General features: G+C 36.0%; 53 protein-coding genes, 5 long non-coding RNA genes, 1 other non-coding gene and 1 pseudogene across 75 annotated transcripts; 30 read left to right on the top strand and 30 right to left on the bottom strand.

The window, feature by feature from the left end:
* Window positions 1-2,152: 2,152 nt before the first annotated feature.
* Window positions 2,153-3,401, bottom strand: LOC148772012 (uncharacterized). 2 transcript variants are annotated; one of them, XR_016030561.1, is made up of 4 exons: window positions 3,273-3,401; window positions 2,755-2,931; window positions 2,609-2,660; window positions 2,169-2,403 (listed from the first exon to the last, which is right to left on the bottom strand). It is a non-coding gene; the product is annotated as an uncharacterized LOC148772012 (long non-coding RNA). The 2 variants fall into 2 exon arrangements; XR_016030560.1 differs by lacking the exon at window positions 3,273-3,401 and having other exon boundaries at window positions 2,153-2,403; window positions 2,755-3,039.
* Window positions 3,402-8,219: 4,818 nt separating this feature from the next.
* Window positions 8,220-12,596, top strand: LOC105974344 (alpha/beta-Hydrolases superfamily protein). Of its 3 annotated transcripts, none has more exons than XM_012999427.2 (13): window positions 8,220-8,633; window positions 9,150-9,260; window positions 9,362-9,388; window positions 9,836-9,926; window positions 10,159-10,202; window positions 10,479-10,577; window positions 10,893-10,950; window positions 11,063-11,115; window positions 11,315-11,416; window positions 11,536-11,601; window positions 11,696-11,817; window positions 11,931-12,102; window positions 12,206-12,596. In XM_012999427.2, the coding sequence occupies exons 1-13, from the start codon at window positions 8,499-8,501 to the stop codon at window positions 12,266-12,268; spliced, it is 1,143 nt and encodes a 380-aa protein (XP_012854881.1). In that variant the 5' UTR covers window positions 8,220-8,498; the 3' UTR covers window positions 12,269-12,596. The 3 variants fall into 3 exon arrangements, with proteins under 3 accessions (XP_012854881.1, XP_012854880.1, XP_088672087.1); XM_012999426.2 differs by having other exon boundaries at window positions 8,318-8,656; window positions 9,125-9,260; XM_088815961.1 differs by having other exon boundaries at window positions 8,441-8,656.
* Window positions 12,597-12,816: 220 nt separating this feature from the next.
* Window positions 12,817-14,888, top strand: LOC105974345 (Rieske (2Fe-2S) domain-containing protein). Its single transcript, XM_012999428.2, has 3 exons — window positions 12,817-13,437; window positions 14,127-14,387; window positions 14,487-14,888. Exons 1-3 carry the CDS (start codon window positions 13,027-13,029, stop codon window positions 14,673-14,675), a joined length of 861 nt encoding a protein of 286 aa, XP_012854882.2. The 5' UTR covers window positions 12,817-13,026; the 3' UTR covers window positions 14,676-14,888.
* Window positions 14,889-16,100: 1,212 nt separating this feature from the next.
* Window positions 16,101-16,828, top strand: LOC105974378 (Integrase-type DNA-binding superfamily protein). The gene has a single exon (XM_012999468.2). The coding sequence runs from the start codon at window positions 16,262-16,264 to the stop codon at window positions 16,676-16,678; it is 417 nt and encodes a 138-aa protein (XP_012854922.2). The 5' UTR covers window positions 16,101-16,261; the 3' UTR covers window positions 16,679-16,828.
* A 219-nt stretch (window positions 16,829-17,047) lies between these two features.
* On the top strand, window positions 17,048-18,433 carry LOC105974377 (uncharacterized). Of its 3 annotated transcripts, none has more exons than XM_012999465.2 (4): window positions 17,048-17,274; window positions 17,685-17,799; window positions 17,880-17,995; window positions 18,122-18,433. In XM_012999465.2, the coding sequence occupies exons 2-4, from the start codon at window positions 17,686-17,688 to the stop codon at window positions 18,336-18,338; spliced, it is 447 nt and encodes a 148-aa protein (XP_012854919.1). In that variant the 5' UTR covers window positions 17,048-17,274; window position 17,685; the 3' UTR covers window positions 18,339-18,433. The 3 variants fall into 3 exon arrangements, with proteins under 3 accessions (XP_012854919.1, XP_012854918.1, XP_012854921.1); XM_012999464.2 differs by having other exon boundaries at window positions 17,203-17,279; XM_012999467.2 differs by lacking the exon at window positions 17,048-17,274 and adding an exon at window positions 17,500-17,597.
* A 369-nt stretch (window positions 18,434-18,802) lies between these two features.
* On the bottom strand, window positions 18,803-20,829 carry HSD5 (hydroxysteroid dehydrogenase 5). Its single transcript, XM_012999462.2, has 6 exons — window positions 20,518-20,829; window positions 20,213-20,405; window positions 20,025-20,110; window positions 19,703-19,834; window positions 19,347-19,511; window positions 18,803-19,253 (listed from the first exon to the last, which is right to left on the bottom strand). Exons 1-6 carry the CDS (start codon window positions 20,701-20,703, stop codon window positions 18,918-18,920), a joined length of 1,098 nt encoding a protein of 365 aa, XP_012854916.2. The 5' UTR covers window positions 20,704-20,829; the 3' UTR covers window positions 18,803-18,917.
* A 710-nt stretch (window positions 20,830-21,539) lies between these two features.
* LOC105974379 (Protein kinase superfamily protein) lies at window positions 21,540-25,145 on the top strand. The gene is made up of 9 exons (XM_088815960.1): window positions 21,540-21,846; window positions 21,933-22,627; window positions 22,735-23,019; window positions 23,103-23,420; window positions 23,504-23,731; window positions 23,825-23,925; window positions 24,010-24,094; window positions 24,183-24,488; window positions 24,567-25,145. Exons 2-9 carry the CDS (start codon window positions 22,166-22,168, stop codon window positions 24,732-24,734), a joined length of 1,953 nt encoding a protein of 650 aa, XP_088672086.1. The 5' UTR covers window positions 21,540-21,846; window positions 21,933-22,165; the 3' UTR covers window positions 24,735-25,145.
* A 123-nt stretch (window positions 25,146-25,268) lies between these two features.
* LOC105974376 (electron transporter, putative (DUF179)) lies at window positions 25,269-27,488 on the bottom strand. The gene is made up of 3 exons (XM_012999463.2): window positions 27,089-27,488; window positions 26,350-26,483; window positions 25,269-26,227 (listed from the first exon to the last, which is right to left on the bottom strand). The coding sequence occupies exons 1-3, from the start codon at window positions 27,327-27,329 to the stop codon at window positions 25,553-25,555; spliced, it is 1,050 nt and encodes a 349-aa protein (XP_012854917.2). The 5' UTR covers window positions 27,330-27,488; the 3' UTR covers window positions 25,269-25,552.
* Window positions 27,489-32,022: 4,534 nt separating this feature from the next.
* On the top strand, window positions 32,023-33,687 carry LOC105974255 (dimethylnonatriene synthase pseudogene; annotated as a pseudogene).
* Window positions 33,688-34,310: 623 nt separating this feature from the next.
* LOC105974218 (trimethyltridecatetraene synthase) lies at window positions 34,311-36,134 on the top strand. Its single transcript, XM_012999283.2, has 2 exons — window positions 34,311-35,292; window positions 35,418-36,134. Exons 1-2 carry the CDS (start codon window positions 34,396-34,398, stop codon window positions 36,024-36,026), a joined length of 1,506 nt encoding a protein of 501 aa, XP_012854737.2. The 5' UTR covers window positions 34,311-34,395; the 3' UTR covers window positions 36,027-36,134.
* Window positions 36,135-42,695: 6,561 nt separating this feature from the next.
* On the top strand, window positions 42,696-43,115 carry LOC105974250 (trimethyltridecatetraene synthase). Its single transcript, XM_012999318.2, has one exon. The coding sequence runs from the start codon at window positions 42,696-42,698 to the stop codon at window positions 43,113-43,115; it is 420 nt and encodes a 139-aa protein (XP_012854772.1).
* A 457-nt stretch (window positions 43,116-43,572) lies between these two features.
* On the top strand, window positions 43,573-49,932 carry LOC105974490 (trimethyltridecatetraene synthase). Its single transcript, XM_012999601.2, has 3 exons — window positions 43,573-44,485; window positions 48,719-48,944; window positions 49,259-49,932. The coding sequence occupies exons 1-3, from the start codon at window positions 43,824-43,826 to the stop codon at window positions 49,886-49,888; spliced, it is 1,518 nt and encodes a 505-aa protein (XP_012855055.1). The 5' UTR covers window positions 43,573-43,823; the 3' UTR covers window positions 49,889-49,932.
* An 860-nt stretch (window positions 49,933-50,792) lies between these two features.
* LOC105974285 (dynamin-2A) lies at window positions 50,793-59,736 on the top strand. Its single transcript, XM_012999350.2, has 22 exons — window positions 50,793-51,553; window positions 52,506-52,556; window positions 52,663-52,783; window positions 52,941-53,030; window positions 53,452-53,513; window positions 53,837-53,951; window positions 54,110-54,452; window positions 54,743-54,890; window positions 55,143-55,244; window positions 55,331-55,450; window positions 55,536-55,619; window positions 55,713-55,840; window positions 55,921-56,005; window positions 56,206-56,353; window positions 56,949-57,025; window positions 57,273-57,329; window positions 57,434-57,581; window positions 57,669-57,817; window positions 58,067-58,180; window positions 58,258-58,325; window positions 58,500-58,672; window positions 59,169-59,736. Exons 1-22 carry the CDS (start codon window positions 51,401-51,403, stop codon window positions 59,387-59,389), a joined length of 2,757 nt encoding a protein of 918 aa, XP_012854804.1. The 5' UTR covers window positions 50,793-51,400; the 3' UTR covers window positions 59,390-59,736.
* Window positions 59,737-60,322: 586 nt separating this feature from the next.
* Window positions 60,323-61,233, top strand: LOC105974286 (glucuronoxylan 4-O-methyltransferase 3). The gene has a single exon (XM_012999351.2). It carries the CDS (start codon window positions 60,387-60,389, stop codon window positions 61,203-61,205), a length of 819 nt encoding a protein of 272 aa, XP_012854805.1. The 5' UTR covers window positions 60,323-60,386; the 3' UTR covers window positions 61,206-61,233.
* A 222-nt stretch (window positions 61,234-61,455) lies between these two features.
* Window positions 61,456-63,494, top strand: LOC105974288 (lumazine-binding family protein). Of its 2 annotated transcripts, none has more exons than XM_012999353.2 (3): window positions 61,456-61,565; window positions 61,787-62,713; window positions 63,189-63,494. In XM_012999353.2, exon 2 carries the CDS (start codon window positions 61,841-61,843, stop codon window positions 62,702-62,704), a length of 864 nt encoding a protein of 287 aa, XP_012854807.1. In that variant the 5' UTR covers window positions 61,456-61,565; window positions 61,787-61,840; the 3' UTR covers window positions 62,705-62,713; window positions 63,189-63,494. The 2 variants fall into 2 exon arrangements, with proteins under 2 accessions (XP_012854807.1, XP_088672081.1); XM_088815955.1 differs by having other exon boundaries at window positions 61,473-61,565; window positions 61,787-62,708.
* Window positions 63,495-63,586: 92 nt separating this feature from the next.
* On the top strand, window positions 63,587-65,028 carry LOC105974287 (glucuronoxylan 4-O-methyltransferase 1). The gene has a single exon (XR_016030452.1). It is a non-coding gene; the product is annotated as a glucuronoxylan 4-O-methyltransferase 1 (transcript).
* Window positions 65,029-65,411: 383 nt separating this feature from the next.
* LOC105974331 (zinc finger/BTB domain protein) lies at window positions 65,412-66,885 on the top strand. Its single transcript, XM_012999411.2, has 3 exons — window positions 65,412-65,748; window positions 66,366-66,480; window positions 66,684-66,885. The coding sequence occupies exons 1-3, from the start codon at window positions 65,518-65,520 to the stop codon at window positions 66,755-66,757; spliced, it is 420 nt and encodes a 139-aa protein (XP_012854865.1). The 5' UTR covers window positions 65,412-65,517; the 3' UTR covers window positions 66,758-66,885.
* A 74-nt stretch (window positions 66,886-66,959) lies between these two features.
* LOC105974330 (uncharacterized) lies at window positions 66,960-68,960 on the bottom strand. Of its 3 annotated transcripts, none has more exons than XM_012999410.2 (6): window positions 68,758-68,960; window positions 68,554-68,636; window positions 68,278-68,425; window positions 67,797-67,910; window positions 67,505-67,711; window positions 66,960-67,334 (listed from the first exon to the last, which is right to left on the bottom strand). In XM_012999410.2, the coding sequence occupies exons 1-6, from the start codon at window positions 68,836-68,838 to the stop codon at window positions 67,194-67,196; spliced, it is 774 nt and encodes a 257-aa protein (XP_012854864.1). In that variant the 5' UTR covers window positions 68,839-68,960; the 3' UTR covers window positions 66,960-67,193. The 3 variants fall into 3 exon arrangements, with proteins under 3 accessions (XP_012854864.1, XP_088672083.1, XP_088672084.1); XM_088815957.1 differs by having other exon boundaries at window positions 68,278-68,419; window positions 68,758-68,919; XM_088815958.1 differs by having other exon boundaries at window positions 67,044-67,362; window positions 68,758-68,919.
* A 164-nt stretch (window positions 68,961-69,124) lies between these two features.
* On the bottom strand, window positions 69,125-69,772 carry LOC148772011 (uncharacterized). The gene is made up of 2 exons (XR_016030453.1): window positions 69,630-69,772; window positions 69,125-69,535 (listed from the first exon to the last, which is right to left on the bottom strand). It is a non-coding gene; the product is annotated as an uncharacterized LOC148772011 (long non-coding RNA).
* Window positions 69,773-70,736: 964 nt separating this feature from the next.
* Window positions 70,737-72,186, bottom strand: LOC105974332 (uncharacterized). The gene is made up of 3 exons (XM_088815959.1): window positions 71,918-72,186; window positions 71,714-71,799; window positions 70,737-71,183 (listed from the first exon to the last, which is right to left on the bottom strand). Exons 1-3 carry the CDS (start codon window positions 71,999-72,001, stop codon window positions 71,042-71,044), a joined length of 312 nt encoding a protein of 103 aa, XP_088672085.1. The 5' UTR covers window positions 72,002-72,186; the 3' UTR covers window positions 70,737-71,041.
* A 158-nt stretch (window positions 72,187-72,344) lies between these two features.
* LOC148772010 (uncharacterized) lies at window positions 72,345-72,936 on the bottom strand. The gene is made up of 2 exons (XR_016030451.1): window positions 72,795-72,936; window positions 72,345-72,703 (listed from the first exon to the last, which is right to left on the bottom strand). It is a non-coding gene; the product is annotated as an uncharacterized LOC148772010 (long non-coding RNA).
* A 1,423-nt stretch (window positions 72,937-74,359) lies between these two features.
* Window positions 74,360-74,975, bottom strand: LOC148772009 (uncharacterized). Its single transcript, XR_016030450.1, has 2 exons — window positions 74,828-74,975; window positions 74,360-74,731 (listed from the first exon to the last, which is right to left on the bottom strand). It is a non-coding gene; the product is annotated as an uncharacterized LOC148772009 (long non-coding RNA).
* A 1,388-nt stretch (window positions 74,976-76,363) lies between these two features.
* LOC105974177 (GDSL-like Lipase/Acylhydrolase superfamily protein) lies at window positions 76,364-78,378 on the bottom strand. Its single transcript, XM_088815954.1, has 5 exons — window positions 77,829-78,378; window positions 77,630-77,751; window positions 77,140-77,379; window positions 76,815-77,064; window positions 76,364-76,731 (listed from the first exon to the last, which is right to left on the bottom strand). The coding sequence occupies exons 1-5, from the start codon at window positions 78,106-78,108 to the stop codon at window positions 76,511-76,513; spliced, it is 1,113 nt and encodes a 370-aa protein (XP_088672080.1). The 5' UTR covers window positions 78,109-78,378; the 3' UTR covers window positions 76,364-76,510.
* Window positions 78,379-79,427: 1,049 nt separating this feature from the next.
* Window positions 79,428-85,095, bottom strand: SMU1 (transducin family protein / WD-40 repeat family protein). Its single transcript, XM_012999534.2, has 16 exons — window positions 84,788-85,095; window positions 84,083-84,293; window positions 83,612-83,764; window positions 83,260-83,308; window positions 82,710-82,793; window positions 82,132-82,235; window positions 81,714-81,800; window positions 81,583-81,636; window positions 81,393-81,488; window positions 80,991-81,118; window positions 80,744-80,870; window positions 80,551-80,610; window positions 80,299-80,406; window positions 79,996-80,096; window positions 79,746-79,797; window positions 79,428-79,633 (listed from the first exon to the last, which is right to left on the bottom strand). The coding sequence occupies exons 1-16, from the start codon at window positions 84,817-84,819 to the stop codon at window positions 79,535-79,537; spliced, it is 1,545 nt and encodes a 514-aa protein (XP_012854988.1). The 5' UTR covers window positions 84,820-85,095; the 3' UTR covers window positions 79,428-79,534.
* A 943-nt stretch (window positions 85,096-86,038) lies between these two features.
* On the bottom strand, window positions 86,039-88,372 carry AGL12 (AGAMOUS-like 12). The gene is made up of 7 exons (XM_088815952.1): window positions 87,949-88,372; window positions 87,465-87,555; window positions 87,023-87,084; window positions 86,806-86,908; window positions 86,672-86,713; window positions 86,536-86,577; window positions 86,039-86,444 (listed from the first exon to the last, which is right to left on the bottom strand). Exons 1-7 carry the CDS (start codon window positions 88,128-88,130, stop codon window positions 86,313-86,315), a joined length of 654 nt encoding a protein of 217 aa, XP_088672078.1. The 5' UTR covers window positions 88,131-88,372; the 3' UTR covers window positions 86,039-86,312.
* A 5,466-nt stretch (window positions 88,373-93,838) lies between these two features.
* LOC105974399 (uncharacterized) lies at window positions 93,839-97,214 on the top strand. Its single transcript, XM_012999498.2, has 4 exons — window positions 93,839-94,394; window positions 94,860-95,476; window positions 96,172-96,687; window positions 96,948-97,214. Exons 1-4 carry the CDS (start codon window positions 93,953-93,955, stop codon window positions 97,107-97,109), a joined length of 1,737 nt encoding a protein of 578 aa, XP_012854952.2. The 5' UTR covers window positions 93,839-93,952; the 3' UTR covers window positions 97,110-97,214.
* On the bottom strand, window positions 97,183-99,383 carry LOC105974400 (putative 12-oxophytodienoate reductase 11). The gene is made up of 5 exons (XM_012999499.2): window positions 99,210-99,383; window positions 98,486-98,626; window positions 98,272-98,402; window positions 97,960-98,136; window positions 97,183-97,853 (listed from the first exon to the last, which is right to left on the bottom strand). Exons 1-5 carry the CDS (start codon window positions 99,296-99,298, stop codon window positions 97,240-97,242), a joined length of 1,152 nt encoding a protein of 383 aa, XP_012854953.2. The 5' UTR covers window positions 99,299-99,383; the 3' UTR covers window positions 97,183-97,239.
* A 449-nt stretch (window positions 99,384-99,832) lies between these two features.
* On the bottom strand, window positions 99,833-102,560 carry LOC105974382 (elongation factor 1-gamma 2). The gene is made up of 8 exons (XM_012999473.2): window positions 102,417-102,560; window positions 102,213-102,263; window positions 101,670-101,816; window positions 101,523-101,583; window positions 101,386-101,438; window positions 101,194-101,295; window positions 100,578-101,085; window positions 99,833-100,479 (listed from the first exon to the last, which is right to left on the bottom strand). The coding sequence occupies exons 2-8, from the start codon at window positions 102,219-102,221 to the stop codon at window positions 100,100-100,102; spliced, it is 1,260 nt and encodes a 419-aa protein (XP_012854927.2). The 5' UTR covers window positions 102,222-102,263; window positions 102,417-102,560; the 3' UTR covers window positions 99,833-100,099.
* Window positions 102,561-103,479: 919 nt separating this feature from the next.
* On the top strand, window positions 103,480-104,735 carry LOC105974238 (uncharacterized). The gene is made up of 2 exons (XM_012999306.2): window positions 103,480-103,724; window positions 104,262-104,735. The coding sequence occupies exons 1-2, from the start codon at window positions 103,646-103,648 to the stop codon at window positions 104,501-104,503; spliced, it is 321 nt and encodes a 106-aa protein (XP_012854760.2). The 5' UTR covers window positions 103,480-103,645; the 3' UTR covers window positions 104,504-104,735.
* Window positions 104,736-107,310: 2,575 nt separating this feature from the next.
* Window positions 107,311-111,422, top strand: STK (K-box region and MADS-box transcription factor family protein). Of its 3 annotated transcripts, none has more exons than XM_012999588.2 (8): window positions 107,311-107,556; window positions 108,322-108,512; window positions 110,168-110,249; window positions 110,361-110,422; window positions 110,517-110,616; window positions 110,704-110,787; window positions 110,921-111,078; window positions 111,186-111,422. In XM_012999588.2, the coding sequence occupies exons 2-8, from the start codon at window positions 108,331-108,333 to the stop codon at window positions 111,187-111,189; spliced, it is 672 nt and encodes a 223-aa protein (XP_012855042.1). In that variant the 5' UTR covers window positions 107,311-107,556; window positions 108,322-108,330; the 3' UTR covers window positions 111,190-111,422. The 3 variants fall into 3 exon arrangements, with proteins under 3 accessions (XP_012855042.1, XP_012855040.1, XP_088672079.1); XM_012999586.2 differs by having other exon boundaries at window positions 107,329-107,556; window positions 110,505-110,616; XM_088815953.1 differs by lacking the exon at window positions 107,311-107,556 and adding an exon at window positions 107,918-108,031 and having other exon boundaries at window positions 110,505-110,616.
* Window positions 111,423-111,723: 301 nt separating this feature from the next.
* LOC148772008 (immune-associated nucleotide-binding protein 9-like) lies at window positions 111,724-112,243 on the bottom strand. Its single transcript, XM_088815308.1, has 2 exons — window positions 112,031-112,243; window positions 111,724-111,999 (listed from the first exon to the last, which is right to left on the bottom strand). The coding sequence occupies exons 1-2, from the start codon at window positions 112,241-112,243 to the stop codon at window positions 111,724-111,726; spliced, it is 489 nt and encodes a 162-aa protein (XP_088671434.1).
* Window positions 112,244-112,697: 454 nt separating this feature from the next.
* On the bottom strand, window positions 112,698-113,010 carry LOC148772007 (uncharacterized). Its single transcript, XR_016030559.1, has 2 exons — window positions 112,920-113,010; window positions 112,698-112,781 (listed from the first exon to the last, which is right to left on the bottom strand). It is a non-coding gene; the product is annotated as an uncharacterized LOC148772007 (long non-coding RNA).
* Window positions 113,011-114,894: 1,884 nt separating this feature from the next.
* On the bottom strand, window positions 114,895-116,586 carry LOC105974268 (immune-associated nucleotide-binding protein 9-like). Its single transcript, XM_088815951.1, has 5 exons — window positions 116,200-116,586; window positions 115,798-116,072; window positions 115,534-115,698; window positions 115,358-115,444; window positions 114,895-115,261 (listed from the first exon to the last, which is right to left on the bottom strand). The coding sequence occupies exons 1-5, from the start codon at window positions 116,447-116,449 to the stop codon at window positions 115,028-115,030; spliced, it is 1,011 nt and encodes a 336-aa protein (XP_088672077.1). The 5' UTR covers window positions 116,450-116,586; the 3' UTR covers window positions 114,895-115,027.
* Window positions 116,587-116,843: 257 nt separating this feature from the next.
* Window positions 116,844-119,091, bottom strand: LOC105974451 (immune-associated nucleotide-binding protein 9). Its single transcript, XM_012999557.2, has 6 exons — window positions 118,929-119,091; window positions 118,133-118,384; window positions 117,774-118,051; window positions 117,525-117,689; window positions 117,294-117,428; window positions 116,844-117,199 (listed from the first exon to the last, which is right to left on the bottom strand). The coding sequence occupies exons 2-6, from the start codon at window positions 118,362-118,364 to the stop codon at window positions 116,987-116,989; spliced, it is 1,023 nt and encodes a 340-aa protein (XP_012855011.1). The 5' UTR covers window positions 118,365-118,384; window positions 118,929-119,091; the 3' UTR covers window positions 116,844-116,986.
* An 804-nt stretch (window positions 119,092-119,895) lies between these two features.
* Window positions 119,896-121,781, top strand: LOC105974322 (uncharacterized). Its single transcript, XM_012999398.2, has 6 exons — window positions 119,896-120,233; window positions 120,379-120,477; window positions 120,810-120,851; window positions 120,939-121,068; window positions 121,372-121,473; window positions 121,561-121,781. The coding sequence occupies exons 1-6, from the start codon at window positions 119,997-119,999 to the stop codon at window positions 121,668-121,670; spliced, it is 720 nt and encodes a 239-aa protein (XP_012854852.1). The 5' UTR covers window positions 119,896-119,996; the 3' UTR covers window positions 121,671-121,781.
* Window positions 121,782-121,933: 152 nt separating this feature from the next.
* On the bottom strand, window positions 121,934-125,030 carry LOC105974321 (putative methylesterase 12, chloroplastic). Its single transcript, XM_088815949.1, has 5 exons — window positions 124,096-125,030; window positions 123,398-123,637; window positions 123,177-123,320; window positions 122,449-122,583; window positions 121,934-122,364 (listed from the first exon to the last, which is right to left on the bottom strand). The coding sequence occupies exons 1-5, from the start codon at window positions 124,384-124,386 to the stop codon at window positions 122,092-122,094; spliced, it is 1,083 nt and encodes a 360-aa protein (XP_088672075.1). The 5' UTR covers window positions 124,387-125,030; the 3' UTR covers window positions 121,934-122,091.
* Window positions 125,031-125,393: 363 nt separating this feature from the next.
* On the bottom strand, window positions 125,394-131,502 carry MLH1 (MUTL-homolog 1). Of its 2 annotated transcripts, XM_012999395.2 has the most exons (16): window positions 131,164-131,502; window positions 130,875-131,047; window positions 130,667-130,739; window positions 130,365-130,499; window positions 130,072-130,282; window positions 129,523-129,671; window positions 129,336-129,434; window positions 129,046-129,112; window positions 128,771-128,906; window positions 128,316-128,410; window positions 128,128-128,236; window positions 127,323-127,488; window positions 126,758-126,919; window positions 126,208-126,376; window positions 125,887-126,044; window positions 125,394-125,661 (listed from the first exon to the last, which is right to left on the bottom strand). In XM_012999395.2, exons 1-16 carry the CDS (start codon window positions 131,428-131,430, stop codon window positions 125,617-125,619), a joined length of 2,214 nt encoding a protein of 737 aa, XP_012854849.2. In that variant the 5' UTR covers window positions 131,431-131,502; the 3' UTR covers window positions 125,394-125,616. The 2 variants fall into 2 exon arrangements, with proteins under 2 accessions (XP_012854849.2, XP_088672074.1); XM_088815948.1 differs by lacking the exon at window positions 131,164-131,502 and having other exon boundaries at window positions 130,681-130,739; window positions 130,875-130,937.
* A 2,081-nt stretch (window positions 131,503-133,583) lies between these two features.
* On the top strand, window positions 133,584-134,550 carry LOC148772006 (serine/threonine-protein phosphatase 7 long form homolog). The gene is made up of 2 exons (XM_088815950.1): window positions 133,584-133,763; window positions 133,837-134,550. Exons 1-2 carry the CDS (start codon window positions 133,716-133,718, stop codon window positions 134,446-134,448), a joined length of 660 nt encoding a protein of 219 aa, XP_088672076.1. The 5' UTR covers window positions 133,584-133,715; the 3' UTR covers window positions 134,449-134,550.
* Window positions 134,551-135,202: 652 nt separating this feature from the next.
* LOC105974180 (protein FAR1-RELATED SEQUENCE 5-like) lies at window positions 135,203-137,419 on the bottom strand. The gene is made up of 3 exons (XM_088815306.1): window positions 137,393-137,419; window positions 136,285-137,009; window positions 135,203-136,201 (listed from the first exon to the last, which is right to left on the bottom strand). Exons 1-3 carry the CDS (start codon window positions 137,417-137,419, stop codon window positions 135,682-135,684), a joined length of 1,272 nt encoding a protein of 423 aa, XP_088671432.1. The 3' UTR covers window positions 135,203-135,681.
* A 255-nt stretch (window positions 137,420-137,674) lies between these two features.
* Window positions 137,675-141,107, bottom strand: CBP20 (CAP-binding protein 20). The gene is made up of 8 exons (XM_012999529.2): window positions 140,965-141,107; window positions 140,507-140,730; window positions 139,946-140,084; window positions 139,820-139,853; window positions 139,342-139,452; window positions 138,543-138,605; window positions 138,358-138,464; window positions 137,675-138,027 (listed from the first exon to the last, which is right to left on the bottom strand). Exons 1-8 carry the CDS (start codon window positions 140,980-140,982, stop codon window positions 137,953-137,955), a joined length of 771 nt encoding a protein of 256 aa, XP_012854983.1. The 5' UTR covers window positions 140,983-141,107; the 3' UTR covers window positions 137,675-137,952.
* A 646-nt stretch (window positions 141,108-141,753) lies between these two features.
* LOC105974467 (putative polygalacturonase At1g80170) lies at window positions 141,754-144,786 on the top strand. The gene is made up of 9 exons (XM_012999573.2): window positions 141,754-142,760; window positions 142,847-142,975; window positions 143,047-143,217; window positions 143,318-143,338; window positions 143,435-143,642; window positions 143,737-143,818; window positions 143,912-144,020; window positions 144,084-144,200; window positions 144,288-144,786. The coding sequence occupies exons 1-9, from the start codon at window positions 142,533-142,535 to the stop codon at window positions 144,564-144,566; spliced, it is 1,344 nt and encodes a 447-aa protein (XP_012855027.2). The 5' UTR covers window positions 141,754-142,532; the 3' UTR covers window positions 144,567-144,786.
* Window positions 144,787-144,788: 2 nt separating this feature from the next.
* On the bottom strand, window positions 144,789-147,287 carry LOC105974468 (uncharacterized). The gene is made up of 5 exons (XM_012999574.2): window positions 147,039-147,287; window positions 146,303-146,502; window positions 145,646-145,747; window positions 145,194-145,245; window positions 144,789-145,098 (listed from the first exon to the last, which is right to left on the bottom strand). Exons 1-5 carry the CDS (start codon window positions 147,127-147,129, stop codon window positions 144,986-144,988), a joined length of 558 nt encoding a protein of 185 aa, XP_012855028.2. The 5' UTR covers window positions 147,130-147,287; the 3' UTR covers window positions 144,789-144,985.
* Window positions 147,288-148,187: 900 nt separating this feature from the next.
* Window positions 148,188-155,131, top strand: LOC105974361 (ATP-dependent protease La (LON) domain protein). Of its 4 annotated transcripts, XM_088815941.1 has the most exons (8): window positions 148,189-148,494; window positions 149,454-149,522; window positions 150,334-150,453; window positions 150,527-150,601; window positions 153,647-153,781; window positions 154,279-154,420; window positions 154,798-154,997; window positions 155,063-155,131. In XM_088815941.1, exons 1-7 carry the CDS (start codon window positions 148,282-148,284, stop codon window positions 154,956-154,958), a joined length of 915 nt encoding a protein of 304 aa, XP_088672067.1. In that variant the 5' UTR covers window positions 148,189-148,281; the 3' UTR covers window positions 154,959-154,997; window positions 155,063-155,131. The 4 variants fall into 4 exon arrangements, with proteins under 4 accessions (XP_088672069.1, XP_088672068.1, XP_088672067.1 ...); XM_088815943.1 differs by lacking the exon at window positions 149,454-149,522 and having other exon boundaries at window positions 148,188-148,494; XM_012999446.2 differs by having other exon boundaries at window positions 148,190-148,494; window positions 154,798-155,131.
* Window positions 155,132-155,666: 535 nt separating this feature from the next.
* On the top strand, window positions 155,667-159,138 carry LOC105974445 (eukaryotic translation initiation factor 3 subunit I). Its single transcript, XM_012999550.2, has 8 exons — window positions 155,667-156,089; window positions 156,692-156,907; window positions 157,348-157,475; window positions 157,599-157,718; window positions 157,835-157,924; window positions 158,312-158,398; window positions 158,493-158,572; window positions 158,767-159,138. Exons 1-8 carry the CDS (start codon window positions 155,906-155,908, stop codon window positions 158,840-158,842), a joined length of 981 nt encoding a protein of 326 aa, XP_012855004.1. The 5' UTR covers window positions 155,667-155,905; the 3' UTR covers window positions 158,843-159,138.
* Window positions 159,139-159,560: 422 nt separating this feature from the next.
* LOC105974380 (U3 ribonucleoprotein (Utp) family protein) lies at window positions 159,561-164,442 on the top strand. 2 transcript variants are annotated; one of them, XM_012999471.2, is made up of 11 exons: window positions 159,561-160,071; window positions 160,160-160,295; window positions 161,054-161,523; window positions 161,630-161,851; window positions 161,938-162,264; window positions 162,371-162,724; window positions 163,009-163,086; window positions 163,176-163,277; window positions 163,369-163,752; window positions 163,869-164,000; window positions 164,091-164,442. In XM_012999471.2, the coding sequence occupies exons 1-11, from the start codon at window positions 159,742-159,744 to the stop codon at window positions 164,241-164,243; spliced, it is 2,688 nt and encodes an 895-aa protein (XP_012854925.2). In that variant the 5' UTR covers window positions 159,561-159,741; the 3' UTR covers window positions 164,244-164,442. The 2 variants fall into 2 exon arrangements, with proteins under 2 accessions (XP_012854925.2, XP_012854924.2); XM_012999470.2 differs by having other exon boundaries at window positions 163,366-163,752.
* Window positions 164,443-164,674: 232 nt separating this feature from the next.
* On the top strand, window positions 164,675-166,462 carry LOC105974473 (MICOS complex subunit MIC10). The gene is made up of 3 exons (XM_012999580.2): window positions 164,675-164,945; window positions 165,733-165,869; window positions 166,238-166,462. The coding sequence occupies exons 1-3, from the start codon at window positions 164,810-164,812 to the stop codon at window positions 166,250-166,252; spliced, it is 288 nt and encodes a 95-aa protein (XP_012855034.2). The 5' UTR covers window positions 164,675-164,809; the 3' UTR covers window positions 166,253-166,462.
* A 952-nt stretch (window positions 166,463-167,414) lies between these two features.
* LOC105974335 (large ribosomal subunit protein eL6) lies at window positions 167,415-169,286 on the top strand. Its single transcript, XM_012999416.2, has 4 exons — window positions 167,415-167,740; window positions 167,832-167,938; window positions 168,714-168,895; window positions 168,988-169,286. Exons 1-4 carry the CDS (start codon window positions 167,496-167,498, stop codon window positions 169,141-169,143), a joined length of 690 nt encoding a protein of 229 aa, XP_012854870.1. The 5' UTR covers window positions 167,415-167,495; the 3' UTR covers window positions 169,144-169,286.
* A 196-nt stretch (window positions 169,287-169,482) lies between these two features.
* On the bottom strand, window positions 169,483-171,666 carry LOC105974334 (alpha/beta-Hydrolases superfamily protein). The gene is made up of 6 exons (XM_012999415.2): window positions 171,113-171,666; window positions 170,652-170,763; window positions 170,436-170,529; window positions 170,161-170,338; window positions 169,991-170,060; window positions 169,483-169,913 (listed from the first exon to the last, which is right to left on the bottom strand). The coding sequence occupies exons 1-6, from the start codon at window positions 171,484-171,486 to the stop codon at window positions 169,602-169,604; spliced, it is 1,140 nt and encodes a 379-aa protein (XP_012854869.2). The 5' UTR covers window positions 171,487-171,666; the 3' UTR covers window positions 169,483-169,601.
* Window positions 171,667-172,523: 857 nt separating this feature from the next.
* Window positions 172,524-175,343, top strand: LOC105974304 (Sec14p-like phosphatidylinositol transfer family protein). The gene is made up of 4 exons (XM_012999371.2): window positions 172,524-173,879; window positions 174,421-174,545; window positions 174,647-174,797; window positions 174,888-175,343. The coding sequence occupies exons 1-4, from the start codon at window positions 172,755-172,757 to the stop codon at window positions 175,134-175,136; spliced, it is 1,650 nt and encodes a 549-aa protein (XP_012854825.2). The 5' UTR covers window positions 172,524-172,754; the 3' UTR covers window positions 175,137-175,343.
* Window positions 175,344-179,255: 3,912 nt separating this feature from the next.
* Window positions 179,256-182,156, bottom strand: LOC105974303 (patellin-3). The gene is made up of 4 exons (XM_012999370.2): window positions 180,727-182,156; window positions 180,062-180,186; window positions 179,822-179,966; window positions 179,256-179,739 (listed from the first exon to the last, which is right to left on the bottom strand). The coding sequence occupies exons 1-4, from the start codon at window positions 181,936-181,938 to the stop codon at window positions 179,488-179,490; spliced, it is 1,734 nt and encodes a 577-aa protein (XP_012854824.2). The 5' UTR covers window positions 181,939-182,156; the 3' UTR covers window positions 179,256-179,487.
* A 7,101-nt stretch (window positions 182,157-189,257) lies between these two features.
* Window positions 189,258-192,110, bottom strand: LOC148772005 (protein NRT1/ PTR FAMILY 5.10-like). Its single transcript, XM_088815940.1, has 4 exons — window positions 191,823-192,110; window positions 191,154-191,371; window positions 190,576-191,006; window positions 189,258-190,285 (listed from the first exon to the last, which is right to left on the bottom strand). Exons 1-4 carry the CDS (start codon window positions 191,980-191,982, stop codon window positions 189,463-189,465), a joined length of 1,632 nt encoding a protein of 543 aa, XP_088672066.1. The 5' UTR covers window positions 191,983-192,110; the 3' UTR covers window positions 189,258-189,462.
* A 564-nt stretch (window positions 192,111-192,674) lies between these two features.
* On the bottom strand, window positions 192,675-196,302 carry LOC105974323 (protein NRT1/ PTR FAMILY 5.10). The gene is made up of 4 exons (XM_088815939.1): window positions 196,064-196,302; window positions 195,727-195,944; window positions 194,694-195,170; window positions 192,675-193,548 (listed from the first exon to the last, which is right to left on the bottom strand). Exons 3-4 carry the CDS (start codon window positions 194,831-194,833, stop codon window positions 192,777-192,779), a joined length of 912 nt encoding a protein of 303 aa, XP_088672065.1. The 5' UTR covers window positions 194,834-195,170; window positions 195,727-195,944; window positions 196,064-196,302; the 3' UTR covers window positions 192,675-192,776.
* LOC148772004 (protein NRT1/ PTR FAMILY 5.15-like) lies at window positions 194,912-196,199 on the bottom strand. The gene is made up of 4 exons (XM_088815305.1): window positions 196,064-196,199; window positions 195,727-195,944; window positions 194,967-195,170; window positions 194,912-194,920 (listed from the first exon to the last, which is right to left on the bottom strand). The coding sequence occupies exons 1-4, from the start codon at window positions 196,197-196,199 to the stop codon at window positions 194,912-194,914; spliced, it is 567 nt and encodes a 188-aa protein (XP_088671431.1).
* A 6,152-nt stretch (window positions 196,303-202,454) lies between the features above and the next one.
* Window positions 202,455-205,036, bottom strand: LOC105974324 (protein NRT1/ PTR FAMILY 5.10). The gene is made up of 4 exons (XM_012999401.2): window positions 204,769-205,036; window positions 204,467-204,684; window positions 203,704-204,251; window positions 202,455-203,439 (listed from the first exon to the last, which is right to left on the bottom strand). The coding sequence occupies exons 1-4, from the start codon at window positions 204,905-204,907 to the stop codon at window positions 202,623-202,625; spliced, it is 1,722 nt and encodes a 573-aa protein (XP_012854855.2). The 5' UTR covers window positions 204,908-205,036; the 3' UTR covers window positions 202,455-202,622.
* Window positions 205,037-205,944: 908 nt separating this feature from the next.
* On the top strand, window positions 205,945-206,961 carry LOC105974253 (uncharacterized). Its single transcript, XM_012999322.2, has one exon. It carries the CDS (start codon window positions 206,370-206,372, stop codon window positions 206,862-206,864), a length of 495 nt encoding a protein of 164 aa, XP_012854776.2. The 5' UTR covers window positions 205,945-206,369; the 3' UTR covers window positions 206,865-206,961.
* Window positions 206,962-208,131: 1,170 nt separating this feature from the next.
* On the top strand, window positions 208,132-212,634 carry LOC105974357 (transmembrane 9 superfamily member 1). 2 transcript variants are annotated; one of them, XM_012999441.2, is made up of 12 exons: window positions 208,262-208,573; window positions 209,090-209,282; window positions 209,386-209,490; window positions 209,615-209,632; window positions 209,713-209,807; window positions 209,899-210,051; window positions 210,254-210,388; window positions 210,470-210,636; window positions 210,943-211,037; window positions 211,163-211,536; window positions 211,903-212,176; window positions 212,262-212,634. In XM_012999441.2, exons 1-12 carry the CDS (start codon window positions 208,499-208,501, stop codon window positions 212,327-212,329), a joined length of 1,752 nt encoding a protein of 583 aa, XP_012854895.1. In that variant the 5' UTR covers window positions 208,262-208,498; the 3' UTR covers window positions 212,330-212,634. The 2 variants fall into 2 exon arrangements, with proteins under 2 accessions (XP_088672063.1, XP_012854895.1); XM_088815937.1 differs by lacking the exon at window positions 209,615-209,632 and having other exon boundaries at window positions 208,132-208,573; window positions 209,386-209,505.
* A 224-nt stretch (window positions 212,635-212,858) lies between these two features.
* On the bottom strand, window positions 212,859-214,819 carry LOC105974181 (uncharacterized). The gene is made up of 2 exons (XM_088815938.1): window positions 213,525-214,819; window positions 212,859-213,289 (listed from the first exon to the last, which is right to left on the bottom strand). Exons 1-2 carry the CDS (start codon window positions 214,665-214,667, stop codon window positions 213,005-213,007), a joined length of 1,428 nt encoding a protein of 475 aa, XP_088672064.1. The 5' UTR covers window positions 214,668-214,819; the 3' UTR covers window positions 212,859-213,004.
* A 1,673-nt stretch (window positions 214,820-216,492) lies between these two features.
* Window positions 216,493-218,998, top strand: LOC148772003 (uncharacterized). Its single transcript, XM_088815944.1, has 2 exons — window positions 216,493-216,962; window positions 217,273-218,998. Exon 2 carries the CDS (start codon window positions 217,296-217,298, stop codon window positions 218,724-218,726), a length of 1,431 nt encoding a protein of 476 aa, XP_088672070.1. The 5' UTR covers window positions 216,493-216,962; window positions 217,273-217,295; the 3' UTR covers window positions 218,727-218,998.
* An 827-nt stretch (window positions 218,999-219,825) lies between these two features.
* LOC105974312 (C2 calcium/lipid-binding plant phosphoribosyltransferase family protein) lies at window positions 219,826-223,428 on the top strand. Its single transcript, XM_012999382.2, has one exon. It carries the CDS (start codon window positions 220,179-220,181, stop codon window positions 223,140-223,142), a length of 2,964 nt encoding a protein of 987 aa, XP_012854836.2. The 5' UTR covers window positions 219,826-220,178; the 3' UTR covers window positions 223,143-223,428.
* On the bottom strand, window positions 223,363-227,339 carry LOC105974313 (Methylthiotransferase). The gene is made up of 11 exons (XM_012999383.2): window positions 227,072-227,339; window positions 226,923-226,961; window positions 226,601-226,692; window positions 225,810-226,059; window positions 225,561-225,680; window positions 225,398-225,473; window positions 225,073-225,281; window positions 224,810-224,918; window positions 224,432-224,524; window positions 224,201-224,361; window positions 223,363-224,124 (listed from the first exon to the last, which is right to left on the bottom strand). The coding sequence occupies exons 1-11, from the start codon at window positions 227,225-227,227 to the stop codon at window positions 223,612-223,614; spliced, it is 1,818 nt and encodes a 605-aa protein (XP_012854837.2). The 5' UTR covers window positions 227,228-227,339; the 3' UTR covers window positions 223,363-223,611.
* Between the last annotated feature and the right edge of the window lie 1,272 nt (window positions 227,340-228,611).

Raw genomic sequence — 228,611 nt, 5'->3', positions numbered from 1 at the left:
TTGAAAATTATACATAAGAAAAATAAATAAATTATTTATCCTTTTTCTCTTCCCTTTCCTATAAGCTATATATATTATATGATGTAAAAAAAATGTTTACAATCCTTTTTCGCAAGTTAAAAGCTTCCAATTCGAATGAGGACCCTCGTCTGAATCGAACACAAAAGTCACCCATCCGACTGCTTTCGCAATTTCTTCGAGCTCGTTAATCACAGAAGTGATGTCACGTACGTAAACTCATCCACCTGGTCTTAGTATTCGATCCATTTCCACCACAATGCTCCATCCATTCAGCATCTCGTTGAGCAAGGTAGTCATTTACTGTAACAACTGCCAAAGAGAGTACACATAAAGAATTATGGTACCTATAAAACGCCCAACTTCAACTATCCACAAGTCACATCCCAAAAGCTATGAGTGATAACCGATAACAAGATATAGTATAAAAAAACAAGACATCTGTTCAACTAATGACATTTAGATGATCCAAAACTAACATTCACACACACTATTTTATGGAGGACAAGCCAGGCAATAATATCAACACAAACAACGTACCATGAACACCCTCCCCCCTTAGAGCATTGAGATAAGCTGCTAAAGTGTACACTAAGGTTTTCCCTTCCTCGGTTTTCATCTCTGCAATCGACCCATCATGAAGGACAGCTCCACCAATAATTTGTTATAAGAATGTGTGGAGCAAAGATATCCAAATTATTGTTTCTATGGATATTGAAAACCTGGAACGTCATATACAAAGCAATTATAGTGGGGTGTTTCAAAATGACGCATTCCAAGCTTCCTTTTCGCAGCTTCACGAACTACAGCAAAAGCCTCTACAAACAAATTCATTATCAAAATAGCATGATTTAGAGTCGTGAAAGTCAAAATAAATGAATGTATAAGGACCCGCAAACAAATCAACAAATAACGCTGAATCTTTTAATGGTTAACCCACAAAATTTTTCCGGGTCTTTAGAGATAACTAAATAGAGATGCTCAGGGAAGAAATTAACTATTTATTTTACATTAGACTCTTAATTAGGGTTTTAGCTCGTAAATTCAATTGCCTAGTTAATTTCTTCCCGTGAGAGGAAGCAACGACGAGAAAATACTGGAAGACCAATGAAGAAGAAAGAGGAGAAGGAGGAAAAGTTTCGACAAACTCATGTTGCAGTTCAGAGCCATTACTTTTGACAGTTCAATTACTCATTCTTAACAAATTGGATAGTTGTTGAAAATTACTTTTACCCCAAACTTAAACTCTAACATTACAGTAAAATGAATTTCGTTGTCGGAATTGTGTTTGTATATATATGCATGGTGACTGTTGGGAAACGCCATTGGAAGGCTAGATAAGAGTTGTTTGGTTATATGTATGGTTAAATGTAGGGTAAATTCCACTTTATCCCCTCGTACTCTGTCTGAGAATTATTTTACCCTCTTGTATTCTCAATTTCATCGATCTTGTACAATTTCCCATTATAGCCATTTCCTTCAACTTTTGTCAATTTTGACTCTGACACTGTTTAGTCAACTCTATAAATTACAAAATTGCCACTACCTATAATGCCTCTTTTCTCCTTCGTCAATATTGTCATTTGTACTTCTCCCACCACTTCCCCTTCCAAGATATCCCCAAATTGAACACCTAACTTAGTAAAAATCAAGACCAAAAAATTGATCGATTCCACCCAGTGCAAAGAAAAAAACATATGAATGTGTGAAACTTTCTCTTTTCTAATCTCGAGAGTCAAAATCGAAAAAATTCAATATTTACGTCAATATTTTGACTCTTGACCAAATGGCGTCATAGTCAAAATCGAAAAAAGTTAACAAAGAGGGTTGTATTGGGAAATTGTACAAGTACAAGGGGGTAAATCGACGAAATTAAGAGTACGAGAGGGTAAAATGGTTCTTGGGCAGAGTACAAGGGGGTAAAGTAGAATTTACCCTTAAATGTATAAATAAAATGTAGAAGAAAACGACAGAGAAAATACAAAATTGTTTAATGATGGACATTCATCTCTTCTTAAGAAACCATCACCTTCATCATATATATTTGAACCTTCGCCACACCAGATAATCTCTCTCTTATTACTCCAGTTAGAGAGAGAGAGGAGGGAGGGGGGGAGGGGGTGGGGTGGGAGGGAACGAGGGAGGGAGGGGGTGGGGGAGGGAGAGAGAGAGAAGTATAGCTTGGAGTAGTGCACCAAGTATAGCTTGGGAATAAGTTTGCTTAAAATCTAGTCAGCATCACCCAGACCACCACTTCCATCCCCTCTCTTGAAAATAGGAGCATAACCCGAATTATGCTTTTTCTTTTGTGAAGAAGCAACTTCTGCATTTTTACGTAAATACCGCCCGTGGTGACGGTTAAGGCCGCTGTTGAAAAAGAGGTCCCTGCAATTTCAAGTTTTCCAAACGTGTCTAATGAAGCTTAGTAAGGACGCACCAAGAAAACAATTAACAAAATCGCAAAATAAACGCATTTTACACATTTGCCCAATATATCATCATATCTTGACGAGAGAGTCAAAATCGATCCACAATAAATATGTAAAAGAAAGAGATCGCAAGGTGGTGCTGCCTAATGGCAATAACATACCGTGGCAATGGTATCTGCTGCTCTTGGTTGTACTCATTTAAGGCCTACAACCCTGTATAATTAACTTACAGATGTATATAGCACTTAATGTAGATCTCATAAATAATACATTATATGGCTAATATTTCTAACGAAACGATTCTTACCAAAGTGATTACTACTATGTTGCATTGCTTGATACGAGACAAGTAACATACCAACCACCACGAGGAGCATCTGAATAGGCACTTGGATCCATCGGATCCAATTCATCATCCTCGCTGTACGCACGCTTCTTATTGTCCTTGTTGTAGCCTCTCCCGGGAGGGGGTTTCGTATCAGACCTGTTGTACACCAAGGTCCACAAAAATTATGACAATTCCAAACAAGTAACAACAGACAACAAAATCACTATGATTGAAACCGTTGAGACAGGATTTACACTGTATGCTAAAGACATGCGACACAGATGTTCCCTATATGCCATCGTTATCATAATTAGTTCCACTTCATTGCCGTTTTAAAGTTAAGATTCCGCTATTTAATTTATTCTAACCCCAGAAAATAGAATCTTTTGATGCTTGAATTTATAAGAGGATAGCTCTAAACATGCCATTAATCAATTTCAATAGATGACATCACGTCTACGCATGAGTAGACGTAATGAAAAGGGTGGAAAGATCACCTGTGATTAGATGAACTCTATTCTGGGTCTCCTTGATTTCTAGCAGTAGCGATGGCCTACATCTGCATAGAGTAACATTAAGCATCGGATACCAAAATCAGTTTCCGTAAACACGAAGGCAAAAAATAAACAAAGAAAACAGTAAAAGATAAAGGAAGAGATAAACAAACCAGGTAGGGCTGGGACTTTGGGATCGGGATTCGGGATCCCGTCCTGTCCCGATTAGAATTTTACTATTTGGGATTAAAACTTCGGGAATTCGGGATTACGGGATTCGAGATTGGGATTAGGAACAAATACGGGATCGGGATTCGGGAATTGGTTCAATCCCGATCGGGATATTTTAATCCCGAATTAGGAAAAAAGAAAAAAAAAACTAATAAACACACACACACACACACACACACACACACACACACACATACACACACACACACACACACACACACACACACATATATATATATATATATATATATATATATATATATATATATATATATATATATATATATATATATATATATATATATATATATATATATATATATTTGTCAAGGAGATGAGAAATACAATATAATATATCGTTTCAACTTATTTTTAAATTTTTCAAATTTCATTTGTTCCAAGTTTTGTGGTAAAAATAAATAGTGCAATAATAATAGTATTTATATAATATATTCAAGTTGGTTTAATGTATAAAATAATATTAATGAAAAAAATATATATATATTTCTTAGTTTTTAGCCAAAATATGGGATTCCCGATCCCAATCCCGAATTCCCGAAATATTTAGGGATACCGATATTACCGGGATTTAATATTATGGGACGGGATTGGGATTTAAAATTTCTATCCCGAATCCCGAAATCCCGATCCCGAAAATCCCGAATTCCCGAAATCCCGTCCCGAACTCACCCCTAAAACCAGGTGGAGTGATTGCAATAGCCCCAAGGTTGTACGAAATCCAATCCCCACCCACCACACCCCATACATTTTGGTAAAGTCAATGGGGATCTCCAAAATTCGCATCCAATGCATCAGAGGAGACCATTTCGTGATGTTGTGGGGCAGCCTACTGTGCACCTGGATGCTCCCACTGTGACACATTTGTCTTCCTATTGTAATAATACTTTTAACGTGAGAATACAAATAACTGGAACACGTAATCCAGGGGACATGTAATTTCAGAAATTTTTTTCCTAGAAATGTGGATCTATACTATATATAAAAGTGTGAATGCTAGGTGGTTTCTTTCATTTTATGTATGGACAAAAATACCCCGTAAAATAATTAAAACTTCAACGTCAATTAAGTAAAATAGATAATAATTAAATAGTTCATTAGTGCATGTTAAATACAATAATTAATAATATCTGATTCATTGAAAAACTGTAATCACAACAACTTAAATCTGTCGGTAATCGTTGGTTGAACCAACACTCAATTTGTGAAATTGCATTTTAGAATCATAATCAAAGTCTTAACTTGAGTTGGTTAATGGCTGGTCTTGTATTTTTAAACTGTGAACCCCGGTCGATTCTGACTCGTGAACCGTTGGTTCACAACAATAACATGTCTTCATTAAATTTTTCGTTAATATTCATATTTCCATTGTACTAAAAAAGATTATAATCAAACTCTTAACCTTAATGATTGGTTAATGGTCTTGTACTTTTAAATTGTGAACCCCGGTCGATTCTGACTCGTGAATCGTGGGTTCACGACAATGATCATGTCTCCATCCAATTTTTCATTTATGTTTAATTTTTTATTAATATTTATTTGTCATTTGTTCTAAAAATAAAAAAATATATATAATAAACAATCAAGAGTAAATGAGACAACTCGAAATGAAAGTAATCACAAGATCGAAAAGGTTTTAATTAAAAAGAAAAAAAAAAATCTCTACACATATGATATTCAAGACGATGATAAATAATTACTAGAATAACCTATGAAGAAATATATATTGTAACATAAATATGATCAAGAATCTTTGAACGTTGAGCCCCCTGTTTCCGATACAGTCTTTGATAATTTGTGACAGGTTTTCATCTTCTGAGATACTCATCTTTGAAGCTGCTTCAAACAACAATAGAGGTGTACTATATATACATGGTAATAACTAATACGTATGCATGTAAGATACGTTCATATGTACATATGTGTATCATTAATACTTAGTAAACCACTTACGGAATTAATAAGTTCTCGAATAATAATTTACGTAAACATATTTAGGACTGATTTCTTGAAAATTAGGGATTTGGCCCAAAAATCTTTAGATACATACAACCTCATAAAAGTTCAAAATTCTATTTTTCTTACATCACCCTTTACAAATTACTCATTTTCTATTTGACTTGCAACTAGGAACAGAGCTCCTGATTTATCTAAGGTTGTTGGGACGACGCTCATTCGCTTCGCACCCCTTCGCTCTGGAAGCGAATCGTAGAGAGCACAACGTCTCACCGAGGGATGAACCCTCCGGTGAAACGCTCACGAGCATGAGTGTCTTGCTATCACCACCTAAGTAAGGCTGTACCAAAAAATACATTGTAAATACTAAAATACCCTTGTCATTAATAATGTTTGTTTTTTCGGGCACTTTATAATGTTTGAGATGGTTTTAAAAGGTCTTGTATTGTTTCGTTGTAAATTTCAAGCATGACACCTGTAAAGAAAAAAAAACATAACAGTTACTGATTTTGAAAAGAAAGAAAAAAAAAACGACATTCAGTCCACGCCTGCATTTTGTACTTACATTTTTGGCTTTCAAGAATTTGCTTCGACTCAAACATCATCTCCACAGTTCGAGGAATCAAGTCTTTATGATCTGGTGGTTCTGGTTTGCCCATCATTGTAAATGTCTTATCAGACCCTACTTGTCCATACGTGAAGACACGAACCTGATATTCAAGTGCAGTAGGATAAATAAGTATTTTTTTGTTTATTCTAGACTACTTATAAGAAAATTTCTTTCCAGACTACTTATAATAGATCAGACTTAAGAAACACTTAAGTGTATTATCAGACTACTTATAATAGACCAGACTTAAGAAACACTTAAGTGTATTAGCACTAATGTCCTGATCAAATTTCCAATAATGTCCTGATCAAATTTCCAACATTAATTTGCGAAATAACTATTCAAGGTCAATTAAGTAAAATAGATAATAATTAAATAGTGCATTAGTGCATGTTAAATACAATAATTAATAATATCTGATTCATTGAAAAATTGTAACCACAACAGCTTAAATCTGTCGGTAACCGTTGGTTGAACCAACACTCAATTTGTGAAATTGTATTTTAGAATCATAATCAAAGTCTTAACTTGAGTTGGTTAATGGCTGGTCTTGTATTTTTTAACTGTGAACCCCGGTCGATTCTGACTCGTGAACTGTTGGTTCACGACAATAATCATGTCTCCATTAAATTTTCATTTATGTTCAATTTTTCGTTAATATTGATTTTTCCATTGTACTAAAAAAAATTATAATCAAACTCTTAACCTTAGTGATTGGTTAATGGTCTTGTACTTTTGAATTGTGAACCCCGGTCGATTCCGACTCGTGAACCGTGGGTTCACGACAATGATCATGTCTCCATCCAATTTTTCATTTATGTTTAATTTTTTATTAATATTTATTTGTCATTTGTTCTAAAAATAAAAAAATATATATAATAAACAATCAAGAGTAAATGAGACAACTCGAAATGAAAGTAATCACAAGATCGAAAAGGTTCTAATTAAAAAAGAAAAAAAAATCTCTGCACATATGATATTCAAGACGATGATAAATAATTACTAGAATAACCTATGAAAAAATATGTACTTCATTGAGAAATTACCCATGTCTAAAGGGAAAGATACAATTTGGGTCATTGTGGATAGATTTACTAAGTACAGTCATTTTATCAGCCCTCAGTCACCTCATGAATGCATCATCACTGGCTCAAATCTTTATGGATTCGATTTACAAGTTGCATGGTTTACCAACATATGTGGTATCTGACAGGGATAAGATATTCACTAGTGTGTTTTGGAAAAAAATGTTTAGCTCCTAGGGAGTACAACAACAACTGAGCACTGCTTACCAGTTACCACCCAAAACAGATGGCCAAAGTGAGAGGGTGAATCAATGTCTTGAGAGCTACTTGAGATGTATGTGTGGGAAGTTTCCTAAACAATGGCAAATGTGGTTAACTCTGGCTGAATGGTGGTACAATACCAGCTATCATTCTGCCATTAAAATGTCACATTTTCAAGCTTTATATGGCTATCAGCCCCCTCAAGTTGGGTATAGACCATGGTTGGAGATCAAAACTGCAGGAGTAGAGCAGTGGTTGATAGATCACACCAAGATGATTCAACACTTGGAGAGTTTATTGCAAGAGGCTAGAGATAGGATGTAAATGTAGGCGGATATCAGTGGGAGATTGGGTGTTTCTGAAACTCAAACTGTATAAACAATTGAGTCTTAAAGAAGAGCCCTATTTGGAAGTTGATGCCAAAATTATGTGGACCCTTTGAGATACTCAAACGGATTATGGAAGTGGCATACGAGTTAAAGTTGCCTGAAACGTCCCAGTCTTTCATGTATCATTGTTGAAGAGGCAAGTGGGAAATCAAGATAGGGTGGTGAGTGAACTGCCATCCATGAAGGAATCCGGAGAGCTACTATTGACTCCGGTGAAATTGTTAGCTCGACGAATGATCAAGCGAAATAATGGTGCAGTTGGGCATATGCTGATTTAGTGGGCCCATCTTTTAGAGGAAGAAGCAACGTGGGCAGACGGCGAAGAGATTCTGCGCAGGTTTCCCTCGTTTCAGCCATGAGGTCATGTGTTTAAAGATGGAAGGTTTGTAACGATTATGACCGTTAGTCACAAACGGTGTCGTTTTGATATAAGGAAATAAGAGGAAGAAGAGCGTTATTCACTTACAAAGGCGCGTTTCTTTATACGAGGAGAGAGGAAGAGGAGCTCAATCATAAAGAGGAGCTCAATCATAAGCACCACAAAATTCAGTTTCCAATTTTCTTATTGTAATTCTCTGTTCTTAACATTCTCGCCACGCAAGCTTTGGTATCTCCGCCTCATTTCTGGATTTTGGGTTACCGTATTTACCCCTGATTCCGTCGCCTATTTCTTCCGAAATATTGAAATTTCTCCACCTTGTTGGCGAACGGTGGTTCGTCTTTCAACATTTCAAACATAATGTCGGCGGTTTCGAATTTTTCGTGCCGGCATTGTGCAGTTCGACCTGTATTCTGGTCAAATAATCGGTCCGATTTGGCGTCATGGATAAATCCAAGACCTCTGAAATTCAAGATCCCGAGGCAGCTTGCCGAGGTGATTTTTCCTTCTCTCTTCTTGTAAGTGCAACAAATTACTAGTTGGAATGATGCTTGTTTGGCTGAATTTTGCTTTCCTCGTGTTGTAAATTAAGAATATTTAGACTGTACTCGGATGATTTGTAGTTGCCCTTTGTTCAGTTTCGATGTTCATGCATTTTTCCTGTGTAATTACGCTACAATATTCAATGTCCCTTTTTTTTTTGCAATTTGATTGTAAGTAAAAGTTGGAACCTATCTTTACTAGCTAATGGTAACTGATATTAGGGCTCTTTCCCTGTTGGTTCTTTTATCTCAATAGCAAACAGTAAGAAATGTATTGTAATCTATGCTTCGAGAATGCCCGTTCATTTCTACCTGCTTGTTAATTTGACATCAATGTAGATTGTAGATTGTACTTTTCCGTGCACTTATTAACTGTAATTACTTGGATGAATCTTGAAGGATTCATACAAAGTTTCTTATTGTGTATATATAATAAGAAAACAGCCTCGTTGCATTTACATTTCTTCAGGTGACCTTGAATCACTCGAGAAGGGTGTCTGTGTCTCCAAGCATACGGATGACAATGATAGATGAGAGGATCGAGGATAGGAGTACTATTGTCAAACCTGCTGACATTTTGGTAAATCAAAATGTTTTTAAATTCAGTGCCTCAGGTGCTTCTTATTATATTTCTGTTTTAGAGGTATATTGCTGATTATATAAATATTTTTTTCTATACAGGCATATGATCTTGTTCAAGGAGCAGATGTGAGTCTCATCTTTTTATTCACTTATTGTTAAAGATGCTTGTATTGTTAGCATAGATGAGGTCATGACATTATATATGAAGACGTATTACTTTCTCCATTTGCGGGATACTTTCTGATGTTTCTCTCATGTTATGATTGGTACAAGTAAAGAAAAATAAATATTGAAAGGATTTTATGTAGAATAGACTGGAGGTTAGGTAAACATTCAAGTGAAACGGACATAGTTTTATTTGAAAAAAATGCTTTCTCGATTGGTGTTTTATAATCATGGAATACTAATAAGCGTCATACACAATTTCCATCTGAAGTTGCTTGCATAAAATCTATAAAACACAACACACGATATCAATTTGCAGTAGATGCTGTGATCGCGCGTATATGCCTTCTACGGTTTATTTTATTTTATTTGGTATTCTTAATCTAAACCGTGTCCTTTTCACCACAGGTGAGGTGGAGTTACATCTTGGACAAAACGATGCCTCAGCCTCCAACTGCTGTTCTTTTGCATGGTATCCTAGGCAGCAGGAAAAACTGGGGTGGGTACTGTTCTTTTATCACTAATGGAGCCTAATTGGAAGTAAATTTATGAAATAGTTTGTATCCGAAATAGTTTAGATATCACTGGCCACTGGGTTATACTTGTACTGTTAAATTGGTATGCTTTTTTAAGTCAAGTTGTATTTGAGCTTCGGCAGCAAAACTCGCAGACATTTGAAAATTCTTTGGCATTCAATTATAACTTCTGAAAATACATGGGAAAATTGACAGGAACTTTTGCTAAGAGATTGGCCCAAGAGTTTCCTAAGTGGCAGGTAAATCAATGATGCACTTGGTTTTACTTTTAAATTACTTTCACTATTCATATTAACTATATTTCTTTCTTCTTTAATTGAAAAATCACTTTCTCTTCTGGAAATTTCAACAAGTATTTGCTCCTTTACATGCAACATACCCTTTTTTTCTCCAATTTATGATAAAAGAACTTGTTCAAAATACCCTTCATAGTTCCACTTACTCAAGTCTATATAAAAATCTTCATGATAGTGTTAATCTGAAGCTCACACTTTTTCCTTCTTTCGTGTACTCAGTTTCTCCTCGTAGACTTGCGTTGTCATGGTGATTCAGCATCTCTAAAGAAAAGAGGGCCTCATACTGTCGCTTCAGCTGCTCTTGATGTTCTAAAGCTTGTAAGTAATTTTGGAAATGAGCATGATTTTACCTGACGTGCTTTATATATTTTTCTAGATTATGTAATGTTCGATGCAAACTGTTTGTTTTCTCACATGCTCTTTGTGGGACTTCTGTATTTGCTTTTGTCAGCTAGTTTTAAGTTTTTGCTAATGCTTAGAGGGGTTGCTTTTATGTAATGTTCGAAACTAACTGTTTATATCAGATGGAACTGTTTGAGTTCACTTTCTATCTTGTCAGCCTAGAGGTCATGGAATAAGATTGCTTGCTTTTTGGTCTTTTAGCTAACAATAGCTTATTCTTCTATTGCGTAGCTTGGTTCTCTGAAGCTAACTCCCAGAGTTGTAGTTGGTCACAGCTTTGGTGGTAAAGGTAATTGACAGAAAATTGTTGTACATACTTATTATGATGCACATCTGTAAGAGATCTTTCTACGCCTCTAATTCAGTGTACTAACTTCCCTCTTATTAATTTTTTTCTGCAGTTGCCTTGAGCATGGTGGATCAGGTTCCAAAACCTCTCGCTCGGCCTGTTAGAGTAAGAATGGAATTCCTATAACATTGAAGTTGTACGCTTTTCATTTTTTTTTTCGAAGAAATTGGAAGCAAAGACTGAGTTAGATTCTCCAGTCTACTAATCCACCTATAGTTCGATTTTGTACTTGACCTATTTTCTGTTTGTTGATTTTGTTGTTTTATAAATTTTCTTCTTCCTTTTTCTGGAAATGACATTTCAGGTTTGGGTTTTAGATGCTACACCTGGAAAAGTTCGAGCAGGTGCAGATGGAGACGACCATCCTGCCGAACTCATCTCTTTCCTGAGTAATTTGCCTAAAGTGGTAATTATGTCTTCATTTGCTGAAACTATTATGTATTCTCTTTTGTTTCTGCAAAATCATTTTGATTATATTTGGACTATGAACTTATTGCTTGTTTCTGAATCTATTCTTCAAGGAAGGTCTCTTCCAAACGGGATATCATGGATGGTCTTATTAAGGATGGCTTCTCAAAAGATGTTGCGCAGGTATAAACTCGTAGACGCTTTAATGCCGACGAAAATTAATGATCCCTTCTACCTTTGAGTTATATCATTTATTTTCTCTATAATTCTATTGCAGTGGGTGGTAACTAACCTTCGGCAGACCAAGGTTAATGGAGAATCACGGTCAAGCTTCTCTTGGGTGTTCGATCTCAAGGGTATTGCTGAGATGTATCAATCATACGAAGATACAAATCTTTGGTAATCTTTTGTTTTCTCGAACAAAAACAATATAAAATTTTGTGTTACTAGGATTTCATCACTTAAAAAAAAAAGGAAAAATGAATAATATTTCTCGTCACGTGTTCACACAGGAAGCTCGTAGAAGATGTCCCACGAGGTGTACACATAAACTTTCTGAAAGCAGAGAGAAGTTTGCATAGGTGGGCTTTGGAAGATCTTCGAAGGATCCATGTTGCTGAGGAACAAGCTGCTCAAGAGGGAGCTGGCGTCGAAATGCATGTCCTTGAAGATGCTGGTCACTGGGTACGTACTCATTTTCTACTGATTATTACCTTTTCGTTTTTTTTGACGAAAATCAGATGTCTAGTAATTAAATTATAAAATGTCGATATGATTACTGTTTCAGGTACATGCTGACAACCCTGATGGGCTTTTTAGAATTCTTTCATTCTCGTTCCAAGGATTTTAGGTATACGTATTTTTACATGGTGGTACTTTCGAAGCTGGTGCTTAACTCGTGCAACCATTTTGAAGAGATAGTGATGTTCCTGTGTGTGAAGAAATTGAGATTGCAGTGATCAAGAATGAAAGTGGAGATGGTTAGAGTAAGTTACATATATAAATATATAGTTGCATTGACAAATCTAAATGCTTCATGCGATTTGAACATGTAAGAACACATAAAATAGAAGGAAGAATTGCAGAGTAATGCCATTATAGACATCTGATTATTATTATTTTTTGTAATGAGTATCACATTGTGACAACTAGTATTTTTTTACAATCCATGTTACTTATGTTCTGCTTTTCCAATCATAAAAATGGCCTTAGTGTCTCGAATTATGTAAAACGCCGTCTTTCGAATTTACGTGTCTTTTGGTTGCTAAAAAGAGGAGGAACGACGCCGTTTTGGAAGGCATGCTGACCAACATGTACTCTGAGTTTAATATTATGTGAAATATTTATTTGGAGCAATTGCACATATTTATTGCAAAATAGAAGGGGAACTGGGAATTCATTATTATTTTTTTTTTTGTATCTAGAAAACAAAAAAAAAATAAAAAAAAAAAACAAAAAAAAATGTATACTTTGAGAACCATAGTTTGTTTACGTGGCATTATCCTCTTTATGTGGTCATGGAGTTCAGTCTCTCTCTCCTCTTTCTCTCGCACTTCCCCTTGGCTGCGTTTGGTCTCCTTTCACCTTCACTAATCATAACCACCCTTAATGGCCGTCGCCGCACTTAAAATCGCCTCCACCGGCCTTTTCTCCACCGCTCCATCTCCTTCCGGCTGCCAGAAACTACCGCCGTGCCACAACCACCTCCTTCCCCTCACTAAACCCACCTCAAAAATTGCCCTAACATCCTCTCGCAACAGAGTTGGGTTCACCACGTGCAAGGCCACTGAAGTCTCGCCACCACCACCATCATCATCCTCTTCGGCCGGCGACGATGGGAAGAACTGGGTTCCGGTAGTGCCGCTATCGGCGCTGCCGAAAGGAGAGCGGCGCGTGATCATACAAGACGGGGAGACAATATTGCTGCTGTGGTATAAAAACGACGTCTTTGCTATTGAGAACCGATCTCCAGCCGAGGGTGCCTATTCTGAAGGCCTCCGCAATGCTAAGCTCACTCAGGTCTGTCTGTTAATTCTCAATCTTTTGGGAACAATGTGCACTGATTTTGTGTCACTTAGCTAACAAATATATTATCTTATAAGACCTTGTTTGGGAACAAGGATAGGAATCGATAGACAATAATAATCGAAATGTATCAAATGTTTAGGGTTTATGTTTGTATGTGATTAAACATAGACACATAAATTAATCAAGCATACATATGAATGATACCGACTCCAATCCCATCCCTTATTATTACACAATTCGACAGTACAAGAATTTTCTTAAAGTATTGCGCACGCGCACACACACACACAGAACTAATATATATTCATATTAGTTTCTTGAGATTTAATATGGATGCAGAATTACCTAATGAGATTGGTGTGTAACATCCAAAGTTTGACCTCCCTTATTATTTTTATCGAATTATTCATAGTGTTTGATTATTTGTTGTTCTTTTTTCTCAATACCGAAGAATGTGTAAAATGTGTGAGGGGTTTAAAAATGATTTTAGAGTTGTGAATCTGGAATTTGCCTATGTATACAGTTAGAGAACCCTCTTTGTATAAATATGCAGTCCTGCTATTAGTTCTCATTGTTTCTCGTCTTATATTTGGTCTCTCTGTAGATGTAAGAAGAAGAGTGTTTTTATAAATGTGATATTCTAAACTTGCTCGTAAACGACACACTTAAACAATCTACAGGATGGATGCATTGTCTGCCCATCAACTGATAGCACATTTGATTTGCAAACCGGAGAAATCAAAGAGTGGTACCCTAAGAATCCCGTGCTTAGAGCACTCACCCCCCCTCTAAGAAAAATGTTCGTTTATCCAGTCAAAACTGACGGTGATAATATCTTCATTAGCATTAGAAGAACAATCCAATCAGATGCTTCTACTGAGATCGTTTTCAGTGGGAAGGCTCAACCTGGTTTAACAGCATCTAATGTCAATGTTGATGAGGTAAATAAACCGCATTTAAAAAAATATATATATTATTAATATACTCGTTGGCCGATTATTAAAAGAAAAAATAAGAAAAAACTTGTTTGTAATGAACAGGTGAAAATGATTATTGATGAAGATTCTGAGGGATTTGGTTTCACAAGGAAGAACGAATTGATAAACGGAAAGGCGGCTGTTATCGGATTCTTATTGCTGTTGGATTTCGAACTGCTGACTGGTAAAGGGCTACTCAGGGGAACTGGTTTCCTGGACTTCATTTATTCAGTTTCGAATGCACTGCAATGATTCTTACAGAGATGAGATCTAAGGGTTTAATGTTTTTTGCCTGTCTTTCTTTCATTCTTGTGCCTGCTTGCTTATATTTCCTGGAACATGGTTTATAGGAAGTAAAAATTCATATTGGTCCTTGTATATTTATTTATTTACTGTGATTAAATTCTATCACCTGACATTATAACCGAATGAAATGTATCCAAATTTGTTCTGTACCTCGTAAAATTACAGTGTTCTTTTTACTCAAAATCTTTAGATTTTCAACAATATAATGCTTGAAAATATAGACAAATGTTATTTGGATGTATTATATTATACAATATAAATTAGAAAATTGCAATATCAAGTATAACCAGAGGATTTCAGATCGAATTTGCTAATTAAATTACACCATTACCCTTCAAATTGGTGTTTTTCGTCCACATATAAACTATAATAGGATAACCATGTGTGACAAATGATCTGTGCTACACCGGGTGATTTTTTACGGTTAATCTACACACACCAATGTGGGTGTTTGTGTGTTTGTGTGTATATGAATGGTAAAGATCTTCCCAATGCATTTTACCCCGGTAGCATAGAATAGATTGTGACGAAAACAAGTCTCACCCAACTGTTGGTAAAAAAATCGAATTTCATCTCTTACAAACATTATCGATCAGGTACTAGATATATATATATATAATTGAGTGGTGTCAGAATCCAGATCATTCGATTACAAATTTGAAATTTCCAATTGAAGGTCAAAATTGAGATCCTAGATAGAGATAGACTTCACCCAAATTTAGTTGAGCATTTTGGACCTAAATAATAATAATAAGTGGTCTATCCATCGTAAAGCCGACCACGCTTATGACGTCATGGATGACGATAACCGTAAACTCCCTTCTACTCTTTTACCACCACATTTTGACCCGGGCTAAACATTTATTTTCCACGTGGATATTTCCTATTTATTACCCTCCCCTTTGTTGTTCAAAATTAAAAGTAAATTGGTTGACCACTAACTATTAGTTTATTACTTTTGTTTAAGTCTATGACACACGTGAATTAAACAAGCCAATCCACTTTCTTTACTTTTGTATGAGAACATGTTTTATCCAATAACCGACCATACTTTTACCTCAATGTGTATATATATTTTAGATTAAACTACTACTAATTACATAATTTAGTTACATTCTTGTTTATTTCAAGATTTGTAAAATTGAATTTGACTAATTCGTTGATGGAGAAATGACCGACGTGCCCATTTTCGCTGCATTTAATTCAAAATCAATAAATCCACCCATCTCAAGTTGGTTGGTTTGTGAATAAATATTCTTGCCCCCCTTTCACACAAAACCAATTTCTTGATCAAGTGGGATCACGTATTATTTAATATTAAAAGTGAACCATCTTTACTTTGACCATTGAAAATTTTGACTTCCCATATCATAAAAAAAATAAATTAATAAATTGTTCTAGTTGACTTTCTAATCTTCAACTTATATAAGCCTCTATTTTGCGTAAGTCACATAATTGAAGTATTATAATATTAGCAACCAAATCGATTTTCTACAAATCCAGTGAAGAAGAAGAAGAAGAAGAAGAAGAAGATGAGCAGCTCCTCCGACGAATGTGGTAATTACAGAAACAACGACGAAGCAGCAGCGTCGTCGTCGCAGAACAAGTACAAAGGAATCCGTCGCCGGAAATGGGGGAAGTGGGTGTCGGAGATCAGGGTACCGGGGACGCTGGAGCGGCTGTGGTTGGGATCATACGCCACCCCGGAGGCGGCGGCGGTGGCACACGACGTGGCTTTCTACTGCCTGAGAGGGAACTCGTCGCCGAAGAATCTGAACTTTCCGTTGGTGTTGCCAGCCGGAGCGAGGGTGGGAATGTCGCCGCGGTCGGTGCAGAAGGCGGCGTCGGACGCCGGATTGGCGATTGATGCGCGGCTGTCGGATGGAAAATCGTCGCAGAGAAGAAGTGGTGAAGAATACCTGGATATTTCTGTGGAAGATTATCTATAATTAATTAATTAATTAATTACGCAAAGCTCTGTTTTTTTCTTTCTTCTTTAATCTGTCTTTAAATGGTCAGACAGTTTATGTTGGAGTTGGTTTTTGGTGCGCACAACTAAGTTATTGCACGCCCTATAAATATATTTTTAGTTATTATTATATTATTTTTATTTATATATATACACCTCGAATGTATTATTATTATTATTATTAAACAACACCAAGACTAAATGAGAAAAAAAAGTGGAAAGCCCAAACCAACATTACAAAGGCCCGATTGTCAAAACGTCCAATCGTACACAATATTATTAATTCCAAAACTACCCTTACAACTAAACATAACTAAATCCTCACTTATGAATTAATTAAGAAAAACTTGAATCAAAGTTTAAGGTTCAGGTTTATATCAGTTCATTCTGGTCTGGTCTGGTCTGAGAGTCACTTCTTGTATTTTTTGTAAATAAACATTTTTTTCGAAAATTGAGTGAGGGAAAGGTGCCGGGCATTTCTTAATTAGGGTTTATTGATGAGTCAATTGGGGGAATTATTGACGATGATGTTGTCGGAGAGAGGAAGAAGTGGCCGGCCGGTGTTATCTCAACAAGGTAAGGTACCACCTTTAATTTGTTTTACTTAATTTTATTTAACACGATCGAAAATACTTCATTTTTAATTCCAGTTCATCATCATGCTTCTTCTCTCCGATCATTTCAATTTTTTATTGTTTACCTTAAAACATTTCACGGCTCAAATTAGGTGTATTCATGATTTCCTTACACGTTTGTTACACGTGGCAAAACCAGCTGAGGACCAGTAGTCATGCCTCTGTTTGGCATATTTAAGTAGCAAGAAAGACAAAGTTAATTAGCTGAGAATAGATAAAGAAGAAATAGCATATTATTGTTTTCAAGCACACTGTTTAATTCAGGTTATAATAATTATCAGTTGTTCTCTTCTGCTATGATGCTATGTTGGATTATTTATTTATTTTATTTTATTTTTTTGTCTCCAATAGAATGGATGAGCTGAAAGAGACGGCCGCCTCAGCGGCGAGAAGAACAAAGGAGTTGTTGACCGGTAATGCGGAGGAGCTTGATCGGAAAGCTCTACTAGGCGGCGACACTAATCAGGTAAAAGTAAAACCCTATCTTATATATATATATACAAGAGTAGTTGTGACTCAAAAACAAAATTCATCATGTTATAACAGGAAAAGTACAGAGAGACAGAATTCAAAGCTAGAGAGAAGATGGAAGAGCAGAAGCTCAACAAAGAAGATGAGGCAAAGCAGAGAGTTGCCGCCGATCGTGAAACGGCTGCCGACAGGTTAATAGCTACTTCCTTAATTTCCTCATTACAGAAACTCTGTATTTGTAATAATTAATGTCTTTTAATGTGTGTATATATATATATATATATATATATATATATATATATATATATGGACTGCAGAGGAGTTGCAGCAAGAAAGAACATATATGGTGCAATAGGGAGTGTAAAGGATGCAATAAAGGAGAAGCTAACATATCCAACAGATATAGTTCATGAAGCACGTGCCTCACGTGAGTATGGTGGACCGAAAAGAGCGGAGAAGGAGAAGCTGGTTGATGAGACTGAGGAAGGTCCTTATGGACCTGCAGCTTTTCCTAGTGTTCAAACTTCTGATTAGCTTCTATGCATGCCTCTTTATGTAATTATTATGTAACTTCAGCTCCGGTGTTTGGTTTCGGTTTCGGTTCAGTTTTTGGTTTTGCGTTCGGGTTTCGAGTTTTTGTTTTGGGTTCAATTTCATTTCAGGTTCTCGGTTTTCCGGTTTTTGGGGTTTCGGGTTTTCAGGTTTTCGTTTTGGGTTCGGTTCCGATTTTTGGGTCCGGGCTTGGGTTCTCGGTGTCGGTGTTTCGGATTTTCAGGTTTCGGTTTCGATTTGGTTTCAGGTTCCGATTTTCAAGTTTCAGGTTTTCTTTTTTTTCTTTTCCGGTTTCGGGTTTTTGGTTTCGGTACCGGTTTTCGGGTTTCGTTTCAGTTTCCGGTTATCGAGTTTTTGAGTTTCCCTGGTTCTGGGTTCGGTTTCGGATTTTCGGCTTCTGCGCATCCAAAAATAATCGAAAATGTAAACAAAGAAAACACACAATGTTTCTTGGAATTCGCCACCTTTATTCATCTCGATTACAGCTCTCAAAAACACTAGTTCAAACATTACAAAAGTAGCAAATGCGAATACACAAACAGAAAATCATTCATCACTCATTCACTCATACTTGTTCTGCTGTTTGGCTGGAGAAAACGTCGAACTACTTCCGCTAGTAAGTCTTCCGGGAGAACCCTCCGCCACTAGGGTAAGTCTTCTCGGAGGGGAAGAAGCTTCTAGAAGTTTCCTCCCAGTTCCGATAAACGAAGTAGTTCTTCCCTCACCAACATTCGTCGAAAGAAACCGAAATGTCCAGTACAAAACTTTCGGCGCAAAAACTCTATACAAGAAGAAAACATCGTACCAGCTCGGATATTTCACGTACGGATCTCCCCTGCACGCCCCTTCCACTATTAGCCTCGCAAACTCCTCCACGGGCCCACCAGACACGTGTACCTTAAAAGAAAGTGTTCGATTAATAATCACAAACGAAACTTTCATATTAATTAGTACAAATAATAATATTAAAAGGGGAGAAAAACAAATTACTTCTCTTTCTTCTTTCCACTGCATATCTGCGCCTTCCTCCACCATGAATTTCCCGCCAGTTATTTCGGTTCCGATCCAGCCGTGCGTGGCGACTGTTATTCCGATTTCGTCCTTCACTTCGAATCTCAGTGTCTCGTAGAAGTTCATTAGTGCTGATTTAGCAGCCTATAACACATTTGTTTCAATTTTGTCAAAATTGTTTTCACCTTCAACTACTATATATATATATATATATATATATATATATATATATATATATATATATATATATATATATATATATATATATATATATATATACATATATATACATATGTTAGAATTGGAAATGAGAGTTAAATTTATTGCAGGCTTACAGCATAGACGCTCATTCTTGGCAACGGCAACCAATTCTCAACGGAAGCATTCACAACAATACGACCGTTGCTTTCACGCAGATATGGCAGCGCTACGTATGTCGGATATACATTACCCCAGAAGTTTATATCCTTAATTTTGACAAATAATAATGTCAGAAACAATATTGATCGAAACATTGTCCGAATTATAACTTGAGCTTATTTCATTCGGTACCCTTATGTTATATCGAATTGCTGAAAAGGTCCTCTGTGCTATTAATAATATTAGCAATAAGATGCAATAAAACCCCAATTATATATATACATACTAGTTCATTACCATTAAAATGGGAAACACAGATGTATCTGTAGCTTCGTCGAAGTAGAAAGTATGGCCTAAACTCACTGTATTCACTAGATGATCCACTGCAAATGTAATCGAAATTGCGTATTCATTATATTAAAATTAAAGAATATTAAAGAAGAAATTAAAATGATCAGCAGAGAGTTTAATTAATTAATATGTACCTCGTCCGAAGTAATTGATAGTTTCATTGATAAATCTCCGACAGTCATCTTCCTTAACAACATCGGCAGCCATAATCAACACGTGCTGGGCCCCCATTCTTCTTGCGTTCTCGCTTATGCTGCGCAGCCTCTGCTCTCTTCGCGCCACCAGTACAAGATTCGCGCCTTTTTTCGCATACTGATATGCAATTTGCTGCAGCATCCCCAATATTTTGCAAGATCAATCAATTTGGACACAAAATCAAGAATCCGACAAGCAATAATCAAGAAGTTTGTGTGTAATCAATTAATTAATTAATTATTACCTCTCCGATCCCGGAAGAAGCACCGGTGATGACAACCACTTTATCTTCCATGGTCTCACGTTTGAAGTAAGTGCTGTAAAACCATTCACACGTGCTAATGAAAAACAGAGTCGGCCATGCAAAAGCCAGCATCACTAAACTCGCCGGCGGCACCACAAAGTTCAGAACTGCGTTCATTAGATCCATTCTCTCTCTGCGCTATTTCAATAATTCAGACTTTTTGAAAGAGAAGAGAGAGAGAGAGAGAGAGAGAGAGAGAGAGAGAGAGTATGTAATTAATTATGTGAAGAATTGAGTTATGGGGGTGGGGGTAAGGGGTAGGGGGTGGGGGGTGGTTATGGTTATTTGACATCTAGTGATAGAAGATGAACAGCATGGCTGCATGCAGAAGAGGGTTCTGTACACGTGTTACTGTGCAGGGGGAACGTTGTCAATTTCTAATGGATTGGATTTTTGGAGCTTTCTGCATGATAAATTTAAGGTTTTTGGAGCAAGTGTTTATTTTTAATTCTATTTTTAGTATTTTAGTTTCTTTCAAAGTCTACTTACAATGTACTAATTGTCAAGAAGAATCAATCAATTTATAGCTTAATATATTTGTATCCGACGTGGCATTCGAGTGGGTCCCACACGTGTCTTAGTGCCACGCACGTCTTCAAAGTTTGAAGCTTTGAAAAGAAAAAAAAAATTAGCAGAAAAAAGTGTTTCTGCTCTAACACTAACGAATTAATAATCTTTTAATTTGCCGCCGAAGAAAAAATAAGAAGAAGAAGATGAATGCAGAATTCATGCAAGAAAATGTTTGTGTTCTTCATAGAATTCAGGGAGCTGATTTCTCTGTCAATCAAGATTTCTATTTAGGGTAAGAAATGCATTATAATTATTATTAATTTATTAACACTGTCATTTTTCAAAATTTAATCTTAATCTTCGAAACTAATTAATGGCCATACGCATTTTGTGCCTGTAACTTCCGTAATTCTCTCCATCTCTCTTTCCCTAATCAAACAAAATTTAAATTTACCACACTTTTATTTAATTTTTAATAATTATTTATTAAAAAAAATTATGCAACAACAAATGACAAAAAAATGTAGAATTACGTGCCTTATTTTCTGACAGTAGTAATTACTGAATTTCAAGAAAAAACAAATATAGAAAAAAAAAAAAAAAAGATTCTGGAACCCAAAATCTTCTTCCATTAGGGACCTGCCTGGAAACCTTGCCCAGAACTCGTGCATTAATTGATGGGCATAGGTTGAACATACATTGTATTTGTGTATATATCTTCGTATGCTTACACTCCAAATTCTTTCATGCTAGATTCTGGTCTGTTCTTTTGACTTTTTAAATTTTAAATTTTCATTTTTTATTTTTTTTTTAAATATTTCATCCTTCTGTTATCTTTGTAATAGGGACATAATCCCTGTATTTGGGTATATTTTCAAGAGGTCTTGAATTTTCAAGAAGTGCATTAACCTTTGGTGGGATTATCTCCTAGATTTCAATGGTCATATGATCAAGATTCTTGCTTTTTGCCCTTTGTTTCTGATTATTGAGGCTATTACCATCATGGCTGATTGATTGCACAGAAACCAGAGACAAAAGAAAAAAAAAAGGTGATCTTTTTTTTGAGAGAAAAATAATAATGGGGTGCCTTTGTTCAAAAGGATCCATTGTGAATGATTACGTAGCCGAATACGAAAAGGAAAAAGAAAAGGAGCTACCAAAATCTTCGGTGCAGCTGATTCCTCCCTTGAATAGAGATGAAGTTATAGGAGTAGGAAATAATCCCAACAAGAATGATGCTTCCCTTCATTCAAGATCACGTTCAAGATCAAAGACAGCCTTAGAATCGAACGTTGCCTCGGTCCCGCCTGTAATCATCGAAGAGGATCCAAAGACGATGATCATCGAACGGCCCAAAAACGGCCACCGGAGACATTCGACAATGGATTTAGGAACTCCGCAAAAAATGTCGAGAATTACGAGTATGCCACGCGGCACAAATGGCGAGCAAGGATGGCCTTCGTGGCTAGCTTCGGTTGCAGGGGAGGCCATCAAAGGGTGGGCCCCAAGAAGTTCCGATTCGTACGAGAAGTTGAACAAAGTCCGTTTTTTTTTTTCTTCAGACACACTTTCTTGGTTTATTCTGCATACTCATTCGTGTACTAACTTTTCAAGAAAATGTGTGTTTGTCTTGATTGATTGTTGCAGATTGGTCAGGGTACATACAGTAGTGTCTACATGGCACGTGACCTAACGAATGACAAAATAGTGGCGATGAAGAAAGTGAGATTTGTGAATATGGACCCTGAAAGTGTTCGATTTATGGCGAGAGAGATTTGTATCCTCCGTAAGCTAGACCACCCTAATGTGATGAAGCTCGAAGCTCTGGTGACATCTAGGGTTTCCGGAAGTTTGTATCTCGTATTCGAATACATGGAGCATGATCTTGCTGGACTTTTAGCATCACCCAAGGTTAAATTTACCGAACCACAGGTATAGATACATAGACATATACTTTAAATATTCTCCGAAAATATTTGATTTCATCTTGTGTGATAAGGCTTTTTTTGTTGCAGATAAAATGTTATATGCAGCAAATATTAAGCGGGCTAGAGCACTGCCATAGTAGGGGTGTTCTTCATAGAGATATAAAGGGTTCGAATATTTTGGTTGATAATAAAGGAGTTGTCAAAATCGGAGATTTAGGTTTGGCTACCTTTTTCGAGCCAGGCCAAAAGCAGCCATTAACGAGCCGCGTAGTGACTCTGTGGTACAGAGCTCCTGAGTTATTATTGGGTGCAACTTCGTACGGACCTGAAATTGATTTGTGGAGCGTCGGTTGTATTCTTGCAGAGCTTTTTGCTGGCAAGCCTATCATGCCTGGAAGAACAGAGGTTTTTCTTTTTTTTTTCTTTTTTCCTAAAAAAAATTATTTTTTTTCGAGTCTTTAAACATGGATTATGAATATTTTCTGTAGGTGGAGCAAATGCACAAGATATTCAAACTGTGTGGTTCACCTACAGAGGAGTATTGGATGAAGACAAAATTACCACATGCCACGAGTTTTAAATCACAGAGGGTATACAAAAGACGAGTTTCCGATACATTTAAAGATATCCCTTCATCTGCATTGGCTCTCGTTGAGGTACTTCTCTCGATCGATCCGAAACAGAGGGGTACTGCTTCTTCTGCACTCAGAAGTGAGGTATATATTTTCCTACCTGATATTTAAATTTCAGTCATTTTTGTATTTGCTGAAATGATAACTTTTGCGTTTTTCGTTGCTTCGTGATTTCAGTTGTTTACTACGAAGCCTTTGCCCTGCGATCCATCGAGCCTACCAAAGTACCCTCCTAGTAAGGAACTTGATGCCAAGATTAGAGAGGAGGAAGCTAAAAGGTAAAAGAATATTCCAAATTCTACTTTGCAGTTAACTGCAAACTAAAATATGAAACAAATATAATTCGCGTTTTTGTTATTCAGGCGAAAAGAGGAGAGTGTCAAAGGGCGAGAAGCTGTATACGAAAAGAACAATTCAAATAAACAGAAGGCCATTCCAGAAGGACAGGTTTCTATCTTTTCCACTAATAGACCCCTTCAAATTTATCATCATAATTATGATCGATTTTTTTAAAATTTTCTTTTTTTCGAAAAAGGGACAATCAAATAAGAGCACGAGTTACAAGTACAACCCACAAGAGGACAGTGGAGCTGGATTCCCAATCGAACCCCCAAGAGCAAAACTGAAAAACGGATATACTCATTCTAACTCAGTGATTCACCCCAATGCAGTAGGGTATTCTTGGAGTAAAAATATGAAGGATGACTCAGTTCACTCAGTCCAATCTCAACATGGTGTACAACTCACAAGACAAGGTTCTCAAGGGCGTCGGCCAATAATAGCAGACTCGTCGGATTATCGAACCAAGGCAAATGTCAGAAGTTCTAATAATGACTCGATAGTATGTCTTTTTTTAACTTCAGTGTTCTGTTTTCAGGGCTATATCATTACATGCTCTTAACTTGTCTTATTTTGTCAGGGCTATGTACCTAAGAGAAACAGGATCCTTTTCTCCGGACCATTAATGCCTCCAGGGGGGAATATGGAAGACATGCTAAAAGAGCACGAAAGACAAATTCAAGAGGCGGTACGCAAGGCGCGTCTAGACAAGGACAGAACGAAAAAGAACTCGTATGATTATGATTAGTACTGCTAAAGACCAAAGTTGTCCTAAAAGAACTGCTGCAGTTACAAGTAGAACCTGAAAATGTATAGCACAAATAGACATGTAATGCGAATGCGAGTTCATAATGGATCGTCGGGTACCAAATGTGAAGCAGCTGAAAGCTACTGTCCGGTTGAGACTACAGATTCTAGTTTTCATGTGAAGGAACTTCTGGTTGGTAATAGAATCAAGGGGGCGAACTCTGTTTTCTAAGTGAACTTGTACTCAACCCGATGAGGAGGTTCATCTCTTGTATATTACAGCATCCATCGGTTTAACATTGTAGAGAAGAAAAATTATCTTACTCTTTAACAAATAGCTTTTGATTAGCAAATGCCAATTGAGTTGTAAGATAACATATATGGTTATGGAGAAAGGTTTTTCTTATGTGAACTATTCAACAAGCTTATCGTGATATATGTGTGTGTGTGTGTGTGTGTGTGTGTGTGTGTGTGTGTGTGTGTGTGTGTGTGTGTGTGTGAAACAACATAGACGTATAATCTGTAAAAGCAACAATGATAGGGAAAATGCTACTAATCGAACCAAATTTCGAGCAAATGCATGTTACAAATAGCTGCAACTTAATATCAAATTTCGAAAATAAAGGTCATAATTCAGTACATCAGAACAATAATTGCTTACATGCATAAATAGCAGCGTTATTTATTTCGAAACACGGGAAGAGAAGAAAATATATTCTACATATTTATGACTCCTAAGTCTCAATACTGTACATTTTTGGATCAAACTTCTCATCAATGGATTACCTTGATTTCACGCCGAAGTAGCTCGAGAAGGAACTAGATATCTTGCTTAGGCTTGCGGCTCAATTCCGAGTAGTGACCTCCCATTAGCTGCAGAATCTCTTCCCACAAGTCTTCAGAGGAAGAATTCTGTGAAAGCCCAGCGATTAAGTTTGCACTACATGCAGCAACATACCAGTAATCAGATTCAATTTCATCGATCAGTTGGTCCAGCTGCCATCCAGCGTATCCCATAAAGAATCTGAAGTCTTTAGGCCTAAGTATCCCATTCTTCACCAAAGCTGAAGCTTCGTCCAAACTGTTTCTTGACCCAAAATATACACCAGGAATGACTTCCTCAAAACCAGGAAGTCCTGTAGTTCCCTCAGCTCTTAGCAAAAACATACTAGCATCAAGGGGTCCACCAAAATACAGAGAACAGTCGGCAAATGTAGTTGCTAACTCGATATTGGTGGGGTTCATATGCTTCATCTTTTTGTGAAGGGGTCGATTCACGACGACCCCAAATGGCCCCTCCTGTGGGTTCTTTGTTCCGGATCGGAGGAGAAGAACCACGGTCCTTTCAAAAGTGCGAACTCCATCAAGTTTTTCTGTAGCAATGAGGAGACACCCATTCTCGGGTGCTGAAATAGGGTGGGCCCACTTGAGCGGAAGAGATTTTGATCCGGTTGATGCTCTATCTTGGTTGTGAGTAGATTCTGCATCTTCGGCCTGAAAGTTTATATTTTTAGACGGTAAAACAAGAAACATTACAGACCCATATAAAAAACAACAGAGAAAGATGACCCATATAAACCTCATAATGAACACCTTCAAGTAGGGAGAAGTGGTACCTGCTCCTGGATGTAGAGAGATGCTCTAAACTCTCTCCAATCTAATGGTTTACGCTGAGATTTCTGTGGGCTGGGATCGCCAGATTTGTTGCTTCCAGGGGGAGGATTGTTGCCTTTCAGACGATCATTGTTCCCTGCATACACAAAATTACACATACAAAACCATTCCTTTAGTTGAAAGTCTTATGAATATTGGAGGAACTTCTATGTTTTGTACCCTGGCTAAAGACTCAGCATAGAATTTCTTCCCACTCCACAAAAGGTATGTCATCGTGAAGTATAGATTTTGAGTGTCGGGCCAGAACTATATCTTAGATCAGATGAAAAGTCAAAGCAAATTAAGTTTGTTACCACGTAATTTTGGATACATTGAGGACATAGCATTGTGAAATCCACCACTTCTCCCCCTATGCAATGGAATACATTTCTCCATTTCAGTTGATCAATTATGATGTACCATCAACTGCTTTAAGTGGTGTCGATTTTTCTTATTCACAAAGGAACGCACTCAACTCAACTGCTTCCCTAGAGCACATTACAGAGACAAGAGATCTTTCTACATGATCACCATATACTCACAACTCTCCAGCTAAAACAAATTGTCAATTTAGCAAGAAAAATGGAAGCTGCTTACATGCCAGCAATAACTTGAGATAAGAAAGATAAAATAACAATTAAATTGATAGCTTTCTTCTTTCATAACAACACTAATTATATTTGAGAAAGAAAAAATATATACCAGAATTAGAAGAGGAGGAATTGGAATCAGAACCACTTGAATTTCCAGGAGTCTTTTTCGACACAGCTTCAATTAAAACCGATCGATGCCTACAGTGAGTCGGTAGCGATTCCGCCTTGGAAACCCTAAATTCCAAAGACATCGATTGATTTCTGGAACTCCAGTAAATAGGTTTCTCGGAAAACGAATTTCTGAGCATAAAGCGATTGCTTTTCGCATGAACACACCACAGATCCATCATTCGAAACAAGAAAAAAAAAATCAATCTTTTTCTCTGTTCTCTCTCTGAAGGGGGGAGAAATTAACTGCAGGAAGCAAATAGAAAGGGGGAGAAAAGGAGAGAGGGGGGAGATGGAAGGAATATGCTGAATATTTTAAGAGAATGATAAGAGAGAGCGGAGGCTATTGGTGCGCATACTGAAGATGGTGGGTGCAGGTTAGTGTAATTGGATTACTTTCTTTATTTTGCGCCCACTTGTGGGCCCACTATATATTTTTTATTTTTTATTACTGTGCTACATAAGTTATGTCGTTCCAACTAGGAACAAATAAGTTATCCACATTATCTCCCACAAATTATTTTAACCAATAATAAATTGTACAAAAAGTCAATTAACTTTTTTTTTTCGTCACTTTTAACAATTTACTTCAGTAATATCGTTTATATTGTACACAATTATTATATTTTATTACAATAAATGAATTCAAATTTGATTTTATATTATTAATTAATACTATAACGTAGATAGCCCAGCCCAATAAGTCCATAATCAAATAATGTTCCGTGCAGCAAAACCCAAATTGTATAAATTTATAATAAACTGACCCATTGAACTGAGTTACCAAAGCTGGCCCAAAATCAAGACAAACAACAAAGATTAATTTCTTTTTTTTCTTTTTTTTGCAATAATGACCCTCAACAACCTAACGTTTACATTGAATAAAATATATCATGATATTTTTTTTATGAAGAAAATAAGCATTAATTTACTAACTATTTTTTAATTAATAAGAATAATAATGAAATTCATATTTATTTAAATATATTATTTTTACAAATCTATACTTAGTGATCAAAATGAAAGTGAACAAAAAATCAAATCCAACCAAAATACGAAGAAAAATGATTCATATTGAAACTTGTTCTAAAGTACTTATGACATGGATAATCATAATTAGTATAAAAAACGGATCAATCAAAAGAAATAATAAAATATATTCAAAGCTCTATTAAATTAAATGTACCAAAAAATATTCTAGAGCATCCGAACATAAAATACTTTATCAACCCAAGAATAACAAATATCCATAACGAGTAAGAAAATATAGTTAATTACTATTTTTATTAATCGAAAACTATGAAATATTAATTAAAAAATAGTTACTGAAAAAATGCTTATTTCCATCATTAAATTAAAAATAATAATTAATGGTATATTTTTATTTCTCTACAAAATTGTCGAACTCATCAGCCACATTATTTAGTTTATTTTTAATCCTTTTATTTTATAAATTAAATGAAAATTTATTCAACCAAGCATTGAATTATCCGCTATAGCAGGTCAGAACCAAAATCTCCATCTTTTGTAACATACATGACTACAATTCTAATTTTGAAATGATGAACTAAAACTCCCAACTAATAAATTTTGAGGAATAAAAAACCTACATAAAAAACAAAATTTGGTGAAAATACACGAGCCTATTTAGTGCTCTAATACATTGACTTTTCCTTTAATTTATGTGCATCATTTATTTAGTGTAGCGGTGTATTAATTTACGTGCACAATTTACTTGCATCATCATTAAAGAATCTTAGGCTATGTTTGACAGAATTAAGCGCTGAATGCTGAATGCTTAATACACATCTGAACAGTTAAGAACAATATAGGAGTGCTGAATGCTGAACAAATAAGTTTATTTGATAACTGAATATCTTTAATATCTGAATGATGTAATTTTCCAATTTTATCCCCGTAGACAAATCTATTATATAGATAAATTATTAGTTCTATCTATTTTTTTTAATAAAACGAGGACCAATAGTAGATACAATATATCCTTCAATATAAAATAATTCAAGTAGAATCAATTTTTTTAAGTTAAAAACTATAAGCTGCTCTTGTAATATATTGCTCTTATATCATTCTTCACTATCACTATGTGAATTTGTGTATATACCACTGTGCGAAAGAACGAAAGGAAATGAGTCACACAATTACATATAGTTTATATCTTGTTCATAATTGTTTAGGTTTTATATATATTTTTTTAGGGGTGAGTTCGGGACGGGAATTCGGGATTTTCGGGATTGGGATTTCGAGATTTGGGATAGAAATTTTAAATCCCAATCCCGTCCCATATTATTAAATTCCGGTATATCGGTATCCCTAAATATTTCGGGATTGGGATCGGGAAATCCCATATTTTTACCTAAAAAGTATGAAATATTGCATTTTTTTTCCATTACTATTATTTTATACACTAAACCAACTTGATATATATATATATATATATATATATATATATATATATATATATATATATATATATATATATATATATATATATATATATATATATATATATATATATATATATATATAAAATAATGTGTGTGTGTCTGTGTTTGTATTTGTTTATTAGTTTTTTTGTCCTAATTCGGGATTAAAATATCCCGATCGGGACAGGACGGGATCCCGAATCCCGATCCCAAATGCCCAGCCCTATATTTTTTCTTACAATTGTTTAAGCTTTTATCACATTTTTCTCTATTTTGATTAATATTGTTTAATAGAGATAAATTTGATATAATAAAAGAATTTAATGTTTTCTAGATTCAGTTTTTAATAAGAGAAGTAAAAGACAAATGATGTTGGAGTTCTCAAAAACTTTAATTGGATAAAATTGTCCAAAATCCATTCAGAGCTATCTCTGGTTCATTAAGTGTGATATTCTACACTTAATCGGTCAGCATCAAATGGTACAATTCAGATATGTTAATCAAACACACTAAATAGTACTTTGCTGACCGAATAAGTGATTATGCTCATTCAGCGCTCATTAAGCACTAAACAAACATAGCCTTAATTGTAGGACTTTCGAAACAAATTGAGTGAAGATACACGTGCCTATAATTTACATTTTGTAGTATATCGAATTTTTTTTTTCCCTTTCTGTGGTTTATTTAGGCTCTGATTGGTTCAAGTAAAATGCTAAGTAAAAAGTTGAAAGGTCGAAGTATTCTATTTTTCCTGTTTGGTGAAAGTGTAAAATAGTGAGTAATGTAATTCAAAGAAAATTGTGAAAAGAAATATAACTAGAAATCAGGAAATCTCATTAATTTTCTCAAAAATATTGAAGAAAATGAGGAAAAGCAATCGGGCATCCTTTCCCACTGGCCCATCTCATTCAATTATTGACCGTCTTTCACCACCTCCACGCCGGCTGTAGCAGCCGCCGCCACGCCACCAGCCCCTCCTCTGCCGTCTCCTCCACGCCGACCTCCGCCGCTCCTCCACGTCGACCTCTGCCTCCTCAACACCTGTAACAGCCGCTACCCACAACATTTCCGTATGCTTGAAAGAATATCAGATAGATAACGCCACATCGGCGCCGCCGGCTACCTCTCCGCCGCCGCCGGCAACTTCTCCATCTTCCATCGCTTGAGTATTTTCAGCAGGCCACTGTCTCTCTTCTTTCTCCTCTTTCTCTTATTTTTGTCTTCTCTCTTCTCTTTCTCATCTACTCTCTCCTCTCTCCTCAACTCTTCTCTCTCCTTCTGCCTCTCCCTCTTCTCTCTCTTCTCTCTCTTCTCTCTCTTCTTCTCACACGCACTGCACTATTTTTTGTTTGTAATTTTTCTTTTCACTGTTTCTTCTTGAACCTTGCAGTTTATTCTTCTTAATTTTTTTCTGGTAATTGATAATAGGTAGTAAAAATTAAAATTTAATTTAGTTTTTAGTAATAATTCATTGTTACTTTTATTTTACTTTGATAGTTTTCTCACCATTTTTCCTAGGAAACAAACAAAACTAAGAAAAATGATTTTCCATAAAATCATTTTCATAACTATTTTTCCTAGGAACCAATCACAATTGGGATTTCAAAAGTCCTTGATTTCCTTTTCCTTTGCATTTTCATTTTCCTTATTTTGAAATCCATGAACCAATCAGAGCCTTAATATCCATAGCAATTTTGTGTTGATTTAATTATTTTTTAATCCGTGCAGTTAGCCAATTAATCTATTAAATATGAGTTTTAGTTAAATTGTACTGAACCTTCTGTTTGTGGTGTGCATGCATCTAATCAGAGTGTTACATTACATATTTATCAACAAGAAATACACGTTTAGTTATTCCACAAGAATTAATGCACTATCAATTTTCCACCATTAATGCAACTCCATTATTTTTTTAACATATTGTTCAATTACGAAAATTCATGCGGCCGAAGAAAAAAAAAAGGGTTGATAACTTGATATAAATAATGCAACAAAAGAAAAAGAAAGAAAAAAAAAACCTTTGTCGGTAAATTGTAATATCTGATTTTTTGGGGTGATTAATAGTAATATTGTAATTATCAAAGTAAATTTTATTGGACCTTCGATGGTTCAGTAATATTTAATTCTAATATATGTCACTGGAGTTTTTTTTTTTTTTTTTTTATTGAACCTTCCTTCCATACTCTAATAATATAATCGTGTTTTATTAGATTATTTAATCTTATTTTTACTAATTTTATATTGTCAACTAAACGAGAGCCTAAAGTCTAATCCTGGTGACATTCTAAGGTCTAACAAGTTAGTTCCTTCAATAACTACATCTTGTTCAATTTTATTTAAGTTGCATGAAAGGTACGTAACCAGCTGCAATTCAACTATAAATACACTTAGAAATTATGTGCATGCATGTCAATTCATTTCACCACCAATTATGGAGATGTACTCGATTAATTGGGAATCATCACTACTCTTAGCAACCTTATTACTCTTCTTAGCCCTAATTACAATTTCAAAAAAATTACCCCCCAAATTACAGCAGCCACAGAGATTAATTAACCCCCCACCAGGCCCGAAACCATGGCCCGTAATCGGCAATTTGAACCTCATAATCTCCAAACCACGTCAATCCCTTCAATCCTTATCCGAAAAATACGGCGAAATACTGCTGCTCAAACTAGGCAAATCTCCGGTAGTGATTGCGTCATCACCGGAGCTGGCCAAACAGTTCCTAAGAACACACGACGCTTCCTTCGCCTCCAGGCCCGCATTCGCCGCGGGCAAGTACACGTGCTACAACTACAGGAACATGGTGTGGGCCCCTTACGGGCCGTACTGGAAACAGGCCCGCAGAATCTACCACTCGGAGGTTTTCAGCGCCAAGAGGCTCGAATCCTTCGAGCACATTCGGGTACAGGAGAGGCGTAGGTTCCTCTCCCGTCTTCATTCTCTGTCGGAAAAGCCGATCATGCTCAGAGATGAGCTGTCGCGCCACACTCTCTCCAGTATAAGTAAAATGGTGTTGAGTGGCAATGTCGAAATATCGGATGAACTGGCGAGGATGCTCAACGAGTTGCTTCTGCTCAACGGATCGTTCAATATCGGGGATTGGATTCCCTGGCTCGGTTTTCTTGATTTGCAGGGGCTTGTTAAGAAAATGAAGATTTTACACAAGAAATTGGATTGTTTTAATAACTATGTAATTGACGATCACTTAGCTAGACGATCATCATCCGAAAAACCGAAACACGACTTTGCTACGAAAGATGTATTAGACGTGTTATTGGAGTTGGCTGAGGATTCGAATAACCTCGATGTTCAACTCACAAGAGATGACATCAAGGGACTTTTACAGGTATTATTCAATATTCATTAATCATTTCGATTAACATACTAATTAAATATTCCTAATTACTCCCTGAAACCCGAAATTCGATTTGAAACATGCAATTAGCAGGACCTACTAACAGGTGGCACGGATTCATCAGCAACAACAGTGGAATGGGCGATCCACGAACTTCTGAGACAACCTCGGATAATCGAGAAAGCAAAAGAAGAGCTCGACAGAGTAATCGGAAGAAACAGATGGGTTGAAGAGAACGACTACTCTCGATTACCTTACATAGAAGCCATCATAATGGAGTCAATGAGATTACACCCACTTTCCACTTTCCTAGCCCCACGTTACGCGGTCGAAGACTGCAAAGTTGCGGGATTCGACATATCGAAAGGAACGATCGTTCTCGTAAATGCATGGAGCATAGGGAGGGACCCTAAATCATGGGATTCGCCGGAAGAATTCTTGCCGGAGAGGTTTTTGGGGAAAGAGATGTTGGATGTTGTTATGGGGAGTGATTTTGAAATGTTGCCGTTTGGGTCGGGTCGGAGGAGGTGCCCCGGGTACAGCCTTGGACTTAGGGTTGTTCGAGCTACGTTGGCTAGTTTGCTCCATGGGTTTGATCTGAAATTGGCCGCTGACGGCCGAGGCGGCGTTAGGGCTGACAATATATGCATGGAGGATATGTCTAGATTCGACACACGACCAAAACACCCTATTTTGGTCGTCTTGGAACCTAGACTTGAACACCATCTTTACTGAATATATATGCTCTATGTTTTATATAAGCGAAACTAAAATAAAATAAATACACACACACACACACACACATTATACTTATAATTTATGTAACTATTTTCTTTTCTATTTTAAAATGAATAAAGAAAGAAATAGCAGGACAGAACAAATAGAACTAGAATACTTCTTCAGATGGAGACTTGTACTATTTTCCCACTTCTCTAGCATTTCTAGTCAATGTTATGTTAATTTGGACTTTGTGTAATTGCGTGCCAAACTTTTTCTGAATTGCCTCAAAAAAATAAAAATAAAAACTCTATCTTGATTGCACAGACAAGTTTTCAATAAATTTGAATGCATGTAGTAGTTTTATATAATAGTTTGCTCTTTATTTATTTTAGAATTGGAGGACAAAAAAGCTAACTGTTTCAAGGTAGGTTACTAGTTTTTTGTCATGATTAATTTCAAAAAAAAATGATTGTCATTAAAAAAAAAAATAAAACAAAAAATTAGTAGTCGAACCAAAACCGATAACCACCACTGTAATATACAGCCACATTTCTAATTTTCAAGGGAAGTTGTGTGGTGGTGATCATTTCAACATTTAATTTTGTCCTAGAATTCTTTGTTTGAATTTTCTTCACATTATATTGCAGCTATTATAAATTAGTCCCCAAATTAAACAAACTCTCATCACCAACCTGTTTCTCTGTATCATTTTACTACCAAATAATGGACTCACTACTCTTAGTCTTAATATGTACAGCTGCAATAATAGCCTTCATCTCTAAAACAATCTCGAAACTACGTCAACCACGACGAAATACACCACCAGGTCCAAAACCATGGCCTATTATCGGCAACTTGAACCTGGTTGGTCCAATCCCACATCAATCCTTTCATTTTCTATCCCAAAAATACGGCGAAATAATGCAGCTCAAATTCGGGAAGTATCCAGTAGTGGTTGCATCTTCTCCGGAGATGGCCAAACAGTTCTTGAGGGTACACGACACAGTCTTCGCCACCAGGCCTCCTCTTGCCGCCGGCAAATACACCGCCTACAATTACTCCGACATGACGTGGGCCCCGTACGGCCCGCAGTGGAGACTAGCCCGTAAAATTTACCTCTCCGAGGTTTTCAGTGCGAAAAAAATCGAATCTTTTGAGCATGTTCGTATAGAGGAGACTCGTAATTTGGTGTCTCGTTTGAGATCCGTGTCTGGGGATCCAGTTGTGCTGAGAGACCATTTAATGCACTACACTGTTTCTGCCACGTGTAGGATGATATTGGGCAAGAAATACTTCTGTGATTCGGAAGACGATAAGTTCGTTACTTTACAAGATATGTTGGATGAGTGGTTTCTGCTGAATGGGGCATTTGTAATTAGTGACTGGATACCATGGCTCAAATTTCTTGATTTGCAGGGATACGTAAAGAGAATGAAGACTTTGTACAATAGATTGGATAATTTTCACAACTACGTGATCGATGATCACCAAACTAGGCAAAAAGGGGCTGCGGCAGAGGAAGAAAAAGACTTCACTTTGGTCGACAAGTTATTGAAGATGGCCGATGATCCTAATCTTGAAGTTAAACTAACGAGGGACTGCGTCAAGGGATTATTACAGGTACAATTGTGTTGATTTGTATTGTCTTGTTCTTGATATCCTCTGTCAGACAATAACTCAAGCACATCGTGTGCATGCAAGAAACATACGACGAAATTTATCATGATCTGACAAAATTTAAACAGGATTTACTAGCTGGAGGCACAGATACCTCAGCAGCAACAGTAGAATGGGCTCTCTGCGAAATTCTGAGACAACCACGAATAATCAAAAAGGCGAAAGAAGAGCTCGACAGGGTAATCGGAAGAAAGAGATGGGTCGAAGAGAACGACTTCTCTCAACTGCCTTACGTAGAAGCCATTATAATGGAGTCGATGAGATTACATCCACTTGCTACACTATTAGCCCCACATTACGCCATCGATGATTGCAAAGTTGCAGGGTTCGACATATCAAAGGGAACAACGGTACTCATCAACACATGGAGCATAGGGAGGGACCCGAAATCATGGGATTCGCCGGAAGAATTCTTGCCGGAGAGGTTTTTGGGGAAAGAAACTGATATGTTGGGGAGTAATTTTGCGCTGCTGCCGTTTGGTTCGGGGCGGAGGAGATGCCCCGGGTACAACCTCGGACTGAAGATGGTACGAACAATGTTGGCTAATTTGCTGCATGGATTTGAGTTTCAATTGGCCGAAGATGTATGCTTGGAGGAGATGTACGGGCTTACTACACATCCTAAAAAACCTCTTGTTGTAGTTATGGAACCAACACTTCCATCCCAGCTTTACTGATTTTGTCTGTGTTCAGGAATTAAATAAATTTTGTGTAAATTGTAATCAAGATGATCTTGATACAAATTGCATTATAAAATAAAGAGCGTGTTTTCGGTTATTGTTTGATATTTTTTGTCATGTGTAACTAGGGACTAAAATTGGAACGGAATTTCCAAATTCGTTGATTTTTCGATTCAAATTTTGGGTGATATTTTCAGGGTGGGAACATAATAAATTAAAAGGAAATTATAAATAATTTTTAAAATATATTTTTTTTTCAGAAAAAGGAAAGAGTAAACAAAATTGAACTAGAATACTTCTTTAAATGTGGACCTCTTTTCCCAATATTTGTCTATTTTTTGTTATATTATTACTCTCCTTTTTTCTAACTTTTGTAGTCAATGTTATGTTAAGTTGAACTTTGCATGCAAAAACTCTCCTAGTGGTCCTCATCTCCATTATGCACAAATTTGAATTTCATCGGTTTTATTTGTTGACTAGCAATATACTTATTATACGATGGTCTTCTCTTCATTTATTTGATAATTGGAGGATTAAAGGCAAAAGTGCATGGAAGGTTGTCAATTTTATACATGATTGAATTAAAAAAAATTGATTATTTTTTAGGGTATCAAACTGCCAAGCTCCATATAAATCTGGATATATATATATATAAGTTCCTCTTAAGCAGTATTAATTACTGCTAAGGAGAATATATACTCAAGTAAAGCAGAAAGATAGAAATAAAAGGTAAATAAAATTGAAAGATAAATACAGTAAGAATATCAGCTCAGTCTTTCAATTTTTTACACCAGAGATTCACACTTTCCACAATACACCACCAGAGTACCACAAGAAGAACATATCTTCTTTCTCTCTCAACACAAACCCTAGTTTCACCCTGAATTCCACAAAGGAAAGAACAGATCAAGCACTCAAGCTTACCCACTCACCAAAACCCCAATTTCAGAACTCACAAATAGAAAAACAGAGAGATTTAGGTCGAGTCTAGGGTAGAATATGTGTCTTATCCTCTTCCAACCTCCATGCCAGTATTTATAGAGAGAGACATAAGTCAAATAGAGCCAAAGTCTGTGCTGGAGAGTCAAAGTCAGCCATGTACCGTGCTCTTTGACCTCCAGCCATGACAGAGTCAAGGCAGTACAAGGGAGGAAGAAGACAGAAGCAGGAGCGACGGAGAAAAAGGGGAAAGAGCTAGGGTTTCAGAATGAGGGTAAAGAAGAGAGAGAAGAGAGTATTTAAGTGAGGGAATCAACGGTCCAGATTCAGCCAGAAATCCAACGGATGAATTTGGCTCAGATATGAATTTGGGCTCACTTATTAACTCTAGGGCTTAACTCAATGGTTGTGTATATAAAATAGAGCAATTGGGCTTTTTGGCACAATACATATTTGGGCAAAAAACCAACAATTTTCAACCTGTAATTAAATTTTTTTTAAATTGAATTCACCTTTGAAAGACTAAAAAATAGGAATCTCCAATGGGACCTGATGACAGAAGAGAAAGTCTAAACATTAATAAACATCTAACTAATAACATGCAACTGACATATCTTTTAATAGTAAAACAAAGAAACAAAAAGAAAAGGAAAATTGTACACTTACGTCAAAATATGTTTAGCTTATGACAAGTACATTTCATGCAAGCTGTGATATATTGTGGTGATCATTGAATATCCACATGCCAATATTTGCACCAAATTTCTTCACAATATTGCACCAAACCCTTTCATTCTAAAATGAGCTTCAACTATATAAGTACACCCTACTCCCCAAACAAATTCTCAGAAACAACCAAATGGATTACTCAATACTCTTAGCCTTAGTATATGCAGCTGCATTAATAGCCTTCATCTCAAAACTAATCTTCGCTCGATGTTAAGTGTATATTTTTACACATAATCATACATTCTAATTGGGACTTTTGGGTGTGTTTTAACGATAATTGGTGCTTAAAATGGTTATTATTTGTATTTTAGGTACAAATTGAAGAATTGGCAACATATGGGGTAAAAAATGCAATTTCGGAGAAAAAGTGGGCCAAAAGTAAAAAAATCACAACTCTGAAGAATTAAAGACCGGACGGCCGTCCGGATTTCAGAACTAATTCTCGCACGGCCGTCCGGGTATCCGAGGTGGCGCTGTGAAGGAAGTTTAATTACACAAGGAAACAACCCTCTTATATTTTTGCACCATATTTAAAGGCCAAAAAGCACACAATTAGGAATCGATCTTTACACACGCAATCTAGGAGCAAGAGAACAGAGCAACGAAGACGAAGACTTGACGAATCTTCATCATAGTTCTTCATTTACTTTTATTTCTGGATTTTTATGAACTTTCGTATTTTTATTATGTTTTTCGTTAAGAACATGAGTAGCTAAGTTTTTATTCTAGGATTTTGTTGGAACCCTATGTGGTGATTCGAACCTATTTTTCTAATATTATGCAAGTTTAAATTCTTTGATTATTTCTCCTATTTGATCTTATTTAGCGCATGAAAGTAGCTAATTTATGTTGCTATATGTTATTGTTAGAATTGATTGACAGATCGTTTTAATAATTAGAACAAGGATAGAAGAGCCTTCGAGTAGTTTTCACCGGATGAGTGTGTTAATTGCATGTATTATCGTAGACATACATATAATACCTTAGGTAGCCGTTTACGAGACTTGTTATTTTAAGAGTAAAAAGCAGTTTGCCCCCTAAACTATGGGCCGATTTGCACTTTACCCCCCAAACAAAAAAAATTTGCACGTTTTTACCTGAACTCGTTAATTCGTTACACGGTGCCCCCTGAACTCAATTTTCCGGCAATTTTGACCGGAAAGTTAAAACATGTGTCTTGCACGTGACATTTACAGGGGTATCTTCGTACATTCACTTATCAACAGGAGATGCTTTTACATGCATATATTAAATATTAATAAATTAATCCTCAACCAAGCTCTTACCTTTTAAAAAAAAAAAATTGAAACCCTAAAACTCGGTTAAATCATCCAACTCAGTAATTTCTAGAAACAAAACTAACACCCACACAAATATCACAAGACGAAATACTCAGAGAAACCAATCATCTGCAGGAAATGGGCAAATCCACAACTAAAACCACAAAAAATGCAAATCTCGATTCCGATTATTCAACCCTGGAGCAGAAGCGAACAAGAATCTCTGGCAAATCAACCAATATTACTCATCGAGGTGGCTGATTAGCGATTACAACAACTCCACGAACAGCAAAGTACTCTAATTTTTTTTGGCGACGGATCATATGAAATTCAAAATCAAACACAAAAAGAAAATGAAAATAAAAAAACCAGAATTGAGGAAGAAATAGGAACGGATTGAGCTATATTAGGATATTATCAGAGCTAGTGTTTGGAGATGGGTAGATTTTTCAACCCCACAAGCGCCTTAAATTCCAAAACACCAGTCCGATCTTTTGATTTCTTGAGATAGTCCATTTCTCCGCCATTGATGTCCATTGTTGCCTTTGCGTTTTCAGGGAGTTCGTCGAGTTTCGGGAGTGGGATTTTGACGAAATTAATGGAGGAAGCGAAAAGCTCCTGTTTTTTACTATGTGCAGGCTGCGCTTCTGTTCTTTGACGGCCGCCATTGATGGGTTTCGAAGAAAAGCTTGAACAAGACGAATAGCTTCTTTTTCCTTTATTTATTTATTCTTTTTCTTTTTTTTTTTTTCCTTTTTTTTTAATATTTATTTGTATTTAATATTAAAGATGCAAGTGAATGGACGAATTTACCCCTCAAAATCTCACGTGCAAAGCACATGTTTTCACATTCCGGTTAAAATTGCCGGAAAATTGAGTTTAGGGGGCACCGTGCAACGAATTAACGAGTTCAGGTAAAAACGTGCAAATTTTTTTTGTTTGGGGGGTAAAGTGCAAATCGGCCCATAGTTGAGGGGGCAAACTGCTTTTTACTCTTATTTTAATGCTTTACTCATACTAGGTTTGCATAGACATATAGTGAATCGTTTATGAATAATAGACTTATAATACACGCGACAGCGGGTTATGAGTAATTTCGTGTCTTGGGTTAATAATCGGGAATCGTAACTTGCATGATAGAGGTTTAACTGGGTGATGAATTACCGCATAGGGGAAAGATAAAATCCTAGATCCGTTTTATATTGATATTTTCTCGTGATTATTTGCTTTCTTAATTAGTTTAATTGTTTAATTGATTTAAATTGACAAACTTGCGTAGGCTGAATAAAAATCATAATTGTTAGAATTTGGTAATTATGATTAGATAATTTGAGTATTCCCTGTGGGATCGACATCCGACTCACACGAGTCCACTTTTACTACTTGTTTGCGATACGTGCACTTGCGTGTTAGGTATTTAGCAGCCCAACAAGTTTTTGGCGCCGTTGCCGGGGAATACGGCTAAATTATTTATTTATCCTAATATTAAATTCGAGCAATTTTTCTTACTTCAGCCATTTTATTTATTTTATTTAATTATTTTATTTTTATTATTTTGTTTTAGGTACCTTTTATGCGAAGAGGACACGACACGAGCTTGCTACCTCTCGACCCCGAAATTGAGCGAACGTTTAGGCAAGCCAGGAGAAATCAACGGTTAGCTCAAAACGCTCCCGCAACAATGGAAGAAGAGATTAATCGTGGGGGAGATAACCAAAGGCGTCCACCGAATGCGGCTGGAGAAATCGTCAACGAGCAAGAGCAACGCCAGCTAATTAATCCACTACCTCGTCAACGGGCATTGCATGAGTACACCGTTCCAACACTCAATGGGTTTCAATCAAGCATCCAGCAGCCCCCCATTGAAGCCAACAATTTCGAAATTCGAGCAGGAGTCCTCACTATGCTCCAAAACAATGGGTTATTCAGCGGATTGGCTCACGAAGATCCACATCTCCACTTGGTCAACTTTCTCGAAACGTGTGATTCGCACAATATGAACGGAGTAACACCCGAAGCACTGCAACTCCGCTTGTTCAAGCACTCCTTACAAGGAGCAGCCCGAGAATGGTTACAAACTCGCGCACCGCACTCCATCTCGTCTTGGTCCCAGCTAGCACAACTTTTCATGAACACATACAACTCCCCAACAAAAACTGAGAGAATCCGGAGAGAAATTCAAAACTTCATTCAAGAAGCCGGTGAAACATTATTCGAGACGTGGGAGCGGTTCAAACAGTTAATAAGGAGGTGCGCGAACCACGGACTTCAAGAGTGGCGCCAACTGCAAATATTTTACGATGGATTGCAAGACAACTCGAGGACCGTGCTCGACTCTGCAGCTGGAGGAATGTTCATGAGTTTGACCTACGACGAAGCATACGAACTCTTGGAGCGAATCGCTGGAAATAAATACATGCGGGCATCGGATCGGTCAAACAGCGGAGCCGCTAAAACGGGAGGAATTTTGGAGTTAGACGGGGTCACTGCAATCACGGCCCAATTAGAGAAGCTATCAAAGCAAGTAGCGGCTTTGCAGACACAGCAAGTCCATGCAGTCCAAGCTCCCGACCAAAGCGTAGAAGAAACGGAGTCTCTAAATTATGTGCATGACACCAACCGACAACAGAGGAAATCGTACTCCAACACGTATAATCCGGGATGGAAAGATCACCCTAACTTTGGGTGGGGAGGAAATCAGCAAGGACAAAGGCAAGCACCACCTCAAGGTCAACCTCCCAGTTATTCCAAAATCCGCCTCAAGCTCAACCTCAAAGTGGAGTTCTCGCAAATATCTTGGCGCAATTTATGACAACCACTCAAGCCTCCATCCGAAATTTGGAAACACAGATGGGACAACTTGCAACCCAGCTAACCGCGAGGCCATCGGGAGCACTGCCGTCGAATACGGAAGATCCTCGAAAGAGCAACATCGAGCAATGCAATGCCGTAAGTCTAAGGAATGGGAGACAATTGGAGGAAGTCCCACGTCAAGAGAAGCAAAACACGGTAATCGAGAAGCAGAGCGTGATTGGGGAAAAAGAAGCAACTCACGAAGAACCACTATCATCCACAGTGAAATCACGAGCTCCTCAAGTCCCATATCCTCAAAAGCTGCTAAAGAAAAAGCTCGATGCCGAGTACCAAATTTTGGACAAGTTGAAGGAAGTCCATATAAATATCCCGTTTATCGAAGCCCTTCAAAAGATGCCAAAGTGGGTGAAATTTCTCAAGGATCTCGTGACGAAGAGGAAGACATTGCAAGGGAACGAGATGATCCAACTCACGGAGCAATGCAGCGCAATTCTTACACGGCCCCTTCCACAAAAACTCGGCGACCCAGGTAAGTTCACTATTCCTTGTACTATAGGAGGTAAAAATTTTAGATCACTCATTGATTTAGGTGCTAGCATTAATCTTATGCCTTATTCCACTTATCAAAATCTTGGGTTAGGTGAGATTGAACCGACGGCTATAACTCTCCAATTAGCCGATAGGTCTTTAGTTTACCCAAAAGGTATTTTAGAGAATGTGCTAGTACAAGTGAACAAATTTATCTTCCCGATTGATTTTGTTATACTTGATATAGATGAAGATAGGGAGATACCTCTTATTTTAGGGAGACCGTTTTTAGCCACATGTAACCGGAAGAAAACGATGGGTAGAAGAGAACGATTTCCCTCAATTACCTTACATAGAAGCAATAATCTTGGAGTCAATGAGGCTTCATCCACTTGTTACGTTATTAGCCCCACATTACGCCATTGATGACTGCAAAGTTGCAGGGTTCGACATATCAAAGGGAACAATGGTACTAATCAATACATGGTCCATAGGGAGGGACCCTAAATTATGGGATTCGCCGGAAGAATTCTTACCGGAGAGGTTTTTGGGCAAAGAAACTGATATGTTGGGGAGTAATTTTGCGCTGCTGCCGTTTGGTTTGGGGCGGAGGAGATGCCCTGGGTACAACCTCGGACTGAAGATGGTTCGAACAACGTTGGCTAATTTGCTGCATGGATTTGAGTATAAATTGGCCGAAGATGTATGCTTGGAGGAAATGTACGGACTCACCACACATCCTAAAAAGCCTCTTGTTGTGGTTATGGAACCGACACTTGCATCCCATCTTTACTGATTCAGTGATTCTCTGTATTGAGAAATTAAATAAATTTGTGCAATCAAGCTGTGATCTTGATACAAATAGCATTATAAAATAAAGAATGTCTTTTCGGTTATTGTTTCGTAATTTTTGTCATGTGTAACTAGTGACTAAAACTGGAACGGAATATGTAAATATTTGCTGATTTTGATCCGATTTTTTTTTCCGATTTTAGAAAACTATTTTAAATTCAGAATTTTGAAAAACCGAAAATGAACTTTATACGTTAATTATATTTTTCACTCATGTAGTCGAAAAATTCGAAACGTCTATAGCCCAACCCAATAACCTACAATGTATCAAATGGCCCATTCAAGTAAGGGACCAAACCTGGACTTTGCTGTGAGCAATCAATTCTCCGGCCAGTGGGTCCTTATCCCTGTAATGCAGCAAAGAGTTATTACAAATTGAATAACATGCAACGTACATATCTTCTATCAGCCGAACAAAAACAAAAAACCAGCACCATGTTTATCTCAACTACTGTCATTTTTCAGGCAAGGTGTTGGTGATCATTGAATATCCTATCACTTATCTGCAAACTTGGACAATTCCTTGCTAGAGTACAAATTTTTGTACTAAATTTGTTGTTGAATTTTCTTCAGCAGACCTTCTTATTCTATAAATACACTTATAGAATTCTCAGCAGCAACCTGTTTCTCTGTATCATTTTACCACCAAATAATGGACTCACTACTCTTAGCTTTAATATATGCAGCTGCATTAATAGCCTTCATTTCAAAACTAATCTCCAAATTACGTCAACCACGAAGAAATACACCACCAGGTCCAAAACCATGGCCTATAATCGGCAACCTGAACCTGATTGGTCCAATCCCACATCAATCCTTTCACTTTCTATCCCAAAAATACGGCGAAATAATGCAGCTCAAATTCGGGAAGTATCCAGCTGTGGTTGCATCTTCTCCAGAGATGGCCAAACAGTTCCTAAGGGTACACGACACAGTCTTCGCCTCTAGACCGTCTCTTGCCGCCGGCAAATACACTGCCTACAATTACTCCAACATGACGTGGGCCACATATGGCCCGTACTGGCGTCAAGCCCGTAAAATATATTTTTCCGAGGTGTTCAATGCGAAAAAAATCGAATCTTTTGAGCATATCCGTACTGAGGAGACTCGTAATTTGCTGTCCCGTTTGAGATCCGTGTCTGGGAATCCAGTTGTGCTGAGGGGCCATTTAACACATTATACTCTCTCCACCGTAAGTAGGATGATATTGGGGAATAAATACTTCTTTGATTCGGAAGATGATAAATTCATTAATATACAAGATATGTTGGATGAGTGGGTTCTGGTTAACGGGGCATTTATTTTAGGGGATTGGATACTGTTGGAACCACGGCTGCAATTTGACGATTGATCACGAAACTTGTGGATTGAGGCTTGGACTCCATTTGTTCTTCAATTTTATAGGTAACAAGTTGCTGCAATAAAAGCCACGATAATATGGAGATAGGCAAGGTGAGGCGCGGACTAGGTCGCTCTCTTAAGACGAATTTCACGACCCCTTCTCTAGTGAGGTGCAAAAAGGTTCCGATCGTGTCGCCTATGGGATACAACAGCCCAGCCTATCTCTCCGCCGTAACTTCACCGAAATTGCACGTTCGAGTGAAGTAGAAGCTTACACCCGACACACAACAAGAGCTCAAAGTAGTATAGATGAAAGTGTTTCTTTTTCTCTTCACTCTTTTTCCTTGTAAAACCACAAAGTCCCCCTTTTTATAGTATGAAATATGACCACCATAAAACCTCTATTTAATATAGAATTAAAGGAAAATATTGAGGTTTTATGAGACAAAATAATGTCTTTGGAAGTTTCAAAATATTGTTCTAAATGACCTCATAAATTGGTCAAATAAAATATTTAATAAAATACTATTTTTATTAAAAATCCCAACAATCCCCCACTATTTTTAATAAAAATAAGAATAATAATAATACTTGAGCTTGCGGAATATTATGCATAATGAAAGTGGACAATGCCTTCAAACCTTCACTTAGTACAATATGTTTCCCGTACTAGAATCAAAGTGGACTTAGCCTTCAAACAGTGACCCTTGGGGCACGTAGAATCATATTGCACACATAATACTCAAAGTGTCCCGATCGAAGCTTCTAAAGCCAGCACGTTAACGGCCATGTGCTTTACCCCATTTCTCGTGAGAGCTCTAGAGAATAGCCTATAATTCTCATAGGAAGCGGCCCCACTTCCACACTCACAAGGTGAATTCTATCAAGGATGTTTACGTAACTCCAACACCCCACCCATACGGGCTATAGAACTCATTAAGAGATCAAAGTCTCAACCTCACAATTCGTTACGAGCTTTATTAGTACACACGCATCATAGGGATGGATAATAAAAGTGTGCACTTTTATCACTATCAAGTTGCTTTCAGATTCGTTTTTCTTCGCCTAGTTCGTAGGATCTCTAGCCCCTAGGCGGTAGTATCCTCATCGACAACTTTACAAAATATATTAGGCTTTAACCCAATCCCCCTCAATGCATTTCAGATGATTTCTGAAATAATATGAAATATAATTTCACAAATTTATAGTAGCGCTTATCTGACATTTAGTCTCGTAGACTCAATGGTTTATTAACCATTCTCAAATAATTTTACATGTAACATCTCATAGATTTTCACGTGAATTTTCACATATATTCACAGTACTGTATTTTCTTTTAATGGTTCCGGATTCCATTAAAAGATTCTCGCAATATGCCAACTGCAAATTTTCAATCTCATTTATCAAAGCACAAAGCATTTGATTTTTCTCAATCATATTTATCAAAGCACAAAGCATTTGAATTATTCTCAATCATATTTATCAAAACACAAAGCATTGATCTATCCCACATTAGGATTTTATATACCACATTCGGTATCAACCGGCCTCTTCACAGGCTAATATCAAAATAATCAATCAAAATTGATATGAATTTTGACTTATAAATTATATAGCTCATTCACACAAGGAAAACATGTAATCAAGTAGGAATATAATTCCTCTTATTTAAATTTTCAATAACCAACAATATTGAAAACTTACAAAAACGTTTTACTTCACACATCACAAATCACAAATTTATTCTCGCAAATCAATATCCACTTTTAGCCATTCGTAAATAAAATCTATGTCACGTATATGCAAAATTAGGCCTTTGATAATTACTTGCATATTCAAGATTGCAAATAAAGCATGATCACACTATCACTATAAACAATTTGCTATTATAAAGTGAGCAATTTAAACAAAGACCACGTTAAAATCAATTATAACATGCTCATATATTTAGACACTAAAACCCCCACTATTTTCCAATGTTTAAACAATACATAAAATGTTTAATCATATGATAGTGCTCTATAAGACCCCCACTACGTCAAATATTCAAACACATGCATCATGAATTAAATTCAAAATATAATATATCATGCTCATTTTCGCAATTAAAATTTATTACTAATACCCCCACTATTTCTCAATATTAAAAGCATATTGAACAATGCGTAAAAACCATGCAAAATTACCTCTACCCAATAAATCATGAAATTAAATTAAGATACCCAATTATGATCATGCTTATTTTTCAAATAGAGGCTCTCAAATAATTATGTTAATAAGAAATAATTTGTCAAAGTCATTTCCTCAATTTAAAAACTGACTCTCATTACTGCACAATGAAGACACATTACGTGTCTTTAAAAATTATATTTGACAAACATGCTTATGCAAATTAATTTACACAAACTTAATTATTTATTTATTTTAATAAAAAATAGGAATGAATCGGGTGCAATAAGCATGTATATCTTCAAGTGCAAAATTAGTGATTCAAAATTCTGAAAAAAGACTAATATACATAAAAGAACTTTAACGTAGTACTGACCAACGGAATTATATTACCCATATCAACATTTTGATGCACTGACATCCACAATATGATACTCCCAACTCATAAACAAATGCATGCATGCAGAGTAGTGCTATTTAATCATAGCCAATTAGGTTACTAAATTAATAATTAGACTTCAATATACACAATCATTTAAATACATAGACTACTGGCATAATACTAGTGCATCAAAGATTAAATAATTTTAGCATAGGTAACCGATTCCTCGTGCAAATAAATACAATCAAAACGTTTCAATATTTATTTAATGAATTTGAATATATGCTATAAAACACGTAATTTATATTCAAATTCTAATGCATTATACATCAGCATTAGTCAAAACTTTAACAGGGTAAATGCATTTAAACACGTCATAACCAATTCATTACTCATGTATTAATTTGAAGAGAATATTTATCAGCTATTAAGCAAATAGTAGTAATATCATTCTCAAAAAATCACAACCGTAATATTAAGTCAATATCTCTCTTCTATCACATAAGTTATAACCACAATTTCAAATATAATACACAAAATGCACTCAATTGACTACAACAACAATTATATGACAGTATATGGATTTTCACATTCTAGAAATAATATTTTCATGCTATTATATCATTTAATTGCCAAGAAAAATTATATTTAATATGTGTAAACGAAGAACATACCAGAGTTTGATAATTTTCATTTATCAATTTTTCTTACTTCGATTTTTCATGGTTCGGGAAAAAACGCGCACAATTGGCAGCTCCGGCAGTGTTTAGTATTTTGAGCATATCTCCCTCGTTTGAGATCCGATTCAAGCGATTTAATATGTTTTGAACAGCCAACACAAAGTACTCTAACTTTCGTGTTTTATACTTTCCCAAATTCGGACATTATCAGGTCCCAAACTGGCCTCAAAGTATAAATTCGTGAATTGTACGAAAATTCACCTACACCAAAAATAAGATCGTTAATTTTTCGCTAAATTAAAATAATAATAAAATATAATTTATTATCTCCCTTTTTATCATCAAGAGACTATTTTGGATCATCGTCAAAGCTCATCTTCATGGGATCAAACTTCGTCTTAAATTGTTGGAACCACGGCTGCAATTTGACGATTGATCACGAAACTTGTGGATTGAGGCTTGGACTCCATTTGTTCTTCAATTTTATAGGTAACAAGTTGCTGCAATAAAAGCCACGATAATATGGAGATAGGCAAGGTGAGGCGCGGACTAGGTCGCTCTCTTAAGACGAATTTCACGACCCCTTCTCTAGTGAGGTGCAAAAAGGTTCCGATCGTGTCGCCTATGGGATACAACAGCCCAGCCTATCTCTCCGCCGTAACTTCACCGAAATTGCACGTTCGAGTGAAGTAGAAGCTTACACCCGACACACAACAAGAGCTCAAAGTAGTATAGATGAAAGTGTTTCTTTTTCTCTTCACTCTTTTTCCTTGTAAAACCACAAAGTCCCCCTTTTTATAGTATGAAATATGACCACCATAAAACCTCTATTTAATATAGAATTAAAGGAAAATATTGAGGTTTTATGAGACAAAATAATGTCTTTGGAAGTTTCAAAATATTGTTCTAAATGACCTCATAAATTGGTCAAATAAAATATTTAATAAAATACTATTTTTATTAAAAATCCCAACAGATACCATGGCTCGGCTTTCTCGATTTGGGCGGATATGTCAAGAGAATGAAAGCTTTGTACAAAAGATTGGATGATTTTCACAACTATGTGATTGATGACCACATAGCTAGAAGAAAAGGGGTTACAGACGAAGAAAAAGACTTTGTAGATGTGCTATTGCAGCTGGCTGAGGATCCTAATCTTGAAGTTAAACTGACGAGGGACTGCATCAAGGGGTTATTACAGGTACCAATCTTAAACTCATGGTACTGTCTTTCTTGTTCTTGATATTCTCTGTCAGACAATAAGTCGAGCACACGATGTGCAAGAATCATATAGCCTTACTAATGAAACCTTTCACCTTTGTCTGCCCTCTAGCCATATATTATCATGAACAATCTCTCTTATCGAACTGAAATAAATTAATATTGTGTATATCTTCATATCCTCTGTCAGACAATAACTCGAGCACATCATGTGCAAGATTCATATGGCCGTGTTAATAATACTTCTAACCTCAAATTTCTCACGATTTGCCTTTCTCCTGCCAAATTTTACAGGATTTACTAGGTGGCGGCACAGATACCTCGGCAGCAACAGTAGAATGGGCTCTCTGCGAAATTCTCAGACAACCTCGAATAATCAATAAAGCGAAAGAAGAGCTCAACACTGTAATAGGAAGAAACAGATGGGTAGAAGAGAACGATTCCCCTCAATTGCCTTACATAGAAGCAATAATCATGGAGTCAATGAGATTACATCCAATTGTCACGCCACTAACCCCGCATTACGCCATTGATGACTGCAAAGTTGCAGGCTTTGACATATCAAAGGGAACAATGGTACTCATCAACACATGGTCCATAGGGAGGGACCCTAAATCATGGGATTCGCCGGAAGAATTCTTACCGGAGAGGTTTTTGGGCAAAGAAACTGATATGTTAGGGAGTAATTTTGCGCTGCTGCCGTTTGGTTCAGGGCGGAGGAGATGCCCTGGGTACAACCTCGGACTGAAAATGGTTCGAACAACGTTGGCTAATTTGCTGCATGGATTTGAGTTTGAATTGGCCGAAGATGTATGCTTGGAGGAGATGTACGGACTCAACAAACACCCTGTAAAGCCTCTTGCTGTGGTTATGGAGCCAACACTTCCACCCCATCTTTACCGATGCTATGTTTCAGAGGAATGAACAAATAAATAAATTTGATCTTCATGCAAGTAGGATTGTAAATAAATAATGTATATTTTAGGGACTATTTTATTAAATTATTTATGTTTTCTATTGCGATTAAGACCCTTAATAAATTTGTCATGTAAATTGTAATTGTCATTAATTAAGGGTTATATGTACATTGGGGCTCGTATAGTAACGAGGCCCGATATAAATTTGAAATCCGAAAAAATACACGAGTCAGAGTCAAAGTCTGAATCTATACTAATGAGGCTCGATGGTATATAAACTTGAGTGCATAGTAACAAGATCCGATAATACGTGAATTTGGACGAAGACCAACAAGCCCTACTAATAGTTGAATTGAGGCTTATATCTTTGATGGTCTTGTCCAACTTTTATGGGCTTCTTTTCAGCCCCATATTTCAATATAGACACAACTTTGGAATCTGGATCTCGAGGGAGGTGAGACAATAATTTTCAATTAATTCTTATTTGTTACATTTATCGAATTTTAATAATTATATATATAATTAGCTGAGATTAATGTTATGTTTGACTAACATGCTCTATAGCTAGAGCATCTGCTATGTCTCAGCACAATAATGTTGTTTAATTAGTTTCATCACATGTATATTGATCATGCAACATCCATTTGTTTACATAACACAATCAAATTATAAAGCAACTCAATCATGATTCCAATAATATATGAATATGCTCTCAAACACTATTTGTGATTTCTCTCATTGTGAAAAAATTGAATTTTCAAGAAACTTCCTTTGAATTATGTATTAAGGAATGTGAAACTTCCCTATTAAGGAATTTATTGTCCACAATTCATTTTCTTTTGATTTAGTCAATCTTGACCATTCATCCAGCAAACATTTCTCTAAGATATCTTTTCAACTGCAGCTATGACACGTAAAAAATGTCATTGAACATTCACAATTTGTCGATTAAAATGCAGTTTTTCATTTCAATAACTATCAATTATTATCTTTCGCTTATCATTTTGTTTTTAAGAAATAATTGTACCTGACGCAACATAAGTTGTACCTTCCATACGAAGTTAATAGCAGCAGCAGTCAGGTGTGCCGTCCAGCTAGGAAAAGTTGAAAATTCCAAAATTACGGTCACAAACCAGTAATTTTTGATTTTATACAAATAAAACCAATTATATATTAATAATTTAGCAACTTCAATTTTGGCTTTTAAATTTTGAAACATCATCGTTTCACCATATCACCACCCACAAACACCTCTCTCTCTCTCTCTCTCTTCACCATTTTCATTTCTTTTCCCCAATTTTCAAAACTTTTTAAACTTTCAAATACCCTCAAACCCTAAAATCTATTCAATCCGTACATGCACATATAGACAAAATACACCAGCGCTCGTTATTTCGCTCGATCTCCTTCCATTTTATTGGATCTGCGGTTATTGATAATTCGATCCAGTTCTGTAGTGAAATACATCGTTTATTGTATCTCGGCGGTTGATTTGGGGGAGGAGATTGATTTGGAATTCATGGAGGCTATCGAGGAATTGTCGCAGCTCTCCGATTCGATGCGGCAGGCGTCGGCGCTGCTTGCGGACGAGGATGTGGATGAGACGACGTCGTCGGCTGCTTCCTCCAAGCGCCCATCCACTTTCCTCAACGTCGTTGCTCTCGGAAATACTGTAAGTATGGCTAATCAGAGCGTTGATTGAAGTTGCTTATTTAAATGGTTATTGTACGGAGTGGGTGTGTTTGATCTCTTTGGCTAGCCGATTTTTGGATCTGGAATTTCAATTGCGCGATCTATTGTTTCATTTGATATGACTTATGAGGTCGTCCAACGGGTGTTAAGTTTTGCATATGGTGAATGAGTTCTGACGCGGATCATGAAATTAAGTTTATCTTCTGGGTAGAAGCATGGTATTTGTTTTCGGATTTGAATGTTTTGTTGTATTAGAAAGTGGTTGCATGTAGATCATAGATTATATTTTTGCATTTTGTATTCTGCATTGTAGTTTGCTTTCTTAGAATGAAAATTGTGTTTGAAGTGAAGTATGCGCTCAATGGACCTAATAACAGTAGATTAATGGTGAAAAGCCTCTTGAACTCTTCATTGATATATGTTCCACCTTTCTTGTTTTCCCCATTTCTTTACAAAACTGTGTTAATGAAGAAATTACATGTTAGTGATGGATTGTTTTTGCCTTTCAGATTTTCCAAATAAGTTGTCTTTTGTTGTGTCTTTACGATGTTTACTAGTAGATCGGAACTTGGGCCTGAGCAGTTTTCATGATTAGTCTCGTGCTCAGGGCAGATGACACATTTAGTGTGACCAGTATCCCCTGATATATACAAGCTTTAAACAAACAAGATTTCTTTTCAATCAAGCATTCGATCCCATTCATTTTTCTCCTATGTTATTTGGAACAATCTATTACAAGATAATTGGGTTTATTGTGAATAGTACACCAGGATGTGCATTTTAAGTATTAGATTGAAATTGTTCAATTTGATCTACCATTCGTAAATTGTCTGTGAAAATTTGTCTACACTATACTGTCAATTATATCTATATCATCGTAATTTTATTTATTTGTTTATTTATTCATTTCTGATTGTGAACTGTTTATTCAGGGTGCAGGTAAGTCTGCGGTACTCAATAGTCTCATTGGGCATCCTGCATTGGTACGTATGCTTGTTATTTATATTCTTTATTGAATGACCATTCCCAACTTTGACCTTTTTTAAAGTGAAAACCAACTTTCTCATATGGTACCCTTTAATTTTGCAGCCGACTGGTGAAGGTGGTGCAACACGTGCTCCAATATGTGTTGATTTAACAAGGGATGCTTCCCTAAGCACCAAATCCATTATTTTGCAGATTGATAGTAAATCTCAACCAGTTTCTGCAAGTGAGGCCTCTAACTGAACTTAATTTTAAAGCAGAGTATAAGAACCAATTTAGCCACACTATTCCCTATCAACTATTTCTGAATGAGAAAAATGTTTGCCACTTGGTTATCTCATTATGCTGAATTTGTTTCTTTTTATATGTATTGTCTGTTTTAGGTGCTCTTCGCCATTCTTTACAAGATAGATTGAGCAAAATATCTGGCAAGAGTCGTGATGAGATAACTTTGAAGCTCCGTACAAGTACAGGTGTGTTCGCCATTGTTGCTCCAATTTACTTAACTGGCAAATAACTTCTGAGCTTTGTTTATGCTTTTGAAATTACCGATATATTCAAGATAGGGAAATTTCTTAGGATAAAAAAATTATAGTCATTAAGTGAAAAAAGGTGATTAAAATAAATTTTACATTCAGTATTTTATCAAGTCATCTTCATTCTTCATGGTGGCGAAAGTTCATAATGTATCAGTGTTGCAAAGACGACTTGCCTTTAGGTTTTATGGATGGTCGACATGGAAATTTCTATTTTTCTTGAATATATTAAGCTTATTAAACTATTTATGGCTTATTCACATTATATAAAACTATGTATGGTTTCGTTGTCACATAACAATGCAAGTTTTTGCCATTTGTAAGGTGTTGTCTAATATTTGATCTCCATGTTGTGCAGCTCCACCATTAAAATTGATTGATTTACCTGGTGTAGAAAAGGGCAATCTTGATGATTCATTGGTAAGGGGCTTCTGAACAGCATTTCATATAAAGTATTTACTGCAGGAAACCAACAGTTTTATTTTTCATAATGTAGTGTAGTGTTATCAATTCTAAACTAGGTTTTCATACTAGAAATTTCTGTTTCGTACCTGAAACTAGGTACTCAATTGTCTATCTCAACAGGTTTCGTTTGAAACTGAAGTTGAGATAGAAACGTACACAAGTTATAGATGAGATTGAGCATTGGACCATGACTTAACCAATAGTAATCATTGTGAATTAGGAACTGGGACCACAATATATTGTCTTCTGTAGTGTGATAGGCTATTTATTCTTTGCAGAGCCAGTATGCTGAACGCAGTGATGCGATATTGCTGGTTGTAATACCTGCTTCTCAAGCTCCAGAAGTGGCCTCAGCTAAGGCTATCAGAATCGCAAAGGAACTTGATGGAGAGTGTGAGTCTGCAATGCCATTTTATCTTGATTTGTGAATTTTAAAAAGATAGTGATTCTTTTCTGATTGTTTTTGTCGAATATACGTACATATGTATATAATATATATAAATATTTACGTGTATATACGTGAATAACTTGTATTAGCTACTGTTACTCAGGTACAAGAACTGTTGGTGTGATTAGCAAGATAGATCAAGTGGCTTCAGAACCAAAAGTCCTTGCTGCTGTTCAGGCACTATTGTTAAATCAAGGACCTAGAAGTACATCTGACATCCCATGGGTTGCTTTGATCGGTCAATCGGTCGCTATAGCATCTACTCAATCAGGAAGTGGTGGAGCTGATAATTCGTTGGAAACTGCTTGGCGAGCAGAGAGTGAAAGTTTAAAATCTATATTGACAGGAGCCCCTCAAAGCAAGCTTGGGAGGTTAGCATTGGTTGAGACCCTTGCTCAACAAATTCGCAGTCGCATGAAAGTTAGGCTGCCAAATCTTCTTTCAGGGTATGTTCTTTCTTACTGCACTTCTCTTAGTAACGTACCTATGTATCCCGTAGAGGATGCAACATTTGTTTTTTTTTGTTTTTTCATGTTGTGTTTTTTTAATAATAGATTATATTCATTCAATGAGTTCAGTCAGCTCCCTACTCTATAAGTTCAGTCAGCTGCATAATAAAGCTATCTTGCTAGTTTGTGAAGTTAGATGCATGTTATTTACGCTTTCTTTGTCACTACCTTTCAGTATTTAGCACCTTTATTGACTATTGATTTATTGATTTTTGCAATTCCTGTAGGCTTCAGGGTAAGTCCCAAGTTGTGCAGGATGAACTTTTCAGACTTGGTGCCCAGATGGTTAACAGTTCTGAGGGTACAAGAGCTTTAGCTTTGGAACTTTGCCGTGAATTTGAGGACAAGTTCCTCCAGCATATCACAACGGGAGAGGTGATGCTCTAAACTCAAGGATAGGTTATTATGTAAAATATCTTTTCCTGCTATTGATTGGTCTGATGAGGTCCTCACAAACTCTTCATTTATTTTAGCTTATATAATGATGGTATTTTCGTGTGTGAATGGATCTTCCTCTGTAGAATATTTTTCTTATTTATTGTTGGTTTTGTGGTAAAGTTTTCTACTGTTGTATAATCACTACTCTGTTGTAACTATGTTGATTGTTGAGTTTCCTCACTTTTCCAGGGTGGGGGATGGAAAGTGGTTGCTAGTTTTGAAGGCAATTTTCCAAACAGGATCAAGCAACTACCTTTAGATAGACATTTTGACATTAATAATGTTAAAAGGGTATGTGTCCTCTGCCATTTGTCATCTCTGCTTTCTGTAATATCTTGTTTCTATTTTCTGTATTGATTTTTTCAAATTGATATCAGATTGTGCTCGAAGCAGATGGTTATCAACCTTACCTTATCTCTCCTGAGAAAGGGCTGAGGTCATTAATTAAGGGTGTTTTGGAGCTAGCAAAAGAACCTTCACGCCTTTGTGTTGATGAGGTAAACCAGTATTGCTTTTGTTTACCTATATGTGGGTTGTTGTTGTTTTACTTTCTTGCCATTTATATATTTTGCTCCTTTATAGGTCCACCGGGTACTTGTTGAAATTGTCTCATCTGCTGCAAATGCCACACCAGGCCTTGGAAGATACCCTCCTTTTAAGCGGGAGGTAAACATGAACGTGGATCTGGTTCAATTATTCAATGCAACCGTTTCATTTATTTGGATCTTCATGGAATATTTATTTCTGCAATTCATATAGGTTGTGGCAATTGCTACAGCTGCTCTGGAAGGATTTAAGAATGAAGCTAGAAACATGGTAGTTGCACTTGTTGACATGGAACGTGCATTTGTTCCTCCTCAACATTTTATACGTTTGGTGCAGAGGCGGTATGCTAAAAAATGATATAGTTTTACACTTCCTGCCATTGTATATATGTCTTTTTACAGTTTTTGTATTTGACTGCCAGGATGGATCGACAGCGACGCGAAGAGGAGGTGAAAGGTCGATCTTCCAAAAAGGGTTCTGAGGCAGAGCAATCCATATTAAATAGGGTATAATGTCTTTCTGAGTTGTCTTTATTTTATTTGTCTTTGAGTGAAAACCCATCCGTCAGCCATTTTTCTTTCTGCATTACAGCATAATTGCAAACAGAAAGAATTTCATTTAATTTTTTGTTTCTAAATTATAGAATAAATGCATGTACTACAACTTTATCTAAAACTTTATGCTCTTCCTTTTTTCCTCCATCCAGGCAACTAGCCCACAAACTGGAGGCCAGCCAAGTGGTGGGAGCTCAAAATCGATGAAGGATAGCAAATCCAATCAGCAAGAAAAGGACAAAGATGCACAAGAAGGATCTTCACTGAAGACTGCAGGGCCAGATGGGGAAATAACAGCAGGTTCAAACTAAATATTTTTTCACAGTTGTCCATTGATATTGGAGATCTATTTAGGGAACACAGATCACTTTATATGGTGGTTATTTTGTTACTGCCTATCTGGGTTGTTTTAATCCACGAGAGCCATTTAAGTTTGTATTTTCTCCTTTCTTATTCTCACAAATATAGGGCCATCAGTTCTACTTAACGAGATTTTCATTTGATTGTGTTGACCTATTCTTTATGTTTTCCGTGAATTGGTTTTTAGTTATTTGGATCTAGACAATTTAAGTTCAGTTATTTGACTTATGGGTATATATTTTGTTGACGACCTTGCAAACAAGCTGGCTATTTTTTGTTTAATGTTTCATAAGAGTTGTCCTTGCCATACATCTCTGTTTAAAATGTTGTAGCAAAAGATCTATCCCTTTCTAATTTCTGTGGGGCATGTCGTTGTCAGAACATACGTAGCCGAAGTTTGGCACTGTAAATTTGATCGGAAAAAGTTTCTTATGCGGTGCTCGATAGAGTATATATGAGAATTTCTTATAATACCTTTCCTTCATGTGCATATTTGGGCATTGTTTTTAACATCAACCTTCTATCCTTTGTGCAGGTTTTTTGTTGAAGAGAAGCACCAAAACTAATGGTTGGAGTAAAAGATGGTTTGTTCTAAATGAAAAAACTGGAAAAGTGAGTAGCTGAAATAGGATGGTGGTTCACACTATTTTATTATCTCTAATTATTCTTGTTGATTATTTTGAAAAATTTCTCACTCCAGCTTCTCCTATTAGCTCGTTCTGTAATACACACCTGTTTATCATTAATGTGAATTTTGATGTACTTAATATTTCACGCCATTGAATCTTGCTAATAGCCCTTTTGTTTATTTCCTTGTTCATTGCTGCTGATAATTTGATTTTTGTTATGAAATCTGTAGCTTGGGTATACAAAGAAGCAAGAAGAGAAGCATTTTCGTGGTGTCATCACTTTGGAGGTACTTATTGGATGGATTCTGTATTTGATCAACTGCTTTAATATGGCTGCATAGCTGCTTTTTTAAAGTCTAACCATCTTGTAATATGTGGTTGCAACTATCAGGAATGTAATCTGGAAGAAATTACGGAAGATGAGGAAGCTCCTCCAAAGAGTTCTAAAGATAAAAAAGCAAATGGTCCAGATGCAGGAAAAGCACCTAGTCTTGTATTCAAGATAACCAGCAGGGTGCCATATAAGACTGTTCTGAAAGGTACTCCAAATATTTGTTCTCCTAGCTTGCTGAAGGGTATTTTTAATGTTACTAACAAAACTAACTAGAAGCTCCTGATTTCTGCAGCTCATAGTGCTGTTGTGTTGAAGGCTGAGAGTGTGGCAGACAAGACAGAATGGTTGAATAAACTAAGAACTGTTATCAGTTCTAAAGGAGGTCAAGTGAAGGGTGAATCTAGCCCAGCGATGCGGCAAAGTCTTTCGGATGGTTCTCTTGTAATTCCTTTAACTTACTAGGCTTCACAAGTTTATTGTGTATATATGCTATTTCACAATTTTGTTTACTCTTATTGCCTTTTGTTTAGCGTGTTTAAAGTTCCGTATTATTGTTTTTCAAATATTTGGATTGTTCTGTTTTCAAAGTTAATAAGGGTCAAGTTGATATATGTTGACCTTTGAGGAGTTTTTTCTGCTTGTTAAATAAAAACTTGCGTACATGTACTAACTTTTGCTAATCCCATCTAGGATACAATGAGCAGAAGACCTGTTGATCCAGAAGAAGAACTTCGATGGATGGCTCAGGAAGTACGTGGTTATGTTGAAGCTGTTCTTAACAGTCTTGCTGCCAACGTCCCAAAGGTAAGATATAATATAAATCTCCCTATAAACTTATTTAGTCTAAATTACCTTTTCATATGTCATGTATTTGATTGCAGGCAGTGGTTCTTTGCCAAGTGGAAAAGGCGAAAGAAGACATGCTTAATAAGCTATACAGTTCTGTCAGGTTAGTTTCAGTTTCATGCATCCAATGGGATGATGCTACTTACAATTTGGTTCCTACTTTGTCAATCAAGTTCAATATTTCTAAAGGAACATTTATCTCCTTGTTGACGGGACTTTTTGTCCTGTATTTTTGCTGCCTGTTCATAAGATGATTTCATTTAATTTGAAATTATAGTGGTCAAAGCATGGCAAAAATAGAAGAGCTGCTCCAGGAGGACCAAAATGTTAAAGGTAGAAGAGAGCGTTACCAGAAACAGTCCTCTCTTCTTTCGAAGCTCACTAAACAACTAAGTATTCATGACAATCGGGCAGCTGCTGCATCCAGCTACTCAAATGGTGTTGGAGCAGGTAATGATCATAAAATATATACAAAATATCTGTGTAGACATATCCATTTGCAACTCTTGGGTCATTTTGTTTTATCCTAGACTTGCTAGGCTAATTAATACATTTGATTATTGCAATCACTGACCACAATGAATCGGACAGGGGCTTTCATCTCTGTGACTAAGTCATCTTTTTTAAATCCTTAATTTTGTAGCATGAATAAACTAAATGAATTTTAAATTACTTTTGTTATATTTATTCGTATAATTAGTGAATGTAGGGTTATAATAGAAGACAACTAGAAAAATGTAAAAAGCATTCAGCTTCTCTGTAGTGCATGAATTGGAATAACCATTTCATGGGCATGAAGGCCAATCCCCGTACTTCTTTTTTCTGTAGATTTGAACATTCAGTTGACTTTTAGTAATGTACTTGATACAACGTGGTTGACTTTTGTCCCATACTTGGAACATGGCCTCTTACATGTGAACTAATTTTTTGTTATTACATTGAGCAGAGAGTAGTCCGACTGCTTCTGGTCCATCATCAAGTGGTGATGATTGGAGATCTGCATTTGATGCTGCTGCAAATAGCCCATCTGATTCGAGATCCAACGGTCACAGCCGCCGTAACAGTGATCCTTCACAAAACGGCGATGCTGCGAACTCTGGCAGCCGCCGCACACCTAACCGTTTGCCGCCTGCTCCTCCACCATCTGGCTCCGGTTATAGATTTTAGAGACATAGATGGATGATTTTGACAATTGATTCTTGCTATTCTTGTTTGCTGGTTTGATCAGTTTCTTTGAGCTCCTATCGAGCTCGAAATCTTGTTATAGTTGCTGCTCTGAGGGATCGGTAGAGACATCTTTTTGTATATAAATATAATGATTAAATGTTGTCCTTTTTTTCGTCGATTGTGTTGCAGTTGCTGAACTTTTTCTTTCTTCCTATTTTTGTATTGGCAGAATTCCCTTATTAAAAAAACATCCATCACAGCCTGTTGGGAATTTGTCTTATTTCTGCGTTTTGAATGAAACAGATGTATCGTTTTTGTACGAGTAATGATATATTTTTGTTTTTTCACTACTGTGCTGTACCGAAAATTTCTTCCCCAGAAATTTGTCGAATTCTTTACCTACATGCTATCACTTTACTGCAGTCTTTAAAACGAAGCCAATTGACGTCACTCCCATGTTTGGTCTTGCCATTCGAATTGCAGTTCTGATGCTAACTCTTTAATGTGACTTGAAATCTACTCTTTATCATGTGGAGATATATTCAAAATCCTAATTGATAGAAACCTTGATTATGTGTTAAATCAAATATTCATTCTTACATTGTCTTGTAGGCACTACTTTCGGTAAAATACATCAGGTTACTCGGCACCATGAATCTACGTGCAATTACATCAAACATGTTGACAGGGTGTAACATCAAACAAACTTTCCTTAACCAAACAGGTCCTAATCTTATTGAAACAAACAAATTAAACATGTTGATATCATGTTACAATTTTGAAACTAATGCATTTGCTGCCCATATATGTTACCATAACCAAAACTGCTGGTTATGGCAACAAGAAGATTTTTCGTCATCCGAGCGGAACTGGGAAACAAATCAACAGCTAACTGACTTTCTATAAGTAACAAGTTACAAATTTCAATCCATGGATAAACTAACTTCTAAAATCTCAGCATCTTACCGCAAAAACTAACTTGCGATCATCAACAAAAATGAAGGCGAAGAACATCAAACATTCTCAGCTCAGACGAAATCTCATCATATTATCCCTCTTCTTCCTCTTTGCCCTATACATTGCCGTAAAATCCAACTTCCAACCAATCAGAAGGCCCTACTCATCCTTCCTATCAATATGCAACAAAATCCCACCTTCTCTCTCCGAAACCCTAGTTCGCTACGCAACAACAAACGCAACACTCCTACAAACATTCGAAGAAATCTCCGTCACTTCAAGAATCCTAAAAGAAAAATCCCCATGCAACTTCTTGGTCTTCGGCGTGGGCCACGACAGCCCCTTGTGGGCCACCCTAAACCAAGGTGGCCGAACTCTTTTCCTCGAGGAATCAAAGTATTGGACGCTCGAACTCAACAAAGAAATCCCTTGGCTGGAAATACGCCACGTCATGTACAAGACTAAGGTGAGCGAGGCTAAAAAACTCTTCGATATCGGAAAATCGAAACAATGCCAAACTGTGGGTGATCCGAGATTATCGAAATGCCCGTTGGTGTTAAAGGAGCTACCGAGCGAAGTGTACGAAACGGAGTGGGACTTGATAATGGTGGATGCACCGACTGCGTTTACTAAAAATCTGCCTGGAAGAATGACTGCTATTTACACCGCCGGGCTACTGGCGAAGAATAGAAGAGATGGCGAAACTGATGTTTTCGTGCATGATATTGATAGGGATGTGGAGGATAAATTTTCGAGAAGTTTTTTGTGTGAGGGGTATACAACAGAACAAGTTGGGAGATTAAGGCATTATAGGATTCCTAGTCATATGTCCGGTGATCATACGCCTTTTTGTCCGTAAATTTCAATATTTTCGTTTATTTTCTTGTTACAAATAAATTTTTAATTTTTTTTCAATGTGAAATGAACTTCGCAGACACATATATGTGCAGCCATGATGATCATTTTTTAGCAGTACTCAAATAGAGATGTATATATATTTTATTATTTATAAAAAGACAAAAAATTCATATTTCCGTTGAAACTTGAGAGAGAATAACAAGGGCAAATAAGGTATTTCACAATCCCAAGTTATAAGAACTGCGTAAACTATTCCGTGGCTGTACTGTCACTGAATCACAGTTCTTCTTCGCCCACCTACCCCCGACGGAAAATCTCCACAACCACAATTTCAGGCATTCCAAATTTTGCGTTTATAACGGTAATTCCCTTCGCCGCCACCTCCCCTCTTTCTCTTCAACCCTAATTTTTTTCGCTCTTATTCTTCGTTGGAAGTTCCGATCGATCGATTGATCGATCGAGTTCTTCATTCTTCACTCTTCACTCTTCCAGTCGATCTCAACTATTTGCAAACCCTAATTTCACTTTTTTCTGCATTTTTGTTGTGATTGTGCTTGGTGTTGGTTCAAAACATCCGAACAGAATTTGATCCCGAATTTTCCGGAAGTCATTTTGCTGACAAATAGGAAAAAAAAAATGGCTCTTTCTTGCCCATCTACCCTTCCGTACAGTCACCACCGGAAAATCTCCACAACCACGGCGAAAACAGCTTCAATTTCAGCCATCTCTGTTAAACTTTCATCGCCGCAAAACCACTCAAAATTGGCTCACCATTCTTCTCTCAAACAACCCCCACTTTCATCCATCTTCATCAAACATCCCGAAAAACCCCGCCCACCTCGATCTATCACCAACAATACAATCAAATCCCTATTCACTGGTATAGTCGAAGAAATGGGCACAGTCAAACAACTGGGATTCGATAAAGACAACAGCTTCACCATGAAAATCAAGGCAACAACCGTTCTCGAAGACGTACACTTGGGCGATAGCATATCCGTCAACGGCACTTGCTTAACAGTGACGGAATTCGACACCGCTTCATCCGAATTCTCGGTTGGATTGTCGCCAGAAACTCTGAGAAAGACGTCTCTGATTGAATTAGAAACCGGGAGTTTGGTTAATTTAGAGAGGGCACTGAGCCCTAGCACTAGAATGGGGGGTCATTTCGTGCAGGGCCACGTGGATGGAACTGGTGTAATTGCTGACATGACGCCGGAGGGTGACTCGTTGTGGGTGAAAGTGAAGGTGAGTCGAGAGTTGTTGAAGTACATTGTGCCTAAGGGGTTTATTGCTGTAGATGGTGCTAGCTTGACCGTGGTGGATGTTTTTGATGAGGAATTGTCGTTTAATTTTATGCTGGTGGCGTACACTCAGCAGAATGTCGTTATTCCTTTGAAGAAAGTTGGGCAGAAGGTGAATTTGGAGGTTGATATTTTGGGGAAATACGTCGAGAGGTTGCTCAGTAGTGGCTTTGTCGATTCTATCAAATCATCGTGAAATTGTAAGGTAAAAATGTTTCCCTTTTTCTTATGTTGCTTCACTTGTATTCCGTGTTTAAATGTATTACATTGCTTGATATGTTTATCGTAATTCTGGATGGATATGCTTAGAGTAATTTGAGTGGAAATACTTGAAGAAATCATTGTCAATTGTTTGGTATTTAGGTTTTAGGTCACGATTAAAGTTAATGTATTGGGAAGTTCGTAGAAGTAGCTCTTGTGTTTTATATATTTCATTGATGACAATTACGTCATGCGTCAATAGTCGTTGAACTTATTAACCAGCTGCAATTGAGGTTTTGCTGCTAAATTTCTATTTCCCTTGGTATAGATTTATTACCAGCATCTTTATCTACAAGAACAGGGGAAGGTCTCGTGTTCTTATGTACATCTTTGTTGATGTGCTATTCTTTATTTGTTTATTTATTTATTATGTAGATAGCACATATTCAGGTAGTGATAGCTCTCTCGTGTTCTTGCAGTTTCTTCAACGAGATTTTTTAGCATTGATACCGGTTATGAAACCTCGATGACATGCAATGTTTATCTCAGTTCGACCTTCTTCACTTGGATTGGGCGAGAAAGAAAGAAGTTCGTAAATTCCGTTAATTTCGACCGTCAGATGGAATCTGCTGGTTAGAAAATAGCATTTTTATTTCCTCCACCGGGGAATTTTTTGTGTTTGGTTAATGACCCAATGGTAATGTAGATTCTGATTTCAGAAAACTCATGTCATTCTTGATAGACCCTTTGCCTTTTATTAGACCGGAACATTTTCAATTTGACTACATATCGTGAAGCAACGAATCGTTTATTTAAATACGAATTTGGATGAAATAAGCAGAATCTTCAACTTTAACATACAAGAAAATTACCAGAATTACTACTACTACCAGAATTGTTCTTACAAGAGTGGTCTGAACTCTATCTTCCAGAAAAAGACATGAACGTGTGTGCCAACAACCTGAAATTTAATGCTAAACAATTTTCATATAATACTTGATAACCACTTTCAATAATATCCATCACACTGAACAAATAAAAAATAATATCCATCTTATTTGATTTGATATTACAACCTCAACACCACCTAATATCCCACCTAATCTTACTTTAAAAAATGTAAGAAAAAAAAAATGATCACCAAACAAGCTGGAAACAAACACCTTTGCTTAGTTTCAAAGTGAAGTTGACCTCCTTCAATCTTCCTGCCAAATTTCATCAACTATAACTCTCTGTCTTCAAATCTCCCCACATCCATCATATCACACTTACATCTCCTTTGTCATTTTATTACACACACTACTCAAAAAACCTGAAATCAAGAAAACATGAGAGCTAACAAGCCACAAAGCCCCTTCAATCTAAAGATAATCTTAATCTGCTTCTTCTTTCTCTTCCTTCTCTTCTTGATTCTCAGATCAACTTTCTCCTACTCCCAACAACAGAATAACTCAACCCCCCACACAGAGACACCAACAAACCCTAACCCTAAAGACTGCTCTTTTATTCCAACATGCACAAAAATCGCACCTTCACTAGCACACGCGCTCGTCCACTACGCAACACTGAACATCACCCCACAGCAAACCTTCAAAGAAATCTCCGTCTCCCTTAAAATCCTCGAGAAGAAATCACCCTGCAATTTCCTCGTATTCGGATTAGGGCACGACAGCCTCATGTGGACATCGCTCAACCACGGCGGCCGTACGGTATTCCTCGAAGAAGACAAGTCGTGGATCCAGCAAATCAACGTCCAAATCCCTTCACTCGAATCCTACCACGTCAATTACGATACGAAGGTGACGCAAGCCGACGAGCTCCTCGAAATCAGCGAGAGGGAAGAGTGCAGAACTGTGAGCGATCCGAGATTCTCCAAGTGCCAGCTGGCGCTGAAGGGATTGCCGAGTGAGATTTACGATATTGATTGGGATTTGATTATGGTGGATGCGCCCACAGGGTACTTCGATGGTGCTCCGGGGAGAATGAGCGCGATTTACACCGCCGGATTGATGGCGAGGAATAGGGAGAACGGGGAAACTGATGTGTTTGTGCATGATGTGGATAGAGTTGTAGAGGATAAATTCTCCAAGGCGTTGCTGTGTGAAGGTTATTTGAGAGAACAAGAAGGGCGAATTAGACATTTCACTATCCCAAGCCATAGGACTCGTTCGGCTAGACCATTTTGCCCCTAGGGAGAGACATTAGTTTCAAAATGGCTTTGTGGTTTTCTTTTTTTGTTTCATGTTATCATTTCTGTATTTTTTATTTTTTTTACAATTTTTTGTACTACGTATGAAATAAATATGATTCGAGAAGAAATTGGGATTCACGTACGAATAAACATTTATAAATTTTATGTATGGATCGATCGTATAATCAGTGACGGACGGATCCAGTTCACCAGAATCCAAAATTTTATTAGTCTTTAACAAGATTTATATAGTTTAATTAGCCTTAAAACTTTGTTGTAGTTCGATTTAAAAAACATACTGAACTAATTTGAATACGTATTTTCGTTAAATAAACAATGAAATAAAGCACGAGCTCGAGTTCGATTAGAAAGAAAAAATTTGACAAAAAATTGATAAGAAACTTGAAGGAATGTCCTATTATTCTATTGAAATTATAGGGGAGGTACTTGAGATTATACAAAGGCTGAGGGGGCGATTTGCAAAAAGACAAAGACGACGTCGTTTGGTCGTAGCTCTATCCCAGTAATTGGCTTTATTTTATCTTCTTCGTCCTCCAATTCTCCCCCATAGGGCCATAAACGCAGATAGGAAAAAGCTCAAAAATCAAGCCGAAATAATGGGGAAAACGAAGAAAGAGCTGCTGGCATCAGCACCATGGAGGGCGGGGCCAGAAGAAAGCGATGAGAAATTCAAAGATGCGAGAATGAAGGTGACGTCACAGCCGGGGGCAACACCCACTATGCACGTTCCTGGTAAGAAGAATTACTCCAACAACGGAGACCTCGGAGAAGACTCTCTCACTGAAATCGATCCTGAATTACGCTACAGCTTCCAGCGCAATTTCCAGGTGAATTAGGACAAAGCCCCAAATTTCCAATTCTCTTGTTTTTTTTTTTGTGTGTGTGTGTGCAAAAGTGTTCTATGTGTTTGTGTGTGCGCGTCGTTTTGTTTTACGTTGCTAATTTTGGTTTTACTTGTAGTTGTCAATGTTAAAGTGAGGATTACAGTTGACATGTGATTTTAACAATCTTTGAGACATGTGAATAAATTGATTTGGTGCTGCTTCTTTCTTGTTCAATTTAACCTTGTGAGAGATCAATTACTTCCACAACTCTATTTATTATCGACATGCTCGTCGTGGCTCTAAAATGCTTGAATTATTGACATTGATAGAGATGAGGCTTGAGGTCTTAAGTCGAGAGCTACCCGAACTTTATAGCGATTACTTGATAGCAGCTAAGGAAATCTTAAGAATCTTTCTTAATTTATGGTCATTTGATTACACCGTAAATGTTTTTCGTGTTTTTAGATTTGAATGATCGACCAGCTATATATCTACAAGAACTAAAGGGGAAGCAAAGAAACAAATGTGCTTGTGGACGTGACGTTTTATATTTATGTATGTCTTTGTTGTGTGCTGTTGATTATGCACGGTACTGATGTAGCTCTGTCGTGTTCGTGCAGTTTCTCCAACAAGTTTTTAGCATCGACACAGTTGTGAAACCTCTCCCACCTGTAATGGCGTACAATGTTTCTCGCAATTTGACCTTCTTCACTAGGATTTTCACACAGTTCTTTGGTAAGTTTGAACCCGTAATTTTGATGGCAGAAGTATTGTTTCCTTATCTACTCTCTTGCAGTTCATCTGTCGTCGGTGGAGCCTTCTTTCATGATATTTATTGTCGGAAAAGTTCAGTTGATATATGTTCGTTTTAGCTTATCTTATCGTATAATTGTTGTCCGTTTTCTTCTCCTTCTCACGAGTGGTGTTTGCTTGGACAGATCCTGATGGTATAGCAGATGCACAGAAGTCACTTGGATTGGGGCAGGAAGAAAAAGTTCGTAATGTCCGTTAATTTCAACAAGATTAGCAGTTTTTTTTCGTTGAATCGGGACTTTCTGTATTTGGTTAATGACTCAATGATACTATGGATTCAGATTTCAGGAATCAATATAATTGTTGGTATACTTTTGCCTTCTATTACCTGAATATGGTCAATTTGATTACATTTTTTTAGAGAATGAATCGTACATTTAAATACGAATTTGGATGAAATAGTAGTATAAATTTTGAAACTCATTTCATTCAAAGAGAATCTCAATTACAACTCGTAAGAGAATGACGATAACTATTACTAGAACTGTGTCGTAATCACATGAAAATCAACTTCTTTCTTGCAAGAGAAAAACTATACATTTTATAACCTTGTGCTTGGTGGTACTAATTCTACATTTGACATCCCAAATAAATATTAGAAGAAAAATGAAAAAAAAAGGACTTTTAACGAGTGCCTATTTAGGTGAACCACCGCGCCAGTAGCCCCAATTGCTCATTCCACATTCTGACAAAAACTTTTGATAGTCATCTTCGAGTTTAGTATTAGCATGAGATGCATCTTCGAAATTCACTTGTTCCTGGTCTTCATACAATGGCTGTAATGAAATTTTCGACCAGCAAGAACTATTAGAATATAAATATTCATTCAATCTACTCAGCAAAATCAACAAATAAACATAGATACATATATCTAAAACATAGGATATTCATATGTAAGAAATACTACAACACGAGAGAATTTGAATGAATGCAGTTTGTTACTTACATGAGAATTATCTGGCTCAGATTCAGCATCCAGAACATTTTTCCATCTCGGGCTATTATGTGACTTATTATGGTGTTGCACTCCATATTTATTTGAAGCTTTATGTCTCGGATTTCTCAAAACTCTATTTCGAAAAGTGCCGATAATGCAGCTGATGCAAAACGCCATCAGAGGAACCAGAACTAGAAAAGAACCACCCGCTTTAGCCTGAATTGCAAATAAACTTTCAATACAGAATATTCATTAAAAAACAATACACTATTATTGGGAAAATTCAGAGGAGGGTGCTTACTACAAGTGGTAATTGATGGGATGATAACAAATAGAAGATCTGATTCGGTTGTTTGCTAACAGTTGTATTAGACAATTGATGATGTTCGTGCAATTTAGTTCCTTCCAAGTTGCACTGACAGGAAATATATAGACAAAAATCAGCACAAAATAATTTTTAAGTCGACGAAATTGAACCAAAGTAGATGTAAGCAAGAACATTTGATAATCACAAAAATCTCCGACATTTGATCCAATTCATCCGTTTCTGTTTAATGCTTAATATACAAACCAAGCAGCAAGAAATCAAGCCAGTTATATGAACTACAAACATAGAAAACATAAATCAGATTTTCTCAAGTATGGGCATTGAAAGTCAAGAAGCTTAAAGATATAACACGGAACAAAATTCTCGATAATCTAATCTAGCTAGAATCACCGTATATTGTTCATAGGTCTTCATCCTGAAAAGCAATCAAGAAATAGTTAATCAAGTGGCTCACCACTCGAGCGCTATTACGATTTTGCCCATCGGAAACCAAATCAACATCAGCCATCTCCTTATCATTAGCAGCAGCAGAAAGACAGCAATTTTCAATAATCGACACTCCATACAATTTCGAAATGGAAGTTAGGGTTTCACCTCTATCACTGTGTGAAACAACAAAACCCCCAATTAAGCAAAATCAACAAATCATTTCCAAACAACAACAACTCAATTAGGTTTGCTACAAAACATAATTTAGTATAAACAAATGAAAATTAAATCTATTAATTACTCTTTAACCACATGGTTTGCGCTTTCCTTGTTCATCATGCCTTGCCCCTTCCGAGATATCCTTTCAATTTCAAGCTTCCATTGCTGTGTATAAATAAACCCACAGTATAATTATCAGCTCAGATCCTCATTAATTTCTTAGGAAACAGCAAAATGTATGAATTTGAGAGGAAAAAACAACATCTTTACACTTAATTTAGAGTACCTGAAAATGCTGGAGAGAAGAAGGAGAAGAAGAAGTGAAAATGGCGGTTGGAAGAGAAGATTGGCTGAGCTTCAGTTCCATTGACCATTATTTAATTTTCCTTTTTTTTTTTTTTTTCTTTTCATCGGAATCATAAATTAGAGATCCCACACTCTCTGATGACGCTATTATTGTCCATATGAAAGTGACGCAATGTATCGGGCCTTCTTTTTCGGCCCATTAATTTTATAAGGCTATTTATAAGCCCATTAACTATAATGCGGGCCTAATTGGTTTCGCAAAACGAATCAGCAGTCCACGTGGCGGATGCTAGTCCAGGTGGAATTGGACGATAAGACTCATAAATTAACCGAATATCCAGCTGGAATTTTAAAATTGATAACCAAATTATCCTTGAACATAAATATTTATTTTTGCAATTAAAATTCATCACTGAACGGGATGGAGGTTTACAAAACACTACCTACCTATCCATACAGTTGGAAGTTGGGACGAAAATCCCATTATTGGAAACAAAAGCTGAATTAATTATTTCTTAAAACATTAATTAATTAGTTATTATTTTGTTAATTAATTAATTATGTTGTTCAATTGGAGCCACAAACAATCTCAAAAGAGCATTTGCTTCGATTCTTGCCAACATTAACACAGTGAATATTTCTTGGCATCAAACTTGCTGGATAGCGTCCCGCCACTGCAAAGAAACAATCTTCATCTCCTTTTGCACCACATGAACCTGCCCTCTTTATATCTGGAGCTGGGCAATATTTCAATTCTCCTAAATAAAAATAAAATAAAATACATTATTAAATCATTTAATCAAATACTAAATACAATTAAGAAAAATTAAAAAAAAAATCCAAAGTATTTACCTAGAGATGGAGCAATTAGACCAAGTAAAACAGCTACTAAACACATGATGGAGATCATAGAAATGTTCTTCATCTTCTTGATTTTTTTTTTGTTATTTAATTATATTTTATAATGGGTTTTGAAGATAATAGGAATTGTGTGTATCCAAGACTTGGGAAGAAGCCTTTATATAGTGTTTTTAAATATTTTTTAAATAAAAAAATTGTATTTTATTTTTTTAAGGTAAGGTATAAATGAAACTGATTTGCCTTCCAAGATCAGGATATTTTGGTAACAATTCTAATGATACGTATCATATGATAAGAGTATACTATTTTTGTAGTTGATGATATTGGAAATCATTTCTATTTATTACATTTAATTACTAGCATTGTAACATTGGGATTATTACGTTAACACTCACAAATTACTTTCCATGTTTTAATTGTTTATAAAGTCGAATTTCCATGGATTTATTTTCGATATTCATATATTATACTATAATAAGTTGGTGATGCATGTTGATTGTAGTTAAATTTGGATAGATTGCAATAAAATATAAATAAAAATTGATTGTAGTACCTTAAAAAAAATACGAATAATTAATGGAGTGGTAAATATAAAATCATCTCTATACTAAATTATATATAGCAACATAAGATTCAAAGGGATCTATAATATTTTAATATGTCCTAGTAATGTAAACCATAAATTTGAACTGGTGAAATTTTGTTTGCAGATCTTTATAGATGCATGTCACGTTTATTTATTTTGCTTTTAGTAGTTATAATCCATGTCTATACAAGAATTATAATTACAATATACTGTACTACTATAGTTTTTTTTCTGCAAAAGACTGAAAGAGGATTACTAATATAATTTAAAACTATATATGTGGGCCTTGTTGTTCCAAGACTGATTATCCAAATAACTAGGGGTAAATTACAACCACCTACTTGAAGTACGGTCAAATTACGAAAAAAATCTCTAATGTTTGATTAATTACAACTGCCCCCTTATAAATTATGAATCCTCCTACACGTCCATCCTTATGATGTTGAATTCAACATAATCTTTTTAATTCCGTGGAATATTCTCTAGTTTGTACTCGTTTTGTGCAAAAATGCAGCTTCAGATGCACCATAATATATATACAAGTCGAAAAACACATCCTGCTTCAAAATGTGGAGCTCGAATTGGATAAAACAGAGACAAAATTGAGAATATTCCATATAATCTAGAATATTATACTCAATCCTGCTTCAAAATCTAGATTTTATCAAGTACTGGCATAAAAGTGAAGAAGCTTTATAAAGATATAACACGGAACAAAATTCTCGATAATCTAATCTATGCTAGAATCACTGTATTTTGTTCATAGGTCTTCATCATGATAAGCAATCAAGAAATAGTTAATCAAGTGGCTCACCAGTCAACCGCTATTGCGATTTTGCCCATCTGAAACCAAATCAACATCAACCATCTCCTTATTATTAGCAGCAGAAAGATAGTAATTTTCAACAGTCGACACTTCATACAATTTCGAAATGAAAGTTAGGGTTTCACCTATGTCACTGTGTGAAACAACAAAAAAACCCCAATTAAGCAAAATCAACAAATCATTTCCAAACAACAACTCAATTAGGTTTGCTACAAAACATAATTTAGTATAAACAAATGAAAATTTAAATTTATTAATTACTCTTTAACCACATTGATATGCATAATTGGTCCAACCCAATGGACCTACAAATTATTTACTTACTGAGCCATGAGCCCAATATCGAAGACCACTATCACCGAGGCCCAATCACTTTCAAGTAAGGTTTGAGCCCGACAATCTCAACTAAGCTATAAATAAATGTTTGAACTCATTCTTTAAGGTACGTCCTATTAACTGAGCAATACTATAATATGTATTCTCTGGACTATTTCCACTATCCGCACGTCTGACTTGAGTGTCGGATGGGTTTCCGCCGGATCAACCCCGACCTAGTTTATGTGTTATGTGATCGCAGGTATCTCAAGGTCATCAAGTTCGTGAGCCAGTAATCCACTCTGCTCTTCCAGATCATCCTACTTCAACACTCTAAGGTGATCTAACTTTAGCATCATCACACATGGTTTGCGTTCCTTGCTAATCATGCCTTGCCCCTTCCGAGATATCCTATCAATTTCAAGCTTCCATTGCTGTTTATAAATAAACCCACCGTATAATTATCAGCTCAGATCCTCATTAACTTCTTAGGAAACAACAAAATGTATGAATTCGAGAGAAAAATCAACATCTTTACACTTAATTGAGTACCTGAAAATGCTGGAGAGAAGAAGCAGAAGAAGAAGAAGTGAAAATGGCGGTTGGAAGAGAAGATTGGCTAAGCTTCAGTTCCATTGACCATTATTTAATTTTCCTTTTTTTTTTCTTTTTCATCGGAATCATAAATTAAGAGATCTCATCCCACACTCTCTCATGAAGCTATTATTGTACAATGAAAGTGACGCAATGTATCGGGCCTTATTATTTAGGCCCGTTAATTTTGTAAGTCTATTTCTCAGCCCATTAACTATATATGCGGGCCTTATTGGTTTCCCTAACTGAATCAGCAGTCCACGTGGCGGATGCTAGTGGGGCATCACATAGCCAGGTGGAATTGGACGATTTAAAGACTCATAAAATTTACCGAATATCCAGCTGGAATTTTAAAATTGAAATGATCAATAGTATAAGTGCTAAATTAATAACCAAATTATCCTTTAACATAATTTATTTTTCAATGGGATGGACGTTAACAAAACACTACCTACCAACCCATACAAGTTGGGACGAAAATCCCATTATTGGAAACAAACGCTAAATTAATTAATTTCTTAAAACATTAATGAATAAATAATGTTTTGTTGAAATGGAGCTAAGCACAAAGAATCTCAAAAGAGCATTTGCTTCGATTTTTGCCAACATCAACACATCGAATATTTCTTGGCCTAAGGCTAGCTGGATAGTGTGCCAACACTGCAAAGAAACAAGCTTCATATCCATGTGCACCACACGAACGTGTCCTCTTTATATCTGGACCTGGGCAATATTTCAACTCTCCTACATAAAATAAAATTATTAAATCATTAAATCAAAAGTATTAAATGCAATTAAGAAAAAATAAAAATAAAAATCGAAAGTATTTATTTACCTAGAGATGGAATAATTAGACCAAGTAAAACAGCTACTAAACACATGATGGAGATCATAGAAAAGTTCTTCATCTTCTTGATTTTTTTATTTTTTTTTTTGTTATTTAATTATATTTTATAATGGGTTTTGAAGATAATAGGAATTGTGTGTATCCCAAGACTTGGGAACAAGCCTTTATATAGGGTTTTTTTTTAATATTTTTAAATATTTTCAAAATAAAAAAATTGTATTTTTTTAAGGGAAGGTATAAATGAAACCAATATACCTTCCAAGATCAGGATATTTTGGTAACAATTCTAATGATACGTATCATATGATAAGAGTATACTATTTTTGTAGTTGATGATATTGGAAATCATTTCTATTTATTACATTTAATTACTAGCATTGTAACATTGGGATTATTACGTTAACACTCACAAATTACTTTCCATGTTTTAATTGTTTATAAAGTCGAATTTCCATGGATTTATTTTCGATATTCATATATTATACTATAATAAGTTGGTGATGCATGTTGATTGTAGTTAAATTTGGATAGATTGCAATAAAATATAAATAAAAATTGATTGTAGTACCTTAAAAAAAATACGAATAATTAATGGAGTAGTAAATATAAAATCATCTCTATACTAAATTATATATAGCAACATAAGATTTAGAGGGATCTATAATATTTTAATATGCCCTAAACCGTAAATTTAATTTGAACTACTGAAATTTTGTTTGCAGATCTTTGTAGATGCATATCATATTTATTTATTTTGCTTTTAGAAGTTATAATCCATGTCTATACAAGAATTATAATTACAATATACCATTAATACTATAGTTTTTTCTCCAAAAGAGGATTAATAATATAATTTAAGTTGTTTATAAGCTAAAAATTAAGACAAGGTTCAAAATTGTAATACAATGACAAATCAACATATATAATTTGCTGGATAAATGCTCCTACAACTCATGACTTCTTCCCTCACAAACTACAAATGAAAATTTGAAGGCTGATATGATAATCACACAGAAATAATTAAGGCAATGTTTGGATGTGTGATCAAAGGCTAACAAGTTCTTGTACGTTGAAGGGATAAACCCCATTCTTGTTTCCATTAAAAGCCATCCGTCCAAACAAGACGTTAACAGCTTCGGTCGGGTGAAACGCATCCCAAAATATATACTGGTTCCCATCGGGACATGGTATTTTAAATGGTAGAATTTGATAAAACGGGGACAAAATTGAGAATATTCCATATAATCTAGAAGATTCTACTAAATTTGACACCTCAAGGTCAAAGATGGACGTGTAAGAAAATTTATAGTCGAGGTCAGGGTGGATGGACGTGTAAGAAAATTTATAGTCGAGGTCAGGGTGATTGTTATTATCCAAACATGATGGAGTTTTTCGTAATTTTGATCATACCTTGTAATTTATCCAATAATTAGAGAAACCAAAACGAATCAGCATTTCACGTGGCGGATGCTACGAGGTATCACATAGCCAGGTGGAATTGGACGATAAATTAACCGAATATCCAGCTGGAATTTTAAAATTAATCAACCAAATTTTCATTTAACATAATTTTTTTTATTCATCACTCAATGGGATGGAGGTTTACAACACACTGCCTACCTACCCATACAGTTGGGACGAAAATCCCATTATTGGAAACAAACACTGAACTAATTAATTAATTAATTTCTAAAAACATTAATTAATTAATTATTATTATTTTATTAATTAATTATGTTCTTAGTCACAAATAATCTCAAAAGAGCATTTGCTTTGATTCTTGCCAACATCAACACAGTGAATCTTTGTTGGCATCTTACTTGCTGGATAGCGTCCCAACACTGTTAAGAAACAATCTTGAGTTCCATCTGCACCACATGAACCTGCTCTCGGTATATCTGGTGCTGGGCAATATTTCAATTCTCCTAAATAAAAAAATAAAAAAATATTAAATCATTAAATCGAATATTAAACACAATTAAGAAAAATTAAAAAAAAAAAAATCGAAAGCATTTATTTACCTAGAGATGGAGTAATTAGACCAAGTAAAACAGCCACTAAACACATGATGGAGATCATAGAAAAGTTCTTCATCTTCTTGATTTTTTTTTTTTTTTGTTATTTAATTATAATTTATAATGGGTTTTGATGATAATAGGAATTGTGTGTATCCATGACTTGGGAACAAGCCTTTATATAGGGTTTTTAAATATTTTTTTTTTTTAAAAAATTGTATTTTTTTTAAGGTAAGGTATAAATAATAAATGTAAACCGATTTACCTTCCAATATCAGGAAATGTTGGTAACAATTTTAATGACACGTGTCATATAAAAGAGTATACTATTTTTGTAGTTACCAAATAAATTTATAACTGTTAATGATATTGGATATCATTTCTATTTATCTTATACATTTAATTACTAGCACTGTAAATTTGGGATTATTACATTAACACTTATTTTCCATGTTTTAATTGTTTATAAAGTCGAATTTCCATGGATTAAATATGGTTATTTATAATATTCATATATTATTATACTATAATAAGTTGGTGATGCATGTTGATTGTAGTTGAATTTGGATAGACTTGCAATAAAATATAAATAAAAATTGATTGTTACCTTAAAAAATACGAATAATTAATGGAGCAGTAAATATAAAAACATATATATACTAAATTATATATAGCAATTTGGGTTCATCAATCTGAAACTAGAAAAAAAACACCCTTTGACTGTCCATTTTTTTCTTAACAATATGTAAGATCACAAATTATTGATCAAATCTTATATAATCTATTAAAATTATTTCATAAGGTATAGATTTGCACTTTCATACCCTATATTTGGACTTTGCTAGGGTATTATGTGAAATTTATCAAAGTATTTCGACTTTGCTAGGGTATTCTGTGAAACAATTTTGTAACCTCGTTACTGTTGTGGCGACACAGACATTTTTATTGTACGGATCTCGGAAGAAGTCATCCGTCATTGAAAGGGAATATAGTCTCGAAGAAAGTACAAGAAAGTGCAAATAGAGGAATATGCGTGAAGAAACAAAACGTTCGAGCTGTGTACAAGAACGACATAAAATTTAAAGGAGTTTGTAATATTTTAATAAGTCCTAGTAATGTAAACTGTAACTTCGAACTAGTGAAATCTTGTTTTCAGATCGATCTCGTGGATGTAGGTCGCGTTTGTTCTTCTGAACCGCATTTTTTTCTTGTTTTATTAATTTTGTTATTAGTAGTTATAATTTATGTTTATCACCGCTGATTTTACCACAAACAAATTTTCAAGAAATTTGTCACGAATATCACACCATTAATACTACAAGGCCTCGTTTGGTTGTCGAAATATATATTATTTGACATTCGATGATCCAATAAAAAAGACATACCTAAAAACCTAGATAAGCAAGTTATTGAGGATAACAAATATTAAAAAGTCTTATTATTTAGTTAACCATTGCTAATCTCCCCAACCAGACGAGGCCTAATTCTTTTCTCCGAAAGAGGATTAATAAATATAATTTAAGTTGTTTATAAGCTAAAAAATAAGACAAGGTTCAAAATTATAATAGAATGACAAATTAAACTTGTTCTAAAACAGCAGAAAAATCAACATTTGCTGGATAAATTCTCCTACAACTCATCATGACTTCCCTTCACAAACTACAAATAAGGCCATGTTTGGATGTGAGATCAAAGACTAGCAAGTTCTTGTACATTGAAGGGATAAACCTCATCCTTGTTGCCACTAAAAGCCCTCCGTCCAAACAAGACGTTAACAGCTTCGGTCGGGTGAAACGCATCCCAGAATATATAACGGTTCCTATCGGGACACGGTACTTGAAATGGTAGACAAGTTATCTGCCCTCTGTTTCTCCCTATTCCACAGCATCCCCGGTTCACTACACTGAATCCTACATTAATATATATTTATTTTCAATATTCATTTTTCGAAGAAAAAAAAAAAGATTAAATGGAGGTATAGTAATTAAAATACCATATGATCTGGCATTAGCAAGAAGATCCTGGAACAAGTTACGAACGTCGATGTAAGAGAATTTAGCGCCGGGGAGATTAGTGCTGAGGTTGTTAATCATCATCTTAGTGTTTGCATTAAACGGTGTTATTAGTTGATTAACTTCCTGCGAGCAGACGCCGTTGTTGCTTTGAGCAAGAATGCTTGGTATACACCCCATTAAACCTAGCCCTGCTATCACAAATTTCCTTGCTCCAAGATTGTACAACCTCTGCAATAAACATAACATTAATTAATTATGACATCATAAATATATGAATTTAATTAATGATCGAAACTAACTTACGGTGAGTTGTTGGGAGTATTGTTGGACTAGAAGATCGGCATACTGTTGAGGATTGTATTGATTCTTGGTGTCGTAATTAGGCATGAGGTAATTGTTGAGATAATCGTTGCTTCCCATTCCGACGAAGAAGATGCATTTCGATAGTGCCTGTGCCACGTCAGGTGCGCCGAGGCTGTCTGTGATTTGATCTAGAGTGTTCTCGAAGTTCTTGATTTGCTGGTTGAATGGAATTCTACTAACCTGCACATAAATAAATCGAAATTTTCCGACGAAAAAGATGTAAACAAGTCAAATTTCTATTTCAATGTGAATAATGCACCAACTACTAATTATGAATATATCTATTTATCGGAACTCTGTTACATACATTAATTATTAAACAAATATAAAAACATAAAAAAAAAAAAAAAACTCTTATAATTAAAAATAGGATATAGACTTAAATGAGATTAGAGAAAAAATAGCTATATCTAAAAAAAAAGAAACTTACAAAGTTTCTGCCAGTGTTATCAAGAATACCAGCAGCAGCAGAAGCATAATTAACACCGTAACGCATTTGTTCACCGGAAGCTTCCGAAAAAGCAGGAAGAAGGGGTAGTCCAAGCAATTCAGCTGTAAGTGTTCAATTAATTATTAATCAAAATTAGTTTATTAATTAAAGAAAAAAAGAAAAAAATATGAGTACGTACCAATGGTGTCAACCATGGTGTAGCCATTGGAGAATCTACCGGTAGGGCCAGCTTTGAAGTCAATGCCATAAGGGAAATAGTTAGCCTTAGCAAAAGAAGGCAAATCATTGTTATTACCATTATCTATCAATGAATCTCCAAATACAAACATTGCAGGAACCAATGCTCTTCTTCCACCACTTACTCCCACCTCACCATCTTCTTGACCACTTGCACTCATAACCAACAAAAAACCCACAAAAATCCAACCATAAAACCCCATCTTCTTATTACCACCCATTTTCTTTATGCAGTGTGTGTAGTTAAAGTGTGTGAAAGTGTGTGTGAGTGTGTGAAAAGATGAGGAGGGGTTTTAAGGAGGGTGGCAGAAAGGTTTAATAGGAGGAGGGAGAAGTGGTGGTGGTGGTGGTTGGGGTGGAGTAAATATGGTCACCTGTATAGTGTTTCTTCTACTAATTAATACATGCATACATGTAGTAATAATTTCTGAGTTGTGGTGGTTGTTTTCTTTTTTAATTTCCCCCCACTCACTATTTTTTACTGTCTTTTTTTAATAATTTTTTTGGGTAATTTTTTTTTTCTCTTTGTTTGTGTACTGTACTCATTTGGCTAAAAAGAAATTAATCAAATTAGCCTAATTTTTTGAGCCATTCAACATGAAGATTTCCTGGAAGAGCAAATGGAATCATTTTCCTATGATTTTATCAACATTTTTTTCCAAATCAGTAAGACTAAACCTCATAATGTATATGCCATTTTCTTTCAATTATGGCTGAAAATTAAATTAAATTACTCGATTAAGGCTGGTTCACACGTGCCCCTATAGTTTGAGGAGACTTTTTACTAGTGATAAATATATTATTTATTATTAGATTAAGAGATTAGAGAGAAATTTACTCTACAGATGAGTGCTAAGCTGTTTTCACTACCCAGTTCATTGTGTAATAATTAATACCGGGTGTAATAACTCAGTAACAACTCAGCTCTATCGAGTCATGGCTAATTAATTACAATAACAAACACATATTTACACACACACACACACACACACACATATATATATATATATATATATATATATATATATATATATATATAATTGAGACCAAATCCATAAGTATGAGACTTGAGACCTGATTCGTTGAGGGGAACGAAATAAATGGTCAATAGTCAACTCGTGCCTTTTCTCTTACACCCATACTTGAGTTGACTTGTAATAATGTCAACGCGTCTTCATAATGAAGATAGAAGAGCACTGTAATTAAATTAGACAAAAGAGAAGAGAGAGAGCGATTGGCTGCAATGGGCGGTTAGTTTGAATCCCTCTCCGAGCAGCAATAAATTCAGTACAACAATGAACAAACATCACTCTTACCCAGAAAATAAAGAGCCACACAGTATGGCTTATCACAGTGGAATGAATTTGACCTAACCTAAAAATTAAAATCAAATACCACTTTATTAAATATTCGCATGGTGTATGTGGGACAGTTACCAAACATTTATCATGGACCAGCCCCTAAATTTAAATAATATTTTTCCAAAAAAAGAAATTAAAATAATAAACTGTTGAATATAAAGACTGAAAAGGGATGGTGTGGTTCAAGAAATAAATTTACTCAAAATGATTTTGTTAAATCTACAAGGACAATAACTTAATACAGAATAAATAATCCTAGTTATAACAAACCATCGTATGTTTAGTTTTAAGGCTTCCACAGTTTCATTGCGCTGTCTTCGCCGTAAGTTGCGACGAGATTTATATGAGGATGGTGAGTTATACCAATCACCTCTTTCTCATGTACCTGCCAGTAAAAAAAAAAAATTACTCGTGTTCGGAGAAAATAATTATTAAAAAAAAAAAAGCCACCTATTGGCTTATATAAGATGGGAACAAGCGGATAAAGCTTAACTTACCTTCATTAGATGTTCTAGCTTGCCAGATTGATGACTGAAGCAGTACAAATTTCTGTATATAATTGAATATGTTAGTGAATATAACCTACCAACGAAGTGGAGGAAATACGACAAATATCATGTGAAAAGAACACAAAACGAGAGCACTACGGTAGCAAATACGCAGCTATAAATAAGAGATTTTGGTGACAGAATTAAACAAATGCTATTGAGGTATACTGAATGTATAAGCACTTGATTTGCAGCATACCTGTCTTCACCAACACAATATATCCATTCCCCTTTGGGAGATACACAAGCTGCCATAAAATCTCCACCTTCTCTTTTACCAGACGAACAACTTTTCACAACCTTAACAAAAAAGCAATCACATCCAGATTAAAGTAAAGCAACATCGGCCTTCTCAAAAGAAAAAAAAAGAACATGTTTCTCGTCTTGTTCCATCCATTTTTTTTTTTTGTTCGCTTGAGGCAGTTGGATAATTAATGTGTGTGTTAAGTTGCGGGGGGGTAGGGGTGGGGGTGGAGTAGTGATAAGAAGCAGATAATCGTACCTGGCCTTGGAGTGTCATGATGTATATTGACGATGTCTTGTTGCACACAATTATGTGATCGGGATTTTTGGGGGAAAGATGAATAGAGTTCACAGATGCATCACCTCCCTGTAGAGCATATAAGACGAAGTCATCAATTCAAAGTTAAATATATAATAATAAAAACAAAAAAATGTTTTAGAAAAACTTGTTCAGCACATATCGGTTAAGCTCTAAATTCTAATAAATAAGCGATGATAGAAGAATAAGTACCCTTAGAGGAGGTGGTGGCTTAAATGTCTGCAGACAATCTGTGGTCTTCACATCCCAAACCTGAATGTCATTATTAATATGTATTACAAACAGAAAGTTCAAAAGACCGGCAATTTTGGCACTCAATCAATAACAATAAAACTGGGATAACTTACTTTCACTGTGCAAAAATAAAAATAAAAAATAAACTTACTTTCACCGTGCAATCACTGGACGCAGTTATGATACGAGAACCATCAGCAGTAAAGATGGCATCATTAACATAAGAAGAGTGGCCACGGAACTCCTTCAACATCTTCCCTGATTTCAAGCCATGGATCCTGTACAAATATAAGGCGAAGAGTGCATTAAAAACAGAGACAAAAGTCGAAGACATGAGAGCAAGAAGCAGCAAATGCAATAGCGAAATTCTCGAGTAAGTAGTCATAAGTTCAACAAACCTTGCAGTGCTGTCAAATGATGTACTTAACAACTGGGTCCCATCTCGAGAAAAGATGACACTAGTGACACCCTCAGAATGTGCACGCTCTAGCCGACGCAAGCACTGTCCAGTTCTTATACGCCAAACCTATAGATCCAGGAAATTATTACAACCATTTTCTTGGATAACTTCCAAGCCAACCATACATTGCATAGGCCATCGTAAAAGAATAGACAGCTATAACAGAGTCGCATTTGAAATAAACCAATCACTAGAACATTCCGCATAGTTTCTTCCTTCTATTTTCTTGTGTCAGACAAGTTGAGTTCTTCTTTTTGCCCATATAAAGTGTCCAGGAAATAAGTCAAGAAGAAGAAACAAGTAAAGAGTTCTCATTTGAGAAGCAGAAGTTTGGTGTTACCTTTATTTTCCCATCTTGTGATCCAGATGCAAGCATCTCAGAGTCTCTACTAAAATCGACACAGAGGACAGGGTCGTCATGCATCATAAATGTTTCCTGCCAAAGTTAGTGCACGGTTGTACAATTATCCACCTAAGCAAATTTGAAAACAATTAAGAAGATAGAAAAATTAGTGTGATCAGCAACTCACATCAGCCTGATATTGGAGATCCTTCTTCAGTTTTCCACTTATGTGATCCCAAACCTAAAATGCACTAAAATTAGGAAACCATAATTCAACTCCAAAAAGTATCACAATAAGAGAGATCCATAATAGATAACCTCAATGAATCCATCAACTGAGCAGGAAACAAGAAATTGCCCGTCCGGAGAGAACCGAGCACACTCTGGATGACTGTTCTTCCCAAACTGCAGCCAATTACCAGTGTGAAATAAGGACAGAATTGATGTCCATATAGAAAAATCACCGAAAAATAACAGGCAAGAGGGACAAAAAGCAGATGTTCAAACGTATATATGTTTTTCCCCTTGAACAAGACATGGTAACAAGTAAATGATGATTCAATGAAGCAGAAAATGACAATTTTTTTTCCCAAAGATGACATGATCGTTATTTTTTTCAAATGCAAAAGCAAACTAAACATATATATGAAACTAGCATTTTAATGGAACTTCACATCTGAGGATCAAATTAAAATATGAATAGAGTATCAAAATTCATGTTAGATGTACTACTTACCTTTATAGTGTGGCCAAGAGTTGTTGGGTACATATCTTCTACATCTTGCTTCATAGCAGCTGTTCCTCGGAACAGGTCGAATTGTGTTCCAGGTGGAAGCAAACCTGACCACCAAAATGAGGTTAGACAATGCACAAAGCCACCTCTAACAGGTAAGAAGAATTTGACCAGAATATAAATCAAACTTAGAAAATCATATGGATAGTCAGTTTGTAAGCATGTTATGATCAGATCTTTTAGCGATCCAAAGTGATTTGTTCTTATGGCCCATTGCCTGTATCCAAATTCAGGTCATGTCTTAAATGCGCTGAACCAAAAAGTCATCCCAAAACACCAGTATGCAGCAACTAACAAAGTTGTTAAACACCTCTAACTAATATATTCTCTTGTTATGTCTTCAAACAAAGTGCTGGATTCACAAGTTTAACAAAAGATACGTCAAATCAAAGTTTACTTTTCATCACTTTGTTCCGTAAGAAACACCTGCAGAGCAATTGTAGTTTTTAACATACGCACACAGCAGAGTTAAAATGAGAAAACCATAGCTCAAAATCATGTGGCCCTTCTATAAATAATACCTTGATGTTGCTGCCACTTCAGAGCCTGACCAATCAAAGCCATTAATCGTGAAGGTGGAACCACCGAAACTTCTGCTGCAACAGCTGTAATATAGTTGAACAATGTATGTGAGAGCAGATACCACACGAACAGAACCCTTACATACTGATCTAGCTGTCTAATGACAGTGAAATTATCCACTGCTACCAAATCTAAGTCCTTCATCACACCATGACGAATCTTTGTTGAGCCTCATGTGAAGTTATCATTGCAAGTTTCAAAATATTAGCTACAGGGGCTTTGGGAGAAACTAAAAAGACCACTTATTGTCTTTTACCTTCCAAGTACATTTAGAGGTACCTTATCTGCCTAGTAGAAAGTTTAAGGTATCCTAAATCTAGATATATATTAAAGGCGAAATACATTTTTTTTTTTTGACTCAACTACTCTATATATAACACCAGCAAGCAAATATGGCATAAAACCATCTTCCTAAAAATTTGGCGAAACATATACAAGCAACTATGATCTGATGGGTGATCTAACAAAATACAAATATTAAGATAAAACCTTGAGCAATTTGGCCACGCCTTTTCTCCTTTGATGAGTCTTGATACACCTGTGCATAAGATGTAAAGGTCAGTACATAATTAAAAAGTAATTTATGTAAGTCTGAATAAGTATACAGTTCAGAAATTGTTAGCAATGGTGAAGGACATAATCTAGTGTACCAGTAACACCTAATACCAAAAAAAAAAAAAAAATCCTTTTCTTTCTTGAGGTAGTCAAAGTAACAGGATATACAATTCTGAATCCCCTGAGAACTGTATCCTCTTACATGTAATTAGATTTGATAACATATATATAAAACAAGCTTAGGCAAAGTGGAGAGAGCCTCTCGAATGAAGAAGACCACCCATACCTCATTTGGGTCAAAGTAAGTCCGAACCAGTAGATGCTCAAGTCGTAAGTATCGCTCTGGTTCCTCCTGTTTCATGACACCCATCACCTGAGTTTGTCTCAATATAGCTCGTGCTGTATCTATCTCCCGAAGTTCAATCATTTCTAAAACAATCTGACATAAACAAAGAAAATGAGAATAATTACCCAACGAATGAAGAACAAAATTTAGTAAACGATCCAAAGAAAACAGAGATTCCTTGAAACGATATCAACTAAACTAGGTTCACCACATGGTTTAAATTTTCTGTTCTTCTCGTGTTTCCTTAATTTTTGCTTGCTAATATAGAGTTTATACATTGAATATGAAGATGATGAGGTGGAAATCACAGAGTTTATGTATTGGATGTGAAGATGGTAACTTTACACACGAGTTTATGGACATGGAAATAAATGACAAACGTTGGATGGTGTTTCACACATATAAGCTAACCTGTTCATATAGGTCTTCTAATTTCTTCCGAGGAAGTTTGAGTTGTGCAACTTGAGGTAAGATTGCATCCCACCTTCCACTATTAATATCAGCGATAAATGTTTCATGGCTGTCCACTGTATTAAGAGACACCTGGCACTCATTCTGCAGTGTTTGAAAAGTTTGATGCAGAGAGTTTTCTTTACAGAACTGAAGTACAATCTTGATTACACTGCAAAGAAATCCACGAAAACAAATTATAATCACGACTAAGTGGCATAACAAGATAGATCTCAAATGTTCTGCAATGGTAGTCAATATGAGGCGAACCAATATACATCAACAACCGGAAAGAGGACAAAAGAGAGACTATAAAGTCTAATGTTCAACAAAGTGGACATTGAGTTTAAGAACATAGCTCAAGTGTGAATTATATACCAATAAACACCATAAGATAAAGTAAATGAGCAATTACCATGCGGTAAATCAGTGAACATCATAACACGAAAAATATCCTAAAAAGTAGAAAAACAAGCCGACGCAGCAAATTTTCAGAGATTACTAAGACGCAAATCCAATTCCGAAATTTTAGTTTACCTCCAACTATAATCCTAGCTCAGAGAACAGACACAACAAGTAATAAACGCTAACTCGTTTCAAATTATGGGCTTTTCGATAGCTAAAATACGAATTCACAGGAATGTAGCATAAGGAGGCGAAGCTTACTCTCTAGCTTCAATTTCCAGTGTCGAAGACATGGTGTAGTTTTCGAGAATATATTAATCTGTTAAACCCTAATATTCAAAACCCTGCCAGATTTTACCCAAATCGTTCCTCTGTGTGACAGGGAGAAGGAGAGTGGGAGAGAAATTTTACAAATATGTGAGCCCTAATTTCCCCAATTTTCTGGTGTTATTTGGCTGATTTAACTTGCTCATGCTGCTAGTCGCACCCGGTGGTTAATCCGAGTAGTTTCTTGCAATTTATTAAATTGCTCCCAAAAATAATTAACAATAAAAATAGTACAAGGTTTGACATATTTAATTTTAATAAAATTGAACAGTAAAAATCACGTTCGATCTTCATAGAAGGATCTATTTTTATTTTTTAATTGACTCAGCACTGATTAAATTTTAATTGAAATCAATAAATAGATCAAAGAAAAGAAGAAATCAATCTAATTTTTTTTACATGAGATGTATAAAAAAATGATGTAAGTTAAGATTTGAATCTTTATTCTTTTGATCTGCTTTGGATCTAAAATGAATTAATCAAAAATTCGTTCAATACGTTCAGTCCAAACATGATAAAGCTCATTCGGTGACAAGAATTTTTTTATTCTTTAATTTTGACCATTGATTATCTTTCCTCTATTCTCGACCCTAAAATGTGATATATTTCTCTCTCTCTCTATTTCCTCTTATCGTACCATCACATTTAATTCTCCTAATCATTTTCAGACGACACACATGTTTGACTATGATGATGGTTATAATTCTACTCTCTATTTTGAAGACAATCTTACTTTTACATCTATATTGTAAACCATTCAGAAAGAAAAGAGAAATAGACACATACAAATGTGAATCTCTTTCGAGTTATAAATCTATTTTATGAGAGAGTGAGATCCAATTTTAAGTGTGCGAGGTAAGAGATTGAGTTCAAATCTATAGTTGAGGTTGGGGCGAGTGGGCTGGCCTAATCTGAGTGATTCTGATTTGAGAAAACGGTTTCGGTGAAAAGTGCTTTGTGTGCTGGGCTGTTGGTGCCACATCCGATTTTGCATTAATTAATTGTTTGTAATTTTTTTTTAATTGGACCATGTTACATTCATTTGGGCTCAGCCCATTTACAAAGTACAAGAGACATTTCCATGGGTAAATTGTTGGACCATCAAAACATAAATTCATTGATACTTTATTTGGGCCATCAATTTTTTATCCATCAAACTCATATATAATAATAATGAAAAGAGAATTCAACAAAATGATTGAATAACTCAAAACATAAAATAAGAAACAAATTACAAATGCGTTCAAAGCCCCAACATGGCAAACAAAACAACACAACCAGAAAATTACACAGACGAATAATTATACAAGGACAAGGCACACTAGGTACGTAGGTAGGTAGTTTGACACATGACTTAATTAGCTAATTAAATCGATCGAGCTTTAATTATTTAAATTTGTTACAAGAAAACAAAGCCCATGCATGCCAATACTAATAACATGAACAAGAAGAGCATATGCTAAAACTGAAATATTTCATTTGGTATTGTTAGTGGGTACTGATGATTTATGTTGTTAGTGGTTATAAGTGGGTACTGGTCAAAATTAGTCAACATTGGTCCCAATTCAACCATCCCATATTGCGCATCGATCTGCATGCATATCAAAATTCATGTTCTTTTTTAATACGTTTCAATATACCAAAATTAAATTAAAAAATTTATATTATTATACAAATCATACCTTCTCTTGAAGATGTTTGTTTGCTTCCTGGAGTATCTCTTCCTATATTAATAATAATATCATGATAAATTAAAATGCAGAAATTCAATTTAATTTTGCATGGCTTATTAACTGAACTAATTAACTCTAAGCTAACCTTATACTTGAGTAGCTGGATTTCTTGAGCCATGATATCCATCTACATATGTGTAATAATGGTTAGTTTTATAAATTCAGGGTATACATGCATGTGTGTGTATATTATATATGCATGCAATTGTACGTACGTACCTTTGCGGAACGAACATGATATATCCATATCTCGAGATATTTCTCAAGAACATTCAGTTCGACCGAAGTCATTGGATCAGCTGATCCCCCTCCAGCTATGTACCTTTAATATAATTATTACAAGTTTCGGTTTTCAATTCATCGTAAATTTATATAAGAATTAACTCATGTATATATATATATGTCGTGATGATTAATTATTAAATATAAAGTTTACCTCAATCCTTTCTGCAGTATCTCAATCTCATGCTTAAGCATGCTAATCTCTTCTTTTGCTTCCTAACAGCAGAAAATTACCATTCAAAACCAGTAAATAATATTACGACATAACTAATTATTTAATTCAAAGACTATAATGTGATGGATGAAATAAGTACGATCTATATATTTGATTGTATGTTATGTGTACGGTGTTCAAGGATCGAGCGACCGTGGAATATAATTAAGGGTTCGATCGACAGCTAATTTACAATTATTAATTGCACTTTCAATTAGAGAATCCGGATCAATGTGCGTGCACTAGGAAAAAGGCACCAGATTCTGTCGTCCCTTTTGTCTAATCAACAGTACTAATTAATTAAATTCAAACATACTTTGAAAGCGTGATTAGAGATAATTTAAATTAATTAGAGGTTGTCAAAATTAATTGGCATACATACCGTGTTAATTTGCTTGCCTTTGGGGTGTTGAGCTGCTGCAGGGATTTCACGGTTATACTTCATGTACTTCTCAATCAAACTTGGCATGCTTCTTCAATATATATATATATTAATTAAAAAACACAAATTAATTAATCAGTACATGCAGTAGTTAAAGAGACTAATTTCCTCAGTACGTACGTAATTAATTAGTACTGTTACGTAGAGCGAGGTTTGCATGCATGGTTACGTACACAATCATTAACTATCGATATCATACAAAGAAACTCGTGACGTTCATGCTTATCGATCTGCAGCATGCCGAGAAACGAGCTTATATGCCAATAGAGCATAACTAGCACGTGCGTGCATGAGAGAGAGAGAGAGAGAGAGAGAGAGAGAGAGAGAGAGAGAGAGAGAGAGAGAGAGAGAGAGAGAGAGAGATCTAAAGAGAGAGAGAGAGATCTAGAGAGAGAGAGAAGTAGCTAGGGTACTACGTACGTACCCTTTGGTGGCGAGTTCATAGAGCTTGCCGTGGGCGGAGAAAATGAAAAGACCGATTTCAGCATCGCAAAGCACAGAGAGCTCCTTAGCCTTCTTTAGAAGACCTGCGCGCCTCTTGCAGAACGTCACCTGCCTGTGCACCGGATTCTCTATCCTCCTCATCTGAATCTTTCCACGCGCCATTTATTACTTTATATATATTTCCAAATATCGACGATCGAACCACAAATTAATAATTAACTCAAAGAAACAAATTTTTTCTTTTTCTTTTCGAGAAATAAAATTTTTGAAGCTGTAATTAATTGTCTGCAAACAGACAATCAACCTCCCACTAGTTTGAACTAGCTTCGAGGCAGCTGTCTGATCACTACTCTTTCGAACTCCTCTCCTACACTTAACTCTCACTAAAACAACACACTTACTTCATCTTCTACACAACAATCTTATATATATATACACCTTCTGATTCTCATTATTCCACATGTTATTAAATATTATAATATATAGCTTGTAACACAATGACACTTGGCGATCGTAGGCGTTGGACATTTGTTGCCTAAAGACAACACAAAACTTTCGCAAAGTCGGAAAAAGACTATTATACCCTCCTAAAGTACTCGTGCCGCTGCATGATTGGTTGGTCTAGGAAAGTCTTACATGCAGCTGTCCACACTATACTACGTACACTTTTTATAATTATATTATTTGTGCTTAATTCAGAAACCTTAATTTTGAACAAAAATATTATATAATTAAAATGAAGTGGCCATCCACAATGCAGAAATAAAGTTGTATGTGTGAATGTCTAGTCAGCAGTGCAATACTGCTTTTCATGTGCAGCCAAACAAAGTGTAATTGTGTTGGTGAACCAATGAGCAATGAGCTGCCCATGTTATTGGGGGCTACATACTTTATTTTTTTTTTTTTTTTTTTTTTTAATTTCAATTTCCTTACCTACTTTAAATTAATTTAATTTCCCCCCAGCCTCTCCAACTTCCTATGACCAATTGTTCTGCTTTCTGTCTCTTGCATGTACATGTACAGTACTAGGATTAATTGCATGACGACACTTTTCTATTTTATATTGCATTTAATATTTTTCTAATTACCATTTGGTTAATTAATAATTAGGGGTCTTAAGATATAGGTCCCTAGTGACAAAATTAATTAGAATTAAACGACAAGTTCAACTAAACATTTGCTTCACATCATTTTATTAAATTCATTCCGAAAATGCCCTTTCACTCATTTATATTTTTTCAGTTTACACTCTGCATTTTTTATGTAATTATAAACATTTTTTTTTCTTATTTATAACATTTTTCTGAAAATTACGATTTTTTTTCTTGTTTTTGTTAAATAATTCAGCATATTTCAAAAATACGGTATACTATAGTGTACTATGTTATACTATGGTGTACTATCGTTTTTACACTATTATTAAAAAAATAAAAATTCTACAATATTATTAAAAATTACAAAACAAAACTTGTTTTTTCGTTTTTGTTAATATTTCGTTTTTTGTTTTAATATTTTATTCAGCAGATTTCGTTTTCATAAGGAGCAGATTTCGTTTTTCGTTTTAATATTTTATTTGTTGTAATACTATAGTAGATTATGGTATACTACGGTGCACTATGGTCTACTACGGTATACTGCCAAACCCTAGCCGCCAACAACACACAACCCTCGCCAACCCTAGCTGTCAATGTCAAACCCTAGCAGCCAACATCTGCAGCCGTCGCAACCGTAACCTGCCAACTTTGGGAAAACCTAGATTTATGATTTTGAACCCAAAGCAAGCAAAATCTCTTGAAGATCAAGATCAAATCTCCACCATAACCACATCCCCGCCGCCGCCCACAACACCTCGCCGCCATCTCAACCACCACAACTCGCCACCACCGCCTCCTCCACCACAGCCCCCGCCGCCGCCCACAACACCTCGCCCCCATCTCAACCACCACAGCCCGTCGCCACCGCCTCCTCCACCCCAGCCCCCACCGCCGCCCACAACACCTCGCCGCCATCTCAACCACCACTGTCCGCCGCCGCCGCCTCCTCCACCTCCACCACAACCCCCGCAGTCGCCTCCTCCTCCACCACAACCCTTGGCTTCAGCTATTATTGAATTAATTAGCAAGAGAGAGGTATGGAGATATAGAGATGAGAGAGAGATGGAGAAAAAAACGAGAGTGAAAAAAGAGAAGAGAACGTGTGATAGAGGGAGGGAGAGAGAGAACGTGAGAGAAATCAAATGATGAAATAAATCTGAATTGGAGAAACGTGAATATGTAGGTTAAATAATTTAGGGTATAAGAGCAAGATATGGATTAAAAAAATTAGGGATGTGGCTCATATATTATTTCAAATTAAGATTAATTAAAAAAATGAATTTGAACTTGTCATTTAGTTGAAATTATGTTTCGTTTGAGGGGCTCATAGCACATTACCCCTAATAATTAAGCCCTTTTCCTACAAGCCCATTTATAATAAAAGTATGTTATCATGATCATGATACAAAAACATTTACTATTATTCATTTTATTGCTGGTAACTCACTCTCTCTCTCTCTCTCTCTCTCTCTCTCTCTCTATATATATATATATATAATGCAGGAATTTATGCACATAACATTGTTGGTATTATACTCTAACTACATATGGTTGTCCACTCAGAGACAAGATCAAGTGCCTATACACATCAATTATATTTGCATGCACTATTTAATGACCTAATTAATCTTTAATCCTTAACTTATAATTAATTAAAAAAAAAAGTGAAAATTAAAGGGCCAACAAAGTTTCCTCTACTCCCATATATATTAATTAAGTTTAAAGCTAGCTAATTAGAATCTTGTCAAATCAAAGAAAACCCTAATTAATCAACTGCCTTTGATCTCTTACATCAATTGCATCTTGATCATTGGTCGCATGGAAGAGTCTTTGAGGAGTCGGCACGTCAATCCTCCTTCCACGTGGAGCCATGTCCTTGATTCTACCATTTGATATATATATATATATATATATATACACACACACACACATATATACATACACACCTGCTTTTGATTCTTGAAAATCTTTTCACAATTTTTTTTCAAATGGAATTCAAAAGGGGTATTAAATTAATCCAGGTTCTCAGGCATAAACAACTTTTGGATACAATTCTTTAATTTCTAGTGGCTGGTAGAGTGTGCTTTGAGAAATAAATAAAAATAAAAAGGGCAAAGCACAACAAAAGCAGAACAATTAATATCTTCATGAATAATTAAAACTTAATTAGCTGCAAACAAGTTGCATTAACAAAAAGGAAATTAATTGATGATATATATTCCTTTGATAATCAAAAGATTATTCCTTTTTAATTTCATATTCATAAATGTGTGACGGGATGTTGAGGCCTCATCCATATACCACTTTATGGATAGGTCAAGGCCGCACCACCTCTTTTAAAAATTTATATAAAGTAATTTCACTATCGACGAATTTAAATAGAAGTGTAACTGAGTTGAGCCGGCTCGTAAGACTGACGATCTTATAATATATTAAAATATATAATAAATACTAATAAAAAAAATCCCAATTTAATAAAATTATAGAAGTATGTAAACATATGCATGTTTGAAAAAAAGAATGACAAGAATGTACATTATATTATACTTTCGAAATGAAAATGAATGGTGCACTACTAGTGACTTTAAAAATAGGTCAAAAGAGTACGATTAGCTAATTGCCACAACAATTAGCAATAGCACTTAACCTTTTTTTCATTTAAATACTAATTAATTAATATGCTTTTATTTCTTCTTTAATCATACTTTTTGTTCATAGCCTTGGAAGCTTCCTTTCACTATTAGAACATCGTTGAATTAGTACATGTTAACATGGTAGTTAAACTCGCGAGATATCGCGATATTTATCGCGATACGATACGGTCTCAATCAAAACGATACGACTTGGGCTCTGTATGTAAATATCGCGAGATATTGTATCGTATCGCCATATCACGATACGATACGATACGATATTTACGATATTAGTCAAAATATTTAAACAAAAAAAAATATTCACAATTTCAGGGCTGAAAAACGGATTTCAAAATAACCCTTCAAATTCACAACACTAATCCACCTTTCTCACTTCATTTTCTTCACAAAATATCACAATATGGCTACCCTAACTCAATTTCTATATGTTCTTGTTATTTTTTTGCGATTCAAGTGCGAATTTATGAGTGATAGATTAGTCTTTTAGAAATTATGAGTGATATATATATATATATATATATATATATATATATATATATATATATATATATATATATATATATATTATTGTTTTAGAAATTATGAGTGATAGATTGGTCTTTTAGAAATTAGGGATTTGAATTTGAACTTTGTTGACGTTATTTTAAGAGCAACAGTGACTTTTTTTCTATTTTATAATGCAATTTGAAATTTGAAACTTGATTTGACTTTAAAATATTAAATTTTAAATGTTTATAGTATTTATGTATGTAAATATATATATTTTATTATTTTTAAAATACCATACGATACGATATACGGAGAAAAACGCTAGGCCGATATTTTCTGATTCGATAACCATGCATTTTACATTGACGAGGGAACACAGCCAATCGAAATGCACTAGGTAAATCGATATTAATTTGTTGCTCCGCGCGATGAACATTTTTTCTAGTGTATATAATAAAATAAAATAAAATAAAAGTCACAATTTGAATTATTTTATAATCAATTATACTTATAAAAAATAATCAATTATATTTATTGAAAAAATAATAATGGTTTATGACAAAATAGGGTTTAACCTGTGACTGTGCAAGTAGTTTAAATTTTCAATTGTACCGTAATTGTAATTTTAATTTTGAAAAAAAAAATATATATATATATATAGATTTTGAATCTAATGAGTTCGAAGCTACCAATAAATATAGATCCATAAAATATGGTTATTAAAACATAGCTTCGAGCCTTCGACTGCAAAATCCCCACGTTTAAAAAACTTTTTAATTTCTCTTTTCTTTCCCACTAAGGCTTCTGATTGGACTGCACTTTTACAGAAAATAATAATAAATAAATTTGATCCAAAATATATATAATAATTACCACTAAGGTACGGATTAACGATACCATTAATCATTAATATAACATAACAATTAAACTTAATTATCTCAAGTGGTATTTGGTATATATCTTCAAACTGTTTTTTTTTTTTTTTTTTACCACTGAATGTTGGAATTTTCATAACATAAAAATGAATTTATAAATATTATTATATTGTACTAAAGTTTAGTTAAATATGGTCCTATGATAAATGTACTCCACATAGTAAGTTGAAGCATTATTTAAAGGCTTGAGGTGGATTTTCACATGGGTTAGATTTTTTTAATTGGGCATTTTATGCGAATCTTCTTAGAATCTCTTTTTTCTAATTTTTTATTTTTTTAAATTGGTAATTCGTATATATTCTCCCACCAAATATAAATATATATATATAACGGTTTATTTAATTAATTGGATTTAACTTTTTAGCCTTTCCTTTGTTAGACTTAGATCCATGACCAATGAAGAGAGACCAAATCATCCTACACAGATTTATCAGATCTGTCCGGATGCTGATTAGCATTTTTGGTTCATTCGTTTAATCAATTTTTCTTTTATTATTTATTCCATTTTAGGAATCTTATTTATTAAATTAATTAATTTGTGTTAATGGGCCATAACCCACGTAGCCCCCAAATGGCCTGGACTCTAATTAACACTCCTGGCCCAAGTTTGTAAGCCCACCTAAATACCAATTAATAAATAAAATTAATTTTTTATTCAACTATAATATAAAATAAGTAATGAAATTGATATTTTAAATGTAATTTCAGAATATTGAATTTCGGAATCTGAAATTTGGAAATCAAAATCGGAATTGTGAATTGGTTTATAATTTCAACCCAGTGTGAGATTGCTGAAAGTAAGGCACCTGGCAATGCAGTGGCACCCACCCCTGAATTTGCCTTCAAGCACTTTTAGTGAAAACGACGTCGTAGCACTACAAACTGCATTCTTTGGAGTTGCAGAAAATTGTGGGGAAAATGATGGGTTTGATCAGAAGGATATAAACTTAGTAGTAAGACTCAGTTTTGTACTTGTTGAGCTTTTTCAGAGCAAAAAAATGATGGGTTTCTTCATATGGCTGATTGTTGATCTTCTTATTATTGATGTTGGGCAAGTTCATTCAGCTTCCATAACTCAATTATCAGAAGCTAACTCCTATGTTTCAGTGATGGGGGACCCTGGAATGAAGAACCCTAATTCAAGATTTGCATTTGAATCCTGGAATTTCTGCAATGAAGTTGGAATTCACGCCCCAAACATGGCCAGTCCAAGAATTGCTGATTGTACTGATCTTTTCTGCCCCAAATCAAAAGGTCTACTATAAAAAAAATAAAAAATCCCTTCTTTAGTGTGTGTGTGTGTGTGTGTGTGTACACGTGTGCAATTTAGTGAAGGAATAGAAGAAAACAATATGGTAATAGTGGAGTAATTAGTTTTATATGCAATATAATGATAATGCTGATCAATGATCATTAAGAAAGAACCCTGCTTTAGTTGGAGCTGAATTTAGGACTAAGCTATTATTAGAGTAAGTAAATTAATGCTAATCGAGTTGAGTTTGCTTTAGAGTAATTAGTCGTTCGAATTGGTAAATGTTTTGAAGCCATATCATCGCTCTATTGTGCACTATGTGCTTAATTCTATATTCGTCGAATATTCGAGTACCAAAGACTAGTATTCCTACGAATAGCAGTCGTGAATCTGGCTGTTATCGATCTACATATAAGTATCGGATTTAAGGACATTGTGTAAACAAGTGATTATTATTTGATTCTTAGATGATAAGAGAAGCAAGTGTGAAGTACACCAAAGAGTGAACGAATCGGACAACAGATTAAGAGCCGGTGACAAATTCCCGATCAGCGAGTTTAAATCGTACACAGATCCTGATATTTACGCTGTGGAGAAGGAAAAATATCTTGGTTCTCTTTGCCAGGTGTCCGATTCCGACGAGCCTTGGTATTTTTGGATGATAATGCTGAAAAATGGGAATTTCGACAAGAACACTACACTTTGTACTGAAAATGGGAGGAAAGTTGCTAAAATAGAGACGAGCAGAAGTTTCCCTTGTTTCGGTGAAGGGTGTATGAACCATCCAATCGTGTACCGTAATCAGTCCGAAATGGTTTCGTTCGGTGGCGGTAAAAATAATGTGTCTCTTGTTGGAGGGTTTTACGGTACGTATGATCTTGATGCTAATTTGAGTGGTGGTGTAGGAAATAACTCGTTTTTCACAGTTTCGTGGGAGAAGAATTTAAGCACGAATAGTTGGATTTTGTCGCAGAAATTGACGACTTCGTTAAAGTACCCGTGGCTTATGTTGTATTTAAGGTCGGATGCAGTAACCGGGTTTAATGGAGGATATCATTACAACGGGCGTGGCATTATGAAAAAGGTATGTGAAAAGTAGTTTCTGCTTTTATTTTAAGGTCTTGTTTGGTTCCTAAGATGAGATTAGCTAAAATCGGATGACAATCGGCACTTTCAATAGAATTCTAATTTCTTTGGAAGTGCAAAACTCATTCCAATTTTGTTCCAAGAAAAATGGGAAAATCGGAAATTGGAATGGTGAAGCTTGTTCCCAAACCGGAAATTTTTCGGATCCGAATCGATGAAATCGAATATTCCAATTTTTTTATGGCCTAAAATACAAAATACATAATAATATTGATATTATAAATGTAATTTTGTTTGGGGGGGGTGGGGGGGGGGGGGGGGGTGTTTTTAGAAATTAGAATCGAATCGAAAATCATAATCTAATTTATTTCAATTCCGTTAAAAAATTGAAAAAAAATCGGAAACTAGACTTTTCGGAATTCGAATAAAAAATGTTATTCCAAAATCGGAAATTTTCGGATCAATATCGGCGCAATTCGGAAATTCAGTTCAAATTTCCACCCCTAATTGCGTGAGATCCCCACTTCAGTTGCACCTCCGAAACATTATTGGACTAACCAAACATCCAATAAAGTCCAATTATTTAATCAATCATTGCTAATCTTACCAACCAAACAAACCCTTACAAATTTTCCCACGCTCTTTACTTTGCATGGATTTCTTGAAATCCAATTGTTAACAATATTTATACAGTTGCCAGAGTCTCCAAACTTCAAGGTCAGATTGAGTCTACATATTAAACAAGGTGGAGGTCCAAACAGCCAATTCTACCTCATCGACATCGGAAGCTGTTGGAAGAACAACGGACAGCCCTGTGACGGAGACACTGTGACAGACGTTACTCGTTACAGCGAGATGATTATAAATCCATCAACCACAAATTGGTGCAGCCCAAATAAACTCGAGTCTTGCCCACCTCACCACATAACTATCAATGGAGAGAAAATACATAGAAACGATACCTCTCGATTTCCATACTCCGCTTACCATCTCTACTGCGCACCTGGAAACGCGGACTACTTGGAAAAACCGTACGATATTTGCGACCCGTATAGCAACCCACAGGCACAGGAACTCGTGCAGATTCTCCCCCATCCTGAGTGGGCCCCGCATGGCTACCCCGAAAGAAAAGGTGATGGATGGATTGGCGATCCAAGAACTTGGGAACTCGACACTGGAGCCTTGTCTAATCGGTTATATTTCTATCAGGTAATTTTTCATCGGTTTCAGTTACGGAGCCAACTTACAGCTATGGGGGCCATCGCCCCCCCCCCCCCCCCCCCCCCCCTCCAAAAATCTTGTATTTCCATATACGTACTTATTATTTTTCGTGTTTTTCATTGGTTTTATGTTTTATATAAAATACTAGAAATTTGTGAAACGTAAGGGGGGGCTATGGCCCCCTTGGCTCTATGCTGGCTTCTCCACCGGTAATTAATAGTATTTTTTCCATCATCACTCTTATGCAGGATCCGGGAACAAAGCCAGCAAAACGGGTATGGACTTCGATCAATGTGGGTACCGAAATATACATTAGCCCGTCTGGTGTTACTGCCGAGTGGACCGTCAGCGACTTTGATGTCTTAGTTCCTAAAGTTACAGAAGATGATAATACCTATGCAGAAATATAATGTCCCAAAGTTCATTTGTTGACATGAAAATAGCCGATAATTAAATTACAATAGCGTAATCGAACAATTATAATTTGAATATAAATCTTCTCTTCATTCGAAAAATCATGACCAAAAGTAGAGGCCCTATCTATAGGTTGGGGACCTTCCTTTCATCAAGAAATGGATAGTCAGTATAGCCAATAACAGGATCTGCAACATAAAATGTTGCCCTATGATATTGATTAAGCGGAGCATTAATCTCGAATCTCTTCGGTAAATCGGGATTAGCCAAGAAATAACGACCGTAAGCGATGAGATCAGCCCTATTTTCCTCCACGGCTTTATTACCTTCTTCCCTGTCATAACCACCACCAACGATAAAAGTACCTTTAAAAGCCTTTCTCATCGGTACAAGACTGTGCAGACACTCCGTTTTTGTTGTTATCTTGGTGGCAGTTGTCATCCTAGGTTCAACCATGTGGCAATAAAGAAGCTCGTATTTGTTCAAAGCCTCCGCCATGTAAAGGCCGAGTGCTTTCGGATTTGAGTCTGCACATTCCGCAAAATTTGCAAATGGGGAGAGCCTTATTCCGACTCTGTAAGCTCCGATTTCGTTGGTCACAGCTTCGGTTATTTCTAGGGCAAAACGGCAACGGTTCTCGAGGGACCCACCGTATTGATCCGTTCGATCGTTGACTTGGTCTTTGAAGAACTGGTCTATGAGATAACCATGTGCACCGTGGATTTCAACCCCATCGAAACCTGTGATTTACGTTTATTTGTATTTCAGAAACACGAGTTTTTTTTACCAATTCAATATAAAATAGGGATGCTAAATGCAATAAACTTGGTATAAGAAATATCCTACCAGCTTCTATAGCATTTCTTGCAGCAAGTTTGAAATCATTGACAATAAGTGGAATTTCGTCGGTTTCAAGCCTTCGTGGAGGAGAAAATTGTGCAACATCTACACCGTTAGCGCGAACTTGTGGAGCGATTCCTTTATCTGTACATGATAACGGAGCCTGCCCATTTGGCTGGAACCCTGAAAAATGAAGCTTAATCAGTAATCAAGCACACGAACCTTGTTTAAAACGTGGGTCGAATAATCGACAGGATAATCATTACAGTAAAGATCATCGATTATCGAACGGTGAAAAAAACAGAGTAATGAAACTACCTGTGTTTGAAACCCTGCCGACGTGCCAAATCTGGCAAAAGAATATTCCACCCTTTGCATGAACTGCATCTACGATGGGTTTCCACGCCTCGACTTGTTCCTTTGTCCATATTCCTGGAGTATGTGGGTACCTTCGATACGAGAAAAAAAAAACGTTACTTTAATGAAACATGAAATACGATATTACATGTATACGTTGTTAAGTTCTTTTTACCCTTGTGCAGTGTCGGAAACTCCGGTGGCTTCGGACAAGAGAAAACCGCCTTTCGTTGCCCTCTGCGAGTAGTACAGTATAGCATGTGGCTGAGGAACGTTGTTATACGATCTTTGCCTAGTCAGCGGTGCCAATACAATTCTGTGAAATCATAAACGTAATTAACTCGGGAAATTACGATTTACAGATTCTAAGTACGAATAACTAACACGATATCTATTGCGCCTATTGTCGTTTTTAGAGCCCAAACCGAAACCGAAAACTGCTATCAATCAAAGGCCATTCGAACAAAAACTGTAGCGACTTTGAAACGAAGAAACGAGATAGTATACATGTATGTTTTCCGTCAAGAAAGTGATCGAAACTTGCAGAAGAAGCTAGATTAAACAGTTTCACACTGATGGGAATGTAAACTAAGAACAGATGCTAATTATCATGAGTATAATTAACTAAATATCTGTCTGAACTCTGAACTGAAAATCAAATTCACATCTTTTTTATCTGCTAATTATAAAAAAAATCAAACTAATTAAGCACCGACTAGAAACAATAATCACAGACAAAACTAAACATGATGACAAAATACATAAGATGTAACAAATTGCCTGCCTTTCAGACTAAGAATCCCAATTGAGGGTTTCCCGTAACAAAAACTTAATCTACATTTCGAAATCCTCGGTGAGTTAAAAGTTAAAAGATTAAAAAGGGTGGGATTGTATTGTACCTATGAGAAAGCTGGAAATTTCCCATTTTGTAGGGTGTGAGAAGAGGAATTTGCTGCTTCTCTTGCTCCTTCTCGCCATTGATTTCCATGTTTTATCTTTACTTAGAAGAGAAGGGCAAATATTATTGTGAATGATTTGATGCTCTCACACTTCACCCGCATTTATAGAGGGCAGCTATATGGAATTATTATTATGCACTTATTTTGTTGACCCAAAAAAGTAGGAAAGCCAAATAAAAATTTGATCTTGATTACATCATGCATGACGAAATATATATGTTGTAAAATGTAAAGTGAACCAAGAAAAGATGTACTTGCCAATTTCGACATAATATTTGAATAAAAGATTAAACTCTTCAATTATAAAAAATAAAAAAAAAAAAAAAAAATTCCAACAAATTTTGTGCATCGATGTGTTTAGTTTTCCAAATATTGTTATTCGAAATAATTTGGTATATGTTCACAATTTTCATATATGTGTTTCTTAATTTAAAATTAATTATAAAAAGTTATTTTAAAATCAACTATGGAATAAGATCTAAAATGGTTCATAAATTCCAAAACATTTAGATAAATTCATCCTACTCACGGCACCTTTAATGGAGTAGCATCACACATAAGCGAATTCCAATTCAACACTTAAAATCAAAAACGTTTAAAACTCAAATATACCATTACAGTGAGATAGCAAAGTCTAAGTAAAGCCAAAATAAAATTATAAAAATTAAAAAGAAAAGAAAAAAAAAACAAGCTACAAAACTGAGTCCAGAAAACATAGAACTTTTGTGCTGAATCAAAGCAAAAAAGATAATTTAGAGTTTAGGAAAGACAAAATGAAGATAGGGTGCTGACAAAAATACAACACAGATTGAAGAATACGCGCATCTTCTTCACTTGAAGCACTTAGCATCCAACAAACCCTCTCCCTCAAAAGGCTCGGCATCTTCAATCATCTGGCTGGCACGCTCCTTCTGAGCTTCGTCATTGATATCCACCTTCGTCCAATGGTAGAGCTCCATGTCGTAACACTCGTCCATTACAAACTGAGGAATTTCAGTCCCACGGAATAGCCACAAACCCTTCACCTTAAACGGAGCTTCGGTTCCAATAACCAACATCTTTCCGAATGCATACTTACGGGCCAAATCCATTCTCTGCAGGAATCCACCGACCTTGTTCAAAGTGACAAACGAGACAGTGTTCTCATCATTGTACTTGTACTCGCAGAACCACAGGGAATATCCTTCAGGATCATACATATCCCAAAACCCTACACACATCAACAACAAAAAAAGGGATAAATAATCAGGCAACTTGTTTTCATGTTCAAAGATCTTTAGTTAATTGTTTTTTGAATCTTGAAAGTACCTTTAACGGCAACTTCACGGAAGTTGGTCTTAGTGTTGGAGTACAGCCTCTTCCAGTCATCTAGAACCATCTTGCTTGGCGGCAGTAGATCCAAAGCATTCTTTGCCTTGGGTTTAGGTGCTTCTTCTTCCTCAGCCTCTACTTCCTTGGGCTTAGGTTCTTCTTTCTTAGCCACCTTCTTGGGTTCCTCCTTCGCCTTGGGTTTTGCAGCCTCTTTTGGTGCAGGTTTCTTGGATGCAACAGGTGGGACTGATTCCGCTTGTTTAACATCACCCCATACCTTCTTGAAGTTGGGCTGGTTAATCAGGGTCCAGAAATACCTCTCCACATGTGGGAACTCCGATGTGAAGGTCTTGGTCATGACTCCCTGAAATCCAATAGCCAGGTTACATGTCATAACAATGTCGGCAATTGTTACAGCATGTCCAACCAAGTAGGTGTTGGATGCAAGATGGGTGTTCAACGCCCCTAGAGCTCTCTTCAGTGATGCAATTGCAGCCTCCTCAGCCTGTACACAAGTGACAAGTGATTTTAAGTAATAATGAAGATTTTCAGAGAGTTAGTGAACTACGATAAAAAAGGATAAAGTTTAGAAATCACTATAACAATGGCATACCGGAGGAAGATACAATCGGTACCCAAGTCGGGGGTACAGCCAGCCTGCTATGCTTGCATCAATCTCAGTGGCGGAAAAATCCATCCACTGCTCGATTTGGCCCTATTTAAAGCAATATAACAAAACAAGATAAGTGGATAAGAGTATGAACTAGAAATTATGAAGACTTAATTCATGAATGAGAGTACTTACGTATTCAATCAAGGACGAGCCATATAGGGAGCTATCAGCGCTCGATCGGACCACTGCATAAAAATAAGAAAATGAGGAAAACGTCTAAGCAAATAAAACTACAACATCAACACAAAATTGACCAGAAGTTGTTTTACCGTAGCGAGCAATAGCATTGCTCTCAAAGATGGCTCCTTCGGGAGTTTCCAGAACAGGAATCTACAAAAAGAAAAATCTAAAATTAGGATAACAGCAAATATTTGCCAAATAAAAAAGAAGCAAAAATCAAAATCAAAATGATATACCTTCCCCAAGGGATTCATCTTGATAAATTCTGGGGTCTTGTTGCTTACACCCATCTGAAATTCCTTTACCATCTCAATCTTAACACCACAGTATTCTGCGGCAATAAGTGCCTTGAATGCATTTTTGTTTGGGGAGGAGTGCAAAACCTGAATAAATTACCAAAAAAGGCTCAACAACACAGATCAACCATAAAAGAAGGGAACAGAAGTTACTTTTGGATATGATCATGCAGAGTATTCCAAAATGTAACAGGGGCAACAAGAAAAGTGGAATGCAGAAAATCACAATTTCCGATAAATAACCAATACAGCGGAACTAACATCCGATTCGACATTAATCCTATATCCTCAATTACAAAAAACTAAATCTTTAAATACAGCAAAGATGCAAAGATCGGTGATTCTGTACAATAAACCCAAGAAAGAACGAATGTCCGATTGTAAAATTATACAATTAGCAAATTAAGTTCTATTTTAGATTCAAAAATGAAGAACAGATCTGCAGCAATCAATAGGAAGATACAAAACGAACGGTACACTCACCAGAGCCATGGCTTCAGAAGATCGAATTTTCCACTCTAAATTCACAGAAATCTGAAAAATCCAAAAATAACGGAAAAAATGTTCGCAAATGATCAGAAAATTAGCGAAATTGCATTTCGTGAATGCGGAAAATGCCCTAAAATTGAAAATAAATAGAAGAAAATAACAGATCGAAGGGTTTAGAGAGAAGAAAAGGGGTTTTACCTATAGAGTGAAAGAAGCCGTGAGCTGCAGAGAGGCCGAGTGAGAGAGAATAGTGATGCGTATATGAGAGAGAAGAAGTCTAGGGTTTGTTGTGGTGTGGATTTATAGTTTGTTTGTGTGATGGTTGCCCAAGGGTACCCGGTTTATATAGAGGAATATGCCGAGTTGAGTTTGTTCACGTGCTGAGGGTGAAGGGCAATTTGGGCCTATGGGCTCTGACTAGGCATTACTAATTTTAGGCTTAATTCTACTATGCACCCATAAATTTAGCTTTTCAGCATTTTCTACCCTCAAAAAAGGTTTAATGGCACTTTGCACACTCAAATGTTTCTTTTGCCATTTTGAACCCTCAAAATACAATAAATCATCCACAAAGCACCCTAATTATTTTTTTTTTAAATCTATGACTGTATCTTCATCTTTTTAGTAATATTTTTTCGGATGCTAATTGTAAGATCAAAATTTTAACATTTCTCAATAATTCAAACGAATTTCGAAACTACAAAGTTCAAAAATTATTCATCAATATTTGTAAAAATTATATATTCTCACAAAAAAATTGCATATCTTATTTTCATCAAATTTATTCGATAGATACATCTCTTACTTGAATATATATATATATGAAGGGAACACACTATTGAAAATATACAAATACTCGATGTATGAGATGCTACATTTGGTGGAATTTAAAGTATTGGGTGATTTGCACCATAGAACTATACAAATAACGACTCATTAATCACCCGGTGTATTCCACCGGATGTAGCATCTATAAAATCCAAATGCCCCCATTGAATTTTTTCCCATTACATTTTAAAATATCAATATGGTGTATTTAATTATGTACTTTCCCACTACATTTAAAAAAAAAAATCCATTTCTCCATTAGATTTTAAAAAACCAATTTATGGTGCTCTATGAATATTTTTTGTATTCCGAAGGTGCAAAATTAATATTAAATTTTTATGTGGGTGCAAAGTGCCAACATACTATACTTTAAGGGTGGAAAGTGAAAATTAACCAGTAGAAAAATAGAGAAGATAAATAAAAATAAAAAAAGGATCTTGAGAAATTAAAGTCGTTGAAAGATCATCTTCTATTCTTCAAACTCCTTGAAAACTGCAGCCCGACAACGAGTAAAAACCCACAGATCTTGCTACTGCAGTTCTGGTAATAAAAGCCCAGAAGAAGTAGAAGAGAGAAAAATAATATAAGCTGCGAAAAAGATGAGTAAAATCACAAGTCTCAGCTGTATCCGCTTCTTCACATGCCTTTTCTCTTCATTCTCCCTTCTCTTAATTACAGGTATGCCCTTTCAACTCCCTGTGTGTGTGTGTGTGTGTGTTCTTGAAAAATGAAAAGAAGAATTGATGGATAAAAAATGTTTCTTTACATTTGAACATGGATTTTAAGGTTGAATTGTTGAGCCCTTTTGTGGGTTGCATCTCTAAAAGTGAAATTTGTTCTGAGTAGCCAAAGTATTTGGAGAGTGAATTGATTTTATTTTATGATTTAAAAAAAAGGGGGAAACATTGGATCTTTCTTGGCGTGATTGCTGTTAAATTACTACAATCCATGTTGTTAGGCAACTCTTGATTCTTAATCTTGTGTTAAGATAACTAACTACTTGGGAGATTGAGCAATAGAGCAAAAGCTTTGAGCTTTAGTTGTGGGATGTAAATTAACCTAAGTAAAAATTGAATCTTTCATTGTCCTAACAAGATTTCGATGAGCTCATGAATTATAGGTGAAATCGAGCATTTTGTTGGCTGAAAAATCCTATCTTTTAATGTCCGTACACGTTTGAGGCAATTGTTGAATGTTAATTGTCGATCTGTGTAGGATTAGCGGACACCTCATCGACATCGAACAATGAAAAGGGTGGTACGAAATCAGCCGAAGGAAGTGGTTCCACTTGGCTGAAATTCATCATCATATTCTTCGGGCTTTTGGCAGTCGGGGCATTTTCGGTATTCTTGTTTAAGCTGTGGCAAAGAAAGAAGAGAGAGGAGCAGCACGCGCGGCTTTTGAAGCTGTTTGAACAAGACGATGAACTCGAGGTCGAACTTGGTATTAGGGATTAGAGATAAGTGTGGTTTGCCACTATTACATAACACTCCGTAATTGCTTGATTCGGGATTCGTGTCTTTGTTTGTATCGACGTTGTTTGCAAAGAATTACCTTGTTTTTATCGTCTTTCGTTTCGATGTGTATGCAGTAGCAATTTGTCAGCCATAGTCCTTCGGATTGAACTGTTAAAAAAATTGTGTTATTTTGAATTGCTAAAGATAAAGATTCTCATATGATCCATTTTTAGGGGTAGTTTGCTAAAAAAAGTTGAATTATAGATGGGTTTTGCTAATAAAAATAACATGAGGACTGTTTAATAATTAGAGTAGATATAGGGGTGCCGAATGCAATAAAGGCTAATTCACATATAGGGCCCAAGTTAGAGTCCGGGCCACCGCATATGAATCATCTGTACACACTATTTCCTTAATTTGGGCCGGATCCACAAATTTTATCATATTACTCCAAAATGGGTCGGATCTTTTATTGGGGTTATCAAGCCCAAATTTAAACTCTGGCCCACTTCAAAAACCCTTTTTCACCTCATTATTTTTCACCTCATTATTTTTACCTGCGGTAAAAATACTTGGGTATCTTGTAATTAATTACAGCTGTCATTTGTATAAAGATTAATTTAACACGGCATGGTTGTTGGCATAGGAAATAAAAAAATAATAAATTAATAAAAAATAAAAATAATGAAGAGTGGTTTCGTCAAATATTCGATTGAAAAATTCAGAGTCACATGTAATTAAAGTTGAAGGCGATGTGGAAAGCGATATATTGGAAAATTGAATAACATGAGTCCACGATTGGACCACATTCCACATTCTTTCCTTTTTAGGTAATTCATTTTCCAATTATTATAAAACAAGGGTCTTTTTGTAAATTAACTTTTTTTTTTTTTATTATTATTATTATGTTAATCCAAAGATTAGTGGCTTTTCTCACTGAATTGAATTTTTGGATCATATCTTTTTATTGTGGGTGCTTAAATTGATAAGACAACACTATGCTTAATCATTGTTATTTTTCTGTTTCTGATTTGTTAATTTTGTGAATTTAAGGGCATAGCTTGTCTTAAACATCACAACAAATTTATGTCCAGCTTTGGACTTTGATTTTTTTTTTTTAATCTCACTCTTAATTTATATACAAATTGATTTTTGTTAATGAGGAATCAGCATGGAATTAGTAGTACAAGTTGATATGTTTACGCAACTCAAATGAAAGAATAATGCAATTAGAAATCTTTTAATTAATTAGGTCCCATTGCAATTACTGTTGAGCTTCCTTTCTTTCCCATTTTTACATAAAACGTCTCTCTCATCTTCTAAACTTAATTTTACTTTATTACTCTAATTTGTCTATTAATCTTGTTCATGAATAAACCAATGAACCTAATAATACACACAAATCTATGTGTATTATATAAACAAGTTTATATACTCTTCCATATTAATTATCTGATGTGTCAGCTAATTTCTAAAGATTATGAACTTACTATTTTTTTTATTTTTTTTTTACGTTTAAAAGCTCACATATCGACTCGTCATGAGTTTTTTTTTTAAATTAAAATCATATAAATTATATATTATAATAATGTTAAAAAAAAAACAGTTTGTAAAAGTTTAATCAAACTCGAGCTTTTGAGGCGTCCAAACTAAATAAGTTGAGCCCGGTTCGAGTTCGATTAAGTTACACTCTTATGTAAGCTGATGTGGCAAGAACTCCTAAACCTCCAAGACGATGTACTTATGAACGAGTTCGGTTCGATTTTTTTTTTTTCGAGTCACGGTTTCATCGGCTTCAAGTTCACAAAACATTACCTTTAATTATGTGTTCCAAAAAAAATAAAATGAGATGCAATATTAATAAAAAGGGAACAATTTTAATTTGCAAAGTTGATATGCATTTTAATTGAAATAGATAAGTCCCAATTAGTTTCAACAATGATGAAAATTAACCAGTTATATATACATGCAAATACTAGTAGTATATATGGAGAAAAGGTAAAATTTTGCATTAAAATTAATTAATTATCAGGCAAAATTAACCGGTTTTAATTGGATTAGATCCACAACCATAAGAGATTAAATAAATATCTCACTTATTATAGTAGTAAACAAAATGATAATGTCTTGGCCATTTGCTTAATGTTTCATCTTAATTGGATCTTGCCATATAATTTATATATGATTATGGTTTTGATTTCAGATCCAAACTCAAACCAACTTTGTATTTATTTATTTATTTGGTCGAAAATGGTATTTTAGTTATATTTTTATTGACGTCATCATCCATTTGCATGTGTAAATTAAATTTTATTATTTTGCATATATAATTAAAAATATATATATAATATAATAATAACAAGCAAATTTATCTCAGAAATAGTTTTTAGAGATCGATCATAGGAGTATTTGTTAACAAGAAAATAATTTTTTTAATAAATCTGTAAGTAATTACATAGAAAGAAAAAAATTAATAATATTAATTAATTTAATTAATTTGGTGAAATGAATAAAAAAATGAGGAAGGGCATTAAAAAAAGGGGTAAGGTGATTGCAGTTTAGGGTAAATTTCCTACAGCAGAGCTGATAATAATGAGCAACCCACAACTTCACGCTTGCTTCATATCTGGAAAACATGTCATTTTCTTCGCCAGCTCTCCTTTTCCTCTCTCTCTCTCTCTCTCTCTCTCTCTCTCTCTCTCTCTCTCTCTCTCTCTCTCTCTCTCTCTCTCTCTCTCTCTCTCTCTCTCTCTCTCTCTCTCTCTCTCTCTCTCTCACACACACACACACACAAAATAGATACACACACGTATATGCAAACCTATGAGCACGCAGCTACAGGCATATATACATACAAACAAAGAAAGGAGCTATATATATATTTATATATTATATGATTAATTAAAGATTGAAGAGGGAGGCTGAGAGTTAAAGAAGGGCAAAGGTGGATTGTTTGGAATTCGTGCAGTAAGCTTAGCTTTGGGGGAAATTAAATAATAAATAAAGAATTCCTTCTCTCGCCGGAAAATAGCAATATTTTCCGAAGACGCCAGGTTTGTGTGTCATTTTACACAGATGACGATCATATATCTTACCGGAAATAAATTATACATACATACATATATATACATACATATTTATGCTATCTTCTCTTTACATGTTTATTTATTTCTCTCCATGCATTTGGGCACAGTTCCATATGTTTTCTTCAGCTAAATTAGTGTGTGTGTGTGTGTGTGTGTGTGTGTGTGTGTGTGTGTGTGTGTGTGAGTCTTGGAGTGGATGATATAGATCTGCTCCTACAAGTCATAAAATCATATTTTTCTTGCATTAATTATAAGTCCCTTGTTTAATTTCCCCTTTTTATTTCATGTTTTTCTCTCTCTCTTACAAGAGTCAAATCCTGGGGAAAAAAACCCTTGAAAGTTCTTACATGTTCAAGAAAATTCATAAACCTAGCAGCTTGATGGGGTTTCTTGCATCTTTTTGTGTTCTTGTTTACCACTTTTTCAGCTTCAAAGATCCAAAGTTAGAGTCTTTTCTCCAATTTTATTTTTCAAAATTAGTCTTCTTTCCAGTAATCAAATTAAAACACAGAAATCTAACAACTTTCTAAAGAGAATTTTACAAAAGTTTGAATCTTTTAGGTTAGTCTTGTACAAGTTTTTGTCTTTCCAGTGATTAAGGAAAAATGAAAAAGATTTAATCTTGCATATGCTAAAGAGTTACAATCTCTTTGATTAAAAGATCACAAGATCTAGTAAAATTCAGTTTTATAAATACTTCCAAAAAAGTTTGAATTTTTTCCCGATGATTAGGGTTCCGAAATGGGAAGGGGAAAGATCGAGATCAAGAGGATCGAAAACAACACGAACCGACAGGTTACATTCTGCAAGCGAAGAAATGGGCTGTTGAAGAAAGCTTACGAACTCTCGGTTCTTTGCGATGCAGAAGTTGCACTCATCGTTTTCTCCAGCCGTGGCCGTGTCTACGAGTATGCCAACAATAAGTAAGCCAATTTAATCCCACTTCTTGAATTTTAATATAATTCCTAATTTGCTAATTGATAGATCTCAAATTAGTTTATATATATATGAATCAAACATTCCATGCATCATCTTGTTTAATCTCCTATATTTAATTAGTGTTTTTGTTAAACTTAATGATGTTGTCAAGTGTAACTGTCATCATATTTTTCTGCAATAAAAAGATCATATTTTTATGCAATAAAAAGAACCATTCTTGGAGATTATAATATATTTATATAATAAAAAAATAAAAATAAAAATATAATGGGATTCATCATATATACAGCATAGAAAAGCATATGCTGCCAAATCACAGACATCATAATTCGACAGAAATTATTGAAAATATCAGCATATCTGAATCTTTCACAAATTTGTTGTTTCAAAGTTGCAGTTCACTTTGATGTTTAGGTTTCCAATAGTTTCCAATTCCAGCATTAATTAAAAAGCTCACCATTTTTTTTGTTCATTTGTTTTTCAAACTGAAAGTCTGTCCGAGCATTCATTCATATGTACTGTATTGTCTCAGGTTCTTTGTCTCTCCACTTTTTTGATGTGTTAGAATACAAACAAGGACAAAAAAATTATTTCTTTCACAAATCAAGGAGAGAGAACTAGAGTTCATGATAGTTATTTCTAGGGTTTTATGATCTTTTCATAGTGTAATATAGAATAATAGTACTAATTTGACATCATCTGTTGATTTTATATCTATGAATTTTGAATTTGTTTTGAGTGGGTTCATTTTACAATAAACAGTAAATTAATCTTAATTTTTTTCAGATAATATTGTTAAAGATTTCAAGTAATTGTTATATTTGAGTGAATTTATTTATAATTGTGTTTTTTGGTGTGAGAAAATAAATCCTATAAAAAATGTGGGTGGAAAGAAATGAATATATTATTCTTCAGGAAATTAAAGGCACACTAATGAAGGAGGTTGGATTTGCAGTAATATAGAAATGAAAATGTCAATTCATTTTTTATTTGCTTATCACCAAATAAGAATTCCACCACGGAACATTAATCCTTATTGTCATCATATACATGTGTACTGTACAGTATAACTCTCTCTCTCTCTCTCTCTCTCTCTCTCTCTCTCTCTCTCTCTCTCTCTCTATATATATATATATATATATATATATATATATATATATATATATATATATATATATATATATATATATATATATATCATGGTCAGAACTCAGAATAACTTACATCAGCTGCAACTATTCATCTCACTATTTAATTTCTATTTCTAGCTTTCAAGATTTCATACATATAAATAGACCAGAATACCCTTCCCTTAAAATAATTCAAATTTCATGAAAATGGTATTTTTTTAATATATTTTTTAAATTCATGTTGATGCATAATGAAACTTGATTGTACTATTAGGGACAAGATCAACATGTACCACTGTCTATATATGCTGCACAGTCTGTACTATCATTTCTGTTATATAGTATATATATAAATCATACATGTATAATTGTGTGGCAAATTTGATTATATATTCTTGATAAAAATTGAAAATTGAAATTTTAACATGAAAAAGTGTTAGGAGACAAGTATTATAATTAATGTATTTGTATGTTGAGTATAATTGAGATAATATGTGTTACATATGCAGCATTAGATCAACTATAGATAGGTACAAGAAATCATCTGCAGATAGTTCAACCGGTTTTACCACTCAAGAGATCAACGCTCAAGTAAGTCGATTTTTCGTATCGTAACAACATAATACATGCACAATACATACACATATGTAACACTTGATATAATATTCATTCTTTTTTTTCCCTTTTTGGGATTCGTTGCAGTTTTACCAAGCAGAGTCGAAGAAGCTGCGTCAGCAAATACAGATGCTCCAGAACTCCAATAGGTAAAAATCGATCATTTTTCCGTTCTTTTTTTTTTTTTTTATTCACAATTTTCAAAAAAAAAATTAATTCTTGATAATGAAGTTTGATTCACAGGCATCTCATGGGTGAAGGGTTAGGCTCCTTAAATGTAAAGGAGATGAAACAGCTCGAAAGTAGGCTCGAGAGGGGAATCGCTAGAATCAGGGTCAAGAAGGTAATTTAACCATCCCCTAAACAATTATCATGATCTATATATACTTGATTATTTTTTATTAATTTTTTTTTATATTTTTTTAAACAGCATGAGATGATACTAGCTGAAACTGAGAATTTGCAGAAGAGAGAAATTCAACTAGAGCAAGAAAATGCCCTCCTCAGAGCAAAGGTAAATGGCAGACAAAATCATAAAAAAAAATGTACAATAGTGCAAATGAGATAATTGACTCTAATTGAAGAACAATATTTATTTAATTTAATTATAAAAAGAAAAGTAGTGATTTTGTTGAATGTATATTCAGATACAAGAAAACGAGAAGCTGCAGCAACTTAGCATGATGCCAGCTGGACAAGACTATCAATTCCAGGCTTATTACGCTCGCAACGTTTTCCAGCTTAACATGATGGAGGGTGTTTCTGCTTATCCAATTTGCGACAAAAAGACGAATACTCATATCGGGTATTTCATCTCTCTCTTTCTATCTATATAGTAACTTTGTTCGTACTCTAATTGCGTGAAATCGAGTTTTGCTATAACCTATGTTTCTACTCTTGTTCTTGATGCAGGTAAGGTAGGCAGTTCATCAGAAGATTCCAGAATAACTTATGAATATTTAAGTCTTTGTTTCCTTCTAGTTATCTGATAGGGGAATTTGTGGTTCTTTAGAGACATTAATCGACTGTTTTTATTAACGTTTTCGTTGTTTGGTGCTTTATTCTCTCGACAATTTCGTTAATGCTTCGACTCAAAGTACGATTTTGTATTTCGTAAGACTAAGAAATTTAGGTACTTTTTCTGCAACACCTAATAAGGGTATATTCCTAGAATCTTCGACTTCGTAAAAAAGGGCAATTGTCAAAATCAAAGTTCAACCGAAACCAAAATCGTAAAATTAAATGACACGCGTATTTATATTTCCTATTACATAATAGCACATTCAACTTCATCTCTTTCTCGATGAAGCTCCTCGTCCAGCTGATATTATATTGTAAGTTGCAACACACAGAAAAGTATATATTAGTCTTTTGATGTTTCTTTCATGTCAAACATACAATTAAAAAAAAACGAAGAATAAGCACGAATGCCAAGAATGTACCGTCTCGGTTATTGTCCGAACTTCTCCTTCCTGCATGTACAAGAACAAACAAAGTGGCATTGTAATGTTTTCTGGGAACTTTTCCGGAAGACTGCAAAAAAAAAAAAAAAAAAAAAAAAAAAAAAACTCACATTTGAATCAACAAATAGCTCATTCAAATATGGTTTACCACCATTACTATCTACAACATCATTCACAACGGAAAGAAGTTCGTTCAGCTGCTCGTATTTCTTCGTTTCGTCTTTTGTCCTGTTATCAAATAGAACACATCTATTCCCACACATTTTTAGCATTTCCTGCACAATTACTACCTGGGGTGCCGATAACATTAAGAATCATGGCGTCTTCTAGAAGAGTACTCTGGAGCTCACAAGTTCGGGTAACACAGCTAAAGCTACATTTTGAATTGAATTTCTTTGTGCCAAGAATGCTATTTCCAGTCGCACTTCTGCCGTTACCTGATTTTCCGACCAAAACTACCGTACGAGACGCAAAATCCGACTCACTATCAAATGCGCTTCCTCCCATTTTCCTTAAACTTAATTGTCTACAAAAAAACAAAAAAAGACATTCATTCAACTTAAACTATAACAAATACTTATAAACCAATGTTTTATAAACAAATAATTATGTTTTCATTAAAACATAATTTCTTAAGTAATTTATCACAACCCAATTTTTTTATTTTTTTCAACCAGGCAGTGAAAAGACGTAGTTTTAGCCATGATGTAACCCTATGTTATGTACACAGTGGTAGCTTTTGACCACAAAAATTGGTGTCAAATATACAAAAATATATTGGATGGTGTATCCATATATTGATAAATCGAAAATAGAAAATATAGAAAAGAAAATTAGGTGATCAAACCTTGTGTGAAGATAATGGATGAAAAACACAAATTAAGGGCAAGGCGAAGAAGAAGTATTGAAGTGGTGTTAACGAAAAGACGACAATGTTTATCGATTCTTCCACCTGTTTAACGATAGTTACGGTAGTTGGGGCTGTACATACAGCTCTCTGCATACGTTACTAGGTTTTCCGGTTGAGGTAGACGAGTCGCCAAACCTGTAAAAAAACAATAAAAATACGCACAAAATAATTATTACAAGACAATTTTACCATGTTACTAGCGTTTAGGCTCTGATTGGATCGAATATTTTGAAATGATATTTTCCTCGTGAAAAAACGGGATGCATATTTCACCTAGTTCGTATGCTTTAGCTGCCACCCTGGCGGCAATCTGAGCTGAAATATACCTGATGTTCGAAAATGGTGGATATATTAATCCTTTATCATTTGACTCATAATTTCGTCTGTCAGCGCCCTTGATTCGAAATTTTTACAAATGCTAGGCAAGAACACCCCTACCTTAAGAACTTCACTTATTCTCCCATGAAACCAATTTGGGAGTCATACTAGGAATGCAAATTATATTATTCCCCTGTCATCTATATATATATATATATATATATATATATATATATATATATATATATATATATATATATATATATATCTATCATGGAACAACTTATAAAGCTGTTTTATAACTAAGGCGTATAGATGGTTTGTGACCGAAGTATTTTGGACATGTTTCCGTTGTGTTGGCAATAATATATATATATATATAATAGCATTCAGAGATCGAGCGCTATGTCACGGCCCGTCAGTTTTGGCCCAACCTTTTGCCAGTTTCCCTTAGGTTGGAAGGTTAAGGAAGTTCAAAACTTAACCCAAATAGAGTTAGGCCCAAATTGTCCCAAATATATAGAGAAGTAGAGATTCTTGGAGGATTTAGACAATATTCTAGAACCCTCTCATTATAGATATTTTGTACGAATTCTTTGGAGTGTTCTAGTGAACAACTCCTAATCCTTAGATCAAATAGATCTCCACCGTCCATTAAGTTCGGCCACTGCTGTGTTGGTCTAGAAAATTAAAGGATTCACAATCACAAAAACAATCCAGTAAGTACAAGATCGATCACAAAACTCTTGTGCAGATGTCACTAATTAATCCGTGTTATAAACTGTTGTGGAAAAAAACCAAAATGTGCTAGAACGAACAGACATAATTTACGATCAACAGCAAAAGTAAACCTACAATATGAATCAACTTCTTAAGCGCTTCTGAAATGGCTTTATAGAACTGCTTCTCACGAAGTTGAGCTATATATATCTTCTGCATTATAGTTGCAGCTTCCTTCTATTCAAGAACGAGGTGGCAATATCGTAATTCATCAAACATTAGTATATATCATTAAACATGCAATATCATAATTCATAAACATTAGTATATATCATTAAACATTCCCCCAAACGAATTAGTGACAGCGGAAACAGTACTCACCATCTGTTCAGGAAATAATTCGTTTGTGAATGGTTTCCCACCGTTATTTTCTACAACGGTTTCAACAATGGAAAGAAAATCTGTCACTTGTTTCTTTTTCTTGACCTCATGTTGTCGAACCTATTCCCACACAATTCAAGAACATTTTGTATCGAGATCATAATAATTAGAATATTATAACCTTTATAGAGGCAAAAAAATCGAAATAAAACTACTTATTCACACATAATTCAAGAACATATATCATGTATCGAGATCAGAATAATTTGAATATAACCTTTACGGAGGCAGGCAAAACGTTAATCAATGTTGTGGAGTTTACATGTATTTGTAACCCCGGCGGAAGAAGACCTAGACACGAAAGCTCTTCTACCGAGTATACTGTTTCCGGTGGCGCTTTTCCCGTTCCCGGAACGGCCGATGATCACCGCCGTACGGATTTTGCGACGCTCAAACTTCCAAATCGCCTTCATTTCCGATTCAAGGTCGATTTCTTCGAGCCATTTGATTTCGTTCTCGATATTTTCCATGATTTTGGGAAAAAATTTCAGAAAACTTTTTGGAGGGAAAAAGGAAATTGGGGCTGGAGATTGTGTAGCAGGCTTAAGAGCTATAACTAACACATAAAAATGGGCCCTTATTACTTAATTATTTATTTAAAGATGCAAATACATCATCAAATCATCATAATTATTATTTTATAGATAAAATTTTAAATTCACATAATCTTTCATGTAACATATTCTAATGTAATTGTTTATTTTTTAGTTGTTACTTTTTCACTATAAGCAACTGCTACACCTGAACAATGTAAAAAAACATTAGGAGGAACATCGAAAATAAGAAAATTAAATTAATAAAACCTCATAAATAAATAAATAAATAGTATGTCGAAATTCGAAAACAAGATCAAAGTTGTAAAGTTTTTAAATAGTAAGGTAGTCGAAAAAGAAACGGGGTGATTACAAAATAGCACATTTGCCATTTTCAGCTTGCTTACGAAACTCCTGAGTCTCTCTTTGAGCTCTCTCCAAGTTCTCCCTCAGCTTACGTATTTCATCACTCGATTTCTTATGAGCATCTTTTGCCGATTCTTCGGCCTTCAGTCGAGCTTTCTGCTCCTCAACTCGAGCTTTCTGCTCCTCGGCCAATTGCTGTTCAAGCCTATTAGTGGTCTCTTTCAGCTTTGACTCAACCTACAAATCATACATAAAACGAAAACAAATATGAAGAATAATTAAGCACGGATAAAATAATAATAATATGAATAGAGCGCAGAACAAAATTACTACCATCTCAGTTATTCTCTGAAGCTGCTCCTCGTACGTTTTTTGGAGCTGCTCCTCCTTCAATAGAGATTCCTCCTGTTTGGAATCTTTCTGCATGTCCAAAGGCATCGTAAAACTTTCGTATAATGAAACATTTTTTTCAGAAATAAGTGGTGTTATTAATTATAAAAAATTCTCACCTTGAATTCAACAAATAGCTCATCGGAATACGGCTTCCCATCATTATTATCTATAACATAATTCACAAGGGAGAGAAGTTCCCTCTGTTGTACATACTTCTTGCCTTCATCTTTTGTCCTGTTATCAAACAGAACACGTCTGTTCCCACACATTCTCAAAGTTTCCTGTATCGATTAGATTTAATAACATAAAAGTAAATTAAATTAAAATAATTAAACTAAATTAATAAACCAATGCTCAACGGTACTATAAATGGTCTCTACCTTCAAAGCCTGGGGGCAATCATCACGCCCCAAATAGTCATCGAGGGTCTCGTCATTTTCATCAAGGTCATCACCGCCAGTAAAAACAACAATCATATAGTTGCTAATTTTGGTAGAAAACAATTTCCGTAAAGTCTCGACAGCAGCTTCTTCTTCTTGTGAAAAACGAGACCTGACAGACAGGACCAGAATAACAGCATGGATACCATGTTTTGCCATGCTTATGCATTTCGCTATTTCTTTTCCGATAAATTCATGCTCGGCATCGAACAACCCTGAAAAATAAATTCAGACGTGAAGATATCTTTGTGCTCTTACTTAAATGAACAAATACGATTTAGCAGCAGACGTATATTATATATATATATATATATATATATATATATATATATATATATATACCTGGAGTGTCAATTACATTAAGAATCTCGCCATCTTCCATTATAGTCCTTTGTATCTCACAAGTTTGAGTAACGCCGCCTGAGCTACATTTTGATTTGAATTTGTTTGTGCCGAGAATGCTATTGCCGGTTGCACTTTTCCCATTACCTGTTTTTCCGACCAAAACTACTGTACGACTCGAATAATCAAAAGCACTTCCTCCCATAACTGCCTTCAACTTAATAATTATCTGCGGTAAGAAAACATTCATTCAACTTTAAAAAAAATGATAAATTTGAAAATATATAAAAAGCAAATTGTTGGATCTAACCTCCGCTCTTCAAAATGGAAGGATGTGTTTTTGAAGTTGTCAAGAAAATGGATGAGAATTAAACACAAGGCAACGTCAAGTATTTGAAGAGGTGGTGGTATGGTATATCAAACGTTTAAAAGAGAAGATGAAAAGGCGCTAAATGTTATTTTATATTATAATATATTATAAATTAAGTCCAATAATTTCAAAAATAATATCTCAGGTGAAGCAAAATAATTATAATTATAATTATTTAATTAAATATTAACAAAATTTAATAGCCTCTACTTGGGCTAGAGACATAATGTTGGACCATGGGCTTGAGTACTGGGCCTTATTAACAATTCATAGGTTCAACCAAAAGCAAAATGTCATAAACATAATGCATTTGTTAACAACAGTCAACAAAACCACAAGCAGTACTTCAACACGGTGAGTCCGAAAAAGGAAAGGTTTGTTCGAACGAAAACACTATACATAAGAAAGCGTAACTAATTACAAAATAGCACATTTGCCACTTTCAGCTTGCTTACGAAGCTTCTCAGTCTCTCTCTCAGCTCTCTCGAGATGCTCCCTCAGCTGGCGTATTTCATCGTTCGATTTCATTTGAGCATCTCTTGCAAATACCTCTGCCTTCAGTCTAGCTTTCTGCTCCTCTGCCAATTGTTGCTCAAGCCTATGAGTCGTCTCTCTCAGCTTCGTTTCAACCTACAAACGAAAGTATCCACAAAAAACAAATTCAATTTACAAATGCCACTAGTAATCGTGTGGTCGAACGCCAAGAAATAATTACGAAAAATACCATCTCAGTTATTCTCTTAAGCTGCTCTTCGTACGATTTATAAAAGTCCTCCTTAAATTTAGATATCTCCTCACTCGAATATCCCTCCAAGGAATTAATTTCGATAGTTTGATTACGTAGTTTCACTGCTCCCTCCTGTTCAAGAACAAAAACCGGCATCAATAAACTTTAAAATTCATTTCCGACATTTTCTAAAAAAGTAGTGATAGGAAAAGAAAAAAAAAAACTCGCCTTCAGTTCGATAAACACCTCGTCTATATATGGTTTCCCACCATTATTCTCTACAACGTCATTCACCAGAGAAAGTAGTTCCTTCAGTTGTTCACGTTTCTTAAGTTGATCCCGTGTCCTGTTATCAAACAAAACACATCTATTCCCACACATTTCGAGTGTTTCCTATATCAAGATTTAGAATTATTAGAAAATAATGTAAATAAACGAGTAATAAAATAAATTTACGTGGTGGTTGTTATACTCTACCTTCAAAGGCTCAGGGCAATCACGACCCAAATAATGATCGAGAGTCTCGTCATTTTCTTCCAAGTCATCACCGCCAGTAAAAACCAGAATCATATAGTCACTGATTTTACTACCAAAGAATTTACGCAAGCTCTCAATAGCAGCTTCCTCTTCTCGCGAAAAACGAGATCTAACTGATAGGACCACAATAACAGCATGGATGCCATCTTTTGCCATATTTATGCATTTCACAATCTCCTTTCCGATAAATTCAGGTTCGGCAGAAAAGTCAAACAAACCTGGAAAATTCAAATTGTGCATTTTACAAATTGCTAACTGAAAATAGGCAAAAAAAGAAATTCTGAATCTAGAAAATTTACCAGGAGTGTCGATCACATTAAGAATCTTGCCATCTTCTAGAACAGTCTTCTGCATCTCACAAGTACTTGTGACACCAGCCGAGCTAGACATCGAATTGAATGTTTTTTTGCCGAGTATGCTATTGCCAGTCGCACTCTTGCCATTACCAGTTCTTCCAACCAAAACTACAGTACGAACGTCGCTCGAAGGAGCCGCAAACTCCCAATCGTCATCAATTGCACTTCCTCCCATTTTGCAAAAAACTTAAATATCTGACAACAACCAAAAAAAGAAAATATTAATTTATTTCTAATATGGGATAAATAAATCTCTATCCATAAACAAAATCCTCAATACCAGAGAATTATTGTCACTTCTCAGTCGCACAGGCACCGATCAAACACGTAAACTGTAAACCTAACTTTATATGTACTTATGAACAAACCCTAACCCCCTTTTATCCAAATAAAAAGGAAAATCATAGTTTTCTACATAAGCTGCGCAAAAGTATGATCAGAATAACATAACTATGAACATACTGGAAATTAGTAGACAAATTAAAACCACAAACGATCGAATCGGAAAATCGAGAAAATAGAAAAGCAAGCACACACAAAAAAACGCACAAACTGGAAAATCGAGAAAATAGAGAAGCAGATACAGAGAAAAGGTAAATAAACAGAGAGAAGTGCACATACTGGAAAGAATCGAGAAGTAAATACACAGAAATTAAAGGTAAATACAGAATCAAAACAAGTTCGTTTCACAAACTGAAGAATCGATCGACAAAATAGAAAGGCAAATTGTGAGTCTAACCTTCTGTAGGGATTGAATGAAAGAGAGGAGCTACTTTTAGAGAGTGATGATGAAGCTGCCTGTGAAGGCAAAGTATTTTAATATTTGTTGATATTTTCTTTGGCAGCTGAAACATTTCACATGAGATAACCCCCAATGGGCTTGTTCATAGTGGATCAAAATGATTTAATTAGTAAATTACGGCCAACTCCCTGAGGTAAGGTCAAATTATGAAGAAACCCCTCATGTTTGAGTAATTACAATCACTCTCTCAACTATGAATCTTCTTACACGTCCCCTATAGCGGTGTCAAATTTAGTGGAATCTTCTAGATCATGTGGAATATTCTCCAGTTTGTACCCGTTTTATCCTATTCGAGCTCCACATTCGAAACAAGATGATCATAAGATGTTTCTCTTGGCTTGTAAATATCAGATTATGGTACGTCAAAAACTGCATTTTTGCACAAACTAGAGAAATCTAGAAGATTATGTTGAATTTGATACAGTAAGGGTGGATGTGTAAGAAAATTCATAATTAAGGTAGTGATTGTAATTATTAAAAAATAGAGAGTTTTTCGTAATTTAACATTATCTCACGTGGTGACTGTAATTTAACATAAAATAATTGTTCGAGTTCAATTTATTAACAAGAAAATTCAATTTTTTTATTGAAGCTCAAGTGATTAGTTATAATAATAATAAAATTAAATAATCAAATAAAATGTGTGTTACACATGCGTGTGTGCCGAGGTCACAACTCGTGTATATACACTTTGAAAGAATATTCCACGGCTACGCCACATGTGGCGTCTCCACAACCACCAGTCCATTTTAAACGACTCTCACACTTTTATTATTATTATTAATTTTTTTTTTTTTATTTTTTTAGTGCAGTCAACAAAGAAATTGCAATAGTCCCACATTCAATAATTACACATTTTTTTTTTAATATAATTATATATATATAAAATAGATGTATATATTGCCGAAAAGAATCTGTTCGTGCACACGCAAAACAATCTCCCCAGAACCAGCGGAGCTCAAAACAAGAGAGATTTGTTTTCCAGCAAAATTTGAATTCCATAAAATGGGGAGTGAAGGAAAAGAATTCAAAGCTGCTGAAAGGAAACTGAGATTGTTATGCCTCCATGGATTCCGGACCAGCGGCGAAATCATCAGGAAACAAGTCACCGGAAAATGGCCGGAATCTGTTCTCAACAAATTGGATCTTGTTTTCGTCGACGCCCCTTTTCCCTGTCAGGGAAAATCCGATGTGGAAGGAATCTTTGATCCTCCATATTATGAGTGGTTCCAGTTCAACAAGGTTTTGCTTTTTTTTTTTTTTTTGGCGTTTTCCTTAAATTTAATTAATAAATAAATAAATATATGCCGATTTATTGAGCTGTTTTTATTGTAATTGAAAATGGGTTTTTGTCTTCTTTTTTTTTTTAATTGTTATTTTTTTTCAGGAATTTACGAAATATGAAAATTTTGATGAGTGTCTTGCTTATATAGAAGATTGCATGATCGAAAAAGGGCCGTTTGATGGCCTTCTTGGTTTTTCACAGGTATTTTAATATTTCCTTACAATCAATTTATTAATTTAATTTCACTCTAATTGCAATTGTTCTATGTGATAATGTAAGAATGGGTGGTGTTCGAACTTCAAACACATCGAATTTTTAGTTTCCGATAGTTGGATGAATTTGTTATGCAAGAATGCGTTCTTGTTCTTTCATGAATTTTAGGTGCATGTAACAAACATCATGTTTAATTTCAATAATTTTCGATCATATATAGAAGTTAGGTGCACGTAACATCATTATCGAATTCAATCGTTGTTTCAGGTGCATATAACTAATTGTCAACTGATATTTGAGTTTGATATTTGAAAAATCAGGGAGCAATTTTATCAGCTGCATTGCCCGGATTACAAGCCAAGGTAAGCATTACTTAACACCTACTAACGGGGTTTGGTTTGGTTTGTTTAATCGTTAAGCCGACTTTTATTTGTTTTTCGGTGTTACAGGGTGTGGCTCTTACAAGAGTACCCAAGATTAAAGTGCTGGTAATTATCGGGGGTGCAAAATTCAGAGATCCATCGATTGTCGAGAACGCTTTTTCTTCGCAAATTCAATGCCCCTCAGTTCACTTCTTAGGTAATTCTACTTTTCGAATATTCGATTTTCGATTCTGAATTAGTTATATTAGAATAAAGTCAATAAACCCCTAGATTAGGATCTATTTTAGTTATATACAATAACTATATCAAGATGAATATTTATTGCCTAATTAACTACAACTTATGGAATGGTAGCTTTGCCTAACTATTACAGCTGCCATTTTTAGGTAAATTGATTGAAATTTGTTTGTACATTAATGTGTTTAATTAAATGTTTTGAATTACAGAAAGATTTTACTATTTGTTTTTTTTCTAAATTTTTGTGTCCTAAAAAAAACAGGGGATCAAGATTTCTTGAAGCAGCATGGAACTGAACTGCTGGATTCTTTTATAGACCCCCTCGTGATTCGTCATCCAAAGGGCCACACTATACCACGATTCGGTAATGGATCGAACCTCGATTTTTACTTCCGTTCAGATTAGGACAATTAAATCGAATTGTGTCTTATATGTATGTCTTATTTTACAGATGAAAAGGGTTTGGAGAACATGCTAAGCTTTCTTGGGAGGCTACAAAACGAGTTCGAAGACGAAGTCGAAGACGAGAAACAAGAGATTGGTTTGAGCATTACTTCGTAGTGACATCGAAATTAGCAACTACTCTCAAATTGCAATTGTAATACTACAAATAATTATGTAAGAGATTGATCATCTTTTGAAAGTATTTAATTTAAAGTTTATCTTGTATGAGGTTTATTGTCATTTAATAAACATGTTCCTTTTGGGTTTTCTGTGATTATTGCAAGAAACCCATTATCAAGAAAATAAACCTCGTAAATTAAACACCGAAAACTGGCTAGTAGAAACAAGAAATTCATCCTAAAGAAACTACGACGACATAATTAAAACAAAATGCAAGAAAATTAAGATTACTGAAACTGAATCATTTTTCTATATGTATTGAACAGATTTGACATACAATATTGTACACCGTTAACTATATAGCAAAGAAATCCCCCGAAAATCTTTATAAATAAAAAATAAAGGAAGAAATTGTTACTTAAGCAATTTGAGCTATATCGAGCAAAATTTTATGTAAAGACTGCGGCTTCGAGAAGAAAGGGCAATGATCGCTGCCTTTGATCTTGAAGACTCCTTCGGGTGGATTTTCTCTCACTAGCTTTTCTTGCACGTCGGGGGAAAGTGCATGGTCATCCAAAGACTGAATATAGAATCTTCTACCGGTTCCGTATTTTTCCGATGATAAAGACAGTTTCTCCATCATAGGACCAAGTGGTATTGGTCTCATTGAAACCATTGCTAAAGCAACATCCTATGAAACAAGAAGATAGTAAATCTTACGTTGTTTGTCCGAGTGGCGTAATCGTAAAATATAGTGTAATATGTTATAAAGTACCTTTGAGGGAGATTGATTGAAGTATAAGCCATGCATATGCTGCTTCTCGAACATGAATCCTGTTGGAGGATTGTCTTTTCCGTTTCCGTAAATTAGAGACTTCGATTCTGGTGAAAAAAGTTCTGCAGAACCAAGCTGCAAGGAAGAAAAAACATATTTAAAGGCATGAAAAATAGAAAATGCCTACCTCAGAAAAGTAAATATGATTTCTGTAGGCAGACCGAGAGGTGGAAATTGGAACGGAATTTCCGATTTCCGCCGATTCCATTCGAAAAATTTCCGATCTTGGAACAATATTTTTCATTTCAAATTCCAAAATTCTGATTTCCGAGTTTTTTTTTTTGATTGGAATTGAAATAAATATGAGATTCTGATTTCCGATTCGGTTTTAATTTCCAAAAATTCAAAAAATAAAATAAAATCCAAATTTTACACTTATAACCATATTATTAGATGACTAAAAAATGGGAATTATCTGAATTCCGCCGATTCCGATCCGAAAATTTCCGGTTTCGGAACAAGTTCTACCATTCCAATTTCCGAAATTACGATTTTATTTGAAACGGAATTGGAATCAGTTTTTCACTTCCGAAACAATAAAAATCCGAGTTTTTTCCGAAAGTGCTAATTCCGATCCCATCAGTCCGATTTCATCAAAATGACTTATTTTTCATAATTTTGAATTTAGATTTTTGACAATAAACAGAATTCAAAACTTCAAAACTCACCTCTTCAGCAAACACATCGAAAGGTTTCTGCCCATCGGATACCATCGTAGCACAAAGATAAACAGCTTTCGAAATCTTCTCAGGAAAATGCTCCAACGCGTACGAAACGCAAGCACCCCCACTACTGTGACCAACCAATATTACCTACGGAAAAAGAAAACCCTATTACAAAAAACACGGACCAAAACAAATGCCTAAGAGAAAAACAAACTATTTCTTACCTTATCATCCTCCGGTAATTTCTGCAGAAAATCGACCAATGGTTTTGAGTAGTCAGCCAATGTATTGACATCTTTTATATCGGTTAGGTCAATTCCGGATCCCGATAGATCCAATGCAATCGGAAGTAAACCGCTTTCCTCTAATAGAGCAATACTTTTATACCAACACCAAGCTCCGAACCCTTCACCGTGCACTAAAACAAATTTCTTCGTCTTGATATTCTCCAAAAACTCTGGCAACTATATATAAACGTTGTATACTTAATATAACGAAGTGAAACAAACGTCAAGGAAACGAAAATACTTATGATTCATCCATCTGATCAAGGCTTAGGATTCTAAAAATCAATTAAATAACAAAACTATTAATTAAGCTACTAAAAAATTAGAAGTTAAGAAAGATCTCCCTTTTCACTCTTTCTTAATCGAAAAGTTGATTTACTACAAAAAAAAAATCGAAAAGTTGAGAACTTTATCCCCAACCTTTTAGCAGCATCATGACACTTTTTTCCCTATAGCACTTAAATTAGTATAACAATCGATTAATATAAATAAAAGCAGATAAAACCAAGAACCCAACTTTTTTTTACCTTTAGATCTTAATCATTATTACTCATTAAACGCAAGCAAAAATAGAAAAACCAAGTAGCAAATCATGTTCACAAACTATAATAGTAAAAGGGGGGCAAAAAATTCACCTGTTTAGCATTAGTACTAGGAGAGAAAGGATCGGAAGAAGTGGCGGCGGCGGCGCCGCGGCGGCGGGAGGAGGTGGATCCAATGCGACGAGACATGGAACCATTATTATTACTATCGAATCTCTGAGAGAGCTGATGCTGCTGAATAGCCATAGCTAGAGCTTGCCTGTGAAGCAATTCTTCCTCCATTGAGCTCCGCCGCTTTGAAATTGAACCACCCCTTTTGCTTTTTGATCCAATCCCACCATTCTTCATATCCTTCTTGCTCATACAAATGAATTTATTACCCATTTTTTGGTGCCCCAAAAGATTCAATTTTTAGCAAAACCCAGATTTTAATTTCTTGAAAAATCACTAAAATTAGTGAGGAATGGTGGTGCCCCAAAAGATTCGATTTTTAACAAAACCCAGATTTTATTTTCTTGAAAAATCACTAAAATAAGGGAGGGAGAGAGAGAACAGTAGGTGGTGAAGGTGGAGGGTGGTAGAGAGGGGTGGCTTTAGAATATGATTTAATTTGTGGCAATAATTATTAGTAGCCAAAAAAATGACAAGGAAAAAAGAAATAAAGAAGGAAAATGTAGGAGAAGGGAACAAACAAAACAAGAACCAGCTCAACTGCAAATGCAAGCAACAACCTATTTAATACGTACAATCCTTTTCAACGTTTATTGTATCTGCACTCACTCTCACTTATTAACCAGAGTAAGACAGATGGAGCAACTCTCTCTCTCTCTCTCTCTCTCTCTCTCTGTGGATGTGTTGACTCTTTTTTTGAATATAAAAATAAAAATAAAAATCTTAATTATCAAGTAATATATTTATTTGGGTTCCCTAATTTGTTCCTTGTTTTCAGAATTGCTCCGCCAAATTGGTTGGATAGTCAAGAAAGGTGGTGGACCTGATTCTTGATAAATGATAACTTTGTAAATATTGTTGTGATTTAGCAGCACAAAGTCAAAAGAAGAAAAATTATTACATCATGGTCCAAGGTTTAGGCTTACTACTAGATACAGGATATTCAATTCAATATTCATACATACAGGGTCCGGTCACCTAAGATGCTACTTCTACATACATGTAATTAGTGATTTTGTCGTCCCTATATTTCGATTTTTAGCATTTTTTAAATATTACCGCTACTTAATGTAAACATTACATTGATATCGTTATATTATCGAAATTAGTTTAGAATGATGACATGCCCAAATTACAGAGCGCGTGAACATCAATGCCAACTTCTTAAGCGAAAACTTGAAACTTCCAGGAAACTGCACATTGTGCGTGTTTGTGTTATATTTGCAGGTGAAATTCATTAATGCATATCCAAGAAATTGAAGTTGACAGCTGCAAGTTAGGTGCATACATTATGTGACTGTGATTCTCCGAATATTAGCTACTACTACTATATTACATTACGAATCAAATACAGCTAATAGTCTCTGAGAAAAAGTCAAAAGGTGCTAAGTAGATAGACCAAGCTTTCGATAATGTGTAATTTTGTAACTCCAATTGCAACAACTAACATCTTTCGAAGATTTTGTACAGTTTCTCCAGTGAAGCAACCTGTAAAGTCGAACAATTACATGTTTAGAATTAAACTCGGGATAATGTATAGGAAATACACATGGATAGATCTATGTGGCAATTATTTGGAAAAACACGATACAGAACATCTCCGCAAAAAATGGATTATGTAAAATTGAGATGAACAGTTGGCAAATTGTGAAATAGAACATTTAGAAGCAATTGCTAAGTAAAAATAACAAACAACTTCTCAAGTTCTAGTACCTTGACGAATGTTCCGTTTGTAGCCATTGAAGTAGGAGGCTTGAGAAAAAGTCTCATGGAAGGGAACAAAACATGCTGTATTGACCATTCACGCTGAGACCAAGCACTTTCCGCCTCCGAAAGAAGTTCTTGCTCAATTTCTTCCTCTTTCGAATCATCTGTTAACAATATTATACACAAGTGCGGATTAAAACCAAGATCAGAAACGAGAGAAAAAAAAAAAAAAAAAAAAAAAAAAAAAGGAGGAAATTCTCAGGGCTAAATATGATCTAAGAAATGTAATGAAGTATTTAATTATATGCATTTCAATAACAGCTTTACCGGCACTTCCTGAGGCATTTCCGTCTTCAGAAGTGGTTGAAGGCACTTTCTTATAAAATTGCAAACCATCACCTGATGGATTAGGTAACAAAGGGGGATTAAAGGCATAGAAATTTCCAATAGCAGCAGCGATTGTTTGGAAACATATTTTCTCATCATCCCAATTAACCTGCAAAACAAATACACACGGCACTGAATTATAGTCTGAACAGAAAAATAATGAGAATTTGGCAGACAACGCCATTAACTAAAATGAAATGTAGAACAGTATGCAGTGCCCCAATTAGAGTTCTCACCACTTAGCACTCTACAACAAGTGATACATCAGACAAGGGAAGGACTCATTAAGGAAAAGAACCTATATATTGTGTAGTTGAAATGACTAGCCTACAGAATGTCACCAAACACAGGCTGCATAAATTGCTATTCACTCTATAACTTCATAGACTCAGTTGCTATATAACATCAGAATGTTCATTCCGCTTGAGACAATCCATGCTTAAACATCAGTTGAAAATACAAATTAAAAAATAATTTATACAGAACTCACATCATTGCCCAAGCAAAGAATTAACTCTGGGACCCGATCCATGTCAGGGGTGTATTGGTCAAGTACGATGGGTAATCTGGACAAATTACCATTTTGGTCAACATAAATGCCAAAATACTCCTCCAGCATCTCAGCCCTCTGCTTTATCAGTTCTGTATTCATCTAACAACCAAAAAACAAGAAGGATTTAGAGAAACTTGAATCACCAACTGACTTTAGTTGGAGAAATAAAACAAAAAAGATTTCGTTTACATTTTATTTGACTTTCTTCTAAGTTACATCTGTAGAATAGAGCACAATGATTAAAGTAGATTAACCTTATTCTTCTATTAATATTGTCGACAACAAACCTGACAGGATATAATCCACCATTTATCTGAACTAAGTCTTAATAACAGTATTACTAGCAAGGAAATCTTATTAGAACATTAAAAGCAAACATCCAAAAGCTCCTTCAGATGTGCAAAAGCAAAGACAAGTGCGTGCAAGATGGAACAATCGAATCAAAATCATATAAGCAAATCTTTATAGCAGAAATTTAGGAGTTAGTGTTAAGATGAGTTACTTCTGCAATCTTTTCTTTCAGGTCATCGTTTTCATTGCCTTCTGAATCCAAATCCTGCTCTTTCAGTGCCAGCATTATCAGATCTGGCAGTGGAGCAGGATCACTCAATTGAATAGCACTAAAATGGGCAAATCGCCGTAAAACTTGTTGGTACATAAGCTCTTTGCTGTAGTGGAGTCAGAAGAAGAACAGAAAATAATCAGATAACTCATATAAGTAAGACTATTGGCTTACAGGATAGATCTTAAGATAGTCCATGGTATTGGAATTGGACAAAAGCAAGCATCATATTCATGGATCATAAAGCATAACATAGGCACAGTTTATAAGAGCAAGTTTATTCATCTGCTCTCCCAAAAAGGGTTTTGTTACATAAGCTTAACCTTAATATCACATCATCAAGAGGACAAAACTAAGAATCAAAAGTGTAGCTCTAATATACTTCTAGTTCAATTTGTGTTTTGTTTGCCAAAAAAGTTCAAGAAATGTATTCTGCTACAACAGCCCGATATTGCTTCAAAGATTACCAATCATAAAAGGCTTTAATGATGCCAAAATTCTATACCAAGTGAGCTTTCACAGTCAAAAGTTTTAAAGGAGAAGACAGAAGAAAAGGTTAGCAATTTCAATGTGCAAAAGATTTTTTATGGAAGTAAGGGCACATGACACTACCATGACCTACAAAGGGGGATTGTATGAGCGCCTACATTGTTCGCTGCTATGTTACATTTTTTCTGTTTTGGACAAGTATTATATTTCGCAAATGCCCCTGGAAACAAATGTGAAAAGGAAATGAATAAATCACCTCAAGTTGACCACATTAGCAAGATAAAGGTGAGTATTATGCTGCAGCAGGGCAAAAACATCATCTGCCATCCCAATATATGAGCAGTTCCCCACAATATCCAGCAGCTCTATAACAACACAAGTCAGTGAATGCCATTCACATATTTTGTGAAAAGAGTTCCCTAATTAGCAAGGAGATTAATTAACCAGAATGACAGCTAGAATCAATCTCTCTGGTAAGTTCCTGAATGCTAGTAAGATCTGCAGTTTCTCTAGGGTTCCTCCGTTGTCTGATTGAAGACCTGCGGTTAAAAAAGAAGCAACGCTATTATGAAGAATCACAAAACCACAGGCTGCATTTTTAATTTGAAATAAGCATGCAAAAATGGCCACCTTCATGATACTGAAAATGATACCCGTAGAATGCACAATAAATCAACTCCCGCGTTGCTCAAATGCAAAGCAATAAATTTAACATGATTTGGCTAGGTTATAAGCCCTATATTATTCAGTGTTCAATCCAAGAAATCAAGAATAGTAGTCCTTTCCCATGTATCTGGCCCTTTATAAATGAATACGTTTGATAGTCTGTGTACCCAAAAATCATAACATATGATTTCTTTATTACAGATGTAAAAGCACCAGAAGAAGATGGAAACTACCTTACAGAGGCCAAAGAAGACGTTCCTTGCAGTTGACTAGACGGCTTAACTTGCAAGTATGCATGCAACCTTCCTGCAGGATCCTGGGAATCAGTTCGCACCATTTTGCGCACTGGAACTTTCTGCGATTTTAAGCCTACAAAGTTTACATAGAAAGGTTAAAAAATTCAAAAGCAGTGCACTATAACAAACAAATGTAGGAAATAATATAATACCCTTCACTGACGTACAACAGGGAAAAAAAGAAAAAAAGGACGGAGAAATGGTTAGCATACCAGAAGACGAGCGATGATTTTGGGAATCTTTGCTCATAGAAATAGAAACAGATGAAGAATCCACCCTCTGCCTCGAAGAAAAAGAAAAAATAGAACAGCAAAGTAAGAAAACAGTGTGTATAACAGAGGAGCGGATGTGAGAGCATAGCACGAAACCTACAGAGACAACTAAAGAAGATTATCCCTTAATCAATAAATCTTTTGCAGCTCTACAGGCATTTTTCTAAGCCATGGAGACAACAAGACTGCAGGTCTTAAGTAAAATGACATTCAGAGATTGCTGAAAATACCTGTTCTTGAAATGTGCGTGACTCGTTGGAGTTCCTCAATTTTGACTCCAAAACAGACTGTATCTTCTCAATTATAACTTCTTGATTCAGAAGGCTTACCTGAGCATCAATAGTCACATGAAATATGTTAAGTGGGCGTTTTTACTCACTTCAAGTCCTCGTGTATTGTTAACTTTATAAAAGGCACCTCTCTCTTTGTTGGATGTACATTCACATCAATGTGCTCAGGTGGCAATTTGATTGACATGTAGATGAATGGCTTTGATGCCTTGGGCAATGTTGCAGCATAAATAATTTCAATTGCCCTCTTTAGAGCACCACACTCCACCAGTCTATCTGGAAAAAGTGAACCAAAAAAAAAAAAAAAAAATCAGTAGAAGTAATAATCAAGAGTCTGGAAGAATCACCATTTGACAGATTGGCAACTTCGTGATATATGTTTCAAAAACATGAGTAAGTGCTTCAAACCTACTATAATGCTAGAGCAGAGATAGAGATAGAGATAAAGCACAAAGTCCCATATTGCAAGAATACAAAAAGAAAAGGAAATAAGAAATGCGAACTACGAGCACCAAGCTTGTGTAAATGTGTTTCAATGCCTAAGTGAGAAATTAACTAAGTGCAACCTTCTCATCTACAAACAGCATAAAGGGCTTCAACTATATATGAAGAAGATTAAACAAAACATACACCACATTATTGACAATCTCAGCACAGATCATGGTATAATGCCTACCATTAATGAAAAGCACCATAGTTATCTTCTTTGCGGCGTAATTGGAATTAGAAATAAAACCATCCATTTCAAAAACTGAATTTGAAGGATCGTCATCCGAAGCTTCTATACTCAAAAGATTTTGTGCAACTGATACCCCATAAACAGATCTGATTGCATCAAGCCTTGAGGAAGTAGCAACTGAGTTAACATCTGCTCTAGCAGCTCCATGCTAAGACAAATAAAAATCCCATCAACACATCAGTTGTGTCCACAAAAAGATGAACAGAAGTGAACCTTAGTGATAGACAAACCTTTCTGCAAGAGAAGTTCACATTTGTATGATGGATGGCAAACCGACAAATTAGGTCGACAATTTTAGGATAGTCATCAGCAGAATTCTGAAGTGATTTCCTCCGAGCAGCCATGTTATAAAATAAATTTTCAATCTGCCAAAGAGATGCAGATAGTGTCATGGCAACGGTGTTATCAAAAGGTTTATAAGTTTAAACATAAAAATATAAAAACCATAAACATCTTGAATCTTAACTATATAAATCTAGTGTTACAGCGCACAGAAAATTAGAAAAGTGTGGCACCACCATAAGCCGCATACCATGATTTGAGTACCTTTAACAGCTGCACATGCTTTTGGTTCGTTCTCCATTACACCATCTTTATAAGTTGCCCTAAAAAATAAAAATGCATAAAATAAGACAATATTAATGTACAAAAGAATGGTAAATTACATCATCTTCGTCAATCCGCCAGAAACGTAACTAACGAAAAAAACTCCCAAAACAATATGTGGAGCACATGATTACCTGTAGCCATGCAACTGACCCTTGGTAATGGTTGTGACTGTGACATGACCAACGTACGTCATACTTGCCAAAGCCTCACCTCTAAACCCCATTGATTTGATAGACATTAAATCCTCAAATTTACTCAGTTTAGAGGTTGTATGCCTTTCACATAATATTGGCAGATCTTCGTACTATACTCAAATAAAAAACAAAAAATTAAGCTGAAATTAGTAAAATAGGATATTTAAAAGGGGAAGAGGAAAACTACGCCAGTAAAAAAAATTCAGATAAAGAAAAAGGTGCGTACTCGAATTCCGTGGCCGTCATCGGAGACTTGGATGAGTTTCAGGCCACCGTCTTTAACTAGAACGGAAATAGAAGTGGAACCGGCGTCTATGCTGTTCTCGATGAGCTCTTTCACGGCGGAGACCGGCCGTTGGATGACCTCACCGGCGGCGATTCTGTTCACCACCGCTTCATCCAGGCGGCGGATACTGGGTGGCTCCCTGTGAGCTGGATTAGGTGTGGATTCTTCCATATCAATAGGCTCGCAGCTCTCGATTTCCATATCCATTGCTGGGAATCGAGAAATGGTAGGGTTTCGAAATCACGGGTTTTCGCGGTGGTGTTTGGGGAGGAAGGAATAGATTTGGCGCCAAATAGACCATATGGGCCTAAATGTGGGCCCATTTTTCGGGCTCGGTACTTAATTATCTCACAGCAAAATTAAGGGCCGGAATCAGATTTTAAGTTTGATCGTAGCCCGAATAAAATAAAAATCTGAAATGATTTGTGCAGGCACAAATTAAACATTCAGGCACATTTTTTACCATTTCTCAAAAAACAAAAGGTAAAAAACTCAAAAAACTCTCTCTACCCTTTCGATTTTCTTTCGCAAAGCCCGTGCAAATCGTCAACAGATCGGAGGTAATTTTTACGTTTTTACGATCCTCTTGTTATGTAGATTACGAATCCGAAAAAAAAACGAAAAAAAACGATACTTGGGAACGCTCGCCTGATTTTACGCGAGCGCATCCACTTCGCTCGCGTAAAATCAGGCGAGCGTTTCAATTTTTTTTTTTTTTTTTTTTTTATAAATTTATTGCAATTAAAACCGGTTTTTAAGTTGCTCGCGTGGATTTACACGAGCGCATCCACTGCGCTCGTGTAAATCCACGCGAGCAACTTAATTTTATTTTATTTTTTTATTTTATTTTTTTTTTTTTTATAAATTTAATAAACTGCATTTATTCTGCTCACGCAAAAATGCACGAGCATTTCAACAGTGCTCGCCTGATTTCACACGAGCACTGTTGAAATGCTCGTACATTTTTGCGCGAGCAGAACCAATTAATTTTTTTTTTTTTTTTTTTCGTTTCATTATTTAAATGCTTTTTTTTATTAAATGAAATATTAATAAAGTGTTTATTTAAAATGTAGATGGCAGGAGGCCGGGGGAAAAGTCTTATGAGTCAAGTTGCCGGTAAAGGCAAGAGCTTAATGAAAGCCTTGAGCGGAAAGGGTGACAATCCGGAAGATCCGGATCGCATTGGAGACCGAGATGTCCTTGCTTCCGCCCGTAGAAGAAAGCAGTTAGCTCGAGAAGCAGCGTTACAGCGGGAAGAAGAGAGATTGAGACGAGAAGCTGTTGCAGCTGGAGCCGGACCCTGTCGACCTACACACGATCTCCAGCTAGCTCGTAGTACATTGCCACATGCCGACGATGATGATGACCACAACAACAATCCAGATAATATGGATACTGACGAGGAGGTGGAGGAAGATGATGTACATCAGGATCGTAGAGCTGGTCGTGCCTTACCCTTTCCGCAGCTGCCTGGTCCGGCGTACTTGGAGGGTCCGTGCGAGGGAGGGCCGCAAAATTTAGAGTTTATGCGATGGTTCAAGTCGCATATAGCGATGTACATTTGGGAAGGATATGTAAGTTTTTCTGTCAACACGTGCTTTACATAATTCTTATATTATTCATTTTTTTAGCTAACAATACATGCAATATTTTTCAGGAGCGCCGTGAAACTACACGGTGCGAGTCGAGGACCAAAGCACTCGAGGACTACCGCGGCCCGCAGGATAACACGATGATTGCGAGGCTGGAGGCTACAGGTCTTTACCACTTACGAGACTGTTTTCTGAAGAAGATGAACAAGAACCTCATGCTAGCTTTCGTGGAGAGGTGGCAGACGGAGACGAACAGTTTCCACATGCCATGGGGCGAGATGACGATCACGCTCCACGATGTCGCTTTCATCCTGGGGTTGCGGCTGGACGGACCAGCAGTGTCTGAAATTCGCCCGGTAGAAGAGTGCTCACAGAGTCTTGCATCTGTATTGGGTCTCGGTCTGATGGACACCAATGACATGTTTCGAAACAATGGAGTTGGTTGGGTTAAGGTGAGAGATCAGTTGACCCTTCCCTCCGCCACAGACGAGAAGAAGATGAAGGGCTACTTGATGTTTCTGCTTGGGTCTGTTTTGTTTGTAGACAAAACAGCGTGTAACATGAAGCCGTGGTGGATCCATTTTACCAACGATCTCGATAATGTCGGCAAATATTCGTGGGCTTCGGCATGCTTAGCAAACATGTACCGCCAATTGGGTATTGCCACCCGCGCTGGGATGAACAGTCTCTGTGGATGTGTTATTCTCCTTCTGGTACGTGTACCTTTATAAGTAATTATTTATTTATTTAAACTTCTATTTTATTTATTTATTCATTGGTGTTTGTTTGCAGTGTTGGATCTTTGAGCATTTCCCCTGCTTTCGACCACCTCTTTCCCGTTCATATGCCAAGTTTGAGCCTCGATGCAGAAGGTGGGCCCATGGTGGAGGCAATAAAACCATGCTGCAGGAATACCGGAAAATACTCGACGCCATGACCGAAAGAGATGTGAGTAATAATTTTTCTAATTATGTCTATAGTAGAGTTACGGATTTTTCTAATTAGTTTAAAATATGCTTAGGTTTGTTGGACCCCGTATGGTACCGGTGCACATTACTTACACCCTCGGAGCATGTATTACGGCACGATACAGTTCATGGATATAGTGGAGCCGTACATGCCCGACCGAGCGTTGCGGCAGTTTGGAAGAGTCCAGACTATTCCTTTCCCGATAATTGAATCGAACTTGCCACATAACCGCGGCTTGTTTGGCGCGGGACACAAAGTCACTTTCCACGCTCCTGGCGGCATGTGGCAGAACGAGTACGCCAACTTCATTGACCTGTCGCAATACCCTGAAGCCTGGCCGCCGGAAACAGTTGCCGAGGAGTACATGAAGTGGTACATCGAGCGGACGCACCGGTTCATTAGCAACCCTGATAATGTTCCGCCTGCAGAACGGGTTGTTGCTGCAGTGCCGCCAGACCAGCCGTTCGCCAACGATATAGCTCGGCTCCTAGTTCCGATCGTGTTCGGTTTGACTGGTGACGACGCAGCAGAGGCATTCCTGAGCATTCAGCCGCAGTTGAGGGACTTGTTGACGCCACATGCCCACTATTTGCGTCTCTTACCTAGGAGAGGTCGCGGGGGAGGTCCGAGGACTCGGGGTCGGGGGTCGAGGGGTGGACAGTAGAACATGTTATCTATTTGTGTATTAGTTTCGGATTTTTTGCACCTGACAATTGGTATTCGTGTGTTGTGATTTGTTGTTTGTTTTCGGATTTAGTTTTTTGTACGGATGTTTTATTTTGGATTTGCGGATATTTCTTATTTGCTCGTATTTTGTTTACGTTGTTATCGGACTTACTTATTTAGTTATTTGTACGGATTATAATTATGTTGTATCGAACGAAATTATATTTTAATTTGTATTATTAACGAATTAAAAAAAGAAAAAAAAATAAAAAATAAAAAATAAAAATTATAGCTCTGCTCGTGCGTTTTAATTTGTATTAATACCATTGCGTTGAAAAGAAATTGACCCGGTCCCCGGCAGTAACAACTGATTCTTCAGTCGATTTAGTACGTCCGCGAGGACGACCTTTAACCTTTGACTCTGGCGTACCAGCTTCAAATTTTGACTGTGGGGTCCTTTCGGTCGGGGTTTTGCGACCCTTAGAGCCCGAAGAAGATTTAACTTCGGACTTCCGATTCATCATGTGCTCATGTCCGGACAAGTTCCTCTTCATCGAGTTATTCTTAGGTCGTCCCTTAGCCTTCACAAATGACGGCTCTTGTAAATGCGTTGAAGAAGGATTATTTTGGTCCCGTAAATAGTCGGCCGCATTTTTTAGGGACATGTAATCTTTGTTTGATAACTTCTCGAACTCATCGAGAAGAACTTTCTTAATTGCAACGTTGCGATCAAACGGTTCCTCCTCGTCCTCCCATGGATCCGAGTTCGGCTCGACAACCAACGTTCTCCAGAATGGATGTAACTGTTGCGGATAAAAAGTATCTCCCTCAGCAATTTTAACTGCAATCATACACGCACACGGGAGTCCGTGGGTTCGCCTTAGGTAACAGTTGCAACTATCCGGATTCTTTTCCAACTTTTTGTACTCTTTATCCAACAGGTCCAGTGCTTTGTGTGATACGTTATATACCAAAGCACCGAAGCACGACAGTGAAGTACTGTACATCCTGACTGTTCTACTGCTTTCGTTTTCCACCTTCAATTCATTAATTTGAAGGTCAACTTGCGCATCTAGTGCATTTTGAACTGTATCCATAGCTCCAGTCGATGTTTGGATCCAACGCTTCGATGCACGATGTGCACTCTCTACCTTGTTTCGAGAAAACACTCAAATAATGAATAAATGTAACATGTGTATAAAAGATTGTACGTAACGAGTTTATAGTAAAATCAATTTATATACCTGTTAGTCGTCGTGTTACCGAAATGAACGATGTTGTTGGTCCAACACTTAACAAATCTCTCCTTATAAATCAACCACGTTTCATTGATGTAAGTTATCAACTTCGGATATTGCCCGTACAAACTAACTATCTCTCTATAGTTGCATTCGTATTCTTCCTCAGTCTCAGATTCGACTAACTTTGCCCACACCGTCCTCCGGAACAGTACACCCAACTTGGTGTTACCCAAGAATTTTGACGCGTTTGCCTCAACGTTTCTGTTTATGTGATATAAACATAACATGTGATGCGAATGTGGAAACACGTTTGGCAACGCTTTCAGTAGGCCCAACTCACGATCTGTCAGTATCACTTCTGGTTCTATCCCGATTGGTAATATGTCTCGCAAACATCGCAATGTCCATGCATAAGTGTCCTCATCTTCACGTGACATAAAAGCAACGGCAATAGTGAAGTTCCTTCCCACGGGAGTAACCCCAATGATCTCCAAAAGAGGCATTTCATATCTACATGAAGGTAATTATAATTTAGTCAACTCTTATATATAATATAATATAATAAATGTAATTCACATTTAAATAATTATTACCTGTTAGTCTTGTACGTGCAATCCATCAAGATGACGTATGGAAATAACTGCAAAAGCTTTATTGAATTAGGGTGCGCAAACATAACGTCTTGCACTGCATCACCAGCTGGATTTGTTCGATGCCATTTGCTGTATCCACTCTCACTTAGTTCGTGCCACAGATGTTGTATAACTGTTTTTCCTTTCATTTCCTCTCGTCTAATTTTCTGTGATTCATTGTACACATCTCTCAAGGCCGCAGCCGTATCCGGATTCATCTGTCTCAGATGATGCAAAATTTCTTTCGGCTTCACATGGCTCTTTTTCAGTATCTTTGTCACTTCTCGTTGCTCTTCAGTCAGGCGACTTAGCGAACGTAGTCCTTGTGGATATTTATGAGGATTATGATTGTGATTGCCATTTTTTATGGTAAGGCGCCATAATCCATCACGACCCTCTTTACCCCATAGCGCAAAAGGGCATTTACACTTTATTGAACCGGACTTCCGGCTTGTTTTGACATTTGCATTTTTTCCTCGACTCTTATAGGCTCTTTTACAAGTTAAATATTGTCGGCCCTCGTGGTAAGACTGTCGCCTAATCTCATGTCCTTGACTGATGGCCATATTCATCGCCCACTCGACTAGTGCATCTTTACTATCAAATGCAGTCGAAATTGTGAAAAATTCACTGAAATCATGTAGCTCAAATGTTTCAATATCTTCATCCACATCTATGTATACTTCCTGTTTTTATATTAATGTAGTTAGCAAATTATAAAACTAAAGAATAAAACTCAAAAAAAAATAAAAAAAAAAAAAAAAAAAAAAAAATTGCCTTGCTCGTGTGATTTCACTCGAACAGAGAAGTTCTGCTCGTGTGATTTCACACGAGCAAACCTTCTCTGCTCGTGTGAAATCACACGAGCAAATAAAAAAAAAAAAAAAAATCGTTCTTGAGCTCGTGTGAATTTACGCGAGCACTTGGCAAGTGCTCGCGTAAATTCACACGAGCAAATGAATAAAAAATAAAATTCATCTACTCGTGTGAATTTACACGAGCACTTGCCAAGTGCTCGCGTAAATTCACACGAGCATATAACATTGTGGGAAAAAAACGAAAAACTTACATTCGGGTCTAGGTTGTTTGGATTCATCGCAAAAATTGTTGAATATCTAAAATTTTTCACTTTGAATGTTGAGTTTTATATTTTATAAGATTTGGTAGGAATAGTACAAAAGGTAAATAGTTATGGTAAAAAGGAAAAAAATCATGGTAAAAAAGTGCCTGAATGTTTAATTTGGCATGCATATATCATTACCCAATAAAAATCGGATTATAAGTTCAATTTCTCACCAATTTGTAAATTTGTATTACTATGCAATTGCTGCATATTCACAAATCACAAGGCTGAATCAAAATCTTAAGGAATCGACTGCATTCATCTGCCATCTAAAAGTCTATAGTAGAGAGATACAATAATTTCAACAAATAATAATTATGCATAATTACAACACAAATATCAAAATCAAATAGGAACAAAGTGACTAATCTAGAGCAGTTTAGCTCAACCCTCGTATATTTATACGAAACATGAAGTTTGCAAGAAAATAAGTTAATCAGTAATGCTTCTTCTTCGTACAACATAGAGCTGAACATAGTTCTTCTGCACTGCCACCACGAAATTGATTAGGTGGATCCCTTACGATCATCATCTTCATCGTCATCAGAATCACCACTCTCTCGAAATCGTGGATTCTTCTCCTGTAAAACAAAATAACCGTTAAATATGAACACAGCTAATCTAGAACTCGTCCATTTAGTAAAAGAACTATAGACTAACAGATACTATACACTCAGGCCTCGTTTGGGAATATTAATAAGATTGATTTGAATTGGATTAGGATCATATAGTCCATCAAATCCTACCCTTGTTCCCAAACGAGGCCTAGGAAGTTATATACGTGCCACAACTAAAAATGGTTATAAATATATCATCTATACAGGGAAGAGAAAATTGAAAAAGAACAGAAGTAGCTCAGTTGGGTGTAGAAAATTTACTAAGCAATAAGCAAAAGAAAATAAAAAACTTACAGGTCTGGGTTCATTGTCTGGGTTTCTACGATATACGAAGTCTGACTTTCTCCTGGTGAAATCTGGGCCCCGCCTGTCGTCTTCTCTTTGTCTCTTACGGGGGAAATCTGTTTTCCCAAAGTCATGCATCAAATTAACAAATTCTATGGGGAGAAAAAAGAACAAATTAAAAAAGATCATAGTACCTCCTCTGCCATGCCGATTGTTGCCGCCATGACCATAATTCCCACCATGTCTACCACCACCATCTGCGAGAGTTTAAAGTCAGGTTAAAACGCAGTGACACCACAACTTACACATGTAACTGTTTCACCTTACAGTTTTAATTATACAGCTAAAGGCTTCCTAGCAAAGAAAAAGCAGGTTCCATGCACCCGAAATTCAGCTCAAGATGAGATAATTAGCTCAGGCCTTGTTTGGGTTGGTAAGGTTAGCCATGATTAATTAAATAAATGGACCTTATTGGATGTTTGGTTAGTCCCATAACTTTTCGAGCCGGACCATAATGTTATGTGATCTTATATTGGCTAATCTCATCTTAGGAAGCAAACGTGGCCTTAATGTAGAATATGAAAATGCTTATGTAGATAATGTAGTTTCAAGTAGAAGTCAAAACGGAACACTAACAAATACACACACAGAAGAAGCTCCATCAATGGGATTGTCAATATTCGTTTCACTACTCCAAGTACGGTGTATCCATTTCTTAAAGTGGTAAATATTCGATTCAAGATAAAAATATTTAAATCCAAATAATATATATGCTTCTTCAGAATGAGATGATCTGCTTAATGTGTACCGTTATGCGTCACGAAAAATCTGTTACAGAATAAATAAAATGTTGAAACTCCATGATGAAAAATCTTTCGTTTTGATACTTAAACAGAAGACTGAAGAGTACAAATAAAGAAAACATCGAGTAAGGAGCATTAGTTTTTCTCATGTGACTGAATTGGATTAATGAAAGATGATGTAATGACTTACAGGTAGGTGCCAAAATAGGTTGAAATGAACCCAATGATCCAGCACCATAATCCACTAGCTGCCTCTGTGCTTCCAATTCTTTCTGGACTAATTTACCATAACCACCTCTACGTGTGACTAGTCAAGGAAACTAGTTTCAGATCACTTTACTTACATAAATAAATTAAATAACTTTGACCGTGGTATTCTGGCTGTTCTCTTTCCTGCTAGTTTGAATAAACAAGATAGCATGTACTAAGCTACCAAATAAAGACTGGGGGGTGGGGAAAAGCCAACTATCAAAATGAACAGCTCATACAAACCCATTCAAAGAGATAAATATTAAGAAATTCAAGTTGACAAAAATTTCGCACTCAAGCAAGAAAAAACTTTTTAAGTCTAAGTAAAAAGAACCAAAGAGCGAAAATCCAACAGGGTAGGCACAGTATAGCAAATATATCAAATGAAACGAAGTTTCAAATAATTGGCATAAGGATATCTGGATCATAGTCGGTACGATATTCATCCCGCACCTGAACATAAAATGAATTAGATGAATATAAATAAATAAAAATAAATAAATAAAGGTCAATTAGCAATGGGCAACAAATTGAACGAGCATAACCTGTCCACCACTTCGACCACGGCCCCATTGTCTGCCTTCTTGAAACCCCCAATCAAAGTCGACACGAATAGGACGGTCATCGAGGATAGTTCCACTAATATATTTAACAGAGTCTTCAGCATCTTCTCTGGAGTAGTACCTGATAGGTGCCAAGCTCCATCATTTAAGAGTGCTAATAAATAACTATATTTTCCATTTCTTTTCTTTTAAAAACTAAATATGCATCAGCAATTTAAGGATCTCATCTAACAGGAAAACATAAATACAATCTGAATATAAGTTTCTCGTAGCACACAGAGATCAGAACTAGGGCGGAAACTTCAAAATTATTTATCATAGTCTTAAATGGGAAGAGTGATTCAAGTCAAGCACTCTTAAAACGCGTAGGGTAATTCATATAGTTTACCGGAACCAGCATTAACTGTTGTTAGGTGTCACTAATACGACTTCTTTACCGGCGAGACCAAACAAAAACGACAGAAAGGGGAAACAATTTTAGCCACTCACAATCATTCAAAAGCATCTATGAATAAGCGTAAACAAACGGGCATACAGACTCACATTATGAAGCAGAAGCCGCAAGGGGTTTTGCCGTTCTTGTCCAAACCCATAACTATCTTCTTAATCTCTCCGGCACGAGTAAACAGCTCGTAAACTTGCTCCTCCGTCGTGTAAAAAGACATGTTCCCCACATAAATAGTGGTTGAGTTCAGCAGCGCCTCGTCGAATTCCTCCTGCGTACCGGAAAACCTTCTATCCCTGTACGCGGACAGCTTATTCGGGTCCTGAATAAAGCACAAAACAAACTCATCAAACAAATCCAATCCAACACATAGAATAAACTCGACGAGCAATTTTATCAACAATTTTTTTTTTTTTTGTACTGCGGAGAGCTATAATTCATGTTCAAACACCTGTATTAACTAAAATACTTGAAAATTAAAGTAGAAATTCGAACGGTGAATTCAGTTTCTGCTCGGCAAATATATGAAACTATATACTAAGAAATCAGAGGTTACCTTGAAGAGGGAAGCCATCGGAGATTCCCTGCAAGAGAGAGTGGAGCAAACCCGAAGCCCTAACGAAGCTTTGGAGCCGAAGATCCGAAAATTCCAATTCTTTTAAACGGGTCAAAATAAATTCCAAGTTCGGGTATGTTTAGATTAATGGGCCGGGCCGTCAATTATCAAAATCAAATACTTTATTGGGTCGGGTCAAACCAAGTTATTGGGCCGGGTTAAACCAAGTGATTGGGCCCATCAAGTCCTCTCCTTTTTTTCTTTTTTCTTTTTGGTTTTATTACAACCAAAATTTTTTTTTTTTTTCTAAGGAATTATTTGAATATGAGTTGAGGATTAAAATCAATGTTAAAAAAACTATTGAATATAAATTTTATGATACTCAATTTTTTTAATTTACATGCATTCTGTTGAAACAAACGTTAGGGCAACCATAAATAATTCTAATGACATCTTTGTAATTATCTTAATTTTATCTAATAATTTTCTAAAATAATTTTTTTTAACTTTTGAAATGCTATCTGGTGCATCGCACGGCCATAAATACTAGTTAGGTAAAAGAGCATATATATATGTGGGGTGAGGTATATATGTGGTTTACCTAAATAAAACCTATATCTATATGAGCAAAGATAATATATAGCCGTTGCATATATAGTATATGTATCTACACACTCTTCACACCTTGTTTAATTGGTTATGGGAAAGATCGATGTGACCATAGAACATTTCGTGAAGAAACTCTATTCATCATTTATTAGCTTAATTTTCATGTCATATTTAATTTTCACCAGTAAAAAATATATAAAAAAATATTTATAAACTCGATCGTGTGTTTGAATTTACTCGAAGAATCGTCGAGCCTTCATCGTAAAGTCACGTATATATGTATAAGTCCGTTCACACACACATATATATGTGAGTTGTGTGAATTGAAATGCATTTTGATAATACATAATCAAGTGGATTATGTATTACCTTTTCATTAATTATTTGTTTCTTTAAAAAAACAAATTAGGAAAAAGAAAAAACAAGAAAGAAGAAAGAACATAAGCATGGCATGAATTTCAATCATAGTAATAATAATTAATGATGCAAATCAAGAAAATATAGAAGCAGATGATTACATAGACCACCATTACATACATTGTTTCTTGTACGTAACATCCAATAACTAACATTTTTTTCCTCGTTTCTACGTCCGAAATGATGAAATAGCTCATCATTGATTCTTCGAATTCGAAAAAGACTTTAATCACATCCAAAAGGCAACTCTAGAACATTGTAATCTTACGTTAATAATCTTATTGTTTTTAATTTTTATTTTTTGGATGAAAGAAAATTAAACGGACCCCGCTTTAGTATATACAATAGCCCGTAAATCACACTCGTGCTCGAGTTTAGTTTTGACTAAGGGAGTGTTTGTTCTAAGTGCAATGGCCCCACTATTTTTAAGAGTAAAGCAAAGTCCTTCAAAATGTATACTATAACACCTTCATGTCATTTACGCATACCAACTAATCGAACATTAAAAAAGAAACGGCAAACACCATCCTTAAAAGAAAATCATGAACAAATCGACATTTCTTTGCTTTATTATAGTACTAGTGCTGCCTGTTGTAAGTAGTACAGAAAAAGATTCTCTCGACAGTTTCCGTATCGAGATACAAGATGAAGAAGATGACGATTTCGAGGTATCAGGGTTGCTGTATTCGGAAAGTGAGCACGAAAATAAAGTTACCGTAAATGTGGATGAATTCGGTGCAGTTGGTGATGGACTGTCTGATGATACTCAGGTGAATATGTTGTCTGAATATATGTAATATATCATTTTTTTTAATTTTTTTTAATGTAATATATGTGTTGTATAAATATATTTCAGGCTTTTGTAAATGCATGGAAACAAGTTTGCACATCGAAAAACTCTGTTTTCTTGGTTCCGGAAGGGCGCGTTTATCTAGTTAACGCGACGAGATTTAGAGGGCCTTGTGCTGAAAAGTTAGTAATCCAGGTAAATATTATATATACATTACAGTTCTTTTCGTATTTCCAGTAATAAATGAAAACATAATATTTGTGCAGATTGATGGAACTATTGTAGCGCCAGATGATCCGAAAAAGTGGGACACAAAAAACCCGCGAATTTGGCTCGATTTTTATAATTTAACCAAAGTGTATTTCCAAGGCGACGGGATTATCGATGGCTCGGGCAGTAATTGGTGGGCAGCTTCTTGCAAAAAGAACAAAGCAAATGTAAGTTTTTTAATTAAAAAAACATTATATCCTAGTTTAATCAAGAATCTTGATTATGTGTTATTATTACTAAACACCGTTTTTTTCGTTTCTTCTTTAGCCGTGCAAAGGAGCACCAACGGTAAGATTTTTCGAACACTTGTTAAATTTGACTTATGAAATAATAACAACACACACACCATTCATTGTGTGGAGAAATATTGATTGATATATGCAGGCCTTAACTATAGATGCCAGCTCAGCTGTGAGAGTGAAAGGGATCACAATCCGAAACAGCCAACAGATGCACTTTGTAATTTCTCGATGCGAATCGGTTCGTGTGAGTGGTGTGGAAGTTTCCTCGCCGGGCGACAGTCCAAACACAGATGGAATTCACATCACTGGATCGACAAATGTTGTCCTAGAAAACTGCAAAATCGGAACAGGTTTTTTTAAGTTTTCTTTATCTTGATTTTTGCTTCGAGTCTTATGACGAAAAAACAGGGTAACGTATCGTTGTTCCGTATCTTGATCTTTTAGGCGATGATTGCATCTCAATTGTGAATGGCAGCTCGAATATCAAAATGAAGAATATAAACTGTGGACCTGGTCATGGAATTAGGTACAAAATTAGTATATTTTTCACCATTGAACTCGAATAAAGTCGAAGAAACTTATGTTTTTTTTTTTTTTTTATGTAATAACTACGCACCAGCATAGGTAGTCTTGGGAAGAACAACTCTACCGGCATAGTCGAAAAAGTTGTAGTGGATAAAGCTTTTCTTCACGATACCACAAACGGTCTAAGGATCAAAACTTGGCAGGTAAATAATAAAAATAAAAATCAAAACTTTCTCTGTCAATGAATAATATTTGTGGTCTTATAGGGAGGCTCTGGTTACGTGAGGTCCGTACGCTATCAAAACGTGAGGATGGATAACGTCTCGAATCCCATTATAATCGATCAGTTCTACTGCGATTCACCAACTTCTTGTCAAAACCAGGTTATTTTAATTTAATTTTAATGTCTAAAATGTTCTAATTATTACAGCAATATCTAAAATTGTTTTTTTTCGATTCAAATATCTCAGACATCAGCAGTGGAAATAAGCCAAATAGTGTACCGGGATATAAGCGGGACTTCAAGAACCAAAGAGGCTATGAAATTTGCATGCAGTGACACGGTCCCCTGCACAAAAATACTTCTCGATAATATCAACTTACAGAGGAAAAACGGCACTGTGGAGACTTTCTGCAACTCTGCTTCGGGCTCTGTTTCTGGGAATGTTCAACCTCCCGCGGACTGTTTGTTATCTTCCGATAAAGAAGACGAACGCAGCAGAGAATATATCGTACATACAGAACTATGAGACAACCTAGTAATAGTTTGAGCGCATTCGAAGCCTTAGATTCCGTAGCCAAAAATATAGTTTTATAAGCGAACATGTCTTTACACAGTTTCCACACTGGATAAGTATATTCCTTACAGCTTCCTTTCAGAGAATTTCTTGTAACATTGTCTCTGTAAGTAATTGTGTTTAGATAATTATGATCCTGTAATATATATCTCTGTTTAATTTGCCATACAAAGATTAGCAACCGAATAACACCTTGTATACGTATATACTGTTTACATGTTTCCAACGAAAGTGAACGAAAAAAAAAAAATCAAGCCAGGAAAAATGAATAAAAGATAGATTCTGAACGGGCCTATCTTTTTTGCAGTTACGGTCGTTGCAAAAATGCCCTAATCCAGTATAACTTTCGACAGCAGATGTTTTTACTTGTTTTAACTACCTCCATGGCGAGTAAGGAGAACAGCTCGATAAAGGGCAGCAACATGTAGGAAGCATATCAATACAATAATCAGATCATCAAGTAGACCAAAAACACCTAGTAGCCCTGTGAAAGAAAAAATTATGGCAAAAACTTTTTAAGTCAAATACACAAACGCCGAACAATTAAGAAAAAGAAGGAATCATATAGTACAACAGTACCTTCGGGTATGATGTCAACAGGACTAATGACATATATAAAACTGACAATCATCTGCACATTAAAGAAACGGAAACTTAGAACCCCATGCGAACAAGGAAACAAGTGTATATACTCCAGCATCAACTATCCACGATAAAACCACTTGATTCGTACACATAATATACGGTTAAATAAATAATGAACATCTTATATACGTAAAAGTATTAAAACATTCCGAATGGTAGACTTAACAATGAATAATCACAGATTTGTGTGGAACATGACAATTAGAGAACCATGTCATTTTCCAAAGAACCATTTATCCAGTGAGAATAGAAGTATCCAATCAAATATACATATCATACTACCAACTTAAATACTTGATTCAAGATAATTGCAGATAACCAAGAATGTAATACTGTAATGGATTTCATATCGAGCAAAATTGTATGTAAGGGAGTGACAACTTAACTGCCAAATAAACCCGTGCCCTGATAACAAAAGGAATGGATCTTTGAGGGTCCATCATATCTCGTAACAATCTCCTGAGAAGAAAGGGAAGGTCTCGCATTCTCTGCCAAAAAAGCGAGATCATCTTTAATACAAGAATAAAAAGATGCTAAATACAAGCCTAGTGATTATTATGTACGGGTGTTAATCAGAAAATAACCACGACGAGTACATAAAGTGAACCATTAAAATCCACCGCAATACCAGAGTGGGTAAAGATATGCCACTAATCAGCAAACATCTCGCTCTACAACATAGATAATGGACAGTATAACTAGGGCTTAAAAATCAAACCAAACTACTCAGTACTCAATTCAAGAATGATTGTTAAAACGAACCAATCTTGAACACATATTTTCATTCGATAATCTATCAAATTCGACTCGAGCTCAAACTTGATTAGAAAAAAATGTGAAGAAAAATATGTAAAACGATCAAGCTACTCGAACATCTCAACTCGAATGCATATCAAACTAAGAGCAAATGCTTGACAAAAAATGAAAAGAAAACCTAGTTCAAACATAACTTTTAAAGCTAGATGAAATTTCAAACAAGCTTTGAACAATCACGTGTTCGGCTCAACTCCATTCGTTGACACCACTAAAAATAAGTATTGTACCTGCGTGATACCATTTGAATGTTCTCCATAGAGACGGTTGTATCTTTCAATCCTCTGTAAAACCTCAGCAACATCAGCCACATGGTACTGCCTTGATGAAGCCTCGCTGGGAACCAACAAGGTTATCTCACGTCTGCATAGTGGACATTTACACGGGTGAAGTGCAGCTCCGTGGTCCCAGAGTAGTAAGAAACAACTACCTGATATAAACAGCATCAAAAGTATTACAAAGCTGAACTACAAAGTTGTAAGAAACAATTACCTAATCGATGTTATGTGATCTATCTCAGATTGCGGGACTACAGGTTCTATACATAGTAAACACAGAGTTTTTCAAAATAGTCTTCTCTAAACCTATCCCTCCCTATGCCCTAATCCTATTATGCAAACAAACACCTACACTAATCATCCAATTCCTGCAGCAAAATGAATGGTGTAATGTCTTAACATGAGTATACCACTAATTATTTAAAAAATCACACTTAATTGCTTAATAATTTCAATCACGGAAGTTAATTAAGGTTTTAACAAGTGAAGAAGTCCTAGCAATCGAATGACTACAGCAAATAATTTCCATATTTCTCTAGCTATACAGATAAACCAATCATCAACAATCTCATATCCTGTATAATATGTTTATTTGCAGAAACAAACCCTGATTTCAGTTTATCGTTACACAATCGACGAATCCAAGTAAGTATGGCGTATGATCTTAGAGTCAAAATAAGGACGCTACCGCAGAACCAATGGCTGCAATTGGCTTGCAAAGGAATGTGGAACGGCGCGTGGCATATGGAACATACGTCATTTTCCGGCGGCCCGTCCATTTTCTCTCTCTTCAAATCGCAAATTCTCTCTCTCTCTCTCTCTCTCTCTCTCTCTCTCTCCTCTCTCTCTCTCTCACGACTAGGTGGGCTTTAAACTGCTGCAGTTTTGATTTAGGAACTGGTCATAATATGTGAAGATAAATAATTTGTGGGGCTTCAGGTTGTAAATTTGAGAAAATTCAGGGCTCGTTTAGGATAAATACTCAACCAATACTGAAGTTTTTCTTCCCCATTTTGACCCCATTAGACGAGTGAATTATCAGTTAACGTCCTTAAAATACGAAAATGACAAATTCACCCTAGTTCATATGTTTATATACTTATATGGTGCATTTGCCCAACACCTAAATAAACTATTATTAATTTATTATAAAAGATCAAGTAAACTATTATAATAAAGTAAGATTAAGATCAAGTAAACTGTTACAAAATAATTAATTAGTATAGTCTTAAAGGTAGTGGTACACACAAAGTGCTTATAATGGTCAATAATTATTATAAATTTAATTATTTATTATCAATTAAACAAATTATTTTTTATTATACTTAATATTATTACAATTATTCTAATTATAATTAAAATTTTAATAATAAAATAATAAATTAACTAAAAAAATATTTTAACTATACTAATCATAACTTATTTTTTAATAATAAAAAAAGAAATTAACTAAAAAAAATCATTTATACTTAATATTATTAAAAAAATAATTATAAGTAGTATATTTTAAATTTATAATTATTTTCTAGCCCCTAAAAAAATTTTAAATTTTAATTTGGACCGCAAAATAGTGTTTTCTGTTACCTACTAACGGACATGTAACGGTGGAGACCGAAAGTGTATAAAATTAAACTTAGGAGGTGAACTTTGGTCACTTTGGAACAATGGGGACCAAAAATGGAATCCGGCCAAACATGAGGGACCAATCGTGTAATTCTTCCTATAATTGGATGTTAAAAAGAAAACAAAAAAAGAAAAAATGATTATTTCAAAATATTCAGACATCTGGAGGACCAAAACGGAAAATTTACATTTTGAGAATTGAAAAGGTTAAATTGTATTTAATTTCAACCTCAGCTCACCATCCAGTGTGATTATGTTCATACCACACGAAGGCAAGAAACCCAGCGCAGATTATTGGTACAGCAATTATGATTACCATAATCCCCACCAAACCACTCGCATTCAATTCACCATCTTTAATCACGCCACTATATATTACTAGTAATCCCCAATCCTCTTTTTCTCCGTTTCCATTTCCGTTTCTCACTTCCCCTCGCCTCAAATTCTCACATCGAAGACGCGGTTTTCAGGTTCAGGCTTCTTCTTTGGTCCTGCCGCTTCTCCCCTTCCCCATTGATCAGGTGACGATTAATTTTTTTTATTTTTTTTTGTTTTTTCAGTTTCGATTCGTGTTTTATGTGTTTTTATTTAAAAGTCTGAAAAGTTTTGATGAATTTTGCGTTAATTTTGGTTGTTTTGTGCACTTAGGATGGACTATAAATTGAATCTAAGTTGGTTTGTGCGAAACCTACTAATTTTTTTTTTCTGTGTTACCAAATGTTAAATGTGTATGGGCGTATATGTAGATGTGCAGATATGTTTTGCCTATATACATGCATTCATTGGAAGATGCACATCACATGCTGGTGTTGTATATAAGAATTGTGTGTGTGTGTGTGTGCGCGTGCGCTTAATTGTAAATGTGACGATAGCTATTTTAATTTGGGGTGTATTGGATGGAAATAAGTGCATTCATTGGAAGATGCACATCACATGCTGGTGGTGTATATAAGAATTGTGTGTGTGTGTGTTTGTGTGCTTAATTATAAATGTGACGATAGCTTTGTCAATTTGGGGTGTGTTGGATGAAAATAAGTGGAAGACTAAACCCAAGGGATTAAAACCTCCTTTGACTGTTTGGTTGATTTTATATGATCTATCTTCTGTGTTTAACAAAGAAAAAAAATGTTTGAGCACATGTGTGTTGCAATGCATCTGATGTATTTCCAGCTGTGGCTGTTTACTGCAGCATTAAGACATATATAATGACAAGCCGTGATGCACCAAAAAAAAAAGACAGAAAGAACTGCTTTGAATGATTAAAAGAGTAGTTATATTTATATTATTGAACATAAGGCTGGGTACAGAAGCGTATAAAACCAAATCCATGATATAGCATGTGTTTGCTGTGTGTCATCATCTGGAATGAAAAACCATATGTATTTTTTCCTACGTATATTGGACTATTGGTTATACTCATTGTATGGTTGTTGATCTGACATGTTTTTTTATTTCTTTTTATATATATTTTCTTGGTTAGGTACTTGTTCCATCAGAGGGTAAAACTCTTCATCTCTATGAAGCAAGGTATATAGCTCTGCTGGAGGAGGTATATAAACTATCTAACATGCTATATGAACAGCAACGTATTTTTTGGGGGCTTTGTTTGTTCTGTTTAACCACATTTTTCGTGGCAGTACCCCAAAGAAGGAGGTATCAATTGCATGGTTTCTTCACCTGGCTCATTGGACAATTGAATAATGATAATATTCTGTTATACCTACTTTGCAATAGTAGAGTCCAATGCAGTTAATTTTTTGGAAAATATAATATTTAATAGTTAATTTTTCATGATTTAGAAAACTTGATTTACATACTTTGAGAGCCAATTGCTTTCACTGAAGGTCTTAAAGCTTTTATTTTCTCTGTTTGTGCAAAGTCTCTGTTGACTTCTGCTGAAACACCAACTTAAAAACTCGTATCATCTTTTCCCCCAACTAACCGTAGCATAACTATTGGATATATTAGGTTCTTCTGGCTATTGGGAATTCTTGGATAGACAAAGGTCTTGGGGTTACTGTGTACATCTATGTTTTAAAACGAGATTTTGGGCTTTGGAGTCAAACAGGGTCCAACATTGGTTATCTTTCCTATTTTCTATGATTGGTTAATTTATTTGTGTCGCGGCGTTTGTTTATTTTTATCAGATAATTGTTTGGTTAAATTGATGACACATTAATTGTTTTGAACACTGTATGAAAAATCCATAGCACTTTGTAAATATTTTGAATATGGTCCCGGATGAAGCCGACCCTTGAAATGATTTGACTTATCTTTTTTAATCGAATAAGGCATAATTTTTCTCTATCTCTTTAGCAGGTAGAGTTGATGTAACCTCTCTCTCTATTTTCTTGATGCAGTCTTTGTTTCAGAAGAACAAGCTCTTTGTACATTTTGTGTTAGATCCAATTGGGATTACTAGTTCATCAGGAGAAGCATCATTTGCTGCTAGGTTTGGTTGCTTGGTCATAATAGAGAAAGTGAGTGTCCGTGCTTGTCATTTTTGTTTGTATCAAGATACGAGTTTACCATATTATGCATCTTATTTTGCAGGTTGAACGTCTAGACATTGGAGCGTTAGTCGAGATAAGGGGTGTAGGTCGAGTAAAAATATTGGAATTAAAACAGGCAAGTCATCTTTCAATTTGGAGTCCTTTGATACATACTGTTAGCTGTTACATAACTTCTTACATATTTCCTTTACCAATATTACGGGCCTTTGCATTGTACTTTAATGATTGTGAACCAAAAAGCGAAGGATTATGTGCATTTTTTATTGGAGATATGATGAACACCCTTTGAGCATGTGCTAGTGATGCATCATTTATTAGTGTCATGTTAGTAACAAATAGCGCTGCATAAATGCATACATAGAAGCTTGGGTAGTGGAAAGGGGCAAATCTCTATATTGTATCTAGATGAAGCGATATAATTTGACCAATTTCTGGACTTATAGGCCCTTTGCTTTATACAGAAAGGGAAACATACTTGTTGGAGAGATAACCAAAATACACAAAAAAATTGTATGTGAAAGTTTTGAGGGATAAGCTTGTCAAATTATTTGGTGGAGCACCATTTGATAAAGCAATGACTTAAAAAGATAAATAAGAGTAAAACGAACCTTTCACGCTATTAATGTATCATTTTGTCAAAATTCTAATATTTCCATAGCAGTTTTTTTGTTGAGATCTAGGAATTTGTAATTCCATAATTTAGGCGTGACTGGGCAAGAGTTGAGTTCATTGGATATAATACATAGTTAATACAATCAGCTCTGGGGTGCTAAAAGCTGGTTAAGAATTATAGTACTCAATCTTATGAAGCATATATACACGTATGTGTACATAAACATAGGTCTTTGCATATAGTACAATGCAATGCATATTCAATTTTTGCTTGGCCTTTACTTCCCATTTTTTGGTATGACAAACTTGAATTTCTTTATTCCGTTTTGTAGCTTTAAAAGAATTTTTACCATGGTTCGTTCAAAGATAAGGTATGAGTTAATCGCCGATGAACGTACACGACGTGAGACATTTAAGAAAAGAAAGACAGGTTTATTTAAAAAACTGAATGAATTGAAAACCCTATGCAACGTTGAAGTTTGTGGCATTATTATGAATGGAGAGGGGACACAGTCTGAAGTTTGGCCTTCCGCACATGAGGCATCTGAAGTAATTCAAAAGTTCATAAATTTACCCTCTTCTTCCCAAACAAACAATATGACTGACCAGGCCGGATTCCTTAGGCAAAACTTGTCTAGGTTATCCAAAAATTTGGGTAAAGAGACAGTGAAAGTTCAGTCTCTAGAAAAAGAACTACTTTTAGTCGAGTGTCTGACTAAAGGAGAGGCGGATGTGAGCAATTCTAAAGAATTGCATGAGATGCTTCGCTTGTTGGAGAGGAAGATTGGGATGATTGATCGTAGGATTGCCGATATTGAGCCTTCTAGCTCTAACAGGGTCGTAGGTGCAAAAGAGACAAATATCGAACCTCAGCATGGAAAAGGAAAGCAGCCCCTTTAAGGATTACTTTTGGAATTCTATCTGAAATTAAGCCGTCTTTACTTAAATTCTCCTTGAAGATTTTTTAGAGATGCAATTCTAAGGTCTGCAGTTAATACATCGTAATACTCATTTTTCTTTGTGCACTATTTTGATTTTCTTGGATATTATCTTAAAGATTAATGTTCACTAGCGTTTGCTATTAAGTGGATCATTTGTGCAAACTTTTCTGAAGAACTCCATTTAAAATCACGCAATGGAGAGAGAAGACAACTATATGCACTTCACAAAGTTATATTCATCAGGTTGGTCAGGACACGCTTTAAGTTATAACTTTGATGAAATGTTCTAAAACTTCATAGTTTAACCATACCAAGAAATACATTATTAGATATTGTTTTTTTATTTCTGAACAAATTATTTGATATTGTTAATTTTTTATTATGTTATCCTATATGCTTATCCAACTATAGTATCTCTGATAGTATATATATATGGTGAAGCATAAATTGAGAAGATAGTAGTATTCTAGATTTTGCTAATGAATTCCATAACATTTTATCTCACATCACTTACCTTTTCTAAATGGAAACATGCATTGTAGTAACTTTTGATAAATGATTCCGAAACAGGTTTAGATCTCTATTACTTGGTTATCATATAATTACGTATATTAACTATTCTTTCCATATTTAGTCTAAATTGTCACTTATAGGAACATATATCGCCGGTGTAATATCTTGTAGTGCTACTTGGATGGCGTTATTTACTTGTTTACGGAACATTGTTACTCGAACAAAAATCTTCAGTGCAAACTTGATAATATTATTATTATTATTATTCTAGTTACTTGAACGAGAAAGTAAGTCGTTAGGAAGTGTTGGTGCATCATTTTCATCGATAAATAACTTCAATGACTATGTAATTTGATATACCGTCATATACTCTCATCCTGAGAAAAGAGTTCAGTGAATCGGTTGAGATGAAGTTACTAAGACGAATAAGAATTCTGGGATCTGATCTGTGGACCTGGAGCAAGATTATACATGAAAAAACTGTCTTTGTAACAGTCATTGGAATACTATGATCAGAGCTTTTCAACCTGACATCTTCAGCTGGAACTACACATAATCTGAAGTTGCATTCGTAATCACTTAATCCCGCTTGTGTTTTCTCACTCAGAACAAATGCAATGGAGAATGGGAAGTTAAAATGTGTATGATCTGAAGAAGTTTGATTCTGTTTGAAAAATTGAGTTATTGTGTGCAAAAATCTATTTACGCTGATTTGGCTCTTAATAGGTAAATAATGGAATGCCGATAGTTACCTAACCAGGAATTGATCTTATTCATATCAGGGGCTGTGGGTTGATGTTCCACATTACTATTGTTGTTATTATAGTAATGTTTCACTCTCCATGTTCTGAAGCTGGATCTAGCTTTACACATATCTAGGAATTTGTATCGAACAAGCTTATACAATAAAGCCTTGTGTTGAATGACTACCTCATCTAAAAGCTTAAGCTATTTGTGAGGTGAATCATTTAATATTTATATCTCCAACAATTTTCCGTAAGCTGATACCTGTTTACTATAAATGATATAAATATAAATTTGTTATCTTGCAGCTTTCCATGTTAATTCCTATCGGTTGCTTATAAACTTCGCAGGGACAACCTTATCTCACAGGCGAAGTTGCACCTCTGCAAGACAATGTTTTGCACAAAATGACAGAAATAAGCTCAAAAATTTCGGAATTGAAACAAGCTCTTCATAGTTTGACTACCTTGGAGATAAAGTTGAAGGTTATTTCTCTCTCTCTCTCTCTCTCTCTGAAGAGGCGAGTTGTGTGCATGCGTGTTCGTGTGACTGATTCTGTACAATTCTTTCTGGTGACTGAGTTTGTACAATGTTGTACTTGGATTGAGCAATTACCTGAAGACTATTGATCTGGTGAACAATTACTTCCCCGAAAGCTAATGTGCTTTACAAGGAAGAGTATTTTTATGACCAACGATAAAATATGCGGGATTTCAATTTTATACTGCAAATAGTTGATTTAACATGTGGAATACTTTATTATCATATTAGCATATTACATTTCGATCCATTTAATTGTTACGATTCTGAAATTTCTATCTTCTGGTGCTGCCTTCAGTTTCTAAATTCCTCTCCTAAACTTTGATATGTATAAAAATCCTAGATTGATGGAGAAAGGCATTTTTCACTTTCTCGGTCGAAGAGATGCTGTTTCATTAACTGGTTGTGATGATTTCTTGATTAAATTTGAACAATTTTACAGGCCCCAGGGGAAGCACCATTGCAAACGCAAACCGTAAGTTCTCTTAATTGGGCTGAAAAGCAATTACCATTGGATAGCATCACAGATTTCATTCCACCTGTCGCTGAGCGTGTTTCTTTCGTAGCACTTCAACCTATCTCAGGTAAAATATCACTACATTTAAACAAGTTTACTGCTATTGTTCAATCAATTACTAGAACATGCATCTTACTATATCTGACACAGCCTTCTCCGTTGTAATATCGAATCCTTAATTGGTCAACAAAATCTTAGTTCTTGGTTGTGTGTGTTATGTGCAACATCATCTACGACACAAAATCAAGATGCGACATGTTTATTGTAGAAAATATTTCAATAGAAAATGAGAACCAATATTCGAAATCTGACAAAACTGCATGTACAAATCTTCTTCTGGTTATGTATTGATTTGTGTTTTATTTTTCGAGACGGATGCATCTTTATTGACAAATACTACATAAGTTGATGCATGGTTTTGACTCTCTCTCTCTCATGGCGCAGGTGCAACTCTATCGGAACTGGCTAAGTTGCAGAGAGAAAAACTGGCTGCAATGGATATAAGAGATACAATAGAAAGACTGGATAAATCTATTGAACTAACTAAACACAATATCTCCATGTCAGCAGCCAAGCTTGCTATCCAATCTCTAGACAAGCGTTAAGCATTGTAAAGTTGTATATTAGATAAATGCATAAAGCGCGTGTTGATATAGGCGAACTCAAAGAATCGTTTGGGAATGTTGATACGATTGATGGAATTGGACAGGATTAAATTGTCCCTTGTAATGTAACTCTGGTAATACGTATTAGTGTTTAACACCGATTTTAAAAGAAATACACCCGTGGTGATTTATTTGGGGGTTTTAGCTGGTAGATCCATCTGGATAGTTTTATATATGGTTCGGTCTCATGTACTATAGCACTTCCCCTTTTTAAGTTTCGTTTACACAGTTAGCTCTCTACCTGCCTGAAATGTCTGGAATGACCTTCACTTTATATTAGAATTACAATTATGCTTTATTTCCACTTAAAAAATGTTATTGGTCATAAAACCGTGTGCAAAAACGAACACGTTGCACTATTATTTATTTTTCTCAAAACGTTTTTCATTTTTTTCCTTCACCAAGCAACGTTTTCTAAAGACGTATTCCGACAAACACTTTTGAAAAAAATGTGTTCGACAACGTTTTCGGACATCAACAAACGTTGTATTTGTATCCGTTTGTTTCGAAATCACTGCAAGTCAAAAGGTTTTTATATATTATATAGGTATTATATAGAATTTTATTCATCAACTACAATACTTTTATTATTTAAAAAAAAAATAAAATTTACTGCTAAAAATATGAATTGTTTTTTTACTACAACCTGGACTACCACGAGTCCACGTCATCAATTTTACCTTGAAAAACCTGTTCTCCCAAACAAAATATAAAACTTCGATTTAGGGTTTTATAACGCGAAACCGAGCCCTACACTATTCATACTCCCATCCGCCGAGAGAGCTACGGTCGGCCGTATCTATTCTCACAGAATTTGCCCTGCGCTGCCGCCGGTGAACTGCTCTTTGTGCTGCCAGATAATTTTCTCTTTCCAATTCCTATAAAAAATGAGGCCGATTTTGATGAAAGGGCACGAGAGGCCCCTCACCTTTCTCAAGTACAATAGAGATGGAGATCTGCTTTTCTCCTGCGCTAAGGACCACAATCCCACCGTCTGGTTCGCCGACAATGGCGAGCGCCTCGGCACCTACCGTGGCCATAACGGCGCTGTTTGGTCCTGCGACATTTCCAGTAATTTCGCCTTCTCTATCTCTTGTTTATTTATGTCTTTGTTTTATTTTGTTTCGCAATTTATGATTATTTGGAGAATCTGAGAGACAGAAGGTCGGGTTGCGTACAAATTCGGTTGGTTCTCTGTGAAATTACATTCGACTGGGCTTATTTGATTGTGAGCAGTTATCTGGATTTGCAATTAGGTTAAGAATTTTGGTTTGCATATGTTAATTGTGTGGCACCTATTTGATTTGAATAAGCTCGTTCGATTGTCAGCGAATACATGTGGAAAATAATGCTAGTTCTACACTTGATATTGTTTTCTGCTTTCTGTCAAATAGAATGAACGGAGAGGGAAGATCTTAGTCGGGTTTATCTAAACAAGATTTGGATAAACGAGAGCTATTTTTTGTGGAAATTGTTATTTCCCCCCTTTTATTCTGTTGTCGGATTAGCTATTTAGTTGCCAGATTTGTATACAATGCAAACATATATTCTGATACTTCTCCTTTGTGTATGCATCAACATGCGATAAAAGGTTGCTTTTATTGAATTTTTCCAGTGTATGAATTTGTTGATGCCTTTCAAATCAATTGATGGATCATTTTTGTTTCTTACAGGGGATTCCTCAACGCTTATAACTGGTAGTGCAGATCAGACTGCAAAGATATGGGATGTCAAAACAGGAACCCCGCTTTTCACATTTAATTTTGATTCACCAGCTAGGTCTGTTGATTTTGCGGTTGGTGATAAGCTTGTAGTGATAACAACAGATCCTTTCATGGGATTGTCTTCTGCTATCCACATTAAACCCGTTGCTGCAGATCCGGACGACCGTGAGTTATTCATTTATATGTTATTTACAATTGTGCCAGAATTATTAACGTCAGTTTACGTAAAAGTTGAACTTGAAATAGTGAATTTTTGGTTCAGCCATGCAGTGTCTAGTTGGTACTAAAAATACTCTTTTAGAATATCATTGATTTGTACAGTGATGCATGATTAGGGTATTATCTAGATGAAAATCTAGGAGATAAAACTAGCAAAATGTATTTGAGGCTTGAGCGCAGTGACGATTGAAACTGGTTCTGGATAATTTACGATGTTGATATTCTATGGTGAGGATAGGTGCCAAAAGTAGTTGCCTTATTCCCGTGTGTAGGATGTGCAAGAAGAATTTGTATAACCAATGAATTTTAGATCTAAATGTTAATTATTGTAGTATGTATGTTTAAATTGACAATGACAACATTGGTCTTGCTTATTTATTTTGCAGAGACTGGTGAATCAATTCTCGTTCTTAAAGGACCGCAGGGAAGAATCAACAGAGCAGTTTGGGGACCTCTGAACAAAACAATCATAAGTGCTGGTGAAGATTCTATAATTCGTGTCTGGGATTCGGAGGTTAGTCCCTCCATTATAGTTCGCTGTAATTGCAGTGATGTGGTTTATGATTAAAGATTAACTTATAACTCATTTATTCCTCTTTGTTTGCTGAATAATTCAATGTCATTTTTCAAATGACAGACTGGGAAATTATTGAAAGAGTCTGACAAGGAGGATGGTCACAAAAAACCTATCACATCACTTTCAAAAGCCACAGATGTTTCACATTTTCTCACTGGTTCATTGGATAAGTCTGCCAAGGTAGTTTTCCTTTATTTTTTTAAAATTTTTAATTTATTATAGTATCTCCTAATAGATATCGAGGTTTATAGTTTTTTCTATCAATTTGCATGGACTAATTTGTTCTCATTTATCAGCTCTGGGATTCAAGGACACTGACACTTATCAAGACCTACGTGACAGAACGTCCAGTAAATGCAGTTGCAATGTCTCCACTTCTTGATCATGTAAGTGTCACCAAAAAATATTGTAGCATGTACGGTTATCGAGTGGTTTATTCTCAATAACCAGATATTGAGTATCGATATTCTGTACCTCATCCAGTTAAGATATATATACGTATGTTTGTTTTTTGTATTTGTTCTACTCTCTTAACCAAGGTAACGAAACTGAGATCGGTTATTGGGGATATGTAGTTTGATCTAGCTTTTTTGTATCTGCATTTGCTGATTTTTCAGAATATTGTCAATGTTTGGAGATAGAGTAACATGATTTGCTCGGATTTTAGTATTTTATCTAAAACGCTTCGTAAATGTTAAGAATATGGCATTTATCATGACAAATTTCCTTAATAGACGTTTGTTGTTGATTTTGTGATTTCATTGCATTTATAGGTGGTTCTTGGAGGTGGTCAGGATGCATCATCTGTTACCACCACTGATCATCGTGCTGGAAAGTTTGAAGCAAAATTCTACGACAAGGTAAAATTACGTCTAAATAATTTCAGAACAAAGATATTATAAATAAAGTTAAGGCTGCTATTTGATCATGTTTTGTGATTGTCCTTGTGTATAGATCCTTACAGAAGAAATAGGAGGTGTGAAAGGCCATTTCGGACCCATAAACGCCTTGGCATTTAACCCCGATGGAAGAAGGTTAGAATTTTTCCTTGTCCATTTGCTTAGGTTTTGAAGTTCACGTACTTCCTTATTTCAGCTGGAGTTGCATTTTCTTTCAATTTGCTTGGTCCACCATTTTTTTATTTGTAACTTCCGTTGTAATAACATTTATAGTATATATTACATGTTTCAATCTAATCTTTTTAACTCAAATCTCACCATTTTTATAGTTTCTCGAGCGGAGGTGAAGATGGATATGTGAGGCTGCACCATTTTGATCAAGATTACTTCAATATCAAGATTTAAGGAGGACGCATTCAGTTTGTTGCTAAGTAATTCCGAAATTTTCGAAGATTGGGGTCATGATATTTCTGTTGGAGCCAAAATGCACTAGATTTTACTTACCAAATTTATTGTATTCTCAATCTGGATTTCGTAGTTTCTTTTTTTGGCTGAATTTAGCACTCCGGTTGGTAGGTATAATTTATGATGGACCATCAAAAACTCCGAGCAGAAAGAAACCTATGTACTTCACATATTTGCGTAAACACAAGTATTTTGACGTTTCGCTGGCTATATTCGTGGAGCCGAATTGTTTTCAATTAGGTTGCCTCTTTCTTTTTGTAATCGTAAAATCTGATCAACGCTAAAATCGACCCCGTAAGGCAGATACATTCGATATAATCAAGGTGTTGTAATGCAAAGTAAATAAACCAAATCATATATTATGTATACACTATAATTCAAGTATTAAACCTACCCATAGTAGTTAAACTCGCGAGATACACATAAGAAAATGATATGCCGATATTTTCATAACTATGAACCTACTTACCTACCTATGTCAATTCTGCTTAAAACCAAAGTTGAGTGAAAAGTTTCCTGTGAGGAAAAAGAAAAGAAGCACCATCATTATAAGTAACAATAGCTAATTTGTAATAAATAAAAGATAAAAAAACTTATGGGTATTTATCTATTTCGGCCCATACTATTTAATATTAACTAAAAAAGCCCAATGATAAATAATCGATTTCATTGGGTCAAATCGGTTGGCAAAGTTTTCTAAAATCGAAACCTACCCCTACACTTTTTCCTCCTCTTTTCCCCGCCGAGAGAGCGACGGTCCGCCGCCTTCTCCCTTCACGGCCGCCTTTCCAATTGGAATCACCGGCAGCTCAAATTGAACCTGAGAGTAATCGGAAACAATGATGGTTGATAAGAAGCGAAAATCGAGGAACGGAGCAACTGAAACTCGTAAGAAGAAGAAGACGAGCAACAAGAAAAAAATTGAATCCAAGGAGAACAGAGTTCGGCGTGGGCCCCATCTCCCGAACGCTATTCGGAGGGAGGTCGACCGATTTAGCCGCAGTGGCGAGGGAGAATCCGCTTCAGATGATGAACATGTTGATTTTGATGATGGAGTTCGTAACGATTTCTATGAATACGAAGAAGATGTTCCGGAAGAGGAAACGATGAAGAACAAGCGCTTTGACCCTGTTGAGAACTATCAGTTTGAGCTTCCTGAAAATTTTCAGGTTTTTATATTTTTTTTACATTTGCACAATTATGAATTTGCCTCTGGTGTACACTTACAATTGAATTTTTGTTGTCTTTGATTCGTAGGACGTCAATGTCACATCCGACGAAGACGACGAAGATGATAATCTCGAAGGAGACGATGAAGATGAAACCGAAGATGAGGGAAGGCATGCCAGGATGCTGGAAGAGATTACTGGACTCCCCAGTGATGCTTTTGGAGGTACTCTTTTTCTTTCTTTTACTTGGCATTGCATCGAGGCTTTATAATTGTGAAATTATGCATGTTTAGTGTTCACTTTTTAGGATTAGCAAACTTGGTTATTTCGACTTTACAGCATCATATATGTATCTCCAATAAGTCTACTTGATGCTTCAGTCTGAAAATTGATTTGAAAAGAATCATGTTATCTTAGTAACCGAGCTGGATGGTGTATAACAAGAAAAACACCAGCCTTAGTGGAAGCTTATCTGAAAAGTTTGTCTTACTTAGAGAAATAGTCTGGCTTGCTATTTGTCACTTATCCTCGAGCATGTGGCTAGCACACAACCTTGTTGCAGGTTCTGCAGAAATTTCTGCATATTAAAACGATAGTTGCGACTATTTAGAAAGGAATGTGAATGGACAATAAAAAGAGATGTTTAGTTTTTGAAGAGAAGTGGAGAAAGTAATTACTCCCATCTGCTGGTCAGAAACGAATTTGATCTCCCCAACACTCAAAATTTTGTCCTATTACGTGAAATTTCATTGTCATAATGTCCAAATGTTGACCCTTAATCAGACTTATTAGGTGATATTGTTTTCTTGTCTCACTCCCTACCCCCCCCCCCCCCCCTTTTCTCTCTCGTGTGTGTGTGTGGAACATTTTTTTTGCAAGTGGTTAGCAATTTTGTGTCTTTCTGTGGATTGTTTATTGTATCCTCAACTAGATCTTTAGACCATGTTTTTGAGAACTTACAAATCTGCCTCCAAAATCCCAGGTAAAAAGAAGAAAGATTTCATAATATCTGAGGCATATCCAGAATCTGAATACAATCCTAGTGGTGATATTCTTGATGGTGATGGCCGGATTAGTATTGAGGATCTTATGGACCCACTGCATGGTAAGACGGGGTTCAGCAAACTTAGGAAGAATTTGCACCGTATGGACAAGAAGTCTATTCATGCACCACTTCCCAAGACGGATCAAGATAGAATCGAGCGAAAGGCTGCTTATGAACAATCTAAAAAGGATATTACCAAGTGGGAACCTGTCGTCAAGAGGAATAGGGAGGCATCTACTTTATATTTTGATGAAGACGTGGACTTAGGATTTTCAACTATAGGTGCAATTGCTTCTGGGTTTAGACCAAGAACTGATTTCGAGAAAAAAATTGCTTCTTTTGTCAACCAAAATGAAGTTGTTGATGCTCATAAGAATGATGGCGCAAGGCTTCTTGAGCTGAACAAGGTATGCAAGTCCTACATATATTAGGCCCGATCCACCTCGTTTTTCGTTATTATATTCTTCTAAAATGTTTTGGGCAATCAACAATTATTTTCTGATGGTTTGACAGATATCCGTTGAAGAAATGAAGGATAGACAGGAACGGCTTGCGAAAATGCGTAGTTTTCTCTTTGCCCATGAGATGAAGGCAAAACGAATTAAAAAGATCAAGTCCAAAACCTACCATCGGTTGCTAAAAAAAGACCGTACAAAGGCGGCAGAAGCTGCATTTCAAATGGATCCTGAAGCTGCCAAGGAACAAGCAATGAAGCAAGAGTTCAAAAGGGCCGAGGTAATTTGATTTTAATCTCATTTAACTCCTGATTCATCTGGGTTCTGAAGAATCTTTCTTGATGTAATTTGATTTGTTTACTACAGGAACGAATGACCTTAAAACACAAAAACAGCTCTAAATGGGCAAAGCGAATCTTACAACGTGGTCTGCAAGTCCAAGATGACGCAACCCGAGAAGCTTTTAACGAACAGCTTAATCAACATGCTGCTTTGACGAGAAAAATGAATTCTGTGAAAGAGAGCAGTGACAGTGATGAGAGCAGTGACGATGATGACAGTGATGACATGTCAGCCGGTTCAGACCAGGATAAGACATCGAAATTGCTAACAAAAGCCAAGGAGAAGACAATGAAAGTATTACAAGGGGATGAAGAGTTGCCGAAGTCTGGAGTGCTTTCCTTACCTTTCATGGTAATTCAGGCGCATTTTGCACGTATTTGTTCGCCCATCTAAAATATATGTAATTGTCTGTTGGTGAAACTAATCAAATGCGGTTCCTTGTTTTTGCTCTGCACAGGTGCGTGGGTTGAAAAAGAGAAAAGAGGAGGCTGATGAAGAAGCAAAGCGTGCCCTTGAAGAGTATGACTCATCATTGACACAGTTGGAAGATAAAAACATGTCAGGAAGTTTTGACAAGGGTGCCTCGAGTGGTAGGAGGACTTTTGGTATTCCCAAAAAGATTGTTAGTGAAACGAGTAAGAAGCAAAAGTCGGATAACTACTATGGGAACAGTGATAGTGAAGATGATTTCGATGCCAAGGAAGAAGATGTTACTGAACATAATCAGGATTATAAATCTCTTAGAGAGGTGGAGGTTGACCCTAATTTGCTTCGAGAAGAGTTTGGGATGAGTCAAGACTCCGTGTTTAAGGTGATAAATTTTTCCCATCTTCTATTTCCTTTTAATCCAATAATAAAGATTCTTATTAATCAGCAATTTTTAGTATTTTTTTAATTCAAACAGTTCTTGAATTAATGTTTGCATGGCATGTGCTAGAGAGAAATATGAAAAAATAATTTATTTATCGCTAAGTTTATCATTGTGTTCTCTATGTCTGCTATGGAAAAAAAATGGCACCATTGTGTGAAAGCCATACATTTCCTATTCCATGTTTTCTTAAATGTAATTTTAAGCTGGAATCTGCTGATTTTCAGAGCTTTGAAGATGCTGAAAACCCTGAGCCCAAGTCGACTTATGAAGTTGCTTTCTTGGCTTCAAATTCATGGAAAAAGGTGTGTTTTTATTTGGATTTTGTTACTATTTCTCACACATGATGAAGCTTATCTTCAAATATTAACAAACATTACGGATGATGAAATAGATGAGACAGCCATCAGATACTAATAAAAAGAATGGAAGCAGCAACAGTATTCTCCAGTCTGGAGTAACTATAGAAACAGTGGAACACGATCAGAATACCGAGGTATTTTCTGTTCACTTATGATTCATATGCTCCGTTATCCCGTCTAGAAAATGTGTGTTCATGTTTCTTTTTTTCTCGAAACTATTAGCAGGAAAGCGGTGATGATGATGACGCTAGTGATTCAGATAGTGGTGGTGAAATGGTGGATGGAATATTATCTTCTGGTCCTAAGTCTGCTGCTTATGAGCTTCCATCTCAAGCGGAACTTATTCAACGTGCTTTTGCTGGAGATGATGTTGAGGAAGAGTTTGAGAAAGATAAGGAAGCTGTCTTAGACGAGGAAAACCCGGAACCTGAAAAGCCTGTCTTACTTCCTGGCTGGGGTCAATGGACTAACGTACAGAAAAAGAAAGGCTTACCATCTTGGATGGTGCAAGAACACGAAATTGCCAAGAATAAAAGGTTGGAATCTTTAAAGAAGAGGAAGGATGCACATCTCAATAATGTCATCATTTCGGAGAAGTTGGATCGAAAGGTTAGTCTAATTTTTTATTTTTTTTTCTATTATTGAAAATAAAATCTTGTGTTGTGCAAAATTACGTTCTTGTCCATCCTCGTATTGCTTTTTCAATACTTTTTTTGTTCTTATAGGCTGAGAAACTACATACAAAGACACTGCCTTATCCTTTTACATCTACGGAAGTTTTCGAACAAAGTATCCGTATGCCAATTGGACCAGAATTCAATCCTGCAACTGCTGTTGGAGCTCTTAACCGCCCAGAGGTTCATTTCTGAAAATTAATCAAATATTTACATGGTTCCCATTTTCGTGTAAATTAATCGAATTTTATGATTTTTCTTTCTCTTGGACAGGTGGTGAAGAGAGCTGGTCTTAACATCAAACCAATTCAATACGAGGATATGAGTGTCCGCGAGAGAGTGGAAGCTCGTAAGCGCGATGCTCAGAAACAACGAAATGGTAAAGATAAAAGTCGATCGATGAAAAAGACCACTGCTAAGGTGTAAAAGCAATAGGTGGTGTAATTCTTTTCAACAAATTTTGTAGACTATATTTATAATTTATGTGACAAGAGTGCATCCTTTAAAATTAATTTATGTTTTTTTTCATTTTTCCCACACCACACCTTTTCCGAAATGAATTTGTATTTGTAATTTTTTTTTTCTCGACGTTCTTCAGACATGATTTGACTTCTACTGCAACAAATGTCTATCTCTAAAATATAAGCAAACATCAATTTATTTTTAAAAATTATATCTACCAACACTTTTTTTCGTAATAACTAAGAAATATTAAATTTTATTAAATAATTTATATTTTGTAAAATTAATAAAATTTTATCAGCCCCAAATGTATTATTTCACAAAAGGCCATGAAATTGCGTTGAAATTGGGCCTTCAAAAGCCCATTTAAGGCCCAAAGAATAAAACTCCAGAAAACAGAAAATTATTAAGCAAGAAAAAGGAAAAAACAAAAATCAGGAAATACAGAAAAGCGAAACCCTCGGTGGAAGAAGAGAGAAAATTCGGCAGATAAAATCCAGAAGAGAAGGTCTTCCGGCAAGCAATCAAAGATGGTGGAAGTTAACAAAGCTGAGATTCCAGCAAAGTATGATTTGAACGCGAAATGGGATGCCTGTCTCGATTTAGGTCTTCGCCGCTTTGTGTACGCGTCATTATCCGGCGGCTTCGCCGGACTTCTTCTCTTCCGTGAGTTTTCCTCCATTTCCTCCATTTTATTTAGCTATGTCGTTGCTTTGAGTGCGATAGATTTGATATCAGAGTATGAATTAATAATTCGTATTATAGCTATAAGAATCCCTAGATCGTGTTTTCTGGCACTGGTTTCTTTAATTTGGATAATTAGCTGAATTATCGAATTATTTCTTCTATTGCATTATGTTTGTTGAGATTACAGGTTATTGTGTCACTGCATACCACAAATTTTACACTATACTGTTTGTTCCGTAAAGTACTGATATGAAAACAGGGAATATCGAAACAGAATTCGTCATGTGCCTCGGGCCCTCATTCGTCGATACGCGGTTGTTGGTTAATAGATGTAGCTGTTACTCTATTCTCTTGCTAGTTTGATGATTGCCTAGGGATTTAATTTGTTTTTTTGCAAGAGATCTGCAATTAATGATTGTGGCAGCATTTTCCGTGGTATTGTAGTTGTTGCTCCAGTTTTGTATTGTTCAGTCTTTAGGTTTTTTGTTAATATTCATGATATTACTTGCTAAAAGTTAATCAATAATGTTCGTTGATGCAGAATGAATTTTGCTAATTTTTTCATTGGATTTTCTAAGTCAATGATAGGTTGCAGAATTAGTATTTAGTAGACCTTCACATCATGTTAGGAAAGAGCATCATAAATTTCCCGTTTCCTTGTAAATCTTTTTGATGCCGTTTATATGGAATGATGAATGTATCTGTAACATTAATCTTTATCTTATCAATCAATTTGACCGAGCTGCTATCTTGGTTTTTGCACCAGGAAGTCCTGTGACGCGCTGGGCTTCTGTAGCTTTCGGTGCTGGTGTGGGGATTGGTTCTGCATACACGGACTGCTCTCGTAAATTTGGTGGCTCTCCAACAAAATTGACTGACATTTCTGATTCTTCCATTTCTAAGGTAAATATATGTAACTAATGATTTTATACCTCTCTTTTTTCTCATCTGGTAAGTTTAATACTCTCCACGTTGTTAGTTTCCGCTTTAATTCATCTGAAGATATGAGATATCGCATAAAAGACTTGGTGTCTTTTCTGAAAAAACGATTGGTATAAATTGGGAACTCGATGCTCCAAAAATAGATCATCTGATGAATTTTGAAGCAAGTATGAATGCACGATTTGAGGAGTTGTCTCTTTCTATTCCTATTACCTTCCGTTTAGATATTTTCTCGTTGTCCATCTCCTTTTACATGTTGACCAAGCTTTTTGCAATGGCATTACCAAATCGAATATGTATGCTAAAGAATTTATTCTGATTTAATGCAGGCTGCTGAGGAATGAAACCATCATTATCTGGCATGTTTTTGCTTTGCTTCTTCCATTTCCCTTTCAATTGTCGTTTACTCGGAGAATGTGTTGCCAGGATTATTATCCTTTATCGTTGAAAAATAGTGATTAATTGCGATATTTTCATGAATGCTCTCTCTTTTGTTGGAGGTAATTCCAATAAATGCCTGGTATTACAAAATGGAGTTATGCTATATATTTTTTTGAATATTGAGCTGAGAGCTACAGTCACAGTGGCTTTATTACTTATACGAGTTATCTATGTTTTCACAATTATATGGTCCTGTTGGAGTAAATGTTCGTAATATAATGCTGTACAATTATCGAACATTGGATCGGGATGTGCTTCTGAAAGATTTCATAATTGAGAAGAACTGTTTCATCAAATAAAATTCCGATGTTACATGTAGTTACAAAGTTGACAATATACAACATAGCATAACAATGGTTATTGAACTGAATCTTGTTTTAAAATCTTTCTTTCGAGTTAATCATACTTCATCAAATTATGAGGCAACTGTTACGATTGAGATCGTTCAATTCGATTCACACTCTTTACAATTCAAATCATACGATTTATGGCACCGGTTGTTTTATACTACCGAGTACAAGATCAAAAGTTGTGAGTAAAAATAAAAAATAGTTTAATCATGATAGGTTTCTAGTTTATTGTTTTGAATATTTTGCTTCTCTTTGAAAATTGTTCATCTCTAACTATACTCATATTTCAGTACAACGAATGAAATCGAATTAATTTTTAAAATGCTCTATATGTTAATTATTACAGTAGAAACTCGATAAATTAATAACCTCAATTAGATAATAATTTCTCCCGGTTCCGACTCGGTGAAAACATATTAAATTGTTAGTTCGATAATTTAACATATCGCTAAATTAATATGATTTTGCTAGTTCCAACTGTATTAATTTATAGATGTTTAACTGTATTCCATTTACTTAAAAATGAATGTTAAACATTTACTCAAAAAAAAAAAAAAAAAAAAAAGAATGTTAAACATTCCAAAAATTCGGGCCCAGCAGCCCAAACATAGGATAGAGTTAGGGCCGAAATCATTGTGAAAAGCCCAAAGTGGAAGCCCATTGGGTCAAGGGTCGATTAGGTTAACTTGAATATATATATATATATACATTAGGGTTTCGTTTTCATTTCTCAGAATCGCCTGCTCCCTCACGCACACATCACAGACGAAGAAGAAGCACACTCTGAGCTGCGGAAATGGCGCCGAAGCAGAGAACCCGCAACCCCGAGCTCATTCCCGGAGTCCGAAAGGTCTCTCGCTCCGCCATGTACCACAAGCGTGGTCTTTGGGCTATCAAAGCTAAAAACGGTGGCAAATTCCCCCACCACGAGAAGGCCGTCGCCGCCGCTCCCGTGGCTGAGAAGCCTCCTAAGTTCTATCCCGCCGATGATATCAAAAAACCTCTCTCCAACACACGCAAGGCCAAACCCACCAAGCTCAGGTTTTTTTGAAATGCTGTAAATTTATTGCGTAATCGATTTGTGCCTTTTGTTAATTTTGATTCTCCTGTGGTGTTATTTTTATTATTACAGGGCGAGCATTACCCCAGGGACAGTGTTGATCATATTGTCTGGGAGGTTTAAGGGCAAGAGAGTTGTCTTCCTCAAGCAGCTTTCTTCTGGATTGCTTCTTGTCACTGGTTAGATTTATTTTTCTTTGATCTCATTTTGTTTTGTATTCATTTCTTTTCCTGGATATTGTTTATTGTTTTGCCCTGATTGATAAATTGTTAGATGTTGTTGCAATTTGTGATTTAAATTGCTTACCGATTTAAATTTAACTTGTGAATTTTTTTGAGCTAATAGTTTCTGAAAATCTGCTTGTATTAATCGTATGTCTTTATATCAGTTGAATTTCTATTGATTAGGTGTTATGATTTTTTGTATTAATCGTATGTCTTCAAATTGCTTAGTTAGGTCTTTTCTCATCACCCATTTGAAATTGCAATAATGAGATATCATTAGTTTTTACTGCATCAAATTTTTTGAATCTATGAAGTATTATTTCGAGGAAATGAATAATTATGTGAAGTGTTAATTCCTTGTCCTATTGTGTTTGTTGATTCTACTTCTCTATTTGATACAACGATTCAATGTTTTGGGGCAAGATATATTCAATTCTTGTATGACCCACATTAATCGAAATCGTCGAATAATAATGCTCCTCTGTTGATAGTGTGGTTGAGTCACTATTTGGCTCATTATACATTCCGGAAGGGCTGTTCTCATATCCTATTGCCTTGAGTAGCAGGTTACCGCAATTACCTTTTGGGACTTGCCATGAGAAATACATTTGTTGTGGTCTTATATTTTCATTTTCTTACGTGATCGTCTTGCTTCTTAGTACCGTGTTTAGATACTGAACTAGGTGATTCTTGAATTATCTTTAATTTCCTTTAATTGCTTCTGATACAGGTCCTTACAAGATCAACGGTGTTCCTCTAAGGCGTGTGAACCAGGCCTATGTTATCGGAACATCGACAAAGGTCGACCTTTCTGGTGTGAATGTTGAGAAGTTTGACGACAAATACTTCGCCAAGCAGGTTGAGAAGAAAAAGGAGAAGACAGAGGCTGGGTTCTTCAAGGGACAAGAAGAAGTATGTTTTTCTATTGCCATCCATTTATTTATTTATTTATGGTGGTGGTTTTTATATATATATTCTAATTATTTGTTTTTATTTAATTGTAGGAGAAAAATTCACTCCCCACTGAGAAGAAAGATGACCAGAAAACTGTAGATGCAGCTTTGTTGAAGACACTCGAGACTGTCCCAGAATTGAAGGCTTATTTGGGTGCTCGATTCTCACTCAAAGCTGGGATGAAGCCTCATGAGTTGGTGTTTTAGACGAAACGCTTTTTCAAATTTTTAGATCTGATTTTGTTATATTTTATTTACCTTTCGTCCCTTGAACCAGATGTTGAAGATTGTAGTATCAAGAACATATATTGCTTGGTATGACATTGAAATTTTGTTTGATACTCTTTTTATTGATTCTGTCACTAGATTTTCTGATATATTTTATGTTTCGAAAAGTGTTGAAATGTTTTATTTTCTTAATTATACTTTTGATCAGTTTTTGATCGTTGTTCGATAAATCTATTATGTCTATTTATTACGTAAGCTTTCTTGGATGTTACCTGCTTATGAATGCTGTCTGAATAATTTAGATGGCAATGTAAGAAATTTACAAACAATTCTTTTATTACAATCAAGAATCAAGCCATTACAAATGCTTGGTAATCTTGTACATATTCATATCTTGGTAAATTTGGTTCAACTGAATAAGGTTGTATACAGAATTCTTATGGAAGAGAAAGATTAGCCAACCATGGGAGCAACTTCTCATGGACCAAATCAGGCTTGTCATCATGTGGACAATGTCCAACTCCTTCCAATAAAAACAGCTTCACGTTCGTCAGTCGATCAGGTAACGAAGTAAAGTATTTACCAACCGGCCCGTCAATCGGTGTAAACGGATCTGCATCGCCCCATAACACCAAAACGGGTAGGGTGATATTCGGGATCAAATTCACTGGATTCGGTCCAGGTGGTCCTGTGATAATCGAAACAAATGCATCCAGTGCCCCTTCATCCAGTGCCGGTTTCCTTATAATCTGTAATGTTATAAATCAAATCAAAATTTATATCTAAACTCGGAGAAATATTACAAATTTAAATTTTATTGCAGTACCTCCACAAGATCTTCATCAACGGATTCCTTATTCCCGTAGACGGACAATAACACATTCCTCAGCGTCTCTCTGCACAAGTTACGGACAAGTAAATGACAAACTCGTGTTTTTCCCGCTTCCTCAGCAACTTTTGCTATCCGAAAAAAGGGAGGAAAACAAATTGAAGTACCTTTGTCTAACACGGTCGAATAAGTAAGAAGCAATTCCTCTTTGCTTCAATAAGAAGTCGAAAAACCAAAGCAAAGGTAAGAGTAGCTTTATTCTCCAGTCATCAACGATAGCCTTGTTATTCATGCCACCAGAACAATTGAATAGTACGAGCCCTCGTATTTGCGATTCGCTAGATTCTGTTCGGGGAATTAAAATAAAATAAATTAAATTAAATTAAAAACCAATGCTAATTGATCATAACTATTTTTTTTTTTATTTCATTATTGAAAAAACCTGAAGCGGCAATAACGCAAGCAAGACTACCGACAGAGTTTCCCAATAGCACAGTTGGCCTTTGGACAATTTCATCCAAGAAATCGAGAATCAACTGCACGTATTATTAGTTCATTATTTGTCATAATCGAAAGAACAAAAGAACTTCATATTATTAGTTCCTATGAGGATATATAAATAATAAATACCGGAAAATATTGGCTGTCATCTATTCACCTGAGCCCAGATTTCCATGGTGTACTGAAAGCCCGCGGGCTTATCTGAAGCACCAAAACCGATGAGGTCAATGGCGTAAACTGTCCGATTTTGTGCAAGCGTCGGAATATTCCTAAAACGACGAATATATTAAATCACTCAAACATTTCAGTTTGACTAGAATGTAATAACAAGATGATCAAATTAAGGACACTTATTTCAGCAATTAATTTCTTTTTTTTTTAAATCTCAAATTCTAATTACTACTTTATTACAGTAGTTTAGTGGGGAGACCCTAATCATCTATCCCATTCTTTTTTTATTTCTTTTAAACACTAGAGGAACTTTTATCAAACACATGGTGATCAACCTATTCATAAAGAATGTACTCCACAAGATAAACAAAATTAAAAGCAAAAATAATTATGTTCATTCTTAATCTGATACAATGTTCATTATTATATGTATATATATATATGTACCTACGCCAATGAGCAATTGACGCGCCAAAGCCATGGACGAGAAGAAGCGGAGGAGCCGGAGCACCAGCACCGCCGCCGCCGCCGCCGTCTGGGTAAACGAAGTAGTTAATGGTGTATCCTCTCCACACCCATTTTTTGCAGTTGCCATCAATTTCGCTCACCTCCAAAGGGGGCAAAAACTCCTCCTTTCCAGTGGACAGCGCCGCCGTGGATGCGGCGGAGACATTAGCACAACTAGTGGTGGAAATGGGACTCTTGGAAATCTTCCTAGAAGAAGGAAAGCATGTGGGATTGAGCTGTACTTGCAGAGCAGATGACGAAGACGATGATAATGGCAGAAATAAAGTGCGGGCTGCAGCAATGTTTACTGCCATTACCGATCAATTTTCTTCTTTTTATTTAGTAGTGGAAATATTCAGTCCCTCCAATTTTAAGAAGATATATATAATATAATAATTATGGAATAATTGACAGTAAATTCAGAATTGAGAACTTGCAAGAAACAAGAGGCACCAAACACGACAGCAGGTAGAAGATTTTGATTTGTCTGCAATATTTATTTCTTTTTATTTTCTTGGAATTAATTAATTAATTATTTTATAATATTAGATGGGCTTTAACATTTTCAATTGGGCCACTCAGGTCAAAATTGGTCAATATTAAGTACTTGGGCCTTCTGATGGGTCGGAGTTGGGATTTGGTTTCTATTTAATTATTATTTGCTATTAATATGGTCAAATTACTAAAAAAAACCCTTATGTTTGGGTAATCATCCCATCAACTATCAATTTTCCTACACGTTAAATTTGATGGTGTCAAATTCAATATAATCTTCTAGATTCCATGGAATGTTCTCTAATTTATACACGTTTTATGCAAAAATGCAGTTTCTAATGCACCGCAATCTGATATTTACAAGCCAACAGACACATCGTACGATCATATTGTATCAAAATATGGAGCTCGAATAGCGTAAAACGGGTACAAACTAATAAATATTTCATATAATCTAGAAGACTTCACTGGATTTTGATAAAAACAAGGCTGAACGTGTAAAAATATTTGATAATTGACGGGTGATATTAGTTATCAAAATGCGAGGGGTACTTCGTAATTTGACCTTATCTGAGGGATGACCGTAATTTACCCTATCTTATATTATTTTAAAACACCAATGTTGTAGTAGTTTTTTTTTTTTTTTTTGGTTAGTAAAGCTTTTATAATATTTTATTTTGTATTATTTAAACAGGAAATTAAATAATTGGAGAAATGTATAAAATTGGAAAAAGTAAGGGATAAATATTGAAGTGGGCCAAAGCCCATCATTTAAGAGGGGACATAGGATTCTGTCATCCGTCCATTACCGTCACGCCCACTCGTGTTATTAGCAACCCTAACTAATTGACACGTCACCCACCGCGTGACACTTTCTCTCTCTTCCGTTTGCCCCAAAAGTAATTAAACATAATAATAAGTTAATTAGAGAAGAGAATCTTACTCATTAGTCCAACAATTAATTAATTAATTATTAAGCTCTAGAACTTACTAATTTTAAAACCCTCAACACTGAAAACTCAGCTCACTGTTTTTCAAATTTTCAGCTAAATCCTCTCTAACATACAGAAATCAAAGCTTAAAAAAAATGGCAGACGAAACACTCCGAACATGCCCACCAGAACCCACCGCAGAGCCCCCGCCGCCGCCGTCGACGGTGGAGGAGGTCGAAACGCCACCGCCGCCACAAGAAGAGTATCCCATCTTCGAACCGCCGCTGGCGTCGGTGGCGCTAGACGTGCAAGAAAAAGACACCGCACTCCCCTCACCGCAGCTCGAAGTTGAAGAAGAAAAGCTGATAGAAGCAGTAACTATTACACAGAAAGAAACCCCTTTAGTGCCAACGCTGTCGTCGGTCGCATCGTCGCTCACGGAGGAGCACGTCACCGTCACCGCCGCCGCCGCGCCGGCAGCGCCGGTATCATCCCAGCCGCTTGCTGCTGCTCTGGCCGTACCCCAAGAATCCGATTCACCAAAAACCCAATCGAAAGAGTCAATCGAACCCGAAAAGGAGTACCCCGTCGAAAAGAAAAAAGCCCCAGAATCATTCGCTTCTTTCAAAGAAGAAAGCAACAAACTCTCAGATCTCTCAAACTCCGAGCTCAAAACCCTAGAAGAGTTCAAACTCTTAGTCCAAGAAGCTCTCACTAACGGCGTCTTCACTGCAGCCTCGCCGTCAGAAACTTCCGTTACCACCACCACCCCTGAAGAAGTCTCCATATGGGGTATACCCTTGTTGAAAGACGACAGAAGCGACGTCGTTCTCCTCAAATTTCTCCGTGCCCGTGATTTCAAAGTCAAGGAATCGTTCGCCATGCTCGCGAACACGATGAAATGGAGACGGGATTTCAATGTTGACGAGCTGGTGAAAGAGGATTTAGGAGATTATCTCGAAAAAGTTGTGTTTATGCAGGGGCACGACAAAGAAGGGCACGCCGTGTGTTACAATGTGTACGGGGAGTTTCAGAACAAAGAGCTGTACGCTAAAACATTTTCCGACGAGGAGAAGCGGAACACGTTTCTGAGGTGGAGGATTCAGTTCTTGGAGAGGAGTATTCGGAAGTTGGATTTTAATCCCGGTGGGGTTAATACGATATTTCAGATTAGTGATCTGAAAAATTCGCCTGGACCGGGGAAGCGGGAGCTTCGTATTGCTACTAAGCAGGCTCTGCACATTCTTCAGGATAATTATCCCGAATTCGTCGCGAAGCAGGTATAACACGATTTCACTTTCTTATTGGATGTATATGTTTGAGGTGTTAATGTATATATCACAATATCTCGTTAGGGTTTTGCAGAGTGTTGTTTGAATTGATTAATTAGCAAGAAAAAACGGAGAATGTAGTAGTGGTGGTTGTGTTCTTAATTAGGCCTTGTTTGGTTGGGAAGATTGATTAATTAAATAATTGGATCTTCTTGGATGTTTGGTTAGAGAGCAATAACTTTTCGAGTCGGACGCAGTTGTGATAATAATAAAACTCTAATCTTGGCTAATTGGATTAGACTAATTGGTAACATAAGATAGGAACCAAACGAGGCCTTGGTAAAATTTATTCGTAGATTTGACTTGGAAATCTCTTGTGTAATATCATTTCGTTTTTCAAATGATCTAAACATGCAGAGGAATTTAATAAAGTCGATGTCACCGATTGCTTATGCTTATGGTGTTTTACGTGTCGGGAGAGTTTAATTTGATCGGTCACTAGTTAGCTATTGTAAACTAGTCGTAATGTTCTTCCTGCTTATTATTTTAGGTCTTCATCAACGTCCCATGGTGGTACTTGGCGTTCTATACGATGATAAGTCCCTTCCTCACTCAGCGAACGAAGAGCAAATTCGTATTCGCCGGTCCATCAAAGACTGCCGATACCCTTTTCAAGTGTGTAATTTTTTTCCCCTTTCTTGAAATTCAAATAATTATTTCTAATTTCTCTTACAGTCGCAATAATTTTATTTTAAATATTTACCGGTGGAAATCAGGTATATAGCACCAGAACAAGTGCCTACTCAATATGGTGGCCTTAGTGTAGATTTCTGCGAATGCAACCCGGAATTCACCGTAGATGATCCTGTCACTGAAATCACCGTTAAACCCGCAACTAAGCAAATTGTCGAAATTATCGTAAACGAGGTTCGTCAAAAGGGCATTTAGGTCATTTATATTTCCATCTTATTATTGGTAATTTTTATTTAATTGGAAATTTGATTTATTTTTTTATAGAAATGCACGCTTGTTTGGGAGCTTCGTGTGGTGGGGTGGGAAGTGAGCTACAGTGCGGAATACGTACCGAATTCCGGATATACTGTGATTATAGAAAAGACGAGAAAGCTGCTTCCGAGCGATGAACCGGTTATTTCGAACAATTTTAATATAAATGAGCTGGGTAAGATACTACTCACCATTAACAACCCTACTGCCAAAAAGAAGAAACTGCTTTACCGGTTTAAGGTTGTACCTTGCATCGGTTGAGGTACAAGCGTACGAAGCTCTAGTTTCGGCCTAAAGATGTGTTTGGTGTTTTGTGTATTTCAGTTGTAGAATTATTGTTGTGAGTGAAGGGAAGAAGGGTGAATTTTTGTTTTGATCTTTTGTTTGTTTGTTTTGTAATGAAGCATTTGATTTGATGTGATTTTATAATTTTATGTGGCAGTGGTTGCTTAGACCTTTTACCTATCATTAACTCGTCATTAGTTTATTCGTTAATCATGTCATTACTCCGAAAATGAAAATGAAAAGAAAAAATATGGAAAATTATACTTACAAGTTACAACAATAATAAAAAGGGTAAATTACAACCACCTCTGAGGTGTGTAGATTTACGGAACAAAAATTTCTCTTGTTTGGATAATTATGATCTTTTCTTACACTTCTACTTCTACCCTTATGGTGTCAAATTCAGCATAATCATCTAAATTTCGTGGAATGTGCTCTAATTTGTACTATTTTTGTGTAAAAATAGAGTTTCTAATGCATCACAATCTGATATATACAAGCTGAAAAACACATCTTACGATCATCTTGCTTCAAAATGTGGAGTTCGAATGGGATAAAACGGGTTCAAAATTGAGAATATTTTATATAATCTAGAAGATTCCACTAAATTTGAAACCGCAAGGGTGGACGTGTAAGAAGATTTATAGTTGATGGAATGGTTGTAATTATCCAAACAGAATGGAGGTTTTCGTAATTTGAGTATACCTCAGGGGGTTGGTTGTAATTTACCCTAATAAAAAAGATGGTTGGGCTCAAATATTTTTTGGGCCAGAATTACAGAATTTAATTTGGGCCTATATTGAGTATGTGGACTTGGTGATTAGCCCATAACGGGTTGTGTTTGTAGCCCATAAACCACACTATATTTTTGTTTCGTGTGCATATTTACGAGCAAGCGAAGAATTACCTAAATATGTCGGGGTCGTTTCGACGACGATAAATATATAGTCAAGAATTGAATAATGTGTAAAACAATTATCGGTGGAGTAGGCCCCCACCCCCCCTAGACCGCAAATGCAATGCATGCAAAAAAAAAAAAGGGGCCCAAAAAGAAAGAGAAACATGTGATGACAAGTAATAACAATAACCCAACCTCACATGCAAAACTGTCTGATTCAAAGACATCATTATAATTATAATTATATATAATTTATATATACACACCACCAGTAAACTTCTTACATACATACACATTTAATTCCACTGTGCCACATGCCTTCCTTCATTCATGCTTGCGGCGCCACCCTCCGCCACCACCACCACCACCACCACCACCACATGCCTTCATTCATTCATTCATTCATTCTTTTTTTAGTTCCTTTCACTTCTCATCAAAATGGACATTTATTCGTTTGTCATATCAATTTCTATTATATTTTACTACGATCATAGGATTTGCATTTTCGTTTCAGTTAAAGAACCTTGGCGAAAATTACCATAGTACCCCACGTACAACTGGATATTGTTCAAACCTAATTAAATTAATTTCAGACAATATTAAAAAAAAAGTAATAATAATAATTGGTATGCTGTTTTAGTGGTACGGTGTGCTATAGTCCTCTAATGTAATAATAATACACCAACTGTCTTACTATGCTAATGACCTTACATGCACAGAAGTTGACAAACTCTTTGTAATTCTACACATGCATGGTTTTTTTTTTAACATATATAGATCCTGATTTATTTTTTAAAATTAAAAAAAAATCTGAATAAAGATTAAGAAAATTGATGATTCGTATGTATTTTCTGGTCGTCGACGAATGAGAGAAAAGAAGAATAATCATGCAAACCAATCAAATATAATGGAAGAAAATATTCAAAAACCAACCTTATATTTACAGCTTAATTTATCAAAGTTGACCAAGAATCAAGAAATGATTAGCCAGTTCACATATGCTTGTTATGTATACACCAAAGTTGAACTGTATCATTATTAATTTAGATAAATTCTTAATTAATCAGATAAAAGAATGCCCCCAATTTATATAATCATGTATATTATTCCATTAATCCCTTTCATCATCAATTGAGATATTAAAAAAAAAACAAGAAACTGAAATCAATAATAACTTCTAGAAAAGGCTAACTATATATATATATATATATATATATATATATATATATATATATATATATATATATATATAAAATCAAGTTGAAGATATTTAAAAAGATACAAAGGATATATCATGCGAGGCAACGAATGTGTCAATTCCCACAATTAAAGGCAGAATAGTTCAACATATGATAATTAAGATTTCCACTTTTTATGAATTATTTAATTAATTATTTTTCTTTTTTATAAACTAAAACCAGGAATATTCTTTGGAGAAAAAAGAAAAAAAATATATGATAAGGGCAGGCTAAGTTTGAGTTCTGCAACATTATTGGTGGGGTTTATTTCTGGGATCTTTATTTAATTCATTTATTTATTATTATTATTTATAAATATTATGGACTGCAACTTGAGCTGATAATTGATAATGAAGACATATTTTTTTTATAGAGATGGTGGGAGGAATGATTAGGAACCTAACTTTTAAGGCTAAAGTCTATGCACAGGTATTTTTATCATAAAATATACCAATTTCAGAATCTTAAAACCTTGTTTTCTTGGGTAAATATACCTTTTTTAATTTAATTATACCAGCTTTTATTTAATATTCAGTTATTCTAATACTATTTTAATTAAGCTGGCCCAAATTTTTTTTTATATTATTATTATTATTATTATTACAAACACCCTCCTGAGGTATGGTCAAATTACAAAAACACCCCTCTTGTTTGGATAATTACAACCACCCCCTCAACTCCTCAAATTTAGTGGAATCTTCGAGATTATATGGAATATTATCACTTATGTATCCGTTTTATCCCATTCAAACTCTACATTATGAAGCAAGATGATCATAATATGTGATTTTTAGCTTGTATATATCAGTTTGTGGTGCATCGAAAACTGTATTTTTACACAAAACGAGTACAAACTAGAGCACATTCCACGGAATGTAGATGATTATGTTGAATTTGGCACATTAAGGGTGGAGGTGTAAGAAAAAATCATAGTTGAGGGGGGTAGATGTAATTATCCAAACAAGAGGGGGATTTTTGTAATTTGACCATACCTCAGGGGGTGTTTGTAATTTACCCTTATTATTATTATTATTATTATTATTATTATTATTATTATTATTATTATTATTATTATTATTATTATTATTATTATTATTTTTAAATTAAGTAGATCCAAAAATTTGCTTTGATATAAACAGAGGTTAATCCTGCTGCTTTTATTCTCCCTCTACAGAGAGCTTTTAGACGGATTTCTGCTGTATTTGCTTCTCCTAACGTATTTATTTTCTAGGCCTCGTTCGATTTATTATACATTATACAAACTGGGATCGATTGGGTAACTTTTTGATCGAGTTAGTAGCTTGAGTTAGTATTCAACCGAAGAAAACCTTATTATATATTTTACCATCCTTTAAACTCTGTTGATATAAATACATGTATTATGTATAGTTACAGCATTTGCCTCTTTAAATTTAGCCAAAAGGTTTAATTTTGAATTATAAAAAATATTAAGAAAAGAAAAAATCAGTGTCAATTCAAGAATTCAAATTGATGGAAAGCAAGAGATATATATGTTTCAAACAAAGCATCATATGGTCCATTGTATCTGCGTGGCATGTTGGTTCTGAATTCATACTACAAGAAAATATCCAAACAGGCCCCATTCAAAATTTATCAATAAATTAAAGGCTAAATTACAGGCACCCCTGAAATATGGTTAAATTACAAAAAAAATCCCTCATGTTTGGTTAATTACCTCTGAGGCCATGTTTTTTCAAAACGTGGAGCTCGAATGGGGAAAAACGGGTACAAACTGAAGAATATTCCACGTAATCTCCAGTTAACCAAACATGAAGAATTTATTCGTAATTTGCCCCAAATTTACACCAACTTAAATTAGATATAGATTTGAATATTGACATCACCATCCATAAAAGGAAACAAAAGCAATGACAAACATATCAATTTTACACAAAAATTACAAGAATGAAAAGGTACTATGAAGAAAAAAGCCAGCTGTAATAAAAGCTTCTGTCCACATTTTCACACTAAAAAATAAAATTAAAATGACAATTTCTGTTCATATTTCATACATTTTCCAGACCCCTTTGTAAAGAAAACACCCAACAACAAAACTTCAATTCAACAGCAAACAAATAATAAAAATTAAAATAAAATAACTAAATAAAAGTTTTAATAAAAATAGCAATCAGAGAAAAGAATATGTGACTGAAAACAAAGGAGTTCCTCTTCATTCAGAGGCCTTGGTCTTGGACCTGTAAAGAAGCTTCTTTTTCTTCGAAGTTTGGTTGTCGAATGTTAGGACAACCTTTCCGGTTTCACCGACTTTGAAGCTGCAGCTAACAACTGTTTCGTCGACCGGTCCAATTTTACGAGACTTTTGTACTATCCATGTGTACCCTCCTTCAGCGCTCGGTACAAATTCAGCACCGTAAGAAACGTCCCATCCAATAACTCTAGCCTCCCAAACAAATGTACCAGCCTGCACCAAAAATTAAAATAAATTAAGTTACTAAAATACCGAATTTTAGTTTATCGAGCGAAAATTTGATTGAATTTTTTACCTCAGTGATTGGCAATTCAACGATGTGCTTGCAAGCTGGCTTAATAATTTCCTCGGTTGCAGGATCAGCAGTGGTGAATTCTTGTTCGGCGTCCTGTTTGCTTAGGCCACCGTATTGAACCGGTATTTGCTCGGGTGCTATGTATCTGAAACAGACGAATAAAAAATCCCCATTTACAATCCGAAATAACAAGAAAATTACGAGAAAAAAATAGAAAAAAAAAATTGAAAATTTACGAACTTGAGGAGGGTCTCAGCAGTTTTAGTAGGGCCAGCAAACACAAACTTGCTCTTGGTTCTTTGAGTCAAGAATGGACTGATCACTCTATTGTAAGCCACATACCACCATGGAACATTGACGAACACCTTCACAATACCCAATTATTCGATACCTCAATTAGCATATATCTAAAATTCAGCTAAAAAAAAAAAAGAATCTCCTATAAGCAAAACATAGGCATAACTTGTCTTCAAGGTTACACTAAAAAAAATCCATGGGGCCTATACTAGTAAAGAAAACAACTTTGTATATAAAAGACTGGATTTTTAACAAATTGGTAACAAATATCTATAGAAAAGACTAGATTTTATTTTTTGAACTAGAAAAGACTAGATTTTTAACATATGCTCATGGACCCTATTGCCCTATATAACAGAAACCCATTAAAAAAAACACAGGAAAATAACTTTGTATATAAAAGACTATATTTTTAACATATTGGTAGCAAATATCTATAGAAAAGACTAGATTTTTATTTTATTTTTGAACAAGAAAAGACTAGATTTTTACTCATGGACCCTATTGGCCAAATATAACAGAAACCAATTTAAAAAAAAACACAGGAAAATAACAAACAGACAAAAATAATATATAATTAAAAAAAATAAAAATGGAATCTTTAATACCTGTTTGGCAACAAATTCAGGGTAATTATCCTGGAGGAGCTGGAGGGCCTGGTTGGTGGCTTGTCGGAGTTCTTTCTTGTACAAGAGAAGCCCAGGTGAATTCTTGAGATCAGTTATCTGAACAATTGTGCACGTGCCATCTGGCTTGAAGTCCAATTTCCTGATGTTCTTCTCCAAGAACTGGATGTAGAACTTCAAGAACTTGGTTCTCTTTTCAGCATCTGCAAAAGTGTTGTTGTACAGCTCCTTGTCCTGGAACTCTCCGAACGCGTTGTAGGAGACGGGGTGTCCTTCTTTGTCGCACCCGTGTATGTACACCACCTTGTCGAGGCCGCCGATTATGCCTTCTTCTTCGATCAGCTCGTCGATTTTGAACTCCTTCCGCCACGTCACCACGCTCTTGAGCATGGCGAACGCGTCCTTCACCTTGAAGTCTCGTGCCCGGAGGAATTTGAGGAGGATGACGTCGCTCTTCTCGTCGGCGAGGAGTGGGATTCCCCAGATTGAGACCTCCTCCGGTGTGGTTTCCTCCGCGGCGGCGGCGGCGATTGGCTCCTCCTCGCATGGTGGTGGTGGAGCAGGGGCGGTGACTTCGTGGACTATTGTTTCTTTGATCTCTTCCACGAGGGATTCCACTTTTTCTTCGATCTTTTCGACTACTGTTTCGCACGGTGGCTCTGGTGCCTTTTCCTCCACCACCGCCGCCGTCTCCTTAACAGGCTCCGCCGCCGGAACTTCAGCGCAAGCTTCGGTTTTGGGCTCTTCTTCTTTCTTCTCTTCGGTTTTGGTCTCCTCTTCTTCCTTTTTCTCTTCAGGTTTTGGTTCTTCCTCTACCTTCTTCTCCTCCTCCTTGACGGCGGGCGGCGGCGGCGGCGGAGGGGCGGTGAATTCTCGCTTGCAGAGAGCCTCATGAATCAGCTTCTTGAGTTCATCCAAGGCTTTCTTTTCTGGGTCGATGAGATCATCAACCTTGTTGCTCTCTTCCTTAAAAGAAGCAGATTCCGCAACCTTCTTCTCCTCAGATGCTTCCTCCTTCTCTCCTTCCGCCGCCGCTTTCTCCACCTTCTCCGCCTCCGGTTCCGGCTCCGGCTGAGGCGGCGCCTCCTTCTCTACCACGGTGGTTGTGGGCTTCTCCGCCACCGGCACATCAGCCACCACCACAACCTCCTCACACGCAGCCTCAGCAGTCGTCTTCTTGGTTTCCTCAGCCATGATAAATTATTTGTTTCTGAAACAAATTGTAGAGAGAGAAAGAAGAGAGAGAAGAAATTGAGGCGGCGATTAAAATGAGAGAATGGGGGTGGAGGGGGGCGAGTACATATACTGTGTGTTTGTGAAGAGGAACAGTCTGTCAAAAGACCCAAATGAAAATTGCCAGCTCCTTACCACTCTTGTTTGTGGGCCCCACTTCCACCACACACCACCTCTTCTTTTTCTTCTTCAAATCAAACCACATTTATTTTTCTTTTCTTTGGGCTGTAATTTACTAATTTTCTCCAAATTTATAATATTTTTTCCCTTCTAAGAAATGATTTCTTTTTTTGTGAGAGATTAATATTTATTAATTGTAGCATATTTGTCTTTGTGGACCGTTGAGTTTATTGGGTCCAAAAAGGAAAATTATTTGGACCCATGAGTCTCAATTGTAATAATAATAATAAATTATATAAAATAAATTTTGATATTCGTCCTACTAACTTAGCGAAAAAATTCATCGAATTCAGGTTTTGTCGATCAGGATTAACTCGATTTGGTTGATTTGAGCCTTGTTATACCCGAGTTCTTAACATACGGTTACTTCTCTTCACGATTTTTATTATTATTTTTTTTGTTTTTTAGAATTATAAGAGAATACACAGAATTGAGGTTAAAAGGTGTGACTTATCAAAGTATAAAATATTTCCTACTTGTGAGTTATATATATAACATGATGATAGATAGATGATACCTACTCCTAAGAAATTTGTGAGTTTTGGATGAACAATTAATTCAATGAAAATACAATTTGTCATCATATGGTAACGTATGGTGCAATATTTACTCAATTGTGACATATAACCCCTAGTCATATATGATATCATTTAATATCTAATAACTATTGTACTATGCCAACTAAATATATCATTCATCTAGATACATAAATGTCCACCTTTATACTCTATAAAAATAAAAATTAATAATTGTTAAGGTACATTACAAAAATCCCCCTAAACTTAGGATACATTACAAAAAATACCCCTACCTACTCGTAATTACCAGAATTCCCTTGATCTTTGTTTCCGTTTTACACGACCCCCTTATGTGTGATTGTTTACGTAATCTTTTTGATTCTACGAACTATTTCTCGAAAAATGCGATATAACCCTGCAAATGTGATTGAAGGTAGCCATGCACACTGTTTTTAAAAATTGCCTATATATGCTATGATGGTTCATATTAATAATCGAGGAAGTCTAATGACATCGCAATGTGATGTTGAAGAAAAAAAGGTTATTGTAGAAGGTATACCAATGCCACCTACATTTAAGAGGATGCTTTTAGGGGTAGAATCGACATTTCTTTGGGGAAAATCACATTGGTGTAAGATGGAAATAAAAGTCGAGGGGATTTTAGTAATACGGATAAGTGGGTAGTGGAGGTCGATTTAACCCTCACCAACATTGGCTCTTCTCGAACACCTTCTCTGATCTCAATCACCGGGAAATTACTCTATTCACCTGAAATCTCGGGTGGACACTCCTACGCTAAAGTTAGTCTTTAGTAAAAACAATTGAAGAAAGAGTAAAATCATAAGGAAAACGAATACAGAAGACGATGTGAGATCGATGTATTGATCGTGTGTTTAGGAATGTGTATTGTGTGTTAAATAAATCGTACCTCTTATTGGTGGAAAATATGAGATATTTATAAGTTATGCCTATTCTTAAGGTTTGACTAAATTCTGAGTCCAATGAACATAATATTGTTGGATCATGGTCCACCAATGACTCCAGGCTCAAATATTTCTACGAGGCCAATAGTTTACAAATTGACCCACATCAATTGGGAATTTTTTGTGATTTAGCCTAACTTCAGGGAGATTTTCGTAATTTACCTAAATATTATTGGTGATTAGATAAGGCTTATGTCGATCTCAATACTAATAAAATCTAGTCCCACATTAGTGGTATTTACTAAACCGCTTAGCCAAGAAAATGAAATTTTGGGTCACAATAATTAATTAAAACATTCATTGTGAATTTGACTTGGGAATTGTAAATTTCCAAGATTTTATTCCTAGGAAATCCCTTTTTATTTATTTATTTTTATTTTTTGGCAAAACATTAGTGGGTGACAAGGTTGTCATAATAAAAAATAAAAATCAAGAAAAGAAAAGAAAAACATTCCTTTTAATTTACATGAAAGATATAATCCAATATAATAACATAATTAATAATTAATAATTATTTTCAGCACCTTGTAAACAGTCTGTCAAATAATGAACGCACTACTCCACACAAAAATTCCAAACATGTTTCTTTGTAATCATCTCAAAGCCGGCTGGCTTACCAAACAAATAGGTACTTATATATATTTTAATAACTAATTTATTAAATATCATGCTACTTTATTTTATTATTATTATTTTATATATATATGCGCACACAAGTTGGATATAGATACAAATAATAATGTATGTATAGGTAACGGGTGTCATCATCGGTTGTCTACGGACCCACCAGACTCCGCATTTCATGCGCCAAAGTAATCTAAACCCGTTGGCTGATGTTTCTTTGCTGTCAATTTATACATTTTGAAATTTAGATTTTTCTATTTAATTTATGGGGAAATATGCAATACCCCTAAAATTCAAAATATTTTGAACTAAACCCAATTGACTATTAGAGACTTTTGCCTACACCCAAGTTTCATTATTAATTAGTGAGACACCACTAACCAGACATGATAAGACTAAAGTGCCCTTATGTGATTAGGTTTTTAACGTGATATAATTTATTTCACTCTTTCCCTCCCCCCTCTCTCTCGTTCTCGATGTATCATCTTTTTTTTTTTTTCTTTTTCTGTCTTTCTCCAGATCTGTACCGCGGTGCCCTCCTTCGTCGTTTTCACACCACCGTCGTAGTCCACTCACCATAGCCACCGTTGTTCGTGCACTCGTCACCGTCGGAGTAAAAAATACCTTTCAACCTCCGGTCGACCGAAACCTAATGCAGGAGGCCCTCCTCCGTACAAGTGGTGGTGGCGGTGCCTCCCCAACCTCGTCGCCGCCCTTCGTCGGATGCGTTACATGGAGATTTCCTTTTTTCCCTTTCTCTCGATTTCTCAATTTTTTTTTTTTATTTTTTTTTCCAGATTTGTCCACCACCGCCACCGTAGCCACGTCCCCACTCTCTCTGTCATTCACCGTCGTTGTCGTCGCCTCCCCAGGTTTTTTCGATTTTTTTCTTTTTTTTTTTCTCTCCAAATCTGAAACAGCAGCATCAACGTGACTACTCTGGTTCGAATATGACTATTGTTGATTCACTCGATTAATGATTTATTTATTTCTCGTGTTCGTTGTTTCTCTCGATTTCTCTATCTTTACACCACCATCGTCTCCACATAAATTTGTACACAACCATTACCGTCGCCGCTCGTGGCCGCCGCCTCCTCATTCGTTTCCACGTAAGACTATTTCTCTCTTCTTCGTTATCTTTCTCATTTTTTTTTATTTTTTTTCCAGATTTGTCCCCCACCACCACCACCGTCGCCGCCTCTCTCACTCTCTTTACTTCACCACCGCCACCATCGCCGTTGTCGTCGACTCCCCATGACTCTCTTCCGTTATTTTTCTATCTTTATGTATTTTTCGATTTTTTTTTTCATAACAGGACTATAGTCATGTTCGAATATGACTATAGTCATATTTATGTATTTTTCGAATATGATTGTAGTCATATTCGAATATGACTATTGTTGAATATGACTGTAGTCATATTCGAATAACTAGATTCAAAATTGGTATTTTTTGTGTAAATTTTGATTGGATTGTTTTTGTAAACAATAGGGGAATCTTCTTTGTTTTATATAATTTGATAAACATGACTATACCACATTATATAATCGAAATTTTTAAGTTGAAAATATAAAAAAAAATGCAATATAAAGAAAGAATATGTCTATATAGTCACATATAGTCATGTTTAACTATAGTCATATTCGAAGTTGTAAATCTGTCAAGAAAAAAAAAAATCAATTTTTTGTTTAAAAAAAAATTTAAAAAATAAATAAATTTTTTTTATTAAAAAAATTATTAAAAAATAAAAATAAATGAAAAATGGCTAAAAAATCCGAAAATAAAAAAAAATAAAAATATATTTTTTTTTTTTTTTGATTTGGTAGCAAATTTTTAGGAATTTGGAAGGAGATTTTTAGGAATTAGATTATTGTTATGGAAAGAGAGAAAAAAGGAATAATTGAGACTAATTATCCTAAGGGTACAATTGGGAATACAAATTCTAGGGGGCTATCACAAAGAAAGATTGAAGGGGTGGACATATCACCATTTATTATCTATATGAGGGGTTTATTGCTAATGACCCCTTAATTTATTTTGCCTTATTTTATTACTATAAATTAATACAATCGAGATCAAGCAAAATTAAATTAATTTAGTAAAATATTAAATTATCGAAATAATAATATATTATATTTTTAACGAGTCGGGATCAGAAGAAACTATTATTTAATCGATCGATGTTAATTTATTGAGATTCTATCGAATATAATAAAAAAATTGTATTTTTCTGGCTTTAGCCTAAAATTAATTTAGTCTCAAGTTATAACCTTCGACTTATCGGCCCGCCTATCTTTATTATCAGCGTCTTCTATCGACATTGTTCGTTAGTTAGTCTCTTTCACCAATCCCGAAGAGTCGGGTATCGACCTCAGTTGGCAAAATCCCGTGAGATCTATTTACTTCGTCTCAAAAACTCTTGTGCTATCCAATCGACTTTTGAGCAACGTTAATATAATCTATATAAAGAAGAGGTTATCCTAATATGTATATGTAATATGATAGCTCTACAATGTTTTATTTTATATAATATTTGATGGTTTTTGCTTAGATAAAAAGAAGAGGAATCCTAATTTTGGAAGCAACTTTGATAAACACAAATCATAACTAAATAGTATAAGCAACTTTGAGAACAAGAATCATAACTTAATTAATTCAATGGTGATCCCAATTTGACACACACATATTTTTTTATTTATTTTTTATCAAGTTTTTATGTAAATTAATATGCAAGTTCGACAAATCAATATAAAAAGGAATATTCTTGTATGAGAAAATGAATCAATTTTGTATGGCAAAAAAAATATATGTATGTAACTATCAGACAAAGCATATGCTGCAGTCCAATCAGCAAGAAACAGCCCATTTAAATCAGCTTTTGGAATTAAGTGTACGTTACTCCTAATGGAGTAGTAATTACTAATTAGTGTTATATAATACTCCAATTAACGTTTTAATTTTCCATTATTAACCTTAATTGCAGGTCGTGCATGTATATATAATACTATATCCTTATCGTATTGTCTGGCCTCATGCTGGGGTTTAGATAATATATTATATATATATATATATAATTACAACCTCGAAATTCCTTGAATTTATTTTTCTGCTTTAGAAATTAGTAAAAAGAAAAATAAATAAATAAAAAATTAACAGCAACTGTGAAATTCTTACAACTCTATAGTACGTGAAAGCAACTGAAATTGAACATGAAATGATCAGTGTTTAAATGCTAATGCCCTAAACCACACACACAATCATTTGACGGCTGCCCAATCATTGTCGTACGTACAACTAAATTTTTCATTTTTTTGCTACGTAATAAAAATAAAATTATAAAAGAAAAAAAAACATTATACCAACAAGTCACATAAATGAACACACTGTAATCTCTGAACATCTCAGACCAAACACCAGAAATTATGCAACTGCCATCTGTAAGAGATTTATTTTGCCCCAATAAATAAAATTTAAAAAAATAGAAAAAAAGGATGGATGATGAATATATTTATTAAATGTTATGTGAATATATCATTAGATTTTATTTTGCATTACATTTAAGAGTAAATTTCGGCCGCCCAAGGTAAGCTCAAAGTACGAATCTCCTTATAAGTTTATTCCTATAGTGTCAAATTCAACAGAATCTTGTAGATTTCGTGTAATGTTCTCTAGTGTGTACTCGTTTTTGTGCAAAAATGCAATTTCTAATACACCACAATCTGATATATATTTACAAGTTTAGAGACATATCTTATGATCGATCATCTTGTTTTAAAACATGGAGGTCGAAAGGGATAAAGCGGGTACAAATTAAAGAATATTTCACATGATCCAGAAAATTCTACTAAATTCGACACCAAAATGAACATGTAAAAAAATTCATAGTTAGAGAATGATTATAATTACAAGATAATTTTTTTTCTTCGTAATTTGACCTTAGCGTGGGACCGGCTGTAATTTACCCTAGATTTTATTTTGCATTACATTAATTGGCTAGTTGAAAATGCATCCAAATTAAATGTTCATGAATTTACAATTGATGGCGACAAGGAACTGTATGATGATGAAATCTCATTTGGTATAAATAATGTGAATAAGACTTTATTTATTTATTTATAATTTTTCTTATGATATACACTACTTTTATTTGAGGATTACTATCAATATTCAACAAGTGGGGTGCAACTATTAATTATGATAATGTTTTTTTTTTTCTATTTCGATAGCAAGACTTGGCCTGTTTACACCATTTAAAAACAATTGTGACGTACTATAATTATTTTATTTTTTAATTCATTAATTAATTATTACAAAACTAAACTTAATGGGAGTATATATTATAATGTGATTTATAGAATCTTAAGCAATACGAATTGGAAAATTGCGATGATTAAGGAGCCGATTAATTAGTATATATTTCATTACAGTTGTCCCATTAGACTCATATGATTAGACTCCACCCACCACCTTCCCTGTAATATCTCAATAAATTAGAGATGTAAACCCATTTCAATTAAACAATTAAATTAAAAAAAAAAAAAAACAATATTATTAAATGTAATTATTAAAAAAATATAGTTATAAGGTGTTTTGATTGTATAAATGGGTCCTTTGTGTTTATAATTGGGGGAAGAGTTTGGGTGGCACGATAAGTCATGTCATTAAACCTAAAATTGGGTGGCCATGTTATTTTGTCACGCCCCTAAATTAAATTAAACTTTTTTTCTTAAGCAAATATTGGAAAACAACCAAACACACCACTAATTGTGTGTATACTATAACCCAATAATCCAAATATTTTTTTAGTTTATTCTATTTGTCATTGACAGAAGGGCTACATTACAATACAACTTTGCTTTGCGCCGAAATTCACCTTTGACTTTGACCCAATTAAAAATACATCCTAATTTGTTTTTTTCTTGCAAGTTACAAATAACTTAATTGGATAATTCATAATTGTAATAACACAATTGGATTTTTCTCAATCAAATCGAACGAATAAATTAACCCATAATTTCACTCATCTGTCAAAAAAGTTGACTTTCGAGTTCGGATTAAATTACAGGCCGTTGACTAAAAAAAAGGAGATTACATTACTTACAGGCCCAGTAACTCTAACCGGCCCGGCCCGGCCCAATCATGACATGCAAAAGGCCCATACAATAATAAAATACAGTTTTTCAAACAGCGATTCTCGTGCTATAAATATAAGACCGCGCGAAATAAACATAAGCGCTAAATGAAAACGCGCTTACTCCAGCAAGCAGCCAATAGAAGTAATCAAGATGCGCTTTATTCAAATCATCTGAAAACCAACTCTCTCCACCATTTCCCTTAGTAAACTTATCAATGGCAGATATAAGAAAACTGCTTAAGAAGCTTCCACTGCCAACTAAACCAAGACCCACAGCAAAACTCATGCTTTTCAAATCAACCGGAAACTGATCGTACACAAACTCTTGTAACCCGACCAGGGTTAACACGTCACCAACTCCGAGAATCAAGAACTGCGGAGCCAGCCAAAACACACTCATCGGCACAGATCCGTTCGGCGGAGCCGAAAGCCCGTTTTCTATAGCAGCTTCTAGACGCTTCCGCTCGACGAAACCCGCGACAACCATCGAAACAACGGATAGGAACAATCCGGAGCCAACCCGTTGGAGCATAGATATGCCCGACGGCTTTCTCGTTATGGCTCTTGCAATTGGAACTATAACTCGATCGTAGATTGGGATAAAGATGACTAGTGTAGCGGGTGTGAAAGATTGGAGTGCGGCGGACGGAATTTGGAAGCTGCTAGATATGTAACGGTCCATTGTGGCTCCTTGCTTTGTGAATAGAGTTGTCGATTGTGCATACACAACCGTGTATGTTAAACATGTGAGCAGTATTGGAACAAGCCGAATAATTTCCTTTGCGTCTTCGATGTCGTTGATGCTACAAACTTTCGACTCCAAGCCCTTTTGATCATTAGGCTCGATCATCACCTTGTCGAGAAAAATACTGCAAATTAAATAGGATATCATAATTACCATCGGTTTATTGCATTCCGCACCCCTGTGTTTTTCTAATCGTTAAAAAACTTCCCATGTTATTTTATAGGCAAACAACCCCCTGAAAACTCACGTTTTCGGGTGTTTTGTGCTAACAGAAATGCATTATAAGGGGGTCTTTTTTTCAATAAAATAACATTGGGATTTTTTGGCAATTGATATAAGATAGGGGTACTAAATGCAACATACTCTAATTACCGCCCTAGCGAATTCTTGAGAGTTAAGAAGTAGTTTACTTACTTCCGATTTTTTGCTGCTTCACCAAAAACACGAATAATTCTGACAAATGGATTCCTCTGATCGTTGTTTATACGAAATCTATACGTCATTGATCCGAGCAAGAAAATACTGAGTGAAACACACATGACAATGCAGGGGATTCCAAAGCCGAGTTCCCAGCTAAGATTTTCTTGAACGTAGCTCAAAACCAGGAGACCGATTAAAACACTGGTCGACAAGAAAAAGTTCCACCAGTTGAAGAACGAGCTTTTGGCTTTACGCTCTCTTTCGTTTTCTTCATCGAATTGGTAAGCTCCGAAAGCCTGTACGCTTGGCTTGTGCCCTCCTTGTGCTAATGCCACTAAATACAAAGAGAGGAAGAAGAAGATGATTTGAAGCTGAGAAGAAATTGATGAACGGAGTGCTGCTGATAGTGTTAATAACCCAAGTCCCTGTTATACATCACAGTCTATAAGTGAACAACAATATCCCTTGATCAGATTATAAAAGTTCAGTGAGGCATTTTAACAAACACCTAATCACCATCCAAAAATATTCATCACTTATTGGTACTAAAAGAACAAAAAAATTGGACTGACCAAGATGTAAACAAGAGAGGCGATAACAATGGTACGGTATTGGCCCCAGAACGAGTCGGCGATGAAAGCACCGACAAGTGGAGAGAGAAACGCCGTGCCGGACCACGCATTCACGTTCGCCGCCGCGGTTGCGGTGGATTGGCCCAATGGGCCGGTTAAGTAGATGATCAGATTTGAACTTATTCCATAGTAAGCAAATCTCTCCGCCATTTCAACACCTAATAAATTATATTTTCACCGTTAAACTTAAGTCTAATTACAATTAGACCCCTTAAGAATTAATAAATATCATGAACACCTCTTAAAGTTTATTCTGGCCAATATTTATGAATTATCCTTTATTATTATATGTAATTTATTGAGTCTAAACATGCTATTTATTAAATTTAGCTAGATTAAGTATTAAAGTAATAGCACCAAATTTTGAAAGAAGGGGTGAGAATAACATTTTTGAACAAGTGTAGTTAGATGAAACTTTAGGGATGATAGTTCAATATTTAGTTATTAAGAATAAAATGGACATAAAATTTAATAAACTAATATTTAATAGCAACAGAAGTCAACTGTTATTCAAAGTCAAGATTCAAAATCATTATTTTGCATCTGATTTACTTACATCAAGTGTTTTTGAACAATGGGAAGTGATAGTAATTGGATTGGATGTATTACCGATGATGAAAGAAGCTGACTTCCAGCAACCGGACTTTGACCGGACGGCGGGCCGACCTTTCAAGTCAACGAAGCCCCGGACGACGTCGTCCAGTAGCGGAGTTTCGGCATCCAACAAGTCACTTCCGGTGGCTATGCTTACATCATCACTTGTATCCATTCTCTCTCTCTCTCTCTCGTCTCTCTCTCTCTAGCTTGTTGGAGTGACGGCAGTTCTTTCCATATGCTGTAACAGTAGTAGTAAATTACTTATTAGATAGATAAAAATGTAAATGATGTTTGTACCAAAGAATGATAAAAGGGCTATCATTTCATATCATATGGCCCTACATTAAAGGCGCATACGCTTGTTTGATTATGAAACATCTGAAAATGACATTTACTTTATATTTTGGACAACCAAACGACACTGATATTTTTCAGTTAAATGTTTTTTATCTACCATTTACCAGTTAAATATCAGTTAAACGACACTGATATTTAAACTATTTTCATAATAAAAACATACAATATGCAACATATATAATAAAATAGGGTAAATTACAAGAGGTATGTTCACATTACGAAAATCCCCTCTTACACGTCCACCCTTGCGGTTTCAAATTTAGTTGAATGTTCTAGATTATATAAAATATTCTCAATTTTGGACATGTTTTATCCCATTCGAGCTCCACATTTTAAAGTTAGATATCATAACATGTGTTTTTTGGCTTGTATATATAAGATTGTGGTGCATCAAAAACTGTATTTTTGCACCAAATGCATACAAACTAAAGAACATTCCATGAAATCCATATAATTATGTTAAATTTGACACCATATATAAAAATGGAGATATAAGAAGATTCATAATTAAAAAAAGTAAATATAATTATCTAAACATGAAGTTTTTTCATAATTTGACATTACACGAGGGTTGTTGTAATTTACACAATAAAATAAACATGAAACACATTAATCTTTTCTATAATAAACATAAGACTTGGCAAACCAAACATACACCCCCAACGTAACACCATTAAGCCCAGCCACCAGCCAATAGAAATAGTCCAGATGTCCTCTATTCAAATTGTCCGAAAACCACCCCCCACCCCCACCCCCACCACTCACCTTCTGAATAAAAGATATTAAAAAACTACTCAAAAAACTCCCCACACCAAATATACTAAGATACAAAGCAAGTCCAATACTTTTCAATTCACTAGGAATCTGGTCATAAAAAAACTCCTGCAGACCAACCATTGTAAAAACATCAGCCACACCAAACACTATGTACTGCGGTGCAAGCCACCACACACTCATCGGCACTACCAATTCGTCGACCAATCCGTGCTCAACAGCTGTTGCGAGCCTCTTTTTCTCTACGAGCGCCTCGATAACCATCGATGCAAATGACAAGAATACCCCCGTCCCGATTCTTTGGAGCATCGATATGCCGGCTGGTTTCTTGGTTATGGATCTTGCTACGGGGACCAAAACTCGGTCGTAGATTGGAATGAATGTAATGATCGATACGCTGATGAGAGATTGAAGCGAAGCGGATGGGATTTTGAATCCGCCGTTGGTTATGCGACGGTCCATCGTAGCGCCTTGTTTGGTGAATAGAGTCGAGATTTGCGATGAGACGATTGCGTACACCAAACACGAGGACCATATTGGAACGAGTCTAAGGATTGCCTTCGCATCGGCAACATCTCTTAATGCATTCTCGTCTTTGTCGAGAAACCTGCATTAACCAATCAATATTCGAGGTTGAAATAATTTATAAAACACCAAAAATCAATAGGGTGTTTTTTTGCTATTAATGAACACAAGGGTGCCGAATGCAATAAACCCAAAATTAAAATATTCAAGAATGATATATCTCAAAAGGAGCTAATTGCACATAACCCCCTGTGTAATCTTGAATAGTCAAAAAAGTCCTCATGTTATAAAAATTAGCAAATACCACCCTATGTTTTGTTTGATAGAGAACATCGCCCCTTTTTCTGAAATTGGCTGCTAAGTTAGATAAAATTACTAAACTAACCCTGATAATTTTTAATAATATTTTAATTTTAACTAAATAAAATGCATAAAATAAAATAATAAAAAAAATGAAAAAAGAACAAAAAATTTATCACGCACAAGGGCTCAACTCATGGCATCATCTTCCTTTTCTTCCATCCAGCCCTCCACCGTCGCACCACCACTGCCAACACACCCGCCGCCCCACCTCAAACAATTACTTCAAAATATTTTTAATTCATATCCACCATTAGAGAAACGGAGAAGGGACGGGCAATTCTTCCAATTCTCATCTGTCAAATCTTCAATGTGAAGTGCCTTCGTCTTCCGCCGGGTTTCAGGGAGAAAGCAATTTTTTTTGTTTTTCCTTCTTTTGCAAATGGGCTGGAATTCTGGAGAGAGAGGGGGGGCTGGAATTTTTGTCCCCTTTCTTTTTTATCAAAGGAGTGGATCTGAAGAAGGAGAGGGAGGAGGGAGATGATTAGGTTTAAGAAATTATGAAAATTGCAATTTGGTCCTATGCAATTTGGAGAGAGGGCTTTTCTGAAATTGTTAGGGACTGAATCGAAAATTCTAAAAACTTCATTTTAGGCATGTGAAAAATCCTGGATAAATTTGTAATTTTCGAAAATGTTGAGTTAGGGTATTTGGGTCTTTTTAGGTCAAAAATCAGACTCCCAGTCGCACAAGCCGCGAGTGCATCTCACATTGAGCACGCAGGGTCCTTTTTGGCTTTAACTAATTTTCACAGGGGGTTATGTGCTAATTTTTTTAACACGGGTGCTTTTTCGGCAATTCGAGATTATACAGGGGTAGTTTTTGCAAAAAACCCATCTCAAAAGGGATGCATTTTCTTGAATTTACTTGTATTTGGTTTCCTTCCAATTTGTTGCTGCACTAACAAAAACGCGTCCGATTCTGACGAACGGATTCCTTTGATCGGTGTTCATACGAAACCGATAAGTCGTGGACCCCATCAAGAAAATGATTAGGGCAAAGCACATGACAATGCAGGGGATTCCGAAGCCGAGTTCCCAACTGAGATTTTCTTGAATGTAGTTGACAACTAATTAAGAGGGCTACTAAAATACCTCCGTTCATCGAAAAGTACCACCAATTGAAGAATGAATGTTTTGCCTTGAGCTCCTTTTCGTCGTGTTCGTCGAATTGATCGGCTCCGAACGCTTGTACGCATGGCTTATGCCCTCCTTGCGCGAGTGCTACTAAGTATAAGGAGATGAAGAAAATGGTGACTTGTAGTGGAGAAGCTGAGTTATTATTTGCATTGCTTTTGGAGTTGAGTGAATCAAGTGCAGCTGACACAGACAATAACCCAAGACCCTATAATCCATTATCATAATCCAAAAAGTTAATTAACATATGCATGATTTAATTATGAGATGAATTCCAATTGCGTTAAAAGAAATTCGGAAATCAGAATTTCGAGAGCTAAAATGACAAAAACTTATACCAAAATTGGAAATTTTCACGACGGAACAGTAGAAATTCGGAAATTGTATTTTTCTCTTCAAGCGTGATTCAAGTATATGATAATATTGAATATTATAATTAATGTAAATTTTTGGAGGACAAAGTTCAAAATTTTCCGAAATTAACTTTGGATTGGAAATTATTTAATCTGAATCTCGTATATATTTCAATTCCGATTCAAAAAAATTAAAAAAAAAATTAAATTGGAATTTTGGTGGAATTTTATATATGTTTCTGTAAAGCCATTCTAAATAATTCGTTTTGGAAATTCATGATGTGCTGAATTAATCTACTAAACTAAAATAAATGTGAAAGAATACAAATAAATTTGATTGGTGCCATATATAAAATTTAGATAATTTAAGGGGTATTATATTAAATAATATAGGTAGTAATTAGTAATTACCAAGACGTAGACGAGAGAGGCAATGATAATGGTGCGATATCGGCCCCAAAAGGAGTCGGCGACGAAAGCGCCGAGAAGAGGCAGAAGCATCGCCGCTCCGTTCCAGGCATTGACGTTCTCCGCCGCCGTGGCGGTCGACTGTCCCAACGGTCCGGTCAAATAGCTTATCAAATTCGAACTTATTCCGTAATAAGCAAACCTCTCCGCCACCTCCACTCCTAATATTATATATATATATATATTAATCAACAACCAAAACAATTATAGTAACATATGAAATGCTAATTTTACCCCACATATTATTTAATCACGATTATTATTATATATATATATGTACCTATGATGAAAGTAGCGGATTTCCAGCAGCCGGATTTTGACCGGCGGGGCGGAAGGCCTCTGAAGTCAACGGATCCCCGAACGACGTCGTCATCAATTAGCGGAGTTTCGGCCTCCGATATTTCATCGACAGCCATTCTCTCTCTCTCTCTCTCTTTCTCTCTCTCTCTCACAGAGCATGTAGAATGTATTACTGTTTTGAAGACGAATTTCTGGTTGGCGGTCTCTCTCTCTCTCTCTCTCTCTCTCTCTCTCTCTCTCTATCTCTCTGTACTCACTCGTATTATTACTATATATTTATGAGCTTATTGCAAAAACTACCCCTGTGAAATCTCTAATTGGCAAATACCCCCCTGTGGAAAAAAATGTGACCAACTCCCCCCTGTGTTATGAATTACAAAGCTCACCGCACCCATTTGATTTTTAAACATTGACCGCGTGTGAAACTACCATTATACCCCTCAGTGAAATAAACAGCAGTAAACCCATTTTCACTCTCTCTATTTCACTCTCGCTCCCAAATTACACCTACCTCTGAAAACCCTAAAACACGATTCCCCCAAAAAAATTTCGAATCTGCTTGTGAAAAAATGCTTTTTGCGTCGATTGAAACTTGAAATAGCTTCCCCTCTCGTCGATTGAAGGCGCCAAGAAGTCATATTTGAGATACGGAGTCAAGAATTAAGGTTTGTAGTATTCTGTCTTGTTTGTGTTATTTGAAAAAACCCTATCTTTTTTCTCGATAACTAGAGTTGTGGGAATGTTAAAGTATGTAGGCTTTTGTATTTGTAAGGTTTTGTATATTATATTCGCGAGTTGGGAACTTTTTGAGAAATGCTACATTTAATATTTTAGTGTGTGGGGATCTGTTTTTTTGTTTGCTTGTCTGTAACAACAAGATTTTTTGCTTTGTAGGGTTTTTTTAATTATTTTTTGGTATCAGTTTTTTATGACCATTTTTTGTTGTCTTGTTGTTTGAATTGAAAATTTTAAAAATATGGTGTGGGGTATGTAGAAGTAGGGCACTTTGTTACTTTGTTGGTGAACTTGCAAAGTAATAATAATAATTAATTGAACAATTGTGTTTGACTGTTTTTACCATTTTTTTTGCAGAATGAACAAGTTGTGTACAGTTACTATTTGGTTGAATGGTAAATTTGTCCATACACCCAAACTGGCTTATGTAGGTGGCAAAATGGAAGTAGTGGATCGAATTTGCTTAGACTACATGAACCTAGATAACCTATTCCAGATATATCGTATGAGTGGGGGGGAAAAAACTAATATTCAGTTCTACTTTGTTTATCCTGGGCTATCACTTCATGATGGATTGAGGATGATTGAAGATGATATTAGTATCCAATTCCTAGTGTCAGCACATGAAGACTTAGACCACCTAACATTGTACACAGAAGAGAATGACAGAGAACCTTTAATTGCAATTGATGTGAATGGAAATGTGATTGTGGATAAAGGGGAAACTCTCCTGCTTAAGTACAGTGAAGGGAATACAAGAGAGACAGTAGAGACTGTAAACATTGAAGATGATGCACCAATGGATGAATATGGGACACAAATGAATGAAGATGAGGCACCACTGAATGAAGAGGAGGCACTGGATGAAAATGAGAGAACAATGACTGAAGAGGAGGCAACACTGAATCAAGAGGAGGCACCAATGAATGAAGAAGAGGCAGCACTGAATCAAGAGCCACTGAATCAAGAGGAGGCACCAATGAATGAAGAAGAGGCAACACTGAATGAAGAGGAGGCATCACTGAATGAAGATGAGCCAGTTAATAAAGAAGATGCAGCAATATTTGAAGATGATTCTTCAGATGAAGATTATGTTCAATCTGACAATGAAGATGGTGATGATGATATACCCTCTGATGCCCCAAGTGAAGAGTTTGCTGACATTGAAGGCTCCTCTGAAGATGATATCTTTTTGGACAGAAATTCAAGTAAGAAAGATCTAGCTAGAAAACTGAGGCAAATGCTGAACAAGGAAAAGAGGTCAGTCCAGAGGTATAAAAAATGCAGAGTCAATCCATCTCAACAGACCACTGATTGGTATAGTGATGTTGATGATGAAGATGATATTGAAAATCTGAATTTCTTAGACAGTGAGAGGAGAAGAGTTCCTAGTTTCAGTGAAGGGGAAACAATGAAAAACAGAAATCTTGAAGTTGGTATGAAGTTTCCAAATGTAGACATTTATAGGAAAGCACTTATAGATTGGGTTGTTAGAAATGGATATGAACTGGAGTACTTAAAGAATGAAAGGACAAGAGTGACTGCAACATGCAAGGAAGAGGCTTGCAAATGGAGGATCCATGCCTCTGTTGTTCAAGGAAGTCAAATGTTTCAGGTATTGTGTTTTCTTTTGGTTTATGTTTCTTCATTGTTTTCTTTTGATCCCAATGATATTAATGAATTTATATGTTATGTTTGCAGGTTAAGACCCTAACAGGTGAGCACACATGTTCAAGAAAAAGGGAGAACAAACATGCCACTGCCAAGTATCTTGGAATGAGGATGGAACAAGGAATTAAAGACAATGCAGATATTGGTATTCAAAAGTTTCAAAACAGTATACTGAGGAAGGTTGGGGTTGAATCTAGTTATTGGAAAGCATTAAGGGCAAAAAGAGTAGCAATGACCAAGATAAGAGGCCAAGATGAGAAAGAATACACCCAATTATGGGATTACTGTGAGACCCTCAGAAGCACTAATCCTGGAACAAAGGTATTGCTTAGGAAGTTGTATCTTTCTGACCCCCCAGTGTTTGAAAGAATGTTTTTCAGTCTTAAAGGCATGAGGATGGGATTTTTAGAAGGTTGTAGACCATTGATTGGTCTAGATGGCTGTTTTCTCAAAACACCACATGGGGGGCAACTGTTATGTGCAGTTGGTAGGGATGGGAATGACAACTTATTCCCAATTGCTCTTGTTGTGGTTCCTATTGAAAACAGGGAGATGTGGACATGGTTTCTGTCTGAATTGTTGGATGTCATTGGTGGTGCTGAGGATGGGAAGTGGACATTTATTTCTGATAGACAGAAAGGGCTGTTGGAGACCATTAAGGAGATTGCCCCCAGGTGTCCTCACAGATTCTGTGTTAGGCACATATACCAAAATTTTAAACAAAAATGGACTTCATTAGAGTTAAAACAGTTGTTGTGGAGGGCTGCTTCAACAGGAAATACTAATGAATTTCAACAACATTTGAGGGCAATTGAGAGGATTGATGCAGGGGCAGCCAAATGGTTGAGGGAGATAGAGCCTTACCATTGGTGTAGAGCTTATTTCAGAAGAGGATGCAACTCTGATGTAGTTGTGAATAATCTGTGTGAGTCTTTCAACAACTTCATTCTTCAAGCAAGAGAGAAGCCAATTGTTAGTATGTTTGAGTGGATCAGAGCAAGACTAACAACCAGAATTCAGGTAAAAAGGGAGGGCATGGAGAAGTATGAGGGCCAAATCTGTCCAAACATACTTAAAAAGATCAACAAGTATGAGAAATATGCAAGAAACTGTTTCCCAAGATGGTGTGGGGGAGATGAATTTGAGGTTGAAGCATATACTGATAGATATGTGGTTCATCTTGACAAGAGGACCTGCACTTGTGGTATGTTTCAGCTCAATGGATACCCATGCCCCCATGCATGGACTTGTATATTGGACAGAAGGTTGAAAGTAGAAGACTATGTGGACCACTGTTATTCAAAAAGCATGTATTTGAAGGCTTATAGTCACATGGTACATGCAGTTCCTGGACCAAGAGACTACATAATCACTTCACATGAGCCACTTCTACCCCCAATGTACAAGAAAAAGGCTGGGAGACCTAAGAGGTTGAGAAGGAAGGCCCCTGATGAGATTCATAGGACTTCAACAAGAAGAGGCCTCACACATACATGCAAGAATTGCCTTCAGCAAGGACATAACCGGGCATCATGTAAGAATCCAACAAATCCAGCCTCTAAATTTTACAAGGTAAGCTTTTTTTTTTTATGTACATAATTTCTTGTACATTTTGTATAATTATTATAGATTTTTGATCAATTTTTCCATGTGTCATAGGGGAATTCCAGTGGTGAACCAAATGTCCAGACCACTTCTGCACCAACAGCCCAAACCACTTCTGCACCAAGAGGCCAAACCACTTCTGCACCAAGAGGCCAAACCACTTCTGCACCAAGAGCCCAAACCAGTTCTGCAACTAGAGGTCAAACCACTTCTGCACCAAGGAAATCCACTACCCCAAGTAACCCTTCTGCACAAAGGAACTTCACTGCACCAAGGTCTCAAAGTACTTCTGTTGCACCAAGTACTGAAAGAATGGCCCAAGCAAATGCTGAAACAACTGCTGCAGCTCCTATTTCTACTCAAGAATCAGGAGTAGGTTTGGAAAGAGCACAACAGCCTTCAACAATTGGAAAGGTTGTATGATACTAGTGTTTTTTTTTTTTTATTGAGATGGTTATATGTTTGCAACTTACCTCTATTTTTTAAATTTCTTTTTGTAGGTGTATGTGGGAAGGAGAAATGCAACCCTACTTGGAGGAAGTTCAAGCAACCCCATTGCCAATAAAAGGATAAGGAAGCCAGAGATCTCTCAAGTTCTGCAAAATATAAGGGAGAATGCCAAGAGAAGGAGACAGTGGAAGCCTTAGAAGTCCTTTGTTTGTTTGTTTTTTGGCTTTTGAAAATTGTGTAATTGTTTTGGCTGCATTTGAAGGCATTTGAAGGCTACTGACTAGGATAGTTTTTGTATGATTTCTCTTGAATTTGGCTGTGATTGCTTTTGTACTTTGAATCTAGATGATTATCACTTTTGGATGACATTTTGGTTTTGAACTTGAACCTAATTGGAAGATTATGTTTTTAGTAATTTGCAGTGCAATTAGTGTTGTTGATGTACTTGTGTACATGTTTTGTAATTGTGTATGTGTGTGATTGCATATTTTTTAGCAACAGGGAGTTGTTTATGTGTGTGATTGCATTTTTTTTAGCAAACAGGTTGTTTTTGCAAATTACATTTCACTTCAAGGTTGTTTTTGCCAATTTTTATTACAAATTTTCTCATTTTGTAAGAAATGTGTAACAGAATCATAAACATAAACAAAAATGATAAGAAAAAAAAAACTTCATTCCAACATCAAAGCTTCATTCATTACAATCATAATTGAAACTAATTGAAACAAAAACAGCTAAAAAAAGGTTTTTTTACAGCTTCAACAACAAAAGAATGACCATAATAAACAATGCTAAACAAATAACCCAAGAAATATGCAAAATTGCATCACTTTTTCTTCCTTCAATCCCGTTAGACATTACTTCACGTGGCTCATCTACTTCATCCGAAAAACCTTCTGCAGAGGCTTCCCAATTCGAAAATCGTACAGCAACCCCCATCGGCTCCCAAGTTGCTCGAGTTGGTTCACACCAACGAAAAAAATTGCAGCATCGATGTTCACAGGAGTAGTACAACTTACCCTTTGATGGTTTCGTTGATGATTCAACCACTTTTATTATTGCTTTCATTTTGCATAGACATAGAGGAGTAATCCCATACCTCAAATCCATTAATGGCTTCGAATTACTTCTCCTCGCTGTGTTGCTAGACGAATACGACGACATTATCAGAATATCTATGGAAATCGAGATAAAATCACAGAGCAATTGAAGGTTGAACTTGAGCGGCTGCGATTAGGGCATTGAAAGAAAAGAAAAGAGAAGAGAAGAGAAGAGAATTGGGGATTTTAAATAGGATTGGGGGGGGCATTTATGACATTTCACAAGTGAAAACAAAGAAACATTCGCACAAAGTGCGCGTGAGATACACGATTTAGCTTCAGGGGTCCAGATGCTTTGACTTTGATAACACAGGGGGGAGTTGGTCACATTTTTTTCCACAGGGGGGTATTTGACAATTAGAGATTTCACAGGGGTGGTTTTTGCAATAACCTCATATATTTATTTATTTTTATTTTTATTTTGTAATGTTTAGATTAGAATATTAAATTACAAAGCCAGCTAAATCACATGAAATTAAGGTCAAATACATGTTATTCACATGAAATTTATAATATTTTGCATCCATACGTTTTTTAATATATATATATGACAAAACAACTGGTCCACAATCAAAATTGAAAATATTGTATGTACCACTTTAATTATTGTACTACAAATTAAAACTTTAATTCGTATAGTTTCTATCAACTGCTACTTCTAGTAAAAAGAAATTGATTATCTATAACGTGACACAATCGAAAGGTTAAAATGAGTAAACATTATTACGTGACACAATCAAAAGGTGACACTTTAGTTAGGGTAATTTTAAAAATTATTGGGCCCTATATGTAACAACATTTACAAAGAGCTGATCCAAAGTATAAAATTCAATTAATATTAAAAATGATATTATAGATTTTCCATTAAAACAGTAACCTTAACAAACAAACAATTGCAATTCATATTTCAAACACTAGTACAATGTTACAATTCTATGTCCTATATATGGAGCTGTGGCTGCCTTAGTTGCAATAACATCACACATTGCCTTTTCTGTTATAGATATACGACTTCGCAAAGTAGACATACGCGATAAACGCAACTCCACTGAACCCAGCAAGCAGCCAATAGAAGTAGTCGATATGGGCTCGATTCAAATTATCCGAAAACCAACTGTCCTTACTGGGTCCACTCGTGTATTTCTCAATAACAGATATCAGAAAACTGCTTATAAAACTGCCCACACCAAATATGCTGAGGTACAAAGCAAGACCGATACTTCTCAACTCAGTCGGAACCTGATCATAGAAGAACTCTTGCAGACCAACCATGGTGAACACATCCGAAACTCCAAAGAGCAAGTACTGAGGGGCCAGCCACCACACGCTCATAGGCACCACCGCCTTCGGATCGTCCACCAATCCGTGCTCGGCAGCTGTCGCCAGGCGCTTCCTCTCCACTAGAGCTGCAATCACCATCGAGAGAAGAGAGAGGAATATTCCGGAACCTATTCTCTGAAGCATTGATATGCCGGACGGTTTTCTTGATATGGATCTGGCGATTGGAACTAGAATGCGGTCGTAGATTGGAATGAAGAGTACGATTGATAAGCTGATTAGGGATTGGAGTGAAGCGGGTGGTATTTGAAAAGTGGAAGTTATGTGACGGTCCATTGTGACTCCTTGCTTGGTGAATAGAGTGGATGACTGTGAGAATACGACCGCGTATATCAGACAGGTCGCCCATATTGGGACAAGCCTTAGAACTGCCTTTGCTTCTTCAATGTCCGTGATGCTACAAACTTTGCTGTCTTGGCTTGAACCTTTCGATCCGAGTAACGCTTTATTCAGAAACCTATCATCACCAACATAAAAACTTGAAGTTAATCACCAAATAACAATAACAAGAAGCAAGATATACATACACGAAGCATGGCTAGCTTCTTTCTTCTCTTAGTTTCAAAAAAAACGAAAAGGTGAATAATGCAAAACCACAATCAAATATCACCCAGACAAGTTATATATATATATATATATATATATATATATACAGACATACACACACACACACACACACACACACACACACACACACACACATATTTCATGATTGACTTACTTGTACTGTTCAAAGCCTTCATAAGGCAGAACTCCTTGAGCTTCGGCTTCCATGGATATAGCTGAAGGATTAGTGTGCCAATTTTTTGCTGCTCTAACAAAAACATGACCAATTCTGAGAAAAGGGCTAATCTCGTCACTATTTACGCGAAACCGAAACGTAAAGGTTCCAAGCAAAAACACAATAAGAGCAAGGCACATCACAATGCACGGAATACCAAAGCCAAGGCCCCAACTCAAATTGTCCTGGATGTAATTCAAAACAGATAGAGCCACCAAAACTCCAGCACAAAATGAAAAGTACCACCAATTAAAGAAGGAACTTTTGGCTTTACATTCTTCCGGATCTTGCTCGTCAAACTGGTCAGCTCCGAAAGCTTGCACACAAGGTTTATGCCCTCCTTGTCCTAATGCAACTATGTACAAAGAGAAGAAGAAGACAATAATTTGCAACCGAGGTGGAGAACAAGACGTGTTATTTGCGGCTTTTTCACAATCGGAAGAGCCGAGAGAATAAACGAGAGCTGACAGGGTCAAGCATCCAAGTCCCTATAATCAATCAAAGTGGAAAAATAGCAGAATTAGTTTTTCTTGTTGTTGATATATGTATGACCTAGTTTTTCTTCTTCAATTGGGAAAATCATTGATTCACTCAACCTATTTAATTACTCAATTTAATTAGTTCTCATAAAACAAAAAATCACGAACAATGAGTAAATCATATGAAGTAATTTCAAAAAAAATCAGAAGAATCAACGACTGACCAAAATATACAGGACAGAAGCTGCAATAATCATGCGGTAGCGTCCCAAAAACGAGTCCGCCAAAAATGCACCCAACAGCGGCAAAAGCGACGCCGTTCCAGACCACAAATTGACATTCTCCGCCGCCGTGGCGGTGGACTGACCCAAGGGCCCCGTCAAATAGCTAATCAAATTCGAGCTTATTCCGTAATAAGCAAACCTCTCCGCCACCTCCACACCTAATCAATCACCTAAACATGAAAAATTGAAGGGGAAAAACGGAGAATGAAACTCGCAGTTGGGGTAATTTCGCAAACAAATACCGATGATGAAAGAAGCGGATCTCCAGCCACCAGATTTGGATCGGGAAACGGGTCGGTCCTTGAAGTCAACGGATCCCTCGACGACGTCGTTCAACAAAGGAACTTCGGCATCGGAAATGGCGGCTGTGGCGATGTCCATTGTACGCCACAAGGAATCCGAATTGGATATGAACAAACAAACACACAGGAATTCGTTTATTTCGCTCTAATTACATTTTCCCGGCTGCTGTTAAACTTTTTTGGCGGTTTGTTTTTTATTTATTTATTTATTTTTATCACAGCATTTGATGTCTGCTTTAGTTGTTACTGTGGTCCCACATCTTTTTGTTTGTTACAGATTCACCCCGGAATACATTTATTTCGACCAATTAGATCCCTGGAAAGTGGAGACAATATTATGGAATAAGGGTAAATTACAAACACCCCCTGAGGTATGGTCAATTTACAAAAAAAAAAACCTCTTGTTTGGATAATTACATCTACCCCATCAACTATGATTTTTTCTTACACCTCCACCCTTATGGTGTCAAATTCAACATAATCATCTAGATTTCGTGGAATGTGCTCTAGTTTGTATTCGTTTTGTTTAAAAATACAGTTTTCGATGCACCACAATCTAATGTATACACGCTAAAAAATACATATTATGATCATCTTGCTTCAAAATGTAAAGTTCGAATAGGATAAAACGGGTACAAAAGTGATAATATTCCATATAATCTCGAAGATTCCACTAAATTTGAGGAGTTGAGGGGTAGTTGTAATTATCCAAACAAGAGGGAGTTTTTCGTAATTTGACCATACCTCAGAGGATGGTTGTAATTTACCCTTTGGATTAATAATGTATTCGATAGTCCAATCAAAGTAGTCCAAACTCCAAATTAAGCCCAATTAAAATTCAAATATTATTTTTTAAACAAAAATTAAAATACACCTTATAAATGACCGATAAATCGAACTCAAAGGAAATTGAACCATTCGTATAACTTTATCTAGACTAAATTAGAACTATCAACTCAAACTCAGAACGAACTTCACAAAGAAGAGTAAGATTTGAAGTTAAAATTTTAATTATTTACCCCATTTTATATTTGTCATCGATTTGGTAAAACCGACAAACTACACATAAATTTATCGATAAATTAAATAATGACAATTATTTTCATATACTTCCGATATTTTTCTCGATAATCATTAATTAAAAATCGAAATAATACATTAAGTACAATTTATGGCGTACCAAAATTTCGATTTCAATGGCAATTTGGTAAATAAAAGCTCCTACCACTAGTCAAAGAGCAAAATAAATATACAAGTACGCCGTAAATCGTAATTGTAAGATTGTTTCCAAACGTGTGTATTTGGTTTCAACTAAATATAAAACGAGAAAAATCAATATCAGAGCCGACCATCATAGATTGAGAGATTGGTAATAAAAAATCAGGCTATTCGATTTTCTTCCTTTTCCAGCAATCCAATTATCTCACCAATCACCATCATCATTCATCACACGTTTATAAGCTTTTTTCTGTGTACTGAAGAGAGAGAAAGGAGGAGAGAGAAAGAGGAGAGAGAGAGAGGACAAGAAAAAGAAAACCCTGATGTGGGACTGGCATTGGTGGTGCTGTTTAATCCCAATAACACTCCAAAAACAGCACCCGGATCAAACCTTGCTTCTGACAACGCATCCAAGAAACGACGCCGTATGCCCGAGCTGCATCTCTTTCTCCGCCGTCGCTAGGATGTTGACATCTTGGCTAAATCGCCGCCGGAGTAGATACTTGATTGTGATCCTGTTGAGCCCTTTTATTATTCCTTTGTTCTTCGCCACCTGTCCCCTCATCTGCGCCGTTGAGATATGCTGCTTGGTGCGCCGGAAGCAGCGCAGAGCGGACGCCGGCGGCGGAGATGGGTGGTGGAGCCGAGACGATGACGGTGACGATGAGGTGGGTTTGCTGCAGAGATACCTGGATGATCAGCTGTCGCTCGTGGCTGGATCGGTGTACGGGTGCGGCGGGGACGATGATGAGATTGTGGGTGGAGAAGACGGGGTCGATGTTGAATATTTTGATAGTACGAGGCCTCTCTTGCAATAGCTCATATTTGACTATGTAATAAACTTTGTACATGGCTCTAGAGTTGGAAAAAATACTGTATAATACATATTTTTCTATAATACATATTAATTGCAAATTGACCCTTCGTCTTTTAATACTTTGTACTTCTCATGCGAAATATATACGTTTGTGCTTTGTTCAATCCCTTTCTGATGGGCCTTAGCCCAAAACAATAATAAACTTAAATCCTAAATTAAACACCCAAATTTTAATAAGTTCTAGCCCACTTAGACCCATTTTAGCTAATTAAGCATTAATTTAAGGCCCGAGCCATTGGGGTAAACAAAAGTCAAAATACACTTAACTACATTGCATTATTTTATAATGAAATGCTATTTGCGGTCACAAAATTGCTATTCGCGGTTTATAACAAAACCCTCCAAAACTTTTAAAAATATCAAAAAACCCCCCAAAACTGCAAATAGCAACAAAAAAAACGAAAAAACAAAATCGAAAATTCGAAATCGAGCTTGAAGAAGGGTTGGGCTTCGATTTTTTGATGTAATTTCGACTATTTTATGTGTAATATGCATTGGGTAGGTCGTACGGAACCAATTTCATGTTAAAAAGCCTTACAAATCGATTTGTTGGACTTTTTTTTTTCGCAAAAAAATGTTCGAACGCCCAAGATGGGCGCCCAAGGCGTGTACGAACGCCCTTGGACGCCCATCTTGGGCGTTCGAACATTAAAAAAAAAAAAAAAAAAATTGCACTGGACGCCCAACTCGGGCGCCCAAATGCAGCTTGCACGCCCAACTTGGCCGTGCACTGCATGAATGGACACCCAAGTTGGGCTTTTACGCGTTTTGGGGGTGTTTTTGGATTTTTTTGAGAAGTTTGGGGTTTTAGTGAAATAAAGTATTTTTTGGGGGGGTTTGTTAGAAACCGCAAGCAATTTTCAAACCGCAAAAAACAATTCCCTATTTTATATCTCTAGGTTATTTACTTTTTATGTATAAAGAATTAGATATTCAATTTCCGGAAATTAGATACTACAACTGGTTATTTACACTGAGTAAATATAAACCGTAGATCTACACATAATCACAGACACATGTGTATTTTGTGTTTAGTCAATAGTTATTTAATCAAATTTACGATTTGAATCAACTCCGTATAAATAATCAGGTGTAAAATCTAACTCCCCTCCAATTTAACTAGTCACATAATTAAGCTAGGTTAGTTTATATATATCACAAGATTAGAAAAAAAAATCATAAAAATTCAATGAAAAAAACAAAAATATAAACACAGGGGAGATTTAATTATTTGCTATTATAGGAAAACAATAGAAATATCCTAATAATTACAAATTCCATGGAAAAGGAAATAAATAATAAATAAATAAATAAATATGGGCGTGCCCCAAACGTACTGTCACACTGCGTTCTCTTAATCTACACGATCGAAAATTCATACATAGGACTAATAAAATCGAGTTAACACATGAAAATCTGAGTTCGAATCGGAGCGTCAGAAATTCGATTTCTCTTTGAGATCTGAATTACCGAAAAAGCAATCGAGGGAGATATAGAAGAACATCCCATTTTTTTTTTTCATAATTGTGAGATTTCCTGATTCAGATCCGAGGAAACCCTATTCACCCAGAGGGAATGGGCTACGCCGTCAGATTTTTCTGCACATTCGCTTTCTTCTTTTTGTTCTTCGTCTCCTCCACCCTCGGCAAGGTGATAAGAATAATTCTAATTTTCCGTACTTTACTTCAGAAAGTTTCATATTTACGTGAAGTGGTTGTAGATCTCAGTTTGATGTGTGATTCACTTCAATCAAAACTTAGGTTTCTTATTTTTAATCTCTAATTTTTTTAATTTTTTTTAATTTTGTGCAATTGGTGATGTGCCTTGTAAGAAATATGTTTTGATTTGTGATTTGTGATTTGTGATTTGTGATTTGTGACGGTAATCTGAAATGATTGATACCGGATGACCTGAGAATGATTGGGATTTATAATGTGATCACTTGATAAGATCAAAATGTTTATAGAAAATAGTACTGTTCGAGCTCCCTTTTTCTGTTTACCCGTTTCTTATGCTGCTTCTTACATTTGAACGGTAAAAGTTTCGTACATGATCTTGAATTGTTACTGTTACTTGCAGAAATTTTTGTTTCTGAATTGTCTAATGCTCAAAGTATCATTGCATTTTGCCTTGTAATTTGTTTACACGTCTTTGAACAATCTGCAGTACCAAGATGATGAGGCCGTCACACTTTGGGTAAACAAGGTTGGCCCGTACAACAATCCCCAAGAAACCTACAACTATTACAGTCTCCCGTTTTGCCACCCACCTGGCAATGCAGCTCACAAGTGGGGTGGGCTGGGTGAGGTTATCGGAGGGAATGAGCTTATTGATAGCCAAATCGAAATAAAATTTAAGAGTAATATCCTATTACTGCATTTCTATAGTCATATCTCCTTTCAATACCCACACCTCCGCACTCACATGTGGTTAACCCTTTTTTTATATTTCTTTTCTTGCAGGAGATGTCACGAAGGCTAAAATCTGTGAAATCGAACTGGAAGCTGCAAATGTTAAACAGTTTAAGGATGCAATTGATAATTCATACTGGTTTGAATTTTTTATGGGTATGTTTGCCATTGGTCTATTGCCATTACATTGCTCCAGAATAACTCAATCAAACTTTTGCTAATATATTCTTGTTCATTTTCACTTGGGTTCTCTGTTGCGCATGGGCTTGCTTGTGATCAGATGATTTGCCATTGTGGGGTACGTCAATATATTTATACAAATCTAGTTGCACCTTGGCTGTATTCAACTTGTATTGAATTGCCACTTCTTTTGTGAAGGTTTTGTTGGTGAGGTGCTTCCTGATAAAGCCCATGATAGTAAGCACGTACTTCTGACTCACAAGAATCTTGTCATTAACTACAACGGGGATCAGGTGTGCTGCCGAGTAGAAGTTTTTTATGCATTAGTTTATCCTGCAAGTTTTAATAACTTCTCCATTTTTAATAGAAAACTTGGACTTGCAGATTATTCATATAAATCTTACTCAAGAGAACCCCAGGCCACTTGAAGAAGGGCGGGTGTTGGATATGACCTACTCTGTCAAATGGGTTCGAACTAACGTTACATTTGCACGCCGTTTTGATGTTTATCTGGATTACCCCTTTTTCGAGCACCAGGTATAGTTAAATTTTGCACATACTCATTGATCATTCTGGTAGATAGAAGGGTATCTACTTACAGATCTTTTGCTCCAAAGATGCTGGTATTGAAGATTGAAGGGGGATTATTGAAAGTTTTACCAACAAGTAGTGGTTAGCATATACTACTTGTTTGCTATTTTATCTCAGCCATCACATCATCAAAGAGTTGTTTTTGCAGATTCACTGGTTCTCTGTCTTCAATTCTTTCATGATGGTAATTTTCCTTACTGGTTTGGTGTCTATGATATTGATGCGTACGCTACGCAACGACTACGCTAAATATGCTCGGGAAGATGATGATCTTGAAACTCTGGTAATAATTTATAAAATTTGTCTGGAGTGAAGTAAGACATATATTTTGTAAGCTTGCTTATATAGATCTTTTCATGTTTAGGAACGGGATGTGAGTGAAGAATCTGGTTGGAAACTTGTCCATGGTGATGTGTTTCGTCCTTCCAAGAACCTGGCTCTACTTTCAGCTGTTGTTGGCACTGGTGCTCAGCTAGCAACACTTGTTCTGCTTGTCATCATTTTAGCAATTGTTGGAATGTTGTACATAGGGTATGCATCATTTTACCTCCGATGTCATTTATCATTGTGAAATTGATCAAGCTGGCTTGACATAGCTCAAGTCTTATTATGCTTAGAAATTGCCTTCGATTGCAAAACTATCCATTTATGTTTGTTAATAGCCAATATGATGTCCAAAATCGTTCTTTACTGTGATCTAAATCTGGTTAAATGAACAGATCCTGAGATATTTAACAATAGTCTTAACAACTCAGCTTGTCTTCATATTCTGTATGATAAGTCCTCTCTCATTTTTTATTCTTTTTTTCTGCTTACCGCTGCAATTATGTGATTCAGGAGAGGAGCAATTGTCACAACCTTTATCGTATGCTATGCTTTTACATCATTTATTGCTGGTTACGTGAGTGGTGGCATGTATTCCCGCCATGGGGGTATGTTCTCATTTTAACTTCCACCTAAAAAAAACTATTTCCTATAATTTCTCAAAGCTTATTTTGCCAGTAGTCCTGTAATCTTTATAACTGACAGATTATTGTATTCTTGTCACCATTGATAGGTAAAACTTGGATAAAGTCGATGATCCTTACCGCGTCACTGTTCCCCTTCATGTGTTTCGGCATTGGCTTCATCTTGAACACAATCGCCATATTTTATGGTTCTCTAGCCGCCATCCCCTTTGGTACCATGGTGGTTGTTTTAGTCATATGGGCTTTTATCTCTTTTCCCCTTGCACTTCTTGGTACTGTTGTGGGAAGAAATTGGAGTGGTGCTCCAAACAATCCATGCCGAGTGAAGACAATCCCTCGTCCGATTCCTGAGAAGAAATGGTATCTTACGCCATCTGTCGTCTCCCTCATGGGAGGTCTGCTGCCTTTTGGAAGCATTTTTATTGAAATGTATTTTGTCTTCACCTCCTTCTGGAATTACAAGGTAACTTTTTTTTTTTTTTTTTTTTTTTTTTTTTTTGGTTTAAGGTGTTATCTTTCTTTTGATAACCGTGAAAATGTTGGCCATGTTTTAGTGTCGTATTACACAGTGTGAGAGCTTGTAACTTTTGGCATGTGTTTGGTGAACTGCTTAAATGAATCTTGAACAATTTCATATCTTGTCCTATTCTTGAGAATTGCTTGAAACAGAACATATTAAAAGAACACATAGAAACGACCGCTTGAATGTTATTGTACAAGTTTTACTGTAGGGTGTAATTGACTTTTTCTCAATTTCTCCTCAAGGGAGTAAGATGTAAATTCTTGATTTTATCTCGCTTACCTTACTTAATTTTGTTGTTGTTGACAGGTGTACTATGTGTATGGTTTCATGCTACTAGTGTTTGTGATACTGATCATCGTCACCGTTTGCGTGACAATTGTGGGGACGTATTTCTTGCTGAATGCCGAAAATTATCACTGGCAATGGACTTCATTCTTCTCTGCAGCCTCCACCTCGCTCTACGTGTACCTCTACTCTATATATTACTATTATGTCAAGACTAAGATGTCGGGTTTTTTCCAGACCAGCTTTTATTTTGGATACACTTTGATGTTCTGCATGGGTTTGGGAATACTATGTGGTAAGCTTTTTTGTCCATCCTTTTTTCATTTAATCCTAGTCCATATAATCATCAAAGTTTAACATATTGTACCTCAAAATTTCAGGTGCTGTCGGATATCTGGGATCCAATTTGTTTGTCCGAAGAATCTACAGAAACATCAAATGTGACTAAATTTTGGAGCCCTTTATCGAATTTCCCATGATATAATTTAGCATCCCCGATCTAGTAGGACAATCGACCAGCTCTAAAGTATTGCATTCAAAAGCAAACCTAGGAAATTTTCTGGCAGAGATAGAATGGAGGGATATCCGTGTTTCGCTGAAGTCTTCGACTGTTAACAAGAGATGTTGCTTTACTCCAATTTACGTATTCGCAGATACTTTTGCTGCCAAAAACATCTCTGTGGCTTTGTATATTTTGCTACATAGGCATTTGTTGATTCACTATGTTTCATTAATGGAGACCCTTTTTTGCAATACTTTATTTTCTTCCCACAATATTTTCAACCATATAAATATATCCCTTGCTAATAAGATTTATATATTTTCTCTATGTCAAAGCTGCATTTCTTTGTTATGCTTTACATCTATCAATATATTTGGTATAATTTGATTAAAATTTAATACATTTTCACAACAAAAAAAAGCATTTAAAATATACAGAGCACATCCAAAGGGTGAAAAGACCAGTTACATATCCATGTCATTTGTGAAACATTCAATACCTAACTATCAACAAACAGTGAGTACAACCAAAATCCGAGTGGGTTCGAAATTAAAGAAACAACAGCTGCACAAAGATAACAACGTAATACAAGTCGACTACAAGTCATTATTACAAGAATTATCACGACACAATATGCAGACGCTGGCCGAGGTGAACAAGATGCCAAGTGAGAGACATGAGAGTGAATACATTGAGCAACGAAGAATAAGAATTCAACCGTTGAAGCATTTGGCTCAATCGGATAATCTGCGACTTCGCTACCGCTTCTTCCGATTTCTCAGTCGACGAAACTCTGCCCACAGTTTCCGCAGTCGAATCCACCACTCTGCCGCTAGGTAGTCCGCTCGCTTGCCCTTCTTTCACCGTTCCTTCTTCCTTCTCCTTCTTCATCCTTTCAAGCATCACCTAAACATAGAGCACAAAATACCCAACAATCCAAATCAATTCAAGTACATAAAATCTCTTCACAACATCGAAAATTAAATCATACAATGTATCTTCTTACAAGAAGCAATTTATAGGCTCAATCTCATCAAGAAAGCTTAATTCCAATAAGCTTAGTGGGCACCTTCAAAATTTTAACAAGACCCGAAAATTCGATTAATAATCAACGAAATTACGATACACACAACTCACAAACCTTTGTTGCGCGAGGCTCCAAGTACAGTAAGTTGACCAAGATCATTGCAAGTGACGTCATCAGATTGAAGCCCTGAAACATCCCCACACTAGTTGGAGACAACCTTTTCGTATGACTCATCAAATGTCCAAAAAGTGCCAACCCCACACTGTAAGCCATTGCCTTGAAATACACTGGATATATCTTGCTCTGCACATTGGCAAACTGGTTTCTAGGCAGAGCCCCTGCCAGAACATAACTCGAGGCGAAAGTAACCCACACACACATCCCATAAGCCGCCGCGAATCCCATCAGATGCAAAATTCCGGTCACCGGAGAAAGCCTATCCGGCGAGAATGCATAGTCGAATGCATCCACCGCTACTTCTTGAGCTTTGTGAATGATTTCACTCAGCTCCTTTTCCCCTTCTTTTTTCACACTATGTGCACTTTGTTTTGCTTTATCTGAAGCCTTTTCAACCCATTCTTCTGCATCTTTCGCCTTTTCCGAAGCCATTTCTTTAGCCCCTTCTTTCATTACAGTGGCTTTTTTGGAAGCTTTATCCTCTGCAGTTTCTTTTGCTTCATGAACTTTGTCATAGGCTTTATGAGCTGTGTGAGTAACCGTGTCCTTAACTTTTCCAATGGCTTCACCCACCGCCTCCTTCGCCTCTTCCTCCACCTCGTAAACCTTATCCGCCGCCTCGTGGGCTGTTTCCGCCACCGCCTCCTTTGTCTTACCCAGAGCACTCACGATTCTATGCTTACACTTCCCGTATGCATCGCACACAAGCTCTCTAGCGTTAAATCTGTGATGATTTTCTTCTTCTTGATTTTGATTCCGGTCTGCCTCTCCCACTTCGGGAATAATAGAAGAAGAAGCTTCTTTTATTCCCTCTTTCGCATTTTCCATTCTCTCAGACATTTTGTCAAGCACATTGGAGGCAAACCCCTTTTCGCCAACTTTGTGGGGTGCCTGAGAATCCTGCGGCGAGATCGAAACCTTGGTGTTGCCGTCGTCTTTCTCGTACTCGACCACGATCACTCTGTGGCCTTCTTTCACTATTACATCATCTTTCAATTTCTGGTTTTCCGGGCTCGGAGTGAAAAAACCTGCAGTTACCAGAGACGTCAACACGAGACCTAGCGCCAAAACATTCATCATCTTTTTTCTTTTTTACCCTGTGTTAGAAAGAACTGGTGATTTTTTTTTTTTTTTTTTTTTAAGATCGGTGATTTTCTTTGAATTGGCAAGGACAATCTGCATGAATTATGGGGAGTAATTGGTTAATTGAGTTGTCTGGGACTCTGATAAATGGCCACGTGGTATGATGGATTGTACATGCAACACGTGGTTCGCCGCATGTTCATGCAGAATTCTACGTGGCAGTTCATGGTTTAGCGGTTACCTGATTGGAGCAAGTAATCAAAGAAAGCCCTAAAGAAATCAAAGAAAGCCCAACCCAAATTATCAAATTGGGCTATATATTGTTAACAAAAAGCTACAAGCTTTAAATTTTGGGCTGCCCATATAAATTTGAAACCCTAGAACACCAAAAAAGAAGAAAAAAGAAAAATTAAATAAACTATAAGAATGGAAAAATTCACCTATTTTAGCGCATGTATAAATTAGGGTAAATACACTTAACTTCCTCGTACTTTCAATATAAGCACGTGATCCCTGTAGTTTGAACTTTGTGTACATGACTCCCTTATACTATTAATATAAGCACATAACCTCCTTATGATATTCCACTTGATAGATAATCATTCTCGTCAGGATGATGAAACTTTTAAAAGTGCAAGGAGATTATTTACTTATATTATAATATAAGGGGGTCATGTGTTATATTGCAAGTATAAGGGATCATGTGCACAAAGCTCAAACTGCATTGATAAATGCTATTTACCCTATGGATTAATAAAAATAAACAAGATTTAGTATTGAAACACCATAAACTAGTAACAAGGGAACTGAATGAATCTTTGTCTAAGGAATCTTTTCAACACATATAAATATAAGTAAAATAAAATAAAATACATGGACTACTAATAATTACCTCGGGGGCATCTATTATATACCCCTTGGATTTAATAATTGAGGATAAATTTACTGCAGGTGTGTAAGTGTAATTAATTTAATTTATAGGGACTTGTATACTTCTCCTTGATTATGATGATGACCGTATAATCAATTAATATACCATGTGTGTTTGTGTGTGAGAGACACTAATATAATAATTGAATTAAATAACAATCAATTGATGACACGAGAGAATTCAATTGAACTCCTCTTTTTAGTTAAACTAAACACAATTTAACAAAGAGGTTGTCCATTCAACTATTAATTATACTTACATTTTGCACGCTCACATTAATTAATTATGTTGAAATAGGAGAAAGATAGTTCATAAGAGAATTAAGGTTGGGGAGCTAGACGATCAAGATCAAAGTATTAAGTTGAACGATTCATATCAAAATTGGAAAGAATTTCATCTGATATACGGGCTTTGTGTGCAAGTGGTCATTCGTCTGGGCCCAGAATCCAACATTATATAGTGACATATATAATTGAAAACAAAAATATAAAAAATGATATATTATTAAAAAGAAAATATTAAGTATTTATTGTATAATATTACTACAATAATATTTATTGTATAATATCAAACACTACAACAATTTTTAACAAACACTTATATAATAATAAAATACACATTTATTTATATCCTAGGATAATCCAAACACATCTGCAAGAGATTTAAAAAAATATATATATAGAAAAAAAGGGTTGGGGTCACCTTTCAAATTTAATTTAATTGTTTGGCGATTCCAAAGTCAGGAGTAAAATAAATTAACTTGTCAGTGGGCCCCACTTGTCAAGTATTGTGGGGCCCAAATCAATCAGACAAAAAAAAAACAAATGGGCCGCAGTCTTGGGTGGGTCCCCACCACCACTTAAACCCCACATATCTCTGCTCCTTGATTCTGACGCACACAGCACACACACACACAGTACACTGTCTCTCGTCGGCTGTCAAACATTTTATTTTAAAAAATAAATAAATAAAAAAGATCTGGTTTTTATCACCGATTTCTTTTGCTATTATGGGGGCATTATTAATTAATTAAATAATTAGTTAATATTATTGCGTGTATCTGTTGACTGCGTTTTCTGCATATGTTTTTTATTGATTCATTTTCTGTCTCTTTCATCCATCTCCCCCTGTTTGCTAACAGAGTAGAGAGAGAAAGAGTAGAAAGAGAAAGAAGAGAGAGAGAGAGAGGATATGAATGAAAGGAAATAAAGAATGAGTTGATGTTTCCTTTTTGAGGCCACACCATTTTTCACACACTTGTGTTTTCTCCTCTGACTTTCATCATCGTCATCATCATCTCTTTCTCACTCTAAAAAGCTGTGACCTTTCAAGATCTGCGCACTCTCTCCTCTCTCTCTCAGGTTTGTTTTCACCTTCAACTGTGTGTTTATATGTGCTTTCTGTTTGTGATAATGGCCGCCGAGCTTTTTCATCAGCTCTCTTCTTCTCCCGAAATTTGAGATGAGACTCCATTGTTTGGCAGTCAGATTCAACAATTTCTCTGTTTTAGGGTTTCAAACGTTCAAGCCTGAGAATTATCTGTTAGGGTTTTTTGATCTGTCTTTTTTTTTTTTTATTGCAGATCTATGTTGTTGAGTATGTTTTTAATGTTTAATGATTCAGTTTGATGAAACTTCTCTCTGTTTCATATTGTCCTTACAAATTATGCAGGTGTTTTTAATACATCATAAAACATGAAATTTGAGCAAGTTTTTGATGAATTAGTGTCCGCAAACACCAAACACGGTTCATCTTCACCTCTGTTCTTCGATGACAATTCGAAATCTCACGAAACCGACACGCAATCGGTGAAGAGTGAAATTAGCACGGAGGGGAATCAAAGTATCGAAATGGGTACAACGAAGAAACATTTGAATCATTTAAACTCCCCTGAAGATGGCTTAGTAAACACCGAATCATCCTCGTCGAACTCATTATCTGTCGTTGTTCGATCGCCTGTTTCGAATCACAGCTATCAAGAAACCTGCAAAGATGCTTACTCGTTCAAGAACCGTGGTAGTTCGATGGATAGTTCTAACTCTAAAGCATTCGATTTCAGCTTAGATGAACTGATGACAGCTAATTCTGAATCGGGCTTATCCGCTCAAATTGCTCGTAAAGCTATGAGAAATGTGAGAACTAGAAATAGAATGAAGGTTACTTCCATGGCTGAAAACGATAATACCTCACTGCTCACTAAGAAGGGAGATATCGAGATTTTAAGTTCGGTTTCTTCTGATAACTTTTGCGCGAATGAATCTTCGGATTTTTCGATGAAAAAACCTCGGAAAGTTGATATGGGATTTGATCTCAACGAGGACACGAACGCAGATGAAATGGATGATTGTATTAAGCCTTGTCATGGTGCGATACGTGTTGTGGCGAAACCCGGGATTCTGAGTGGCAGGCCTGTATTTCCGTTGAAGTTTGAGGGCGTTCTCGGCTGGAAGGGCCATTCTGAAACAAGTGCTTTTCGCCCCACTGTGAGTTCGCATAGAAAAACATGTTCTACGGGAATCGACCTCAATGTGGCTGCTGCTGTAGAAGATGTAATACCTTTGCCTTCCGTTTTTCAAGATTCTGAAAAAAAGGATAAGGGGAGCTTATTGATCGATCTCAATTGCATTTACGATGCTGCTGCTGATGAATATACTCAGCCCAAATCGGAATATTCCCCTTTGATTGACTTGAATTTGAATGCCAATACATCGGTAGTAGACAAATCGTCCAATAAACGAGCTTTTGATTATAGCATGCAGCATTGTGGACCGATGGAACTGATGCAGAGAGTACCAACATTACCCTTGGTATCAAATACTTCAACCCCGTTTAGTTACTCTTCTAATGGCCCGTTCCATTTTAGTTCGGGGGATCCTCTGCCAGCTGGCGCATTGCCCTACGCCAGATTCACTTACGAACAAGGGATTTTGCCTCGAATATTTAACTCGGGCCCACTTCACACGTCTTTTGGCAGCCCTAATCACATGCAGGTTGCTCATGAACCAACAAGGATGGATGTGAGTAGAGAATTCTCGTTTCTTGATAAAAATTCGTCAATGGGCGAACGAGCAAAGAGAAACGAGCCTGAAGGAGGATTTGGTTGTTACTACAAACAGATGACTTGAAGACTGAGGGCGAATTTTAGGCGCATTTTAATTTGTCGTTTCGATTTTTATAATCGCTACTTCGGTTTTTTTTTTTCCTATTTTTTGATCAAGTTATTAACCCTTTTGAACACTTGCTCGACAAAAGATTAGGAGGTTCGATTATTCTCGGGGTCGAGCTTGCTGTTTGATATTTCATTCTTCCTCATAAGCTTTAAGTTGATAGGCTTCAAAATTTTGTATATGGCACATTTCATTTCTGATAATAGATGTAGAACACATTTGACATTTCATTTTGTTTTCGTGTATGTCGAACGGTTACTTCTCTGTCTTTCCACATTTGATTTACACACAATTACACACATATACAAGTGGATGTGTGTAAACTATATACGGATATAACCGGTGAAACTTATCGGAGTGTACCATAGTTTAAAACATTTATGGCCCATTATATTTGGCCCAATAGTCTCACATTGGGCTGCATGTTTGAGAAATGGGCCGGGCCCATTTAGACTTTCGAATCGGGTACTGGACCACTACAGAAAGTGTTGTGTGTTTATCCATTGAAGAATCTTGTTCTCCAAGTGAAAAAGTTGAATATTCGGACGAAAATCTCGAAATAAAATTTATTTTGCATATTCTGGAATAATCTTTATACCTTTTTCTCACCCAACTTTTATCGCAAAATAGTGAAGAAAGAAGAACAAATTCTCGATGACTCTCGACTTTGATCTCGCTTTCGAAAACAAAGCGAAGATTCCTCAACGAAAATATCAAACTCGAAAAACTTGCAGAATAATTAATTGCATGACAGCAAATATATTAACACTTCATCATAATGTTTTTGAAACAAGATTTCTTGTATAACTCTCCTTTCTCATATTATTAGTGTATATATATATATATATATATATATATATATATATATATATATATATATATATATATATATATATATATATATATATATATATATATATATATATATATATATATATATATATATATCAGGAAGAAAAAACAAAGATAGAAAGCATGAAATATTCTTCTTCCTTTTATAGATTCCCCATTTTATCCAGCATATTTTACACCTTTGTTTCTTTTCTGCACCACCTTTTCAAATTCCAACCATATAATCTTGATTAACTCTATGATGCACCCCTGAATCGTATGTATACGACATACATACGTATACGTATACATTTACTTGCACAAATGTATAGATATAATCACAGAAGACACATGCACAAGAGAATCAGAAGAGATATAGGGTGTAGACAGCCAAACCTTTCTCTAAATAACCCAATGCTATCTCCACTACTTAGTATTTGTCCTTCACCTCTCTTTCTCTTCTTCTTCTTTACTCCCACTCTCTCTCCTCTTTCTTAACAACCTTCTTTCAGACATAGCTTCTCACCTGTCCAAATTTCCATCACGAACTTTTGTCTGAATATCAATCGTATCACTAAAATGGCTAAACTTGTGGTTGAAGTTCTTGATGCCAATGATCTCATGCCTAAAGACGGTCATGGCAGCGCAAGCCCTTTTGTCGAAGTAGAATTCGACGGGCAGCGCAAAAGAACTTCGACAAAACCCAAAAGCCTCGATCCATCTTGGAACGAGAAGCTCGTTTTCAATATCAAGTACCCCAAATATTTATCCACTCAAACTATCGAAATTTTCGTGTACAACGACAATAAGCACGGTCACCACAGGAATTTTCTGGGTAAAGTTTGTATATCTGGCATGTCCGTACCTTTCTCCGAGCACGAATCGGTTGTTCAGAGATACCCTCTGGATAAAAGAGGAATATTTTCTCACGTCAAGGGCGATATTGCCCTAAAAGTACATGCACTAGTGCATGGGGGTGATAATGGAGATGGAGAGAGTGATGCTACTCCATTAAAGGAGATTAGTAATAACGAGTTCGATGATGACGAGCATTATTACAAGGAAAGTCGTGACAAGCACAAGAAGAAAAAGAAAGAAAGAGAACTGAGAACCTTTTACTCTCTGGGGGGAGGTTATGGGGGCGGCGACCACCCTCAGCCGTTTTTTGTGGAGCCACGGAGTGATTTTGCTTTGGCGGGGTTGCCTTCCGCCGCCGCCACTGTAATGAAAATGCAAGCTCCGGCGGGGCAGAAGCCTGAGTACGGGCTGGTGGAGACAAGGCCGCCTCTGGCGGCAAGAATGGGGTATTGGGGAAGAGACAAGAGTGCGAGCACTTACGATATGGTAGAGCCGATGAATTTCTTGTACGTGAGTGTAGTGAAAGCTATGGACCTCCCATCAAAAGATGTTTCCGGAAGCTTAGACCCGTACGTGGAGGTGAAAGTCGGGAACTACAAGGGGGTGACTAAGCACTTTGAGAAGAACCAAAACCCCGTTTGGAACAGCGTATTCGCCTTCTCGAAGGAGAGATTACAGAGCAGTTTGATCGAAATTACGGTCAAAGATAGGGATGTTTCGAAGGATGATTTTGTTGGAAAAGTAGTGTTTGATGTGCCAGACGTGCCTCAGAGAGTGCCGCCCGATAGCCCACTTGCTCCTCAGTGGTACAAACTGTTGGACAAAAAGGGGGAGTTGATCAAAAGAGGTGACATCATGCTTGCTATCTGGATGGGGACACAAGCTGACGAGGCGTTTCCAGACGCTTGGCACTCCGACGCGCACAATGTAAGCGAGCAAAGCCTCAGCACCACGCGATCAAAAGTGTACTTCTCGCCAAAACTGTATTATCTTAGGGTCCACGTTTTTGCAGCACAAGATCTTGTTCCGGCAGATAAATCTCGACCGCCCACGGATGCAATTGTAAGGGTGGAGGTCTGTAATCAGGGCAGGACCACTAGGCCTTCTCAAATGAAGAGCGTCAATCCAGAGTGGAATGAGGAGCTCATGTATGTGGCGTGGGAGCCTTTTGACGAGCTTATCGTTGTCAGTGTGGAGGACAATAATGTCACAATCGGAAGGGTTTTCATACCTCTCCGGAATGTTAAGCTGACGGAGACTTCTAAGATGCCCGATGCTCAGTGGTTTGCTCTCCAAAAACCTGCTGCGGCGGAGGACCAAATCGAGATGAAAAAAGATAAATTCGCGAGCAGGGTTCTTCTCCGACTCAGCATAGATTCCGGTTACCATGTACTCGACGAGTCCGCGCACTTCAGCAGCGATCTTCAGCCGGCAGCCAATCAGCTGAGAAAGCCAAGTGTTGGAATTCTTGAAGTAGGGATTTTGAGCGCTCGAAATCTGCAGGCGATGAAAGCGAAAGACGGTAAATTAACTGATGCGTACTGCGTGGCAAAGTATGGGAACAAGTGGGTTCGAACAAGAACGCTTCTCGACAATCTGCACCCCGTTTGGAATGAGCAGTACACCTGGGAGGTCTACGATTCTTGCACTGTAATAACAATCGGGGTTTTCGACAACTGCCACATCAGCGGCGGTGATGCGAAGGATCAGAGAATAGGAAAAGTGAGGATCAGGCTCTCCACTCTCGAAACCGATCGAGTCTACACACACGCATACCCACTGCTGGTTTTAACTCCCTCTGGTTTGAAGAAAAACGGGGAGCTCCACCTGGCGGTGCGCTTCACTTGCACAGCTTGGGCGAACATGGTAGCACAGTACGGTAAGCCGTTGCTGCCAAAGATGCATTTCGTTCAGCCCATACACATTAAACACGTTGATCTATTAAGGCACCAGGCGATCAACATAGTGGCAGGAAAGCTGGCCAGGGCTGAGCCGCCGCTCAGAAACGAGATCGTCGAGTACATGCTGGATGTGGACTACCACGTGTTCAGCCTTCGAAGGAGCAAAGCCAACTTCCACCGCATTATGGCGCTCGTTTCTCAAATTCAATACATATACACCTGGTTCGAAGGCGTCTGCCACTGGAAGAACCCCGTAACATCAATCCTAGTGCATATGTTGTTCTTGATACTGGTGTGCTACCCTGAGCTGATCCTACCCACGATTTTCCTCTACTTTTTCGCCATCGGATTGTGGAACTTTCGGGTCAGGCCCACGGGCCCACATCACATGGACGCTCGTCTTTCACAAGCGGATAATGCTCATCCAGATGAGCTGGACGAGGAATTCGACACATTCCCAACTACTAAGGTGACTGATGTTGTTAAAATGAGGTACGATAGGATGAGAACAATTGCAGGGAGAGTTCAAAGTGTGTCGGCAGATTTAGCAACACAAGCAGAGAGAGTGCTTTCTGTGTTGAGCTGGAGGGATCCCAGGGCTACAGCAATCTTCATAGTCTTTTCGTTGATATGGGCTGTGTTTCTATATGTTGTACCTTTCCAGATTGTTGCTCTGCTCGTTGGGCTTTATATTTTGCGCCATCCGAAGTTAAGGTACAAGTTGCCGCCAATACCTGTCAATTTCTTCAAGAGGCTGCCATCCAGATCAGACTCCCTTCTCTGAGAAAGAAAGAGAAAAGAAACAGTTATTTGGTGAATAAATGCAGCAAGTCTATAGAGCTGCAGCAGCAAAAAAGTGAAGTTTCATCACTTACCAGAGAGCCATATTTTCTTCTATGTTTTCCAATTTCATGTATTCAGCATAACAATTTTTATATTTTTTTCCTTTGTGTTCACTGATTTTGAATAAGATGGAGATGTTAAGTGTAAGTAGAACATGTCTATCTGAATGTAATAAGAATGCTGTCACCAGCTCCATAGAAATTGATTTCACAACAATGTCTCTCAAACACTCCAAAATGCTGCAACTACAGTAAAACTTAGAGAGAAAAATATTACAGCAGACAATTTGGAATTCCCACCGAAAGTATGTTACTCATTTCAAAAATTCTAAAAACCTGCGGCATGTAGCATGTAGCAGCATTTTGCCATAAATCAATAATCATACACTAATTATTCAGATTAAAAAATCTCTATAACCAGAAACGAAAAATAACAATTATGGTCAACAAGCTCATGACTATCCCAACAAGAAGAGCTTTATCGACAAGGGCCCAGTCATTAGAGCTTTCTTCTTTTCCATCCATTTCTTTCACCACCTCATTCTCGATCTTTCTATGAGAACTATTCTTCCGCTTCCTGAGTAAATATCCTATTAAATTTTGGCTTCTAATTTCGCCCGTCTTTAGGTCATCCTTTAAAACCGAAACTTCAGTTGCCTCTTCAGTTTGTCCACAGCCACCTGTGAGTCCGCAAGCACAGGTTTCCGACTCTTCAGAACAACAGGTTTCTTTCGAGTCGGAACATGAATTTTTTTCAACACGAGCACTATTTTTACGGGGCTTTGTGTTTTGGCTATGGATCTCGATAACCTCTCCAAAAACCGACCATCTTCCGACAGATGTTATCTTCACAGTGGCTGAAGACCCCAACATGCTTTCAGGCCCAACTACTAGCACCTGAATGTATCCTTTTGTGTGGCCCACCTAAATAACAAAGCAGAGAATTATGGTTTTCAGAAATTATCGTAATTAGAGAAACTGCTATTTGCTTTGATCTTACCAAGTGGCTTCCATCTGTCGCGATATCGGTGATCCATATCCTTTCTATTTTGCCTTCCATTCCAACATATGGTGTAAATGACTCGAATACAGTAGTCAGCTCACGACTGCGTCTCTTCACAATATTGCTGGGAACCTTTTTCATCCTTGCGGCCGGTGTTCCTGTTTGAGATTGAAAATCAGAAACAAGATACAAAGCACTACTCTCTCTCATACATGCGATAAAACTAACCAGGCCGAGGGTAGAATTGTGATATGTGAACTTGAGGAAGCTTGTAATCCTTGATGAGGTTGACCGTCTCTTCAAAATCTTCATCCGTTTCCCCTGAGAAGCAGGGAGATATAATTTTACATCAATCACACACAAATATTTGTTGTTCGTCTGGAGTGATGGCAAATAAACAGACTGAAAATAGTTGTTATGATATCCAAAACATTGGTATAACGTAGAACTGAATGCATTTATATCTTAGGAGAATATTAATTTTGAGCAATCACATAAACAATAATTCGACAAATTAAACCCCACAAGTTCCCAACTGATACATGAAAATGAGCAAAACATAAAACATGGCTGGAGATATCAAAACAAGTTTATGCGAAAAAATACCTGGAAATCCACATATGATATCAGTAGCTATTTGCATTCCAGGCACCAGTTCCATCAATGTATCAACCACCGTCCTGAACTCACCGACAGTATATTCCCTGTTCATCGCCTGAATATGAATATTAAGGATAAGATATTACTACACCACGATACCAAGGTGCGACCAATAACTTCCATTCAAAGCTAAAAAGTAAGAAAATTCATGAAGTTGCGGAAAGAAAATACAACAAGTACAATCACATGAAACATGATCTAATACTTACAGTCAAGACGCGATCACTTCCAGATTGAACTGGTACGTGAAGGAAAGAATACACGCAAGGGTGGCGCAAAACCTCAGCTATTTCTTTCAAGTGCTCTAGGATATAAGGAGGATTAGTCATTCCAATTCGCAGCATCGTGCTTCCATCAGAAGGAAGCTCTGCTACTAATGAATTCAACAAAATTGGAAGATTAACTCCGATGTCACGACCTGCAAATACGCAAAATCAACACCCATAAGCTGATAGCATCGTACCATCATGTATCCAAAAGCAATTTCAATCTAATAGTTCGATTTATTTTCATAGATTTCTTCACTCTACATACCATATGCTCCAGTGTCTTCACTACTTAGCCAGATCTCCTTGACTCCATCAGCTATTACAGATCTCACACGACCAACCTACAATGTTAAATTACAGTACAGTGAAAAAACTACTCCATAAGACAATTCAAATGATTCCGCTTGATTCTTAATCAATGAACTTACAAGGCCATCAACGGTGTAGCTTCCAAGATGACCACGAGCATGCTTTGTCTTGCAATAAGTGCAAGCACCTAAGCAACCAACGTTAATGGGAAGGATCTCAACAAACATGTTTTTTCTCACCTGACGAAATATTAGAAACGAGCGTAAGAACATGATTAACCATGTATACTAGGTAAATTCAGCAACCACAAATGTATTCTATTCTGAATCACAAAATCCATAAAAACCACTAAAATCCAATTTTCGCACCTTTGGAAGATCAAGTGCTGGTAGTGTCTTCCGAGTCAGGAGTCGAACCTCGTGACCTTTTAGGGTTTCTTCGACGACTTCTACCACTCTATCAATTTGCTGGACTCCAACTATACTTACTCCATCGAGCTCTTTCAGATCACGACTTCCCTGAGGAACACATCCGGCAACCACTAGAGGCTTTTTTGCATTTCGACATTTAGTAATCAGTGTATCCATAGCAGACTGACTAGGGGACTTAACTGTACAGCTGCATAATCAAATGCATCGGTATACTACAAAGTAACTCAAAAAATTGAAGTTTGAAATGAATGCAAGAAAGTTCTCACAAATGATAGTAGAAATTAGAGCTACAATACAATCATCCTTTCATAAAGGACATCATCGCCCCATTATGTAATTCAGATGAAGTTTAACCGTAACAGATACCTTGAAAACTCTACTCACATGAACTAAGGTCGTAACAGCTATTATAAACAAACATGTTTTTGACAATGCTGCCTTTCACTTATAAACTATGAAGCAACTCTACAGCAGAAACCCAAAAGAACTGATAATAAAACAAACAATAACAAATCAAACTTTTTCACACATGTTTATATTGTTCTTGCACAACGATCCACACGTAAAGAGAGAAACACATTCATCTACGGCCATACATCAACTAAGCAAGCATGCAAATAGATTTTTTTCCGTTTATGTGATAGAAGCAAACTTCACAAAATTTCCTAATCGGTAAAATAAAGAAGTAAAAAGATAAACATGATGAAGACCAACGAAAGGGGTCTTACGTGTTTATCAACCATAGGTCTGCTTCATCCTGGTTTTCACTCAAATTGTATCCAAATGCGGAAAGTTGCCCAGCCATATATTCGCTATCACTCTGAAAAAATGAGTTCGGAAATGTTATAATTTTAGGAGAGAATCTTTGATTAAAAACCGTACATTTTCGATACTCATCTACATCTTAAAAAGTACAGTAATAAGAAGCAAGAATTACTCCTCTACTTAACAAGAGCCAAATTACTTGGTTAAATATCTACACAAGAGCCAATCATCTCCTACACAAATTGGGAAAATTAAATGTTCAACTAAGATGGACAAAAAGTTGACCTGATTATGTGAACACCCAAAAGTCTTTATGTAGATTGTCTGCACACGATATAGAATAAATAAATAAAATTAATAAATCAATTGTAAAGGAATTTCAAATTACAGGTATCCAACTATCTCTGCATAACTAAATATGAAACGAGAAGTACCTGAGTGCCAGGTATTTTGGAAGTGCTGTAGTCCTTGAGATAATCACGGGAAACGCTCTTCTTTGGCTTGATACCGACGGCAGCTGCCACCGGAATCCGAAATCCCGGCGGCGCTCCACCGCCTCCCCCGACCAATAAGTCCTCTATGTCTTCCATTTGCTGCTGCGAATCCGTAGAGAGAGAGGCAGAGACTGTGTGTGAAAAGTGTGAGCAGAACAATTTACTCGACGGTTGCTAATCGGGCCGAATCAATGTTAGTTGATAACTGGGCCCGAAGTAGGTTGGGCCCGAATTGGGCTGGGCTGTTGAAGAAGACTAATTCAGTCCAATAACGACAAAATAAATATATATTTAAAACTCGATTTTAATTTTCCCTAATTCTATTTCAATTTTTACATATTATTTTTAGCCTTTTCATTTCTATGAGCGGTCAATTTCGAATATTCCGCTCTTAATTAGCAGTGTAAATGAATCGAGTCGAGTCCAACACATGATTATTTAAGTTTGTTTGGTTTTCTTTATCGAGTTTTCATAATTGTGTTTGAACTTTATTTAATAAACAATCAAATCAAACTCGAACGCGTTTTAATCGAGCCAAAAGTAAATCGAACCGAGTAACTTGTTTTTTTTTTCCTCTATTTTTTTTCCTAGTCGAACTCGAACTTGAGCCGAACTTCATAATTCATAGAGCAAAAATATATGTTCCATTAAGGCATTAACAAATCAAACTCCAACTAGTTTTTAAGGAACAATCCCGAATTGAGTATCGAATAGTTTGATTTAAGTTTCACCATTTACTCGTGAATTGTAAAGTGTGTATTTTGCTACTCATTTTATTCCAAATTGGTAATAATTACCGTTAAATCTCGGACCATGACGTACACTTGCTCTCCTGTTATGTTCTTTAAAATTTCTTTTCGAAACCCGAAAACCCGAAAAAAACCAAAAAGTAAAATATTTTACTTGCACTTATCTCCAAACATGTATTAAATTAAATAATAATTAACTAATTAATTATAGTTCCATCTTGATCATAAATACCTACATTGAATCGCAAATTACCATGATAAGTAAACAGCAAAACATCAGTAATTTTCAAATTATTATCTTCATAAAATTTCTCCCAACCATCTTTTAAAACCATGCTATCTTCTTCTTCTACTAATCTCACGCGCCATTTGCGTCCACGCGAGCTTGTTAACGTTGCAACACTCGACAATTTTTCTTCCATGTGCTCCAAAAATGCCGGAGGGATCCTCTATTAAAAATATATAAATAAATAATTTCAAAATTAATTAGACATAAACAAGACATAATATTTCAAAAAAAAAAAAAAAAAAAAATCAAACTCACTATGCCATAGTTTTTTGTAGCAGGCAAAACAATCTTGTAGAAAGACTCGGCGTAAGAGTTTGCTGGGATCGGACTCGAACTTTTGTCGTTGTCGGGACGCATTGTTTTGAAAGCCAATGGTTTTAATTTTCTAACAATCTATGTAAATGATTTGAAGTTTTATTTATAGAGATTTTCTTGCAACTAA

The sequence above is a fragment of the Erythranthe guttata genome, chromosome 3, assembly GCF_056151865.1.
Source record: "Erythranthe guttata isolate IM_541 chromosome 3, IM_541, whole genome shotgun sequence".
Lineage (NCBI taxonomy): Eukaryota > Viridiplantae > Streptophyta > Magnoliopsida > Lamiales > Phrymaceae > Erythranthe > Erythranthe guttata.
The sequence above is the reverse complement of the archived record's forward strand: the minus strand, read 5'-3'. Positions and strand labels throughout refer to the sequence as shown.

What these genes read in the sequence shown, in the direction of transcription:
- LOC105974344 (XM_012999426.2), top strand. Translation starts at nt 8,499, where the DNA reads ATGTCGGCGGTTTCGAATTTTTCGTGCCGGCATTGTGCAGTTCGACCT. An exon ending in ATCTTGTTCAAGGAGCAGAT is followed by an intron (nt 9,389 to 9,835) that starts GTGAGTCTCATC and finishes TTTTCACCACAG; the next exon opens with GTGAGGTGGAGTTACATCTT. An exon ending in AGGCAGCAGGAAAAACTGGG is followed by an intron (nt 9,927 to 10,158) that starts GTGGGTACTGTT and finishes GAAAATTGACAG; the next exon opens with GAACTTTTGCTAAGAGATTG.
- LOC105974345 (XM_012999428.2), top strand. Translation starts at nt 13,027, where the DNA reads ATGGCCGTCGCCGCACTTAAAATCGCCTCCACCGGCCTTTTCTCCACC. An exon ending in GCAATGCTAAGCTCACTCAG is followed by an intron (nt 13,438 to 14,126) that starts GTCTGTCTGTTA and finishes AACAATCTACAG; the next exon opens with GATGGATGCATTGTCTGCCC. An exon ending in CTAATGTCAATGTTGATGAG is followed by an intron (nt 14,388 to 14,486) that starts GTAAATAAACCG and finishes TGTAATGAACAG; the next exon opens with GTGAAAATGATTATTGATGA.
- LOC105974378 (XM_012999468.2), top strand. Translation starts at nt 16,262, where the DNA reads ATGAGCAGCTCCTCCGACGAATGTGGTAATTACAGAAACAACGACGAA.
- LOC105974377 (XM_012999465.2), top strand. Translation starts at nt 17,686, where the DNA reads ATGGATGAGCTGAAAGAGACGGCCGCCTCAGCGGCGAGAAGAACAAAG. An exon ending in TAGGCGGCGACACTAATCAG is followed by an intron (nt 17,800 to 17,879) that starts GTAAAAGTAAAA and finishes ATGTTATAACAG; the next exon opens with GAAAAGTACAGAGAGACAGA. An exon ending in CGTGAAACGGCTGCCGACAG is followed by an intron (nt 17,996 to 18,121) that starts GTTAATAGCTAC and finishes TATGGACTGCAG; the next exon opens with AGGAGTTGCAGCAAGAAAGA.
- HSD5 (XM_012999462.2), bottom strand. Translation starts at nt 20,703, where the DNA reads ATGGATCTAATGAACGCAGTTCTGAACTTTGTGGTGCCGCCGGCGAGT. An exon ending in TATCAATTACTTCGGACGAG is followed by an intron (nt 20,111 to 20,212) that starts GTACATATTAAT and finishes TTACATTTGCAG; the next exon opens with TGGATCATCTAGTGAATACA. An exon ending in CTGTGTTTCCCATTTTAATG is followed by an intron (nt 19,835 to 20,024) that starts GTAATGAACTAG and finishes GTCAAAATTAAG; the next exon opens with GATATAAACTTCTGGGGTAA.
- LOC105974379 (XM_088815960.1), top strand. Translation starts at nt 22,166, where the DNA reads ATGGGGTGCCTTTGTTCAAAAGGATCCATTGTGAATGATTACGTAGCC. An exon ending in AGAGAGGAGGAAGCTAAAAG is followed by an intron (nt 23,926 to 24,009) that starts GTAAAAGAATAT and finishes TTTGTTATTCAG; the next exon opens with GCGAAAAGAGGAGAGTGTCA. An exon ending in GTTCTAATAATGACTCGATA is followed by an intron (nt 24,489 to 24,566) that starts GTATGTCTTTTT and finishes TTATTTTGTCAG; the next exon opens with GGCTATGTACCTAAGAGAAA.
- LOC105974376 (XM_012999463.2), bottom strand. Translation starts at nt 27,329, where the DNA reads ATGATGGATCTGTGGTGTGTTCATGCGAAAAGCAATCGCTTTATGCTC. An exon ending in TTCCTCCTCTTCTAATTCTG is followed by an intron (nt 26,484 to 27,088) that starts GTATATATTTTT and finishes TTGTGTATGCAG; the next exon opens with GGAACAATGATCGTCTGAAA. An exon ending in CTCTCTACATCCAGGAGCAG is followed by an intron (nt 26,228 to 26,349) that starts GTACCACTTCTC and finishes ATAAACTTTCAG; the next exon opens with GCCGAAGATGCAGAATCTAC.
- LOC105974218 (XM_012999283.2), top strand. Translation starts at nt 34,396, where the DNA reads ATGGACTCACTACTCTTAGTCTTAATATGTACAGCTGCAATAATAGCC. An exon ending in GCGTCAAGGGATTATTACAG is followed by an intron (nt 35,293 to 35,417) that starts GTACAATTGTGT and finishes AAATTTAAACAG; the next exon opens with GATTTACTAGCTGGAGGCAC.
- LOC105974250 (XM_012999318.2), top strand. Translation starts at nt 42,696, where the DNA reads ATGAGGCTTCATCCACTTGTTACGTTATTAGCCCCACATTACGCCATT.
- LOC105974490 (XM_012999601.2), top strand. Translation starts at nt 43,824, where the DNA reads ATGGACTCACTACTCTTAGCTTTAATATATGCAGCTGCATTAATAGCC. An exon ending in GCATTTATTTTAGGGGATTG is followed by an intron (nt 44,486 to 48,718) that starts GATACTGTTGGA and finishes AAAATCCCAACA; the next exon opens with GATACCATGGCTCGGCTTTC. An exon ending in GCATCAAGGGGTTATTACAG is followed by an intron (nt 48,945 to 49,258) that starts GTACCAATCTTA and finishes CAAATTTTACAG; the next exon opens with GATTTACTAGGTGGCGGCAC.
- LOC105974285 (XM_012999350.2), top strand. Translation starts at nt 51,401, where the DNA reads ATGGAGGCTATCGAGGAATTGTCGCAGCTCTCCGATTCGATGCGGCAG. An exon ending in TCGTTGCTCTCGGAAATACT is followed by an intron (nt 51,554 to 52,505) that starts GTAAGTATGGCT and finishes CTGTTTATTCAG; the next exon opens with GGTGCAGGTAAGTCTGCGGT. An exon ending in GTGGTGTCATCACTTTGGAG is followed by an intron (nt 57,330 to 57,433) that starts GTACTTATTGGA and finishes TGCAACTATCAG; the next exon opens with GAATGTAATCTGGAAGAAAT.
- LOC105974286 (XM_012999351.2), top strand. Translation starts at nt 60,387, where the DNA reads ATGAAGGCGAAGAACATCAAACATTCTCAGCTCAGACGAAATCTCATC.
- LOC105974288 (XM_012999353.2), top strand. Translation starts at nt 61,841, where the DNA reads ATGGCTCTTTCTTGCCCATCTACCCTTCCGTACAGTCACCACCGGAAA.
- LOC105974331 (XM_012999411.2), top strand. Translation starts at nt 65,518, where the DNA reads ATGGGGAAAACGAAGAAAGAGCTGCTGGCATCAGCACCATGGAGGGCG. An exon ending in GCTTCCAGCGCAATTTCCAG is followed by an intron (nt 65,749 to 66,365) that starts GTGAATTAGGAC and finishes GTGTTCGTGCAG; the next exon opens with TTTCTCCAACAAGTTTTTAG. An exon ending in GATTTTCACACAGTTCTTTG is followed by an intron (nt 66,481 to 66,683) that starts GTAAGTTTGAAC and finishes TTGCTTGGACAG; the next exon opens with ATCCTGATGGTATAGCAGAT.
- LOC105974330 (XM_012999410.2), bottom strand. Translation starts at nt 68,838, where the DNA reads ATGGAACTGAAGCTCAGCCAATCTTCTCTTCCAACCGCCATTTTCACT. An exon ending in GCAAACCATGTGGTTAAAGA is followed by an intron (nt 68,426 to 68,553) that starts GTAATTAATAGA and finishes TGTTTCACACAG; the next exon opens with TGATAGAGGTGAAACCCTAA. An exon ending in CCCATCAATTACCACTTGTA is followed by an intron (nt 67,712 to 67,796) that starts GTAAGCACCCTC and finishes TTTGCAATTCAG; the next exon opens with GCTAAAGCGGGTGGTTCTTT.
- LOC105974332 (XM_088815959.1), bottom strand. Translation starts at nt 72,001, where the DNA reads ATGGAACTGAAGCTTAGCCAATCTTCTCTTCCAACCGCCATTTTCACT. An exon ending in CTTCTCTCCAGCATTTTCAG is followed by an intron (nt 71,800 to 71,917) that starts GTACTCAATTAA and finishes ATTTATAAACAG; the next exon opens with CAATGGAAGCTTGAAATTGA. An exon ending in CCATGTGTGATGATGCTAAA is followed by an intron (nt 71,184 to 71,713) that starts GTTAGATCACCT and finishes TGTTTCACACAG; the next exon opens with TGACATAGGTGAAACCCTAA.
- LOC105974177 (XM_088815954.1), bottom strand. Translation starts at nt 78,108, where the DNA reads ATGGGTGGTAATAAGAAGATGGGGTTTTATGGTTGGATTTTTGTGGGT. An exon ending in CACCATGGTTGACACCATTG is followed by an intron (nt 77,752 to 77,828) that starts GTACGTACTCAT and finishes GAACACTTACAG; the next exon opens with CTGAATTGCTTGGACTACCC. An exon ending in ATAACACTGGCAGAAACTTT is followed by an intron (nt 77,380 to 77,629) that starts GTAAGTTTCTTT and finishes ATTTATGTGCAG; the next exon opens with GTTAGTAGAATTCCATTCAA.
- SMU1 (XM_012999534.2), bottom strand. Translation starts at nt 84,819, where the DNA reads ATGTCTTCGACACTGGAAATTGAAGCTAGAGA. An exon ending in CAGTTGATGGATTCATTGAG is followed by an intron (nt 81,637 to 81,713) that starts GTTATCTATTAT and finishes AGTGCATTTTAG; the next exon opens with GTTTGGGATCACATAAGTGG. An exon ending in ATCTCCAATATCAGGCTGAT is followed by an intron (nt 81,489 to 81,582) that starts GTGAGTTGCTGA and finishes TAACTTTGGCAG; the next exon opens with GAAACATTTATGATGCATGA.
- AGL12 (XM_088815952.1), bottom strand. Translation starts at nt 88,130, where the DNA reads ATGGCGCGTGGAAAGATTCAGATGAGGAGGATAGAGAATCCGGTGCAC. An exon ending in TATGAACTCGCCACCAAAGG is followed by an intron (nt 87,556 to 87,948) that starts GTACGTACGTAG and finishes TATATATTGAAG; the next exon opens with AAGCATGCCAAGTTTGATTG. An exon ending in TCCAGCTACTCAAGTATAAG is followed by an intron (nt 86,578 to 86,671) that starts GTTAGCTTAGAG and finishes TTATTAATATAG; the next exon opens with GAAGAGATACTCCAGGAAGC.
- LOC105974399 (XM_012999498.2), top strand. Translation starts at nt 93,953, where the DNA reads ATGCAGTGGCACCCACCCCTGAATTTGCCTTCAAGCACTTTTAGTGAA. An exon ending in GGCGTGGCATTATGAAAAAG is followed by an intron (nt 95,477 to 96,171) that starts GTATGTGAAAAG and finishes ATATTTATACAG; the next exon opens with TTGCCAGAGTCTCCAAACTT. An exon ending in ATCGGTTATATTTCTATCAG is followed by an intron (nt 96,688 to 96,947) that starts GTAATTTTTCAT and finishes ACTCTTATGCAG; the next exon opens with GATCCGGGAACAAAGCCAGC.
- LOC105974400 (XM_012999499.2), bottom strand. Translation starts at nt 99,298, where the DNA reads ATGGAAATCAATGGCGAGAAGGAGCAAGAGAAGCAGCAAATTCCTCTT. An exon ending in AATTTCCAGCTTTCTCATAG is followed by an intron (nt 98,627 to 99,209) that starts GTACAATACAAT and finishes ATGATTTCACAG; the next exon opens with AATTGTATTGGCACCGCTGA. An exon ending in AAGAAATGCTATAGAAGCTG is followed by an intron (nt 97,854 to 97,959) that starts GTAGGATATTTC and finishes CGTAAATCACAG; the next exon opens with GTTTCGATGGGGTTGAAATC.
- LOC105974382 (XM_012999473.2), bottom strand. An exon ending in AGATGAATCCCTTGGGGAAG is followed by an intron (nt 101,584 to 101,669) that starts GTATATCATTTT and finishes TTCTTTTTGTAG; the next exon opens with ATTCCTGTTCTGGAAACTCC. An exon ending in GCTCGTCCTTGATTGAATAC is followed by an intron (nt 101,296 to 101,385) that starts GTAAGTACTCTC and finishes TGCTTTAAATAG; the next exon opens with GGCCAAATCGAGCAGTGGAT.
- LOC105974238 (XM_012999306.2), top strand. Translation starts at nt 103,646, where the DNA reads ATGAGTAAAATCACAAGTCTCAGCTGTATCCGCTTCTTCACATGCCTT. An exon ending in CTCCCTTCTCTTAATTACAG is followed by an intron (nt 103,725 to 104,261) that starts GTATGCCCTTTC and finishes CGATCTGTGTAG; the next exon opens with GATTAGCGGACACCTCATCG.
- STK (XM_012999586.2), top strand. Translation starts at nt 108,331, where the DNA reads ATGGGAAGGGGAAAGATCGAGATCAAGAGGATCGAAAACAACACGAAC. An exon ending in CTAGAATCAGGGTCAAGAAG is followed by an intron (nt 110,617 to 110,703) that starts GTAATTTAACCA and finishes TTTTTTAAACAG; the next exon opens with CATGAGATGATACTAGCTGA. An exon ending in ATGCCCTCCTCAGAGCAAAG is followed by an intron (nt 110,788 to 110,920) that starts GTAAATGGCAGA and finishes ATGTATATTCAG; the next exon opens with ATACAAGAAAACGAGAAGCT.
- LOC148772008 (XM_088815308.1), bottom strand. Translation starts at nt 112,243, where the DNA reads ATGGGAGGAAGCGCATTTGATAGTGAGTCGGATTTTGCGTCTCGTACG. An exon ending in TTCTTAATGTTATCGGCACC is followed by an intron (nt 112,000 to 112,030) that starts CCAGGTAGTAAT and finishes GAAATGCTAAAA; the next exon opens with ATGTGTGGGAATAGATGTGT.
- LOC105974268 (XM_088815951.1), bottom strand. Translation starts at nt 116,449, where the DNA reads ATGAATGTTTTCTTACCGCAGATAATTATTAAGTTGAAGGCAGTTATG. An exon ending in ATTGCCCCCAGGCTTTGAAG is followed by an intron (nt 115,699 to 115,797) that starts GTAGAGACCATT and finishes TAATCGATACAG; the next exon opens with GAAACTTTGAGAATGTGTGG. An exon ending in TTCAGAGAATAACTGAGATG is followed by an intron (nt 115,262 to 115,357) that starts GTAGTAATTTTG and finishes TATGATTTGTAG; the next exon opens with GTTGAGTCAAAGCTGAAAGA.
- LOC105974451 (XM_012999557.2), bottom strand. Translation starts at nt 118,364, where the DNA reads ATGGGAGGAAGTGCAATTGATGACGATTGGGAGTTTGCGGCTCCTTCG. An exon ending in ATTGCCCTGAGCCTTTGAAG is followed by an intron (nt 117,690 to 117,773) that starts GTAGAGTATAAC and finishes ATCTTGATATAG; the next exon opens with GAAACACTCGAAATGTGTGG. An exon ending in TTAAGAGAATAACTGAGATG is followed by an intron (nt 117,200 to 117,293) that starts GTATTTTTCGTA and finishes TTTCGTTTGTAG; the next exon opens with GTTGAAACGAAGCTGAGAGA.
- LOC105974322 (XM_012999398.2), top strand. Translation starts at nt 119,997, where the DNA reads ATGGGGAGTGAAGGAAAAGAATTCAAAGCTGCTGAAAGGAAACTGAGA. An exon ending in GCCTTCTTGGTTTTTCACAG is followed by an intron (nt 120,478 to 120,809) that starts GTATTTTAATAT and finishes TTGAAAAATCAG; the next exon opens with GGAGCAATTTTATCAGCTGC. An exon ending in CCCCTCAGTTCACTTCTTAG is followed by an intron (nt 121,069 to 121,371) that starts GTAATTCTACTT and finishes TAAAAAAAACAG; the next exon opens with GGGATCAAGATTTCTTGAAG.
- LOC105974321 (XM_088815949.1), bottom strand. Translation starts at nt 124,386, where the DNA reads ATGGGTAATAAATTCATTTGTATGAGCAAGAAGGATATGAAGAATGGT. An exon ending in CTAGTACTAATGCTAAACAG is followed by an intron (nt 123,638 to 124,095) that starts GTGAATTTTTTG and finishes GTTTATATATAG; the next exon opens with TTGCCAGAGTTTTTGGAGAA. An exon ending in TCGATGTGTTTGCTGAAGAG is followed by an intron (nt 122,584 to 123,176) that starts GTGAGTTTTGAA and finishes TCTTCCTTGCAG; the next exon opens with CTTGGTTCTGCAGAACTTTT.
- MLH1 (XM_012999395.2), bottom strand. Translation starts at nt 131,430, where the DNA reads ATGGATATGGAAATCGAGAGCTGCGAGCCTATTGATATGGAAGAATCC. An exon ending in TGAAAGAAAAGATTGCAGAA is followed by an intron (nt 126,920 to 127,322) that starts GTAACTCATCTT and finishes TTTGGTTGTTAG; the next exon opens with ATGAATACAGAACTGATAAA. An exon ending in CAAACGGAACATTCGTCAAG is followed by an intron (nt 125,662 to 125,886) that starts GTACTAGAACTT and finishes TCGACTTTACAG; the next exon opens with GTTGCTTCACTGGAGAAACT.
- LOC148772006 (XM_088815950.1), top strand. Translation starts at nt 133,716, where the DNA reads ATGCTGCAGGAATACCGGAAAATACTCGACGCCATGACCGAAAGAGAT. An exon ending in ACGCCATGACCGAAAGAGAT is followed by an intron (nt 133,764 to 133,836) that starts GTGAGTAATAAT and finishes AAATATGCTTAG; the next exon opens with GTTTGTTGGACCCCGTATGG.
- LOC105974180 (XM_088815306.1), bottom strand. Translation starts at nt 137,419, where the DNA reads ATGAATCCAAACAACCTAGACCCGAAT. An exon ending in CAAACAACCTAGACCCGAAT is followed by an intron (nt 137,010 to 137,392) that starts GTAAGTTTTTCG and finishes ATATAAAAACAG; the next exon opens with GAAGTATACATAGATGTGGA. An exon ending in TGCACGTACAAGACTAACAG is followed by an intron (nt 136,202 to 136,284) that starts GTAATAATTATT and finishes ACCTTCATGTAG; the next exon opens with ATATGAAATGCCTCTTTTGG.
- CBP20 (XM_012999529.2), bottom strand. An exon ending in GTGGTCGAAGTGGTGGACAG is followed by an intron (nt 139,854 to 139,945) that starts GTTATGCTCGTT and finishes TTTTATGTTCAG; the next exon opens with GTGCGGGATGAATATCGTAC. An exon ending in ACCTATTTTGGCACCTACCT is followed by an intron (nt 138,606 to 139,341) that starts GTAAGTCATTAC and finishes AAACTCTCGCAG; the next exon opens with ATGGTGGTGGTAGACATGGT.
- LOC105974467 (XM_012999573.2), top strand. Translation starts at nt 142,533, where the DNA reads ATGAACAAATCGACATTTCTTTGCTTTATTATAGTACTAGTGCTGCCT. An exon ending in GGACCTGGTCATGGAATTAG is followed by an intron (nt 143,819 to 143,911) that starts GTACAAAATTAG and finishes ACTACGCACCAG; the next exon opens with CATAGGTAGTCTTGGGAAGA. An exon ending in TAAGGATCAAAACTTGGCAG is followed by an intron (nt 144,021 to 144,083) that starts GTAAATAATAAA and finishes GTGGTCTTATAG; the next exon opens with GGAGGCTCTGGTTACGTGAG.
- LOC105974468 (XM_012999574.2), bottom strand. Translation starts at nt 147,129, where the DNA reads ATGGACGGGCCGCCGGAAAATGACGTATGTTCCATATGCCACGCGCCG. An exon ending in ATTCAAATGGTATCACGCAG is followed by an intron (nt 145,748 to 146,302) that starts GTACAATACTTA and finishes CTTTTTTGGCAG; the next exon opens with AGAATGCGAGACCTTCCCTT. An exon ending in GGGCACGGGTTTATTTGGCA is followed by an intron (nt 145,246 to 145,645) that starts GTTAAGTTGTCA and finishes TTTAATGTGCAG; the next exon opens with ATGATTGTCAGTTTTATATA.
- LOC105974361 (XM_088815941.1), top strand. Translation starts at nt 148,282, where the DNA reads ATGATTACCATAATCCCCACCAAACCACTCGCATTCAATTCACCATCT. An exon ending in TCCCCTTCCCCATTGATCAG is followed by an intron (nt 148,495 to 149,453) that starts GTGACGATTAAT and finishes TTTCTTGGTTAG; the next exon opens with GTACTTGTTCCATCAGAGGG. An exon ending in CCTTGGAGATAAAGTTGAAG is followed by an intron (nt 153,782 to 154,278) that starts GTTATTTCTCTC and finishes ACAATTTTACAG; the next exon opens with GCCCCAGGGGAAGCACCATT.
- LOC105974445 (XM_012999550.2), top strand. Translation starts at nt 155,906, where the DNA reads ATGAGGCCGATTTTGATGAAAGGGCACGAGAGGCCCCTCACCTTTCTC. An exon ending in TTGGTCCTGCGACATTTCCA is followed by an intron (nt 156,090 to 156,691) that starts GTAATTTCGCCT and finishes TGTTTCTTACAG; the next exon opens with GGGATTCCTCAACGCTTATA. An exon ending in CATTGGATAAGTCTGCCAAG is followed by an intron (nt 157,719 to 157,834) that starts GTAGTTTTCCTT and finishes CTCATTTATCAG; the next exon opens with CTCTGGGATTCAAGGACACT.
- LOC105974380 (XM_012999470.2), top strand. Translation starts at nt 159,742, where the DNA reads ATGATGGTTGATAAGAAGCGAAAATCGAGGAACGGAGCAACTGAAACT. An exon ending in CGGAGAAGTTGGATCGAAAG is followed by an intron (nt 163,753 to 163,868) that starts GTTAGTCTAATT and finishes TTGTTCTTATAG; the next exon opens with GCTGAGAAACTACATACAAA. An exon ending in GAGCTCTTAACCGCCCAGAG is followed by an intron (nt 164,001 to 164,090) that starts GTTCATTTCTGA and finishes TCTCTTGGACAG; the next exon opens with GTGGTGAAGAGAGCTGGTCT.
- LOC105974473 (XM_012999580.2), top strand. Translation starts at nt 164,810, where the DNA reads ATGGTGGAAGTTAACAAAGCTGAGATTCCAGCAAAGTATGATTTGAAC. An exon ending in CGCCGGACTTCTTCTCTTCC is followed by an intron (nt 164,946 to 165,732) that starts GTGAGTTTTCCT and finishes TTTTTGCACCAG; the next exon opens with GAAGTCCTGTGACGCGCTGG.
- LOC105974335 (XM_012999416.2), top strand. Translation starts at nt 167,496, where the DNA reads ATGGCGCCGAAGCAGAGAACCCGCAACCCCGAGCTCATTCCCGGAGTC. An exon ending in TGGATTGCTTCTTGTCACTG is followed by an intron (nt 167,939 to 168,713) that starts GTTAGATTTATT and finishes CTTCTGATACAG; the next exon opens with GTCCTTACAAGATCAACGGT. An exon ending in TCTTCAAGGGACAAGAAGAA is followed by an intron (nt 168,896 to 168,987) that starts GTATGTTTTTCT and finishes ATTTAATTGTAG; the next exon opens with GAGAAAAATTCACTCCCCAC.
- LOC105974334 (XM_012999415.2), bottom strand. Translation starts at nt 171,486, where the DNA reads ATGGCAGTAAACATTGCTGCAGCCCGCACTTTATTTCTGCCATTATCA. An exon ending in CCATGGAAATCTGGGCTCAG is followed by an intron (nt 170,530 to 170,651) that starts GTGAATAGATGA and finishes TAATACGTGCAG; the next exon opens with TTGATTCTCGATTTCTTGGA. An exon ending in TTGCGTTATTGCCGCTTCAG is followed by an intron (nt 170,339 to 170,435) that starts GTTTTTTCAATA and finishes TTCCCCGAACAG; the next exon opens with AATCTAGCGAATCGCAAATA.
- LOC105974304 (XM_012999371.2), top strand. Translation starts at nt 172,755, where the DNA reads ATGGCAGACGAAACACTCCGAACATGCCCACCAGAACCCACCGCAGAG. An exon ending in CCGAATTCGTCGCGAAGCAG is followed by an intron (nt 173,880 to 174,420) that starts GTATAACACGAT and finishes TTATTATTTTAG; the next exon opens with GTCTTCATCAACGTCCCATG. An exon ending in TCGAAATTATCGTAAACGAG is followed by an intron (nt 174,798 to 174,887) that starts GTTCGTCAAAAG and finishes ATTTTTTTATAG; the next exon opens with AAATGCACGCTTGTTTGGGA.
- LOC105974303 (XM_012999370.2), bottom strand. Translation starts at nt 181,938, where the DNA reads ATGGCTGAGGAAACCAAGAAGACGACTGCTGAGGCTGCGTGTGAGGAG. An exon ending in CTGAATTTGTTGCCAAACAG is followed by an intron (nt 180,187 to 180,726) that starts GTATTAAAGATT and finishes GGTATTGTGAAG; the next exon opens with GTGTTCGTCAATGTTCCATG. An exon ending in TTGAATTGCCAATCACTGAG is followed by an intron (nt 179,740 to 179,821) that starts GTAAAAAATTCA and finishes TTTTTGGTGCAG; the next exon opens with GCTGGTACATTTGTTTGGGA.
- LOC148772005 (XM_088815940.1), bottom strand. Translation starts at nt 191,982, where the DNA reads ATGGATACAAGTGATGATGTAAGCATAGCCACCGGAAGTGACTTGTTG. An exon ending in GTCAGCTTCTTTCATCATCG is followed by an intron (nt 191,372 to 191,822) that starts GTAATACATCCA and finishes ATAATTTATTAG; the next exon opens with GTGTTGAAATGGCGGAGAGA. An exon ending in GAAGCAGCAAAAAATCGGAA is followed by an intron (nt 190,286 to 190,575) that starts GTAAGTAAACTA and finishes TTTAATTTGCAG; the next exon opens with TATTTTTCTCGACAAGGTGA.
- LOC105974323 (XM_088815939.1), bottom strand. Translation starts at nt 194,833, where the DNA reads ATGTGCTTTGCCCTAATCATTTTCTTGATGGGGTCCACGACTTATCGG. An exon ending in TGGAAGGAAACCAAATACAA is followed by an intron (nt 193,549 to 194,693) that starts GTAAATTCAAGA and finishes TGGTTAATGCAG; the next exon opens with GTTTCTCGACAAAGACGAGA.
- LOC148772004 (XM_088815305.1), bottom strand. Translation starts at nt 196,199, where the DNA reads ATGGCTGTCGATGAAATATCGGAGGCCGAAACTCCGCTAATTGATGAC. An exon ending in ATCCGCTACTTTCATCATAG is followed by an intron (nt 195,945 to 196,063) that starts GTACATATATAT and finishes ATATAATATTAG; the next exon opens with GAGTGGAGGTGGCGGAGAGG. An exon ending in CCTCTCTCGTCTACGTCTTG is followed by an intron (nt 195,171 to 195,726) that starts GTAATTACTAAT and finishes AATGGATTATAG; the next exon opens with GGTCTTGGGTTATTGTCTGT.
- LOC105974324 (XM_012999401.2), bottom strand. Translation starts at nt 204,907, where the DNA reads ATGGACATCGCCACAGCCGCCATTTCCGATGCCGAAGTTCCTTTGTTG. An exon ending in ATCCGCTTCTTTCATCATCG is followed by an intron (nt 204,685 to 204,768) that starts GTATTTGTTTGC and finishes GTGATTGATTAG; the next exon opens with GTGTGGAGGTGGCGGAGAGG. An exon ending in CTTCTGTCCTGTATATTTTG is followed by an intron (nt 204,252 to 204,466) that starts GTCAGTCGTTGA and finishes GATTGATTATAG; the next exon opens with GGACTTGGATGCTTGACCCT.
- LOC105974253 (XM_012999322.2), top strand. Translation starts at nt 206,370, where the DNA reads ATGTGGGACTGGCATTGGTGGTGCTGTTTAATCCCAATAACACTCCAA.
- LOC105974357 (XM_012999441.2), top strand. Translation starts at nt 208,499, where the DNA reads ATGGGCTACGCCGTCAGATTTTTCTGCACATTCGCTTTCTTCTTTTTG. An exon ending in GTTGGAATGTTGTACATAGG is followed by an intron (nt 210,637 to 210,942) that starts GTATGCATCATT and finishes TATGTGATTCAG; the next exon opens with GAGAGGAGCAATTGTCACAA. An exon ending in CCTCCTTCTGGAATTACAAG is followed by an intron (nt 211,537 to 211,902) that starts GTAACTTTTTTT and finishes TGTTGTTGACAG; the next exon opens with GTGTACTATGTGTATGGTTT.
- LOC105974181 (XM_088815938.1), bottom strand. Translation starts at nt 214,667, where the DNA reads ATGATGAATGTTTTGGCGCTAGGTCTCGTGTTGACGTCTCTGGTAACT. An exon ending in TGGAGCCTCGCGCAACAAAG is followed by an intron (nt 213,290 to 213,524) that starts GTTTGTGAGTTG and finishes CTCTATGTTTAG; the next exon opens with GTGATGCTTGAAAGGATGAA.
- LOC148772003 (XM_088815944.1), top strand. Translation starts at nt 217,296, where the DNA reads ATGAAATTTGAGCAAGTTTTTGATGAATTAGTGTCCGCAAACACCAAA.
- LOC105974312 (XM_012999382.2), top strand. Translation starts at nt 220,179, where the DNA reads ATGGCTAAACTTGTGGTTGAAGTTCTTGATGCCAATGATCTCATGCCT.
- LOC105974313 (XM_012999383.2), bottom strand. Translation starts at nt 227,227, where the DNA reads ATGGAAGACATAGAGGACTTATTGGTCGGGGGAGGCGGTGGAGCGCCG. An exon ending in CAGCACTTGATCTTCCAAAG is followed by an intron (nt 225,681 to 225,809) that starts GTGCGAAAATTG and finishes ATATTTCGTCAG; the next exon opens with GTGAGAAAAAACATGTTTGT. An exon ending in TGAAGACACTGGAGCATATG is followed by an intron (nt 225,282 to 225,397) that starts GTATGTAGAGTG and finishes GCGTATTTGCAG; the next exon opens with GTCGTGACATCGGAGTTAAT.